Source organism: Moschus berezovskii, chromosome 12, assembly GCF_049115385.1.
Source record: "Moschus berezovskii isolate FMDL1 chromosome 12, NW_MosBer_1.0, whole genome shotgun sequence".
NCBI lineage: Eukaryota > Metazoa > Chordata > Mammalia > Artiodactyla > Moschidae > Moschus > Moschus berezovskii.
In genome coordinates, this window is record NC_142471.1 from 70,285,631 (window position 1) to 70,573,988 (window position 288,358).

Here is a 288,358-nt window from a genome sequence, read left to right on the forward strand (position 1 = left end):
TGATGACTAATCAGCGACTGCCTAGAAAGTGCTCTCTTTTGAGGACGGGAAGGCACCATCTGACAGATCCTAGCCAGCGCCCACAGGAGGCAGTCTTCCACTAGCGCCGGACACGGGGGCAGGAGACAGGTCAGGAAGTGAAGGCCTTAGCGGTTCAGATGGAGTCATGAAGGGTGACACCAGGATGATGGCTATGGAAGTGGCCAGAAGAAGACAGATTACCCTCAAAAGAATGCCCTAGTCATTACTTAAGAAGTGGGCTTAACTTTTTATATATTTCTATTTTACGTGCACATTTATAACAACAGCCGGAACTGAAATTGAGCATTTACCAGCGCAGGCACAGTGCGTAGGGATTTTTTCCATTGCCTTTACCGCTCGCCACAATCCCCAGATCGGGACTTTAAGGACCTTGACTTCATCATGAAGAAACCAAGGCTCGGAGAGGTTACCCGCCCAACGTCAGAGAGCTGATAAATTCTGGATCCAAAGCAAACAGCCATCGCATATTCTTCCCTGCCACTCTATTCTGGGGCTCGTTTGAGAGCGAAAAAGTCCAGATCGGGGCAGGTCAGCTTTCACTCTTTACACATTTTCCCAGATCCAGAATGGAAGCAACATCCGCTAGCACAACCAAGAGGGTCGTGCGCAAAGGCCAACTCCGTCAAAACCGTGGACTGACAAGGGTTTGGGGGCTTGGAGGGCAAACGGCAGGGAACCATCAACCCGCTTCCCGCCCTATGATCCACATCGCACCCGGCACTGGGCGCCCGCAAGCCTCTTTGGGCAGCCAGCTTGCGGGACTCAACGCGCGTGCGCGGGGCCAGAGGTGCCACCCCCGCGCGAGCGCGCGGAGAGCCGAGCGCGCGGCCGGGGGAGCGGGCGGGCGCGCTGCGGCGTCGGCGTCGGCGCGCGCTCCAGGCAGAGGCTGCGTGGGCTCGGGAGGGAGCCAGGCGGCGGCGGCTGCGCCCTGGAGCCCAGGGGACGCGCGGGCCTCGAGCCGAGGGAGCGGACTGCTGCAGAGGAGACCCGGGGTTTCCGGCCCGGGGCGGGAGAGCCCGGCCAGCCGACTGCTCGCCTCAGAGGCGCCAGCTGCGTCCCTAGCCCGCAGTAGCCGCCGCCCCTGGAGGCTCGCTTTGACAAGGGCCTAACCGCCGCGGCCGCTGGCGTCCGGACCGCTCGGACCCGTCGGGCCGGGCCGGGTGGGGACGAGCGTCGGGGCAGGTGCCGCCCCACGAGGGCCGGCCGGGGGCCAGGCGCGTAGCCGTGCAGCTCGCGGGCCGGGCTCGGCGGAGGGGCCGCCCGCGCTGCGCCCCCACCCCGTGGGCCGGAGGCGAGTCGCGCCCCGCCTTCCCCCGGGACCGCCTGGCCGGAGCGGCGGGAGCCCGAACTGCCCGCGCCCGCCGCCGCCCGCCGGGCTCGCGCGGGAGGCGAGGGAGGAGAAACTTTGCCTCTTATTGTTTTTAATCCTGAAGTGTGAGGAACTCCGTTGGGGAGGAAAAATGTCCTTCTTCAATTTCCGTAAGATCTTCAAGTTGGGGAGCGACAAGAAGAAGAAGCAGTACGAACATGTGAAGAGGGACCTGAACCCGGAGGAGTTTTGGGAAATTATAGGAGAATTGGGCGACGGAGCCTTTGGCAAAGTGTACAAGGTAAGAGGGAGAAAAGGGAAGTTACACTTGAGAGATCAAACAGCCAGCGGCCGGGAGTGGCACGAGGATTTCTCGCTCTCGCGTCCCGTTCCTGTCTTTGGGACCTTCTTTTGACTTTGTAAACGTACGGTGAAACTTTATTTAGGTTACCATCCAGGAGTAGCTAAGACGTAGGGTTTAAGGTTGAACAAAATAGGGCCTGGATGTAGTTTAAAGAATGGTTGCCAAAGGGAGGCAAGGGATACAGCCTATTCTGTTCAACGTTAAAGGAAATGAGGGTGTTCTTTCATTAAAAGGAGGGGTCTGGTTTGGCCCTCAAGTGTTTTCGTATCAGAAACTCATTATACTTTAAAGTGGATTTCTATTTTTCTGTTAAGCTGTTCGCATTCATATATATGCTTATACTAAAATAGTTCCCTTTTGGGGTCCAGGGTATGTATTTGCTTGTATCTATAGCTTATACATACGCAGTCTCTTGGGATGAGAGCAAAGCGATTGCTGCTTGCAGACTATTCTTGAGTTGGTTTCTTGACAGCATACTGTAAAATGGAATGTAATTTCTGATAGAAAATTTCCAGAAAGAAACCGGCATCTGACACTAGTTTCTAAATATGATAAGCATTGACTAGAAATCCATTCCAGGGCCTCAGAAATTAAAAAAACACAAATATTTTTTATACCCAGATATTCATTTCAGTAGAAGGAGGTTTGCTGTTTCAGTCTGAGGACATTTGTGTTAAATGTTTACTATCCTGTAAGGAGTATATGAATGATGTCATTGGAATATTTTCATCTGAAGGGTGAGGTTTTTATGAGACAGTTTTTAAGGGGAAGGACCCACAGGGTTGCCTAGATGTGAAATATAAATAACTTATATTTAACTTACACGTAATTTGGCCCCCACAGAAGTCCTGGGAGACATGCAGGTCACTGGTATCTCCATTTCATAGATGAGGATGCTGAGACACAGAAATTGTTCACACTCACACCAGTCACAGCCTAGATTTGAACTCAACCCTTCTGACCCTGTGTTTATGATTACTGCTTTTTTTTAACTTAAACATCTGGTGGTAGAAGTGATAGCATTTTTCCTTCTTTGTAAGCACCATCCCACCCTGCCTTTGCAGTGGCTCTAACACATCTCAAAGCCCTGCCTTCTTAGTCTGAAATATCTGCTCTTTTCTGTGTGCTTTCAAAACACATCGTTCACATCGCTTCTGTGGCACTTGTCACATGTTAATGTGTTTACGTTATTATGGTAAGACCAGGGGCCAAATTATGATACACATTTAGGTTAAGTCTATTGCCTTCGCACGTAGTGCATTTCTCTTTATATTTGTTGAAATGAAAGAATGTGTGTTACCTGCTTGTGAGTGCTGTTGATGCTCTTGTGTGCTGTGAAAGTTGGTAGAGTAAACTTCAGTACCTAATGTGGAGAGTATGGATTTCACCAAGCGCGTACAGTATAGATGTGTGGTAGACAGGGCTTTCAGTGCAGTGGGAAGATGCTTCTGGGAGTTAAGAATTGTGTTTTCTTGCTGACTGTTGCAAACGAGCTTTGAGGTCTTGGACAGGACACTTAATGTCTCTGGACCTCCTTTTTCTTAGATGAAAAATCATAGATTTCCCTAAATGTTTAGATTGCTTTACCCATTAATGTTGTGTAAGTATGCAGTTTTCTAGGAAAGGCAGTAATAAATCCTCAAGGTATCTGGGATCTGGTAGTTAGAAGGCAGTAGGTGATTATGAGCAGTTTTCATGGTATAAATGTTTTATTGAATAGAAACAGTGTAGTATTAAGATACTGGCTCTGGAGTTGGACTGTATCTTGGCTCCCTCAATGGCAACCTCTGACGTTGGGTAAGTTACTTAATCATTCCATGTCTCATTTTTCTCATCAGTAAAACCTACTCCTCAGTATGTGAGAATTAAAGGAAATAATAAATGTAAGACACGAAAAAGGGCTCAGGAAATGGCAGAAAATTACTATCGTTATATTTAGACCTTGAAAACAAAATATGGGATGGGACAGGGAAAGGGACCTAGGAAGATAGTAAAACCATTTTCTGGCACAGGCAGATTGTATTGACATGCTAATACTCCGTGATTTAATTCTTTCATGACATTGCAAAGTGAATATGTCTTTCTATAGTGAGATACCTATTGAAAAATTTCTGAAAAATAAGAGCCTTACTCCATGTAGTTTAACACTGTAATACTGTGTCAAGGATAATTTTTGTGGGCTTGGTATATATTTTAGTGTGATATTTGAAGAATGGGAGTTCTTTGCATCTTTCCTTTTTGTCTCACTATTTCATGCTTCCAAGGAGTAAGCTGTGAGCTTTTTAAAACAGAAAATTTAAAATTTAAACTTATCTCACCTGTTCCGTCTTTTTCCTAACCTCTTTTCCTGTCCAAGATTCCCTAGCACATTTATAAACTTCCTTCTGTGTAGGAGAAAAAGCAATCAAACTTTACAATACTATGTATAGTGTGCAATAGAAAGCTGTTTCTGAAGTTGATTCTAACTATTATATGCTTGTAACTGTTTACAAAGATTAATTTCTAAATAGGCAATTGTCTTTGTATTTAGTTTGTTTGAAACATTTTTTCATCATATAGTTGTATTCTTTCCACTTAGTCCTGCACCACAAAGCTCTGTAACAGTTACTTTCTCGCTTGAAAGGTCTTCCCAATTTGAAATTTATTTTCTCTTTTTTTAATAGTATTATTTGACATATAAATGAAGATATGTAATATCCCTCACTTTTTTTTAATGTTTGGATTTCTGTTGCTTTTAATAGAAAGAAAGAAGGAATGCCATAAAAATGGTCTGTTGAACTGAAGCTGGGTTACTGACTTGCGCTGGATGAAAAGTGATTCATTTTTATGACCCTGATGGGCATGTGCCTTTTTAAAAAATAGTAAAACATATAATCATTATATTGAAAAGTACAACACATAGATGTACATTTAGCAAACAGTAATAAAGTGAACTCAATATTAACAACCATCAGAATAAAGGAATTCTGCCAGTATTCTACAATCCTTTTCACCTCCTTTCTGAATTGATTCTGCTCTCCCACTAAAGAAAACCACTATCCTGTCTGTAAGTTATTCATTTCTTTGCTTTCCTTATAATTTGCTATCTAGCATTGTATAACCAAGCATCATAACTTTAGTTTTGTGTGTACTGAGTGTACTTTGTGTCTTACCTCTTTCAAAATCAGCTTTAGGTTTGTGAGCTTTGTCTTTGTTATCAGTAGAGCTATAGTTAATTTTAATTGTTGCATAGAATTCCAATATATGATTATATCACCAGTTATTTACCATTGTCCTGTTGGGTATATCATTTGTTTTCACTTTTTGGCTTTTATACTGGTGCATGTAGTCTCACTAAGACTTAACTTAGAAGTAGAATTGCTAGGTTATAGGGTAGTGTATCTTTAATTTTACTAGACTATACCAGTTTACACTCCCACCAGCATCCTATGAGAATTTTCCTTACTCTTCATTCTCTCCACCGTTTGATACTGTTGGAATTTTTAAGTTTTGACAATCTGATGTTTTATTTTTCATCGTGGTTTTAATTCATCTTTTCTCTGACTACTAATAAATGTTTCTTTTCATAGGATTGTTAGTAACTTGGATTTCTTCTTTTGTGCTCAGTGTCTTCATGTTCCTCTTGGATGTCTTCTTCTTGTTTGTTTGTTGTGTATTCTGGATTTTAACCTTTTGCTGGTTATGGCTATTGCAAATTCATTCTTCTTCTGTGCCCATCTTTTCATTTTCTTTATGGTGTCTTTTTATGAACAAAAAATTCTTGATTTTAACATACTTCATTTTGTCTGTTTTTTTCTTTTTCTGTTAATGCTTTCGGTATCGTATTTGAGAAATTCTTTCCTGGGGCGCTCTTGCAGTTGTTGGATGGGATGCTGCCTGATTCATGAATCACCTGATAAAGCCAATTGGATTTTTGAATTAAAAAGGCGAGAAAAGTTTTCCTAACCTTAGATCATGGAGATAAACCACTATCTTATCTTCTAAGAGCTTTTATGATTTTGCCTTTAACATTTATGTCCACAACCCACTTAGTGAAGATTTTTGCAAATAGTATGAGGTAGGGGGTCCAATTTCCTTGTTTTCTACAGTGGGCACACAATTGTCCCATGGCTCATCATTGGGGGAGACTGTTCCTCACTGCTCTGCAGCATGTGTCTGTTTCTGGGATTTTTACTCTCTTCACTGATCTGTATGTCTGTTCCTTTATCAGTTTTCCACGGTCTTAATTAGGAAAGCATCAAAACAAGTCTCTGCTAGAGAAAGACTTCCTTTTCTTCTTCTTCAGCAATGTCTAGTATATTCTTGGCCATTAGGGCTTTCATGTACATTTTAGAATTAGCCTAACTGAGTTACACAAAGGGCTTCCCCTGTCGCTCAGTGGTAAAAAATCCTCCTGCCAATGCAGGAGACACAGGAGATGTGAGTTTGATCCATGGGTCAGGAAGATCCCCTGGAGAAGGAAATGGCAACCCACTCCAGTATTCTTGCCTGGGAAATCCCGTGGACAGAGGAGCCTGATGAGCTACAGTCTGTGGGGTCGCAAAGAGTCAGACGTGACTAAGTGACAGAGCCTGCACATACGCATGCACGAGTTACACAGAAAACCTGTTGTGCTTTTTTTAAGGAGTTTTGTTGAATTTATAGATTAACTTTGTAAAAAATAACATCTCCATAATACTTGGTCTTTCCATCTATGCATCTGTTTTATTTCTAGATCTTTTAAAAAATTATCTGTCAGTAATGAATCATAATTTTTGTCTCTGGAATCTTAGAAGATCAGACTACTTCGGGAGTGTCTTAAATGCTTTGTTTTTGCTATTGGAATTTCCTCCTTGTTTTGGTTATGTATATCCTTCAGTAGTCTTCTGAGAAAGGATACATGGAAGGTTTTTTTTTTTTTAAGACTAGGCCTGTCTGAGTATATCTTTATTTTAATATCACACTTGATGTATAGTTTGGTTGTAGAATTCTAGTTCAAAAGTACATTTTTCTTAGGATTTTAAAGACTTTTCCACTGATTGCCTTTTGGCTTCAAGTGTTGCTATTGAAAGTCCGTTGCCATTTTGTTTTCTGGTCGCTTGTGATCTTTTTCTCTTGATAGCTGTTAGAATTTGCATTTTATCCTTTGTGCATGGTAATGTACTTCCCTGGTGGCTCAGAGGTTAACGCATCTGCCTCCAATGCGGGAGACCCGGGTTCGATCCCTGGGTCGGGAAGATCCCCTGGAGAAGGAAACGGTAACCCACTCCAGTATTCTTGCCTGGAGAAGCCCATGGACGGAGAAGCCTGGTAGGCTACAGTCCACGGGGTCGCAGAGAGTCGGGCACGACTGAGCGACTGAACGGAACGGAACGGAATGTACTTTGATATAGGTGTTTTTTTTCTTCCTTTCATTTTGCTGGGCTCTTGGTTAGTCTTTTCAGTTCAAAGACTCATGTTCTTCAGTTCTGTGACATTTTCTTGTTCTTTTTATTTGACATCTCCCTGCTCACCTAATTAAATGGCTCTTGTTATGGTCATAGGATTCAAGTAAAAGAGTTAAATGGACACTTAATTCTTTTATTGACCTCTCTCTGGAGCATTTGAGACCCTTGACCATCATTTCCTTTAAAAAGCTGGCTTTTAGGTCACCATAGTCCTGGCTTTTCTCCACTCCTGTGTCTACTCTTCAGATGTTTTTGCTGGCTCTTCTTGCTCTTCCTGATTTTCAGTGTTGGAGTCCCACTGGGCTGGATTTAGGCCCTCATCTTTTCTTTTGAAAGCCCATCTTCTCCCATGGCTTCGGTTACCATCTACATGCAATTTTGGTCTCTATCCCGACTCCTTTCTGAACTCTGAATCCACCCATCCAGCTATCTATTAGAGCTTTCCACTTGAATGTCTCGCCGATTCCTTAAACAGCAAGTAAAAAACAAGAATTAATTGAACTCCTGATGTCAGTCCCAAATTTGCACCTCCTATGTTCCTCATTCAATAATTGACATCTCCATCTACCAATTGCATAGACCAGGAGGTCATTCTTAACATCTGCTTCCTTACCCACCAGACCCAATCAATCACCAAGCCTGTTAATTTTACCTATAAATATTTCTTGAATCTCTCTCCTCCTTTCTTTCTTCATTGTTGTAATACTAGTCATAATTGCCCTTATCTCTTACCTAGACTACTGCAGCATTTCAGTGTATTTTTGGGCTTCGTATAAATGTAATCATACATCTGTTTGTGTCTGGAATCTTTCATTCCACATTGTGAGTAAGAATTCGTCTCTAGTTGTGTGTAGTAGCCCTCTCATCTTTTTTGTTCGTTTGTATTGCAATATACGAAATACTAAAATTTATCCATTCTGCTTTTGGTGGATTTTTGGATTGTTTCCACTTTTTATATATTAAGAATAAGACTTGTGAATATTGTTATACATCTTGATGTACATTTACATTCATTTCTATCAAATATGTACCTGGGAATGGATTTTCTAGGTTATTGGATACATGTGTTTTAAGATTCAGAAGTTATTGCCAGTCTTCTAAAGTGGTTGTACCAGCTTATACCCCCATCAGTAGGGGATGGCTGTTTTCTGAATTGTTCTGTATCCTCAGCAACACTTGCTATTATTATTCAGTTCAGTTCAGTCGCTCAGTTGTGTCCGACTCTGCGACCCCATGAATCACAGCATGCCAGGCCTCCCTGTCCATCACCAACTCCTGGAGTTCACTCAAATTCATGTCCATCGAGTCGGTGATGCCATCCAGCCATCTCATTCTCTGTCGTCCCCGTCTCCTCCCACCCCCAATCCTTCCTAGCATCAGACTCTTTTCCAGTGAGTCAACTCGTCTCATGAGGTGGCCAAAGTATTGGAGTTTCAGCTTTAGCATCAGTCCTTCCAATGAACACCCAGGATTGATCTCCTTTAGAATGGACTGGTTGGATCTCCTTGCAGTCCAAGGGACTCTCAAGAGTCTTCTCCAGCACCACAGTTCAAAAGCATCAATTCTTCGGCGATCAGCTTTCTTCACAGTCCAACTCTCACTTATTAATATTTTATGTTAGCCATTGTGGTGAGTGCAAAGTGGTCTTATTTACATTTTCCTGATGACTGAAAAAATTGAGTACCTTTTCATGCCTGTTGAGTATTTGGGTATGTTTTCCAGTGAATTTTCCTGTTTGCTGATTAAAAAAATACCTTATCAATGTATATAAAACACAAAATTCACCCATTTTACGTATATAATTTGGTGAGTTTTAATAAATTAGTACAGTTGTGCAACCATGACTACCATCTAGCTTTAGAATCTTCTTATGACCGCCTGAAGCTCTCTTGTGCCCATTTACAGTCAATTCCTGTTCCCACTGGGGTTTTATTTCTCTGATTACTAATGAGGTTGAGTTCCTTTTTATATACTTATTGGCCGTTTGGATTTCTTCTTCTCTGAAGTGCTTATATTAAAGTCTTTTTGGGTTCTTTTTCTTGTTGGTTTATGGGAGCCTGTATTTTCCTGATACTAATCCTTTCAAGGTATATGTGATGCACCTTCTTTTCTCTTGCTTTATAGTATGTCTTTTATTTCTCCTTATGATGTCCTTCTTTATATAGATGTTTCAGATTTTACTGTAGTTCAATTTATTAGCTTTTTATACATAGTGCTTTTTGTCTTTAGAAAATTTCCTTACCCAAAGTGATGAAGTTGTCCTTCTATGTTATATTCTTTGAAGTTTTATGGTGTTGTCTTCTGTATTAGGTCTATATTTAAGCTGATGTTGGTTCTTGTCTATAGTATGAAATAGGGAGTCCAGTTTCATTTTTCCTATGTAGATACCTAGTTGTCTCAACACCATTTACGGAAAAGATCACCCTTTCCATATTGCTTTTCAAATGTCCATATACTGATGATATATCTCTCTGACTTTCCTTATTTCTTTAGGATAAGTTCTTAGAATTGTTAGGGCAAAATACATGATCATTTATTAATGTTTACTGTGAAGTTACTCTAGAAATGTGTAAACTTATCTTGAAATTAATTTTTAGTTATGCATAGAATTTCTATTGATAAGGAACATAAACTTATTAGGGATAAAGTTAGTCTCTTTGGACATCACTCTAATTATTGTTCCTTCTCTTCTCTCCTTAAATGTAACTATTTGGTTTCTGTATCAACTATCATGGTTTCTTTCTTTCATAGTTTTTTTTTTTTACTCTTCTGGCCTTGCTGCACAATGTGTAGGATCTCAGTTTCCTGACCAGGGATTGAATCCAGGCCATGGCAGTGAAAGTCACCACCAGGAAACTCCCCATCATCAGTTTCATGTATATGTTCTTCGATATTTTTCTGTATACTTAACATACATGTACATGGGTTCAGTTCAGTTCAGTTCAGTTGCTCAGTTGTGTCCGACTCTTTGCGACCCCATGAATCACAGCACGCCAGGCCTCCCTGTCCATCACCAACTCCCGGAGTTCACTCAAACTCATGTCCATCGAGTCGGTGATGCCATCCAGCCATCTCATTTTCTCTCGTTCCCGTCTCCTCCTGCCCCCAATCCCTCCCAGCATCAGAGTCTTTTCCAGTGAGTCAACTTGTCACATGAGGTGGCCAAAGTATTGGAGTTTCAGCTTTAGCATCAGTCCTTCCAATGAACACCCAGGATTGATCTCCTTTAGAATGGACTGGTTGGATCTCCCTGCAGTCCAAGGGACTCTCAAGAGTCTTGTCCAGCACCACAGTTCAAAAGCATCAATTCTTCGGCGATCAGCTTTCTTCACGGTCCAACTCTCAAATCCATACATGACCACTGGAAAAACCATAGCCTTGACTATACAGACCTTTGTTGGCAAAGTCATATCTCTGCTTTTTAACATACTATCTATTTATGCCTGTTTAAACAACCTAACAATGGTCTGTTTCTGTGCCTTTTTGTTCCTTGACCTTTCTCAAGGTTTTTATCCTTTTAAAAAATATTTGCATTTTTGATAGACAAAAAGAGTATCTGTTTATTTCATTTTCCATATCTTTAATTTCTAAAGATATTGCCATTTTAAAAATAATTGAATTATCCATATTCTAATGAGCTGTTTGTTTTCTTATTGATATGAAAGCACTTTTTATGTACTGTGAAAATGAGCACCTTATCATAATGGTGCAGTTATTTTAGTTAAATTAGTTTATGTTGCTTTTTTGATATAAAGATATATCAGTTCAGTTCAGTTCAGTCGCTCAGTTGTGTCCGACTCTTTGTGACCCCATGAATCACAGCACGCCAGGCCTCACTGTCCATCACCAACTCCCGGAGTTCACTCATAGTGTTCTTTATTTTACAAAATCTGTCAGTGTGTTTCTTTGCCTTTTTTCTTCTTCTCTTTCATGCTTAGAAAAACTTTCCCTACCCAGGAATTAGATACATATTTAATATATTTTCTTCTTGACTTTTTAATAATACAGTTATAAAGAATTTTAATTTTAATTCATCTGGAATTTAATTTTTTTCTGAGAATTGATATGAAGCTCTATTCACCCTTGTTTAGTCACTAAGTTGTGTTTCACTCTTTTGCAACCCCATGGACTGTAGCCCACCAGGCTCCTCTGTCCATTGAATTTTCCAGGCAAGAATACTGGAGTGGATGGCCATTCCCTTCTCCAGGATATCTTCCCAATCCAGGGTTCGAACTTGCGTCTCCTGCATTGGCAGGCGGATTCTTTACCACTGAGCCACCAGGGAAGGCCCTGTTCCACCTGAAAAAAAGACCCTAAAATATATTTTATTTATTTCTAAAAATTTAAATACTATTCTGAAAATATTACAGAGTATAAAGAAGACTATATAAAAATTATACCTTTTAGGTTATATCTTTTAGGTAACTTGTTAACAAAAATTCAAGGGGATACTAATGTGGTTAGAAGCTTGAACAGTACAAAAATGATAAAAATAAAAAACTTTCCTACCAGTCCTTTTTCCCAAAGTCAGTCATTGTAACAATATCTGTGTGTCTTTCAGATAAAATTTTATGCCTGTTTGAGCCTATGTATGAATGCTCGTTTGTAAAACTGAAAGTATATTGACACACACATATGTATATACAGTGAACTTAACTGCATATCAAATTGATAAAAATAGTCATACTGGAAAAGTGCTTGAAATGAGTTTTGAGTAGAGTACTCTGACTAGTGGGATATATTTATTTATTTTAATTGGAGGCTAATTACTTTATTGTAGTGGTTTTGTCATACATTGACAGGGATCAGCCTCCTGAACCCCCTTCCCACCTCCCTCCCCATCCCATCCCTCTGGGTCAAGACTAGTGGGATGTATTTAAATGATGAAAAGAATAGGAAGGAATGCTTGAACTTGATTAAATAGGTTTATTACTAGTAGTGATATTGATGCTATAATTCTGAAAATACTTTATATATACTATAGGATAGAACAAATTAGTTAATATAGCCTTAAGAACTAGGGTTGTTACTGAGAGAAAGGGTTAAAAGCTTGAAATGTAAGGAACAACCCTGTGATGTTGATTTTTGAACTAGAAGTTTTAGTTTGAACTTACGATATAACACATTCACTTGTGTGCACATGTAGTCACACACAGTCAGTCAGTTCAGTTCAGTCGCTCAGTCATGTCTGACTCTTTGTGACCTCATGAACCGCAGTACACCAGGCCTCCCTGTCCATCACCAACTCCCGGAGTCCACCCAAACCCATGTCGATTGTGTCAGCAATGCCATCCAGCCATCTCATCCTCTGTCATCCCCTTCTCCTTCTGCCCTCAATCTTTCTCAGCATCAGGGTCTTTTCAAGTGAGTCACTCTTCACATCAAGTGCCCAAAGTATTGGAGTTTTCACCTTCAACATCAGTCCTTCCAATGAACACCCAGGATTGATCTCCTTTAGTATGGACTGGTTGGATCTCCTTGCAGTCCAAGGGACTCTCAAGAGTCTTCTCCAACACCACAGTTCAAAAGCATCAATTCTTTTGCGCTCAGCTTTCTTTATAGTCCAACTCTCATATGCATTCATGACTACTGGAAAAACCATAGCCTTGACTAGATGGACCTTTGTTGACAAAGTAATGTCTCTGCTTTTTAAGATGCTGTCTAGGTTGGTCATAACTTTTCTTCCAAGGAGCAAGCGTCTTTTAATTTCATGCCTGCAATACATATATACGTATTCCTATTTTCTACCGACAAAGGCCTAGAAATAATGATAATTAATACTCCTAGCTCTTGGTTTCTAAATACCATTCCCCATTAAAACTTACCAGGACCCACTGAAAGGTCTGATCAAGGTCTAAGCTAGAGTAGTACAGAAGTGATAAAATTGAAAAGTAAAATCCTCCCCTCTCCTTGTTTTTTCCCAGAGGAGCCTGGGATATATTGTACCAGAAAGCTCAAGAATATGAGCTTTATGCTCACATAGTCAAAAATCAAAGAATATGGTCAAAAATTAATGGGGACATGCCAAAGAATACAGGTTAATTTGAACTACAAAAATATCAACAACAAAATAGTAACCTGTTCAGTTCAGTCGCTCAGTTGCGTCTGACTCTCCGCGACCCCATGAATCACAGCACGCTGGAATGCTAACTAGTTGATACATAAAGATATAATTTAAAAAAACTCATGCAACCATATGATAGTAATTCAGGCAAAATTATTGATGGATACTAAAATAATTGTGTGAAAGAGTGTGGAGGAACAGGGTTTCACCCCATAAGTATCGTAATACCACCCCAGTAGAGAGAGCTGATGGATACCGTCTTAAGTGATCAAACCTAGGGTTAATCAACAGTAGTAAGATAAGCTGTGTTTTCTGGTGCTACTCATTGGGAACTGTATAATTACCTAATATAGTATTTTTTATCAAAGATATTTAACCTGAATCTAATAATGAGGAAACAGACAAATCCAAATAGTGAGACAGTCTACAAAAGAGTGATTGGAAAGCAAGGATGACATAATGTTAACAGTTGGTAACTCTTGGTGAGGGGTATATGGTTGGTCACTGTCTGTTCACTCAATTTCTTTGTAGGTTTGGATTTTTCAAATTAAAAAAGGAAAGGATCATATTTTTAAATACTGTTCTGCACTTGCTTTATTTCACTTAACAATTCTTTTCACATTTTTTCTACCTTTATATATTCATCATTTTTCTCTTCCTATGAAAGGAGAAAGAAAGTCTCTTTTCAGAATGGGTAACTACTTCTGTATTATGCTACTGAAGTTACCTGGTGTTTATTAAATACTGCATTATATTTTGTACCCAATACCATATGACGTCCAAATTCCTAGTATATATACATTTTTGTTTTAAAAGAGGTAACTGAAACTTTGAATTGTAAAAAATGACTTTAATGTGCTGGCTTATCTTTTTTCCTTATAAAAATCTTAGTATTTGTGTTGAATTTCTTATCTTGACAGCAACTTATTTTGGCCCTTTACTTTTATAATTTAACATTGAGAATGTTTGTGTGGTAATGATCTTCCTTACCATTTAAAAGCCTTTATTTTTCTTGAATTAATTTCCAGAAGTAGTATGTCTTTGTCTTATTTCTAAATATTTTTAAAAAATTCTTTCTGTGTTCACATTTTTTCAGCCTTTCAACTATGTAACCCATGCAAATTCCTAAAGCTTGTCTATCACAAAATTATCAAAAATGTTGCAGTTTATTCATGCTGCTCAGAGTCAGCAAGTCCATGAAATAAATGGGAAAACTGTGTTATCTGAGAATTGGTAAAACATTTTAGAAACTGCTGATTTAACCAACATTAACTTACTATTGACATTTGTTGTTGGTATCTTGACTGACCAATAACTAAGTTTTCAGTAAATAACCAGAGCAATATAAATAAAGTAGTGTTTGGGAATGTAAAGAGAATATAAAGTGCATTCCTTTCTTTTTTGCAGAATTCAGGATATGGCATGAAAATGTGTTCTTTTAAAAGCATTTAAATTAATTAATTTGGCCACACCACATGGCATGCAGGATCTTAGTTCTCTGACTAGGGATCAAACCCGTGCCCTCTACGGTGGAGAAATCCTTTAAAAAAGGATGTCTATAATATTTTCCACCTGTTAAACTGCAAGGAGATCCAACCAGTCCATTCTAAAGGAGATCAATCCTGGGTGTTCATTGGAAGGACTGATGCTAAAGCTGAAACTCCAATACTTTGGCCACCTCATGCGACGAGTTGACTCACTGGAAAAGAGTCTGATGCTAGGAAGGATTGGGGGTGGGAGGAGACGGGGACGACAGAGAATGAGATGGCTGGATGGCATCACCGACTCGATGGACATGAGTTTGAGTGAACTCCGGGAGTTGGTGATGGACAGGGAGGCCTGGCGTGCTGTGATTCATGGGGTTGCAAAGAGTCGGACACGACTGAGTGACTGAACTTAATGGAAGAGTATATTGTATAGCTGATCCTCATTATTTGCAGATTCTTTATTTGAAGATTTATCTACTTGCTAAAATCTATTTGTAGCCCCCAAATCTGTACATGCAGTGCTTTCCCAGTTATTTGTGTACACGTGCAAAGCTATATAAGATATGAGTCCCCAGATGCACTTGTTTTGCGCTGAGATCGAACTTGGTAGTGCTCTGTCTCATACAGAGAGGTCCAGAGGATGGAAACGGGGCCGGGGCGGGGGTGGGGGGCGCTGTATACTGTAGTGCAGGAGGCTCCTGGCTTGGGACCAGTTGGATGGGGTTTGAACCCAAACTCTGGCACCTATTGTTGGGGCAGCCTTGAACAAATCACCTAACATTTCTGAACTTCATTTTCTCTTTTGTGAAACAAATAGAATCTACCAGGATGAGTTGTTTGAGATCTAAGGTTATAGTCTGTGTGGGGGAATGTGCGTGTGTATTTCTTCTAGGAGCAGTGGTTCAATATTCACTAATTCAGGGTTTGTAGTGACTCTGTAGAACAAATGAGAATAAATAGTGGAAATCAACTGTTTATCTTTGCTAAGTTATGTTGAGTAATTTTATTCTTATTTGATATTCACTCTTACTTCTAACCGAAATCTTATCTGGGTTCTGAGAAGATCACCAGGATTAGCATGTAATGTAAAACAGTTAATAGTATCTAAACAGTCTAAAACTATCTTCTTTCTCTAGTGCTGTTTTTTTCCCAAACTGCTCTTTGGAAATTTGAATATTTATTAACCAAATACTTAATACTACTGTGCCTTAGTTCTCCCATCTGTAATCCTCAGCTCCAACACTCCTTTCTGTAGTTCTGCGTTGTGATGCTGTTCTGAGATGTTTGCAGATTACCATTTCTGTCTTGCCAGGTGCTTCCTTTCAGAAGTATTGAACACTGCAGGAGGCTGCAAGGAGGAGGAGAGAGTCGAGCCTACATCTTTCTGTTTCCTGTGGCTCCCTGTCTGCTCTGCTGTTACTTTGGCCATCATCCTAGTGGAGCTTTTCACCCCATCAGTAGCTGTTCCAGATTCAATTTGTAGTTTTTCTAACACTCACAGAGCTAGTCTTATCATAACCCTTACAAACACCAGCTCTGATTGTCTAGTCCTCTCTTCCTCAAAAGGTACCCTGGTCTCGCAAGATCCCTTTTCCAGGTTCAGAGACTCAGCAGCAGCTGGGCACCACTCTCTCCTCAGGGATCTGAGTTCCAGCTCTGCAGAATCTTTTCCTCCAAGTTGCTGAGTTTGTGTCATTGCTGACTCTTTCCTTGGCTCCTGTGATTCGTGAAGATAAAAACAGTGATTTTTGAGTTATTATGACTGATTTCTGAAAACTTTACCCATTGAAATTAGAGCTCCTTTAAATTAACATCTGAGTGTTTGTTATTTCATTCTTTTTATTAACATTTGTTTAGTTAAAATTTTGTCTAAAATTTTCATGCTTTTAGGTAGTAGATGCGATTATTTCTTTTTAATGTCTTATTTGCATTATGTTTGTTTAAAGTATGGTTTTGCACACATGAATTTATTTCAGTTTTGAATTTTAGAGTTCTCTTGAACTAGATCGTGATGAATATTGTCAAGCAGTAATATAAGAGGCACTATATTTTCTAATGTAAATTTTATGTATTATTTATATTAAACCAAATGGTACTATCGCTGACTTAAATCGGTATATCCAGGGCAATGGAATAATGAAATCTGTTGCTACAAAGAACTTTAGAGATTATCTCGTATTAATTATTGTTCCTCTTTCATGCCATTCTATTAACAAGTAAAAGATACGTCTTTAAAATCTCTCCTGCCATGGGTAGAGGCATGCAAAAGAAGGATGACTTTTTAACTCTACTCACAATATCCTTGGTCTCTCTCCACTGCTTGTATTTTATAGTGTCCTTTTCAAGGACAGTTGCTCTGCTCTCTTTCTTCCCAAAGTGTTACATTAAAATGGTGAGAGAAGGACATTTCTCACTGACTTATTTCCTGACTTGGGGGAGGGTGAGTTCTGTGTATTATTTTTTCAACTGAAGTGTCTTTCTTAGATAAACTTAATGCCATGTTTCACCCAGTTATGATAGACCTTCAACTTTTTAACATTTCTGAAACTGGGCTAAGTCCCGATTTATTGTTTGAGGCCTTCATATTGTTCGCCAGGTGGCAGTTGTGATATATATGTCATTGTGCTTTGTGAATGTAGTTGTATCTCAGGTATCATACAGTTGCAGCCTGTTGATGTTTCAATCAATAAACCATTTAAGAATGTTGTGAAGAAAGAATGTGAGTCCTGGTTGTCATCTAAAAGCTTCTTTTAGCACCTGTGATAAGATCAAGAGGATATCAGCATTATGATTTCAAAATAGGAGGTGGCTTCAAAGAAAATTTTCGAGACAGTAGTAGTAGAGGAATACTTTTTAAAGAAATGCTGTATCACCAAAGCTTCTCGTGGCCAGAGAATAATATTGTGTGAAAACACAGACAGTAGATAATTCTGAGTGAAAAAGTGACTCAGAAGAGTTAAATGTGAAGAAGTATTTTTTTTCCTGTATTTACAAAGATAATAAACAATATCAGTTTTTCTCTCGACCTGTCCAAAAGAGCTCTTAGAAAGGAATAATGTGAAAATTCTAAATGACAGACTCCTGTTGTAGTTTATTGGCAGTTTTTCTTTGCAGAACATAAGATAATGGGCATCCCTGGTAGCTCAGTCAGTAGAGAATCCACGTGCAATGCAGGAGACCAGCTTTCGATCCCTGGGTGGGGAAGATCTCCTGGAGAAGGAAATGGCTACCCACTCCATATTCTTGCTTGGAAAATCCATGGACAAAGGAGCCTGGTAGGCTACAGTCCCTGGGGTCACAGAGAATCTGACATGACTTAGTGACTACACCACCATTCTCTGAACCCTAAACGGTAGGGTTACTTTGTCAGTAATTAACATTAACTTCTACCTCTGTTTTTACCGAAGGAGGTAAAACGTAGCAAAGTCTACTTAGGAGAATTCCCACATAGAGGCTTATACCTAGTTTGATTGTTCTTTCATCATCATCTCCAAGATTAGGTAATAGATCCCTAAGAAATATCCCATAGACTGATGTTTTAGTACCTATTAACTCTATAAAAATAATATATGTCCATTTAAAAATGTAAACAGTGTGAAAAATACAGAGAAAGTCAAAGGGACTTGAAACTGCCATCCCCCGATGATGTCTTTCCAAGTATTTCTTATATAACTATCCCTATGTAAAAATGGATGTGTAGTTTTTGTAAAATTGCATACCTTTCCTGTTTAGTAAGTTGCTTTTCTTCCATTCAGTAATATATTGTGGTTTTTGTTCTAACTTAATAAATATTAATTGATTAGTCAATTAATTTTAATGGTTACATATTTCTCCATTATAGAAGCATACTGAATTATTTAAGTAGGTTTTTGTTAATGGACATTTAGGCTGATTAAGTTTTCTTTATTATAAACAGTGCTTTGATGAATGTTTTCTGCTTATATATATTTTTATTTTATAAAATTTTCTCCTTATAAATTATTAAAATGGAATTGGGCATTTATTTATTTATTAAGACACTTATCACTAGCTTTTGAAAGTTTGCTGTTTTTTCTTATAAACTGATAGATTTGCTGAAGTGATGGCAACACGCATGTTGAAAATCTCCTTTGAAGACCTTTGTGTGTGTGCTCAGTCACTCAGTCTTGCCCAGCTCTGCAGCTCCATGAACTGTAGCCCACCAGACTCCTTTGTCCATGAAATTTTTTAAAAAACCTAGTTAGTATTTTATGATTTGATTCCTAACTTTACAATAGTGATCTAGACTTTTACACATTTGGAAACCTTCCCTTTGTAATAAATGGAAGTGAGAAGTTATTCAGTAAAAGAAAGAAAATGGAAAAGTTAAAGTACTAAAAACAATGAAAAATGATTAAACTGATGGAAATATAGGGAAACTGAGAAGGGCAGTGATTAAGATAAAGAAAGAGTTTTGGAAACAGCCTGGATTTGAATCTCAGTTCTGCCTCTTAATTCTTCCTGACCTTGGGGAAGCATTTTAATCTCTCTAAATTTGTTCATCCTCCTTTAAAGCAGGAATGCTAATATATTCATGGTATCATTTTGAGGATTAACTAATAATAGTAATAATTCCAGGTAACATTTTTCAGTCTTTTTTACTATGAATGGCAGGCAGTGTATTAAATGTTTATATGTATTTTTTCCCTTGGCAAATATCTGTTATATTAATTCTCACAAACTTGTGAGTTGTAAGTACATTTTACTGATGAGGAAGCTAAATCTTAGGGATTTTGTAAGTTGCCCAAACAATGTAGTTATTAAGTGGCAGAACCAGAATTTAAACCCTAACAGTCTGATCCAGTAGAACTTGCAACTTGAAATTCTGTCTGTATTAAGCACTTAGCATGTATCTGTTAATATTTATATTTCAGTTCAGTTCAGTTGCTTAGTCGTGTCTGACTCTTTGCGACCCCATGAACCACAGCACGCCAGGCCTCCCTGTCCATCACCAACTCCCGGAGTTCACTCAGACTCATGTCCATAGAGTCGGTGATGCCATCCAGCCATCTCATTCTCTGTCGTCCCCGTCTCCTCCTACCCGCAATCCCTCCTAGCATCAGACTCTTTTCCAGTGAGTCAACTCGTTGCATGAAGTGGTCAAAGGATTGGAGTTTCAGCTTTAGCATCAGTCCTTCCAATGAACACCCAGGATTGATCTCCTTTAGAATGGACTGGTTGGATCTCCTTGCAGTCCAAGGGACTCTCAAGAGTCTTCTCCAGCACCACAGTTCAGAAGAATCAATTCTTTGGCGCTCAGCTTTCTTCACAGTCCAACTCTCACATCCATACATGACAATGGGAAAAACCATAGCCTTGACTAGACGGACCTTGGTTGGCAAAGTAATGTCTCTGCTTTTTAATATACTATCAAGGTTGGTCATAACTTTCCTTCCAAGGAGTAAGCGTCTTTTAATTTCCTGGCTGCAATCAGCATCTGCAGTGATTTTGGAGCCCCCAAAAATAGTCTGACACTGTTTCCACTGTTTTTTCATCTATTTGCCATGAAGTGATGGGACCAGATGCCATGATCTTTGTTTTCTGAATGTTGAGCTTCAAGCCAACCTTTTCACTCTCCTCTTTCACTTTCATCAGGAGGCCTTTGAGTTCCTCTTCACTTTCTGCCATAAGGGTGGTGTCTTCTGCATATCTGAGGTTATTGATATTTCTCCCAGCAATCTTGATTCCAGCTTGTGCTTCTTCCAGCCCAGCGTTCCTCATGATGTACTCTGCATATAAGTTAAATAAGCAGGGTGACAATATACAACCTTGACGTACTCCTTTTCCTATTTGGAACCAGTCTGTTGTTCCATGTCCAGTTCTAACTGTTGCTTCCTGACCTGCATACAGGTTTCTCAAGAGGCAGGTCAGGTGGTCTGGTATTCCCATCTCTTTCAGAATTTTCCACAGTTTATTGTGATCCACACAGTCAAAGGCTTTGGCATAGTCAATGAAGCAGAAATAGATGTTTTTCTGGAACTCTCTTGCTTTCTCCATGATCCAGCGGATGTTGGCAATTTGATCTCTGGTTCCTCTGCCTTTTCTAAAACCTGCTTGAACATCTGGAAGTTCACGATTTACATATTGCTGAAGCCTAGCTTGGAGAATTTTGAGCATGACTTTACTAGCGTGTGAGATGAATGCAATTGTGCGGTAGTTTGAGCATTCTTTGGCATTGCCTTTCTTTGGGATTGGAATGAAGACTGACCTTTTCCAGTCCTGTGGCCATTGCTGAGTTTTCCAAATTTGCTGGCATATTGAGTGCAGCACTTTCACAGCATCATCTTTCAGGATTTGAAGTAGCTCAATTGGAATTCCATCACCTCCACTAGCCTTGTTCGTCGTGATGCTTTCTAAGACCCACTTGACTTCACATTCCAAGATGTCTGGTTCCAGGTGAGTAATCACGCCATCGTGATTATCTTCGTTGTGAAGATCTGTTTTGTACAGTTCTTCTGTGTATTCCTGCCACCTCTTCTTAATATCTTCTGCTTCTGTTAGGTCCATACCATTTCTGACCTTTATCGAGCCCATCTTTGCATGAAATATTCCCTTGATATCTCTAATTTTCTTGAAGAGATCTCTTGTTTTTCCTATTCTGTTGTTTTCCTCTATTTCTTTGCATTGATCGCTGAGGAAGACTTTCTTATCTCTCCTTGCTATTCTTTGGAACTCTGCATTCAGATGCTTATATCTTTCCTTTTCTCCTTTGCTTTTCGCTTCTCTTGTTTTCACAGCTATTTGTAAGGCCTCCTCAGACAGCCATTTTTCTTTTTTGCATTTCTTTTCCATGGGGATGGTCTTGGTCCCTGTCTCCTGTACAATGTCACGAACCTCCGTCCAGAGTTCATCAGGCACTCTATCTATCAGATCTAGTCCCTTAAATCTATTTCTTACTTCCAATGTATAATAATAAGGGATTTGATTGAGGTCATATCTGAATGGTCTAATGGTTTTCCCTACTTTCTTTAATTTAAGTCTGAATTTGGCAATAAGGAGTTCATGATCTGAGCCACAGTCAGCTCCTGGTCTTGTTTTTGCTGACTGTATAGAGTTTCTCCATCTTTGGCTGCAAAGAATATAATCAGTCTGATTTCGGTGTTGACCATCTGGTGATGTCCATGTGTAGAGTCTTCTCTTGTGTTGTTGGAAGAGGGTGTTTGCTTTGACCAGTGCGTTCTCTTGGCAAAACTCTATTAGCCTTTGCCCTGCTTCATTCCGTGCTCCAAGGCCAAATTTGCCTGTTACTCCAGGTGTTTCTTAACTTCCTACTTTTGCATTCCAGTCCCCTATAATGAAAAGGACATCTTTTTTGGGTGTTAGTTCTAAAAGGTCTTGTAGGTCTTCATAGAAATGTTCAACTTCAGCTTCTTCAGCATTACTGGCTGGGGCATAGACTTGGATTACTGTAATATTGAATGGTTTGCCTTGGAAACGAACAGAAATCATTCTGTCGTTTTTAAGATTGCATCCAAGTACTGCATTTAGGACTCTTTTGTTGACCATGATGGCTACTCCATTTCTTCTAAGGGATTCCTGCCCACAGTAGTAGATATAATGGTCATCTGAGTTAAATTCACCCATTCCAGTCCATTTTAGTTCACTGATTCCTAGAATGTCGACGTTCACTCTTGCCATCTCCTGTTTGACCACTTCCAATTTGCCTTGATTCATGGACCTAACATTCCAGGTTCCTATACAGTATTGCTCTTTACAGCATCGGACCTTGCTTCTATCATCAGCCACATCCACAACTGGGTATTTGTTTCACTTTGGCTCCATCCCTTCATTCTTTCTGTAGTTATTTCTCCACTGATCTCCAGTAGCATACTGGGCAACTACCGACCTAGGGAATGCCTCATTCAGTATCCTATCATTTTGCCTTTTGATACTGTTCATGTTGATACTGAAACAGTATCAACAGTATCAATGTTTATATTTAGACTACCTTTAAAAAATAAGTATAACAGAATGAGAAGATAAGCCACTGACTGGGAGAGAATGTCTGCAAATGACATATCTGATAAAGGACTGTAATTCAAAATATATTAAGAATTCTTAAAACTCAACAGTTTGAAAACCTATGGTCTAATTAAAAAATAACCAAAAGATTTGGGCATCTCACCAAAGAAGGTATTCAGATGGCCAATAAACATATGAAAAGATGCTCAGCATCATCTGTCATTAGGGGGTTGCTGCTGCTGCTGTTGGCAATTAATCTCTGGTGCCTCTGCCTTTTCTAAAACCTGCTTGAACATCTGGGAGTTCATGGTTCACATATTGCTGAAGCCTGGCTTGGAGAATTTTGAGCATGACTTTACTAGCGTGTGAGATGAGTGCAATTGTGCGGTAGTTTGAGCATTCTTTGGCATTGCCTTTCTTTGGGATTGGAATGAAGACTGACCTCTTCCAGTCCTGTGGCCACTGCTGAGTTTTCCAAATTTGCTGGCGTATTGAGTGCAGCACTTTCACAGCATCATCTTTCAGGATTTGAAATAGCTCAATGGAATTCCATCACCTCCACTAGCTTTGTTCGTAGTGATGCTTTCTAAGGCCCATTTGACTTCACATTCCAAGATGTCTGGCTCTAGGTCAGTGATCACGTTATCGTGACTATCTTGGTCATGAAGATCTTTTTTGTACAGTTCTTCTGTGTATTCTTGCCACCTCTTCTTAATATCTTCTGCTTCTGTTAGGTCCATACTATTTCTGTCCTTTATCGAGCCCATCTTTGCATGAAATGTTCCCTTGGAATCTCTAATTTTCTTGAAGAGATCTCTTGTTTTTCCTATTCTCTTGTTTTCCTCTATTTCTTTGCATTGATCACTGAGGAAGGCTTTCTTATCTCTCCTTGCTATTCTTTTGGAACTCTGCATTCACATGCTTAAATCTTTCCTCTTCTTCTTTGCTTTTCGCTTCTCTTCTTTTCACAGCTATTTATGATTTTGGAGCCCCCCAAAATAAAGTTTCACTTTTTACACTGTTTCCCACTTTAGAAGACAGCTTATCAGTATCTTGCAAAACTACACTTACTTTTACCATATGATCCAGTAATTCTGCTCCTTCGTACTTACTCAGAGGAGTTGAAAACTTACATCCACACAAAAAGCTGCATGCAGATGTTTATAGCAGCTTTATTCATCATTGCTAAAACTTGTAAACAATTAAGATTTCTTCAGTTGGTGAATGAATAAACTTGCCTACTACATCTGTGTATCCAACTATTATTTAGCACTAAAAAGAAATTAGGTATCAAACCATGAAAGGATGTGGAGGAATCTTAAATGCGTGTTACTCAGTGAAAGAAGCCAATCTGAAAAGGCTACATACTATATGAAAAACAAAACTATGGAGACAGTAAAAAGATCAGTGTAGGGGCTAGGAGAAAGAGTGGGATAAATAGGCAGAGCATAGAGATTTTTAGGGCAGTGAAACTATTCTGTATGATATTAACATGGTGGATACATATCATGTACTTTGTCCAGACCCATAGAAGGCACACCAGGAGTTCATCCTAATGTAAACAATGCGCTTCAGGTAATGATGATGTGTCAATATAGATTTCTCAGCTTTAACAAATGTACCACTCTGGTGCAGAATGTTGGTAGTGGAGAAGGCCGTGCATGAATATGGAAGGGGTATATATGGAAACTCTTTGTACTTTCTGCTACATTATATCTACTTTCTGTACATTAGATCTACTTTCTGTTCATTATATCTACTACTGTGGGTAAGAATCCTTTAGAAGAAATGGAGTAGCCATCATAGTCAACAAAAGAGTCACAATGCAGTACTTGGATGCAGTCTCAAAAATGACAGAATGATCTCTGTTCATTTCCAAGGCAAACCATTCAGTATCACAGTAATCCAAGTCTGTGCCCCAACCGGCAATGCTGAAGAAGCTGAATGGTTCTATGAAGACCTTCAAGACCTTCTAGGACTAACACCCAAAAAAGATGTCCTTTTGATTATAGGGGACTGAAATGCAAAGTAGGAAGTCAAGAAATACCTGGAGTAACAGGCAAATTTGGCCTTGGAGTACAGAATGATGCAGGGCAAAGGCTACAAGAGTTTTGCCAAGAGAATGCGCTGGTCATATCAAACACCCTCTTCCAACAACACAAGAGAAGACTCTACACATGGACATCACCAGATGGTCGATACTGAAATCAGATTGATTATATTCTTTGCTGCCAAAGATGGAGAAGTTCTATACAGTCAGCAAAAATAAGACCAGGAGCTGACTGTGGCACAGACCATGAACTCTTTATTGTCAAATTCAGACTTAGATTGAAGAAAGTAGGGAAAACCACTAGGACATTCAGGTATGGCTTAAATCAAATCCCTTACGATTATACAGTGGAAGTGAGAAGTAAATTCAGGAGATTAGATCTGATAGAGTGCCTGAAGAACTGTGGACCGGGGGTTCATGACATTGTACAGGAGGCAGGGATCAAGACCATCCCTAAGGAAAAGAAATGCAAAAAAGGCAAAATGGTTGTCTGAGGAGGCCTTACAAAAGCTGTGGAAAGAAGAGAAGCGAAAAAGCAAAGGAGAAAAGGAAAGATATACCCATTTGAATGCAGAATTCCAAAGAATAGCAAGGAAATATAAGAAAGCCTTCCTCAGCAATCAGTGCAAAGAAATAGAGGAAGACAATAGAATAGGATAGAGATCTCTTCGAGAAAATTAGAGATACCAAGGGAACATTTCATGCAAAGATGGGCAGAATAAAGGACAGAAATGGTATGGACCTAACAGAAGCAGAAGATATTAAGAAGAGGTGGCAAGAATACACAGAAGAACTGTACAAAAAAGATCTTCACGACCCAGATATTATCAATGGTGTGATCACTCACCTAGAGCCAGACATCCTGGAATGCAAAGTCAAGTGGGCCTTAGAAAGCATCACTATGAGCAAAGCTAGTGGAGGTGATGGCATTCCAGTTGAACTATTTCAAATCCTAAAAGATGATGCTGTTAAAAGTGCTACACTCAATATGCCAGCAAACTTGGAAAACTCAGCAGTAGCCACAGGACTGGAAATGGTCAGTTTTCATTCCAATCCCAAAGAAAGGCAATGCCAAAGAATGCTCAAACTACCACACAATTGCACTCATCTCACATGTTAGTAAGGACTTCCTTGGTGGCTCAGACGGTAAAGTGTCTCTACAATGTGGGAGACCTGGGTTCGATCCCTGGGTTGGGAAGATCCTCTGGAGAAGGAAATGGCAACCTACTCCAGTACTCTTGCCTGGAAAATCCCATGGACGGAGGAGCCTGGTAGGCTGCAGTCCATGGGGTTGCTATGAGTCGGGCACGACTGAGCGACTTCATGTTAGTAAAGTAATGCTCAAAATTCTCCAAGCCAGGCTTCAATAATACATGAACAATGAACTTCCAGATGTTCAAACTGGATTTAGAAAAGGCAGAGGAACTGGTTGCCAACATCCGTTGGATCATCAAAAAAGCAAGAGAGTTCCAGGAAAACATCTATTTCTGCTTTATTGACTATGCCAAAGCCTTTGTGTGGACCATAAGAAACTCTGGAAAATTCTGAAAGAGATGGGAATACCAGACCACCTGACCTGCCTCTTGAGAAACCTATATGCAGGTCAGGGAGCATCAGTTAGAACTGGACATGGAACAACAGACTTGTTCCAAATAGGACAAGTAGTACATCAAGGCTGTATATTGTCACCCTACTTATTTAACTTGTATGAAAAGTACATCATGAGAATCTCTGGGCTAGATGAAGCACAAGCTGGAATCAGGATTGCCAGGAGAAATATCAATAACCTCAGATATGCACATGATATCACCCTTATGGCAGAAAGTGAAGAACTAAAGAGCCTCTTGATGAAAGTGAAAGAGGAGAGTGAAAAAGTTGGCTTAAAACTCAACATTCAGAAAAGTAAGATCATGGCATCTGGTTCCATCGCTTCATGGCAAATAGATGGGGGAACATCTATGGAAACAGAGACTTTATTTTTGGGGGTCCAAAATCACTGCAGATGGTGACTGTAGCCATGAAATTAAAAGATTCTTGCTCCTTGGAAGGAAAGTTATGACCAAATTAGACAGCATATTAAAAAGCAGAGGCATTACTCTACCAACAAAGGTCTATCTAGTCAAAGCTATGGTTTTTCCAGTAGTCATGTATGGATGTGAGAGTTGGACTATAAAGTCCAACTTTTTTTTGAGCACCAAAAATTTGGCGCTTTTGAACTATGCTGTTGGAGAAGACTCTTGAGAGTCCCTTGGACTGCAAGGAGATCCAACCAGTCCATCCTAAAGGAAATCAGTCCTGAATATTCATTGGAAGGACTGATGCTGAAGCTGAAACTCCAATACTTTGGCCACCTGTTGTGAAGAACTGACTCATTGGAAAAGACCCTGATGCTGGGAAAGATCGAAGGTAGGAGGAGAAGGGGATGACAGAGGATGAAATGGTTGGATGGCATCACGGACTCAATGGACATGAAATGGTTGGATGGCATCACAGACTCAATGGACATGAGTTTGAATAAACCCCAGAAGTTGGTGATCGACAGGGAGGCCTGCCGTGCTGTAGTCCATGGGGTCACAAAGAGTCGGACATGAATGAGCGACTGAACTGAACTGCACTGTACTTTCTGTTTAGTTTTGCTGTGAAGTGAAAAGTAAAAAATAAAGTTTATTAAAAAAAATAATATTTATAAAGCAAGTATGCATTGTAATTGTGGACTTATGATACTTTTGTTTTTAGGCCCAGAATAAAGAGACCAATGTTTTAGCTGCTGCAAAGGTAATTGACACCAAATCTGAAGAAGAACTTGAAGACTACATGGTTGAAATTGATATATTAGCATCTTGTGATCACCCTAATATAGTCAAGCTTCTAGATGCCTTCTATTATGAGAATAATCTTTGGGTAAGTATTTTTGGTTAATCTGTAGGAATAGCCAAAATAATTAATTGTCCTAAGAGATTTATAAGTTGTGTAGAACTTTTTTTTGCACTACCTCTTCTATTTAGTTACTTATGCTACTTGAATGAGAATTGACCCATTGATGAGAGAGTGATTAACAACATAGCAACATATCCTTAGCTTCAATAGATGTTTAGATGTGTATTTCAGAATACTATATTTCATGGTTGTTTGACATTGGACTGAAATGTAGAAACTTGATGAAGAATTTTAAATTTCCTAAATAATGAAATTAGATTCCTTTTTTGTTTTTAATTAATATTTTTTTCCCAGTTGGAACTTCTTTCTTTCAAGTCTTTTTTTTATTTCCCCAGTTCTTTTATTTATTTATTTTTTAATGTTAGTTTGAAGTGTCTTATTTAAGTTTTTTAATTTAAATTTAAGTATTTAAATTTTTTTAAAGTTTCTTCTGTTGTGGCCAGGTCTGTATGTAAAAATTTTATTCATTTTTAGAAAATGTTAGGCATAAATAAATATATAAATAAAATGTTAATATTTATAATAACCAGTCAGTCACTTGCTCTGCACCAATACTAATTTAATCAAGAGGACATTTTAAAATGGAGTTTTAGTTTGTCTCCTTGAAGGAATAAGCAAAGTATTACAAAAGAAGAGTAGATAGTATAAGCTGTACCTGGTTGCGAATCAAAAGACCTTTCCTCTTTTATTTTGGTGATGCTGGGCAGGAGCTTGGGTAAATCAGTTAATCTTTATCAGTCTGTTTACTCAACTGTAGGATGAATAATGATCTGTCTCCCAAATTATTTTTCATATGATATAATGAATTTGAAAACAACTTATTGTAAAAAGTAAGCTCCTGTAAAAAATGAAGTGTTGTTCTATAGAGGAGAAAAAACTATTAATCTATACAATTTGTTAAGCTGTGTAGTTAAAAGAAACAACTGGACAACTATGAGGGAACAGTGGGAGGGAGATATAGACGTGAATTAATTGAAGAATCATAAAAATACAAAGTGAAAACTGTGATGAGGATTGAGAAGGAAGAATGCGTGGTGGTATGTACCGGGGAGGTTTGGGAAGGCATCCAATAGGAAGTGATAAGTGAGCTAGTATCTGAAGCTTTTGTGTATGTTTTCCCCAAGTTTTTAGAAAAACTAAAAGCAATCTTTCAGGATGTATTCCTGTTAGTAAAGTTAAGAAATATACTAGTTCATTTAACTCACAGTAGTTACCTTAAAAAGGAGAGTATAAAGTCTTTGAGTGGTGAGGAAATGGATATGTAATAGGGCCCATAATAAAAATTCTGTACCTGGTAATTTTAGAGAACCTGGGACACTACACGTGGTGATGAACACAAATGCACATACTTCCCCAGTGTGTTCCCTTCGTACTTCCTCAGATGTACAGCAAGACTTGTAACTCTTTTTACAAAGAAAGTCTTTATGATTGTTAGCATAATATTGTTTATGTAACTTAGGTTATTTGATAGCTATTTGTTTATCTTTTTTGCTAACTTGAAGGAAAAATACTCAGAATCAGTGTTGTGTTAGACATGTCCTTTTTTATTTGCCTGCAGATCCTCATTGAATTTTGTGCTGGTGGAGCAGTGGATGCTGTGATGCTTGGTAAATGCCTTTTTGTTCCTTACATTTATATCTTAAATTATACTTTAAAAAAAGTCAGTGGATTTCAAACATTTATACATGTATATTTATCTTGTTGTTGAGTAACATTCAATGAGTTAAATCAGCCTAATTATTTTTATATTCTTAGATGACCATAATAAAATTTTATTAAATGTTGTTGCTTCCTGACTTGCATATAGGTTTCTCAAGAGGCAGATCAGGTGGTCTGGTATTCCAGTCTCTTTCAGAATTTTCCACAGTTTATTGTGATCCACACAGTCAAAGGCTTTGGCATAGTCAGTAAAGCAGAAATAGATGTGTTTCTGGAACTCTCTTGCTTTTTGGATGATCCAGCGGATGTTGGCAATATGATCTCTGGTTCCTCTGCCTTTTATAAATCCAGCTTGAACATCTGGAAGTTCACGGTTCACGTATTGCTGAAGCCTGGCTTGGAGAATTTTGAGCATTACTTTACTAGCATGTGAGATGAGTGCAATTGTGTGGTAGTTTGAGCATTCTTTGGCATTTCCTTTCTTTGGGATTGGAATGAAAACTGACCTTTTCCAGTCCCGTGGCCACTGCTGAATTTTCCAAATTTGCTGGCATATTGAGTGCAAATGAGTGCATATTGAGTGTTAACAGAATCATCTTTTAGGATTTGAAATAGTTCAACTGGAATTCCATCACCTCCACTAGCTTTGTTTGTAGTAATGCTTTCTAAGGCCCACTTGACTTCACATTCCAGGATGACCTGCCTCTTGAGAAACCTATATGCAGGTCAGGAAGCAACAGTCAGAACTGGACATGGAACAACAGACTGGTTCCAAATAGGAAAAGGAGTATGTCAAGGCTGTGTATTGTCACCCTGATTATTTAACTTATATGCAGAGTACATCATGAGGAACGCTGGGCTGGAAGAACACAAGCTGGAATGAAGATTGCCGGGAGAAATATCAATAACCTCAGATATGCAGATGACACCACCCTTATGGCAGAAAGTGAAAAGGAACTAAAGAGCCTCTTGATGAAAGTGAAAGAGGAGAGTGAAAAAGTTGGCTTGAAGCTCAACATTCAGGAAACGAAGATCACGGCATCTGGTCCCATCACTTCATGGGAAATAGATGGAGAAACAGTGGAAACAGTGTCAGACTTTATTTTTTCGGGCTCAAAAATCACTGCAGATGGTGATTACAGCCATGAAATTAAAAGATGCTTACTCCTTGGAAGGAAAGTTATTGCCAATCTAGACAGCATATTAAAAAGCAGAGACATTATTTTGCCAACAAAGGTCTGTCTAGTCAAGGCTATGGTTTTTCCCATGGTCATGTATGGATGTGAGAGTTGGACTGTGAAGAAAACTGAGCGCTGAAGAATTGATGCTTTTGAACTATGGTGTTTGGAGAATACTCTTGAGAGTCCCTTGGACTGCAAGGAGATCCAACCAGTCCATCCTAAAGGAGATCATTCCTGGGTGTTCTTTGAAATGCAGAAGCTGAAACTCCAATACTTGGGCCACCTCCTGGGAAGAGTTGACTCATTGGAAAAGACCCTGATGCTGGGAGGGATTGGGGGCAGAAGGAGAAGGGGACGACAGAGGATGAGATGGCTGGATGGTATCTCTGACTTGATGGACCCGAGTTTGGGTAAACTCCAGGAGTTGGTGATGGACAGGGAGGCCTGGCGCGCTGCGATTCATGGTGTCTCAAAGAGTCTGATACGACTGAGTGACTGAATTGAACTGATAATATGTGAAGAAAGTAATGTTTGTGTTATACTTTTTAAAAAGTCATTTCATTGTATATAATCTTCAACAGTGACAGTAAAGTTATTAAAGGTATATAGCCTGTGGTACACTTTCACGGTACAAAAATCCTTATTTGTTTACTTTTTCGTTGCAGAGCTTGAGAGACCATTAACTGAGTCCCAGATACAAGTAGTTTGTAAGCAGACTTTAGAGGCTTTGAACTACTTGCATGATAATAAAATCATCCACAGAGATCTAAAGGCTGGCAACATTCTTTTTACATTAGATGGAGATATTAAGTTGGGTAAGTTTATTCTTTTAGATAAAACATTTGATTTTATGCTTTGAGATTTCTCCCTGTATGTCTGTTACTTAATATTGTTCTGTTATGACTCGAATATTAATATGTGAAACAAAGAGAATTTTGTTAAAATATGTAAAACATGGAGAATTACTTCATGTTAATTTTTTAAATTGAGGCTTCCCAGGTGGTGTAGTGGTAAAGAATCTGCCTGCCAAACAGGAGATGTGGATTTGATCCCTGAGTTGGAAAGATTCTCCTGGAGAAGGAAATGGCAACCCACTCCAATATTCTTGCCTGGGAAGTTCCATGGACAGAGGGTCCTGGTGAGCTGCAGTCCATGGGGTCGCAAAAAATCAGACACGACTTAGTGACTAAACAGCAGCAGCAGTTTTTAAAATACTTCCTTGGAGGGACTTCCCTTGCAATCCAGTGGTTAAGACTTGGTGCTTTCACTGCCAATGGCCTGGGAACTAAGATCCTGCAAGACATGAGGTGAGGCCAAAAAAAAAAAACTTGGGTAAATAATTATTCATTAACTCCCAGAATTTCTACATATAGGCACCTAATATAAAGACTTTAAACAATAAGAAAGGATGGATTGTTATTTTTAAAAAGACATACTTTAAAAAGACGGCCTAATAATTTTTCCCTTAAATTTTTATATGTTGAATTAATATTTATAAATACAATGCATTTAGAAAATGATACATTATGTAAAACCACTTAGTTTTGTCTTCATTTTCAAAACTCATATCTAGTCGTTTTCTTTTTCTGTCTTTAGTTTTATATTCTATTTTGTAGATATGATATCTTGGCTATGCTCACAAAGTAAGTGTAAAAAAGATGCTAAATTAAGTATAAGGTTGAAAACAGATTTTTTTTTTTTTTTGCACTGAGGGAATAAATGATAATTTCATAAGGAGGAATAGACATAGACTTTAGATGGGAAATTAATGAATTTCATATATACACATACAGATGGAAGATACAGTCCTTTTTAAGTATCCCCAAGATATGAATTAAAAATAAAAGTCTGGTGATGAAGCCTAAATTTGAGTATTTTGGACAGATATTAAAAGGACAGAATATATCCAAAGGCCATGCTGATACCAGTGATCATGGTTCACTTTACTTTGTCTTGACCTCTAAGCAGGTATACTTCGACATACTACTAAATTTTAACTTTTTTTTTGAGAAATAAATACAGATAGAGAAAACCACATTAAGAGTTGTATAGCCTGTTGACTTGTAGCTCTGTACCCAATAGCTTTTAATCACCACTTAGATAAAGAAACAGAAGTGTGTCAGGCACCTTAGGAGCTGTATCACGTGCCTCATCTCAGTCACTGTCCTTCTCTTCTCCACAGATAACCTGTATACTAACCTTTATAGTAATCACTTCCCTGTGTTTCTTTATGGCTCTATCACCCAGTGTTCATCTCTAGACTTTAGAGTTTAGACTTGTCCATGTTTAAAACCTGCTTTTTCTTTTAAGTCTCTTTTAATGTATGGGTCATACCCCCCCATCCCCCTCCCCACCATTCCTTTCTTCTCTTTATGTTTTATCTGTGGCATGCATTTTCATGGCATGCTTTCTCACAGAAAGAAAATTTTAGTATTACCATGGTTGTGACCCTCCAAAGGCCCACTGATAGTACATGAAAAGATATACAGTATATCTGTGACATTAAAATTTCATGAGGAGAGAGAGGATTGGGGAAAAAATGTCTAAAAAGGCTCTCTAGGAGAGGTGAAAAAAGAAGTTGAGAAACACTCATCTGTGGGACCTGAGCTGTTGGACCTGTAGTTTCTCTTATCTTGCATTTTGCTGGCTGCATACTCCTGATGACTTAAGTAAGTTCCTTTCTGTATTTCCCTCAATTTGCAAATAAATCCAAAGACTTTTTGGCAAGAGTCTGCATGGTTTTGTATTCTTTCATTTAGTAGGACATGGTATTTTAAGACCACAGTCTGAGTGTTAGGTATGCTTCTAGTTTCTGGACTGGCCTTCATTCCAGGCCTTTCCAAAGGACAGAGCAAGGCTCTCCTGAATTCCTACATATGTCCTATTCAAATTCATGTGTTAATTTTATTCCTTTTTAAGACTGAATAATATTCTGTTATCAGCATATGTATACACCACGTTGACTTATTCATTCATCCATTGATGGACACTTTGGTTGCTTCCATCTTTGGGCTTCTATGAATAATGCTGTTATGAACATGGGTGTACAATATCTGTTTTGAGTTCCTGCCTTCATTTCTTTTAGGCAGTTACCCAGATTGTATGGTAATTCTATGTTTAATTTTTTGAAGAACCATTGTACCATTTTCCACAGTGGTTGCACAAATTTACATTTCCAAAGCAATGCACAGGGGTTCCAATTTTTCTACCTCCTTCCCAGCACTTGTTATTTTCTGTATTTTTGATAATAACTGTCCTAATGGATGTGAAGTGATAGTGGGTGTGAATTCATTGTGTTTATTTGCTCTGGCATTCCTCCTAGTTTAGTCATTGTTTCTAAAATGATTTTTTATTTCTAATTTCTCTTGTGTTCTGTCACCTCATTCAGGAGTTTTAAAATGCTGATATATGTTACTTTTTTATGTCTTATATCATATTTTAAAGTCTTGTAGCTTGTTTTGAAATAGTATAATTTTGATCAATTTTTGATGCATGTTTTCTGTAAGTGTTCTAAAATCTTATTTAAATACAGGAATATACTTTTGTGTAAATACATGCCATTAAAAATAACTATATTTTTGAAGATTTAGGATGCTGAAATAGTTTTGCGTTGGTTGACATTTAAAATAATTGCACTTTATTTCATTAATTCATGCATACAGAATGTCTTCCATTTCTGTGACATTGTATTAAGTATACACAGATATTATAGAACCGTAGTATCCTCAGGAGCCATATATACATTACAGTAACCAAATTTTTATTATCAGATCACATGCTTGCAAATGGAAATAAATATGTAAATGCTGTTTTAACAGACCAACATATATCTGCCACATTATTGTAAGTAGTTAAAGTACTTAATAATGACCTTAATTTTCCCCCTCGCACAAGAATGAAGGTGGCTTCTTGTCTCTCCATAGTTTATCGCCTGTCCATAAGAGTACTTATGGAGGTATGACTGTTGGCAGTGGACATTTGTGGTTTAGGTCTGGTTTTGGACCTCCTTTCCAGGTCATGTTCTGAGGGAAAAAAAAGTTAAAAAGACTGTTAATGGGTTCTCAGAAAACACTGAAATGGAGTAAATACTGAGTTGACTGCTTAGTCGCTCAGCTGTGTGCAACTCTTTGTGACCCCATGGACTGTAGCCTGCTCCTCTGTTCATGGGGATTCTCCAGGCAAAATACTGGAGTGGGTTACTATGCTCTCCTCCAGGGGAATCTTCCCAACCCAGGGATCAAACCCAGGTCTCCCACATGGTAGACTGATTCTTTACTGTCTGAGTTACCAGGAAAGCCCAAGAGTACTGGAGTGGGTAGCCTATCCCTTCTCCAGTGTATCTTCCTGACTGAGGACTCGAACTGAGGTCTCCTGCTGCATTGCAGGCAGATTCTTTACCATCCGAGCTACCAGGGAAGCCCTCATACCATATTAGGAAGTGTACCTTCATTCTGTAGTCAGTAGGCAGCTACCAGGGTGTTTTAAGCAGAACTACCTGGTCAAAAAAAGAAAAGAAAGAACTATATAATAGATACAAATAATTAGAATACAGGGCAGGATTTCATGAGTTTTGAAAGTTCTACTGCCAAAGTATCACAGAGGTTAAAATTACATATATTATTAGTGATAGTAGCTGCCATTTATTGTGTATATTCTGTGCCAGACCTTGGGGCATGAATACAAATACTAGGTCTTTGATATTTATTCAGTTTTGAGAATTGTGGCATGTCAGATGAAACTTTAGAAGTGAAATGTATATGGCATGAGGTAATTTATGCAGCAGTAGCAATTTTGTGTTGCTATTAATGATCAAGCTCTAAGCTGAAAAGGAGTAAACAACTGATAAAGTTATGATGTTGCTGTGCCCTATGATTTAAATAGAAAACATCATTCCTGAGTTTTTTCTTTGTGATGTAATATTATGAGGAAATGAGCAAGACATAGGCTGTCGTTTGGGCTCCCGGGTGGCTCAGCAGTGAAGAATCTGCCTGCAGTGCAGAAGATGCATGAGATGCAGGTCCAGCGCATGGGTCGGGAAGATCCCCTGGAGAAGGGCACGGCACCCACGCCAGCGTTCCTGCCTGGAGGGTCCCATGGGCAGAGGAGCCTGCCGGTCTACAGTCCATGGGGTCTCGAAGAGTCGGACACAATTGAGCACGCAGCCATGCTGTCACTTAAGGCTTCTTTGGTATAAATTTTGTCTTTCACACTATAGAAAAACTGTCCTTCAACTTAATTGTAACAAATAGCACTACTTGACGTTTATTTTGAAGTGGATAGACTGGTCTGTTTTAAAACTACTGTATTTTTGGTCAGTTCTGGAGGATTTGTGATCTGAAGATGTGTAAAGATGGTGGTGTTAAGTGTATTAATGATGGAATCTTTTCTGTGGCAGTGTTTTTGTGGGGAGGGTGGGGATATGGTAGAAAGAGCGTGGTCAAAATTAGGGTGATAGGGAAGTTACTTCTCTTTCCATTTGTGTCACTCAGTTGTGTCCGACTCTTTGCAGCCCCATGGACTATATAGCCTATCGGGCTTATCTGTCCATGGGGATTCTCCAGGCAAGAATACTGGAGTGGGTTGCCACTCCAGTTCTGTTTTGCTTACCCTTTAATAACAGTGGTCTTATTAAAGACTTGATATGCTTTTCCCTTAAGTTGAATATAGCAAACTTTGCTTAAAAACTATCAGTAATACTTTTGTATGGTTATTTGTTTCAAGCGGATTTTGGAGTATCAGCTAAAAACACAAGGACAATACAAAGGAGAGATTCCTTTATTGGCACACCCTATTGGTATGTATTCAGTTTTGTGGATTTGCTGCATTAGTTATGTCAGCAGTTATTATACGTTAATTTTGTCCACATGTTTGATTATACCGTCTGTCTTTTATGTGGTTTGTGATCACCATTTTAAGTTAAACATCTTGATTTTCAATTCTCTGTCTTCATAGGATGGCTCCTGAGGTAGTCATGTGTGAAACATCAAAGGACAGACCCTATGACTACAAAGCTGACGTTTGGTCCCTGGGTATCACTTTAATAGAAATGGCTGAGATAGAACCACCTCATCATGAATTAAATCCAATGAGAGTGCTGCTAAAAATAGCAAAATCTGAGCCCCCTACATTAGCACAGCCATCAAAATGGTAAAATATTCCTAAACAAAACTTTTTAAGAAGCAAAACTTGAAGCTTTATTCTTCCAGCTTTCCAAGGGTATTTAAACTTACATGGTACAGAGGTTGTATGAAATAGAAAACTGATACTGGTGTATTTTCGAGACTTAGGAATCATATGAACTCTTATAATTAACTTTCCCAACAGTTTGAAAATAGCAGTGATTGGAGTTCTACATGAAAAAGTATTTTCTGTGAGAAGCTGAGGCATATGTGTGATCTGTGTTTGTGGAGTTTAATATAATGGAAGAATTTTTGTGATTTTTAGCTTTCTTTTGAACATTTGACTGTATCTCAGTGACTTAAAACTATAAGCCTACTTACATATATGTAACTTGTATTTATAAATGAATGACTTATGAATATTAATATTCTCATGAACTAGTTTTATGTTGAGTTAATACTATTACATACACGATAGAACTTAACTATGGTTTCTCATAGTTTTGATTTTAATAACAAGAAAATAAAATAGAATGTCATTATTAAAATTTTATTTTGAAGGTCTTCAAATTTTAAGGACTTTCTAAAGAAATGTTTGGAAAAGAATGTGGATTCCAGGTGGACTACATCTCAGCTGCTGCAGGTAAAATAAGAGTAATATGACAGTGGCAAACCATCTAACTGTTGTTAACATCTCTTTAAGATGAATACAGATTCAAGATTCCTTCAGTTTTCCTGTGCAAACACAAGACACATTGTAGTAGTTAACACTTACTTTACAAACATGTGCTCCCCTTACTAAGAGGCATTTATTTAGCTTTTGAGTAATATCGCCTATGCTTTTCTGATTCAGTTTGTGTTCTTTTCATTTTGTTTAGTTATTTCCACTTTGTCAGTCACTCCCATTTGGTTTCTCCATTAAGGTGACAGGGGCCGTGAGCTAATGAATTTTTTTTTTAGTGTCTCTTACAGTAAGGGTAAATGTTCAGTAAATATTGCTAACTTTATTGCTAAAAAATGGTGTTGAAGTGATTGAATAATTTTGTTTTATAGCAGGACTTGTTTGTAATATTTGGAATAAAATTTTGTCAAATGATAGTACAGGTAGACAAATAGAATGACAAATCTTGAAGCAGTTACTGTTCGGTTGAGTTATTGTATAACTCCTCCATTATAGTTTTTTAGGTTGCTATTTATCTGGAGGGAGAAGCAAGAAAAATTGCCTTTCTGTCTGTACAAAAGTATAACCTTGAAATTCATTTTCTCTTGTTTTACTTCCTCCACACTGGAAAGCATTAGTCTGTGACAAACTCTTAAGTGCAGAGTACAGAAATGAATAAAATATCTTCTCTTAAAAACATTAGAACTGTGTAAAAAAACAAACGAATAGGTGTTTATGGACACTTTTAACAGAACTCTAAAGCTTTTTGAAATTATTTTATTGAGGTTTTATACGAGATGTAAGCATGCTATTACTTTTTAAGAACTAGTAATGTATTTGAAACTTGGTTTAATTTTAATTTAGATTTTAGGTTATGAAATTTTCAGACATACAGCAGGGTACATGAAGCTATTACCCAGAAGTAATGTGTTATCATTTTTGGCATACTTCTTTCAAATTCTTAAAACACATGTGCAGAAAGAGTTGCAGGCAGCTCCTATTCCTGTTCAGTTCCCTTCCCTGCCGTCTTATCCCAGATGATCCCAACTATCACCTGAAGTTGTTTGTATTTTTCTTATTTACATGTCAGTGTTTTTACCACATAATTATGTGTTTTCTATACATGAAACTCACTCCACAAGCATTTCAGTTGTTACTGAGTGTGTTCTTTTTAATGATCAAACAGCATCCTTTTGTGACCGTTGATTCCAACAAACCAATTCGGGAGTTGATTGCAGAGGCGAAGGCTGAAGTTACAGAAGAAGTTGAAGATGGCAAAGAGGAGGATGATGATGAGGAAACAGAAAATTCTCTGGTCAGTATTTAAAAAGGAAATTGTGTTTTGGTAATTTTTAGAGTTGAGTTTTGAGTTACGATTGCATGTATGTCTAAGAATTAATTGATTGGGTGGTGGTTGTTTAGTTGTTAAGTCGTGTCCAACTCTTTGGCAACCCCATGGACTGTAACCCATGAGGCTTCTCTGTCTGGCATTTCCCAGGCAAGAATACTGGAGTGGGTTGCCATCTCCTTCTCCAAAGGTCTTCCCAACCCAGGGATCAAACCTGTGTCTCCTGCATTGACAGGTGGATTCTTTGCTATGGAATTACCAAGGAAGCCCAATTTATTGGGTAGCAATACAAAAACCTTTAATTTAGAGGTGAAGATTTATTAAGTTTGCTCCTTGCTTTCAAGTTTGCTCCTTGCTATCCATTTTTGTCATGTTTATTATGTGAAGATTTGTCAGTTCTTTAAATTATTTTTATAATTTTATCAAATTTTACTGAATAAAAATATTAAATCACTATATATATGAATTCATTTATATATATATGTATACACATATATATGAAATATTGTTTTGGTCACCATCTTGAAATTACGTTTTTAACACTATAAACTGTATAAAATCTTTTTTAGCCAATACCTGCCAGTAAGCGTGCCTCCTCTGACCTGAGTATTGCCAGCTCTGAAGAAGATAAGCTTTCACAAAATGCTTGTATTTTGGAATCTGTCTCAGAAAAAACAGAACGTAATACTTCTGAAGATAAATTTAACAGTAAAATTCTTACTGAAAAACCCACCAGTGATGAACCTGAAAAGGTTGTGGTGTGTACTGATGAACATGTTAATGATACTCATTTAGAAGCTATGGCTGAACTTCATAATAAAGCAGCAGTAATTGAGCAAAATGGAAGAGAAGAGAAGAGACCCAAGCTTGAAAATCTTCCTGACACAGAAGACCATGAGGCAGTGGACATTATTTCAGTCAGTGAAGGAAAGGAAAATAACATAATGATAACTTCAGAAACAAATACTGAACAGAATCTGAAACCTGAAGAAGAAACAGATCAGGAAAAGCAGCAGATATTTGAAAATAAGTTTATAAAATCTGAAGAAATTGAAGATACTACTGTCCAAGCAATGGATTTAGTTTCTGAAGAGACTGGAGAAAAAGAGGCAGATATTCAGGCAATTGAAAATGAAGTTAAGTTTACAAAGGAAGACACCCTAGAGAAATTGGGAACAGATGACAAAACTGAAAAAGATATAATCAGTGATACAAGCAAAGTGATAGGAACAAATGAGGCAGAAGATGTTGCTCAGAGGGCAACTGAGAACAGTGCTGAGGATGCTCAGCATAGTGATGGGAAAGAAGAGGGTGACGTAGGCCAGACATTAGCGATCAAGTCCACAGAGGGCCCTGAGGCTGGTGGTACTGAGAAAGTTTCTGTTGAAGAAAGAGTTGAAACTAATGAGACAGACAACAAATCTGTAGACGGTAAAGGTGAGGAACAACTAGTCCGCAGTTCAGAGAACACATTGGAGACCAGCGAGGAAGTCAGGACAGATGAAGTTGAGATTATCGAATCAAGTGGCACTGAAGGAACAGAGGTCAGAGGTGTAGTGACTGATACTGACCAGAAAGCTCTAGAAAGTGAAGCTCTGGATGTTCATAAAGCCACTACTCAGATGGACACAGAGCAAAAAGAAATTCCCTGTGAAGTACCAGTTAAAGCAGAACCTCAAGTTACTGCCACTTCACAGCCCAGTGAACCTCAGCCTGTTCCGATACCCAGTATTAATATCAATCCTGAAGATGCAGAAAATAAAGGAGAAATAGGTGCTTTATCAAAAACTGAAACCATGTTACCAGAATCTGAGAATCAAAAGGAAAATGATACTGATTCAGGCACTGGTTCCACTGCTGATAATAGCAGCATTGACTTGAATCTGTCCATCTCTAGCTTCCTAAGCAAAACTAAGGACAGTGGATCGATATCTTTACAAGTAAGTGTATATGGGTCCCTGTTTGGATTTTTCTTTGTCGTTTTGGCAGTTGAGAGTTTATGTAAAACTGATGACTTTCAAACAAACCATCACTAAATCAGTGAAGAATTAGCCCTATAAAATTCTTCAGGGCTATGAGAGCAATCAATTAAAAATAAAACTAGAGAGATTCCTGATGTAATCGTTAAATTCTTTGGTAGTACCTACCTATTTTTGCCAACTCAATATAAATAGTATAATAAGTTGCTTACTGGAATTTGGGTTTTCCTACTGCAGTCTCTTGGTATAATTTTAGCAAGAATCAGTAATATTTGAAAGAATAGAGGGCTTATAAGAATGATCTCTTTTAAAGAATGTTTAGGATTTAAACATCCCTTAATTTACTACTGGCCATGAAGATGACCACTCTTAACTCCTCAGTCATAGCCATTTCTACTGCCATGTAAATCATTGTGGGAAAACCAAACCAAACACTAAAACCCAGAATACTTGGAGCTGTTACAGCATAATTCTCCAATCTGAGTGTGCTTAAAAAGGTAATCATTAGGGAGAGCTATGTAGAAGTATGGAGTGAGGCCAGAGAATCAGTGTTTGTAACAAAAGATCCCATGGAATTCCGATACAGGTGAGCCACGGACTGCTTAGAGACTCTGGATTGACAGGTGGCAGAAAAGCAGGAACTTAGACCTGACTTTAGGGATAGGACTCCAGGGCATGAGTGATCTGCCTGCCTATCTGCCCCAGGTTATTACTACATGTATTGCCTAGATGGTCTTCAGTTTTCAGTTTATTTTGTTTCAGTGCCTGAAATTCCATTTTTTCTGAAGTTCATTTACAGACTTAATAGTTATAGTTAGCCTTTCAAAAAAAAATTCTCTGTGAGAATTAAGGTGACATCAATTGTGGATGCTTTAGTAGGAACTGAAGAAATGGAAAATTTGGAGGTTACAGGGAGGTAGGTTAATTTTGGAGCATGCCCACTTTAGGTGTTAGAAGATGTCTGGATAGGGTTGCCATAGTCCAGGGTTTAGGGGAGAGCAATGTGAGGATACTGGAAACCTAGAGAGTAGAGCAGTAAGAGGGTGAAGACTGCAAAGTGCCCTCAGTTCAGTTCAGTTGCTTAGTCGTGTCTGACTGTTTGCGACCCCATGAATCAACAGCATACCAGGCCTCCCTGCAAAGTTCCCTAGACCAACTTAAAAATTCTAATGCCTTTTAAATGTAGTATTTTCACATTCTGCTTTTGATCCCTCTGCTTTCTAACCATTTCCACCTATCACAACTAAGTAATTTCTGTTCTCAGTATGTACATGTTTACCAAGATGTGTTTATAGCAGTGTTACATACTTCTGTTATTTCTCTTTGCCTTTAAAAAACATTTGGATACCAGTTGAGGAATGAAGAGTTTGGTCTTGATAAAGAATTTCAGGCAGTAGCTAGCTGGCAGATCTGGTACTTTGGGTGGTGTGGTGGAGGTACAGTCTTTCTAGTAACTCTAAAATCACTCCTCCATCTCTGACCCTGAAATGAAGGAGGGCTGTTGATATTATTGTTGTTGATTAAATGAATTTTGAATCTCAGTTGTGGTGGTGTTTTAAAGTTATCTGAGAGCCTTTTCAAAATAAAAGCCTCAGCCTTTTCAGACTTGCTGATTTAGATTCTTTTGAGGGATGTGGCCCAGGAATTTATTTTTAATGGCTTTGTAAGTGTTTCTGAAACAGAAAAACAGAGGTGTCTGAGAACCTACAAGGTAAAAAGAGGAAGAAAGGATGGTTAACATGTAAAGATTGTCACTCATTTTTGTGACTTGGTCATTACCACTTGTGCCTAATTGTGATGTGGTATCATAAAAATTATACATGCATATCATCAAAATGCATAATTTCACTTGAAAAAGATTGATTTCATCTGTAAAGTCATGTGAAAATCAGATGAGGTGTATTTGGTATAATTGGTTTCAGAGATGTCTTACTGCTTTCTGTTCAGCTTTGTGTGTGTAGTCTCCATAGCAGTTAGTTCCATTTCTTGTTTTTGTTAAGAATATGTTTTTTTTTCTCTAGTATTCCCCATATAACGCCTAAAATAAAATCTCCCTCAGGAAACAAGAAGACAAAAGAAAACATTGAAGAAAACACGCAAATTTGTTGTTGATGGTGTAGAAGTAAGTGTAACAACGTCAAAGATAGTTACTGATAGTGACTCCAAAACTGAAGAGTTGAGGTTTCTTAGGTGAGTAGAGAAACAACGTGATTTCAGCTGGTTTTGTGACTTTTCAGGTCTGTGCAGACTCTGAAAAATAGAGAAACGAGTAGTCTTGACTAGTTTTGGGTTATTGTTTTATTAGTATTCCATTGGAAGAAAATGTTAGTTTTCACGTTTTTTCTTGTAAAGCATTACTTCAGTGGTGTAATTTTTGCTCCTCTTTTTCTGTTATCACCATTAAATTTTATCAGACGTCAGGAACTTCGGGAATTAAGATTTCTTCAAAAAGAAGAACAAAGAGCCCAACAGCAGCTCAATGGCAAACTGCAGCAACAGCGAGAGCAAATTTTCCGACGTTTTGAGCAGGAGATGATGGTAAAGTCTTGGAATTTTGTACCATTTTGTTCATAAAGAAATTTACTGCTTAAAAAAAATCACTGCTGGAAGATTTTAGAACTTTTTCTCTGTTTACGAGATTTCTCTGGCTTTGTGATATATTTTTGGCCTTTGTCTCTTTTGTGTTCTGGATGTTTTTCTTCCTGTTTTTGGCCGTTTGCCTGACTTACAGTATGTTGGGTGTCTTCATTTTTCTTTGATTAAAATCTGTCATGAAAACCTGGAATCATGAAGCTAATAGATGGTTTGCAAATTTCTATTGCTGGACAACTTTTTATTGCTAAAATTTTACCTCTCAGAATCCAAGATTTTAAGCTACTCTAGAGCAGTTGTCTTCAAAATCAGTTGAGTATTAGAATTTCTTGGGGGATTTTTCAAAATATGCTTATTTCTCTGGCTACTACAGTTAAGCTTCCACATCCCTTTTCACAGCTGCTAGAGAAGTTCGTGCTGACTTGTCAAGGGTGATTGTCACTGAGTCTTTAAATTTTTACTTTGTGTCCAAAGTTGGAAAAGAAATTGTTAACATGATATAAAATTTTAATAACTTATGTTGAACATCTAGCTTCAGTTCAGTTCAGTTGCTCAGTTGTGTCCGACTCTTTGTGACCCCATGAATCACAGCACGCCAGGCCTCCCTGTCCATCACCAACCCCCGGAGTTCACTCAGACTCGTGTCCATCGAGTCGGTGATGCCATCCAGCCATCTCATTCTCTGTCGTCCCCGTCTCCTCCCACCCCCAATCCCTCCCAGCATCAGAGTCTTTTCCAGTGAGTCAACTCTTTGCATGAGGTGGCCAAAGGATTGGAGTTTCAGCTTTAGCATCAGTCCTTCCAATGAACACCCAGGATTGAGCTCCTCTAGAATGGACTGGTTGGATCTCCTTGCAGTCCAAGGGACTCTCAAGAGTGTTCTCCAGCACCACAGTTCAAAAGCATCAATTCTTCGGTGATCAGCTTTCTTCACAGTCCAACTCTCACATCCGTACATGACCACGGGAAAAACCATAGCCTTGACTAGATGGACCTTGTTTGGCAAAGTAATGTCTCTGCTTTTTAATATGCTATCTAGGTTGGTCATAACTTTCCTTCCAAGGAGTAAGCGTCTTTTAATTTCCTGGCTGCAATCAGCATCTGCAGTGATTTTGGAGCCCACCAAAATAGTCCGACACTGTTTCCACTGTTTCCCCATCTATTTGCCATGAAGTGATGGGACCAGATGCCATGATCTTTGTTTTCTGAATGTTGAGCTTCAAGCCAACCTTTTCACTCTCCTCTTTCACTTTCATCAAGAGGCCTTTGAGTTCCTCTTCACTTTCTGCCATAAGGGTGGTGTCATCTTCATATCTGAGGTTATTGATATTTCTCTTGGCAATCTTGATTCCAGCCTTTGCTTCTTCCAGCCCAGCGTTCCTCATGATGTACTCTGCATATAAGTTAAATAAGCAGGGTGACAATATCTAGCTTAATGTAGGGTAAAAAAAAGGATCATTTGAAATGTTATAGGATTCATGGTTGATTATAGTTCTTATGTTTTATACTTTTAAGTGGTAAGGTTTGTTTGGTGTGAAGTTTGGCATTGCTGATTTCATTTGTTGGGTCCTAACAGAATTCCTAAGGAAATAATGAGCTTTTGTTTTCATTGAGTATTTTTACAGTATATTCTGTTTTTTTCAGAACCTTACAAAAACTGTTTCTCTTCTCCCCATATTTTCCAAAATATTTTGCTTTTTAATTTTTTAAAAGAAAACACTCTTTACAAATAAGTACCTATGTCTAAAATTGCAGTGTTATTCAAGTATTATATAAACAGGAATCTTTTGTTGAGAGAATAGCTTTATAATTCTAAAAGGTTTGCTTCAGTGAAATAGGATGTTTAAGAATCTTGATGAGGAAGAGTAAGTCTGAAAATGACAAGTAATGGTATGTTTTTAAAATAGACTTCAAATATGACCTTTGATTTATCAAAAATCATATAGGAAAAATATTGAAATTTTTCTTTAGTATTTCGGCAAGCCACTCCAGTACTCTTGCCTGGAGAATCCCATGGATGGAGGAGCCTGGTGGGCTGCAGTCCATGGGGTCGCTAGGAGTCGGACACGACTGAGCGACTTCACTTTCACTTTTCACTTTCACACATTGGAGAAGGAAATGGCAACCCACTCCAGTGTTCTTGCCTGGAGAATCCCAGGGATGGGGCAGCCTGGTGGGCTGCCGTCTGTGGGGTCACACAGAGTCGGACATGACTGAAGTGACTTAGCAGCAGCAGCAGCAGCAGCAGCAATTGGATATTCTTCTGGATTGTCTATAATTTTTGAATATTCTATATAATAGAAAAAAGTATTTTCCTTATTAGAAAAAAATGAAAATGCTCATCTTTTTGGAAAATTTTAGAAACATATTTTAGTGAATTTGACTTGTTCAGTATCGCAGAGTGTATGCATTTTATCACTGTTTAAATGCAATTTATCAATATGTGCTCTTAGTAAACATTTCAGTATAATAAGTTGATATGAGCATTAATGTTAAATGATCTTGAGCTACATCATTTTACAGAGCAAGAAACGACAATATGATCAGGAGATTGAAAATCTAGAAAAACAGCAGAAACAGACTATTGAACGTCTAGAACAGGAACACACAAATCGCTTACGAGATGAAGCCAAACGCATTAAAGGTGAACAAGAGAAAGAGTTGTCCAAATTTCAGAATATGTTAAAGAACCGAAAGAAGGAGGTAAGTGTAACTACCCTTTTCAATGTACACGTGTTTAAGGAATAAGGAATAATACTTGTTAGTTAAGTGGCAGTCATTCATTTTTTTTTTTTTCCCAGTCTTCCCAGCAGTTATGTAGGGTAGCAGTAAGGCCAGATGTTACCTAATTTTACTGCCAAGAAAACTGGAGTAGAAAAGGTTTTAATGACCTTTTCAAGTTCACAAAACACACATTAAATACCCAGCTAACCTTTGAATCAAGACTTCAAATTGAGTCTAATCCATTTTCCTTTTAACCAATCATTCCTCCTTTATTAATGTAACATATAAGTCCTGACATAAGAAAACATGCTATGATCTATTTGCAGGTGGCAACAATATTTCAATTTAGTATTTATTTGCAATATTTAATTCACGCTTAAAAATTATTTTTTCTTGATTATCTTGAGTACCTTTCTCAGATACTGTGTCCAAACAAAAGCTGAATAACCTGAAATTTGAAATAATATCACCAAGCTTATCAAATTGTGAGATACTTTGAAGAATCACAGGTGGAAAATAGTCTGTAAAGCCATTTCACTAGAATGAATTTTTTCATTTTTCCTGAAACTGTTCCATATTGTCGTAGAATCTGTTGTGTGGTATTATTTATTATGAAAGATTGTCATTGTTTCAGAAAGAGGATTTACATATTGTATTAGTGTGTCTTTTCTTCTTCCCCAATTAAAATAAAACTAAGAGAACTTTTACATATTAGCAGTTTTGAGAGATGATTTTATAATTTATTCTGTTCCTTTAGTGTAGGAGGAGAATTTATCTTTTAATAATATAAAAGACCCCTTGAGCAATATTATGATCAGATTTATTAGTTTTGGAGCAAACTAACATCAACCAAACTAGTGAATACCTTTTCACTTTTGTTGCATGCCCCCAATACTCAGATTCATTGATTTTAACAATGAAATGCAGAAAATGGAATATCATATTGCTGAACTTCAGGATCTGGTTTTAAAAGGATAGAATCAAATATTAATAGTACATTCTTTGATTTCTCTAGGTAAAGATAAGTGAAATGGTATATAGCCATTTGATGTGGCTTCCATTTCAAAAAATTACTGTTTTGTTACTGTTTATTTTATTTCATATAGAATTGCTTTATATACCATGATGTATGACTTTACTGAGACCAAATGTTAATTTTTCTTGAAACCATGAATAGATGGATAGTTTTTATTAAAAGGTTGTTTTCTAGTATCAGATTAAATTTTAAAAATTTTGTAGGTAAATATATGATTTAATTTTAGAGATAAAAATGTTTCTAGTTACTGTTTTGAAGTAGGAGAGGTTTAGCCATCGAACGTGTTTGAGATCGTGATACGTATATTTTGAATAATTATGTATTTTTTTCCTTATTGCTAAACTTCTTGCATTTGGGGAGTCTCTTCTTTTTAATGGTGATTTGGTTTCATGAGAGATTACTGATGGGAAATTTTAAATACACTTGTTAAATCAAAATCAGTCTCTTTCAAAGACCATAAATGGCATGTGGTGATTTGGAATCTGGTTGCTTTGGTGCTTCTACTTATAAACACATGATCATGATCGCCTTTCATAGTTGGATTACAGATTTGTTCTTAGGTGGAATACACATCTCGGATTTTGAAGTAATTAAAAGGAGCTCTAAAATACACTTTATTTTATAATATACTTTATCTGATATAGTAAATCATAGCATACTAAACTTATTTTTTGAGGGCTTATATTACAGATTTTAAAGTTGACAGTTGATTTTGGCTTAATATATCAGCAAAGGAGAATGTTATTCTAATTTAACCCCAAAGTTTTCAAATATGTTCATTTTTATCACACCATGTATAAAATGGTGTTTTATAAAAAGAAAGAAAACTTAGTGTGCATTTTTTCTCCTTGTGTTATTCTAAGGCTTACTATTGTTTTTCTTTTGATCTCATTAAGTGGATTTCATTTAGAATTATCTCATTGGTTTTATCAAGCCAATCATGAAATGTTGCAGTTTTATAAATGAATGACGTTAGTTTTCCTTATATCCAGTATATCAAACAGTGTCAATAGACAATGTCAATAGATAACGTTTATAATTTTATGATCTTTCAAGGTCAGTTGGGTTTATCACCTTTAGTTCAGCATCAGTGCTGCAAATAATTCTTTACTGATCACCTTTGAATCTAAAGAGAGAATGATATGTAGGGATAATTAAGAAGCTAATTAACCTTTATATGGTGTAATGTCCCTTTCTGCACTATGATTAAGCATGTTCTATCCTTTCATTCTTTTTCTTCAAACTAACACCTGTGCTAATGCATGTTGAAAGGAACTTTTTAACAGCTTTATCTGACTTGTAGCTTGTCTGCTCACATAAATGCTTGCTGTGGAGAAAGTATTTTTCCCCACCTCCTGCATGCTTATACACTGTAGGTTATAAATGAAGTGGAGAGAGCACCCAAAGAGCTGAGAAAAGAGCTCATGAAACGCAGGAAAGAGGAGCTTGCACAAAGCCAGCATGCTCAGGTAACAGCAGCAGCTTAATGCTACTAAAAACAGAAAGCGGCATTATTCTCACAGCTCAATAAACCATGGTTAAAAGGATAAATTCTGTACTTATTATATGATGTTGACATCTCCTCAAACAAAGGGTCCCAGGGCATTCTTTATGTAGTACTATATTCACACTAATGGTGACATTTAAGTGAAATGTTTGGAAAGCTGACTGCAGATGAAATAAATGTGTATGTTAATGTTTAATCCAATGTATTCTTATTTTAATTGTGATGGAAGCTTATATTTTTAAGTGGTAATGTCAGTGTTTGATAGAAGTCTTTTAGGACAGAAAAATATAGAGGGTGAGTATATAAGCGTTGTGCGTATTAAAAGAATGCATATTGGGAATCCCCTGTTGGCCTAGTGGTTAGGATTTGGGGCTTTCACTACTGTGGCCTGGGTTCAATCCTTGGTCAGGGAAATAAGACTCCACAAGCTGGTAAATGATAATGTTAAATGATAATGTCAAACATTTATTACTGTTAAACTCAACAATATAAGCTACTTAAAAGCATATTTTAAATATTCAGTATGTTCTTTTTGATTCAGAATCTAGCAGTTACAAAAATAGACAGTTGTTACCTATGTAAACTTGATTTTAGGTTATGATAAGGCTGAACCTGTTAATGGGTGAATTCTTTACAAAACTAGATAAACTGGTATTTTCAACAGAGTTTTCTAGAATTACCTTACGTTACTCTACAAGGTCTTTTATACTTGGGATCATGTTTCTTTTAATTAGGTTTGTACTCAGCCTGGAGGCAAAGAGAGAAATGAGCTCAGTTTGTAGTTACAGATGTTAATGAAAGGGAGAAGAGACATGGATTATTTATTATATGTTGCTTTAAGTTGCCTTTTTAATGTGGGTTTTTATGTAATTTAAAAAGTTGGTTCCCAGCCTTTTGAATTTTATAGATTTATGAAAAGGAATATAGAAACCAACAGAAACCTTTGGGAACCATGACCAGTGCATTGTCATTAAAATTTTTTTTTTTTTTGTCAAGGCAGGATATTTGAAACTGTCATTTACTTGTCACCATCATTTCAAAGTAGGAATTATTTTAACACCATAAAAAATAAGAAAAATATCTTGGAATTTTAAAATTTTAATAAAACTAGTCTATTTAAATAAATTTAGGTGTTTTTTTTTTCTTCCTGTGAGCCAAAATTTTGTCTTGGCCTAGTATGAGAATTACTACAGGCACTCCTCTTTTTATTGTTCTTCGCTTCTTTGTGCTTTTGCAGTATTGTGGGTTTTTTTTCCCTACAAATTGAAAGTTAATGCAACCCTGCATCAGACAAGTCTGTCAGCACCGTTTTTCCAACAGTATTTGCTCGCTTCGTGTCTCTGTGTTACCTTTTAGTAATGCTCACTGTATTTCAAACTTTTTTATTATTATTATATTTGCTTTGATGATCTCTGATCTAAAATCTTTGATATTACTACTACAACTTACTGAAGGGTCAGATAATGGTCGGCATTTTCAGCAATAAACTACTTTTTAATTAAGGTATGTATGTTGTTTTTTTCAGACAATGCTGTTGCATACTTTATTTAATAGAATACAGTATAGCATAAACACAACTTAGGTATTTGGGAAACCAAATAATTCATGTTTTGCTTTATTGTGTGGACTGGAGCTGAACCTACAGTATCTCCAAGGCATGCCCGTTATTAAGGTGATAATAGCAGACACAGTGTTTACTGTGAGTCACATACTGATTTCACCTGTATGAACTCGTGTAACCTCGCAACATAGGAGGTAGTTACTTGTATGACCCACGTTCTACAGGTGAGGGAGTGGAAAGCACAGGAGGTTGAATGACTCTCCCAGTTCACACGTTTGGTTAATGGTGGAGCTGGAATTCTCATCTCGGCAGGTTTGCCTCCGTGTTTCACACACTGAACCACCGTGTCATCCTGCCTCTCGTATTTAAGCTACCTGTTCTGTGCCTAGTCTGAACTCTTACTGGCTTGTCCCAGTGGTCATTAGCCATGTCTTATTGATAGCTGAAGAGGAAGTCCTTGTTGGCCCCACATCTGTTTTTGAATAATTCGGATTTCACACCAGATAACAACAATTTGGTTTTGCCTTGTGAAGGGATATGGAGTTTAATTCCAAAAGGCAATATGTCAGACTCTATTATAGAGTCAAAAGTAAGAATTTAGTGTTGGATGAAATCAGGTGATCCAGTGCTTTAATAGTGCTTTAATAAAACTTTGTAGGTGATTTTTCATATAGTTTGCAATGCTAGCCTGTATTTTCTGACTAAAGCTGAAATCAGTAGTAAATTTCTTTCTGTAAATTTAATGGAAAATTTAGTAATTAACTGATTTCAAAAGTATTTATATTTAGCTACTGCTTTTGATGAAGATGCTAACACTTGATAACTTTACAGAGTCTAATATTTTAAACTTTTTAAAGACTATGAATAATAACCATATAGACATGAAACTAGAATTTATTTGATAATCTAGTTCAGTGGTCTTCAGACTGTACTCCTAGGAGCTGTTGAGTTTGGAAGAAGCACATTGAAAATTCTTCAGAAATGAGAACACTAGAGCTCTGTACCCCTACTTCTAGAGCAGTACCACTTTTCATCTGTTGTATAATCTTGATATTTTTTTGGCGAATTTTTTAAAAAGAGAGTTCAGCTGGTTTAAAAGACAACAGCAGCAAACTAGAGGTTGGAAACCACTGATCTAGTTCAAACTCTTCATTCTACAGGCCTTTTGTTAACTGACTTGTTCCAGGCCTCAGGAAACTCAGCGTTTGTATAATTATTCTTTCCATTTACAAAAAGTCATTCAGCTCTATTCTCACCTGGGAGGCGCATTGTATTCTGATCCACAGGGTGTTGCTCAGGTCATGATTCAGTCTTTTCAGTTGTCATCTTGTGCAGTCTTCAACGCCCAAATGCAGGACGTAAGTCCCCCGTGCCTTACAGGAGGATGCCTTCTGTTTTACCTGCTCTTCTTTGGCTCACATGTGCCTTTTCACTGTTAGTTTCATTTGTTATAAATCTAGAAGATTGATAAATGACTATGTCAATAGTAATAACCCGACATGAACTTTATAGTGCAATATTCTTTGAAGAGTGTTCACATTTAATTCTCACTGCCAACCCCCTAATATGGGGGTGGAGTGTACATTTTACAGATGAAATCGAAGCACAGAAGACTAAGTGATTTGCCTAAAGTTGCAAAAAGAGATTAGTGGTAGAGCTGGAACTAGAACACTTCTACTATAGTGTTCTTTTTTCTGTCTACTCCACCACAGATTTAATCTGAGATTTTCATCTTTTTTCAAGAAGTGTCTTCCCAATAGTTTTTTCTGTGTTTTTGCACATGTGAGAAATTGAATGAATGCTGTGATTAGATTTTTATCTTCGTGTGAAGTGACGTTTTGATTGCATATATGTTTATGTAGATATTTTAATTATGGATATGGTCAGAAAAGCCATGTTAAAAGTGGTGATTTCAGTTCCATTTAGTTTTCACTATTCAAATTGTCCCATTTTGAATAGTGGGTTGCTATTCTCCATGCTGTAGTTTTAAATTAAGTGTGGAATTCCAGGCTGTATTCTTTCTTACAGTTTCTATAGGGAAATGAGGAGCTTATTTAACACTATAATTTTGTTTGTGATGTTTGATATACACAACTGGAGTAGATAGAATACAGCTTGATTTCAACCCCTTCTTCCCCCTCTCCTGGAATTACTTATTTATCTTTATTATTGACAGCCATTGGACTCTATCGTTTTCTAAAAGAGTAAGCAAAATGTTATTTTATGATGAGAGGGAGGAATTAATGAATTACAAACACTTTTCTGATCATTACCATTTTACACTTTTCTTTTAAGTTAAAATGATCAAATTCTGTATTCAAATAGTCCCACATATCATAATTCTTCCTTATAGTTTCCTAGAACCCAAAGCTGTATTTTTAACGTTTACAGTTATCGGACTAGTAAAATTCCGTATTAGAATTAAAACTTGTACATTTAAAGGGCACTCACTTTACAATTTATATGTCCATTTTGAAATTGTTACTCCTAGTGATAGAATTGATCCTGTTGTTATTTTATTAAAGTGAATGTAGTTTGTGCAGTCTTTTTGGAATGTAAGATCACTTTTCTTTTAGATCCTAAGTAATTTCTAATTACAAGTTCCACTGTGAATGTATTATACTCGGCTTTTGAAGTTAGGAACTTTAATGAAAGCTCAGTGATACTAGATTTTCATTTCTTTTATGATAATAAAATATATTAATTAGCATGTAAGGGACCCTTTGATCTTCTCTGTAGCTTAGATGGCAAAGAATCTGCCTGCAGTGTAGGAGACCTGGGTTCGATCCCTGGGTCAGGAAGATCCTCTGGAGAAGGGAATGGCAATCCACTCCAGTATTCTTGCCTGGAGAATCCCATGGACAGAGAAGCCTGGCGGGCTACAGTTTGTGGGGTCTCAAAGGAGTCGGACATGACTGAGTGACTAACACTGCTGCTACTGCTAAGGGCTCAATAAATAGGAGTTAACTATGTTGGTGTTGAGAAAGAGAACAGATAACTGTGATGGAAGTCAAATCTTAACCATATTTAAAATCAATATAAATAATACCTAATGAATAAGAGACCTTTTAAGTACTTTCAAGCTTTAATATAAAAAATCAGTTGCAAATATTTAGGCTGTATAATCATCCACACTCTGCTTAATTATTCAAGCCCATAGCTCAGTAAGGCAGTTGGTGTCTTTTCAAACTCGGAAGATTAGGAAACATTTCCATAGTTTATGTGCCTTGATTCTTACCTGTTGATCTTTGTTTTATCTTCTGGAGGAGCATGGTGCTAGTTCTGCCAGCTTCTAGATAACAGTCTTCGCTCTTTTTTTCCCTCTCACATACTGGCCACTTCAGGGCATGCTTCTGCAGTTCTTTGTCATTCACTTTGAATCTTCATTTCTGGATCCTTTTATTCCTTGCTTTGAGTTCTCTGTGGTTTACTTTGGAACTTTTGAAAGTATGTTACTGAGGGAAGGGGCCCACTACGCTTTATAGGGACTGACAGATAAAACCAATTTGGGACCAATAGAGTGGAAGCTCCTTGAAGGGAATGCTGTCTTTTATTGATTTTAGTAACCATGTAAGTAGTACAGACCCCAGCATTTATTTAGTGCTTGAAAAAGGTTTTCTTTGAACTGAACTCTTACTTAATTTAGACAAATACAATAATATAACTAGAAATTGCATTGACAAGAAATCACGTTCACTTTTTTAATGGCGCTGGTTTATACAGTTGACCCTTCAACAGTTTGGGTTTTCGGGTGCTGACCCTCCATGCAGTTGAGCATTCACGAATAACTTTACAGCTGGTCCTCCACACCACAGTTCCACATCTGCACAGTCAGCCAACCACGGGGTGTTTAGGACATGTTCAGTGAGAAAACCCACCTTTGTTTGGACCCATGCAACTCAAACCTGTGTTGTTGAAGGGTTCACTGTATTTACCTTTTTATTTTCATATAAGTACTTATTCGTCCAATCTTTTACACTTGATTTCTTTGTCTAAATGTAATATTTATATTTATCATATTTTGGACCAATTATTTTTGTCCACACATATGCAAACTAATGATAAAAATATTGAACAAAAAAATTTTTTATGTATCTGCAGGTTATATTGTTTGTTAAACAAGTTTACATATAGAAATTTTACAGTGAAATTAGAGAATCAGTTTAATTTTTATTATAAATGATATTTACTGTAAGAAAAGAGAAGCTTGAACAACTTATTTTGTTATAACTGCTTATAAGATAGGATGGAGATTTTGCAGTCTTATTAAATAAAACTAATTAGCCTTGTAATAGTCATTGAGTTCTTTTCTTTTTTGCTATGATAAAGTTATGTGACTGTAGTCAAGTTGGCATTTGTAATTTTTTTTGTATAAATGTGCTCAGCATTAATTTTACCTACAAAACTGACAATGTACATTGTGTCTTTTTTTAATGACACATAAATACATTTCTTGTCCCCAGTACAAAATATCATAATCGATACAAAACTCCACTGGCAGTTGCACTTCTTAGAAACAGTTCACTAGTCTTTCTGCTGCTGTACATTTGTATTCATGCTAAAATACAAATCACAATGAAGATGAGACGGAAGCATTTGTGACAACAAATTAACAGGATGTAATGATTGGTGAGACCTGATTCTCATTTCCAGAAAATCAGTAGTAAGAGAAGCATCTTGAGGAACACTGCTAGGCTCACTCTGCGTTGAAGACCAGGCTGGTAGTGATCCAGATGCTGCCAGACTCTGTCCAAGGCCTGAAAAATGGTTCCAAAATGAATCCTGAGGTTTTATCATCTCTTCGATTATAGGTGAAGTGCTGCTTCAACCCTAAAGCTCTAAATCCACACTCAGATAAGAATATCCCTTGAGTTAATCACAAGCTACCCTGACTGCCAAATGAGGGATAGAGATCCAATTGGTTACTTGCAAATTTTGCATTTCTTCAATATGGGTATTGTTACTGTTCCATCCACAAATGTATAATCTAGTATAGCAACCATAAGTCCATTTAACCTTTCCTTTCCTTATACAGTAATTGAGGGATTTTTAAAAAAACATAAATTTGGCATTTGAGCAAATAGTTTGTCTTCAGTAAATATTTGTTGAATGAGTGACTCCCAAACATGGTGGAATTCTCTGATTATAAGGAATTTTGTTTGTAGAGTTATAAAATGTAGCTCTTTCCTGTTTCTAGTTCCTGCTTCTCTAGCAAAGCATTATTTCTCACTAAGTCCTTAAAGTATGGCTCTTTTTAGGCACAGGCTGGAGATACAGATACTGTCTTTCTCTGTTAGTATAACCATGGTGTTGCTTGCTAACTCTCTTAATAGAAAAATACAGACTTTAAAATTCCCAACTCCTGTTTTACTTGTTTGTTCTTTATCGCCTCTCTTCCTAAAAGGCGTTCTTTTTCATTTTTATTGTAGCCACACTCTAGTGGATTGAATAGTCAGTTTTAGAAGGTGTAAATTTATTTTTTTCTCAAAGATGTCAGCATCATCAGGCATTTTAATCATGAGTAGTTTATATAGACTTCTTTTGTATGTATTATTCTTAGTAGTGAGTTCGCAATATTAAATATTCTAGTACTTTCTTTCTGGTCTTGAGTTGGGTGACGAATATATGTTAGGCCTATACTGTATAATTTTGGTGATTTTAAAATCGAGTTAGCTTTAGAAACTTGGCTCAGAAATCTTGTTAATCACTGATACATGCAGCCACGTAGATAAATGGATGTTTCACTCCATAGATACTTCCTAACTGATGGTTAATATGTCTATTAGGAACAAGAGTTTGTTCAGAAGCAACAACAAGAATTAGATGGCTCTCTGAAAAAGATCATCCAACAGCAGAAGGCAGAGTTAGCCAATATTGAAAGAGAGTGCCTGAATAACAAGCAGCAGCTCATGAGAGGTACATGAAATATGTGGCATATGTATATACATAATATGTCTTGAAACATTGCAGATATACCTGGAAATTGTTTGAATGCTTTCTTTTGTTAGAGTGGTAGAGGGAAAGATAAAAAGGTAAATAATAGGAAAATACTTTATAAAATTCCGAACTACTCCAAGACATAGAATTCCTTTATGGCAATAGAAGTGAAGTAAACATATAATCCCTAAAACATCTTTTTGTCCAGGTGATGCTAGAAATACACCTAAGTAATTTTATGTGCTCCTTATACCCTTTAATGGTATACTTAATTGGCTACATGGTAGAATGGAACTTTAAGCACTTATTTCCTCGAACAAATACCTTGGGTAGTTTTTCTTTCTCACTGAGATGATTAAATGGAATTTTAGTGTTGGGAGTGGGGCATTCTTTGTTTACAGGACATTAGAACAGAATGGAAGGTGGTAATGGATATTATCTTTACATTGGTAAGATTTCTTTTATAGCTCAGAACGTCTGTGTGTATTAATTAGTGTATTAGAACACTTCTATGTAAATATTAAAACAAGGACCAGAGTACATTAGTGAAAAGAGCAAAGTGACATTTTGAAAATTACGTTCTCCTTCCAGCTCGAGAAGCTGCGATTTGGGAGCTTGAAGAACGACACTTACAAGAAAAACACCAGCTGCTCAAACAGCAACTTAAAGATCAGTATTTTATGCAAAGACACCAGCTACTTAAGCGCCATGAGAAGGTAAATGAAAGGAAATTTGTTCATTTTTTTGTTCATTTTAAAGTTTGCAGAGCTGTTTATTTTTGAAACTTATATTTTTTACAGAATAAGTTTTAAGTATCCTTTCTTTCTTTTGTCCTAAAATTTCTTTGATGAAATCTGGAGTTAATTAATTATATGTTGATCATTATTGCAAACTTCTTTTCTACAAATTCCAAGAAAGGTAACTAATAAACAGTGCTTAAAGACCTGTTACACATTTTAGTCTTCATCTTGTCTCTCAAAGGTAGCTATTTTGACTCCTTTTATGATTCAGATATCTTAAAAATGTAGACTTCCTGTATTTAGTATGAGAGAGTCAACTTAAGACTCTTATTACTATTAGCTTTATTTTTCTTATAAATCTTTTTTATTTTTTTTTTGGCCTAATGCTTTACTGATCAGTATGTAACAAGGGAGAGAATAATTTGGGGAACAACAGCAAAATGACATGTTTGAGCATACTTTTGGGTACTGGGTATTAAATTATCTCTGTATCACTGGATTCTGAAACTTTCTTAGGAAACAGAACAAATGCAGCGTTACAATCAACGACTTATTGAGGAGTTGAAAAACAGACAGACTCAAGAAAGAGCAAGACTGCCCAAGATTCAGCGTAGCGAAGCCAAGACTCGAATGGCCATGTTTAAGAAGAGTTTGAGAATTAACTCAACAGCAACGCCAGATCAGGACCGTGACAAAATTAAACAAGTAAATAAGCAGATTACTCTCTTCTTTTTTTAGGTGTAGTTTTGGATGGTCTTTAGAAGTGCCACATAATTGTAAACGTTGGAGCCACTTTGGGCTTGTTGATGTTCACCATGGCTCTGTACACACATGGTGTGTCCTGGCTCACTCTCCTCCAGTACTGGCCACAGAGAGCTGCTGTCTCCCTTGCCCCACACAAGATCCAGGGCTAGATTGATTCTAAGACCGGCCCTGGGAATAAGGTGATTTGGCCAGCTTTACAGTCAAACATACGGCCTCACTGTACTTCTGCAGTCACTGTTCCCACACACAAATTAACTGAGGTCCCTAAGCAGATCGGAGAAACAAGGTGTGAATCAGAAATCTCTCCCTGCCTCCCTAGCCCCACCAAGGCCATGATATAGACTCCAGCTTTGAGTCCTAGCATATTATTACTTGTAGCTTTAGTTTATTGTACTTTAAGCTTTGTTAAATTCCTTAATTACACTTTTGGAAGATGCAGAAATTACATTGCCTATTAACCATGTTTATCTTGTTTTTCTTTTTTATAGTTTGCTTCTCAAGAAGAAAAGAGGCAGAAAAATGAGAGAATGGCTCAGCATCAAAAACATGAAAATCAAATGCGGGATCTTCAGCTGCAATGTGAAGCCAATGTCCGCGAGCTGCATCAACTGCAGGTCAGCTCCAGAAGCCAGAAAGCAGAGCTGGTAGTTGAGGCGCAGCACCGGTGGCTGATTTTGAGGAAGTGATAGGTACTCACAGTAAGCCGCATATGGCTTGAGAAGATCCCAGAACTTAAAGGTTTTCTTTCCTCTGTAGACCCAAAGGAAGATCAGTTTAGTATCACAGGCACCTGTTGAGATTTTCTACAGCCATGATTAGTATAAACATGAAGCTAATTTATGATATAAGAAGTTTCATCTTTCAAAAGTACTATTGAGAATTTGAAGTATATTTTGCAGAGAAGATGAATAAAGTTTTGAAAATGATGTAGGCTGTTTTGTTATGTTCTGAATTTTAAAATTCTTTTTATTTCAGAATAAATAGTTCATTTTCTTTAAGGTTTTTGAAAAAAGTGATCAATATATGAGAAATTTTCTCCTAATATATAATTCCTAAAATGTTTACAATTTTAGAGTAGTGTATATACATTGTAGATATCGTATATACTTGCTAAATTTTCTAGAGCAGAAAATAGTTTCTGATCCCGTGTTCTGGAACCATTGGATAAAATGCTTGAAGTGTCAGTTTTGTGAGTAAACCTTAGAATGGGAAATCAGGATCAAACTAGTTCTTTCTAGTCAAGTTCTTTTTATATGGTCAGTAACAGATCTAGCCTCTAAACTTGAAAAAGTGAAACTATGACTCATTTCATAATTCTTGGTCCGAGGTTGTTAGAAGAGAATTTCAACCTCAGTAATAGCTTTATGTTTGATGAATATATATTTTTTTATTTTGGAAGATAATTGTATTTGTGAAAAATTGCTAATATGATCTGAAATTTTTTTAATTCAAACTTTCTTTTCAGAATGAAAAATGTCACCTCTTGGTTGAACATGAGACTCAGAAACTGAAGGAGTTAGATGAGGAACACAGCCAAGAATTAAAGGAATGGAGAGAGAAATTGAGACCTAGGAAAAAGGTAATTTTAAAAGCTTTAATTAAAATACACTTGCATTTGTCCTCGTTGGCTCTTTACCTAATATGTGTCAGGGACAGGAGACACAGAGGAGTCCAAGTCCCAAAGGTTCAGCATCTAGTTGACAAGCAGCTGTAGATCAGTAGGAGTGTTTCTCTGAAGGAGGTAAGTACACGGTACAGAGCAGAGTAGTACAGTGTGCCAGCAACAGAGGAGGGATACTTCAGTCTGCCCGGGGAAGGCAGGAAGCGTGAGAGGGGAGATGCCTTGTGAGCCAAATGAGGCTTGATGGATGAGTAAGAGCTTGCTGGGAGGACAGACAGATTGGAGTGGGATGGGGCAGTTTAACTGCAGAGAAGAGAAAGAGTGGAAATGATGTGTACAGGAATCGTATGTAGCTCCCTGTCACGGCAGGGTGAGAGGGAGTGTGTACCAGTGTGTAGGTATTGGGGATGGAGAGGAGGAAGGGAGGACAGCTTAGTCTGGATGGGTGAACAGGAGCCAGATTATAAGGCGCTTACATGCTGTGTTCATTGACAGTCTAGTCAAGTGAGAAGGGCTTCCTACGCACAGCCGGCCGACTTGTGTGCACTAGATTCCCTGCCAGCCTGGCCCAGCTGGTCACCCGTTTGAGCTCTGTCTTTTCTATTCCTTATATGATTCTCTGTCTTAGCTTTCAAACTTAAACCTTTATTTTCTCTTGGGCTTCCTGCCTCCTCTACATTTCAGCTGTTCCTTTCTTCCATTCATCCAGTCAGTTAATCAAGGAAATAATATTTAGCTCCTGCTGCTGCTACTGCTGCTAAGTCACTTCAGTCGTGTCTGACTCTGTGTGACCCCATAGACGGCAGCCCACCAGGCTCCCCCGTCCCTGGGATTCTCCAGGCAAGAACACTGGAGTGGGTTGCCATTTCCTTCTCCAATGTGTGAAAGTGAAAAGTGAAAGTGAAGTCGCTCAGTCATGTCTGACTCGTAGCGACCCCATGGACTGCAGCCCACCAGGCTCCTCCATCCATGGGATTTTCCAGGCAAGAGTACTGGAGTGGCTTGCCATTGCCTTCTCCGATTTAGCTCCTACCGTGTGCTAATAAAACTTTCTAGAACTGACCAAGTCAGCTGATAGTGTGGCTTTTTAACTTGAATTTTGTTTATTGTTATGTTTTTGAATAGGTAGTACATTCATGTGTTTCTGAATTCAGAGGGTACACACAGGGATGAAAGTGAGAAGTCCCTTCTCCAGTTCCTCCTTTTACCCTTTGGAGTCTAGCTTTTGCTTTAAATTCCTCCCCAGTTGAAATGGTTGACAGTGGTCACAGTCCGGTGGCATTATCCACCTGTTATTCTTAAAAGTCTCTTCTACCTGACATTTGTGACATAGTCTCTTTCTCTGTGCTTTTTTTTTTTTAATATCACTTTTCTTTGTCATCCAGTCACCTGAAAGGTAGACATTTCCCATTTTGCATTCTTACCTCTGCTCTTTGCATGATGATCTTATAGATTGTCCTGGCTTCAGCTGTGGCATATTTAAGGACAATTCCAAAATTTGTATAGAATACAAATTCTAAAGTGATACAAGTCTGGGTTCGAGTCTCAGTGCTGACACTGATTAATTTTTTCTCTTAACACTTCTGAACCCCATTTTCCTCATGTGTAAATGAGGATGTTACTGCCTCCCTAACTGGCGTTGTTAAGACAGTAAACAGAAGCTGTGTGTGTACAGTGCTTGTCAGTTCTTGTACAGTACTTAAGATTTGGTCAGGATCCAGTGAATGTTATTGCTACAATTTTATTGTTTTTGTTTAATTGGTTCATGCTCTCAGTTCCCATGTCCCATCTGAATGTTCCATTCCTCCTCATTTTATTCTCTGCTCCATTATCATCTCATCAGAGGTTTCTGTTTTTGATGACTGTGTATAAAATAGCTTCAGTGCCCACCTTGAACACTCCTCTGTCCCCTCACGTTTCTTTGTTTTTCTTCATAATATTTATCACCACCAGACACATTTCCTTATTGTTTGTCTTCTCTCACCAGAATGTAAGCTCCTTGAGGGCAGGGGCATCATATCTTTGTTCACTCTTACACACCCAGCTTCTGGAACAGTTCCTGCACATTGTGAATTATCAGTACATGCCTGCTGAGTGTTATTCAGGGTTGACTAAATATTGTAAGCTCAGTGGAGGCATAACTAAACTCAGTAACCCTTTTCATTCATCTCCATCTCACCTTTCCCCTCTCTCCAGTCCTGCCCACCATCGGGTATTCAGTCAGATAACAAATAATTTGGACTCTCATTTCATAATCTTTCCCTCTGCTGTCTTCCTTCTTAAAATTGTTAGTAATGTCCTAATGGCCTGTCTGGTCTCTTGTTCCCTTCCCTCTCTTTCTCCTTGGCTGCTGTCACCAGTGTTGATCCTCAGGGCATCTCTGATGCTGTCATAGTGGTATTGGTAAATCTTTGGTTTCATCAGAACAGGATATAAACACCTCACTTGGACTTTGAAGCCTTCATGGTGCCACACTTCGGCCACATTAGTCCTTCTGACTTGTCTCCCACTTACCACTTTGTTCCCAGTTCCTGATCCAGTACTGGGTATTATCACCATTACTCACAGCAGCTCCACAGTTTCCTGCCTCTGCATTGTTTCAGCTCACTCTCCCTGGGGTGTCTTCCCCATCCTGTCTGTCAAATTCTTATCTTTCCATTGAAACTAAGCTCCTGGTTTTCCTCTTCTGAGAAACTTTCCTGTGTCCTTTCATCTTTTCCTGTACTTTGTTTTCTACAGCAGGACTTCTCCTGAATCACTTGTCCACAAAGTAACTGATTACCTCAGATACTTAGCAAGTACTTAATATAGTTGTTCCGTACTGTGTGTGAAGATGAATCTGGCTTAGGTCTTACCTTTAATCTGTGGTTCAGTGTGGAAGACAAGACATGCATATCAGTAATCAAAATAAAAAATAGAAAATGCTGAAGTTCCATGTGGAAGAGACAGATAGTAGTTAATAATAGATGCCATCTGTTGAGTGCCTAATATGGGTTAAGTACATTATTAACACATTTAATCCTCACATAACAACCCAGAGAGGTAGACAGTGTTATCGCTGTTTCACAGCAGAAGGATGAAATGGTTCTGTAATATAGAGGAGTAATTGAAGTTTCATGTGGCTGAGCCAAGACTTGAACCCAGAGCTGCGCAGCCCGTGGTCCTAGCTGTGGAACAGTGTCTTCTTCGTTAGGATAACATACAAAGACTTTGGGGCAAATAATTTTATCTTGACTGTTTCAGAGTAAATTCTGTTCATAATACTAGTGCATAATTTATTTTTCCCTTCCTTTTTAAGACACTGGAAGAAGAGTTTGCTAGGAAACTACAGGAACAGGAAGTGTTCTTTAAAATGACCGGGGAGTCTGAATGCCTTAACCCATCGACACAGAGCCGGATTTCCAAATTCTACCCTATTCCTAGCTTGCATTCCACTGGATCATAACAGTGGGAAGCACGCTGTGGTTGGGTTTGGGTTTCTAAGTGCGTCATTCTGTTCTCTTCATCTTTAGCCATAGTCTGTCAGAGAGCTCACGAAGACAATCACCTGCCTCACCTTCTAGGTGTTTTTTGTTTGTTTTACTTGTTTAGTAACGATGAAGGGAAAGGAACTAAGACAGATGCTGGGCCATGTTGGCAGAGTAGCATCTTGTAGTAATTCCCTAAGGTGATTTTTGTATATACTCTTAAAAATTGTGTTATTTAGATACTGTTACCTGAAAGTTATTTAAAGAAAACTGTTACGTCATTTAAGTTTAGTAAATATCTTTTTACATGACTTAACTTCTCAGTGATGTCTAAAATCTATAATTGAAGCTCTCTACACTGTGGAGAATTGGAATAATTTTTTGGTGAATTAGCTCTTATGAAAAAATTTTGAGTGGCTCAAAATATGATGTTGATTCAGTAAATAAATCTGTTATCTTTAAATGTTAGCATCGGACTCTTCTAAAAGAGAAAAATTATTTCAGCAATTTGTCTAAAGTAATTACTTGTTTAGATGTAAACTAATAATTAAGGGTGCTAGCTTTATTATATAAAATAGTGCCTAAAACACTAAATTTCAATTCAGTCTAAAATAGCATTTCCTCCTTTTGATTCAACAGGGACAAAACACCCTTAGCATTAAACATTATTGTTTTTTAAATCTTGCTCGTATTACCATTTGATAGAAATTTTAATCTTAAAGTATAAGTTGGAAAGATGAAAAAAGGTAGCTTTTAGATGTCCAAATTGAAAATATAAAACTCACTAAATTAAAAAATATATAGATTTAGCTATCTCAGCTTATCTCCTGAAGTAATACATGAGCTGGTTAAATGGCTTCTCCCATCTTAGCAAATTCTGTTTAAAATTCTGTCATAGGCAGGCTCTGAGTTATATTTATGAATATATTTTTCTGAAATTAATCTCAAAAGAGGCATTTGTTCAGAGTAATTTTGAAGGAAGAATTTAAATAAAATATCTAGGCAAATACCAGAAATGACTTTTTATTGTTTTGAGATAAAGTCATTCATATTTTGGTTTTGTTTTTTCCATGTTTAAATTATTTACATGATTTGAGTGGGAAAGTCCTGAAACCTTTATCCTGTGGTTGCTTGATATGTGTAATTATTAATGAAATGTTCACTCTAGTCCCTCTTGAGGGTTAGGTTTTCAAGCACGTGTCAGGTCAAACAGTATTACAAACCATATTTTGAGGTTGTGAGACAGCACATTTGTAGATGAAGTTTGCTGCCTGCCGTTTGCAGCCTATTAATGAGGGCTAGGTACCAAATTGTAGAAATTTCAGTTTTTAGTTATGTTACAGTTGAGGCTGGTGAAAAATGCAAATGAAACTTTGTGGGAACACTGATTCATGTTAAGAAAATGTAAATATCTGTAGCACTTTCTTACAGTTAATTTGAAAACTTTGAATGCTGAACCTTATTTTGTCAGTGGTTTATAGATGATTTAAAAATGCATGTGATTTTAATTTTGTAATTGTTTTGACAAGCATAATTTACTTGGACAACTTTGTAGGTAGCCTTAACTTCTGCCCAAGTTTGTTTTTTATATAAATATATATACATATATATATTATGTATGGTTGTAAATTCATACACTTATCACATGAATGTGTTACTGTATACAAAACTTTTAATGCTTTATTCTCAAATGCTGGACTGAAAAATGTTTTGAAAGCCTTTTAAAATATATATATATATATCTTTATAATGTTCAGGATGATGGAAATTGTTTATATTGCTATGATAAAAATGACAGTATAATGTTACCCAGTGTATTTAAAGATTTATTTGAAGGAGAGGAAGAAGGTTCTCATACCACTTCCTCCTTTGAGATTTTCAGTATATTGACTTTTTAAAAATGAACACTTCAGGCAGTAGACATTTTTTCAGTATCATTTAAGTGATATCCTATGTGATGAATAGCTTATGGCCCATAGTTAATTTGGTCTGAATATTTGGTTCTTTTTATTCCTTTCAACTTGACATTCAGAGAACTGAATAAAGGAAAGAGGCTCAGAGTAGAAGGATTGACACTCTGGTAAGTTTATTAGCAGCTCTTGCATCTCTGTAAAATTATCCTTTGGATTCCTTGTTCACACTCGAGTTCTCTTTCAAATATGACCAGACCATATTCATGTGGGAGCAGGACTACAGAATGATACATGTGTAGAGGTAAAACCTTCATTTTAATACTTAGAGTTACATAAATCTTTTCAAAAAGTGTTTTGTTATAGACCGTGCTGTTTGTGCCCATCCCTGCCCACTTCTGCTAGGCCCTGTATTCACATACAGAAGAGTGGCCTTTCTCTCTTGCATGAAGTGTACATAGGAGGTTGGGGAGGGGCAAAGATGCCTTTGAAATGGAAGAGTACCGTTAAATCCATTCCTGATTTGGTGGTTTTGTTGCTGTGACAGAATGTGCTAGGAAATGCAGTAAAAGCAGTTCTCCATACGTGCCCCAGAGATACTCAGCCTCGCCCTCGTCCCTGCGTGCTGTGGACATGCTGGCCACCAACTTCTGCAGGTCTAGCCCATGCAGCTCGTTGCACCAGGTTGCCTTTCCTAGTCCTGTCAATCCATGGTTAGGTGTGAATTGCTGAATTAGCTGCTATAACTCTATGGAGTCAGTTAAACTTTTTCTTACCCTTTTCTGTGGGGAAGCTATAGGGTGGGTAAAGAGGAAATTTGGAGTGCTTATACCTTGCTGAAAATGTTAAAACTTCCCTGTGACAGGATACAGCAAATTGTAATTAAATATAAACTAGAACCAGAGCTACCTCTAAGGAGTGTTTCCTCAAGCACAAAGCTCTCAGGCATATGAGACTCACTGTCATGGAGGGCCTCTGATTTCTTGAGCATCAGTGAGTTTCAGAAGTGACTGTCCTTTTGTACTCTCCTAGGTCCCTTGTAACTACAGTTTTCCCCTTTCCACACTGTGCTTAAATGACAAAGACTCTTCTAAGAAGCCAAATTCTGTCAAATGATTAGCTAGAGATACTGTTGACTAAAGGAAAATGTAAAACTGAGGTGGAGGAGGAGAGCTCTTCAGTTCCAGTTCTAATAGGCTTCTGATTGCATAAATCCATTCTTTGCTGGGAAATGATCTTTTATAGGAAATGGGATGTTTCAAATGCTTTTCTTAAGTTGAAGGCACAACAGTTAATGCCACTCTTGTTGCTACCCTATGGCTGGCATGGTTTTGATATAGCTTTAAAACTGCTGCTGCTCAGCGTGGGGTAGAGTGTCATACCAGTGTTAAATGTTGGCTGTAGCTTTTTGTGATCCTTCTCTGATTTGCAGTGTAATAACTCCACAAGCTACATTTTTCAGAAAGAATTTTGTTTCAGAAAATGCCTTCTGTCTGTTTGGGAGCAACACGTCTTTTCAATCATGGGATTGGCAAATGAAAAATAAAGTTATTTCTTAATCTACTTTGGGAAGCAGCCTTTTGTTGAGACTCTTTGAAACTAGATTGTCCTGCGTGAGAATGTTTTGTAGCAGTTTTAAAAATCCTAGCTGTATTTTAAAGCTTGCAGTTCTCCAGATCGTCTGACCGGGACAATCAGAGGTACCATCGTTCCAGACTGTCTGCTCACCACACACTAGTGTCCCTGTCACTGCTAACTTGGAGGGAGTGTCTTTTGTCAAGCAGACCCCTCCTCTGAGTGGTGCTTAAAATATCTCCATCAACATATGTGTATATATACACCTCTCTTTTAATGTCCTTTTTTTCCCTTGAAATAGATTATTTTTCTCAAACATTTCACAAACCATATGACTCATTTCTGCTAAAAATAACCTGTTTTTTTTATCACTAATATGTTATGTGAGATTCAGTAGACATTAGGCAGCATCAGCTGGCGAGTGGTCAGCTTGGCCGGAGGGAGGCACAGTGTGTCATTTTCTAATCCAGGAGCATTGCATACTGCAGAACTCATGCTTAACTTTTTTTTTTAATGAAACAAAAGAGGCTAAGACGCACTGCCATCCAGCTGAGGACATATGTCATATCTGGGTTCTGTTCAGAGAAGTTAGCAGTTTGGGGCTTTTACCCTATTTTTCCTGGGTGTCAGATTCTGTGAAGATTTTTGGATAGCTTGGATGGGTAAGTCTCAAGATAAGAATCATTAACGGGGATATGAATACTTGAGCTTCTAAGGCTACTATTACAAAAACAAATTGAGTCCAGCCTTTAGGTAAAACTAAAATATGAAAAAGGCACAATGCAGTCATTCATTATGCATGGTAAGTTTTCATTAGTAAAACGTCAAACTTGATAAACCAAAAACTGTTTTCTTTTCCTCCTTTCCTTCCCCCCCCCCTTTATTTATTTACTTTTTGGTTAGATCACATTAAAACATAATGTTAAAAAAGAAAAAAGCCCTTTAATTGGAGATTTTGCAATTGAAATGACTCTTCATCTAACAGACCACGTAAATGTTTATAGACATTGAAAAGTGCTTTCAAACCAGTCCCCGACGCGTTTCCTCGGTGCAGAGCAGGGGTGCTGGCTTCCCCGTCAGACAGTCTGCTCTCCCTCCCGTCCCCTTCTTTCCTCTTTGCCCCTTGCCCTTCTCTTCCTGTCTGCCACAACCTAGTTCAGTGTAACATAGTGTGGACCTACGGGACAGCATAGCTGCAATCAAACAAACTTCCTAAGTAAGTGGAAACGTGATACACAGTGAGAAATAACTAGTAGAAACCCCGTCACCACCTTCAAGGGAAGTAGATTTCTTAATTTTTTTCAGTTGCGAGAGTCTCTTCTCAACCGTTTCTGTTACGACTAGAGGATGCAGGCTGAAGAGGAGAGGGAGGGGCTGGGCGCCCAGCCCTGCAGTGTTAACCAACAGCCCCCTCGGGACCCCAACCCCATCCTCCAGTTTCTGGGCTCGTTTTAAGGAAAAGCTCAAGGGCACCTGAAACAGCTTTTATGTATCTGGCTTTCCTAGGCTGGTGTTAAAAGAAGCCAAGGCGCTCGGGCCTGGACAGCAGGGAGACTGGCCTCATCCTACACTGCCGCACGTGGCCACTCCCGAGTCCACCCTGTGAAGCTGTCTCAGACTGTGTATCTTGGACTGAATTCTGCAGACATACACATTGTTCCAGACTAAGATAAGGGTTCTAGTTGACTATTTGCTGTGTGAGACTCCAGCTTTTACCCTCTGGAGAGGTCTTGACATAAGTGCCATAAGCCACTGCAAGAACTGGTCCAGGGGGCTGTTCACCATGGGTTGCTTATGGCTTGACGGCAATGCTCCTCCTCCTCCGCCCAGTGTAGACTTGGTCACCTAGAAGTGGGACGGTGAACAGGAAGTTAGAAAATGTCTCGTAGTCTGTGGGGACTTTCTTTTGGGTAATCACAGCAACTGTGACCACTACAAAACTGGCTTGAAAGATGAACTCTTCTGTAAGACTATCGATTGATTTAAATGGATTACCCCATTTCATTACCAGCCTGGTTTTCCCTCTCCTTCCTTTCCCCCTGGTGGTTCACTTGATTGTTACACAATTGACATTGTTGGCAGTGTCTCCTTTTAATAGGTGGCATTTGCCTGAAATTTTCAGGCTTGCTGTGGAACATGCGGCCTGTCTCCCAGTCCTCCAGAAACCCGAACTGTAGCTGTGAGCTTACCTTTCTCTCCTTTTTCTCCCTTGTGCCCTCGAGGGCCGGGTGGCCCAGACCGACCTGGTGGCCCAGCAGGGCCCCTCTCACCTAGGAGGACAGGGGGGCCTGGCTAAGTGGGGACACAGTTCAGGGCTCCTCTCCACAGGAGGAGCTGCATGCATCCCCCCATAGCACTGGCAAGGGAGCTGCTTCCCACAGGGGTGGTCGTTCCATAAGTGACTGTTTGTGCCAGCACTTACCTTTGGGTCCAGGGATGCCCATCTCTCCCTTCTGCCCAGGGGGTCCTGGGATGGCTCCATAAGCTGCAAGGGGGACAAACGCGCCTTAGACTGGAGATCACCCTGGAGCTTGGCAAGTAAAGTGATTTGTCGATAATTTAGAGTTTGGACTTGTAAGAGGAAAACAAAGTTTAGAATTTTTCAGCTTTTTAGCATCTCAAGTGTTAATGAAGTTTTTCGGGACTCTGGTTCGTGAGACTGTGCAGCAAGGTAAGTCTTGGGAAGGTAATGGGGACTGCCCTTACTTCGGAAAAAGTCCATGAGGTCCTCGGTCACATTGCTGTAGGCGGAGAAGATCTTGCTGATGCCAGGGGGCCCCTGGGGCCCAGGCCGGCCTGGGGGGCCCTGCACTGTGTAGGCCATCCCTTGGAGCAGACCCTGACCTGTGAAACACAGAGTATGGTGGGCACAGGGAGTAGGGGTCACCGGCTCCCTCTTCAAGGTGGGAGCACAGGGCCCTCTGACTAACTCCCAACGCAGTTTTGACTCGAATGTGCAGCAGCAAGGAAAGAGCCCTGCCCCTTCTTTTGTCTCCCGTGTTGATGGGCAGGTCTCCACCTCCAAGGGCTTGTATCGCAGGCCTTTCACTACATAGTTGTATCGGTGAGCCACAAGGGGAAAGGGCTTAGCCGCCAACCTTCCCTCAGCCCCTCTCCATAGTCATAGACACTTCAGAGAAGCACAAGTAAGAAGGGGACACAAAGGACCCCCAGCTTCTCTGTTCCCTGCGGCACAGGTGGCAGTGCTGACGGCCGCTTGAACGAAGCTTGTCTTCACTCCCTGCCCTCTGATGCCAGGCCTGCTGTCCTCCTCAGCGTGGAGGTGCTCTCATGCTCCCAACCCCACAGCGCTGCGGCTTCATGTCCCCACTTACGCTGCAAGCTTTCCGACACCCGAACAGCCAGCTCGTTGTAATCCAGACCTCCTGCAAAGCCGGCCCCGAATCTGGCATCGCCGCCATACATGCCACCCTCAGCCGCAGCCCCGTAGCCTCGGCCCATGTCCATGCCAAAAGCTCCCCCTTCGCCCAGGGGGCCTCCACTGGCTCCTCCTATGCCCATGGAGGAGCTGTAGGAGGTGTCCCGACTGAAAGAGGAGGAGCTGCCACTCCGGCTGTAGGAGCTGTCCGTGGACACCAGGCGGCTGTCCCCGGGGGGGCCCTGGGGCCCGGGGGGCCCTGGGGGGCCAACAATGAAACTGCGCACGTCAGGACCTGTGGGGAGGAGGTGGCATTACTGGGAGCCAGGTCTGGGGGAGGGGAAGAAGTGGGAACTGGGGGATGGTTCTTGACACCTTTAGCAGGATGTGAACTTGCACCGAGTGGCATGTGGGCTGGGAAGAAGCCGGACTTCCCCTGCTGGGGTGGCTAAGGTGTTCAGCCTCCATGCCCTTCAAACCCCGGCCACCCTCTCACAGAGAGAAGCCGGACTGGGAGGGGACAGAGGAGGGACAGGGACGTCAGGGGCACCTACTTGTGAGATAGCTGATCAGCTCACTCCGGAAGCTGTCACTGTTTTCAGCTGCGTATGTTGCCAGAGCTCCTGAGACTCCCGGGGGCCCTCTAGGGCCTGGAGGACCTGGGGGACCAGGAGGGCCTGGGATGGATGACAAGCCGGCAGCTGAGCAGGAAGCAAGAGACAGAGAAGGATCAGGGATTCATCGCTAGGACCACTGAATTGCTAGCCTGGGCCGCTCTAGAAGGAGGCAGAGGGGGACCCGCACACACATGTACTGGCTTCCTCCAGAGTGAGTGCTCCCCACTGCCCTCCACCCCCAGTCCCAAGCCTCATTCAACTCGTATCACATCCCCTACCCCAGCTCTTCTGGGACTCAGAGCTCCCGGCTGGGCACCTGGGCACCTGCTGGCCCGAGCTCTCTCGTGACTTCAGAGCACAGTCCGCCTCCCCCAAAATCTCCCCCTGCAGGACTGAGAGCACCTCGCCTGCCTCACTCCTTACTTTGCAGGTAGGATGAGAGGTCCTCCATGCTGATGCTGGACCATGAACTGCCTGGGAGCCCTGGGGGCCCAGGGGGACCTGGGGGCCCAACGATACCTCTGAATTCAGACCCTGAGACACCGAGGAAGAGCAAGGATCAGTTAACGCCTGGGCCGAGGGCCTCTGCCCTCTGCCCTGAAGCACTTGATCGGATGGCCCTGATCAACCCTACCTTGGAGCAAGGAGAGGAGCTCCTCATAGGATGTGCCCGGCAAGCCTGGCGGCCCCGGGGGACCAGGAAGCCCGATGCTGATGCCAGTGCCTGAGGAACGAAATCCCAAGTTGCGATGGATGCAGGGAAGGGAGGGTGGAAACACCATGGCAGAGGAAGCCGAATGGAAGCAACTTGAACAGAAGCAGGGGCTGGGAAGGGTGAGAGGGGCAGTAGGGAGAGACTGGCAGAGACGCAAGCGTGAGATCCTGGGTAAGGACGCTGCAGAGGAGGGACTCTGAGGCTGGGGGACAGCTCACTCCTGCTGGGCATGTGCATGTGGGGGTGCATGTAAACGTGGGCGTGTGTCCAGAGAAGTGTGCGTGTGAGTCGTGTGCACAGTCCTTGCAGAACAGTGCCTGGGGCACTCACTCTGGCTTCCCTTGCCAGGCTTCATGACCTGCTCTGGGGCACAGGTTTGAACCGCTGTGAATACCACCCCTCCTCTGGGTTGGGTGCAGCCTAGTGGGAGAGGGTCAGGGATGTCTAGCCCCTGCATGCCCACCCAGGCCCTCCTGTCCCCCTTGCCAGGGAGGCAGACACTCACTGGACATGTAGCTGAGGATGCGGTTGCTCAGCTCTGCATAATCCAGAGACTGGAGGAACCAATCTCCACCGGCTCCTTGTGGCATCAGGTATTGCCGTAGATACTGACGCACATCATCCCCTGAAAAGAGAGGAGGCGCCATGGACCACCGGCCAGCTTGACCTCCCTGCAGACCGGCCCGAGTGACGTGTAAGCTGGGACATTGGCAAGCTGCCAGTAGCTGAAGGGGCACCTGCTACACTCATCCTTCAGGGGAGATCTGACACCCTCTGTCCAGCAGGCTGCTGGGAGCGAAGCGGGATTGGCTCCTTGTCCCAAGGGACCGTCAAGTGTGCCTGATAAGTCAGCCAGGAGAGAGGGGCACCCTCCAGCCCCCCGACCCCCGCTGCCCTCCAGGCAACTCACGCCGGAGTGCAGCCAGGATGTCTTCAGAAGAGATGGAGGTGGAGGATGTGCCGATGCTGTACCCGGAAGCTGTGGGGAAGGAAACCAGGTCACCTGCTTCGCTGGTACTGAAGCAGTGCCCTCGTTACTGCAGAATCAAAGGCCTGGTCACCCAGCTGCTTCTCTTGGGGGGAAGTGAATGAATGGGACATTGGAAGGATATTTATAATTTCTATTTTTCTTAATCTGAACAAACCTTTTTGGAAGCTAGATCCAACAGCCTGATTACTATGAATCCAACATTGAACATCACATTCACAAAAAGGGCAAAGCAAACAGCAAATTAAGAGATGAGGCTCCAGGAATGACTGTGGACCGGGGAGGAGGCTTGTCATCACGGGTGGCAAGAGGCTTACTCTGCAAGTAGCTCACGACGAGGCTGGCCAGCTCTGAGTAGTCGAAAGCCTCACCGGTGATGGTGGTGACAGGCCCGGGGGGACCAGGGGGACCTGGGGGACCCTGAACTCCAGACAGATAAGACCTGATACTGTCACCTGCCAACAAAGAAATCAAGTCAAGCCTGTCCCCAAGAGGGTGTGCCTCCCCCACAGAGGTGACCTGAGCACTTGACTCACACGTGGGCCAAGGCAGGCCCAGCAGGGAGTCTGGACTCCCCTTGTTACAGATGGAGAAACTGAGGCAGAGTCTGTGCTTGGCCAGGTGGATCTTGAGGGCTGTGGGCCAGCAAGACCCCAGTCGGTGACACATCTGACCAAGCTCTGGTGCCCATATGTGTGGAAGTCATGCCCTCACCTCCATGGAGCGTGCAGGAATGAGGCCTGGGGCATGTGCACAGGGGTGAGTGTGTGTGTGTGTGTGCGCGCGCGCACGTGGAAAAGCATGTGGGTGTATGAGTCTTTACTGGGGCCCTCTGTCAGGTACAAGTCTATGTGCGTGGGCAGCTGTGAGAAGGTGGGAGTTGGGGAGCTCATGGACCTGCACTGCTAGCACACACCTATGCACACCCGTACACATAACACACGCATGCTGCCCCACTCAAACGTGGGGCACTCACTCTGCATGTAGTCAGAGATGTATTGCTGAATCTCCAGGCCAGAGCTGCTGAGGGAGCCTGGAGGCCCGGGGGGCCCTGGTGGGCCTGGCGGACCCTGCATGAACATGGTGCTTGACGATGATCCCCCTGCAGGAGAGAAGGCCACTGAGTTGGTCTGTCCTCTCTGGGGTCAAACCAAGGAGCCCAGGCAATGCTTTCACAGGCTGAGGAGAGAGAGTCTTTCTCAGGAGAACTAGGACAGTGGCAAAGAGTCCCTAGGAGCTTTCCCAGGCTGAGTCCTCCCTTTCCTTCGACAGCCTGTGCACTGCCCGCACAACCCCCTCGCCCCTGAGCCCCAGCTCCCCATATCCATTCTCGCCAGCACTGTCATCGGCGTTGTTAGTCATCTTTATCCTTGTCTCCCACCCCTGCTAACTTGTAACCTCCTCAGGGGCAGTTCAGAATCTAGCATGTAGAGATAAAGTACCTCATTAACACTGAATCATGGATTAGTGAATGAATTAGTTAATTAATATCCTTATTGGCACAGTCAACCTCACTTGAAGATGGGGAGAATAATTTTGGGCACCTTGGGTTCTTACCTCGAGAGGGCCCACCAGGAATGCCAGGAGCTCCAGGGACTCCAGGATCACCTGGAATCCAAAACAAGAAGCTGTTTGCATCACCTCCTCCAGGAAGCCTCCCCTGGTTAAGCTCAACCACACTATATCAGCCTGTGACTCAACAACTGTCCCATGTTTCTCAGTCTCATTTCTGGAAAGATACCACAGCTTCCTTGGGCAGAGACTGTCCAACCCTGTCCCTTTCTCCCTCCAGGCTATCCTTTCTAAAGCCTCTTCTTCCTCCCACGGCTGGAGCACCAGCAAGTACTCCTTGCCCTCTCTTCAGGCTCTGGGAGCCAGCCTGTTCCCACTCTCCACTGCCTTCACTGACCTTTGTCACCCTTGGGTCCCTGAGGGCCGGGTGGGCCTGGTGGTCCCTGCAGGTTGAGTCCAAGAGAACTGGAGCCTGGAGGCCAACAACACAGTGCAGTCAGCGGGTGGGAGAGGCTCCAGCAGAGCCTCTGGAGAGAGGCTCCAGTTGCGGGGGATAGGCGGTGCTCAGCACTTACCTGAGCCCGACAGCCCTGGGAAGCCTCGCTCACCTGAGGGACACAGCAGAGAGGGGACGGTCAGCTGTGCCCGCCTCCCTCTCCCCACGCCCCAGCCGAAGACACCGCCTCCCTTCCGAGGCTCCCTGAGACCCACAACATGGCTGGGGCAGCACTAGCCCTCAGGCAGTACCCAGAGCTGCTGCACAGACACATGTGCACACGTGCACACGCAAGCACACAATTCTCAACCACAGACACCCTCTGATCACTCATTTGGACCAAACCCCAGGAGCTCAGGGATCTCGGAAGGTCAGCCCCGCCCCCTGGGATTGTTGAGGCCAGTTCTTCTGTACCTTGGTGTCCTCGGGGGCCTGGGGGTCCTGGGGGAGAAAGCAGACAGTTGTGAGACATGTCCCAAACAGATGCTGTGATTTCAAGGGGCCTGAAGAGGGGTGGGGGACAGGGCTCTGGGCCCAGAGCAGACTCAGGGCTTAGGGCTCCCCACACATCTCCTCCAACAGGGCAAAGCAGAGGCGGATATGCTTTGCAGAGCTTCTGACCAACCCCCGGCCCCTGCTCCAGGCCACTGAACTCCTAATGGGATGTGTCAGGAGAATGAAGACCTGCCCCAGCTCGTCCAGCCTTGTCCAAATTCCTCTGGCCACCAGCAGGGCAAACAGGGGCACACTGACTCCGGGGCCCCCTAAGACACTGCTCTCACCTTGGTCTCCCTTGGGGCCTGGGGGGCCAGGTGGGCCCGGAGGGCCAGAGAAGAAGGTCTCTGTTGAGGGAAGAAACAGTTTTGAGTGTGGACGCAATGATGTTTGTGAGGGAGCAGTATCTAGAACAGCACCAGTCATTCTGTAGATGATCAATATTTGTCAAATGAATGGATGGATGGATGGTTGGTCGGGGAGTTGGATAGTAAAATACGTAAAAGTACAGAAGGAATGGACAACCTGGTGCATGGACGGATGAATTTTCTGCTAGGGACAAGTTCTGGGCTAAAGTTTGCTCTAAACTTACTTCCATATGTTTCTATGTTCTACTGTCAGCATTTATCTCATTTCATGGGCATGTGTCCTGCCTACTTTATCAGAACTGGACTCCCTGAGGACAGGAACTAGGTCTCTCCAGTCAGCCCAGAAGCTCCCCAAGGACAGAATCAGCTGTCTCCCCCAGGCTAGGCTACCAGGGGCTCTCAGGGTGGCTGGGTTGACATCAGCACCCTCTTTCCATGCAGCAGGTAGCGTGGCGTTTACGCAAACACACCCATGGTGGAAAGTCAGAAGGAGGAAGCATGGAGAGCAGGTCAGGAAGACCGCATGCCCGTGACCACAGCATGTGTTGGGGTTGGGGCTGGGGCTGAGGTGGAGAACAGGAGTGATTTGACTCCCCAGCATTACCTGAGCTGGTCAGGAGAGATCCCGGTGGGCCTGGTGGGCCTGGCAAGCCTTCCCCTAGATAAGAGAACCGCCCAAGACTTATTAATTCCAAGAGGTGGCCAGGAACCCTCTGCCCAGGAGGAGAAGCAGCAGAGAAGCTCTTTTCTAAGAACCAGCCAGGAAGCAGCCTGGGCTCTGGTCCCATTGTCTCCCACCTACCCCCACTCTCATCTGCTGGACCTTGGGGTCCTGGGGGGCCTGGAATGGACATTCTTGTAGAAAAGGGTAAGGAAGGGGCAATGCTGAACCCAGGATCTTGCTTTCTCACTAAGTGCCTTGAGCCCCTGCCCCGTCCCCAAGATTTCCCACCTTCCAAAGATCCCTGAGGTGCTCACCTGGTGGCCCAGGTGGTCCAGGTGGGCCTGGGGGACCTCGTAAATCAATACCCTCTGTGGAAAGAAGAAACCAGAAACGAGTAAAAGCTGTCATAAGACTACTCTCTCTGCCAGGCTTACCCCTCACCAGCATCATCAGCAACTCTACTCACACCCCCACACCAGGTCATGGGTCATGACCTGGGACCCTCCAAGACACCCTTGGCTAGAGGTGCCTTTTGCTCTGAGCAGGGTGGGGCTGAGTGGAGCTCCCTGGTGGCTGATGCCAGTGTGGCAGTGATGAGTAGGAGCATGGCTTCAGTGTCAGATAGCCTGAGTTCAAATCCTGCCTTACCACTGCTGGCTTGTGACTTTGGGTGATCTTGAGCTCTTTCAGCCTCAGTTCCCTCGGCTATAAACCAGAGAGGCCCAAGACCTGTATCACCAGGGCATTGCACAGACTCAGTGGGACACCAAGGCACATTGGCAGGCACATGGCGACTGCCGGACCAGGGCCAGCGTTGTCTTTGTTGTTAAGGTGTCCAGGAGGGTGGCCCACAGCATCTCTGCCCGGGCTCTTTAAGGGATGGGGAATAGGAGGACCCAAGAGTCAGCCCTGCCAGGCCGAGTCTGGGGCTGAGAACCCAGGAATCCCTGTGGCTGTTCCTCGTGGGTGGGGAGGTCCAGGACTCCTCTCATCACACCCACAGGGCTGGGTACAGACACCTCATGTGACCCTGGTCCTCCTGGAATCCGAAGAACCTCTCTGACAGCTGCGCCAACCCCTGTGACTCATCTCCAAGGCTGATAAAGCCCCTCTGTTCTCTTTTCTCTCAGCTAGCACTGCGTCTCAGAGGAACCGGGCATCCTTACACTGGGGCTCACGATGACTCACGGGTGCAGCTGCCGCAGGCCCCCATGCACGGCCGTCTCCCCCACCCCCACCCCCGCGTCACCTGTCCCAGAGAACACGGTGGTACTCACGGGTGGACAGGACCTCAGAGATGGAGCTGCTGCTGCCCATGAATGATTCACCAGCCAGGCCCGGCTCCCCTCGCGGGCCTGTGGGGAGGACACAGGGTTGGGGGTCACCACTCTCAACAATCTGTCAGTGTGGGGCTGAGCTGAGGATGGGCAGGGCTGAGCCAAGTGTGGGTGGGGCCAGAGTGTTGGCTGGGAACCAGAAACACCCCGGGAAGAAATGGAGGATCTGGATCCAGATGGTATTTTGGATCCAGTTTGGATATTTGGCTAAGTTGCTGGACAGTGACCTGATTCTCAGGATCCGGTCACAAAAAGCCTGAGGCCTGTGAAAATTGCTAAGCTTGATCCTGATCCAGGAGCCTCAATCTCCCTTTCTAGGGGACCCCTACCTCCTCAGAAACATGGAAGGCGGTGGGAAGAGGTGTCTCCTCTGGCGGCTGAGGCCTTGCAAGGAAGGGCCTTCTGATGAGCCAGGGGGCCCCCTCTCCTCCCTTCCCAGGATGCACCTCTCTCACTTCATTCAAAGATGGGCACAATTCCACCCTGGGAAGGAAGCTCTCCCCACAGCCTACAGTCATGCATTCTTTCAGAGCGACACATACCTTGCTGTCCTGGGAGACCAGCTGGACCAACAGGGCCTGGAAATGGGGTTGGGGAAGAATAGGTTTTACCACACCTTGAGGGTCAGAGTTCTAGAAGAACTGAAGAAAAGGAAGGTGCCTAGGTACATAAGTAGCTTCCTCAGAAGGCATGGAACAGTGGCCCAAAGTGGTCAGCTTGCTTGTTTGAAAGCAATAAGCAATTTGAGACCAGTCCTGTGGTCTGTTCTGGTGAGGAATTCTCTGCCAGGCACTGGGGCCCCTGGGATGGGCAGGACTCTGACACTGTCCTCTAATGATTAGAGACTTCTAAACACCAACAGTGTCCCCTCTGTCACTGGAGTTTATCAGGAGAGAAGGCTGGTCCTTACTTGCACTGGTCATGTTAAATAATGTATTTCATTTACACACAAACATTTTAAATAATTGAAAAAGATATAAAAAATAACAGGCATTTTAGATAAATAGAAAAAATATCACCCATAATTCTTTAACTTGCAGGCATTTTGTTTTATTTCCTTCCAACAACTTTTTATTATAAAAATGTAGCTGCAACCACAGAGCACATATTATTGAGTATGCTGTGCTAAGTCACTCAGTCATGTCCGACGCTTTGCGACCCCATGGACTACAGCCTGCAAGGCTCCTCTGTCCATTGGGATTGTCCAGGCAAGAATACTGGAGTGGGTTGCCATTTCCTTCTCCAAGGAATCTTCCCAACCCAGGGGCAGAATCCAGGTCTCCCACATTGCAGGTGGATTCTTTATTGACTGAGTCACCAGGGAAGTCCATTATCGAGTATTCTCCTCTTTAAACATCTTTCTTTTAAGTATTCATATTTTTGTAGCTATCTCATTATTGTTGGACAATTTAGGGATATTTGCTTTAAATAGACTCCTAGCATTTTTGTTGCCCTTGACGCATATTATCAAGTTGTTTTCCAAGAAGAAAAATTTGAGGACAGACTCTTGACAGGTCAAGAGGCAGAGGAACCTGGGCCGAACCCTGACTCAGCTACTTCTTAGCTGTGTGGCCTTAAGCACATCATTTACCTGCTGGAGCCTGCAGTGGTGCTGTGGGGACTTAGGGAAGCAAAGCACACACAGGGCTTGGGATACTTGCTGGGGAGTAATCAGGGCTCACCAGGCTGTCGGGGAGGGGCTTTCTCAGCCTCTTCCTATTCTTCCCCAGGTTCCAACCCAGGTTTCAGATTTGACTGAACGTTACTGTAGTCAGACGTCAGCAACCTGATGCTGACCTGGGGCAAAGCAAGAAAACTGACTGACCTGGGGCTCCTGGAGGTCCTGGAGGTCCCATGGCTCCAGGAGGTCCTGGGGGACCTGGGACAGTGATAGTCGATGATCCCTCTGTAAACAGAAGGCACGTTCAACGCTGAGCCCCACTCTCCTCATTCAGAGGTACAGGGACCAGGCCATGCTGTGGGCCAGGTTGGGCCAGTACAACCTCTAAAATTCCCCCACCTTCCTCCCTCTGACTGGCAGAGCTCAGCACTGCATTCCGCCCAAAGCACCGAGCCTGCAGATGTGGAGGGTGTGGAGACAGAGCCAGGACAGATGCCCAGTACCCTCTGCCAGTACCCTCTGCAGGGCCTGCCTACCTGAAGTCATGATCTTGCCTGGAGCTCCTGGTTCACCTGGGAGGGGAGGAAGAGGAGAGTGGTCAGTCCCAGGATCATTAGTGCTTCAATAAATCATTTTCAAGGCTTCTGATTGCATTTGAGACCCACTCCTGGGCTTCTAACCCTCAGGCTAAAGGCATTTGAATGAACTGAAGGGGAAGAGGCAGGATGCATTAAGCACCAGTTGGTGCCCAGAGCGTCAATCTTCTTGGCTCACAATAGCTTTTGGAAGAAGTTGGGTCTCTGCGAAGGGGCTTCACCGGTGGGTGTTGGAGAGTGTGCCTTTTGATGAGGCCAGAATATGTCAACTCAGGAGTCATTCCCATTCCCATAGTCTATCTTCTCCCACCATGGGCATCGAAAGCTCTTACTGGGAATTTCTTTAGGTGGAAAGAGTACTGAGAGGTCACAGAGCAGAGGTAGTAAGGCTGCAGGGTCAAGTCTAGTTCCCATGCTCCTCAGGTGCTAATTCCCTGGGACAGGATAGGGGCCATGCAGAGATGAGGTAGGGGGTGGGTGTCTGTGGTCTGAGGGATCCCGAGTTGTGCAAAGGTTAACAGAGGTCTTCTCTGCCTTGTGTTTCAGAGGGTTGAAAAGGCAAATGTGCATGGAAGACTTCCAAGAAAGAGATGGCAGATTCACACTTTCTCAAGGCCATCTCAGTGAGGAATCTCTGTGGACTGGAGATCCACAGATTCTAGAGAACCAAGAGAGTGAAGTAGGGGATGGAAAAGTCCTTGACTGTATCTTCCTTGTCATTTCCCAAGGCCTGTGGGTATTCAGTCATCCACACACTGAGGGGTGATGCTGATTTCCCCCTTTGGGGGAGCAGAGGGGTGGTCTCTACTTGTGTCCCGCCAGCCCCTGGGGGTCAAATCTAAGAGAAAGTACTTGAGTTATTTTTGTTGGAACACAAGCCAGTATCAGGTACAATGTCCACCTCTTGTGCACACTGGACAGAAAGCCACAGCCCCTGGAGAAGGGCAGGGGGCGCTCTCCTGGAGAATCCCAGGCCTCTCCCTGAGCAGATCTGTGGACCCGGAAATGTGTCTGGCCGGGATGTGCCTGAAAGAACTCCTTGGCCCCAACCAGTTGTTAGAAATAGTTTCTGGAAAGTAGGTCCCCACAAGGTGACAGTGACAGAGGGCATCTCTATGGAATGTCAGGGTTCAGGATGGTAGGCTCACAGGGGCAGAAGGAGAGGACCACCCCTGAGCAATGCCTGTCCTGGACTGGCTCAGGGCTGGGGGCGGATGCTAGCACTGCCCTACGCGGAAGGGTTCACTCCTGAGGATGCTCCCCCCAGAGCTCTGACTTTGCCCCCTCTCAGTAGCATTTGAGACCCTCCTGAATGAAAGCCCCCTCTCAGAAAGGGGGTGGCAGTGTCCCAGTTACACTGAGGTCTATGTGGATTATAAAACCTGTTCCCAGGGAAGAGTCACACTACAGGGGGACCAGCCTAAGTGAGGGGATGAAGCACTCTCGGGGTGTTTTGGAGGTGGGATGGAAAGGCCATCGGGGTGGGGGCAGCATCCTTCCAGATCCTCCCTCATCAAATGTTGGGGGAAACCCAGGCACCAAAGTGAGGTTCTAGATTGTGGGGAACAGAGTGGGGCTTGAAGATTCAGGGCTTAGTTGACCAGAAGAATCCTTGGCTCCTCAACCTCACAGCCTTCCTCTGAAGCCACTAGATGCCACTGTTGATCCAGGTTCTTGCCAGAGAGGGGCCTTCTGCAAAAATGACACTCTAGTTTGTTTGCAAAACCACTTACCTTTAACTCCTGGTCGGCCGGGGGTACCGGGAACTCCTGATGTGATTGAAAACAAGTGAGTCAGGATGATGAAGGGCCAGCAATTGCAGACACGCTGTGGTGGCACCGAGCACTTGGTCACCCAGCAAGGCTGCAATCACGCCCTGAAACCTGCAGCCCAGCTGACTCTGACTTCCACCTGGGCCCAGCGGCCCCTCAGGCAGCCTCTTGCTCTGAGCCCGTCTCCATCTCTAGGAAATGGGGCAACAGCTGGGCTGGAGGGAGGCAGAGGTGCATGGACCCTGCTGTGGGGGATCCCAGCCCCTCTGGGTGATGTGCCCCCCGCAGCCTCGGGGAGTAGGGGCTGGGCTATATATCTGATATATCAGATATGTTCCTATATATTCCTGTATCTGATAACATTGCCTCTTGCTTTCATCCATTGAATTCCATCAGGAATCATTAGAAACAAGTCCCTGTGTGCTGAACTGTTGGGGGAGATGTTGCTTGGCTTTATTTTACATCTTTGCCTAATTTCCTTTAGGAGTTGGGGCTGGCGTGGTGACAGTTTCTCAGATCCAGGTGCGTGCACACTATCCAGCTGTCAGACAGACTGGACACTGGGGCAGCCCAGAGAGGCTGGGCCATGACACTGCCTGCTAAGCCATGGAGGATGTGGTCTCTGTGGGGCTAATAGGACTTCTGAGCCTGGAGCCTCCTCTCAGGGTGGGGGGGAGTGCATGTGTCATGGGGTCCCTGCACCATAGGGAGCCAGGCTCAGGCAGACAGAATTTGCTTGTGATCTAACCTCATCTCTTCCAGAACGCCTTTCTAGATTGTTCTGTGAGTATTTTTCCTTCCTAAGGTGTTTCTTTAGACTCAGAAAAATGACCTGAACCTGTTCTTGCTGGAGGGTGAGGGGAGGAGTGGAAACATTCTGGTGACTGGAGAAGCATCTGCCGAATGCCAGGGGTGGGCGTGACCCAATGACTCACCCTGAGGTCCTTGGGGTCCAGTGAGACCTATGCAAAACAAAAGACATGAGAGGAGAGTTGAAGGGCTGAGGAACCCCCGCCTCAGCCCAGGAGGGTGCGGGGAGATGAACCCTGTGTGTGGGGCAGCTGGACTCCAGGGTCCTCGTCACCCTCTGGGTGATGTGCAGTTCTCTGACCAGTGGGGGATGGTCCTTAGCCTTTCTGGGGTCTCAGACCTTCTGGGGTCTGAGAGCTACAAACCCTGAAAGTTCACACACTCATTGACTCTCATGCTACCCCCTGGGCTGTTTCCTGGGTGCTCCCCGTCTGTGCAGCCCCGAGGAGCCAGGGGGCCCCCTGCTCCTCATAGGCCCCTGAGGACTGCCATTTGCCCTCACGGCTTTCTTGTTTTGATTTATTCCTCCTACAGCTCTGGGAATCTTGCTTCTATTGGGCCTTTGGTGGTGATCCTAACAGCGGCTTCTTTTCCCAGATTGGCAGCCACTGGTGACTGTCCCAGGTATGGCCTGAGGTGGTCTGCAGGGGAAGGGCTCACAGGAGCCAGGAACTGAGTGGCGATAAACTGCCATTTTGAAGAGACTCCTTGCCGCTTTCTAGAACTCCTTGTTTTTGGTGTTGATCTTTTTTTCTGAGTTGCCAGACTTGGTGACTGGGCTGTCAGGACCCACAGTCATTATGTCCGGCACAAGCCAGCATTTTCCTGATGAGCTTCTTGAGGAAAACGGACTCAGAAAGGTATACACACACACACAGCACGGCCAGCTCCCTCTTCCTGCTCTTTACCTGGCTTCCCTGGGTCCCCAGAAGGTCCTGGTAAGCCCCGGGTTCCCGGCATTCCTGGAAGACCTTGTTCCCCTAGAAAGAGAAATGCCATGTGGAGAGTTTTCCCTCTAGGCAAGCTGGCTGGGAGCTGGGGGTTCTTGGGGTTCTATTGAACAACTTGCCAGCAGATGGAAGGGAGGAAGAGGGTGAGACCCGCACCTTGCACACCTCCCTGTGATATACACCCCCTGGTATTGTGATTGGGGGACTGGGGGCTGCCTGCTGGGATGTGGACAGGGCTCAGAGGAGTAGGCAGGGGAGGCGGGGGAGTAAGGAGAGCAGCTCCATGACCAACCTCTTGGGCCTTGATGTCCATCGGGGCCAGCAGGTCCTGGGAAGGCAGATCAAAGCTCTTCAGTGACTCTGGGAGTCACTGGGACTCCTCCCTCAACCACCCTACAGCCACGCAAGCTGTCTCCTAGGTGCGGGGAGGGGGAGCCCATGCAGCTCCTCCCACAGCCATGAGACACGGAAGAAGCCTTGTCCTTATCACACCGTTGGCCACAGCTTTCCCCTGTCCTCTCCTCCTAATGCCTCTTCTCCTGCCGAGAACTCTTCCATGGCTCCCATTGCATGTGCCCCACTCGATGCTCAATGCGTGCTGGCCTGGAGGTCAACGTCCTCTAAGATCTTGTCTTCTCTGCTGTAGGCACCATTCTAACCTCTGTCCAAAGCCATGTCCACCTGGGACCAGCTCTTGGTTTTTGCCACCTCTCCGTCTTTCCTCACTCATATGGCTGCCTCTGGGGTTAAAATCTTCTTTACTTTTTCAAACCATCTGAAAAGCCCTTTCCTCCCTCCTTCTGGTTGGCAGCCTCTCTCTGCTGTTTCCTCAGAGCGCCCTGTACCTCTCATGACCCTCGTCACCTCACACAAGCTTTATCTCCTCTCGAGGGAGGTAAAGCATCTTATTGTTCAGCACAGCACCCTGAACTCTGTCAACACTTCCTAATAGTTTGTTAAATCAATGAGATCGTCAAGGCACCACATCCCCATCAGTGGGGCTTAAACCCTTCTGGGATATGTTGCCAAATGCCTCGTCATCTGCGGGGTCTTTGGCCAGCTTCCTTGTCCTGGCTGACAGGCCCCTCAGGAAAGGTCAGCCGAAGGGCTGAACCCTGTGATCTGGCTGTGAGACCAGCCCTGGAGTATCAGGCTGTGCCTAGAATTCTGTGGGTTCTGAAGAACCTCAGCTTTTGCCTATCTTCCCCAGGGGCCTAAATACTTTGGAGGCAGGAACTGGGGGGTGGAGGGGGTGTGGAGGAGGGTGGCAGGGAAGGGGGATGGACTACGTCTTGCCAAGACCCCCCACCCTCAGAGCAGTAAGAAGCTGTCAGAGACAATGGCAGCTCTGTGAGCCCCAAGAGGATGCCCGGATCCAGGAATAGCCTGTAAATGGAGTCTCTGCCAGGCATGGACAGATTAGAGAATGGGAGACTCAGCTCTAGACGGATCTCAGCTTTAGGGCCATGATGATGATGGCAGCGGCACAGACCCATGGTGCGTGCTGCTTTGAGACACTCACCCATTGCTCCTTTAGCCCCGGGCTCACCCACGGCACCAGGTAAACCTTTCAAGCCGGGCTCGCCTGTAAAGGAAGTGGACTAGGTGATGGAGGAGCTTGACCATGATAGAGCATGCCACCCTGCCAGACACCCCGAAGCTTGCCACCTCCCCAACCAGAGGAACCTGGCATGCCAAACGGAGGCTGGGGACACAGTGCCTGCTTTCATTCTGAAGTCAGGCCTCCCACCCCTGGCAGTGGGCATGGACTGGCCTAGAGCCCACCCCTGGTCTGGAGGGGCCTGTGTATGAGTCTCATTTCCTTGGCAACAAAAAGCTGCCTCTTGTGGCCAAAGCACTAGTTCTATTTCCTTTTAATCGTGCAAGTTGGCAGGAGGTAAGTGGAGAAAGGGATATGAGAAGTGTAAAGTGTCTGCCACTTCGGGAAGAACTTAGTTTTCCAACTGAATCATTCAAAAGAATCAGAGACAATCATAAACTATCTTTTCTGTCCCAAACATATATTGCTGATGCTGGCTTATACTCCACTCTAGATTGCAAGTTCTCTGAAGGTTTTTAGACAGAGATTCTATCTGATGCTTCTGTATTTTTTCCCCCCACTTACAGTATCCAATGGATTTATTAAAAGTCTTTAAAGTGACAGTAGATTCCTGTGTGGGACTGACCTGTGAGGCCTCGGGGTCCTTTCTCACCCTGGTCACCTGAAATGAACATGGGGTGGGGGGCAGGGGGTAGAAGAAGCAAGCATCAGTCAGGAGCAAGGGAAAGAATCTCACTCAACAAGAGGGACCCTGGCTGCAGAACAGTTCGCATAGTATCTGGAAGCTGCTGTCAGCTGAATGTTGGCAAGAATTCAGCATTAACAAAGACCCAGAAAGCAAGCTAGATAGATTTCTCCTGGGTCAGGGCCCACCCACAAACTGACCCAGGCCTTTCTGTCTCACCAGTGGGTGCTGGGGGTAACAGGGAGTCCAGCCTAGTGGGCAGAGGCCTCGGGGCTGCGTGCTCGCCACTCCGAGGACCACCCGGCTACAGCTGTGCTGCTGGCGCCGTTTCCCCTCTCTGAGCCTCAGCAGCACTATCTGAGAGGCTGGACTAGAGTCTTGGGTCCCTCCCAGCCCTAGGGTCTGGGCATCAAGACCCCAGGGCGGGGTTCACATCTGAGTTCCCAGGCTGTGGTGATGTCCAAGCAGCAGCAGAAGCAACACACCTTTGGGTCCCGGTGGTCCCATAGGTCCTTTGTCACCTGAAAAGGAAATGGTCACCTCAGCGTGAAGAGCCTTGGTGGGACGAACAAGAAGGGGCAGAATCTGTGTCTGAAGTCAGGCTCCCCCACCGTCCTGACTGCCCCTTCCCCTCACACATCTGTCAGCCTGCACAGGCTGTTGGCGTGTCCACCAGAGCCTCCCTGTGCCCCAGACCTCCTCCTTGAGTGAGTTGCATCTCTAAGGTAATGGCCCCTCCGTCCAGCCCCTCCCCCAGCTTACCTTTGATTCCAGGGAGTCCTACTTCACCACGGAGTCCTTGGGGACCTAAAGAGCCTGCACACAGAGGAAAGCACAAGGGTGGATGAGTGTCCCCAGCTTTGGAAGGGATGGACATACACATGGATACATGCCTACATCCACACACACACAACTACTGGACACACACATGTACAGACAAACACGCCCCCTGGGGTAAAAGTCAAGGGCTGCTCTTCACGGTCTCCTCCCATGTCCCCACTACTTCATCCTGGACTAGGTTTTTGGCTCCTGTGATTCCTAGGCCCAGGCATGAGAACCCCTTGTGAGGACCCTGGCAGAGACGCTAGACTGCAGGACAATGTGGGCGGCAGCTCGAGACGCCCGGCACAGCGGAATGAGCTCTGGCCCACAGGGATGAGGGGAGGCAGGTGCTTCGCTCAGATCAAGGCCGGATGGGAGCCGCCTGCTGGAAGCACTGGAGGGTCTGGTGCCGCAAGTCGGGTAGGAGTCTCATGGGGCCCATTGTACCTAACCTTAGTCACAGGGGACACACAGGCAGAAGTGAGCTTTGTGTCTCCAGGAGGCTGTCTTTCCAATTGCTTCTTTGGCTTTAAAAATGTTTGTTTCTCCATTTACCCTCCCTCTCTTTGCCTCAGAAATAGCAGCTATTTTTGAGAAGAAGGCCACTGACCTGGGGGACCCTGCGGGCCAGGAGAACCACTGGAACCTGAGGACAACACGACAGGAATGATCAGGTGGGTCGGGTGCAGGCCGGGACACTGGCCCCATGCAGAGTGGCATGGGGAGGGGCTGGGGCGCACCCCCCAGGTGAGGGCTGCACGCAGGCACCAGGGCCCCAGAGTCGGCGGGTCCAGGAGTGACCCCAGTGTGAAGTCCTCCTTAGGGAGGAAGCTGTGGCTGCCAGGACCAAGAGACACCTTGTTCCTTCCCAGTCGAACATCTGGGCTGAGGCAGGGGCAGGGAGGAGAGGGGACCAGTTGAACATCGCACTGTGAGATGGCTCTATCCCTTGGCATGTCCAGATAGATTGCTCTTGAATGTTTGCCTCTGGGCTCTGACTGGAAAGGAAATTGTCTGACTTCTAATTTCCAGATCCATCCATCCACTTAGGGGCCACATAACAGGGTCATTGAACAGAGATGGAGGCATAACCCCCAAATTCACCACAGAGCCAAAAATACAGCTCCAATCCTGACACCCAGGGACTCCTTTATGAAGAGGGGGACCCTCTCTGGGCCTGTCAACCTTGGAGCTGTGGATTAGGGCTGTCTGGGATCCCGGTGCCTGGACCTCTGAGATCCCTCCTGGACATGGCAGACCTGGGCACTGTGTGGGCACTTGACTTACCTTTGGGACCAACAGAGCCTGGGACACCAGGTGGGCCCTGAATACCCGGTTTACCAGCATCCCCTGGGGAGAAATAAGCACTCTGAGAGAGTCCTCCTACTTCAGTTGCCCACTCAGCCCACGTGGTATCATTTGCAGGGTGGAAAACACTTCCCACCCTGCTGGTGGTCTCGGATCCACTGGGCCTGAACCCACGTCCCAGCCCATGCCCCCTTCTTAGACCACAGGATCCAGCACAGACCCTGGCTCAAAGCAGGTGCTCAGCTAATGCAAGTGAAAGAGAGAAGGGGGGAGAATCACGTGAGGAGGAAGTGTGGATGCAGTGAGTCCTCCCAGTGAAGGAATCGCCTCTTACCTCTGTCTCCTTTCTCTCCAAACCCAGGGGGCCCTGGTTCACCGCGAGGTCCCATGGGGCCTTCTCGCCCTCTCTGGCCCATGGGTCCCTCCATGCCAGGCTCACCTAAAGATAGAAATGCCCACCTCAGCTAGTCACCAGCTAGGCAGCATCTTGCTGGCAGGACACCTGCCTGGAGTCTCCACACCCACCTCCCTACTTCTCTTCGTCTGCAGCCCAGACTCAGTGCAGAAGCCAGAGAGTTTGAAAATGCAAGTGGATCATGTCCCATTTCTGCCCCAACCTGCAGACAGCTTTTCAGCTCACTGAGAATAAAAGCCATATCCTTGCAAGGTCTCCAAGGCCCCTCCCTCTTAACTCTTGGCCTCCTTTGAAGGCTCCAGACGCCCTCCTCCTCCTGCTCCTCCCCAAGCTCCTAGACCCTTGTCCCAGGCCTGTAGCTGCTCCCTCTGCTTGGAAGGTCCCCCTGGATCATCTTAGGCCTGGCTCCCTCTCCCACTTCACATCTTTGCTCAAATGGCGCCTTCTTAGCGAGGTCTTCCCTGCCAGCCTTATTTTCAATTACCCCTCAGCCCTTCCAGGACCCCTGGGCTCTATGTTCCTATTTTACCAATCACTTCTTCCCTCTGTATACTTCACTTCTCTGTCATGTCTATTGTTTATCTGCACCCAAAAGTACGCAGGGGTTCTCTGTTTTGATCACCACTCTCTCCCCAGCACCTAAAACAGGGCCTGGCACACAGCAGGTACCTGACAAAAACATTTACTGAATGAATGGATGGAGGGAATAAATGAACAGAGAAGTGATTCTTACCCATGTTGCCTTTCTGGCCCTTTGGTCCCTCTGGACCTTGGTGGCCCAAGGGCCCAGGGATACCTGCGGACACACAAGAATAGCTCAGCCTTGCTTTCCTCCCAGACCCCAGGAGCCAGGACCCACTAGTCCGCAACCCTAGCAGCACCATCAGAGGCTACATACCTGGAGTTCCAGGGAACCCGCGGTCTCCTGTGGGAACAGAGAAAGAAAAGTCAAGCAGAGGACCCAGGCTGATCACCTAAAAGGAGCCTCCAGTGGAATTCAGGTAGGATGGCTAAACTACAATATGGGATGCTCAGTTAAGTCTGAATTGCAGATAAACACTGGATAAATTTTTAGTATTTGGGACATACTTATAGTGAAGAATGATTTATTGTTTATCTGTGATTCACATTTGACTGCATGATGGTGTGAAATGAAAATATCTCCTATATTAATGAACAAGAAATTTCACAGCCATCAGCGATTTCTGGCCTCCAAATGTGAATGAGGACTCCCCAAACTGCGATCCAGCAGATGCTGCCACCCCCATGGTGATTGCTGAGGGGCTGCAGGAACGCAAGAAACAAGGTGAAGAAGGAAACAGGATTGGCCCAGATAGCTGAGGTGCATACGAAAGAAAGGAATTCAGTGAGCCCAGAGGCTTGCATCCTTCCATACACAGAATGCTCACTTCCTTAACTGGATACCTGATCTTTGATGTTCAAACTGCCTGCTCCCTTTGTTGCAAACTTGTATATAGCCTGACCCCCACTACCCGCTCAGAGCAGTTCTCTCAGAGATCCTGACATGCTGCTGTCCGGGCTCAGGGTCCTAAACACTCCCACCAGACAAAACAACTCTCTGCTTTCAGGTTGTGACTATTTTGTGGTTGACGATGGTCAGGACGGGTTCACAGCCTGCAAGCTGGGAACGGAGTGCAGAGGTGGTGACCCAGAGTGTGCGTATGGGGGGCAGGGAATCCTGAAGTTGGGAGGCCACCAAGTAGAGGAACCCCAATTCCTGCACTGGGATCTCTTGAGAAGGGAGGTGAAGCTGAGAAGAGATGGGGTGACCCTGCCATCTCCAATAGTGATTCTCAGAATGGTCTGTGTACCCTGGCCTTGGAACCACCTGGGCTGATCCAGACCACAGGCCTCCTCAGGGTCCTTGCTGTGGGAACCCCTGAGATCGGGCCAGAGACAGTACTGCCCCGGAGGTGCAGCTCTGTTCTGTTGGGAAGCCCCCGCCTCCCCCAGTCCCTGCCCCTTCCCCAAAAGCCTGAGGGTCTGCAGGCTGCTCTGCAATTCATGGTCCTATCACAAGTGGGGGATGGCCAGGGAGGGTGGGCAGTGTGTTTTCTGGCACTTGCTGATTGCTTTAAACTGTCAACCCTCACTAATATTCAAGGTAAAAATTTTACGTGTTCTATTTACCTTTAGGGCCTTGAACTCCCATGTCACCTAAAATAAGAGAGACATGAAAACTGTGAGATGTGGTGAGAAGCCAAGGGCCATTCTCTCCTAAAGGTCAGTGGACAGCATGTAAATGACATTTCACAGTGAGCTGGCGTGTGGTGTGGCTTCCCCTCCATTGCCATCGGTGTCTCTTGGGCTCATCACTCGCCTCTTAGACGACACTGCAGCTCCCTTCCCATTCTAAGATATTCTGACAGTAGAGCCAGTTCTCAGCCCTCCCTACAGATTCTGTAAGATCTTTCCACTGCTCATCCTTCAATTTGAAAAAAAAAAAAAAGTTTTCCAACCCCCCCATACTCCCTCCCCCCAGAAAACTTGTCTCCAAGTGCAGGAAAAGGGCTCTATCCATTGTGATACCTTTAGGCCCTGGGCTTCCTCGGAGATTTCCTACAAGAGACAGCAAAGCCAGAGTTAGCTGCACATCTTCTGTGTCACACACACACAAGCACGACACACACATACCTGAAGGGGATCAGCGGTGTGGAGGGATGAAACAGGCTAGGACTAGCTACCTGATTCTAAAGTATGCAGGTTAGACAATTCTCCCCAGCTCTTAGTTTTTCTAACCATAAAATGGGATAACTATATATGGGTCCTCTCTTCCTCCCAGGGCTGCCAAGAGAGCTGAGTGAGGGGCGCTGAGGATTGCCCTAAACAGACACCACTCCACATACAGGAGCCAGGACTGGGAGCAGCTGGCCCTTTGCCCTGTGATGTGCTCACCGTTTTCCTGTTCTGTCATCAGCCTGGCCCTCACAAACTGCCAGATGTCCTCCTGATTGTAGCCGTCAAGCCCAGATTTTCCTAGACCTTCCCCCAGCCTGGGTGCGACCCCCTGCACGGAGTCCTGGCTGCTCCTCTCCATCTTCTCGTTGTAAGACAAGCGGCCCCTCATTTTCTCCAGCTCCTCCACACGTGCCTTCAGTTTCCTCACCTCCTCAGCTGGAACAGACACACACAGACAGCATCAGCACAGGAGCAGGCCAGCCAGTGCCTTCCTAGTGCTCAAGGGGAGGCTGAAATGGGGGCTCTGGAGTCTGTGGCGGCTTCTTCACGCTGTGGGGACATTTTACTGGCATAGTTATTGGGAGATAGTCTGCCATGGCTACCAGCAGGTTGAGCTACTCAAAACTGGAACTGAGCCTTGAAGAAGCCTGGCCATGGTGACAGAGCTGGCCCTCAAGTCTCCCAAAGGAGCTGGTGTGAGAGTCAACAGAATGTGCAAAGTAGAAAGGCTATGAAATGTCTGGCCCATTACTAAAGGCAGCCAGGTGCTTGGAGCAGGATGCCACTGGCATGGGGCCCTGGGAACCAGGAGTTGCCTTAGAGACCCAGCTCCGCCACAGAGCAGCCACAGGATCTTGACCAGGGGCCTCCTGGAGCCCCAGCCTCCTCATCTGTAGGAACAAGGGGTCTGCACCCATGATCTCGGGGCCCTTGGCACCTGACACTTGGGATACTTGCCGGTTCCTGCCCTTCTGAACAGGCAGCGGGGCGCTGCCACACATACCCAGAGCAATGAGGCCAAAGAGCAGCCCCAGGAGCAGTAGCCAGGTGAGCAGTAGGCCTAGTAGCCACTTCCACCAGCTGCACCAGGAGCCGCAGGGGCACCAGGCAGGCGCCGCCCCCCACGAGCTCTTCCCGCCTCCACCAGCAGCCCCACTGCCGAGTGCACCGCCGCTGCCGCCACCACCTCCACCACCACGGCGGTGGTCGTAGCCGTGGATGTCTGTGGAAAAGAGGGCAAGGGTAAGGTGAATGCTGGCGGCTCGTGTACCCTTCCCTCCAAATTCTCTAGCTTGTGGTGATTTCCTGAGGGCCTGAGTGAATGTGAGTGGGCTTGCAGGTAGGTCTCTGTGGCTCCTGGAATAAACAAGGAGCTGTGGTGGCTGATGATGAGCAAAGGTCTGACAATCCTGGGCTTGAACTGTGTGAGCCTGAGAAGGTCCCTTAACCTCTCTGATTCCTCTTTTTATAAAATGGAGTTCAAAGTTGACCTTTCTTCATGAAATGGATGTTAAATGGGATAAGGCATCTAGCGTAACTAGCAGAGGATGTAGCAGAGAGCATCAGGGTTAAAATTCTTGACTATGAACATGGATCTGCCACAACCTCCTGCATTTTATTAAGCACAAATCTGAATTAAAAAATCCCCATCTCCACATCTCAGTTCACAAGGTTCTTTCTTTGTAATCCCCACAGTGTCTAGAACTATACTCAGCACTTAAAGGATGGCCAGGAGGCTTTTTATTTCATTTTAGTGAAAGTGTATTTTGTTTTTAATATCTTAAGTGGGCTGATACTCCTTGATTTCCTTCTCTCACAAGACTATGGAAGCGAGTGAAGAAGATGTGAGGGACTGGAGATGTGTGTGATTTTAGGGTCACTTTGAAGGCGTGTGGGCAGGGGGAGGAGAGTGATTTGTAAGACCCAACAGTAGCCCTGCTATATTGCTCCTCCCATGTTGACAGATCCTGGACAGATAGTTGGCACTCAGACAGTAGGCACCCATACAGTGGGCATCCCGCAGGTACAGTGTGACCTGTGAGCATGTCTCCTGAGCTGAGCTCCTTCTGCAGCCCTGCTTTGGCCCCCAGCCAACCCCTCCACCGCCCTCCACCCCACTCCCTTTGAAAGCTTTTGGGGAAACTCTAGAGCTGGGGTGTTATGTGTGCCCTGTCTCCAGGCTAGGGGGCTGTTCTCTGGTCCATTCACCACCGCCAGCTCCTCCACTCCTGTTGCTGTGGGACCCGCCACTCTTACTCACCTGCAGAGGCGCCCTTGCCCTTGGCAGACACAGTCTTCACATCTCCTGAAAGACAAACACTGAGATCACGGTTCTGACAGAGCCCTGAAACTTCAGGAGCCCACAGGACAGTCCAACCTGGTGGACCTGGTGCGGGGCTTGAAGGTAGGTGTGCCCCGGGGACCTTGTGGAACAGCCGTGTGCAGGAACATCATCAACTCAGCCCTCACGGATCTCATACTGCAATGATTATGTTGATGAAGACTTGGCTTGGCAAACAATTCACAGTGGGCAAAAGTACAGTGTAATAAACTTTTGTGACCTTAAACCCCAAGATACTTTTGGAGGACATAGTAGGGGTGACCATTATTCAAACAGTAAATGTGCTTGTGAGAAATGGCTCTTGATTTCTTGGTTAAAAGGCTTTGCACACAGGTACCTAACCTGGGCTGGAAGGAAAAGAAAGGCAAAGACGGGCCGGGAGGAGGGCTGAGTGCGAGTCTCAGATGCTATACGACCACTGAATTTGTGGGCGTGTGTGAGATTTTCTGGAAAAATTGTTTACAGCTTTCACCAGGTTTTGAAAAGGGTCCTTTGGCTCCACAACCCCACCTCCACCCCTAAAATGTAAGGAACTGCTAATTTATAAGACCTAGCTTCATATATCTGGAGAAGGCAATGGCAACCCACTCCAGTACTCTTGCCTGGAAAATCCCATGGACAGAGGAGCCTGGTAGGCTGTAGTCCACGGGGTCGCTAAGAGTCGGACACGACTGAGCGACTTCACTTTCACTTTTCACTTTCATGCATTGGAGAAGGAAATGGCAACCCACTCCAGTGTTCTTGCCTGGAGAATCCTAGGGACGGGGGAGCCTGGTGGGCTGCCGTCTATGGGGTCGCACAGAGTCGGACATGACTGAAGCGACTTAGCAGCAGCAGCAGCAGCAGCTTCAGATAATCAAAGAATAAACATTTAAGTATCTCAAAAAAAAAAAAAAAAGAAGTAGAAGAAGACTTAGTGTTAGACCTTGAGAGGATTGTAACTGATTTCATTTGCATTTTTTAAAAAATGTTCCATGGCTTAACTTTTCTCTTCCTTTATTGAGCTCCCTGAAATCCATGATTTGGAGAGATTCACAGGAACCACCGTGTGAAGAAATATGGTAATCCAGGACAGAATCCAGGTATTTGGGAAGAAAAAAAAGCTAGCAAGTGGTTTGCAAAGCTTTTTTTCTATGAGTTCTGAAAATCATGGGAGGACAAGTAAGGTGAGAAAAAAAATGCCATTGTGGACTTTAGATGTGCCATGGAAAGTCTTTGCTTCCGTGATAAGCACACACGAATCAATAGGGGAGTTTGGGGAAATGCAGCCTCTGACACAGCAGGTCTGGGTTAGGGCCCAGGATTCTGCATTTCTAACATGCTCCTGGGTCTTATGATGCTACTGGTCAGGACCACACGCTGAGGTCTGAGGTCTCAGAAGACAGATCAATGACAGACAGAATGGCCAAAGTGAATAGCGATCAGATTTGCTCTTACCGTTGGCTTCTGACACTAGGTAGGTGTCGGTGTATGCAGCTTGCTTTTCCTTTTTTAGGGTGTCCTCTGAAAAAGAAGCTGTGCATACAACCCGTGATGATCCTGGATCTTCTCTCCCCACTCCCCCACCCATATCCTTTCCCACTTGCAGAGGTGGAGGCTAGCCTGGTAGGAAGAGGGCCCTGCTTTCCTGGGGTTAACCCACCCCTCCCAATCTGGGCCTGTGGTTAGGTCACTTATTAACGCCCAAAGACCCTTTTAGGAGTTCTTTGCTGGAATTTTCCTAGCTTGTCTGCATTCAAGGCAGATTCTGGGACACTACTCAACAGACGGTTTTCATTTGAATGGAATGACTGTGGTTTCATCATTAAAACGTCTCATATCACCTTGCTAGGACATTTGCCTACACTGTCTTTCTTCCAAAACTCGAGTCTCGCAGGCTCCCACGTACTTGCAGTGACGCTGGCTGGGGAGGCTGTAAAGACCTTCCCGCTGTCCTTGGTCATGATCAGCAGCTCCATCTCCTTTTTGGCGGGCGTGTTGTCCTTCTCCAGGATCAGGAATTTACAGTCCTTGTGCAAGAGGTCATCATTCTGGACATTTGTGGTGCTGGCTGGAGAGGAAAGAAGTGGGTGATGAGGATGGAAAAGGTGGAGGGAAAGGAAAAGGGAAGAAGTAACCAGGAGAAGAAGAAAAGGAGGGTGGAGGAAAGGAAAGGGATAAGTGGGTGTGTCCGAGGGGCTCCTGCTCTCGCTGACGCTGACAGCCATTACTAAGAAGCATCTTGGGGACCAGAGACATCTTCCCCTGCGTGGCTGGGCCTGGCCATCAGGAGGTTGGGTCAACATCAGAAGCACTGGGGGCTGGCCTGAGGGGCTGCCTCCCACCTGGACTCTATAGGATCTTCAGTGAACGGGCCAAAGTTGCTATGCCAGGCAGGCCGTTCTTTAATTAACTGGGTAGGTTTATTTCTAACGGAAAGTCTCAAGTGTTTGCATGCTGGGGAGCTTTTCCCCACCACCACATCCAGCACGCACACATCCCTGTCTCTACCACCTCCCTATGTCTGTCCTTCAACTACGTGTCATTTTCTGGAATTATCTTGTATACTTTGTCCACTTGTCTGTCATCTGCTTCCTCCACGGGAACTGTCAGCCTGGTGAGAACGGGAATCTAGCCTCTTTGTCTGTGTCTGCACAGTGCGTGCCTGTTCAGTCGCTAAGTTGTATCAGACTCTGCAACCACATTGACTGTAGCCCACCAGGCTCCTCTGTCCATGAAATTTTCCAGGCATGAATACTGGAGCGGGTTGCCATTTCCTCCTTCAGGGGATCTTCTCAACCCAGGGATAGAACCCTCATCCCCTGCATTGGCAGGTGGATTCTTTACCACTGGGAAGAGTGTCTACGCCGGGCACTCAGAACACTGTCTCACACAAAGCAGGTGCTTGGTAGACAGGTTTTGGATGGATAACTTGTTGAATGGAGGGAAACACACCAGGATCAGAGCAGCAGAGAAAACAGGCTACTATGTGTCATGTGCCCTAGTTGATAAAGGTGCCACAGAAAGTAGGGAGGGTGTGGCAGCTTCCAGGGGGCACCCTGGCCCTTGTGATGGGGCTTCCAACAGGGATGGGGGCTAGGCTGTGTGGGCCTGACCTTGGGCAGGTGTGGAGGGTGGAGCTTCATGGCCCCCTTAGATAGGAAGGCCATGGTAAGGTGAGAGGCACACCCAGCTGCTCACTTCTGGAAACAACCAAGAGGCCCTTGGGGTGAGTCCCATTTGTAGACCTCGGACCACCCATGGGTTATGTCCCCTCCTGCCACATGTGACTAAGGAACAGCCCTTCCTGTGTGCTGGCCTGCCTCTGGTGGCTGGTGACAGCACCTACCTGCAGAAGTGGACACCCCCGTGCTCACAACAGTGGGGCTCTGGGTAATGTTTTTCTTCACACCATATGCTGCAAGACAAGAACACTGAGTGAGTGGGGCCCAGGAGGCGGCTCCACACTGTGGAGAAGCAGCTGACCTGCTCTGGCAGACAGGCAGCCTCCCCAGGGTAGAGGAAGATAATAGTGAACAATAATAATGAACAGAATAATAATGAATCATGAAATCCACTCTCTCCTGCCATGGGGACAGCAGCAATTTAGAAGAAACTTTGTATGATATAATCCTCATCCTTGGAGGATTGTTCCAAAGGCCACTTCCTCCATGAAGTCCTCCTAGACCTCCCCACCCCCCACATCTACTTCCTTTCTGAACTCCTACAGTACCAACACCTGCTCGGCACAGTTTGATTCATGCTCTCTTACAGGATCCCCCAGATATTTCATATGTGTGAGATGTTCACTCTTTGCGACCCCCCTGGACTGTAACCTGCCAGGCTCCTCTGCCCATGAGACTTTCCAGGGAAGAATACTGGAGTGGATAGCCACTCCCTTCTCCAGGGAATCTTCCTGACCCAGGGATTGTACCCAGGTCTCCCACATCGCAGGCAAATTCTTTACCATCTGAGCCACCAGAGAAGCCCTCCAAGTAAACAGTAAGCAAGTTGAAGGCAAAGGCTGAGGCTCGTGCCTCTTCTGTCCTGCCTCCCCCAGGTTTGCACAGAGGGGTGCACTATAAAGTCAGCCAAATGACTGAAGTGCAGTGACAGTGGGCAGTTAAGGACAGTGGGAGACATGGGGACATAGAGAACAAGGCTCTCACTCATGTCTGAGCCAGCACTTGACTGAGATTGGCATCTCTGGTCAGTGTATGGAGGGTTGTTTCTTTGGTGGGAAGTCAATTGACTTTTAGGGACATTTTGGTCCCTCTAATTCCATTGCTGAAAAGGGCTATTGTGAGCTATAGCTGCTTCCCAGCTCCTAGGCTCCAAACCCCAGTTACAGACCTGTGGAGGTGGCGGTCATGCCATGGGACAGGGTGGATGAGCTGGGGGCCAGATTGTTCTGCATGCCGAACACTGAGAGGAATTGAGGACAGGTGAGAGCAGGTACATCGATGAGGCCCTCTAAGTAAGGCAGCCAGCCCCAGGAGCCCCCTAAACCACTTTCATGATGAATGCCCTTGCATATGACAGAGATTCTGAACCTTCTCAGTTCCCACACTCTTACTGACATGGTAATTTTTAAAACACTGCTTCTTCCCCCCACGGCACCACCCAGAAAATTCCTAAGCTCCATTTATTGAGTAACTTAGGTCCACACAACTTAATAGTAGTAGTTGGCATAGGGTCTGACAGATGTTGCTGTATGCCTCAAAAATTTCAAATATCCCAGGAGTTCCCTTCTCTGTAGGACCCTAGGGTGCCTTGGTACACAGTATGGGAACTGCAGATCCAGACACAATGGCTAAGGCACTAACAGGGCAGGACCCTATTTTTCCTTCTGACTCAAGCACATAGTAGTCCCCTCACCCCCAGTAGTATTTCAAAGGCTGGTAGGTTGTCTGTTTTTAACGTGTAGAAGCTCATCCCTCCCTAGTTAATAGCTTCTTGTATTCCATCCTATCTGGAGTTTAGGGCACAAAATCCAACATCAGCCCACCCTCCTGAGTCAGGACTTTGCAGGGTAAACTAGCAAAGGCAAGAGGAAAAAAGCTTGAATCTGGTATCTGCTGGATTTGTGGGACACTAGTTAATTGGAGGTGTTGAAATCAGAAGTTAAGAAGGCCAAGGAAAATAAAAACAGCCTACATCACTATGTGATATTAATCATGATATCACAGAAAGAAGGCAGATTCCTTTAACAAAAGAAATGGGCTGATAACTTATTTACATATAGGCTATAATGATGTATGTGGAAATAGAGTGAATAAATACTTTAAAAAGATTATATATCTGCATTGGAAGCAAAGCAGTAACATTGTTTGAGCCGCCAAGGAACTATATTTAAGATGAGGTTAATTTCTTTCTAAATTAGCAATGCTTTCCACCTAAAAATGTCCCGAGCTCTGCCTCACTTAGTCCCTTTCCTCCATCTCTCCTCCTCTCCTATTAGACAAAGGGACAGGCACAGAATAAGCACATAAGTGCAGTCTCACCCCCTTTTCCTTGGGGACTGAGCTGCGTCTTTGATGGAGGGCAGGCTCTGTGCCTTCTAATGCAGCTCCTTGTTTACCGCTTCTGTGCTGCCATATGTATCGAGGAAGTCGGTGCTCTTGGTCAGGAAGAACATCTTCCCTACAAACCATCCCATTTCCCTCACTAGGCAAGAACAACCATTTTTTTCAAGCTGGCAAGCACTAACCTGAGGAGCTGGTGCTGATTCCGGGCTGCAGAGTTTGGGAGCAGGAGGCCATGTTATTTGGAACTCCAAAGACTGCGGGGGAGGGAAGAAGGTTGGTGAGAGTACATTCACAGAGAACAGGGGCAGAGAAGCACTGGAAGAAAGGCAGCATTGCATTGTGTTACATTACTGTTTTTAGGAAAACCTTGGGCTCCTGCCTTGCAGCACGGAACCAATCATTAGTCCATGGTGTGCCTTGGGTCATAATAGCCAATGGGCAGTCCCAGGTTGGTGGGGCTTTGAATGGACATCGATTCCAGCCAAGCCCTTCTTGTTCGTGACTGCCTCAAAGAGAGGGCACTTAAAATCCAGAGAAGCTAAATGATCTCTCAAGTTAACACAGTTAATCCTTATATTTGTTTTCATGTTCTTTCTCATCATATAGATAGATACACTGTACCATATAGTCCTTTCCAAAGTGGACCCACCAGAGGAATCAGCATAAAAGTTGAAGTTCCAGTGAAAAAATCTTGGGCTGCTTGGCCTCAGGAAGCCCTTCTAGGAAGCCATGGGGATGGCAAATGCTGGTGGGGCCGTTCAGCTCCAGCGTGGGATGTGGAGGGGTCAGGACAGGGAGGTGCTGTGAGCTGTGAGCCACGTACCTGATCCTGCAGAATAGGCATTGGTGTTGAGCAGGGATGAGCTCTGGGTTGTGATGTTATTGTGATAGGTGCCCATGGAGGACCCCGCCGGCAACGTGGAGGACCACACGTGGGAGGGAAGGTTGGCATCCAGGATGGTTGTATCATAGGTGCCAGACACTGAAAACATACACACACCCCAGTGAGACCAACCCATTCTCTGTGCTGGGAGAACCCAGTGGGCTTGGTTTGCCAGGACTTTCCCAGTTCTAGCCCTGAAGGTCCCTAGTCCTGGCAATTCCCTCAGGCTAAGGAAACTGCAGCAGTTGGTCATCCCACTTCTGTCTGAAATCTTGTTGCTGGTGAAAGCCTGATCTCTTGGGTCAGAAATTCTTGTTGGCTCTTGGTGAAATTTGATGTAGGTGAATTTTGCTGCAGGGTCCACCCATTTCTCCTCCTAAGCCTCGCTCACCACCTCCCAGTGCACTGTCCCCGCTAATGGTCTCTTTCTCTCTGTTGCTGACTCCCCTTCGCAGATGCCATGGAGCTATGACTCCTTTACAGTAGAATTCCAGACAGCAGCGCAGGAAGGGAAGTCCTCAGTTCCAAGGCCACTCTGTATCGGAGGCTGCCTTCTCCTATTGAACGCTCCTAAAACATTTCTTTGTGCCAACCAGGCCCAAGGGACATGCTATTACCCTGAGTGGCACTGGGTGCATCTCAAATCTGAAACCAATCCTGCTTATTTGTTACCTGAGAGGGAGTTAGCCACACAGGTCACAAACTAAAAAAGATCACTGTCTAAAGGTGTTTTGTTTTTTTTTTTCAGTAGTGAGAGGAAAGCTTCACCTCATATACAGCAGAACTGGCTTCTCTCCTCACCTCCCCCCAGGGACTGGCTGATTCGTCTCTCTGCCCCCCACAGAACCCTCCTTGCGCTTGGCAGGCACATGATGTATGAGTGCTGGACTACACCCACCCTGCTTGTCTTCCCCTCAGTCTACCCTGCTCATTGCCTTTCCTCAGTGCCCGGTGCTTGGAATAGAGGCAGTATATAATAAATGTTTATTGGATGAGTGAATGGATGGCAGAAAACATTACAACTTTCCCCAAATGCTTCCTTCAGGGAACCTGGCCAACACATTCCCAGGACATGTCAAGAATTTCCTGGGAGAATCTCTAGGCTCTAGAGCCAGACAATGGCCTGCAGGTGGGAAGGCTGACCAGATGGAGGTGAGAAGGGTGCAGTCCACATTTTCACGCTGCAGGAAGAGCAATGCTCAGGGTTTTGCGAAGTCTCCGCTGCATCCTGAAAAGCCTGCCTGGGCACACCTGTCACCTGATTCCCTTCCTTCCACAGCAGCCTGGGGCTGAGGGGCTTACCTGACTGGGAGCTCGCTGTCACCACCTTGGTCTCCACAGTGCCTTTCTTGGGGATGGGGAGTGTGTTAGAGGAATTCCGGGTGGGGCTCACGCTTGCTGAGCGGCTCCCCTTGAGCAAACGTTTGACGTCATCCAATTCTGTCCCTGAGAGGAAACCCCGAGTTTTTCATTAGGTTTGGGATTCCTTCCCAAGTCCAGCTGCAGTGGTGAACATTCACGGCACCCTGAACACGGGGGAGGATGAAGCATCCACTTCACCTGCTGGGACATTTCTGGTTAGCCTTGTCATTTCTGCACTTTGTCAATTTATAGCACTGATTAACCTGGCACTTTGTAATGTTAATGGCCTCATACATCTAGTGGCTCTACAAGGAGGTCAAAGTCCTCAGTAGATATTTCCTAATTAGACATCACAGGGAAGATTCTGTGACTGGAAGACCCTGTCATCCTGGATCGGGGGGAGCATTCACACCTGGGATAGCCAGAGAACAAGATTCCTTCAAACAAATGGTTCAGCAGTGGTCTCGTCCTGGACAGAGGCTGCCTCGGGTGTGGGGTCTCTGACCTTGTATGCTCTGAAGTGTCAAAAGGAATGTGTGGCCCATAACTCTTAAACATTACACTGCTTTCCTGTGAGTTAATTTCCAGACCCTCCGGCTGATAGGGTTTGCAATGAGGTGATTCAGTGGAGTAAAACATGCTGTGCCCCCCCAAGGTGGCAAACAGAAGAGGAGGGCAGCATCGTGCAAGGGTAACGTGTGAGAGGAGACATTTGCTGATGACATGTGCGGGAGGACCGCCCAGGCACCCCCGCCCCTGAAAGCGCCAGACTTTGGGCTCAACAACCCCCTTCCCAAGCCTGGAAAGACTCAGGTGAGATCGTGTCAGGCCTGGAGTTGGATCCCAGGGCCCAGGCCCTGAGCTCCTGGGACAAGTCCCAGTCTCTGGTCCCTGAGCCACCAGACCCAGCTCTTTCTCTTCCTGGTCTTTGTTCTTGGCTCCCACCCACCCACAACAGGAGTGCCACACGGTCAACACACAGAGACAAGGGAATCCCTGACATCTGAGATAAAACACACTTGTGCCTTCTCTGGTCTTAACCACCTCCTTGAGTCCCCTCCTGCTCCTTTTCCTTCGGGGTACTGAAACTTCCTCCCATGTCTCTGTCCACTCATCTCGCTGAGACCTTCCTTCAGCCTCCCTTCAAGTGACTGACTAACCTGGGAAGACTCCTCTGGCCCCCACTCCCTCTGTCCCTGAGCTGTCATGGCTGGTGGTTTATTGTCTGTGAACTACAGAACAGCAGGGACCAGGACTTCCTCAGCGCCTCACCCCTGCACTCAGCTCTGGGTCCCTGCCACAACCTTAGACATGTCAAATATGGCACGAGTGTCTGCACACACATAGCAGGAGCCCTGGACTCTCGGGTCCTCCCCAGGACGGAAGCACTCACAGCGGGTGGACGGGGACGCACTCTGCAGTCGGACTCGGATCTCGCTCTCTGTTGGGGAAGAGACGGAACAACTGTGAAAGGAGCTGGGCTCACAGTGCCCGACTCTGAGCCCTGAGCTGCAGATTCATCTTTGGGCTGCTCTGTGATCCGGGGACAGAAAACTTAGGTGTGCCCAGGATGAGTGCTGCTTAGAAAGAGGTGTCCTCTCCTTACCCCGGATCACAACTGCCCCCCTCAACCCCCGCCCCCCCCCACCCCACCAGGCGCTGAGAATAGAAACCCCAGGCTGAGCCTGGAGGTGCCATCACAATAAACAATATCCAACCCCTTTCCTAGGGCCCTGGAGAAGGAAATGGCAACCAACTCCAGTATTCCTGCCTGGAGAATCCCATGGACAGAGGAACCTGGCAGACTGCAGTCCATGGGGTCGCAGAGAGTCGGACACAACTGAGCGACTCAGAACAACTTCCTAGGGCCCACTCCCCTTTACCAGAACCAAGCTGCTCTTCTATCTCTAGGGTTTCTCAGCCAATAGCAAGAGAATTCTAGTATTTCCTTAGTCATCTTGCCCTCTTTAGGGCAGCAAGTGGGTGATTTAACATTCTAAGTTTCAGGAGGAACATCAGCATCAGTCAACTATCAAATTGGGGGTGGTTGGTATGTGCCTAACTTTCCAGGCCCCTGGGAGGCTTAGACTGACCCTTACGAATGCCCAGGGCCTAGGAATCCTGCCCTTAGCACTGCCCTGGCACACTCCTTGCCACCCTAACCGAATAACTCAAGGGCAGCTTTCTCCAGGACCACATTCCCTCCTAGGCCTTATCCACAAGCAGCTGTGGAAAGTGCAAAACTCTCGCAGAGAACTTCGTCCCCTGGAACAATGAAAAAGAGGGGCTTGTGCTCATTTTTTTTTTTTTTGCTGAGTAAATGCAATTACAGCACAACTTGTCAAAGTCACCTAGGAGACTGGACGTGAAATGAGATGTGATGCTAGCACCTTGCGACAATCCACAGCAGAGCGAATCACTCCACACGCCTGCTAGTCTGCTGTCAGAAATCCACCCTTCCCAAGGGAGAGCCCCAGGCGCTGCAGGCTCCTTGAGGTCAGAAACCATGGCTTATTCATTCTTTACTCCTCACTTTTCCTGGCTCATGTCTGGACACATGTTAGATGCTCAGAAAATACTAGTTGGATGAACTGAACTGAACCCAGTGACAAAGATTACCTCGTGTTTGGCTCCGTCCTCTGGTTGAAGAAGATGCTGAGAAACAAAGAAAAATAATATTAGGCATATATAAGAGGTGGCATGCTAAATATCTGTGACATGGAGGCAGACCTATTTGGGTGGGGGAGGTTGTTTTCATAGTGCATTTATATCCAGATAGACACCTTTATGGATGGTAGATGTTTAATAAATGATACCCACATGACCAAAGGGAAGAGAAAATTATGTAAGCCCCAGTGTGTTTAGGGTGTTAAGTTAGCAAATGAATGTTAAATTGGTTCACACTTAGAATGTTAACTAAGGTAATCATGATCCATTTGGACTGGTTGATCACATTGATTAAATGTATCAAAAGACTGCCAGGTCTTTCCTTTAGTTTTTTGTTAGAGACTGTCTTGGTTTTTGCACTGTAAGCAAGTAAATAAATGAAATTGTAGTCACTCATATCATCAATTCTTATGCACAGTGGGAACCCAAGAATATGGACTCAAGATTTAAGATCCCACCTTGGGTTTCATTTGGTTAAAACACGCCCCTTTGAGGCTGCTGTGGTAGAGGTGCTGGGATGTTTGTATTTGTGCATTCTCACCCCTGCTCCCCTTTGTGGGAAGGTCTCTGTGGGTCCTGTGGAAGGGAGAACTCTATGATTGTTGCCTGGCCTTACGGCTTATCTGCCCAAGCCTGAGCCTTGAATGAGAAGCTTGCCATTTCATGAGCAAAGACTTTTGACAGCAAACTGATACATCTGACCATCCAGCCCCTTAAGATGTTTCAGGATAAAGAGACGAGAAAAAGAGGTCAGCAGAGGTCAGACTCTTCTAGAAGAACCCACTTAACTCATGATGTTCCCTCTCCATCCCTGCCAGGCTTGACTGACCATTTCTTTAGAAAATAAGGATAGGACATACCAAATTCCTTCCGAGGATACTCAGGGGAAGAGTTGCCGCTGGAGCTCCCTGGAGAAAGGACAAACACTTAGTACAAATGGCCACTTAAACCCAAATAGCTTCCGAGAGAGAGTGGGTCCTTTCCGCACCTCCTTAGCCTGGGTGTTCAGCCCAGGATTTAAACACATTATCCTCAAGGGACTTGCTTGTGGCACTTCCTTCTGGTCACTGATCTACTTCAGTGGGACAAGATTTGAACAAAGGACAACTGCTTGAAGTTGTTCAAACAAGTTGTCTGAACAACTGTTTCATTTCCTTTTTGTTTTCACTTCCTCAACTCTGCCCCATGCAGTGCTGATGCCGCTGACCCATCTGATCAAATGAACATGCTGTCAGCACCAGCAGTTCTCTGACCTCGTGTGGCTTGTTCTGGATGTGGGCCTTGTTAAATGAACAGACCAGCGCTGGCAGAGCAGTAGGGTGCGCTTGTGGTGATCCCCTCCACCTGGCCTGGATTTAGGGTTCTCCTTACCCTTGGCAGCCCTGGGTCAAAATCATTTACTGGAATAACTTGCTTTTCCAGCCCTAGTACCCATCTCATTCACTATTAGACCCATTTGCACCTGGCTTGTCTGTTTTCCACTAAAACTGTAGATTTACGTAGATCACCAGGAACTCCAGTAACTTTAGGAGAAGAGCCCAGATGTCTTCCCCTCACTTCCTTGATCATAAGCTTGCCCCCTCTCTCTGACTTAAATGGTATTGTCATTGACTCCTCCTTTCTGTGATCTGGCTCTTCTTTCTCCATTTCCCCCCAAACTTTATCTTTCTGTGTTCCCTTCTGCTTTTGAACTCTCTTCCCTGACAAACTCTTTCAGTTCTCCAACTTCTACTAACAACCCTTTGTGGATAACCCCAAACTGGGTGTCTTGCCTTGACTTCTTACCTGAGCTCAAGTCCCATGTGGCCTATGGCCTGCGAAGTATCCCCACCAGAAAGTCATGCCAGGGGCTCTACTTTAGGACAAAATAGCTGAATTCATTCAAAGGATGAGAGAAGTTACTGAGGGGAGAGAGCAGTTCTTTCTTAAAGTCTGTGGGGCCTGTACCTTCATATGTTCCATGGCGGGTGACGTGAGTCTTCCTCTCGAAAGTCGAGCCTGGTGAGTTGGGCAGAGTGGAGGCAGGTGAATGGGCCCTCCTGTAACTGGAGGTGGAGGCATTGCCTCGCATGCTGCCACCTAAAAGTGGGGAAAGACATCAACCCTCAGAGCACTTCACAGGCTGACATGCAGTCATACTAGGTACACACAGTCAGTCCTATTGAAGGAGGGCCCTGTGGAGGGGCCAGAGGCCTTCAGGAGAGCGTGACTGAAAGGGTCCTCAGAAATGGAGGTGGAATTACTGCTGCTGCCCTTTCCCAGAACCCTGAAAGGCAGGGAGGTCCTTTCTGTCTGTAGCCAAAGTGCATGGAAGTGGAGAAGCAGGATGTTTCCTAAGGACCTGGCCTGTAATTGTAGACCACTGCTGGGTGCACTGGAATACAGCCCCACATGCAAATATTTCTCCACGGGTAAGGACATGTGCAGCTCTTGGACAGCTCAGCTGTTTGCATATCTTGGGTTTTCTCTTCCATGTCATTCCAAGATTTAAAAACTGACTTTGGACTCATAGACTTAGAGAATGAACTTCCAGTTGCAGGTTGGGGGAGGGGACAGGGGGAGAGAATGGGGAATGGAAGTAAAGGATTTTTAGGGAGTTTGGGGTGGGCTTCCCTTGTGGCTCAGTTGGTAAAGAATCCACCTGCAATGCGGGAGACCTGAGTTCGATCCCTGGGTTGGGAAGATCCCCTGGAGAAGGGAAAGGCTACCCACTCCAGTATTCTAGCCTAGAGAATCCCATGGGATCGCAAGGAGTTGGACACGACTGAGCAACTTTCACTTCATTTTACTTTGAGATGGACATGTACACATTGCGGTATCTTAAATGGATAACCAACAAGGTCCTACTATATAGCACAGGTAACTCTGTTCAATGTTATCTGGCAGCCTGGGTGGGAGGGGAGCTTGGGGGAGAATGGATACATTTATATGTACAGCTGAGTCCCTTTGCCGTCCACCTGAAACTACCACAACATTGTTAACTTGCTATGCTCCAATATAAAATAAAAAGTTTAAAACTATAGCTTTAGAGGCAATGTGTGTGTATATGTGTGTTCCCTGCTTTGTTTGTTGTGTTTCAGTTGAAAGTTACCAGGAAATATTATTTCTTTGGGATCTACTGGGTCTGTGTTGGATGTTTGCCCAGTGGAAACTGACACAGTCTGGGGTTGTATGTCACCGGATTTCCTCAGCATAGTAACCTAATCATTAAGTTTCTTTTGTGGTTTTGTTGTTGTTAATTCAAACTGTAAGCCCTCAGACATGCATATCCTTTTCTACAAGAAATGACTTAAAGAGAGTAAGTAGTTCAGTGGGAAAGGAGTCACCTCTCTAGGAAGGCTTCTTAATCATGTTATTTATATTGGGGACATAATGACAACTGATCCCATTTAAAATAGGCCTCATAGCTCTTTGGGGCATTTGGAATGGGTGACAAACAGTGGTAGAGATCCCTCTCCCTGCCCATCTGCCCTTCCATGACCCCTCCCACCAGCAGGCACTTACTTGAGTTTATGTAGCCGCTGCTGCCATGAGTCAGGCTTTGTTTCTCCAGCCGGCTCCCTCCACCCAGAGATCCTGTTTTAGCATAGCCATTGCTGGTCCCCCCTTCTGCAGAAATGAGGAGCAGATGACAATTTACAAGTGGACTCAGCAGCCCCTCTCACCCGTCTTCCCTGGCCTCTCACCCATGAACCTCTTGGTTTGGGGCCCCTTTCGCACCGGCACTACATGGATCTCATTTTGTTTGTTTTTGATACAAATGTCAAGAGTAAATATTCTACCCAATTTAAAAAGAAAGTTCCCAGGGTGGTTGCTGGTTAGGGTAATTTAAATATTAGAAAAGTCAGCAAGTGATGAAAACTCCTTGAGGCCAGGGCCCGGGTGGGACTTTTATGAATGCCTGGCCAGTGCCCTGGACCTGGCAGCCACTGGAAGTGTCAGAGGGCTGAGTGACAGCTCTGAAGATGGTGTTTCACCTGGCAGCCCATCATGCTCCAACCTATGTGTGGATGCGGGGGCTTCCCACCCACTCCTGAACCAGGATTCCCAGGAGGTGCAGGGCTAGCTCAGGGGCTTGGATCTCCATTATAGAATCCACTAACCCCAGTGACCTCCTGAGAGAAGAGCAGGTTCAAACAGAAGCCTGACTGTGGTTCCCTCCTCCTAACCCAGGCCCAGGCTGGAGAGGATTTCTGATATTTTAATGTCCAATCAAATTTATAGAGACAGAAACCAGATTTGTGTATTTTAGGGGCCAGGGAGAGGGGAGAGAGGATGGAAATGTTCTAAAATTAGATTGTTGCAGAGGGGCCACACAACTCTATGGATGCACTAATGACCATTGAATTACACACTTCAACCTGGGGGATTCTGTGGGGTATAAGTTAATGTCAACACAGCTGTTAAAAAAAAAAAAGATTTCCAATATTCTGGATTTGCTGGACTAACAAGTGAGAGCCTATGAAAAAGGTTACACGTGGAGCCCTTCACATGAGCCTTAGTGAGAAGAAGGTTCTCAAAATAAGTCACTTACTTGGTGGTAAGGATGTAAGTCTTGTAGTTACTGTTTCTGTGATGACTAGAAAAAGATAAAGAAAAGAGATTTTATATAGTGCACTGAAATTCCTCCACTTTGGCAAGGTCTTGCATCTTTCATAAGCTCAGCACATTAAATTAGGTTCAAGGTAGATTTTTATACACTTGTGCCTCAAGGGATTTGATCTGACCATCTGTAAAAGCAAATAGGTGCAATAACGATGGGACTTAATGTACCTGGGAAATAGGTTTATATTTCTTTGGGACCAAAAGTAGTTAGTTACCCACCGATTTGAAAAATGAGTTACCGTGCATTAATGTTTCTCATCTAACACTTAGATGTAGCCCAGGCCTGGATTCACCTTTGAAGGAGGATCAGAACCTCAAGCCACTTTTCTCTGCACTGTCCCTTCTGAACAATCACCCAGTCCAACTGAGGCCAGTACATCTTCCTGACTGATTCCACTGTGATGTGGATAATGACCTTGAACTTCTTTATGAATTTAGGAGTATCTCAAGGACGCATAATTCATTCTAAAATCTTCAGGGCCATGCCTGAGTGTGAAAAGATGTATGAAGGAAGGGGGTTGATTTGGTGCTTGGTGAAATCATGGACAGGTGAATATCCAAGCCAGACTTGAGAATCAGATCCATTGCCTCCTGAAATGGAGAAGGTGCCAAGTGGTGGTGAGTCTATGGAGGTCATAAAAGTTTTTTGTGTTTTCTAAAAACATCAGTTAGAATAAAGGACTCTTGCCTTCCTGAATCACTCTCTCCTCTATACAGCAGCATGGGGGGTGGGTAGATTCTGAAACCATAGCTGGGCCAATTTTGTCCTCTGACCGTGATCATCACCAACCACTACCTCCCTCTGGGCTGGACATCAAGGTGCCTCTATTTAGCTAAGCACCCTGTTTTCTGAAATCACATTTCTCATGCATATGTGTGTGCACAAGCCCGAGTATATGTGTATATGTGGTGTGTATGCAGGTATGGCTCATGAGAAAAGAAAAGGATGAAGAAGATGGTGGGGAGTCATTTTGTGTGCTGGCAACTGCTTCTGCCCACACGGGTCTTACTGCTCCCACCCGTCACCCTTTCTTTCTTCACCCTGTGTGTTCCTATTAGTTTGGTTGTCTTAGCAGCAACACGGGGTTATCAAAGGAGCAGAAGCAGCGTCACATGCATAAAAGGAAATGGTTGTAGAGACGAAAGTGGCAGCTTGATTGGAATAATAGTCCGTGAGCTTTCACTAAACCTCTTGTTGTGTGGACTTTTGGGATTCTATGACACATAAAAATAAATTATTTCTTAAGAGTTCCAAGTCTGTGGACGCAGAGGAGATACATGAAAGTCACAGGATAGATGAAAGAGTTAGAGCTGCTAAGGGGACAGTTTAAATGTCTCTGAATTTATCATTTGGGCAGTTTCACAAAAGAAATGTGCCTGTTTTCAGTTTTCAGTGTAGATTGCAACTGTGACACCAGTGTGATTCCAGCTTTGTCCCTGCAGTAATGGGGATATTATTCTTTTGGATTTCCATCACCCTGTATCCCTAAATAAGAACACGATTGAATAAACTCAAGCAAATTCATTCAACAGGATATTATGAAATCATTAAAAATGCTGGTTATAAAAACTGTAACGTTGAAATAGAAATTCTGGTCTTTGAAGAAAAAACGGAACACATTTCAATTACAAGTGTATTAAAAAAAATCAACAAAAGCCTTCTTAAAGGAAAAAATAAAGCCTATTTAGGAATACATTTAAAATTGTACAGTGAAAAAAGAGCAAAAAACTAAGAAAAAACTAAAAACAAAAAACAGAAGAAATAGAAAAAAAGATACAGTAGTTGTGGTAGAATTAGGAACGAATTATTTACTTTTTCCAAATTTTTTATTACTTTTACAGTGACATTTATCACACTCTTACTTCTTTCCGTGACTTCAGTTCCGTCTCGTTTGTTCTTCTTGGTTACATCCATATCATCGCCACCTACAGAAAAAGCCAGAAACCAGGAATAGCCATGTCCATTACCACCCCTTTTCATAAGTACGCTGCTGCTAAGTCGCTTCAGTTGTGTCTGACTCTGTGCGATCCCACATTCGGCAGCCCACCAGGCTCCGCCATCCCTGGGATTCTCCAGGCAAGAACACTGGAGTGGGTTGCCATTTCTTTCTCCAGTGCATGAAAGTGAAAAGTGAAAGTGAAGTCGCTCAGTCCTGTCCAACTCTTAGCGACCCCATGGGCTACAGCCTACCAGGCTCCTCCGTCCATGGGATTTTTCAAGCAAGAGTACTGGAGTGGGGTGCCATCGCCTTCTCCATTTCATAAGTATGCTGCTGCTAAGTCACTTCAGTCGTGTCCGACTCTGTGCGACCCCATAGACGGAAGCCCACCAGGCTCCCCCGTCCCTGGGGTTCTCCAGGCAAGAAGACTGGAGTGGGTTGCCATTTCCTTCTCCAATGTGTGAAAGTGAAAAGTGAAAGTGAAGTCGCTCAGTCGTGTCCGACCCTTAGCGACCCCACGGACTGCAGCCTACCAGGCTCCTCCGTCCGTGGGATTTTCTAGGCAAGAGTACTGGAGTGGCTTGCCATTGCCTTCTCCGATTTCATAAGTATAGGTCCCTACTATTCAAGCTGAGAACTAAAACTGGATTCCCAGGATTCAAAGCATAATTCTTTCGTGTGCATATATTTTAATAAGAGTCATTCCCATTTCTTGTATTAGTTAGGGAGTAATTTAATAGTTCCACCTTGGATCCTATTCTTTTGAACTGAGATTTTTTTTTTTTTCAGGGTCCAGTTGACCACGTTGCACCCTGCTGAGCATTAAAGGTCTTACATAGATCTTGCACCCTGATATTTGACAATAAAACTTCCACTTTTTGCCAAGTAATAAAACATCTCTCAAAGTATGTGGTGCTTTCAGCTAATTCATTTTGATGTATCCCACAATATTCAGTGTTCTATACAATGCTCTGTGAATAGAAGACATTCATGCTTCCTTATTTAAGAGTTCAGATGTGAGAATGATGTTTGATGGGTTGAAATCAGGATAAAAACCATTATGATGGTCATATTTGTGTGGAACTTTACACTTCACAACATGAAATTTTGTCTTTAACACAACAGCCCTACTACACTTCTTTAGCTTATGTAGGAAAACAACAACAACAACAACAACAAGAAAGTCAATGTAAAATCTATTGAAATATGTTGGGAAAGATTTGGACAAGTCATCTATGTTCTCCCTTCACTCTCCCTCTGGGCAGAAAAATCACTGAGATCTTGTCCACTGTGTGCTGAAGCATGGATGGGATAAGGCAAGGCTGACTTCAGGGGTGGGGCTGGGCTGGGGAGGAACATGGTTCAGGAGAACAAGGCAAGGATCCCTGTTCCAACTGGGTGCTTTTGGCTGTAGTTACCAGTCTCAGGCTCTGCAAGGACTTGAAACCTGGCTTTCCCTGGGGTTCTCTCTGCCCAACCTTCCTTTCCTCCTACTTGATCTTTTGGGGCAGTTCCAATTGGGATTTTAGAATTCTGGAGCAAACTACTCCCACCCAGGACACCCCTCTCTTGAAGATCTCTCCTTTCAGTCTTTTTCTTCTGCCTGGTGACTTTACGGTCTACTTATCCACTAGGTGCAATGGGCACAGGGTCTAGTCTGATCATACTTTCAGGGGCCCGCAAAAATTTTTTAACTTCTTTTTAAAATCAAACGGAAAAATGAACACACTCCTACTTGGATTATATTCTTTCATGCAGTTTTTTATCTTTTTTTTTTTTAAATGGAGAAAGGACATCCACAAAGGCAAAAGTATCTAGGTCGACAAAAGTCCTAATGCAGCCCTGGGAGAGTTCCCCACTGAAAATCAAGACCACACAAGACCAATTGGTCAACTACCTGGTGGAATTCACCAAGATCCGCACAGTTAGCTTCAGGGCCTGATTGAATGTGCCAACTTTTTGGTCACCGGGATTTTTTAAATGCAGCTCCAGGCAAGGAATGAGCATCATGGAAAAATTCCTGGCTGCATCTAAGAAGACACAGAAATTCTTTGCACGTGTGTTTCCCAGAGCCGAAGAGCAGAGGCTCCATGAGCAATTTAACAGTGGAGTCCAGCTTTATCAGAGGGTCAAACCTGACTTGTGACTGTGTCTGTACTCCTGTAGGACTATGTCCCACCAATCTATGTACAACCTGACACCCTCTTTGAAATCCACCATTTAAGCATTACTTTCCTTTGGCATCTCTGAAGCCCACCCCCCTCTTTTTTTTTAAATTCATCATCAGCTGTGAACCAGGAGGCATTTTGGAGATTAAATGTTCACATGCCCCTGGGGAGCCACCTAGCACGGCAGCACCTGAATTGTTATAAACAGTTCCTTTCAGGATAATATTTCATAACAACCTATGGAAACTTTAACTTTCCACAAGTTATCACTTATTACCATCCTTAAATGAAAGTTGCTGCTGGCAGTTATAAATTTGGATTGGCTGGGTTGTTTCCACTTATAGCCATCAAGGCAGACCGATGATAGCTCCAGTCTGTTTGGTAAGAGTCTCAGCGTCTAGGCAGCCAACCTGGCAAGTGTTTTCTTGTTCTTTCTGTACCTAAAAATATAGCAAATATTTCTAGGTAGCCCCTATCTTTTTCTTAGGTCCCAACGATGAAGCCTTAAGATCTGCAACAAAAAAGTCAAGTGTTCCCTAACTTCCAGAGGGCACAAGGAGATAGCCTGCTAAGAAATCAGATGCCCCCCTCCAGAATGGGAGGAAGGGGAGCCCTTACTGGCCAGTGCTCTAGAGATAGAAGGGCCCCTGGGTGGGTGAAGGTAGATGCAACCTCTGTCTTAGCCTGGAGCTCCTACATGGCTGCATCCTGTGGCCTTACACAGTGATTTCTTGGGCCTGAAATAAGGAAGGAGCTCTGCTGGCTTTACCCAGACCAGTAATCAGAAATGGCAGGGATGTATCAGGAGACAAATTCCTTTCAACCAGAGCTGAGAGGAAATTTTCTGTGAGTTATCAAAGCGAAAATGATGGGTTGAGGCACAAACCTGGATGGGGATCATCCCACGGGGCTACAGTTTTCCCACAGGATTTCCTTTTTAAATATTTTCAGTGCCGAGAGTTTTTAAAAAGTGTAACATAAGGGAAAGGAAAGTACGTGCCCAGACTCGTGGCTGAGCCTGCCTCTCCCAGCAGTACTTATCTGAACGCCTTGCCCCAAAAGTACTACTTAACGAAAGCACAGTCAAGTAGCATAATTTTAAACTTCTGGGATGTTTGGGCCACTTTACTAGAACTGAGGATAAGCAGGTCATTCAAGTTCTCAATTCCAAAATTATGTTAATTTCCATTCATAGTTCTAAGGGGCTGCTTCGTGGTTATTTCATAATGTTCTTTTGAAGGCATAAAAATGATCCTGAGTCATTTTCTTGTGTAAGAAAACACAATTCAGAATCATTTTTCTACTTTTATGAGTTTTTTTCCTTTCCTCTTCATTTAAATGACGTCCCATCCACCTAAAACTATTCCCATTGATGATGGGGTGTAACCCAGGCTCAAACAAGGCCAAACTGCTGATACCAAGAGAAAACCTTCTCAATTGACCTTCTTATAACAATTCATAAAATGCTTGGTCTTTAGCACAAAGAAGGGAATAGAGAAGGAAGTGTTTTTCTATTTTAGGAATAAATGTCCCCATCTTCTGCTAAGGAATCATAGGTATCGTTACAGCTCTTGTAACTCCAATCTCTGTACACTTTACATTTTAAAACAACAACAAAATAACCAAAGTGTGGGAACCCACTAGCTATTGCTCTGTTAACACAGAAGAGCCAAGCAGTTTGCAGGGGTTATGAATACCCATGCCCTAGAGTGGACAGTCTTGGAGGATTCTGTCTCTACACTCCTCTGGCAAGCATGGGTGCCCCCACCTCTGCATTTAGCATCCTCCATTTTCATAACCAGGGCTGGGGGAGCTTGGGCCCTAGGTTGGTGATTAAGCTGCTTGTTTATAGCCATGTTTGGTTAAATCCTGTACCACTAACAATGGCAAATGAGCCAAACCAGGCAGATGCAAACTTCTTTTGGTCAGGCATAATTTAAAAATGTGGTTAGTTCTTAGGTCAGAGTGGTTTCAGCAATCTGGGTTTCTATCCAAGCTTGAAGCAAGGCTCCTTGCTTTAAGTGCCCCCATGATAACTCTGATCAGATTCGTGGGAGTGTTTTGAAGGGGCTGAGAGTAAAGCAAGCCTTCTCTGATTTTCAAAAGGGCTCCATTGGGGGCTGTACATTTGCTTTAGTTTAGTTTCAACTTAGATTTGTGCCTTAGCTTTAAGAGAAAGCATATGGGGGTAAGAGAAATGATTCCGATCTCCAAACAGATTTCTTCAAAAAATCTCCCTACATTTTACGAAAAGAACAAATCCAATTAAGCTACTGATTAGCTGCTTCTCAAAGAAGTGAGGTGCTAGAGGATTTGCCAACACTTCAAAAAAGTAAAGTGGTAAATTGTCAGTTAGTAGTTACTGTGGTCTAGTGAGATACCTAAACTGGTAGTTCTCGTCCCCAAATGAATTTCTTTTGGTCTACATTGGCCTGTAAAATATGACAGAATTTTTTTTTTTCTTGTTCCAAGTTTGACTCCAGGAAGTTCCTGGATTAACTATATCATTTCAGATATTTCACTTTACTTTAGATTAGGGGTGGTAAGTGTAGAGTGTGATATACAGCCAGCCCCTTGAGCTTAGTCAGAGCCTGCCAGCACAGACTCTGGGGGAGCACACTGGTGCTCAGGGGTTACTCCTGGAAACCCCCACTCACCTACACTTTAATTTCTGAGCTGTTCTCTGCTATCAAGGGGAGAGAGGGAAAGTAGAGGAGGCTGGGGAAAGAGGAGAGAGAAACTGAGATTGAGAGAGAAGGAATTTTAAGCTCTTTATATTCTAAATAAAACAGTTTAACACAAGTCATTTTACAATACTGAAAACAATACCAAAGAAATCTTATCATCAGAGTTCACTTTATTTTCACTGGCTTTTTAATTTTCCCACTGTCAAAACTTTCTTGTCCCTTTAAAAGACCTACCCTAAGTAGAACACATAAGTCAAACTAATCATTTATGATCAATTAATCACATCAACAGAACACTGGAAATTAAAGAATGTCATCTTAGATTCTCCGACAAACATTCAAGTTCTCAGCGGCAAACCTCAAATTAAAGTCTCACGAGGAGCGAGAACCACCAAATTCCTATGACTTACCTAGTCTGAGATGCGAAGGAATCGGAAACAACTTTGAGTAAATACCCCTTCTTTCTTCCCCTGACGTTTTCTTCTAGACTGTTTGCCGTTCCCACTTTTTTTTATCCAGCCCCAGCCAAGGTGTGTTAGAGCTGAGTGATCTTTCAAAAATGTTCGCTTCTCTCCCACTTGTTTCCTTCAGTTCTTTGCGTCCAAACAAGTCCTGACAAAGGTGTGTCGAGGTTTAAAGCATGACTCCACCCTTCCAATTATCTGACACTTGCAGGATTAAAAAAAAAATCTGCCTCCAGGAACCAAACTTTACAGGAGGCAGAAAGCTTCTCCAGTTTAGAGCCATGGGATTAACCATTTACGGGCTATGGGAAAAGGGAACAAAGGTTCAGCATAAAATAAATGACTTTTTATTACTCCTCATTACCTTTTATAGCCAGAGAACTGCCACAGCTTGGTATTCCCCTCCCTCGCTGCCATCAGCTCGGCTCAGTTCAGTCACTCGGTCGTGTCCAACTCTTTATCACCACATGGACTGCTGCATCCCAATCCTCCCTCTCCATCACCAACTCCCAGAGTTTACTCAAATTCATGTCTGTTGAGTCAGTGATGCCATCCAACCATCTCACCCTCTGTTGTCCCCTTCTCCTCCCGCCTTCGATCTTTCCCAGCATCAGGGTCTTTTCAAATGACTCAGTTCTTTGCATCAGTGGCCAAAGTATTGGTGTTTCAGCTTCAGCATCAGTCCTTCCAATGAACATTCAGGACTGATTTTCTTTAGGATGGACTGGTTGGATCTCCTTGCAGTCCAAGGGACTCTCAAGAGTCTTCTCTAGCACCACAGTTCAAAAGCATCAATTCTTCAGCACTCAGCTTTCTTTATAGTCCAACTCTCACATCCATACATGACTCCTGGAAAAACCATAGCCTTGACTAGACAGACCTTTGTTGGCAAAATAATGTCTTTGCTTTTTAATATGCTGTCTAGCTTGGTCATAACTTTCCTTCCAAGGAGCAAGCGTCTTTTAATTTCATGGCTGCAGCCAGTCACCATCTGCAGTGATTTTGGACCCCCAAAATAAAGTCTTTCACTGTTTACATTGTTTCCCCATCTATTTGCCATGAAGTGATGGGACCAGATGCCATGATCTTAGTTTTCTGAATGTTGAGCTTTAGGCCAACTTTTTCACTCTCCTCTTTCATCAAGGGGCTCTTTAGTTCTTCACTTTCTGCCATAAGGGTGGTGTCATCTGCATATCTGAGGTTATTGGTATTTCTCCCGGAAATCTTGATTCCAGCTTGTGCTTCTTCCAGCCCAGCGTTCCTCATGATGTACTCTGCATATAAGTTCAATAAGCAGGGTGACAATATACAGCTTTGACATACTCCTTTCCCAATTTGGAACCAGTCTGTTATTCCATGTCCAGTTCTAACTGTTACTTCTTGACCTACATACAGATTTCTCAAGAGGCAGGTCAGGTGGTCTGGTATTCCCATCTCTTTAATAATTTTCTACAGTTTGTTGTGATCCATAAAATCAAAGGCTTTGGCATAGCCAATAAAACAGAAGTAGATGCTTTTCTGGAACTCTCTTGCTTTTTCAATGATCCAACAGATGTTGGCAACTTGATCTCTGGTTCCTCTGCCTTTTCTAAATCCAGCTGCCATGGGAATAGTCAAAATCCCGATGTGTGTGACTCATGGTGTATCCAGGCCTGTGGGGGACCTGTAGTCAGGGTCTGAGCCTGAACCTTAGAAAAACTGTGAAGTTGACAGGATTTATTTCTGAGATCTGTTTCCCCTATATATCATGGACAAATGCTGGTGGCTTAAAGTAAAGAATCTGCCTGCCATGCAGGAGACCTGGTTCCATCCCTGGGTCAGGAAGATTCCCTGGAGAAGGAAATTGCAACCCACTCTGGTATTCTTGCATGAGAAATCCCATGGACAGATAAGCCTGGCAGGCTACAGTCCATGGGGTCGCAAAGAGTCAGACATGATTGAGCAACCAACTTAACTAACTAACTCCCCTATGTATACCTTTTCCCTCTTTCTCTGATTCTGACCCAACCCAGGTCAAGCTTATCTAAAGGAAACAGTGGTGAACTGATTCAAAGTAAAATGTTAATGACTGAAAATACAGAGTAATTTGGAGGCATAGGGTTCACTTTTTAAAAATGTAACCAGATAAAGTAATGCTGACTCCAAGGAGTGAAGTGAGGAACAGGATTTTAGGCATTTAGCCAGCTAATAATGGAAAGAGATACTGTTGGGGAGGGTTAAGGACCTTCTTGGCCCTCAAATCAGTGCCCATGTAGTCTCTATACAAGCAAAGACACATGTGAACTCCCAGAGGCCCTGTAACTCCAGGTACAAGTCATAGGACCCTTAGACTTTTCTGGAGGGCCAATTTGCACCAATCTAGAAAGTTCTCCTGAACACTGGATGGCATCTGGTTTTCTGCCCCCCCCCCCCCCAAAGACTAACTTGAGACTCTTGGTATTGGCAATATGGGAAATCTGACCCTGGAACTCACTCAGGCAGTTCTTTGGAGCCATAAAATCTTCTTGGGACCCAATGCCAGGTCTGGATTCCTTGTTCTGGGGCATCATTCCAGGATCCTGGAGGGGAGTTGTGGCATTCTAGTAGCATAGTATCCATGCATGTCTGCACCATGCTATTGTGGGTACTCATACTGAGTGGACGAGTAGCAGAACACTAAGCACCCCTTATGGGGTTCTCACTCCTAAGCTCCCAATATTTCTGCATTGAAGTTGCTCATTTCAGAACACTTTCAATGGTCTAGAATGCGACACTATTGGGTTCTTGTCTCCTGGAATGTTCCTGACTTCCCTAAATAGCTACTCATCATGTCTGCTGTTCATCTCACAGAAGAGTACTGAAGAATCTGGAAGAGGGAAAGCTTTCAGCATGAAATTAACATAATGCTGTCTCATTCATTCACTTATTCATTAATTCATGAATTAAACAAAGATATACTGGCTTTTTGGCTCCTACTTGAAGTCAGACAATGAACTGAGAGTTTGGTGGTGAAATATAGATATATTCTCAGTTATTATGGAGTTCAGGGTCCAGTGAAGGCAGACAGGACTTAAATGTATTAGTCTGCTAGGGCTGCTATAACTAAATACTGCTGGCCTTGCTAAAGAGAAATAGCAAGCCCCAGATGGAGTCATTTGCCCCAACAACACAGCAAACAAGACTTAATTGCAGTTTCTACTTTTCCTAGGAATGGAATCTTTAAGTAAACAATCCTAAATTTCCTGATCAGTACTTAGTGAGGTAATTTGCATAATAAGAACCCTGCCATTCCCTTTCCCTCAAAATAATGACCTGGCCTGAAACAATTCTTTCTTATCTTTTGCTAATAACATCCTTGCCTACCCTCCTCTGTCTATAAAAACCTTTCATTTTGTACAGCCCTCAGAGAGCTTCTATTTATTGGCCCAGATGCTCCTTGATTCTTGAATCTTTGAACAAAGTCAATTAGACCTTCAAATCTACTCTGTCAACTTTTTCTTTTTTAACAGATTGGTGGCAGCAGTGGGATCCAGGTGAACTTCTGAAGGCATTCAGAACATTCAGGCGTGGTGCCACATAACCCATTTTGAATTCACTCCTTTCTCACTGTTTCCAAGGGATGTTGGCGAGTTCCTCTCTGCTAAGCTATGCTTTTTTGCATTCAAACTTCCAATCTAATTGGCTTTCCTCCTCAGGACAAGTTAGCTTGAGCACATAGATGATTCTACTCAGAACCCAACTGAACTGGCAAATGGTTCTGCCTGCAGCCCTTTCAGACCACAGTTGTCCAGGTGGAAAATCCAGCCCTTGGCTCTGTCCCTGGATTCCACAAACACTGCTGATAGTCTGGTCTGCAGTTCTGTTGTGAATACTTCCTCAGGTTTCATTTTGGTAGCTGCTGGTGGTAACTGGAGCTTTCCATTTATATGGAAGCAGATCATAGGCCCCATTCCTTGGGGTCTGCTGGTCCAGTCCTTTCCCCAGTCCAAGGTTCCGTGGGAACTGATGGTGGTGCACACAGGGCTGTCTTCTGGCCAGGACATGTGAACATCTCTTAGTTGCTGCCAATACATTAAAGTGTTTGTCTTGTTTTGTGCAGATAATAGCTATTGCTCAGTTGGTACCTGGAAAGAAAGCCAAAAGAAACTCCTGTGAGGTTTTGTCACCAGATCCCAGATCCCATGTTGGGAACTACTGGTGGCAGTGGTAGTCCCCCATTTATTTGGAATCATTCCACAGTCCCCATTTTGGGGGACCTGAAGATTCAGTTCTTTCTCCATGCCCCAGATTATTAGTGTGGCTCCAAGAAACCCAAAGGCCTAGTTAAGAGCAATGGGATACTTTATATCTAAAGAGTTGTGTGAGCCACCTTATGGCATACTCATTTACTTTATGTTTAACATCAATAGTCTGGGAATGAAAGTTGAAGATGGCAAGATTTTACTAAAAACAATCTAGAATTACAATGGTCAATATGCAGAAAATTTCAAACAGACAAGATCATTTTAAAAGTGCACTTAAAAGCAAGAGTTCCCAAATCAAACAGAATGGAATACTTATTTTAATTGGTATGATGAAGCCTCTAAAATTTTTTGAAATTTCAAAACAGTTTCATTAAGATTTGTTGTAAAAGACTAATGAAAAATGAAAGACACAGTCAGTATTGAAAACAACACCTAGGCCTCCCCCATCAAAACACTGGCCCAGAAATTGATGCTTCAATTATAAACAATGGAAAGAAACATTGGAAAAAAAGATTGTCTTCAAAGGCCCTAGGCAGATTCTTCAACATCAACTTAGGTGCCCTGATACAGAACCCTCCCAAAGTTGACAAAACTCAGGAATTTTCTGGTAAACTGTTGCATTATTCCCTTAAACAGCCTAGGGGGAACTAAAGTTAAAATTTATTCGGTTGTTCAATACTGCCAGAAATATTCAGTTTGTCCCAACTGAAACCTGACAAGATATTTGAAAGGATTTAATAACTTTATAATTAGAAAAGTGGCCAGATTGGAAGCTGTTATTCAGGGCCTGCTAGGAATTTTTTTTCAAAGGGCTTCTCCCCTAAGCTAAATATACTGAGAGAAAGAGACATTTCAACCATAGGTGGATGGGTGCACCAGTCCTTTTTTGTCAATTCTCAAACCTCCTGTATTCATTTCAAAATAGTTGTAGATATTGGGACATTAGAAACAGAATTGTTCGGTAAATATGCCCCCCAAACCCCATCTTGGAGAAAATTTGGATACCTTCTCTATGAATTTTCTACCCTCATCTTCTCTAGAACCCAAGAACCGTTCTTACATATTTCTCATCAGAAAAAAAATGGGGAAGAAGCATTTGGAAATTGGGAAGATTAAAAAAAAAAAGCAAAAACGCAAGTGTCTTCTCCACAAATATGAGTAGCTATAAGATCTCTACTAGCATGTCTGTGTGTATCTATATGTACATGTTATGGATGTGTGATACTTTGTACCTATGGCTGGTAATGACAAGAATAATTTTGCAAAAGAGCTGTATTTAATTTGGTTTAAACTCAACTGCTTATATAAACTAAGAGTTGGGTATTCCACAACTCTCAGAATATAGAGACTAACCTGAATGTTCTTTTTAGGTCCATTTGATCTAAGATTAATCTTTCATAAATAAAGTCTAGTTAAAGTTTGTTGGTTTAATTAAAACAGACATGTCTTTAGAGTTATCAGCATTAAATATTAACACTTTTTATTCTACATTTGTTTACAAATTTGTCAGTAAGAAAAATAGATATGATGAAGTTCAGATAGTACAAACCACTTTTGGAACCAAATGATTTAGTTTGGGAAAAGAATTTATAAACATTTTAACAATTATATTTTCTGGCATATGTACTTAAAACTAACTTCTAAAATATTTTAGTAAATTTGAATCTTAGAGTTTGGTAAATTAAGGTTAATGATAGAAATTCATTGAATAGAGTGTTTCAAAAAAACTAAAATATTTATATTGAACATAGGTTTATCTATTTTTGGCTTTTTTTTAGAGGAAGTAAAGGTAAACTTGATTCTGTTAGAAAACATGTCCTTTTATCACAGTGAAAGATTACATTGTGAAGAAGCACATTTCTAGAAATAATGAAATGTATTCACAAATTTGTCAATCTAAAGAATGCTGGTATAAGAGACAGTGTTCAATTGTTCACATCCTAAATTTTCACTAGAAATTAAGGGTTTAGAATACTAATGTTATTAAAGCTACTGAAAATAAAAAACAAAGCATCTCCACATGCCAGGAAAGTAGATTGTGTTTTTGGCTAAGAAAAGGAATGAGGACTGAAGATGCATTTTTGTTAAGAGGAAGTGAGTAATTTTGTCTAAACTGGAATATCTGTTTATTTCAGAGAAAGGGAAGAAAATGAAGGACAGAGTAAATATATACAGAAAAAAAGAGAAAAAAAGTATTGCACCTCGTGTGATCAAACTGGTTAAAATCCAGTTTTTATTATAAGGGTTTAAAAATTTAAAGTTTAACATCATAGTGTATTTATGTTAAAGTAGAACTTAAATTTTCTTTCATATGCTAACTAAATAATTAAGAATTGTTTTATATTGATCCATAATCCTATTTAGTCAAGTGTCCAAACCTTTGGATATTTCTGACAAACTTTCCAAAATCAAGTTCCAAAAATGAAGTCTTTCTGATCTAGAAAAAACTTTGGAATTTTTCCAGAGGGCGCCGGGAATATCCCAAAGTATTTGTTAAACTAGTTAGGCTTTCTTCATATACTAAATTACATGAGAATCATTGCCAAATAAGAAGTAACATTAAGATTTTTTTTCTTAATGTTGTGTCTTCAGAGGTAGATGTTGTAAGTGTTCCAGAAATTATGTAAAATGCCTGGAAGTCTAACGCGCCCTGGTATAAAATATCATCTGTCATCAAAATTGAGGCTCGCACTAAAAGGACTGAACATGAGTATCAGGGAAATTCCCTGGCTGATTTTCATGCAGGGGCAGCAGCAATAGAATGTATAGCGATTGTGGCACTTGTAGGTGAAGCCCATTCTGCTTCTGCAGAAAATGACCCCTCGTTGCCTAACTTCTGACATTCTGATGTCCTTGTAACATGGCAACAGTCTGCTCCTGAATCAGAGACGTTAACATGGGTAAACAATGGCTGTAAATGAAATGAACAGAAAGGGCTATAGGGGAAAAAAAGGCAGTGGCTTGGTTCTTCCTGGTTCCCTGGCAAAATCCATTTTATTTTCAAATTTCTTAATCCACAATAAGGAAAACTTTTTATTTGTCCCCAGAGGCCTCAGAACTCCTCCTTCTGGCTCCTTTGAGTGTATCTACCTGGACTTTTTTCAGTTGTTATTTAGTATAGGTGATCAATATGCTTTTGTTGTTGCATGTATGTTTTCTGGATGGGTTGTAGCCTTCCTTACTTGCACTTATATCAACAATCAGGCCAAATTTAATATAAACAAGTTAGTTTCACTAAGATTATGCTTGGGAAAAAATGTAAAGAGAAATATGTTTGTACCTTTATAGATATTAGATTCTAGTCCTGTTAATTATCTTTGAGGTTTTGTTATATAAATGTAAACTAGACTGAATCCTGAATTCTTCTAGTTTCCTCAAATATCTGGCTGCAAGAAATGCTTTTAAATGTCTCCCACCCTTCTGTTTAGGAATCACAAGAACAAAGATGGCCCTTCAATCACCTTAAAAGGGGCTGTACCAGGTCCTCCTCACTACCCAGATGGCAGTAAGACTTCAGGACTTGAGCCTCGGATACACATCTCACAACTACAAGGACTATACTTGACCTGTGGTTCTGTACAGATGCTGCTGCTAAGTCACTTCAGTTGTGTCCAACTCTGTGCAACCCCACAGACAGCAGCCCACAGGCTCCCCCGTCCCTGGGATTCTCCAGGCAAGAACACTGGAGTGGGTTGCCATTTCCTTCTCCAATGCATGAAAGTGAAAAGTGAAAGTGAAGTCGCTCAGTTGTGTCCGACTCTTCATGACCCCATAGACTGCAGCCTACCAGGCTCCTCTGTCCGTGGGATTTTCCAGGCAAGAGTACTGGAGTGGGGTGCCATTGCCTTCTCCCCAATGAAAGAGTACTTATGGGTAAAAGAGTTATCATATTCCTTGCACTGATATGGCTTTTCTGCAGAGTGGATTTTCCTATGGTTCAGTTCAGTTCAGTCGCTCAGTCGTGTCCAACTCTTTGCGACCCCATGAATCACAGCACGCCAGGCCTCCCTGTCCATCACCAACCCCCGGAGTTCACTCAAACTCATGTCCACAGAGTCGGTGATGCCATCCAGCCATTTCATTCTCTGTTGCCCCTTCTCCTCCTGCCCCCAATCCCTCCCAGCATCAGAGTCTTTTCCAGTGAGTCAACTCGTTGCATGAGGTGGCCAAAGTATTGGAGTTTCAGCTTTAGCATCAGTCCCTCCAATGAACACCCAGGATTGATCTCCTTTAGAATGGACTGGTTGGATCTCCTTGCAGTCCAAGGGACTCTCAAGAGTCTTCTCCAGCACCACAGTTCAAAAGCATCAATTCTTCGGCGCTCAGCCTTCTTCACCATCCAACTCTCACGTCCATACACGACCACGGGAAAAACCTATAAACATGTATTAACTGCAGACACACAGTCTTTGTCCCTCACATACATACATGGTGATATAGACACCTGTGCAAAAAGACATTAAAGTTACGTGAAGTGAAGTGAAGTCCCTAAGTCGTGTCCTACTCTGTGTGACCCCATGGACTGTAGCCTACCAGGCTCCTCCGTCCATTAGAGATCTCCAAATCTAACTGACAAGGAAGAGCTGCCATCAAGTTAGGCTGTTTCCACCCAAAGTGATGGATTAAGACCTCCTACTTAAACATGAAACCCTTTCTTCTCTTTCCTTTACTCTGACATTGACCTAGAAAGATAACATCCTCATCTGTATCTCCCAAGACACTGATAAGGGGAGTAACCTCTGAAATTTAGAGCAACTTTTATTTCAGGCTAAGAGAAAAATCTCACCAACTCCTGACTTGAAGGGGCTCACACAATAGTTCTTACAAATGAATCCATTAACAGTGCCACCTTCATGGAAGTAAGTTTGTGCCCCAACAGGGTTTGCTTTTGCCTGTGGTTGTAACCTATGAGTGGACCTATGGGTGCCTGAATAGCTGAAGCGCAGCTGAGCAGTGCCTCCTAGGTTATCTAACCATGTCCCTAACTATTCTGGAAAGGACTGACCAGTAGTTTTTTCATGATTCACAGTTTCTGTCTTTAGCAATGAACACAGTATAGTTTTCTGATTAGGAGTAGACGTAAGTGAGACTATGATCAGTAACCTCTCTGAAACTCTTTTTTTCTTATTTCAGTTTTATTGAGGTATAATCTACATAAGCACTGTATAGGTTCAAGATGCACAGATTAGAGACTTGATCTTCACACATCATGAAATGATTATCACACTGAATTTAGTGAATATCCATCATCTCACATAGATGTGAAATTAAAGAAATAGAAAAAATATTTATTCTTTGTGATGAGAACTCCTAAGATTTCTCTCTTAATGATTTTCATATATAACATATGGCAGTGTTAATTACATTTATTTTGTTGTACATTGAAACCCTAGTACTTATATATCTTATAACTGGAAGTTTGTACCTTTTGACTGCCTTCATTCATTTCCCACTCCTCCTGCTCCTCACCTCTAGTAACCACAAATCTGATCTCTTTTTCTGAGTGAGTTTGCTTTTGAAATATAGTTGGCCAACACTATGTTAGTTCTTGGTGCACAATATAGTTATTTGATATTTCTATACATTTCATAATGATCACCGTTAAGTCTATTTATGTTACTAGTTTATTTATTTATGAAGGTATGATGTAGTTATTGACTATGTTTCCCACACTGTACATTTCATGTTTTTGAGTCATTTATTTTGTACTTCTTAATCTCCCTCACCTATTTCTCTCCTCCATCTTCCTGAGACCTCTCCTTAACCCTTGATAATAAAGCAGATTCTCTTGCTAAGCAATTAGCTTCCTAGCAAAAATCGTTGGACTCTCTAAGTTTGTTCTTGATAATAGGATAGTCCTTGATTTTCTTTTAGCTAAGTAATGAGGTGTCTATGCTGTGGCCAACACTACCTGATGCACCTGGATTAGCACTTTGTGAGGAGTTGAAACTTGGTTACACATTATTACTGAGTAAATAGATAACTAATGAGAACCTACTCTATAGCTCAGGGAACTGTGAGTGAGTGAAAGTCGCTCAGTCATGTCCGACTCTTTGCGACCCCACGGACTATAGAGTCATGGAATTCTCCAGGCCAGAACACTGGAGTGGGAAGACTTTCCCTTCTCCAGGGGATCTTCCCAACCCAGGGATTGAACCCAGGTCTCCTGCATTACAAGCGGATCCTTTACCAGCTGAGCCACAGAGGAAGCCCAAGAATACAGGAGTGGGTAGCCTATCCCTTCTCCAGAGGATATTCCCGACCCAGGAATTGAACCAGGGTCTCCTGCATTGCAGGCTTATTCTTTACCAACTGAGCTATCAGGGAACCCTGTGGTGACACACACACACATATATGTATAGCTGATTCACTTCACTGTACAGTAGAAACTAGCACATTGTAAAGCCACTATACTCCAATAAAAATTAATTAAAATAAAATCAAATCACTGACCAAGCCACTTGCCTTAGAAATAACTCCTTTGATGGTGTCTTTTTACTTGATTCTGATTGGTTTGGGTTTTGGGGACCACGGCTCCAAAGTGCACTCCAACACTGGGAATTGATCTATTTATAGTTATTGTAAAAAATCCCCCTGGTGCATCACATCCTCTCAAAAACTGTAAATATATGTTCGCAGCCACTAACTGCCAAATGAATCATCTCCCTAAGACTGGTTTGTCAGAAAAGGAAAGAGAATGACCCAGTTAAGGATTATGAACAGGGGACTGTGACTGTGACTGTCACAGGGATTAAACCAAACAGAAGGACCTCAGGATACCACACCCAGGATTAACAAAGCTGCAAGAACTGCAGAGTAGTAGCCAAGAGTGGCGCTAATGCCTTAAATTTTGATCATGTCTCTCAGTTACAGTTTATTAAGAGGGGATTTGCTAAAAAAATAAAACAAGACCCAAACCATTTGTCCCATGCTAGCGTGCTAAGTTGCTTCAGTTGTGTCCAACTCTGTGGGACCCTATTGACTGTAGCCCACCAGGCTCCTCTGTCTATAGGATTCTCCAGGCAAGAACACTGGAGTGGGTTGCCCTGCCCTCCTTCAGGGGATCTTCTTGACCCAGGGATCAAACCTGCTTCTCTTATGTCTCCTGCATTGCCAAGCAGGTTCTTTACCACTAGCTCCACCAGGGGAGCCCCTCATTTGCTCCAGCAACAGCTACGTGAGACTTAACTGCAGTTTCAACCTCTCCAGGTTTGTGACTTTTAAACAGACATTGAAATTTCCTGATTAGCCCTAGTGAGGTAATCTGCATAAAAAGACCCTTGCCATTCCCTTACCCCCAATATAAGATGACCTGGCCTGGAACAATTTTTTTTCAAGCTAATAACTTATACCAGACCACCTGACCTGCCTCTTGAGAAACCTGTATGCAGGTCAGGAAGCAACAGTTAGAACTGGACATGGAACAACAGACTGGTTCCAAATAGGAAAAGGAGTACGTCAAGGTTGTATATTGTCACCCTGCTTATTTAACTTATATGCAGAGTACATCATGAGGAACGCTGGGCTGGAAGAAGCACAAGCTGGAATCAAGATTGCCGGGAGAAATATCAATAACCTCAGATATGCAGATGATACCACCCTTATGGCAGAAAGTGAAGAGGAACTCAAAGGCCTTTTGATGAAAGTGAAAGAGGAGAGTGAAAAGGTTGGCTTGAAGCTCAACATTCAGAAAACGAAGATCATGGCATCTGGTCCCATCACTTCATGGCAAATAGATGGGGAAACAGTGGAAACAGTGTCTGACTTTATTTTTTTGGGCTCCAAAATCACTTCGGATGCTGATTGCAGCCATGAAATTAAAAGATGCTTACTCCTTGGAAGGAAAGTTATGACCAACCTAGACAGCATATTAAAAAGCAGAGACATTATCTTGCCAACAAAGGTCCGTCTAGTCAAGGCTATGTTTTTTCCAGGAGTCATGTATGGATGAGAGTTGGACTATAAAGAAAGCTGAGTGCCGAATCATTGATGCTTTTGAACTGTGGTGTTGGAGAAGACTCTTGAGAGTCCCTTGGACTGCAAGGAAATTCAACAAGTCCATCTTAAAGGAGATCAGTCCTGGGTGTTCATTGGAAGGACTGATGCTGAAGCTGAAACTCCAATACTTTGGCCACCTGATGCAAAGAGCTGACTCATTTGAAAAGACCCTGATACTGAAAGATTGAGGGCAGGAGGAGAAGGGGACGACAGAGGATGAGATTGTTGGATGGCATCACCGACTGGATGGACATGGGTTTGGGTGGACTCCGAGAGTTGGTGATGGACAGGGAGGCCTGGATTGGTGCGGTTCATGGGGTCAAAAAGAGTTGGACATGACTGAGCGACTGAACTGAACTGAGTAACGTACTTGTCCCTCTCTCCTTCTGCCCATGAAAGCCTTCTATTTTGTACAACCCCTAGGAGAACCCTTCTATTTACTGAATGGGATGCTGTTTGATTCATCATTGAATGAAACCAATCAGATTTTCAAATTAACTCCATATAATTTTTTTAAAAGTTTAAACAACACAAATTAATCGTCACCCAACTCTCGATGACGCAAGTCCCAGATCAAGGCATTGGCAGGCTTGGCTCATCCTGAGGCCTCTCTCTTTGGTTTGCAGACAGCTATCTTCTTGCCTGGAGTGCTACAGTCCATGGGATCACAAAGAGTTGGACAAGACTGGGTGACTGAATGACAACAACATCTTCTTTTTATCTTTGCATGGCCCTCTCTGTGCATCTCTGGTCTGTGTGTCCTAATCTCCTCTTACTATAGAGACACCAGGCAGATTGGATTAGGGTTCACCTAACAGTCTTTTTTAAATTTATTTTAATTGGAGGCTAATTACTTTATAATAATGTGGTGGTTTTTGCCATACATTCACATGAATCGGCCATGGGGGTACATGTGTTCCCCATCCTGAACCTCCCTCCCCCCTCCCTCCCCATTCCATTCCTCAGGGTCATCCCAGTGCACCAGCCCTGAGCACCCTGTCTCATGCATCGAACCTGGACTAGTGATCTGTTTCACATATGATAATACACATGTTTCAGTGCTATTCTCTCAGATCATCCCACCCTTACCTTCTCCCACAGAGCCCAAAAGTCTGTTCTTTACATCTGTGTCTCTTTTGCCATCTTGCATATAGGGTCATCATTACCATCTTTCTAAATTCCATACATATGCGTTAGTATACTGTATTGGTGTTTTTCTTTCTGACTTACTTCACTCTGTATAATAGACTCCAGTTTCATCCAGCTTATTAGATCTGATTCAAATGCATTCTTTTTAATAGCTGAGCAATATTCCATTGTGTATATGTACCGCAGCTTTCTTATCCATTTGTCTGCCGATGGACATCTAGGTTGCTTCCATGTCCTGGCTATTGTAAACAGTGCTGTGATGAACATTGGGGGTACACGTATCTCTTTCAATTCTGGTTTCCTCTGTGTGTATGCCCAGCAGTGGAATTGTTGGGTTGTACGGCAGTTCTATTTCCAGTTTTTTAAGGAATCTCCACACTGTTCTCCATAGTGGTAACAGCCTTGCTTTAACTTAATTGCTTCTTATAAGGTCATATCTCCAAATATTATCACATTCTCAGGTATTGGGGGCTAGGCTTCAACATCTGAATTTTGAGAGGAGACAATTCATAACAAATTATCTACATAACAAACACATAGGTACCAATGTACAATTAAGAATGTGATAGCTACGATAAAGAAGAATTCTGGATTCTGTAAGAGAGCAAAAGAGGAGACATAATCTTAAAGGATACACAAGAAAGTGCTGCTAAAAAAGTGACACTAAACTGATGAAGGTAGAAAAGAGATTACACAGGTGAAAGGAGAGATGGAAAGTTCTAGAATCTAGAAACAGGGAGGAGAAGGCTCTTAAGTGAAAGACACATGGTGAGTTTGAGGAAGAGTGATGGAGCAATAAGCTTAAGTGCACCGATTGAAGGGAGGGTGGCAGTGAAAGAGAAGCTGGAGAGATAGGCAGGGGCTAGATCACACAAGGTCTCATGCGCTGTGGTAGGAAGGTGTTGTTTGGTACTTTACAAATGTTCTTAAATTGACAGGGAATATAACTCTATGCAGGCACTGACTGAGTGTTTATATCATTATGAAAAAAGAGAGAATGGAACTAATCTTTTAATATCTATTATGTGCCAGATATTTTACACACTTATTTTAACCTCTATAGTAACTCTTAACCTCTACAGTAACTCTAAGAGGTATATACTGTTATTATCTTCATTTTATAGCTGAAAAGGGTGAAATTCAGAGAGGTTGAGTCACCAGGCCAAAGATCTTACATCTAATAAGTGGCTCCAGAGATAGGTAAGGAGATGGAAAAGAAATTAATGATTGATCATGCCTACATGATGAGGCCTCCATAAAATCCCAATAGTATGTGATTTAATAAGTCACATTAATGAGTTCACAGTTGGTGAACACATCTCGTACTGGGAGGATGACACACCTCATCCTCCCCCAACTTCATGGGGACAGAAGGCTTTGCTCTCAGGACCCTCCCAGACCTCATCCTTTGCATCTCTTTATCTGACTGTTCGTCTGTATCGTTTATCATATCTTTTAACAATTGGTAAACAAAAATGTTTCCCTGAATTCTGTGAGCTATTCTAGCAAATAATCAAATCCAAGGGGAAGAGGGTAATGGAAACCTCCAATCTGTAGCCATGTTAGACAGAAGTTGTGAGCAACCTGGGGGCCGACGACTTGCCATGGGCATCTGAAGTTGGGGAACCATCTTGTGGGACTGAGCCCTTAACCTGTGGGATCTGATACTGTCTTCTGGTAGAGAGCATCTTCACTGATTGAATTGTTGGATATCTGACTGTGTAGCAGCACTGACTAGTGCGGGGAGAAAAATGCATCTGGTGTCAGGAGTGTTGCATATGGTAGTGGTGTGAGAGTGATGACAAACAGGAGGAGGACAGGAGATTTCTATACAGTGGCAGAGCCTATATTCCACTTGATTTTTGAATCCTTGTATACTGTATCTTAAAATATAAGTATGCCCATAGCTTTGAATTTAAATAGGCAGTATCGGAAAAGGTCAGACTGAGGGCAAGTGAAATAAGTTCTTAAATAAAAACTAAAATCATTGGAATAGTAGGAATATTTTCAGTCAACACCATTATGGTGCTGTTATAATTTATTGATGACTTTAGATAAAAATTTATCTATTAGGACTTGACACCCACAGAATCCATTATTCAGCTATAACTACTATATAAAACCAAACATGCTAACCAACCATAGGAATCAGCATGACAGGTTTTTCCCTTCCCTTGGGTTTCTGTAATAATACGGGTATTCTACAGGGACAATGAAAAAGTCAGATCTAAAACAGACAGATCACAAAGCAATTCATCCAGGATCCTCTGAGCTTACTCAATAGCTCTGTGTATGGAGGTATGTGTGTTTGTAGTGTGTATGGATGCTCCCATCTATTCATATGTGCATGTGTGGCTACTGTTTACAGAGTCTTGTACTAGGCACTTTAGGAGAAGAAAATTAAAAGAATTAAGTCCTTATATTCTAGTTACTCTAGGCTCATAGTTTATTGTGCTTGGCAAAATTATTTGCAGTAAGACATTATCTTGGTACATGGAGTAAAAGAAACCTTATGTTCACCCAGCATTCATATAACATGTTCCTACCATAAGCTTGGCACTAAAATAATGGTCTTCTAAATGCTTTAAGTTAAACCAAGAAGCAAAAAAATTGTTGCTAAAATGAAGAACGAGATTTAGGAGACAGAAGTGACTAAGACACCGGAAAGGTGTTTCTTGTTCCTGCTCCATTTGGAGCTATGTTGATGAGTCATATTTAATCAATTTTTTGATGCATCAGAAAGAAAATTTCCTTAAGAGGCAACTGAAAAAATATTCACCCTGCCCAGATTACCTACTGACTTTTAAATAGGTTGGGGAGGAAAAAATGTTCACGTGTAGCCCAGACTGGCACCTGGTGACCACTTTCATCCCTCACTGAGTGAACAAGAGTGTAGGTGGCCCCCATTTTCCATGGCTGATGAGTTTCTGAAAAGTGATGTGTAAATCCAATTTTTGTCATCAGGGCGGTGTTTTTGTCAAATGGATAGTTACTACCTCACCAATTGTAGATTTCTCTTGATTTGTTTGGTTAAAAGGAGTGAACCCTATAGATGGATTTCTACCTAATCTATGACCCTCCACCCATAAAACAGAAACAAATGAAAGTGACATGGTATTCTTATGATACTTTCATCTGGGGATCCTGAAGCTTTGGGACACACTTGCCTTGCATTTCTAAGAAACAGCATGAAGTGAAGTTCACTGAGAAGGAGGTGAATTTCATGAGAAGGAGGTGAGAGAAGAAAGTTTTCTATTTAGTGAGACAATTTCAATATCTATAATCATTGATTCAGCTCTTTCGTGGACAGTAAATCCACTGAATTTAAAAAATAAATTCCTACATATTAAAATAAAAATGATACAACAATTATTTGCCGTTTGAGACTACCTTTCTCAGGCTAGAAGACCATATTTCCTACTAGCTTTCTCTTTGGTTAGCAAGTGCTCCTGGATAATAAGACTTCCCTGTAAACAATTATGATAGCAGCATATGTCAGAGTCTATGGAGAGGTTTGACTTTTGGAAAGATGCAGCTAAAAAGTAGTACCAACTCCTGCCCTTCACTATTAGCTTAATCTGCTCTTCTTCTATAATGGTTCTTGAATTGTTCCCAAATTTTGTTCCTCGCTGCCTTTATTATAATACCAAAGCAACCTGGTTTCCTTTCTTCCAATTTCAGATCTATTCATTCTTTTATCCATTCAAAACGCACACTTATTTGCAGAATGAATAAAGAGACATCTATTGAGGGTCTACCATGAACAAGGTATAAGGTGTATAGACACGACTGAGAATGAGCTGTAAAACCTGCCCTCGAGGCACTGACAATGTGAAGGAAAGATACATGGCTATATTCACCACATGGACAAATAATTCACAAGAGAATGAAGAACTATGGAAATTCACTTCCAGCTGGGGGCAAAAGCTTCATGAAAGTGGTGTTACTTGAGCTGAACTTTGAGCTGAATGGTACTAAGAAAATGGGGGTGAAGATGGAATTTCAAGTACAGAGTCCAGCATGAAAGGCACAGACCCAGGTGAGAGTAGAGGAGAGGAGGAGGGTGAAACATTATGGAAAAGGAGTGGGTGGGGAGAAGTCTGAAGTATGGGTGTGGCCATCAGATCATGGGGAACCTGAAATGCCAGTCTGCGAGGGTCTATGTTGTTCCGTGGTTGTAGGAAGTAAAAAAATAAAATGATGAAAACTGGGCCAAAGATGGATTTGGTGATAGTGTAGAGTAAATAAAAAAAGAGAGAGATGGGATAGTGGGGCTGATCAGAAGACTATGGCAGCAATAGTTTAGGTGAAAGATAATAAGGGCCTCAAGTTTAGCAAGGCAAAGGTGAAAAAGGAAAGGAACCCAGGTGTATCAGTGAGGCTAGGACAAGACATCTAGCGATTCCTGTTGAATGAGAGAGAGGGCAGGGCCTAGGAAGATGCTGAGAGTTTTCCAAACCAAACACACACCAACAGCACTTTCCCTCCCCTTTCCTACTAAGTTACCTTCCTCAAAAGTCTACCTGTTAGAGCTTACATTTCAATGAAGGATACAGGGGAAAAAAGTCAGTCTCTTTGGTTTGGATTCTTCTCTGTCTCCATTTTGTTCATGACCTAACACATTACAAATAGGTTTTAAAAAATGATTTACTTTTCTGTCTTGAAAAATGTAGATATTAAGACAATAGGATAATATGAGAATTTATCAACAATAGGTAAGTGAAAAACCACCATGTCTAACACACTCCCTACTAAGTTGTCTGCAGCTTGTTTCTAATAATTCAACATTTATAGTTTTACTAAAAGTCAGCAATGGACCAAAGAAAAATAAGTTATGTGTGGGCCTTAGCAAATGCTATTCTTTTATAATCAGAGAAAAATATGCTTGTAATCCAAAAGCTTCCTGCATTCATGGGAGAAATGAAAATCCTCTTGTCTGAGTGAGAAGTGATTTCTAGCCTTACATTTGGCAGTGTTGACCTGCCCACCCTGGTGGTATTAAGCCTTTCTAAGAACTGGGGAAACCAAGGTATTTGCACTTCATTCGCTCAGAAGGGACATGGGAGATATGTCAGAAGCATCAAGGGATGAAAAGTTCAATGCTGCTCAGACAAAGATGTGCACTCAAAAGTGCATATAAGTAAGCCAGTTATTTAAAATTTGTATTAGGCTTGATCTCTATTGAGAAGCAAGAGAAAACAATTTAACAAAACAACAGGAAACCACCTAACAGACGGCTTTATTACTGTGTTTTATTGGCTTTTAGCCCAAAGATTTGCAAGGTCTGTGTCAGGTGATGAGCTTTCCTTTGTACTGTAGGCCATGATTCAGAAGATGGGTTTGGTCCTCACAAAACATGTCCCCACAAGGACTATCTTCATTAAGATGAAGACCACACCCTATTATCTGGTTTGTGATTACCACTATTTTCCTCATGGGTATTAACTCCTGTACATAGACTCACACTGAAAATCAGATCTCATTGTCTGACATTCCTATTGGCTTACATTCCACTGATTATAACATGCATCTGAAAGTTTCTGAATTATTGTTACACCAGTGGTTCCCATCTTGTGTTTTGGAGGATATGGTGTTATAGCCATCTGCCAGAATCAGATGTAAGTCACATAACTTACATTCAGTAAAATTTGCCTTAAGTGTCCTATGAGTTTTGTCAAATGCATACAGGTGTTTAACCACCACCACATTCAAGATACAGAACAGCTCCATCGTACCCCCAAGTCCCTTGTGCTCCAGTGTAGTCCCACTCTCCAGTCTCTGGCGACTGTTCATCTATTCTCTGTTCCCATAGTTCTGCCTTTTCCAAAATGTCCCGGCTTCTTTGACTTAACCATTGAGATTCATCCATATCATTACGCACATGATTCCTTTGTATTTTTATAACTAACTAATACTCCATTATTTGGATATGCAATTTTCATGCATTCACATATTGATGGTTGTTTGGATTGTGTCCAATTTTTGTTTAATTATGAATAAAGTTGCTATAATCTCATGTACAGATTTTATATGAATCTAAGTTTCCATCTCTCTTGAGTAAGTATCTAGGAGTGGAATACTGACCTAGAGAAATACAGATAATGGATAAGAAACTGGCAAATTGCTTTAAAAAATGTTTGTACCCTTTTGCAAGTCTTTCAATAACATGTGAGAATTCATTGTTCTGCATTCTTATTAGCTCTTAGTATTGTCCATTTGTTTTTGCCATTCTATTAAGTGTGGAGTGGGATTTTATTATGGTTTTACTTTGCATTTCTCTGGTGACTGATGATGTGGACCATCATGAGGTGGATGGGCTTATTTGCTAATCATGTATCTTCTTTGGTGAAGTGTCTGTTCAAATCTTTGCCCATTTTCAAATTGGGTTCTTTTCTTATTATTGAATTTGAGAATTCTTCATATATTCTGGATACAAGTCTTTATCGAACAGGTGTTTTTCCAAATATTTTATTTTAGTCTGTGGCTAGAAGTGACATTTTATTGAGTTTCTTAGAAGTCCAATTTATCTTTTTTTTCTATTATTGGAGACGTGTAAGAAATCTTTGTTTAATCCAAGTTCACAAGGATTTTCTCATTTTTTTCCTAGAAATTTTATTATTTTCAGCTTTACATTTATGTCTATGAATCATTTTGAGTTAATTTGTGTCAAGTGAGAGGTATGGATTCAGATTCATTTTTTAGCACAAGGATGTCCAATTGTTTCAACATTATTCATTGAAAAGATTACCCTTTCTTCATTGAGTGACCTTTGTAAATTTGTCAGAAATCAACTATTCATAAATCTGGTTCTATTTCTGAGCTTTCTGTTATAGTCCATTGATCTGTGTGTCTATCTACTGATATGATCATGTGATTTTTTTTTTTTAGCCTATTGATGTAATGGATTACATAAACTGATTTTTAAATGTTGTATCAGGCTTCCATACCTGTTACTGATTTCTAGTTTAATTTCATTGTAATTGAGAGCAGACATTATATAACTTTTAAATTTTTTTAGGTGTGTTTATAGCCCAGAGTGTGATTTATTTTGGTGAATGTTCCATGGAATCTTGAGAAAATGTGTATTTTGTTGTTTTTGGATGAAATAGTAGTCTATAGATAGCAACTATATTCAGCTGATCAATGACATTGAGTTCAGTACTGTCCTTACTTATTTTCTGCCTGCTGAATCTGTCTATTTCTGATAGAGGAGTGTTGATATCTTCAATTATGATAGTTGATTCATCTATTTCTCTTTGTAATTCTGTTAATGTTTAACTTCATGTAGTTTGATGCTCTGTTAGGTGCATACACATTAAGAACCGGGAATAGCTACCCACTCCAGTATTTGCCTGGAGAATTCCATGGACAGAGGAGCCTGTAAGGCTACAATTCATGGGGTCCAAAGAGTTGGACATGACTGAGCAACTTTCATTTTCACCTTTTTATAGAATTGACCTCTTTATCATGATGAAATGCTTTTCTTTACCCCTAATAATTTCCCTTGGTTTGTCTGCCAAATGAATGAATATTCTGGCTTTCTTTAAGTTGTTAGCATGTTATGTTGTGTTTCCCTGGTAGTCCAGTGCTTAAAACTCTGTCCTTCTAACACAGGGGTCACTGGTTCAATTCTTGGTTGGGAATTTTCACATACAGTGCAGCCAAAAAAAAAACCAAAATAAAGTCTCATTTGTTTCATTTTTCATCAGTACTTTTAATCTATATGTATCTTTATATTGAGAGTGGGTTTCTTGTAAACAACAGAGTTGGTCTCGTGTTTGGTCCACTCTGACAATCTATTTTAATTGGTGCATTTATTTATTAATTAAGATTTATTTATGGACTATTTTTAAAGTCTTTATTGAATTTGTTACAAATTGCTTTTGTTTTATGTTTTGGTGTTTGGGCCATGAGGTATGTGGGATCTTAGCTCCCCAGCCAGGGATCCAACTCATACTCCCTGCATTGGAAGGTGAAGTCCTAATTACTGGACCACCAGTGATCACTGACATTCAAAGTTTAAATATTGATACAGCTGTATTAATATCTATTATATTTTGTCACTATTTCCTGTTACTTGTTTCTATTTTTTGTTTTCCTGTGTGATTTGTGATTTTGAGTATTTGATTTCAGTTTCTCTCCTTTCTTAGCATATTGGCTCTATTTTTGTTTCTGCTTTTTTAAACTTTATTTAGTGGTTGCCCTAGAGTTTGCCATATACACTTACAACTAAAGTCAACTTTCAAATAATGCTATAGCACTTCATGGGAAATAAGAGTACCTTATAATAAAATAATTCCAACTCCTCCCTCCTGTCTCTTATGTCACTGCTGTTTTTCATTTAACTTACAAAAGCAAACAGAAATGTGAATACACACACACAATGCACAAACATCCATAGTTGAATACATTATTGGTATTATTTTGAACAAACTGTTACATATTAAATCAACTAAGAATAGGAGAAACAATGGGATTTTGTTGTAAGAAAACTGCATTTTTTTAGTATCTCAAAGTATACTTCCAGACCATGAGACATGCTAGAAATAAAGAAGGTTATGTCAGAATAAAAAAAAAACTAGTCAACTACTTAAGAAGTTATGAAAAACTAAGTATTTATGCAATTAGTAGCTTCTAAATAAATAAAAATTAGGATTAAGGAGATATAAACCCATAACCATAGTTGTTTAAACACTATTTTAACAATTGATAGAAGAAGAAAATAGTCTCTCAGGATATTTATATTTGAAAAACTTGTCAATTTTACCAATATGACTTAAAGGACGTTTATAGAACACTATACCAAACAGTAACAGAAAATGTGTTCAGTATAAAAAGAGCTTTCATCAAAAGAAAACCATAAGCTAAGCCATAAAACAAATCTCAGCAAATTTCAAACCATACTGAAATACAGAACTTATAAAGTATACTCTCTGACTATAAAAGTGTTAAATTAATCAATATATAATAGAGAACAAACTAGTGGTTACCAGCAGGGAGAAAGAAGGGTGGAGGGGAAAACAGATGTAGGGGATTAAAAGGTATAAATCACTAGATATAAAATAAGCTACATGGGAGTCTGTGGGAGAGGGTGAGGGTGGGATGATTTTGGAGAATGGCATTGAAACATGTATGTTGTCATATGTGAAACGAATCACTAGTTCAGGGTCAATGCATGTTATAGGATGCTGGGGGCTGGCATGCGGGGATGACCCAGAGGGAGGATAGAGGGAGGAGGGAGGAGGGAGGTGGGAGGGGGGTTCAGGAGGGGGAACTTATGTGAACCCGGGGCGAATTCATGTCAATGTATGGCAAAACCAACCAATATAATATTGTAAAATAATTTGCCTCCAATAAAAAATAAATTAATTACCAAAAAAAAAATAAATAAAATAAGCTACAAGGATATATTTTACAACACAGGGAATATAGCCAAAATTTTATAATAACTATAAGTATAACCTTTAAAAATTGTGAATCACTATGTTGTACATCAGTAACAAATTATACATCAAGTACACTTCAAAAAAAAATTAGTATCTTCTTGCTTATTTAACTTATATGCAGAGTACATCATGAGGAACGCTGGGCTGGAGGAAGCACAAGCTGGAATCAAGATTGCAGGGAGAAATATCAATAACCTCAGATATGCTGATGACACTACCCTTATGGCAGAAAGTGAAGAGGAACTCAAAAGCCTCTTGATGAAAGTGAAAGAGGAGAGTGAAAAGGTTGGCTTGAAGCTCAACATTCAGAAAACAAAGATCATGGCATCTGGTCCCATCACTTCATGGGAAATAGATGGAAAAACAGTGGAAACAGTGTCAGACTTTATTTTTTGGGGCTCCAAAATCACTGCAGATGCTGACTGCAGCCATGAAATTAAAAGATGCTTACTCCTTGGAAGGAAAGTTATGACCAACCTTGATAGTATATTGAAAAGCAGAGACATTACTTTGCCAACCAAGGTCTGTCTAGTCAAGGCAATGGTTTTTCCCGTGGTCTGAACATGTATGGATGTGAGAGTTGGACTGTGAAGAAAGCTGATTGCCGAAGAATCGATGCTTTTGAACTGTGGTGTTGGAGAAGACTCTTGAGAGTCCCTTATACTGCAAGGAGATCCAACCAGTCCATTCTAAAGGAGATCAATCCTGGGTGTTCATTGGAAGGACTGATGCTGAAGCTGAAACTGCAATACTTTGGCCACCTCATGCGACGAGTTGACTCACTGGAAAAGACTCTGATGCTGGGAAAGGTTGGGGGTGGGAGGAGAAGGGGACGACAGAGAATGAGATGGCTGGATGGCATCACCAACTTTGTGGACATGAGTTTGAGTGTACTTCGGGAGTTGGTGATGGACAGGGAGGCCTGGCATGCTGTGATTCATGGGGTCGCGGAGAGTCGGACACGACTGAGCGACTGAACTGAACTGAACTGAACTGAAGAGGTATCTAGAAAATTCCTAAGTGTTTGGAAATCATACCATACAGTTTTATTTTTATTTTCTTAAACTTTTAATTTTATATTGGGGTATAGCCTATTAATAAACAATGTTGAGATAGTTTCAGGTGAACAGGGAAGGGACTCAGCCATAAATATACATGTGTCCATTCTCCCCCACACTCCCCTCTCCTCCAGGCTGCCTCCACATAACACTGAGCAGAGTTTCATGTGATATACAGTAAGTTTTTGTTGTATACCATACAGTTTTTGACCACTATCGTTTTCCTTCTCTCTACAGAACTTCTAACATTGCTTTGAAGGCAGGTCTATTGGCAACTCAGTCCCTCAATTTTTGTTTGTATCAGAAATCTTTATTTCTCTTTCACTTTTGAAAGATAATTTCACAGGGCACAGAACTGGAGGCTCAGTTCAGTCACTCAGTCATATCTGACTCTTTGTGACCCCATAGACTGCAGCACGCCAGGCATCCCTGTCCATCACCAACTCCCAGAATTTACTCAAACTCATGTCCATTGAGTCAGTGATGCCATCCAACCAGCTCATCTTCTGTCATCCCCTTCTCCTCTTGCCTTCAATCTTTCCCAGCATCAAGGTCTTTTCGAATGAGTCAGTTCTTTGCCTCAGGTGGCCAAAGTATTGGAGTTTCAGGTTCAGCATCAGTTCTTCCAATGAATATTTGGGACTGATTTCCTTCAGGAGTGATTGGTTGGATCTCCTTGCAGTTCAAGGGACTCTCAAGAGTTTTCTCCAACACCACAGTTCAAAAGCATCAATTCTTTGGCACTCAGCTTTCTTTATAGTCCAATTCTCACATCCATACATGACTCCTGGAAAAACCATAGCCTTGACTAGATGGACCTTGGTTGGCAAAGTAATGTCTCTGCTTCTTAATATGCTATCTTCTGCTGCTGCTGCTGAGTCGCTCCAGTTGTGTCTGACTCTGTGCGACCCCATAGACAGCAGCCCACCAGGCTCCCCCGTCCCTGGGATTCTCCAGGCAAGAACACTGGAGTGGGTTGCCATTTCCTTCTCCAATTCATGAAAGGGAAAAGTGAAAGTGAAGTCACTCAGTCATGTCCTACTCTTTGCAGCCCCATGGACTGCAGCCTACTAGGCTCCTCCATCCATGGGATTTTCCAGGCAAGAGTACTGGAGTGGGGTGCCATTGCCTTCTCCCCAGGTCAGTTAGGCTCATGAAAATACTCCAGCAGGTTAGGCTCTAGTTTACTAGTTTTCCCTGAGGGTGGGCCTTGTTAAGAATGAGTTCTCTGGTATATTTCAACATAATTCCTTTTTTCTTCCTGCCAGAAGCAAAAGGGGATTTTTACTCCAATATTTACTATGGGAATGAGGTCAAACACCTGAAAGTTAATCAAGTGTTACCTGGGGCTAACATTACGGGGCTACCTATAACTGGGTTCCTCTGGAGTTTTCAACCCTCTGAGTTGTCTACACAGAGTCTTTAGCAGTTTGCTGACTACAGTTCACGTTTTCCTAAACCAGCACCAGTTTCGGGGTAGTTTCTGCTCATGAATCTCTGCTCCAGTAAAATATGACTCCCTCTGTTCACCTGTCTGACTCTCCAATCTTGGGGGCAGTGGTTTGCTCTGTGTTCTCCCCTTTCTTAGGAATCCAAGAAGACCTTTTGCTTTTTCAGTGTATTCAGATATTTACTTGTTAGGACTGAATGTTGGCTCCATACATGTAGAACCGGAAAACCAGAAGTCTCTATTGTTTCCTATTCTCAGTTTCATTCATTTCTGCTCCTTTATTATTTCCTCCCTTCTGCTTGATTCTAGTCTTTTTTTTTTTTTCCTGGCCACACCTCGAGGCTTGTGGGATCTTAGTTCCTCAACCAGGAATTGAACCCTTGGCAGTGAAAGCATGAAGTCCTAACCATTGGACCACCAGGGAATTCCTTGCTTATTGTTTCTTAAGATGGAAGCTTACATAATTGATTTGAGATCTTTCTTCTCATCTGTTATAACCTTTACGGGTTTCTCCTGTGGCTCAGCAGGTAAAGAATCCACCTGTAATGCAGGAGATACTGGAGTCGTGGGTTCGATCCTGGGTTGGGAAGATACACTGGAGGAGGGTATAGTAACCCACTTCAGTATTCTTGCCTGGAGAATCCCATGGACAGAGGTGCCTGGCAGGCTATAGTCCATGGGTCACAAAGAGTTGGACACCACTGAAGTGACTGAGCATACACACACATTACATTATAATGTGTAATATAAACATTACTGCTAAATATTCTAAGTATGTACAGTCTCCCACAAATTTTGATATATTGTTTTCATTTCATTTAAGACATCTTTTAATTTCCCTTGTGACTTCCTTTTTGACACAAGAGTAATTTAATTTTAAAATATTTGGGGGATTTTCCAAATAGTTTCCAATTATTAATTTCTAGTTTTATTATGTTGTGGTCAGAGAACATACTTGGTATGACTGCAGTGCCCTTAAATTTGTTGAGGTTTGTTTTATGCCCTGGAAAAAAGTCTTCCTTCATTAACGTTTCATATGCAGTTGGGAAAAAAAGGTTTAGAAACTGATTAAAACTTTTACCTGAATTTTTCTTAACCTCATTGTAAGGTGACTGGGGTCTTTCTGTGTGTCCTCCTATAGATGACCAGTACTTGTGTTCTGTGTCCTGGGAAAAGACCTGCTTTTCCTTAATTACAGGCTGCTTGATTGTCCTGCAAACTCAGTGCTCTGCTGGGCTGAAGGGAATTATGATTTTATATTTCATCTGGATTTTTATTGTTGTTAATGTGGGAGCAACGAGCATTTCAGTTTTTTTTTTTTTTCCAGTTCCTATATTCTAGGAACATGTGAAAATCCTAAAATTATAAAAAAATATGGAGTGGGACTTTTAGGACACCAGGAGACTTAGGCAATCAAAGAGTTCCATTGCTCCTTTATTATCTTCCCAATACAATATTTAAAATCATTCAAATTTTTCCTTATATGTGTTTTAGCTCCTGGCTAGTGAGATTTCTTCTTGGTTGGCCTAGACTTTCTGGAATACCCACTTTTTGACTAGGAGCAGATAAACTGGGTTTTGCCTTCTGACTTCTTTTATTACCATTCTTATGGCAGAAATAATTGGCAGAGATTATACCTAACCATAACTTCTGTGATCTCATTTGAGACTGGGTCAGAGGACAGATTTCTGCTTTTTTTTTCCCAGTAGCAACATTAACTAATAAAAAAAAACAGCACATGGTATTATATTTGTTGAAATATTTGAGATCTGTCTTCTAGGAAAGATGCACACACACGTTAGGGTGACTTACTTTAGAACTATTAATTTCATTTTTTCCCCATGGGGGATATACAAATTATTAATAATGTGGTGCTGTGATTCATGGGTTGCAAAGAGTCGGACAGGACTGAGCGACTGAACTGAACTGAATGTCTTATAGAGAGGAGTGGAGTAAGGATTTCCAGCAGTGGGCAGTGCATAGGGTTATTATCACAGCTCTGTGCACTGTACACTGTCAACAGAGAATGTATTATCTCTTTCAGTGGTCATAGTAGCTGGTTCCCTCTTTCTTTCTCAAACTTCATCTTAACCCATTGCTTTTGTTAGAGATGAATTTGTTGAAGGAAACATGACCCATCCCTGGCCTTTAGTACATGAAGAAAATCTGTCCAGGGACTTTTAAGAAAGGCTTATTGCTTCAAAGGAGACAAAAAGAGATGGCCCTTTTCTTTTTCAGGACATTGTTTTATCTAGATGTGATGTGGAACTACTAAAACACTGTAGTTACAAGAGTCAGATCTCTACACTGAGGGAAAAAGAATTGAAAATATCCTTGCTTCTCAGTGCCAACACTTGAGCACCTGAATAAAAAGTCCTGAGGCCACCCTACCTCTGGATCCCCTGCATGTGCAAGCATAGACTTCCTTATCATTTAAGCCAATATGGTTATTGGTGTTGAAAGCATCCTCACCGATACCTGAAAATAAATAATACTTTTCTTCAAATATAGATACATAATAAGTAATCAGTTCAGTTCAGTCGCTCAGTCATGTCCGACTCTTTGAGACCCCCATGAATCACAGCATGCCAGGCCTCCCTGTCCGTCACCAAATCCTGGAGTTCACTCAAACTCGTGTCCATCAAGTCGATGATGCGATCCAGCCATCTCATTCTCTGTCGTCCCCTTCTCCTCCTGCCCCCAATCCTTCCCAGCATCAGACTCTTTTCCAGTGAGTCAGCTCGTCTCATGAGGTGGCCAAAGTATTGCAGTTTCAGCTTTAGCATCAGTCCTTCCAATGAACACCCAGGATCGATCTCCTTTAGAATGGACTGGTTGGATCTCCTTGCAGTCCAAGGGACTCTCAAGAGTCTTCTCCAGCACCACAGTTCAAAAGCATCAATTCTTCGGCGATCAGCTTTCTTCACAGTCCAACTCTCACATCCATACATGACCACGGGAAAAACCATAGCCTTGACTAGACGGACTTTTGTTGGCAAAGTAATGTCTCTGCTTTTTAATATATTATCTAGGTTGGTCATAACTTTCCTTCCAAGGAGTAAGCGTCTTTTAATTTCATGGCTGCAATCAGCATCTGCAGTGATTTTGGAGCCCCCAAAAATAAAGTGTGACACTGTTTCCACTGTTACCCCATCTATTTCCCATGAAGTGATGGGACCAGATGCCATGATCTTTGTTTTCTGAATGTTGAGCTTCAAGCCAAACTTTTCACTCTCCTCTTTCACTTTCATCAAGATGCTTTTTAGTTCCTCTTCACTTTCTGCCATAAGGGTGGTGTCATCTGCATATCTGAGGTTATTGATATTTCTCCCGCAATCTTGATTCCAGCTTGTGTTTCTTCCAGCCCAGTATTCCTCATGATGTACTCTGCATATAAGTTAAATAAGCAGGGTGACAATATACAACCTTAACGTACTCCTTTTCCTGTTTGGAACCAGTCTGTTGTTCCATGTCCAGTTCTGACTGTTGCTCCCTGACCTGCATACAGGTTTCTCAAGAGGCAGGTCAGGTGGTCTGGTATTCCCATCTCTTTCAGAATTTTCCACAATTTATTGTGATCCACACAGTCAAAGGCTTTGGCATAGTCAATGAAGCAGAAATAGATGTTTTTCTGGAACTCTCTTGCTTTCTCCATGATCCAGCGGATGTTGGCAATTTGATCTCTGGTGCCTCTGCCTTTTCTAAAACCTACTTGAACATCTGGGAGTTCACGGTTCACATATTGCTGAAACCTGGCTTGGAAAATTTTGAGCATGACTTTACTAGCATGTGAGATGAGTGCAATTGTCTGGTAGTTTGAGCATTCTTTGGCATTGCCTTTCTCTAATATATTCTCTAAATATATGTAAATGCTATTGTGAATAATAAAATACAAATTCATTTTTAACATTATCAGAGTCAATGTAGCCCTCTGGCATAGCCTAATTTTCCAACCAGTTGATTCCAAAAGTACAAGTATCATGATATAAAACTCTACAAAATATTTTGACCTTCAGAAGAGATATTTATATCTCCAAGAGTTGAGAGTGACTCATGCAAATGTAAAGGCTCAAATGTACCTCCTTCATTGTGAAGACCACACAGACACCTAGTTTTCACAAATAGTTTAAAATGGGCATGGTTCTAATATTAATATCATAAAATCTTGGAGCTCAAAGAGGTCTTAGAGATCAACCAACAATGATGCAAGTGAGAAAATTGATAATCAAATAGACTGAATAAGTTGCTGAAGGTAATTAATGGTAGAATCAGGACTAGGATACAGATCTTTTGTTTGCTTCTTCATGATATGGCATTTGAGAAAGTTGTTTAAGATATTTTTAACTATCCTAAATACTGAGGAACTTCAAGAATCACCCCCAAATTTGTGGCCCAAATCTATGCTATTGAAATGTTGTGAAAGTTTTAACAATTCTCAATTATGAGGTTAAACAGAGTAATCCTGCTTTTGCTGACTTTTTCCACCCGCTATTTTCTCTTGGAAGAAATGGGCTCAGATCTCCTTCATACTAACAGGTTACTTGAAAGGGCAGGATAATTAGTGTGGCATAAAATCAAATATGTTGTATAAGGTATTGTTTTTGCCACTTACATTTATCAACTGTATGCATTTCATCTATATTAAAATAACTGCTGCAGGAAGAGTGCCTGAAATGGGGTACTAAAATTTAATACTTTCTGATTATCTCAAATACTCCACCTCTCTGGAATAGCTAAAGAACTTAATTAAACTTTTCAATGGCAAAAAAGTAAAGATCCAAGAAGCAGCACTTCTTTTTCCCTAGAAGCAACAAGAAGCAACTTTAACTTCAATATAAGTATTTCATAATAATCCTATATAACTTGCAAGAGTATTATGAGGTTCAAGAAGTAATCAATTAACAATATATTACCATAACTTAAACAACATTTTTTAAAAATAACATTTTAATAGGTAGTTTTGAAAGGAAGTCACCAATCTAAACTGAAAACCTGGGAAAACAAACCCAGACTGAAAAGAAATATCTCAGTTGATGGCTTGCCATATTGATTTACTATATATAGAAGCCTTGCCAATATTCAAGGCTGTCTGCTTTCTTAGGGATAACTCATGGGTAGACAGTAAGGTTCTTGGCACAGGAAAAGCACAAAAGGAGACTTTTCCTTTAAAGGGATAAAAATGTAGCAGGTATGTGACCTTTGAGTTTCCATTTTTGGTTTGTCTGGGTTAACTCAGGCTTCTGAGAAAGGATTGAGTGAGTTAAGTTGTTTACATGAACCTTAACTTATTCAATCAACCTATGAAGATTTTTTAGGTGAGGAGAGAGACACGAATGGAAGACGGAAGAAAGAGGAGAGTTTTCTCTGATGCTCAGACAAATGGGGCTGGGGGTGGGACAGGGTGGGAGGGAACTTGCATTAGTTTCAAGATCTGATAAGTTAATACTCAAAGGGGATTTTATCACAAAAGCTGGAAAGTCTGAAACAGAAAGTTAATTTCATTTGATCTCATACCACACAAAAGCTCCACCAAAATGATTTACTTGTACTCCCAGTTCTTACAGCCCATCAGATTGCCAGCTTTATCATCCCAGAATACCCTCAGGCTTGTTCTAGGGCCCAGGAAACTCATGGGAAGAGATATAAAGATATCATTGGCTGTTTTGAAATCAGTATAGTGTTAAGCCTGACAATAAATCTAAAGAACCTAAGCTTCTTTGAACTACTTGGAGAGAAGTTCTTACAGGTAGCCATGGATTTCCTCTCCCCATATAAAGGTGGAAACTGTTCTGCCACTCAGAGATCAGTACCCAGTTACAGAAAGCAGAACACAAATCAGAAAATCTAACATCCCACTGGGGAAAACAATATGATATCGATTGAGCCTCAAGGGCCAACCTCAAGTTTAATGTCTATGGACACCATTCTGGCTGTTGTGCTTGATGAAGCTGAGAGTCTGACTTGACCCTGTTCCCCTACTTGGGGTAGCTCTGGCCACTTGTCCTGTGTGTGTCTTCAGCATCTGCCCATTCTTTTCTCTCTGTGTCTCATAACAGTTGAATCTTCTTAAAATACTTTGTTTTTTAAAAGTCCTTGGAGAAGTGGGACGAGTTTTATCTTTTCACGGTATTCCTAATATTGAACACAGGGCCTGTAGCATGAGGGGCATTGAATAAAACTCCTTTGTCTCTCTCTCCGTCTCTTGCTCCCGATTAGTACTCACAACTACTCCTACGTACCTCCACAGATGCCCTGCTGCATTTAAGCTCACCATGTTAAAAACCAGACTTGTTACTTCCCCTTCTCTCTCCTCAGTCATAGTCGTGATGGTCCATAGGGCAGGGTCTGTATCAGGCCCCCTGTGACTATTCAGAAAATATTTAAAATGGGATGAGGAATGAAACAAGGAAAAAGAGAACAGAAAACAAGTATGAGGGAAAAGTAGTAAAATAAAGATGGGGTTCATGAAGTTAAAACGAAGGAGGGAAGAGGAGAGGAGGGCAGTGGATGGGATGATGATAAGTATATTTTAGATTGTTTTTCCTCAAACTGGAAGGGATTGGAGGCATCCAGAGCCCTCCACGGAAAAGTCAGAACATTTTTCCAGCTTATTCGTCTTCCCTTCCAATGTTGTATTAACAGCTTCCAATTTGGGTTAGACTCTGAGACATACTCTGAGTGTGAAGAGAGAAGGGACTGAGGGGCATGTTTCCATCTTTTAGCCATTCCAGTACATGCAGATAATAGGAGTGGTTGGGCCATTTTCTGCTATGGAGCATGATTCTGTATACCAGCTGACAAAAATAGAAAAGGTGCTTGTTCCTAACCTCCTAGTTCTCAAGATGAAGCTCTGAAATGAAGCGCTGGGGTTGAGGTTCATTTGTTTTTTCCATGGGGAATGCTTCCCTATTTTCCTTAAGTAGGTAAAGGGACAAGATCTTGCTTGCTAGCTGGTCCTGGAGTTTATACGGTCTTGTAACTTTTTGTGTGCTTTCTTTTTGGGTTCTGTTGCCAGCTTATTTTAAGTCTGATGCTCTAATCTCTTTGAATGATGACATGTCATAACTGTAACCCCAAGACATTTTCAGGTAAAGGCAAGAGGCAGGCACTCCTTGATTTTATTTGTGGAAGGTACATTCTAGCCTACAGGGAAATGTGTAAGAAATATTTCGTCATTGTAAGGGACTTGGTAAAATCATGCTGACATCAGGTAGTTTTGAAGGGTGCTTAGAGCTATGAAAAGAGCATTTCCCAGAAAAATTATTTGTTTTCAATAGTTGTTCCAAAAAGAGGTTTAAAGGACATCTGTGATTTTTTTTTTAAACCAGTGAAAGCACCTGTCATAGCTTTCTTGGCAGGAAAGCCATGACAAATGTAGACAGTGTGTTGAAAAGCAGAGACATTACTCTGCCAACAAAGGTCCATGTAGTCAAGGCTATGGTCTTCCCAGTGGTCACGTATGGTTGTGAGAGTTGGTAAAGAAGGTGGAGCGCTGAAGAATTGATGTCTTTGAACTGTGTGCTGCAGAAGACTCCTGAGAGTCCCTTGGACAGCATGAGGATCAAACCAGTCAAACTTAAGGGAAATCAACTCTGAAAACTCATTGGAAAGATAGATGCTGAAGCTGAAACTCCAGTATTTTGGTTATCTGATGCGAACAACTGACTCATTGAAAAAGTTCCTGATGCTGGGAAAGATTGAGAGCAGAAGGAGAAGAGGGCATTAGAGAATGAGATGGCTGGATGGCATCACCAAATCAATGGACATGAACTTGGGTGAACTTCGGGAGATGGTGAGGGATAGGGAAGTCTGGCATGCTGCAGTCCGTGGGGTCACAAAGAGTTGGAAATGATTGGGCAACTGAAAAACTACAACATTTTCAAGGCAGCTGCCTTCACATGCTGAGTTTCAATCTGTACACCCCAGATTCTTGGCATCCGTGGCAGAGGTTTTTCTATTGGAATAGAGAATTTCACTAAAATATGAATGGGCAAAATGTTGTGAACTAACTCCCTCAGTCAGCAATGAAGCAGGATGTGAAAATCAAGGTGGTCCCTTACAGGTGAGACCCTGGCCCAGAAACTTGAAGCATATTGTTTTTTGCAATCTTTTAAATAAAACAGCATGAGCACTCAGAGTTGCTTATTCACATGCTATAGACTGTATTAAGAATTTTCTGTAGGTTTCTAATATCAATGAATACTAAAAACACAATTAAGCTTAATGCCTTTAGGTATGCTGCTCACAAGGCAATTAGGCAACATTATTGATTAGGGCTCAGTACCTCCCCATACAACTCAAAAAGTTGTCCTAAAAATTTAGAGTTCAGAGCCAAGAGCTATTTTCATGTGAGAAGAACAATGCATTCATTCTTAAGGCAGATGACATCCACCACACAGTAAATGAAATGAGCACACAGTTTATTTTTAGATGAATGTGATATTCCACAGATCATTAACTCTGTGGATGGACCCTGTTTACCTTCATGCAGTTTTAGTCACCTAAAGACAATGGGGAAAGATATTCCCATTTAAATGCAGAGTTCCAAAGAATAGCAAGGAGAGATAAGAAAGCCTTCCTCAGTGATCAATGCAAAGAAATAGAGGAAAACAATTGAATGGGAAAGACTAGAGATCTTTTCAAGAAAATTAGAGATACCAAGGGAACATATCATGCAAAGATGGGCACAATAAAGGACAGAAATGGTATGGACCTAACAGAAGCAGAAGATATTAAGAAGAGGTGGCAAGAATACTCAGAAGAACTATACAAAAAGATCTTCAGGATTCAGATAACCATGATGATGCGATCACTTACCTAGAGCCAGACATCCTGGAATTCAAAGTAAAGTGGGCCTTACGAACAGCACTAGTGGAGGTGATGGGATTCCAATTGAGCCCTAAAAGATGATGCTGTGAAAGTGCTGCACTCAATATGCCAGCAAATTTGGAAAACTCAGCAGTGGCCACCGCACTGGGAAAGGTCAGTCTTCATTCCAATCCAAAAGAAAGGAAATGCCAAAGAATGTTCAAACTACCGCACAATTGCACTCATCTCACATGCTAGCAAAGTAATGCTCAAAATTCTCCAAGTGAGGCTTCAACAGTATGTGAACCATGAACTTCCAGATATTCAAGCTGGATTTAGAAAAGGCAGAGGAACCAGAGATCAAATTGCCAACATCCGTTGGATCATCGAAAAAGCAAGAGAGTTCCAGAAAAACATCTATTTCTGCTTTATTGACTATGCCAAAGCCTTTGACTGTGTGGATCCCAACAAACTATGGAAAATTCTTCAAGAGATGGGAATACCAGACCACCTTACCTGCCTCCTGATAAATTTGTATGCAGGTCAAGAAGCATCAGCTAGAACTGGACCTGGAACAACAGACTGGTTCCAAATTGGGAAAGGAGTATGTCAAGACTGTATACTGTCACTGTGCTTATTTAACTTACATGCAAAGTACATCATGCAAAATGCTGGGTTGGATGAAGCACAAGCTGGAATCAAGATTGCCAGGAGAAATATCAATAACCTCAGATATGCAGATGACAACACACTTATGGAAGAAAGTGAAGAACTAAAGAGCCTCTTGATGAAAGTGAAAGAGAAGAGTGAAAAAGTTGGCTTAAAACTCAACATTCAGAAAACTAAGATCATGGCATCTGGTCCCACCACTTCATGACAAATAGATGGGGAAACTGACACACTTTATTTTCTAGGGCTTCAAAATCACTGCAGATGGTGACTGCAGCCATGAAATTAAAAGAAGCTCCTTGGAAGAAAAGCTATGACCAACCTAGACAGCATATGAAGAAGCAGAGACATTACTTTGCCAACAAAGGTCTGTCTAGTCAAAGCCATGTATGAATGTGAGAGTTGGACTATAAAGAAACCTGAGTGCCAAAGAACTGATATTTTTGAACTGTGGTGTTGGAGACAACTCTTGAGAGTCCCTTGGATGGCAAGGAGATCCAACCAGTCACTCCTGAAGGAAATCAGTCCTGAATATTCATTTGAAGGACTGATGCTGAAGCTGAAACTCCAATACTTTGGCCACCTGCTGTGAAGAACTGACTCATTGGAAAAGACCCTGATGCTGGGAAAGATCAAAGGCAGGAGGAGAAGTGGAAGACAGAGGATGAGATGGTTGGATGGCATCACTGACTTGATGGACTTGAGTTTGAGCAGGCTCTGGGAGTTGGTGATAGACAGGGAAGCCTGGCATGCTGCAGTCCATGGGGTGGCAATGAGTTGGACATGATTAAGCAACTGAACTGAACTGAATTGAAACACATCTGAAAACCTTGCTGTTCAGCAGCAGCTAATAGCATTCACTAGAGGACAGATTTGACCTCAGAATGGGGAAGCCTACTGGTATCTCAGTGACTTTCTCAGCCATACCTGGATCAACAGGTCATGATGTATCACTAGGTAAGAATTTTTTCAGTAAAGAAAGAGATGTCTATATATTTGCTGTTTCTAAATAAGATTTATCCAGTGGATAGAAACGACGAAGATGAGTAATACAGGAAAAACATATAATTCATGATATTTTGAGAACTCACATAAGCTTCAAGTAAATAAGTATAATATAGGAGACAATCCAAATGAACGAATGTAAAAAGTTCACCCTTGCTTTGCTGCACCTCAAATTCTAGTAACACACTGCTTGGCCATAGTGGTTGAAGATACTATGTTATTGAATAGGTAATTATCATCATGCTTGTAGGTATGCAAGTAGATAAAAAAGTGTTGAAAAATGTTTTTATTTTTTTCCAAATAATTCCCCATAATTCTCTCATTTTAATATTTCCCATGAAGAAAAATTTCATTAAACCTCTGGTCATTGCATATTAATCCAGTCCTTCCTGAAGTTCTAATTTAGAAAAATTAGTATTATAATGAGACTGTACCAGTGTAATTTTGGTATTATCTGATTTAAAATGTTAGTGAATCCATCCATCTCATGACAACAATGAGTTGCCTTGGATGTGATCTTTGACTTTCATTATTTCTATTTGGGTTTCATTAGTTCTATCTGGGGACTGTGTTTATGTGACAAGTTTTTTGGTTGTTTCTAAACACCTGTGAGTACATCTACTTTCTCTTCTTTCAGGAAGTAATCAACACTCCCAGTATGTTGTTCTTTTCAATGACTAAAAAAGTGGATGTTTCTCTAATTCAGTATCCATAATTGCATATCCAACAAAGTTCACTCTAAGGCCAAAATGCAGTCTTTAGACTTCCCCATTGTCCTGCATACCTGCTAGAAGCTACTCAGTAAACTAAGGCAGGAAAGAACAGTTCTCTTCCCTTCCTGGCATAACATTAGTCATTTCTGAGGCTCTGCCCTGGGAAATGTGGAGGGAGGAAAAGAGAAGAAATCTGCTGTCCAGAGCCTCTCCAGGTGAGTATGATTTATATTCATATGGTAACATGTACTAAGCTTTTTGAGATGACTGTGCCAGGAGCAAGAACTTACCCATCCTGTCCCAAGTCTTGTGTTGATTCAGAGCGTGACTCAGTGAACCTCGCTGTGGGGACTGAGGGTAGAATGGCCTATGGCAAGTCTTCCTTGAAACACTATAATAGAATCTTTAACCAGAATGTTGACACATCTAACTGCCAAGGACAAGTGGAAGGTAGGCTATCTCTAAAATTGTGGGCCTGGGAAGCAACTTCTTTTGCTAAAGTTCTTAACCCTAAAGCCTTAACTTGATATTACCTAATTCAAACCAATGGCTAATGGCATAAAAAGAAATTTACATCCCATCAGGGAAATAGCTGTAGTTAAAATCAGTCAGCAAGGAGAAAGAATAATTATTATAGAAACTACATGAAGCTAAGAAACCAAATACCAACTTAAACTAAAATTAAATTTAAAAATCCATTCAACTGTACTGGTGGATATACTTCATTACACGTTTGTCAAAGCTCATGGAATGTACACCCCGAAGAATGAACCCTCATGTAAACTGAAAGTTTAATAATAATGTTTCAAAACTCCACCAATTGTAACAAATGCCCCACACCAATGACACTAGCTACTAATAGTAGAGGAAATTATGTGGTTGGTGGGAAGAGGAAGTGAGCAAGTATCTGAGATCTCTTTGTAATTTTTGCTCAATATCTCAGTAAACCTAAAAGTGCTCTAAAAATAAAGTCTATTCATACAAGGATTTTTAAAAATTATATATATATATATAGTATTATACCTTCCCTGGTGTCTCAGACAGTAAAGAATCTGCTTGCAATTCTGGGGACCCAGGTACAATCCCTGAGTTGGGAAGATCCCTTGGAGAAGGAAATGGCAACCTACTTCAGTATTTTGGCCTGGAAAATCCCATGGACAGATGAGCCTGGCAGGCTGAAGTTCATGGGTTGCCAAGAGTCAGACATGACTGAGAGACTATCACACACATGTAGTATATAAAATGTAGCTAAGGTATAGAAGTGCTTGTTACCTTAAAAGTAAGGATCTTAAAAAATTAAATATATGTATATATAGTATATAAAATGTAGCTAAGACATAGAAGTGCTTGTTACCTTAAAACTTGAGCTCTTCTTATAAATCCAACTGAGGTCTGGGTTACAGAAGCCTTGGTAAGAGAGACTGGTATTCCTCATTTTTTCTTAGCATTTCAGATTCCGCTTCACAGCAATGATGTCAACCCTTGAGATAAGTAGTTAGCAAAAATACAAAAAATTAAAATTATAATCATGACATATCCTTGAACATGAAGCATTACTTGCAAAATGCAACTTGAATTGAACTGAAGTGTTTATCCAGGGTTTGCTTCAATAGTATGAGTCTATGTGGAGAAACCTAGACTTGGGTCCCAAAATTTATGCCATGTTCTTTGAGCCATTTTATCTTTGAATAATGAGATTTTCAAATACTTTTCTTCTGTGCCTCTGGATAAACATGGTAGGATAAACATGCAGCAGATAAACTCTGCAGCCCCAGCAAAAGGTGAGGGCTGCTCAAGGCTACTCAGCAGACTGGCTTCCTGCAGTTCTCAGCAATCAGTCATGCCAGTCAATGCCTAGAAATATGCTAGACTCACCTACTTGTCAAGAGCAAGCAACAGACAAGTTACTCTGAGACTCAGAGGAGTTCTGAGAGGAAGATGAGTCAAGATTTAATCATTTGTGTTTTCCAAATTTGAGCACCCACCTATTCAATCATTAACTGTGAGATTCACTGTTCTCTTCACTTGAGGATGACTGGTGAAGAGCACAGGCTAAAACAGGACATGCTTCTTTGATATTTCCCATTTCCTAATCCCAGTCCTTGGGATATCTTCCTATACAGTGACTCCAGGAGGTAGAGATGTACTTATTCATTCACAGCCTTTACCATAAGTAACAGAAATGTGTAACAGATCTTTTTCTTATAAATTCTGTATTTGTAAGGCAATGTTTCTCTAATATAAAAGAGAGTTAGGAGATGAACGGTTGGGTTCTCCTTGGATAATTTAGTAACGTATAAATTGTGCCCTAAAAACCAGGACTCTAGAGTTTCAGACAAGGGGATGCTGACAATAACAGACCATGTGCTTCTGCAAGTGGTGGAGCAGGGGAATGCCATGGTGATTTGGGGATTTCATGCTTTTTGCAGAATAGCATGAAATAAAAGCACATTTAATTTTGGTACTAGGAGCAATAATATCAGCAAGAAAGTGACCAAACTACATGTTTACAAGTCTTTAAAAACTTATGAAACAATTATTTGTTAAATATTGAAGGAACATGTAAAACAAATCAATTTACTGATGTTTCCTCTTAATATGAATTTTCTACCTATCCATCCTGTTATCTGTCATCCATTAACAGATGCTGAAGTTTTAGGGCTTCCTTGGTGGCTCAGAGGTTAAAGTGGCTGCCTGCAACTCAGGAGAACCTGGGTTCGATCCCTGGGTTGGGAAGATCCCCTGGAGAAGGAAATGGCACCCCACTCCAGTATTCTTGCCTGGAGAATCCCGAGGATGGAAGAGCCTGGCGGGCTACCGTCCATGGGGTCGCAAAGAGTTGGACACGACTGAGCGACTTCACTTCACTAAGATGAATATACAGGAAAAAAAAAAATAACTGGAAGCATTCAACTCCTTATTTTATTTTTTCCTACATATTTAACAAAGATCACCCTAATTTTGATTTTACCTGTGAAATACCTCAGATGTTCTATTGGAGCACAATTTGAGAAATTTTGGCTAAATGAAACAGATGAGAAAAGTTCCCTTATCAAGCATCTCTCCTGTACTGCCCCTGCTACCTGCTTCCATCCTCAGCTTTCAAGTGGTGATTTCAGGTAATCACCACCTCCACCACTAGCACTACCATCTTCGCCTTTATGTTCAGGGTTACTATCTGCCACATTCCATATTAAGCACTTTATCTGCTTCACTAGATTTAATGGCATAATTATTATTATCCCATTTTATATAGTATGAGGAAACACTTTTAATGAGAGCATGAATTAACATGGATTATAAAGGCAGAGTTGAGATTTAAACCCTGTTATGTCTGACTCTACTATCCATTCTTTATAACTGCTACCTATGCTTCCTTCATGACTAGATATACAGCAACAAGGGTGGAAAATAACAATTCATTGTATTTATAAGCCTGTCAATAAGCCCTTACATCAGGTGTTCAAAAGTTTCTCAGTCACAGTTTATCACTATATTATTACCCAAGGTGTATCTGTGTCCTGTAATTGGGTTTATATACTTACAGAATATATTTGACAGAATTAGTTACAAAAAAAGATGTTGATTGAAAAGTAGGAAGGAAGATTCTATCTGGATTGTTGTGAAGACAATAACATATAGCTCAAATACCATTTTTTCCTATGAAGTCTTCCTTGACTCAACCTTCTCAGAACTCCTTAAACACTTTCCCTGTACCTTTAGCATTTTATCTCCCAGTTGAACCCCCCAAAGTCTGCTGAGTCTTTTGTGCAGGTGCTGGGGATACAGAGATCAGACACAGTCCCTGATCTCAAATTCTCATGATGATATATGTATTATGAAACCTACTGGGGGCTGTAAAAGAGGAAAAGCATTTAACTTTAGCTAGATGACTTCGGCAGAGGGGAGAACGAGGGTTGATGGGAAGTGAGACAGAATGGAGATTTCGACTCTGATCCTAGTGAGGTGGGAGGAGAAATCAGACAGAAGGAGGTGCATATGTGTTCATAGGCGTGCTTGTGTGCATGCATACACATGTGCCTGTGTTTTCCAGGCAGAAGAACCAAGTTAGATGACAAGGAGGAGAGGAGCCTGGCCTGTTATGGGAACTGCAAGCACATGATTCAAGAAGGCTTGTGTATAGGGTGTGTGCTGAGAAATGGCACCAGCTCAAATTGGAAAGGTACATTTGAATGATTTAGTGAGGAATTTGGATTTTTATCCAGAAGAGGTTTGGGCGTCACTGGAAACAATCGCCCTGGTAGTAATGTAGAGAACAGATGGACTTGGTAAGTGAGATGCACAGAGAAAGCAGGGCGCAAGTCTAGGAGTCAGGGGCTGTGCAGGCATCCAGGCTAGAGCTTGGGCAGCGTTATTGATGCTGAAGAGGAGGAGTGAGAGACAAAATATATTTAGGCAAATAAAATTAATAAATGGGACAAAATAAAAGCAATCTCAGTTTTTCAGATAAATAAAACTTACTTACCTTCTTCTGTTGTCCCTGAAATGACTCACATTTCTCTACTTTTTCCAGAGGTTGTACTATTGGTAAAAAGCAGTTAGCAGAATGAATAGAATTAGTGTTCTTTGAAGCAGCCCAACATATATTCATTTCTTATTGCACTACCTGACTTGTTGCCTGAGGCTGAAGTTATGGGTGGATTTCCATGAAGCTGATTTAACCTTTATTCATTCCCTGCCTACACAGGCTGAAAATTATGCTGACTTTCACACAGGATTGAGGAAGGGGCAGAGAATACAAGCCTGTTAAAACCCATCCCCTGTGAACAAAGCAACTCAAAGATACCACTTCCAAAAAGGGCTGGTGGTATCACCCAGAAAGGGAGCAGCTCTTAATTTTTGTCTCCACTATGGTGGAAGTAGCCTTTTTTAGTCCAAGGACAGAAGCAACAGTAAGAAATAATAAGACATGAAGCCAAAAGGTGTACATTAGATTTGAGGAACAGTGTTCCCTTGGAGAAGCTGTTCAATATGGGTATCAGTTATGCCAGAGAATACTCTTCCTTGTGGATTTTTTGGGGGATGGAGGTAAAATATACACAACACAAAATTTACCCTTTTAACCACTTTTAAGTGTAAACTACTGTAACATGAAGTACATTTCGATTGTTGTCACTATTCTACTTTCTGTCTATGAATTTGACTATCCTAGGTATTTCACGTTAAGTGGATTTATGCAATATTTGTCCTTTTGTGTCTGCATTATTTCTTTTAGCATAATGTTTTCAAGGTTCATCTGCATTGTGGAAGGTATTGGAATTTCATTCTTTTATAAGGTTGAGTAATATTCCATTGTATGCTTATGTATGTATATACTACATTTTGTTTATCCATTCATTTGCCGATGGGCATTTGGGTTTTTTCCACCTTTTGGTTATTTGTGAATAATGTTGCTATGAACATCAGTGTACAAATAAGTTCAAGCCTCCATTTCAATTCTTTTGGGTTTAGACCAAGAAGTAAAATTGCTGGATTATATGTGTGTTAGGAAAAAAAACAATCGTTCCTCCTGTGTTTCTCCTTTATTCTCACACCACTACCACACTCACAACACTTCTGGTCACTAAATAGTGGGTTCCCCCCACAACACCAAGCAATTCTCTGTGACCCCAGCTGAAAGTGTTCTACAGTTTTCAATTCTGACACTCTCTACCTGGAGGTAACATCACGTTCCAAGGTTAAGGGCTCAGTCCCGCAAGATTATTCCCCACCTCAGTAGCTATCAGTAGCCTCCCAGGTTAATAGCAACTTCTGTCCCACTGGGCTACACACTGGAGATTCCTGTAACCTCTTCTCTCTTGGATTTGATTATTTGTTAGAGTGGCTCAAAGAACTTAGGGAGACACTTAAGCTTACTAGCTTATCAAAGGATATAATAAATGATACAGATGAAGTGATACATAGGATGAGGCCTGAGAGTGTCCTGAGCAGAGTTTCGGTCCCTGTGGAGTCGGGGAGTGTCACACTCCTGTTTTATGGATCTCTTCACAAATCTGAAAGCTCTCTGCCCCCTACTAATTGAGATTTCATGCAGGCTTCCTCCTATCAGTTCAGTTCAGTTGCTCAGTTGTGTCCGACTCTTTGCGACCCCAGGGACTGCAGCACGCCAGGCTTCCCTGTCCATCACCAACTCCCAGAGTAGGCATGATCAATTATTAACTTTATTTCCAGTTCCTTTCTCCTCTCTATAGAAGTGGGGGTGGGAGGCAGAGATGAGTATATATTTTTTCTAATATCTTACAGTATATTCTATGCTTAATTATTTTAAGAGCTACCACACTGTTCTCCACAGTGACTGTACCATTTTACATTCTTACCACCAAAGCAAGGTATTAAAAAAAAAAGAAAAGAAAAATAGGGTTTTGCCTGGGAGGTTGGCAGTTCCCTCTCCCAAAACTCACTCTTTGTTCACCAGGCCATAAAAGTCATTAGACTTTGTGCTTCTATTGACTTTATTTAGTTTATCTTTTCATCATTTACTTTTTTAAAGAAAGATAAATTCAGTAATTTATCAGTGATTTAAAGAGCACAGTAAAAGTTCTGGTTGCTGTTAATATTGCTCTGTCCCTCCCTCTATTAGACTGCTACACTGTCACTCTCATGTTGTTTGAAATTCTCACCTTTTGAGTTGCTGACTAAATAATTAATCCATTCATCCTTAAATTTATCCATTCAGAACACATTTGTTGAGTACCTACAGTAAAAGAAAAAGAGTTGTAAACATCAATGTATGTCATCTGTATTCACCAAAACTTGTATTCAAACAAAAATCCCAAATGCTTCCCCATTTTCCGCAATTTAAACTGACAACCCATGATTATATTATGTTTAGTACAGATGCAAGCAACCTCTCCTTCACAGTTTGTGACCACAGCCCATTTCACTTGCAATTCACTGCACACAGCAACAAAAATCAGCAAAGAAAAGATTTGGAAGGTCAAAGTCAAGTAGGTGAGGTCTGTGGCTTAACAGCCTTACTAATTTAAAACTTCACCTATGGTAAAATGTGGCTTATCTCACTTATATGATACAATCAAGTTTAACATGATTATTACAATACTATATCAGCCCTAAGAAAGTACACGTATATCTACTAAATGCATGTTTACATCATAAAATGTTAATCATAAAATCATGAACTTCCATATCTTTTTAGTCAGTTATATCAAAGGCTCTTAACACAAAGTGTGCATTTCTTGTTAAGGAAGAAATTATGATTTTCTCAGAATTTTGCCCTAAATAAGTGGGCTCAGGTCTCATGGTGTTTGATCTGCTATTTGGATCTCAAAACCCAGGTTAACTCTGCAGAATAATTTGTAGTATGGAGTAAACAAGCCTAGTGATCAGTAATCTGTTATAAAAATTGTGCTTTAAAATATAGAAGTTTTGTTTTGCCTTTTTTTTAAGGACAAGAAACACATAGAAAAAATATCTCACTCCCTTCACTTTCTCCTTCCCTCTCCTCCTATATAATTCTTGGCAGTCAATTTTGAGCTCTTGAGGACAGCTTCAGTTACCAACATAGTGGTCCAGAAGAGCTTCCTGTAATATTAGCTTGAGTATTGATTGAAAGGTGATGCATTTGGAAGGTTTGCTTGAGAACTGCTAATTAGTATTTGTAAATGTCCAATTTGAGTCTCATAGGTATTCTCAATAGTCCACATGTAATTCTTACCAGTAGTCTTTCAAACCTGTGGTAACATTTTACTTTCATTCCTTAAAATCAAGTGACTTCAGGTACTGGCTCACCACATCTTTAATATCATTGATATCCATAAACTTCTTTTTCTGAAATGGATTCTCTTCCTAGAGTTTACTTTGGGGACTTAATCCCATTCTGAGTGCAGAAGAATCTACCTAGATTGAGGGGAGCAGTAAACCTGATTCTTTCAAACTATAAAAATGGAAAGTATTCATAGGGTTGTATTGGTGGGTAACTGGTTGATTGATTCATCCTAAAATCTGAAAATAAACTGCTATCCTTGTAGACAGTTATTGGAATGAAATAAAGTCAGGTTTATATACCTTCAAAAGGTCAGGAAAATAGATCTGAGTGAAAATAATATGCACTGGGAAACTGCTTTTTTTTTTTTTTTTAAAGAGGAGCATCTTGCCAAAGATTCAAACTCATTACTTTTGGGGTAGCTTAATTGCACAAGCTTTATGCTAATTATTGTTATATTAAAATATTTGGCAGCTTAACAAAAATCTTAAACTTGTACATGCACATTCAAAATACCCTGTTTCAATGACCCAGAGTTAGGCTAGGAAAGCATTTCAGAGAATGCCAACCCATAGTAACTTTTTTTTTTTCCTTTAAAATTATGTGCAGTTTATAATTTATAATTTCTTAGGAACTTGCTTAACAAATACATACGTGCTTGCCCTCCAAAACCCAGCTCCATGTTCTCTGGTATCAAGGAATGCTTCCTGCCAAATGACAGGCTTTCAAAAGTCAAGATGACCATCTTTCCTGGTGAGTGTTATTCCTGTACTTGGTATGAAATTCACTCTCAGCACATCTTTGGCAGCATAAAGGTTGAGTTATCAATATCCAGCATTTATAAAAAGGTACAGATTCACAAGTTATAAACAAGTATGAGGAAGAGAGTAAAAACAGTACAGTAGAGTACTGTGGAGTATTGACAAGAAATTAAGTAACTTTCTCGATGACTTAAAAAGAAGATAAAAGTTGGAAAGTGGCTACAAAGAAAAGGATAATTTGACTCAGAATTCGTCACTTAGAGAAGAGCTAACACCTATCCTACTCAAACTCTTCCAGAAAATTGCAGAGGAAGGTAAACTTCCAAACTCATTCTATGAGGCCACCATCATCCTAATACCAAAACCTGACAAAGATGCCACAAAAAAAAGAAAATTACAGGCCAATATCACTGATGAACATAGATGCAAAAATCCTTAACAAAATTCTAACAAACAGAATCCAACAACATATTAAAAAGAGCATACATCATGACCAAGTGGGCTTTATCCAGGGATGCAAGGATTCTTCAATATCTGCAAATCAATCAATGTAATACACCATATTAACAAATTGAAAGATAAAAACCATATGATTATTTCAATAGATGCAGAGAAAGCCTTTGACAAAATTCAACATCGATTTATGATAAAAACCCTCCAGAAAGCAGGAAGAGAAAGAACATATCTCAACCTAATAGAAGCTATATATGACAAACCCACAGCAAACATTATCCTCAATGGTGAAAAATTGAAAGCATTTCCCCTAAAGTCAGGAACAAGACAAGGGTGTCCACTCTCCCCACTACTATTCAACATAGTTTTGGAAGTTTTGGCCACAGCAATCAGAGCAGAAAAAGAAATAAAAGGAATCCAGATTAGAAAAGAAGTAAAACTCTCACTGTTTGCAGATGACATGACCCTCTACATAGAAAACCCTAAAGACTCCACCAGAAAATTACTGGAACTAATCAATGAATATAATAAAGTTGCAGGCTATAAAATCAACACACAGAAATCCCTTGCATTCCTATACACTGACAATGAGAAAACAGAAAGAGAAATTAAGGAAATAATTCCATTCACCATTGCAATGAAAAGAATAAAATACTTATGAATATATCTACCTAAAGAAACAAAAGACCTATATATAGAAAACTATAAAACACTGGTGAAAGAAATCAAAGAGGACACAAATAGATGGAGAAATATACTGTGTTCATGGAAGAATCAATACAGCAAAAGTGAGTATACTACCCAAAGCAATCTATAGATTCAATGCAATCCCTATCAAGCTACCAATGGTATTTTTCAGAGAACTAGTACAAATAATTTCACAATTTGTATGGAAATACAAAAAACCTCGAATAGCCAAAGCAATCTTGAGGAAGAAGAATGGAACTCGAGGAATCAACCTGCCTGACTTCAGGCTATACTACAAAGCCACAGTCATCAAGACAGTATGGTACTGGCACAAAGACAGAAATATAGATCAATGGAACAAAATAGAAAGCCCAGAGATAAATCCATGCACCTATGGACACCTTATTGTCAACAAAGGAGGCAAGAATATACAATGGAGAAAAGACAATCTCTTTAACAAGTGATGCTGGGAAAACTGGTCAACCACTTGTAAAAGAATGAAACTAGAACACTCCCTAACACCATACACAAAAATAAACTCAAAATGGATTACAGATCTAAACATAAGACCAGAAACTTGAGGAAAACATATGCAAAACATTCTCCGACATAAGTCACAGCAGGATCCTCTATGACCCACCTCCCAGAATATTGGAAATAAAAGCAAAAATAAACAAATGGGACCTAATTAAAATTAAAAGCTTCTGCACAACAAAGGAAACTATAAGCAAGGTGAAAAGACAGCCTTTAGAATGGGAGAAAATAATAACAAATGAAGTTACAGACAAAGAATTAATCTCAAAAATATACAACAACTCCTGCAGCTCAATTCCAGAAAAATAAAAGACCCAATCAAAAAGTGAGTCAAAGAACTAAACAGACATTTCTCCAAAGAAGACATACAGATGGCTAACAAACACATGAAAAGATGCTCAGCATCACTCATTATCAGAGAAATGCAAATCAAAACCACAATGAGGTACCATTTCACGCCAGTCAGGATCGCTGCTATCCAAAAGTCTACAAGCCATAAATGCTGGAGAGGGTGTGGAGGAAAGGGAACCCTCTTACTCTGTTGGTGGGAATGTAAACTAGTACAGCCACTATGGAGAACAGTGTGGTGATTCCTTAAAAAACTGGAAATAGAACCAGATGACCCAGCAACCCCACTGCTGGTCATACACACTGAGGAAACCAGAATTGAAAGAGACACGTGTACCCCAATGTTCATCGCAGCACTGTTTATAATAGCCAGGACATGGAAACAACCTAGATGCCCATGAGCAGATGAATGGATAAGAAAGCTTGGTACATATACACAATGGAATATTGCTCAGCAATTAAAAAAGAATACATTTGAATCAGTTCTAATGAGGTGGATGAAACTGGAGCCTATTATACAGAGTGAAGTAAGCCAGAAAGAAAAACACTAATACAGTATACTAACGCATATATATGGAATTTAGAAAGATGGTAATGATAACCCTGTATGCAAGACAGCAAAAGAGACACAGATGTATAGAACAGTCTTTTGGACTCTGTGGGAGAGGGTGAGGGTGGGATGATTTGGGAGAATGGCATTGAAACATGTATATTATCATATGTGTAACGAATCAGGGCTGGTGCACTGGGAGACCCAGAGGGATGGGATGGGGAGGGAGGTGGGAGGAGGGTTCAGGATGGAGAACACATGTACACCCATGGCGGATTCATGTCAATGTATGGCAAAACCAATACAATATTGTAAAGTAATTAGCCTCCAATTAAAATAAATATTTTTTTTAAAAAAGTGAAAAGTAACTGAGATGATATAGGTACTTGATAGCTGCTATAATAATAACCATAGTGACATATGGGCAAATTTTGGGAGGTGGAAAGTTGGGAAGAGTTTGAGCTAAAAGTGTACATTGTTAAATGAAAAGTATTATCTGTCTTAATCTTCTGTTAATAAAGTTTAAAGCTGAATGAAGTCTTGGAGAACTGTGTGAGGGTGAATATAGGCTGTATTCTATGCTCTTTTTCCAAGACCCTATCTATGGGAGGGATACATTTTCACTACAAAATATAGTGATAGTATTTGCCAAATGTGGGTCATCAACATCATCATTAATCTTCATACATTATTTTTTGGAGAGCCACAGATGTGTGATAGAGGTGGAGAGCTGGGTAATGTTGATATCACTGGCAAGCAGTATAATTTAGACACAGTGTGGGGTTAGTGAGCACTAGCCATGATTCTGGAGGTGGAAGGGAGAAGATCCAGGAAGAGATGCTTTTGTCAAGTTGTCTTCCTCACCTTCGACCATGCTTCTCCAAGGGATCCTCCCTGGGGAGTCAGACCCCATGGTCAGAGGTTCTGGCATTCAGTGGGTTTTGTATTGCTCATAAACGTCCATGATGAAAATATAAGGTATCTTATGTTGCCTTTGGGAGTGGTGGCAAAGGGATCAAGTTTCAGTCTAGCTCTTAGATCCTGAAAGAAAGTGAAAGTGTTAGTCATTCAGTCGTGTCTGACTCTTTGTGACCCCATGGACTGTAGCCCACCAGGCTCCTCTGTCCATGGAATTCTCCAGGCAAGAATACTGGAGTGGATTGCCATATCCTTCTCCAGGGGATCTTATTGACCCAGGGATCGAACCTGGGTCTTCTGCACTGCAGGCAGATTATTTACTGTCTGAGCCACCAAGAAAGCCCTTAGATCCTGAGCTGGACCAGAAAATTCCTATTTATACACTAATTCACAGATTTACTTTACTGCTATAGATGGCGCTAGTGGTAAAGAACCAGCCTACCAATGCTGGAGACAGGGGTTCCATCCCTGGGTTGGTAAGATCCCCTGGAGGAGGGCATGGCAACCCATTCCAGTATTCTTGCCTGGAGAATCCCATGGACAGAGGAGTCTAGTGGGCTACAGTCCACAGGGTCACAGAGTCGGACACACTTGAAGCAACTTACCATGCATACTTAACCATAAATGTTTGCCAAGATGTGGAAAAGCAGAAGCCAAAAGGTCGACAGTGTCCTAGAACATGGTCAAATGGTCTCTTAACTCCTTATTTTCCTGGTACTAATATACATTCTTAAGGCATCTCAGGAGGCTCAGTGGTAAAGAATCCACCTGCCAATGCAGGAGATACAGAAGATACGATACCCTGGGTCAGGTTTGATCCCTGGGTCAGGAAGATCCCCTGAAGGAGGAAATGGCAACCCACTCCAGTGTTCTTACCTGGAAAATCCTGTGGACAGAGGAACCTGGCGGGCTACAGGATACAAAGAGTTGGATACAACTTAGCGACTGAGCAATGGACACTCTTACTCCTCCATCTTACAAAAGCATCACCAAAAAGAAATCTTTTATATTCTCAAGACTAAAACAGTAATAAGAGGTGAGAGTAGAAAACTTCTCTCTACTCCATAAGAGTTGACTTCTTTGTCGGCACTTCAAACAAATTTCAATACTGTGAAATTATCTTGGGAGTTGTTATCTCTCAAACTTCAGGTGGTTGAAGATGATTATAAGACATGTTCTGTTGCTTGAGGATTTGCTGACATCTATTGCCTTTGGGTCATGGAGAGTCGGACACGACAGAGCGACTGAACTGAACTGAACTGAACTGATTGCCTTTTTTCCCCTCTGAATAGATGTAGGGGTGACATTTCTGAGTTAATAAAGGATCTGAGAAAGATGTTGCCTTGAGCAATACTTTTATTACCATTACTTTTCCACAATCTAGCTCCTCTGCCACGGTCCTCCCACTCACCCACAACCTACCCCCTTCCTCACAGTTATTAATCTAACCTGAATTGCTCTATTCTTCTCCAAGAGAACACACCCCACTAATAGCAGTGAATCATAGACACTCTTACTTCTCTAGTCTCTAATGCACTTGACAAAATGCCAGATCTAATAGAATAAAAGGACAGGAACTTCATGTGAAAGGATCTCTTTAGGTTCTTGTTCAGTATACTACCCTCAACATTAGTTACCAGATCAACTTTCTGGTTGCCTGGTGGTGAACAGGTTTTTATCATTGACCCTCCACATATCTCCATGCTTGAAGTAGTCATTCTACTCAGTGAGGCAACCATTCAGGCATGCCTAATATCTAATTCAAGGGCTCTTCCATCTTGAATTTGAAAATAAAACCCTCTTTTTAACCTGATGAGAAAATATTAGAGTTTACTCTCAAAGTTCACCCTTTGATAACAGTCTTCAGTGGTCTCTACAAGTAAATCAGTGAAACATTACAGAATTCCATTTAAGATATATAAGCAATAGCAAAAAGAAATAGAATTAGTTTGTTGATTATTCAAAGGGAAATTTATGAGATAACAGCACACTAAAACACATCTTCTTCATCATGAATAGGTCTATAGGATGAGACTTGAATTCATGGCAGGAGAAACCTAGAGTTTTTTAAATCAATTTTTATTGGAGTATAGTTGTTTTGCAACGTGTATTAATTTCTGCTATATAGCAAAGTGAATCAGCTATATGTATACATATATTCCCTCTTTTTTGGATTTCCTTCCCACTTGGGTCCCCACAGAGCATTGGGTAGAGGGGTAGAGCTCCTTGTGCTATACAGTAGGTTCTCATTAGTTATCTATTTTATACATAGTAGTGTACATAGGCCAATTCCAATCTTCCAGTTCTTCCCACCCTCACCTCCCCCCTTATAGCCATATGTCTGTTTTCTATGTCTGTGTCTCTATTTCTGTTTTGCAAATAAGTTCATCTCTATCATTTTTCTAGATTCCACATATAAGCAACATTGTACCATATCTGTTTTTTTCTTTCTGACTTACTTCACTCTGTATGACAGTCCCTAGAGGAGAGTCTTTCAACTTATATACCAGTGTCATAAGAAATACTGAACACTAGTTGAGAGAATTTAATAGACCTTCTTGTGAGTGTTATACAGTTTAACTTGTCCTAATGTACTTTATAAATCAACTTAATCATGTGGATTATATACATTTCTTCACCCAAGTGAATTTGAATTCTGGTTTTAAAAGTGTGTATTTATATTTTAATTGTTAAAAAATACCTATGGATACTGTGTCTGCTGCTGCTGCTAAGTCACTTCAGTTGTGTCCGACTCTGTGTGACCCCATAGACGGAAGCCCACCAGGCTCCCCCATCCCCAGGATTCTCCAGGCAAGAACACTGGAGTGGGTTGCCATTTCCTTCTCCAATGTGTGAAAGTGAAAAGTGAAAGTGAAGTCGCTCAGTCGTGTCCGACCCTTAGCGACCCCAGGGACTGCAGCCTACATGATATGAACTTTGTTGTCAATAAGAAAAGTCAATGGAATGGAATCTAGGTCATCCAGAGGTGACTGTTAAGATTTTTAAAGTAATGTTAAAGAATTAAAAAAAATACTATAATAAAGTTTTAAATTGTAGCTTAAAAGAGTGTGTGTGTGTATATATGTGTGCTTTGCTGTACGGAGAGACAGAGATAGCCAGAGAGAGACTATTCACTATTCTCTTCTTGCTATTAAAAAAAGAAAAAACCCACACAAAGGTTTTTAGGTTTGTCATTATCTCACCAACAATAATCATAGACAAGAATGGACAGAAGCATTTTACCACACCCTGATGAATAACAAAGTGGTGAATGGTAGCCTTGGGTATGAAATTTAAAAACACAGAGAGAAAGCCTGCCTTAGGTTAATATTAATTACTATCATCACTGAATTCTATTGCTCAAATTGTTCTCTATGGTGGAGTAGGATCCTTGCCTTTTGGTTCTCTGCTGCTGCTGCTGCTAAGTCGCTTCAGTCGTGTCTGACTCTGTGCGACCCCATAGACGGAAGCCCACCAGGCTCCCCCATCCCTGGGATTCTCCAGGCAAGAACACAGGATTTTTCCTTGCCTGAAGTTTGAACATACTATGAAATATACAATGTCATGTGTAGGAAACAACTACTTACAGGCCTGTAAACTTCAGACTCTGAAAGACATGGAAATGATTGCTAGGCTTTATCTAAAGGTACAATGAAAACTATAGAGGCTATATTCCAGATCCCTTTCAGTAAATTGAGAATGAAAGGTCTATTTCCACTTTGGTATGTAATGGGAGTAAGTAAAATGCAAACTTGTGCATGGGAAAATCGTTCAGTTCTAACAACACTGGAAATCAGAGATGTAGGTCAACAAATGCACATTTATGAAATACAGGTTCTTCTGAGTACTACTTCTGAAGTTCTTTGAAAATCTGGCCAAAACAATCCCATTTAATATACAGGTTCACATACTAAGCAAGTCAGAACATTTGCTAGGCAAGATGTTTTCATTTATGGAGCCAGCAAAAACACAGTTCTAAGCTTAGGTTATAATGATAAAAGGGTTTTGGAGCAGCTGATTTTAGGGAATCATAAAAACAACCCAATGTTATGCCCCAAGGTGTAAAGAATATGCAGAGTGTGCATTGTGCTTCTAGTGTCAGGACAAATCACTCTGCTTTTTTCAGTGTAACTGATGCCAGTGGATGAGTAAAGGGAGAAATAAAGGTACAGACTTGAATCTGTGGCTTAGCAAGCCAAAATCACAAGTTCTCACTTTCATTTTGTAAATTCCTTGAGATTTATATAATTTTTTAAAATTTTAGAAGAATCATAATACATTATTAACTTAATGTGGCAGCTCCAAGTTTTCTGCTATTTATATGGCTTACGTCCTACAAATCATTGCCTCTTTAAAAAATCTGTGGCCTTTTGAGGGGATGCTGAAGCTGAAACTCCAATACTTTGGCCACCTCATGCGACGAGTTGACTCACTGGAAAAGTCTGATGCTGGGAGGGATTGGGGGTGGGAGGAAACAGGGACGACAGAGAATGAGATGGCTGGATGGCATCACGGACTCGATGGACATGAGTTTGAGTGAACTCCGGGGGTTGGTGATGGACAGGGAGGCCTGGCGTGCTGTGATTCATGGGGTCGCAAAGAGTCGGACACCACTGAGCGACTGAACTGAACTGAACTGAAGGGATGGATTAAAGGATTATATGTGCATTCCTTTAGATCAATTAGAGAATGATGACTATATTGTAATTTCTTATATAATAACTTTTGAGTGCTTCCTAGCTACCTATTGCCACTTTCCACTGCCTGTCCTGAATTCTCGTTAATTCTTCAAATCCTAGGAGGACTGATACTATTATCCCCTCTTTATGAATGAGGAAGCTGAGACACAGACACACACCATTACACACAACATAAAATAAAGGCGCTGGGATCTGAACCTAAGCAATTTGACTCCAACATTTATGTTCTTAATCAGGTGGTCTTCAAGTTCTGTAGATACATTGCACTGTTTAGCACTCAGTTATTCCTTCTGGGTCCTTGCTACTTCTAAGCCATTCTTATCAGCTATTAGTAAAAAGACAGTGTCAACGTTTAAAATGGCTATTCCTTAGAATTCAAAACACTGCCCCGCTAAAACTCCCAACTTCCACGTGACTCAGAAATTACTCAGCTGTCTTTTCCTAACCTCAGTGCTCCACCCAATTAGTTCACTTTGTTGTTGCACAGCAACGGAACCTCGCTATACAGGAAACGAGGAGGGTTATTTTAGACTGAGGATGCCGCTGCCCAGTATTCAGCCAGGGTTTGGACCAACCTAATCTTAGTCATTGTTCTGCTTCCTGTATTGCACCCCAACGACTTTCCTTGGGCTACATTTTCTTTCAGATTTGGCGAAAAGATTCGGAGCCAAGCTAAGAAATGTAAATTCTGAGGTAGACTCGCCAAAAGAAAACAAACAAACAACGCCTGTGGTGGGACCGCAGAGTTTGAGAAAGCAGTCTAAAAGAAGCTCTACTGCATCCGCTGGGGTTCTTAGATTTCTAATGTGTCTGTCAACGGGCCATTGACCCTTCTTTTGTAGTCTTTGCCTTTGGAGCTTACAAGCTGTAAACATAACACACAGCGGGCTCGGAGTCTTTGGGTCCTCTGGAGTCTGAGAAAAGGCCTTTGCTGTGGGGAGCGCTGAGACGAGACTGACGGGAGCCAGGAGAATAGGAGGGGCATTCTCAGGCGTCCTTTAGAAACACAAAAACCAGGAAGCAGGAAAGGAAGGCGGTATAAAAAAAGAAGAGCAAGGAGAAGCCGCGAAAAAAGGCCCACCCCTAGCGGTAACCGTTAGTTGCTTTAAAGCTGTTCCCAGCAAGCGGCCGCGCGCGCAGTCCCGCAACTCCCGGGCGCTGGGCGGGGCAGAGCCGCGCGTATCGGTCAACTCGGCCAATCACGCGTCTCGGCCCCTCCGTTTCGTCCCGCCCCCTTGCGGAGTCTCGGGGCCGCGCGCGCGCAGTCCCGCCTCTCCGTACGCTGGGCGAAGAGGGGCTGTGTGTCAATCAATCTGGCCAATCGCGCGTCTCTTCCTCCTCGCGCGCGGCCTGGCCTCGGAGACGCCGCTGCCGCTAGCGCGCTCTCTGTGCTGTCTGGGGATGGCGGAGGGAGGTACCGTGCAGGGTGTGGAGTGGGTGTCTGGCAGCCGAACTTCTTCGGGGATCGGATGGGGAGTTGAATAATGCTCCCTTTCCGCGGTCAAGGCACCTCTCAGCTCCACCTCAGGTTTTGGGTGTCTCGAGGGTTCGTGCGGGCCTTCTGTAGTGGCGGAAGGGGAGAGAGGACTCCTCTCTGGTATTTTACCCTGAGAAACTTCAGTCTCTCCTTTTCAGGGTCTCTTCGCTGTTTAACTGAAAACGATGCAGACAGGAGTAAACTTACCTGTGCTTGTGCCCCTTATTCCTCACCCACGGGCGCCGTTAGTTTTAGGCACACAGCTTCTAGGATTTAGGGTAATGTAACAGGTCTGATTATGTTTATTTAAGTGGGATAACAGTGGAAAATAGGAGAATGTGATCCATAATCAAGAGGAAGAGTAATCAATAGATAAAGGCATAAGATGAACTCAAGTTAAAAACTAACCGACAAGCACTTTAAAGAAGTTATATATATATTTTTTAATTTTAAAGAAAATATTGGGCTTCCCTTGTGGCTCAACTGGTCAAGAATCCGCCTGCAATGCGGGAGACCTGGGTTCGATCCCTGGGTTTTGAAGATCCCCTGGAGAAGGGACCGGCTACCCGCTCCAGTATTCTGGCCTGGAGAATGCCATGGACTGTATAGTCCATGGGGTCGCAAAGAGTTGGACACGACTGAGCGACTTTCACTTAAAGCACTAAAAGATTTTCCTTCATTGTGAAAGTGGCTTAATGAAATTAAAGAATTCCTGACTATTATTCTCCTCCCTTCCCCATATGGCAGGTTTTGAGACTTTTATCATTATTTTATCAGTCAGTAAAAACAAATGGAAAGTTCTTTATATGAGATGCTGGCTGGGTAACTTGTCATGAAAAAACTAGTAGTCACCATAATGACCAACAATCTAATTTAGGGAAGTAAACAGAAAATTGCACACAAAAAAGCAAGAATGAATCACAGCTAAGTTTAAGAAGGAAGTTGACTGGCTTGTTCTATACGATAAAAATAATTTGTTTAAAATTGAATATATAGAGATGTGGGCGAATTTGATTTGTTTTGTGATTATTTTTTGTTTTTTAGAAGTAAAGCAAGATTTCAAGATGGAAAGTCCATCAAACTCGGCTGTGATGTTACCTAGCACTCCACAAGCTGGTGCCAATCCACCATCTCCCCATTCAAGTAGTTCAAGAAAACAAGTATGAAAATCTTAGTTCTTTCACTGGATGTTTATTCCTAAGTATTGCAGTAATGGTGGTTTTACGTCTACTGAACACTGTTAATTAACAGTGTGTAGGTTAATAAATAAAATTTTTAATAACAAATTATTTTAGGTGTTTCCTTTTAGAAAATGTATTGGACCTTCCCCTTTGATTTTCATCCTGACTCAGTTATTTTCATTTATTTTCTGTTCAGGTTATTACAGCATTCCAAACAAAAAGTTTGATGTCATGGAGGTGTTTGGTGGAAAGATCTTTTTCCTTAATTTGTAACTAAGCGCCTAAACATATCATGCTTGGACTAATTGCTGAACAAATGTTTGTGATTACTGAGATAAGTGTCTCAATGATATTTGAGAAGGGTGCTGGCTTAAAAAGAGAATAAAACTTAGTGGAACATAGAAATTGAAAGATATTTTGTGATGGTTACTTTAGATATATGGAGACAGAAAGCCATCTAGTGGTGTCCGCCACAGAAATGTAGTCTTGATTCCTAGTAGATTTATTTATATCAAGAATGTTTTTCTTGATTAACATTATTAACGTTTGATGCTTTTTTCAGCCTATGAGTGCAACCCTTAGAGAACGATTAAGGAAAACCAGATCTTCATTTAATTCCTGTTCCAGTGTGGTAAAACGACTTAAAGTAGAGAGTCAGGAAAATGATCAGACTATTTCAGAGAAATCAGCACCTTCAACAGAAGAAAGCTGTTTGGAATTTCACGAAAATTTTAAACACATAGATAGTGAATTTGAAGAAAGTACTTATTTGAAAGATACCTTCAAGAATGTCAATGTTTGCGAATCTAACTCACTTGATACTGAGTCATGCAGTGATCTCCAAAATGACTTTATGAATGAGAATCTTGCCAAACATGAACTAAACAAAGAAAAAGCAAAATTGATGAAGCAGATTAAAGAGAAAGAAGACCTTCTTCGGAGGCTGAAGCTAGTCAAAATGTATAGATCAAAGGTGAGAAGAATTTCAGAACCATTGCCTAATGATGTTTTTTGTTTTTAGATAAATGGTAGGAAAGTATTTCAAAAAGAAAATAGAAGTTTATTTTACAATACTGAGAAATAAGCCAATTACCAAGAGACCTGGCTTCCAACAACTTTTAACTCAAGTATAAGTCATAGATTTAGAGAAGAGGCCTCTAAACACCAGGTATACATTTTTGAAAGCCCCAGCCCACATTTAATATGCAGTTGGAGCTTTTCTTTCTAGTTTCCATCCCACAGCAGTATTAGAAGTTTCAAATGTTAGCTGCAAATTGCAGTGAGAACAGAATAGTGATAGTGAAAATTTGGCTAAAAATGGGCCACAGGGTACAATCAAAAGTATTTTTAGTAATGATTTTGTGTTATTAAATTATTACCAACAAATTATTGTAAGAAAACAACAAAAATATAATAAATTTTAGATTTCGACCCAGGTAGGTTGAAGTGAATAAAATTTGGGCATTTGGAAGATGACCCTTATTTATCTGGATTATTCATGTATATTGTAATTGCTCTTTTCCAGTGTGTAATCAATGATGGAATGCTATATTTTATTTGCTCTTTTGAATTTTTAGGATTTATCTAAATACAACTACTTGAGTTTAATGAGATTATGACACTGAAAAATATTAATTTGAATATAATTTTTAAAGTATAGCTATAGTAGAAAAAATAGATATTTTTTAACCTATATTGTTGCTTCTTTACATAGTTTTGCTTTATTTCTTTCTCTGAGGGTAAGGTTTTTACTTAAAACCATTTTTCTTTTTTCCTGGGTAGATGTCCCATTCATGTCCAAATGTGTTACCCTTTAAACCTACTATTCATTGATTGATTTAACAACTTTCATTAAGTAAGTTAAAATAGGATGACATACATTCGTGCCTTTTTTTTTTTTTTCTGTTTCAGAATGACCTGTCTCAGTTACAGTTGTTAATAGAGAAGTGGAGAACCTGTAGCCAGCAGTTGCTTTATGAGTTGCAGTCAGCTATGTCTGAGGAGAACAAGAAACTAAGCCTTACTCAGCTGATAGACCATTATGGGTTAGATGATAAATTGCTACACTATAATAGAAATGAAGAAGAATTTATAGGTGTTTAATTCATAATTTTTTTCTCCAGAATATCTTTGTGAATGACAACTTAATTAAAAGATACTTATACATTTTAAAGGGAAGATATTAACCATTAGGGCTTAGAGAAAGGTATCCTGGTGAACCTGGATCAATTTAGGGCCTCTGTTATATAAATATAAACAAGGTTCAAAAATGAAAATTTAGTGTTTTGAATACATTTCCCAAAGAAAACTTGCCAGTTAAAGAAAGGTGAAAAAAGACCATGTAATTTGGAGAATTGTGGAAGTGAGTTTTAATACATTGTTTTATTTATTGTGGTAAAACGTTTTATTTTAAATGTTCACTAGGCCATCTAGTGAATGTCTAAATGTAAACTTGTCTAAAAATACTTGCCTCCCCTAAGTTTATGCCTCTGCCTTGTTTTTACCCATTTACCACATGTTTATCTGGATGGTATAGCAGGTATTTAAACTCATGTTCAAAATTATATTGTTTCTGTCTCTTCAAATTTGTCACTTGTATTCCTTATTTCATTTAGTGAAATGATCATCTACTTTTTATAAAACCACATAGGCTCATTTCCCACTTCAAGGCATGGTATACAGCATCTTTTACATTCATCTGCCTTTCTAATCATATCTGTGAAAAAGGTTAAAGTTAGCATATCTATTCCATTAATAGCCTTCCCTGGTGGCTCAGCTGGTAAAGAATCTGCCTGCAACACTGGAGACCTGGGTTCGATCCCTGAATTGGGAAGATCCCCTGGAGAAGGGAATGGCTACCCACTCTAGTATTCTGGCCTAGAGAATTCCAGGGACTGTATAGTCCATGGGGTGGCAAAGAGTCAGGCACTACTGAGTGACTTTCACTTTCACCCCATTAACAGTGACCCAGCCAGAAACGCACCTTCACTGGGGGTGGTACCTAATCTGTTATCCTGGCCATAAATAGACATATGACATAATGTGGCCCAGTCCTTGAGAATTTGGAACTAAACTCAAGAAAGCCCGTCTCTTTTTGTGACTGGAGCGGTTGTATGTGAACTTGGAAGCAGAAAAGTTTGTGTGTTTAAGTGTGCCCTTACAGAGAAAGGCAGAGAGAGAACTTTGTGAGTCAGTGGTTTCTTGCTTCTGGGTTCCAGTCTTCCTGAGGACTTCTTGGGATTTCTGTTCTTGGGTCGTTTTAAGGGCTAACACAGCTTTGCTTGGGTTTTTTTGTTTTAGTTCCCCCCCACACACCAAAAAAAAAAAATCTTAAAAAAAAAAAGTACTTCCCTAAAGGTCCGTCTAGTCAAGGCTATGGTTTTTCCCGTGGTCATGTATGGATGTGAGAGTTTGACTGTGAAGAAAGCTGATCGCTGAAGAATTGATGCTTTTGAACTGTGGTGCTGGAGAAGACTCTTGAGAGTCCCTTGGACTGCAAGGAGATCCAACCAGTCCATTCTAAAGGAGATCAATCCTGGGTTTTCATTGGAAGGACTGATGCTAAAGCTGAAACTCCAATACTTTGGCCACCTCATGCGACAAGCTGACTCACTGGAAAAGAGTCTGATGCTGGGAGGGATTGGGGGTGGGAGGAGACGGGGACGACAGAAAATGAGATGGCTGGATGGTATCACCGACTCGATGGACATGAGTTTGAGTGAACTCTGGGAGTTGGTGATGGACAGGGAGGCCTGGTGTGCTGTGATTCATGGGGTCGCAAAGAGTCGGACACGACTGAGCGACTGAACTGAACTGAACTACTTGGTAAATAGCTATTACCCTAAGCTCCCTGCCTCCACTCCCAAGTGCTCCTTTTTTTCAGTCCAGTCCTTCCCCATGAGCCAACAAACTATTAATGTTGGCATATCAGGACTCTGCTCTTGTATACATTCTAACTGTTAGTGCCCATGTAACTTACCTTACCTTTCCCACCCCCCCAATCCTTACCTTCTAGACATTGCCATTGTCACTGGCTTCTGTGAATCCAAGGGGACTGGCTCAGTCCTCACATGGGCCTTCCCTGGCTCTAGTATTCCCAGATGGGCATCCCTGGGAAGCTTTGTTGAGCAGCCACTGCTTCTTACTGCTGAGCCTGAGATCCTAAATGGGGCTGGGGAAGTGGCTTCCCTGGTGATGGTGCTGGCATTTGACTGCAGCTGCCCCACTGCTGATTAGCACATCTGGAGTCACCCTCAGATGTCCACTTGGAAGAAGTACAGCATCAGTGAGACTCTGGTTTGGGAGAGTTGGGGAGGAGGTGGGGGTACAGTAAGGGGGATTTCTAAGGCATTGGCTGAGGGCTCCAGCAGCTCAGTGGGCATTTCTACAAGCGGAGGGAGATCATAGAGTATGGATGGATCTTATGGGAGAGTTCGGGGCCTAGGGATGCCCTTGAAGCAGTCCTCTTTTAAATAATTTGTTAATTTCACCTCCATTTAATAGGATATATATTTTAAAATAACTAGTGAATAAGATCTATTTTTATCCATTAAGATGAAAACTAACACTTAGCACTTGCTTTGACCAGTTTCTAAAAATTGTTAACTCATTTGAGTATCATAATTACCGACACTCCAGTTTTAATACCAGGAAATTTTAAGATCAAGTGGTTATTTATCCCAAGCAACCCAGCAACAGAGCTCATACTCTTAAGTCCTATCCTCAAAACCATGTTATGTTTGACCCAGTTAATTATATTACTACTTGATAAAATAGATAATATTTTAAAGGGCTATAAAAATATGAATATAACTGCTGTTAGTTCAGCAGAACCTGAGAAGAATCAGAGGATTGGGTTGCATGACCCATGTGCCTTTCCAAAGCACCTACCAACACCCTCAAACCAGAAGATGCTTCCTGTTGAGAGTACTGCTATGCTACTAGAAGGGGGCAAGAGACTCTTGCTAATTTCCATTCTATCTATGCCTCAAAGATGAGGCATTTAAGCAAGGAGCATTGCAAGATCACTCAGGGTGGACATTAAGAAACAAACCACACACATTGTTTAAGACCCAGCAATCCACAGAACACTGTCCAGTGATATTTGTGGCCTTGACTAAGCAAATGGAGGCTCCAACAGTTAATTTAGGTGAAATGGAAACGTTACTAATGGACACTACCATGCTTAATCAGCCAAACTGACTAGGACTCATTCTAGGTCTAAGAAGGGAAGTTGTCAAAATGACGCTGACTCTTATTTTTCTTACTATTCCCACTAAACAGGTGATCACTGAACAGGTGATCAATTATGGTACTATCCTGGCAGTTTTTAAATAGTTTTTAAAACTTCTAAAAATTTTTTTTCTAAATATAATATTTTATAATTGCTCTCTTGGCTTTACCTACACCAGTGTACACTGGATATGGTATTGCAGATTAAACTTAACAATTAATTCACGAATTGCAGAACAATGAGACATTGATACCATTTACAGTTTGTGGTCAATGATCCCGCTGATTATCACCTTGGAATGCAGTCGGTCCATAGGCTATGGAAAGGCAAAGCAGTTTTCTGAAGAGTTAATCTCATTACTTATCATCATCTACATGAATAAAGTGATAAACTATTTCATGGAAATGTAAGAATTCTTATCACCAAATTCCTTTGCTTGTGGCTGTGTTTCTCCACACCATGTGGATGTCCTATAATACAATTCAACTCAATTCTGACACATCTATCTGGAGATAGCATCAGATTCCACAAGTTAAGGTCTCAGTCCCATAAGACTGCCTTCCACTTTAGATGTCAACTGAAAGCCCAGATAGTCAACTTTGCTTCTGACCCACTGGCAATAAACAGGTTCCTGAGACTCTCCTTCCTTGGGTTCAATTAATTTGCTAGAATGGCTCACAAAACTCGGAGAATCATTTACCAAATTACTATATAAAAGGATATGACTCAGGAACCTCCAGATGGAAGAAATGCATAAGGCAAGGTATGGGAAAAGACTCAGAGCTTACTTGCTTTTAGCACTCTCTCCAAACCCTGTCCTTGTGGGATTTTATGGAGACCTCATTAAATAGGCATGATTGATTACATCATTGGTCATTTGGTGATCAGTTCAACTTCCAGTTCCGTTACCTTCCCTGGAGGTGGAGGTGAGGTTGGGAGGGTGGGTAGGTGGATTGGAGTTTGGGGCACAGCATTGGTTTGGGCAGCCAGCCCCCATCCTTACGTGCAGTCCAAAAGTCACCTCGTTAACAAGATACCTGTATCTTTCTCATCACTTAGGAAATTCCAAGTGTTTTAGGACCTCTGTGCCAGGAATGGGGTCGAAGACCAAACATATATTTCTTAGTATAAATCATAATATCACGAAATGAGAAAACGTGTTTTTTCGGTTTACCAAACTCTATTGGGTGGGAAACAAAATTAAGTTCTGTTGTAATAAATATGAGATAAAGACAATTATGTCATGTTTATGTAGAATGCTTATGTAGAAAATATCTTGTAATTTACAAATGATTTAAGGCTTGGTTAAAGTAAACGGACAGGGAGGCGTGGTGTACTGTGATTCATGGGGTCGCGGAGAGTCGGACACGACTGAGAGACTGAACTGAACTGACTGAAAAGTAAACCACTTTGTTCACATTGACAGCAGAGGGAATAATCTTTAACATTCTATGAATTTTTTTCCAATTATAGAGAAAAGCTTACTGAAGAAAATGGGAAATACAGAAAAATATAAAAGATAAAAATCATAATCATAATATTTCTGGTAATTTTATAAAATTAGAAATGGCAGTAGTGGCTAAGAATAATTTTTTGTCTTTAAGACTGTCTATACTATTACCATGAAAATATTTTTTATTAAGACAATAAAATAGATCTTGAATATATTCTGAGATAAAATCTTATTCATTCTTGAATAAAAATAATTCATGTTATTTTAGACATTCATTCATGCAGGACAAACATTTTTATAATGATTAAGACTAAAGTCAAACAATTTGCTATCAAAAATATGCCACTAAGAGAAGATTCTACTTAAATTTTCTGATATAAGAGAAACAAATCATTTTAACCAAATGAAATTATTTTAAAAATGATTGATTTGGTCTTACGTTTTCTACAGTATTTTTACATTTGAACAAGAGCAGGAAATGTTTTCATTCTTAACCTTTCAACTTCAGCCTGTAGTATTGAAATCTGATCAGCTTGTTCTTTTGAAATTTTTGTTAACTTTTGTTGTCGCATCATGTTTTCGTATCGTTCTTTGGCAATCTTTTCACAAGTCAGTTTAGACCCTATCCCCAAAATGAAGAAGATGGAATTAGTTGAATTATTATCTACATTTTAAAATACAGAAACAGCACTCTGAAATAGTTAAACATATGGAACAAATACTGGTAGCTTTATAACCACTGTACAGATTTTAGGAATTCTGATTACTTTTAAACAAACTGACAGTTAATTAAAGAAAAAAAATCTTACCTATTGCATTACAGATGTCTTTTCTCTCTGAGACAGCCACCAGCTCTTCTCGTAAATTGCAACTTAGGGTATAATTTGCTATATCTTTTTGATTGCTGTACCTTCTCAGTTTTTTAAGTAGCTTTTTGCAGTTCTCCACATTCTTTTTGTGGGTCTAAAATTTTTGTTCCCAGGAAAGCCCACAAAAATAATTTTGAAAGAAAATATTTTATAAAGATATTATTCTTAAAATTTAAATACATTGTCATCATTAAGATATCTTACCACCATACCCCTAGTGCTTAGCATAATGCCCCCACACAGTAGGTACTTAAATTATTTGTTGAAAGATAGAATGGTCCGTTAATACACATTTTAGAAGAAACTTTATATATTCTTAGAAATGAGAGATTTTAAGAACACAGCCTGGAGAGTACTTTTTTTCCATCTTATATATGTTAAACACTCAAAACTGAGTGCTCAGGCAGTTAAGGTAAAACAAAGCCTTTACAATGCCAAGGAAAGACTATCAACACTTCTACTACATAAATCATAACCGAATGTGAAACAGGAAATTCACCTACACTCTAATAGCCCCAAAGGATGTTGAAGTGCTTCACAACCTAAATGTCCATTAACAGATGAATGGATGAAGATGTGGTACATATATATATAATGGAATATTACTCAGTCATTAAAAAGAATGAAATAATGACATTTGCAGCAATATGAACAGACCTGGAGATTATCAAACTAAGTGAACTAAGTCAGACAAAGACATATCATATGATCTTGCTTACACCTTGAATCTAAAGAAAATGATACAAATGAACTTATTTACAAAAAAGAAACATACAGATTTAGAGGACAAACTTTTGGCTACAGAGCTGGGGAAGGGTTGGGGGAAAACAGATTGGAAGGTTGGGATTGAGATATACACACTTCTGTATTTAAAATAGATAACCAACAAAAGGTGAAGTCCCTCAGTGGTGTCCAACTCTTTGTGACCCCATGGATTGTAGCCTGCCAAGCTCCTCTGTCCATGGAATTTTCCAGGCTAGAATAATGGAGTGGGTTGCCATGTCCTCCAGGGGATCTTCCCAACCCAGGGATCGAACCCAGGTCTAATGCATTGCAGGCAGACTCTTTACCATCTGAGCCACCAGGGAAACCAAGAGGATAACCAACAAGGACCTACTGTATAGCACAAGGAACTTCGCTTAGTATTCTGTAATAACCTAAATGGGAAAAGAACTTGAAACAGAATGGATACATGTATTTGTATAACTGAATCACTTTGCTGTACACCTGAAACTAAATCATTATTCATCAACAGTACTCCAATATAAAATTAAAATATTTTTTAAAGTCCTTCAAGCTGTCACAATGGTTATGGTTGCAAAGAGGCTATTTAGGGACCTCGGGACGACAGAGAATGAGATGGCTGGATAGCATCACCGACTCTGTGGACATGAGTTTGAGTGAACTCCGGGAGTTGGTGATGGACAGGGAGGCCTGGCATGCTGTGATTCATGGGGTCGCGGAGAGTCGGACACGACTGAGTGACTGAACTGAACTGAACTGAATAAGGACTGATGCTAAAGCTGAAACTGCAATACTTTGGCCACCTCATGCGACAAGCTGACTCACTGGAAAAGACTCTGATGCTGGGAAAGGTTGGGGGCGGGAGGAGAAGGGGACGACAGAGAATGAGATGGCTGGATGGCATCACCGACTCTGTGGACATGAGTTTGAGTGTACTCCGGGAGTTGGTGATGGACAGGGAGTCCTGGCGTGCTGTGATTCATGGGGTCGCAGAGAGTCGGACATGACTGAGCGACTGAACTGAACTGAATTACATCCATCCTAAAGGAGATCAGCCCTGAATGTTCACTGGAAGGACTGATGTTGAAGCTGAAACTCCAATACTTTGGCCACCTAATGCGAAGAACTCACTCATTGAGAAAGACCCTGATGCTGGGAAAGTTTGAAGGCAGGAGGAGAAGGGGACGGCAGAGGATGAGATGGTTGGATGGCATCACTGACTCGAAATGAGTTTGAGTAAACCCTGGGAGTTGGTGATGGATAGTGAGGACTGGCGTGCTGCAGTCCATGAGGTTGCAGAGTCGGACACGAATGAGCAACTGAACTGAACTGAATTACATCCTGAATATCATTATAAAAGACCAAGTTTTTGTAGGTTCTATTTGAATTCATGGTTTGAAAACTATTACTTTGTTCATATCATTCAAAAATACTGGAAATATAATGATCAATATCTTTGATTCCTACCTTATCTAAAACAGCAATAGTCTGCTCCATTATTCCAATCTGAATGGCAATCAGAGTCTCATAGTTTGGCTCATTTAGGTACTTTGAGAGGAAAAAGAGAAACCACAAAGTAAGTATATTTTTCTCTATTTCTTCCAAGAGATAATTTTATAAAGATTATCTTAGTTTTGAAAGTTCCTGTTTCTCATAAAATATATCTATCCAAGTGAGGATTGATTTGACTTTGTGCCATAATATTTACTCATGTTTAATTATTGATGCACTCACCTATATACTAATAACTACCAATGCCTAGTTTATTTTCTCATTCATTCATTTATTCAACTTACCAGATATTTACTGTTTCATTTGACAGTGTCTCATGAGTTCCATATTAACAATATCCTACTAATAGTTAAAGATACTGAGGGAGATAACAAAGATAGATAGCATCAAGAAGATAGACATCAAGAAGAGAATAAGTAATATGATTAGTTGCCAGAAGATACATAAGTGACATGCAAATTAAAAGGTGGTTTGAGATGGGCTATGATTTCTCTGAGCTTGGGAAATCAAAAGGCTTTACGGATTAGGTGGCATTTAAACCAGACCTTCAAAAGTAGATAGATTTGGGATGTGAAAAAAATTGAGGAAAAGTATTCCAGGTAGAAGAACCAGTATTGCAAAGGCACAGAGGTAGAATCTTAGAAAATAGAATCAGTTTGGTTTGAAAATACTGATGTGTAAAAGACTAACAGGGGGAAAGAATTTGAGAAAGATTGAAGGACACTCAACACCACTTAAGAACTTGAAAATTCATTGGCCAGGTAAGAAGAAGAAGTTTAAGATGGAGCAGAGTAGGAATGTTATTAGAGCTGAATAGAAATGTGAATCTATAGATGAGATAGGGAAAAACCCAAAGTCAAGAGACTTGTTAGAAGATTGTTATAAAATACTCGAAACCATTGAAAAGGAAGAACTGAAGCAAGGTAAAGGCTAGGGGCATAAAGAAAGAGGGAATAAATGGATACACTAGGCAAGGCTTGGAAGACAAGGGAAGGAGAGGAATCAGAGGACAGCGACTTTAACCCCAAGTGAATGGTTGAAAGAACAGAAATAAGCAAAATAAGAAGAGGTGCTGTTGGGAGATAGCACAGTAATAATGCTTGAGAAAGGTCAGGTTCAGAGAAGTGAGACTGGAATTGAATTGGAATCCAGGAAGCTTAGATGAGTCTTAGGAGTGATCATGGAAGTTAGAAAAAGAGAAATCATCAAAGGAGAGGACATGGAAAGAAACACAGAGATGAGGGCAGAATCTTAATCACTATACTTAAGAGGCAGAAACAAAGGAGAAATCAGGAAAAGAGGCAGAGTGATCTGACATGTTGGAAGAAATACAGGAGAAAGGAGGGATGATTAAAACCAAAAAAACAGGCAATATTAAAAATGAAGATGGACCTCCCAGGAGGTCCAGTGGTTAAAACTCTGCTTCCACTGTGGGGGGCGGGGTGGTTTGTGGGGAAATGTACGTATGATCCTTGGATGGGGAATTAAGATCTCACATGCTCCTGGCCAGAAAGAAAAAAAAAGAGAGAGAATGAAGATAGTCAATGGTCAAACACTACAGGGATGGTGATGACTGGGAAAGGGATCACTAGATTTGACAATCAGGAAATTCCTGGTGAATTGCAAGATAGAACTATACTGCTCACTGGGTCACAAAGAACCAGAGGCCGCAAATGGAAACCACAGAAGAAGAGATAGGCAGAATCCACAGTCACATTATGAAATACTATGCATGGGATATGCTTGACATCACAGAGCATCTTATTAAATATTGGTTGAGTGAGCGAATACATTAATGACTGAAATTAAAATTGTATAGTGGGGCACAGGGAGAACTTACCTTTTGACGATCTCTTGAAAAAAACAGCATCTGAATATCCCAAGCCTTCTGATTTAGATCTTCCATTTCCATCTCCATCTTCTTATGTTCCCACTCAATCTGAAATATTCCTTTATGGACTTCTTTACTTTCCATCATGCTTGCAACTTTCTTTTGTCCTTGAGTCTTAAAAAAAACCACAACACTAACTGGCATTCATATAATATTGTGCATTCAGAATAGTTGAAGCTGAATGCTTTTCTTAGAAAACACTTGGAATACAGAGATAATTCTATCTTCTTTTAAAAATGTAGCAGATATTAAAAATTAGTTCCTGGGCACAATCTGATGATGATATAAAGCAAGATAGTTACTAAGCAGAAAGGATTATAAGATAATTTGAATGGCATGGCCAATTTACTTTATGTCAATGATTAGGCAGGAATTCCTTCTGCCATTATCAGTCTGTACGTGTTTGTACCCCTATTCTCCCCTGCTTCTTGACACTAAAGATAAAGGATTATAGTTTAACACACTAGGCACCACAGTATCTGGTTGGTAGCCAGTGAAAAAACAAGAAAATTGAATGGGTTAAATACGATATTTAATCATTTGGATGTTCTATACTTCATTTCAAATGGACTACATGAAGTTCAGTAATATTTTCATGAAACTGTTCCCCCAAATTGCTAACAGTGAAACTACTAAGATTCTAAGATAAATTTGTATGTGAGTTCCATCAGTTAACATTTTATATATTTCCTCTATTCTCTTTAGAGAACTTAGCTTTTTTCAAGATCATGCCGTTAGACTATACCAACTACTACTCTTTTTAAAAATTATTTTTATCTTTTGATCACTCAGTTCAGTTCAGTCGCTCAGTCGTGTCCGACTCTCCGCGACCCCATGAATCACAGCACGCCAGGCCTCCCTGTCCATCACCAACTCCCGGAGTTCACTCAAACTCATGTCCACAGAGTCGGTGATGCCATCCAGCCATCTCATTCTCTGTCGTCCCCTTCTCCTCCCGCCCCCAACCTTTCCCAGCATCAGAGTCTTTTCCAGTGAGTCAGCTCGTCGCATGAGGTGGCCAAAGTATTGGAGTTTCAGCTTTAGCATCAGTCCTTCCAATGAACACCCAGGATCGATCTCCTTTAGAATGGACTGGTTGGATCTCCTTGCAGTCCAAGGGACTCTCAAGAGTCTTCTCCAACACCACAGTTCAAAAGCATCAATTCTTCGGTGATCACTGCTTGGCCTCAATTCCTCGAATTTCTCACTTTCAATAGTATTTTCTCTGTTTGCTCGGCCACCCAGCTCCCATGATCATACCCTTGATCTTGTCAACACCAGCTCCCAAATCTTAAGGTCAAACATTTCTCTGGAGCAGTATCTCTCAAATGGGCAAAATATTGCCCCACCAGTGGACATTCAACTACACTGGGAGGCATTTTGGCTGATACAACTGGAGGGGGAGGCACTGCTACTAGCATCTAGTAGGTAGAGGCCAGGGGTGCTTCTAAACTCCACATAATACGCAGCACATGAGCTCTCTCCAACAAATAACCACCCAGCTCAAAAGTCAGTAGTGCTGAGGTTGAGAAACACTTCTGTCAAACTACTACATCTCCCCGCTGCTTTCCTTTCAGTCAACTTTCTCATGAGATCTATTAATAGTCCTGGTCTCAACTTCCTCACTTCTTATTTCTTCAGCCATTGCCATTTGAGCTGCTGCACCAACACTCCGAGAGTTAACAACCATGCTCTTGTCAAGTAATTGATACAGTGCATGGTTCCCTCTTCCATGGAACTGTCTATCTCATGGTTTTTAAGTATATGGAAGATCAATATGGAAATAAAGGATTTGAACAAGTCCTAAGAGACATACACAGAATGCCTCACTCTATACCAGCAGAATACACACTATTCTGTATTCTCAAATACAGACCATACGTGTGGCCATAAAATGAATCCAAATACATTTTAAAAGATGAAAATCATACAAAGTGTCTGATCTGGCCACAAGGGAATGAAACTAGAAATCAATAACAGAAAGAAAACCAGAATATTTGCAAATATGTGGAGATTCAATCATATATTATTAAATAATCAGTGGGGTCAAAGAAGAAATCCTAAGCAGTATTAGAAAATACTTTGAAATGAATGTAAGTGAAAATAGAACACATCAGAACTTATACAAATCCTTCTCAAACACTTAAGTAAAAAATTGAAAAGAAGGGAATACTTCCAAACATTTTATGAGGGCAATATTTCTCTGTTATCAAATCCAGAAAAAGACACCACAATAAGAGAAAATTATAGGTTGATATCCTTGATGAACATGGATGCAAGAATCCTGGACAAAATATATTAGCAAACCAAAGTCAAGAATACATTAAAAGGATCATACGCACATACACACACCCCCTGGACATATGTTCAGACTGCTGAGAATCAAAGATAAAGAGAAAATCTCAAAGGCAGACACACTACATTAAGAGGTGTACAAAGATTAAAAAGATACAGTAGGCATCTTATCAGAAGTTCTGTAAACCAGAAGAAGATGAACAACTTTAAAGTGAAAAGACTGAGAGAGAGAGTCTATCAATCCAGGGAACCCAGCAAAATATCTTTCAATAATAGAGGTGAACCAAAGACAATTTCAGACAAAGGAAAACAGATTTCATTACCAGCAGACAATTCAGTTAAGTTAAAAGAAGTTCTTTAAGCAGAAGGTATATAATACAAAACAGAAACTTCAATCCACACAAAGAAAGATCTCTTGAAATAGTGAAATTGAAGGGAAATAGAAAATCATTTTTTCTTTATTTTTAATCATTCCAAAAGACAACTGACTGCCTAAAGGAACAATAGTAATGCAATGTGGGTTATAAGCAATACATGTAACAACATTAGCACATAATTTTCAAATAGCACAAAATTCCCAAGTATTTGGAAATTAAATAACATACTTCTAAATAACCCATAGTAACTTCTAATAGAAAGTTACATGGGGAATTAGATAATATTTTAAATGGAAAGAAGATAAAAACACAAACTATCAAAATTTGTAGAGTATAGCTAAAGTAGTACTTTAGAAAGAAATTTTTAACATTTAGATGTTTATATTAAAAAACAAGCAAGATCTGAATTATCTAAGCTTATCAAACTTATTAGGTGAGAAAACTGACTCTAACAAAATGATGGTATATTAGAATGAACATTTAACTCTATGGTCTTGAACTTCTTTTTACCTTAAAATTATCTGGGAAGCTTTTAAAAAATATATCCATGTCTAGAGGTGGGGCCTGGATACATATGTAAACTTCTTCAGGGTAGCGATCACCTACTGACTCAACTGAATGAAAATTATTTCCCATAGAAATGGGAGAATATGAAAAATATTTGGCACAGGAGGTGACATGTTGTTTTTTTCTTTTTTAAAAATGCTAATTACCCGAATCACAGAATTCAAGTCTTCAATTATGATCTTGTTGATGAGGATTGCATCAGAATAATCCAGCATTAACTGGAAATTCTCCAGTTCTACCTGTCCTTGTTTAAGGAGGATTTGGATCGTCAAATTCAACTGGAATTTCACTTTGTCTTCCTGTAATCTAAATTGAAAAAGAGTTCAAAATAAGTAGTTGTGACATATTTATCTTCCAAATTTCACCTATCATTTGATATATACTTTCAATAAAATATGTATGATATGAAAATTGAGTATAAAATTCAGAATTAATTTTCCTTAAGCTGAAGGGAAACTCACTGGAGATTAATGTGGAAAATATTTTTCCAATGAAAAGCTTTCCTCGAGATCTCTGTGATACTTCTTTTCTTGCTAATATGGAATTACACTTGGGCTGCTTACAGAATGGTATGCACAAAAACACATTCATAAACTTTGACTTCATGATTAAGAAAAGATGGATATGCTTTTGAACGTAAGTAGAAAAAAACAGAGATACTGCCAAATAAAAAATATACCTTAGGTAGATTTGTTCTGACTTCATGTGTTGATCTCTGATATTATATTAACAATGTTTAATCTGCATGCTACTTATCAAATCTATTTTTAGGTAATCCATATTCTTGCTTATCACCTAGATCTGAAAATGATGTTTAATGATGAATTTGGAGATATCAGAGAAGTATTTATCAATGTGGCTATAAATGTGGCCAAAAGTGAAGCAAGGACATAAGACAGTATCTAAGTTACTCAGGAAAATGCAACAAGCTCCCTGACGAAAAATATTAGCTTATCAGGCATATAGATGGAAATTTCTTGGATATCCGCTTAAATTTCCACACTCTTTGCTTGTGTGGCTTGAGCCTAAAAGTACTTACTAGCAGAAACATATTCTGTGTATTTTTATGTGGAAGGAGATCAAAATAAAAGACTTTTCCCAAACTTACATGTTTGTTAAGTAAGTCACAGGGATGTAAGGTATACCATAGGGAATATAAATATAGTCAATAATATTATCAGAATTTTGTATGATGACAAATGCTAACGAGGCTTCTCATGGAGATCATTGAGTAACGTATAGCAATATCAGATCACTATTGGTGCATCTGAAACTAATATAAGTAAATTATACTTCAAATTCTAAAAAGGAAAAACATTGAAAAGTAAAAAAAACAAAACAAAACTTGATGGTTTGCAGTAAGAACAGGGAGCATGAAGGTAAATTTCATTCTGAAATAAGGTCTTACATAACAAAATGCACTTTCTCAAAGAGAAGTTATAAAGCATGTAGATAAAGTCAGTGCCAGCTATAAACCAGTTAGTCAGCACTCTCCCCCCATGATAACACAACTCAATTTAGCCCTAGCTTAGATTTTGAAAACGTGAATGTGAATGAAAGGTTCAAATTACAGGATGAGCTCACGGAACACTCTTTCAATTTCATGCTGCACCTTCTCATCATCCTCAGTTCTTCTCCGGAGGAAAGCCACCATTTCTATTAAGCCAGCAGCTTTCTGCTTTACCTGAAGAAATCAAACCACAAACATCTCAGAACATATGAAATAAAAGCTTTAGAAATAAAAGCAAACTAATTTTAAAGAACTTGAGAAATATACATCTTTTAACTTTGTTACAAAACCTTAAGTCCGCCTTTCTAATAAATTAGCAAAAATTTAAATCCCTGCCATTATGTAATACAAGAAACTTGAAACTTGCATGGCACATCCCATGAATAATTAGAAAAGTATCCCCCAAAAGTGTCAAAATTGCTTCTCTGTGAAAGACAATATGCATGCAGCTAGGATTTTTCTTATATCTTATCATCTTAGATAAAATTTTATAATCATAGATACTTCAACAAAAATATGACAGCCTTGCACATGTGGCACCCAATTTAGGGAATCTGGGGGAGTGGAGGCAGGGTGTGGTCAAGAAGCAACAAGAGGAAGGAGTCTTTTCCCAATTAAACACACTCTCAAATTGCTACCATTTTTTTACATTAACAGAATATTCTAGCAAAACTATAAAGTTTGTTCTGGTGAAGTATAATTCTAGTCTATGCAAAAAGAGATGAACACTGCTTAAGACCAGAGCAGACAGAAGAAGCTGTGTCTGTAACAGTTTTGTCCATGAGAAATGTCATGTGAGCCATCAATGCCAGCTGCATACATAATTTTAAATTTTGTAGGAGCCACATTACAAAAGTGAAATGAAACAGGTGAAATTAACTTTACTCTTTTATTTAACACAATATATCCAAAACATTATCATTTCAACCTGTAAAGAATATAAAAAATATTGGGACATTTTCCATTCTTTTTTTCATACTAAGTCTTCTAACTCTGCCCATATTTTCCAGTAACAGCATGTCTCAATTAGAACTGTCCACATTTATTTCACATAAAAAATAACTGTGTGTGGCTAATGGCCATCATTTTGGACAGTGGGTCTACAAGTAGGCCTGTACTTAGCCCTCAATCGGACTAAGGTTAATGTTTTATTTCTTTATCATTTTTATTAATATTACTAACTGCTACCCTAGTGGGAAACCTAAATAATTAGCTTTTCTAGAAGGACTGACCACTATAAACTATATATTTGATACTAGCATACTAAGTGAAATGAACATAGAATGATAAAATGTTATATACTTTCTGTTCATTTTCCACTTTTGCTCTTCTGGTCATGCAGAAATGTTCCCAGACGGAGGTGTCTAAGCCTTCTGGCATATTATTAATACTATCCAAGTCATCCATGGCTTTCATTAACTGGGCAAAGGCATCCTTATTCAATTTCCCAGATCCTGGTCGCTCTCCAAAAGGCACAAGACTGGTCGTTTCTGCATGTACTTTGTGTTTGTGAATCCTGGTATTATCAATAAAAGCCCATCAACGTTTCATATTTTCACATACAAAACAATCACTGTTAAATAATATAACCTTTAGCAGGGCTGTGACACTGCATTCCACTTCCCCGTGGTTAGTGGGTGGATTACCCCAAAGAGAAAAGCACAGGCTGGGACCTTTCAACATCTCTGGGATCCTCAGACATGACCTAAAGTGGACTACAGATGTACCCAACTGCAATCAGCACTGGAAGCTTTAACTGCACAAGGAAATGTCTCCCTTCTGGGCATTTTAAGCAGGCAAGTAAATGCCTGAGAGAAGTACGGATGTTCCCTGGTTCTGACCCACACATCCTCTGCTGATGTCCTTGTTGCAGGTGAATAGCCTGGAGTATGTTCAGCTATACGTGCAACTGGAGAAGTGCCTCTTTTTTTATCTACATTATGGATTAGTTTTGTTTCCCTGGGCTGCAGCTGGGAAGAGAAGGGTACTGAGATTTGTATCAGCATTCACTCTCAAGGTACCTCACAACATGCTGTGAAGTTACTATAGTTATCCTCTTTTTCTAGAAGGAAGTGAGTCTCTGAGAGAAGTGACTGACCAAGGCCACAGGCCTGATAGGTGTGGAGTTAGTATTTAAAGCTAATGCTGCTGGACAATACAGCTTATACTTTTTCCACTACTGCCTTTCAATAGGTCTCACTTCTTTCTTCATAGGCATATACAACTCACTCCTTTAAAAACAGGGAAACCAGGATACAAGGTTTGTTCTAGGCTGAATTTCTCAGGTTGCATATAACCTGTCAAAAGTGAGAGAATCAGTTTGTATCTTAGACACAGATAAGCCTATACCTTTGTGACAAACTCCATGATTCCTACATTATGTTTGATTAAAAATTACGGAAATCTGTATAGGTAAAAATTTGGAAATCTGTGAAATTAATTGTCTGATACTCTCAAGTATCAAAGTCAGATATTTTAGAACTATTTTGATAATGGTTATCATCAGTCATTCATACTGGCATTTTTCAAACTTTGTCTTAAACACATTCACATGAGATGCTCTGGGGAAAGGGTCTGGAAAACACTTCCTACTCTGTTTCTCACATGAGATGCAAAGGCTACAGAAAGTTCTGAAATGTTCTTCAGTAAAGAAAATTATATATCTTTTTCAACCCTGTATTTCCTTAAACTTATTTTGTCCTGGAAGCCTTTTATGTGTAATTCCAATTCATACCGCAAGGGATGCATATGTGTTAGAACATATCTTGGGAAAAACAGTTTATAAATCTGTCTGCCATCTATATCTTGTCAGGAACTACTTTCATGTATAAAACAGAACCTATAATAGCACTATGATTACCTAGACACTTAATTTCTAAATAATGAAGTCATCAGTCTTCATTGCCTACTGTTAAGATATAATAATCTTTAAAAAACTGAGTTAAGATCAAAATACTTGGACATTTTCATGTAAATGATGTTACACTGAATATTATGAACTAATTGGGAGAAAAAGCTTAAATCTAATAACATTTTTTTTTCTCAGAAACATGATAGCAAAGGAGAAACAAACCTTGGTCGGCGTTTAAAAAGTTTGTAGAGTATATCCACCTGATGACTGGGGATTTCAGAAAATTCCTTTTTAAAGCTGCGATCCAGAACCTAAAGAAAAACATATCATTCCCAGGATTGCAACTTTGTTCAGAAGGCTTTTACCTGTGACAATACTCTTTAAAATATTAATTGTATCACCTTGATTTTTAAAAATCCATGAATACTTGATTTATAACATAGACTTGTTAAAGGGTGACCACTCACGGTGCAAGGATTTCACAAAAATTTACCTTAAACAAGAAGCGCCTCAGTAAACTAAAAATATTATTTCATATAAGAGGTCTTAGAAATCACTTAGAACTGAAGTGAAGTGAAAGTGAACTGTTAGTCACTCAGTAGTGCCCGACTCTTTGCAACACTATAGACTGTAGCCCTCCAGGCTCCTCTGTCCATGGGATTCTCCAGGCAAGAATACTGGTATGGGTTGCCATTCCCTTCTCCAGGAGATCTTCCCAACCCAGGGATCGACTCCAGGTCTCCTGCATTGCAGGCAGATTCTATACTGTCTGAACCACTAGGGTTTTATTTAGAACTGAAGTTTCACAAAATAATATTTACCTGTAAAACAGACAGGGTACCTCTATTTTGTTACATTCCATTCTATTCTTATGTTTGCTTTTCTATCCTAGTCTTTTCCATTTATAAATCTGCTGGCCATAGTCTACTTAATTGATTTCATAACCAACTAAGGGGGAATGCAACCTGAAGTTTGAAAGGCTCTAAAGTCTAGATGAGCTCTCTCCTTTTTAGTGCAAGAGAAAGCTTAAACCAGAGAAGTTTACAAGAATTTATTTTACACAGTGATTTTTAGAAATACACAGTGGCATAGAATGGAGTTTACCCATAACTGAGAATTACAGTAGGGGGAAATTCTGTGAGAAGATTAGATTGTATCCCTTTTAATCGTCCCCAAATCCAGGCAGCAGCAATTGCTGCTAATCACATTGGGAAGTGACTGAGGCAACAGCTCTCACTTTGTCTTCTGCCAGTAAGTTGTCATAGTGTTCCTTGTACATATCCAGGTCTTCTCTAGCCTTCTGGATGGCCTCTGTGCTCTGGCTCTAGAATAACATTGGGAATAGAAGATTGGAACTGGAGAGTTTTCAGGATAAATACAAATATTGAGATACTAAAAAAAGACAAGGAATTCCCTAGTACAAGATTAATGTGAATTGAAGTATCAATTACAGATAACATTCATAGAAGAAAGTAAACTGACTGGAGGCTTTGAAAGGACAAACGTCCAATCACCTATTTCAAAGTGTAGCCAGCTCTGTACATGAGTGTGTAAGTGACCAGGGAGCAAACTACACCCTTGGCAGAGCAGTGTGGGTGATGAAAATTGCACAGGCTTGGGAGTCATGTGGGCATGGGTTCTGAGAGACTGGATATATATTAGTAAATGGAGGATGGCCAGGCCATATATAAAAATAGAACTGACTCACAGTCTGCAACCAGCCAGGAATTGAAACCATAACCTCTGCAGTGATTGGCTCCTAAACTGTCAGAACTTGGTCAATAACTTTCAGCTTTCCTAATTTTTGCCACCATTTTCAACTGAGGACCAACCAGGGAAAGCCAAATCTGCTTCCCAAACCAAACACATAGATAGCCCAGCTTCTAATTAACTTGCCCCAGGCTTCCCCATGCCAACAACTCCTAATCAGGATACAGCTGAAGCCCTTTCTTATTTTCATTAAATGGCTTTCTCATCCCCCTGCCTGCCTTTGAGTGTCTGCCAAACACGAATGTCATATGATACTTTAAATCATTCATTCATAAATGACATTTATAATACTATTAATTAAAGCTGACATCTTTTGAAAATTATTATGTGACAAGCATTTTGTATTCATTGTCTCTTTCATTAAAATATCTATTATGTCTCTTTCATGAAAATATCTCTTTCATGAAAATATCACATATCTATTAGCATTTTAAAAAATATTACAGTTTTTCATTCTATAAGCTAACCCATTACTTACATGTTTAGTGAAACAGAGTGCCAAATGGTCCAGAGAGAACAATACACCCTAGAGAAGAGCTTGAAAATAGCTTTAATGGTTATGTCTTGTCCAAGGTCCCATAGCTAGTCAGTGGTTAAAAGTCCAGACAGGGAGCCAAGGAACACACACACATTTGAGAAGGAATATAGAAAGAAAGAAGGGGTCAGGCAGGAGTGTGGACTCTTGTCAAGTGGGAGCAATTGGTCAGAAACTGCTGATACTCAGGTATCAGACGCTGTATTTACCTTCTCCTCCTGCTTCCTTGTAAGGTAGTTGTTCAGGAATGCTTCTCTGGAGCTTATTTCTTCATCCAACAGCAAAGAGAAAATAAGGTTGTTTATTTTCAGTTCCTCCTGTAGAAATATTTTAAAAGGGGAAAAACAATCAATGTGCCCACCTGGGAAAGGATTTTCTATTGAGGGTCACAGACTTGGCACTCACCAAGCAAGTTTATAACACACAAGAAAGAGAAATTCTTTTCAATAAAAAGGGAATATAAACTTGCAGTAACTACTCAGTTGTTTTTACCTTTTTTCAATTTTCATTGCAAGATAAAATATATACATAGGAAAACACATAAAACAAATGTATAGTTTAATGAGTTATTATTAAGGCAAAACACCATTGTAATCACTCAGTTCAACAACTGGATCTTAACCAGAGCCCTTCCATGCATCCCTATCCTAATCTCAACTCCAATAATAACCATTGTCTTGACTTTTACAGTAATCACTCCTTGTGTTTCTTTACAGTATTATTACCCAAATACGCATCTTCTGGGCACTACTGTATAACTTGTCTGTTGAAAAAACTGTCACATTTTGAAAGTCTATTATCCACAGGATCTCTTTCAGCCCTTTCTTTCCCTCACATTTATTTGTAGTTATCTGTAGCTTCACCTAGTCTGAGTTTTACTCACTGCTTACTTATGGTGAATTCAACAGAGTCCTTTATCCCATGTGTTTCTTGAAAATTTGCAGCTGGGTCAGGGGACAGATCAGACCTGTGTCTGATCCTTTTAAAAGACCATAGGGGACATGGTGTTTTTTGATCAGGAAACAGGTAGTGTCAAATTGTCTTTCTTTCTGAGACGTTAGCAGCTGTAAATCTCAGTGCTTAGGTTCATTCATCCTTTGAGAGCTGCAAAATGGTGATACTATATTTCTATCATTCCTTCTTCACTTATTAATTGAAATTTTTTCATAAAGGCATGCTTCTCCCTATCTGCTATTTGGTTACCTGGCGGTGTAGTTCATACAGAAAAGCAGAGTAAATTCTTGACACTTTCTCTTTGTTAGTTTTTAGATAATGAACTGGTTGTTATCCTTTGAAGGCATTTTTATTTTTAAAATGTCACAAATTCATTAACCTAATAAATTTGATAGGCTTCAGTTAATCGTAATTGTTATCATTGTTGAATCTTAAATTGTCCCATTTAGGGGGTATTTTAAAGTGGACTCCTTTTGATAGTTGCCTTTAATAATTTCCTCATTGTCTTGTATGAAAATGTTCCCTGGTGGCTCAGATGGTAAAGTATCTGCCTACAATGCGGGAGACCTGGGTTCAATCCCTGGGTCGGGAAGATCTCTTGGAGAAGGAAATAGCAACCCACTCCAATATTCTTGCTGGAAAAACCCATGGACAGAGGAGCCTGATAGGCTACAGTCCATGGGGTCACATAGGGTTGGACATGACTGAGTGACTTCACGTGTATGAAAGGATGTTTTAAATATGTCTTTTAAAACTAACGGCTTTATTAGGACTTCTCTCACAAGCCATACAATTCGCTTCTTTAAAGTCTGTAGTTCAATGGTTTTTTAAGTTATATTCTCAGTTGTGCAACCAACACCACAATTTTAGAATATTTCAGCACTTCTAAAAAAAATCCATTAGCAGTCATTTCCCATTTCTCCCCACACCTTCCAGAGGTCTTCCTGCGTCCCCACCCCAAGGCAACCGCTGATTAACTTTGTCTCTACGGATTTGCCTCTTCTGGACATTTCATATAAATAGAATCACTCAACATGTGGCCCAGAGTGTCTGGCTTCTTTCACTTAGCATGCTTTCCAGGTTCATCTATGTTGTAGAATGTATTAGTACTTTTTATTGTTGAATAATATGCCGTTACATGAATAAACAATATTTTATTTATTCATTCATAGTTGGACATTTGGGTTATTTCCACTTTGGGGCCTTTATGATTAATGCACTCTTATGACTAATGCTGGAGCACTCATTCTCAATCTCCCCCACCAACTACTATATGCACACATTCCCTCCCTCCTGGGCCTGTGGTCATGTTCTCTCTGTGGCCACAACTCCTGAGGAAGAGTCCCTCTCCCATGGCTACAGGTCTTACTGGGTGCTGGGAATAGTGCCCTTCCCTTGCCTCTTTAGCTCTTGCCATGATACTGGCTTGCCATTACCTCTAGTCTCTGGGAGTTTCACCACTCTTTGCTGTTTCCCTTAACCCTGCCCATACCTCAGTTAGGAGTCCCTGCATCCCCCTCTCTTAAATGTAACCCTTTCAGGGTATTTTTCCTGTTGGGACCCTGACAATACAGACACCGTCTGGGAGCTTCTTAACTCCTCTCATCTTTCTTGGTTGATCCCCTTTGCTTTGGTGAGATTCATCTTTCATTAACTTGCAGAGAATGGGTGCACAAAAATTTTTGAGATCTTGCATTTCTCAAAATATCATTACTCTCCTTTTACATTCAATCAATAGTTTGGTCTGACATAGAATCTGTTGGGAATAATTTTCCCTCAGAATTTAAAGGCTTCATTCTTTGTCTTCTAGTTTTTAAGTTATTGTATACTTCATTTACATTCTTACTGCTGAATCAAAGTAAGTCAGATTTTTCATCTGATTTTTTTGGGGCATGTAGACTATTCGGTCATTCTACATATAGGGTGAGCCCAACCCTTTTCCAGTTGCTGGAAATACAAGGATGAACAAGAGAGACTCAGTCCCTACCCTCATGGAGCTTAGTCTTGGGAGCATTAAAAAGTAACTTGATAAATTAAAATTCAGTTGTACTAAGTGATAGAAAGTAAAAGAACAGAGTCTATAACAGGAAGAGCTAACCTAGTTGGGACTTGACAGATGGGTAAATATGGTGCAGGAAGCAAAGAGGTTGGAAGAGAGTATGATTGGCAGAATTGGGAGCAAGGAGGTGTGAACCAGGTGGCAGAGAATGGAGCATGGCAAGTCAGGGGGAGGGTGGCACAGATGAGGCTGGAACAGGAGGCAGGGCCAGCCAGTGCAGGGCCTTCCTGCCAGACAGGCTGTGGGTCTTTATCCTAAGAAGAGTGAAAGGCCTTGGAGGCGCCTTAAAAGAATGTCATATAAGTGAAGCTTTTATTTACCTGGTTGACAACCATCTCTGCCTTCACTCTCCTTTCAAAGAGTCTTTTCAAATGTTCATCAAAATTCTGTGTGCTTTCTTGAATAGAATTTTGAAGTTTCTTCATTTCTGTTTCTAAAGACTAAAAGGAAATCAGCACCAAAGTTAACATGTAGGAACATCAGATGTTCCTAGGGAGTGATTGTCTACATTTTGCCAAAAGGAAGGGGCAGGTGGAGGGCAGGCCTTGTGAGGTATTCTGGGCTTCCCCTTCAGCCACAGATATTACTCCTGGGTCTGTTATATTGTCTCTCTACTTTTATATATGTTTGACATTTTCCATAATACAAAGGTTTTTTGGTGTTTTTTTTTAACAAACCTTCAAAGGAGTCTTTTTTCTTTTGTAAATATAAGAGATGTATACAACATGTAAGACTACAGCATGCAGGGTCAGGGGTTGGAAGTCTGAGGACAGAGGAGAGCGCATGACATGGTCCTCTAGGATCTTGCCACTTAAAGTATATAGTCCATCAACCAGCAGCAGCAGCTGAACCATGTGGTTGCCCAATAGAAATGTAGAATCTCAGGAGCCTTCTCTGTCCTCAGAATGAAAGAATCTGAATCTGCATTTTAAAAAAGATCCACCAGGTTAAACCAGGGGGAAATTGAAAGCTGGGGGGAATAGTATTGTTGAGCAGCTTTAAGAACCCAATAAAGACTAAGGTCATCAGAGTGAAACCACAGACCATTTTTTCTTTTTTTTTTAAAATGATCTCACGGTGATTTTATTATTATTTTTAATACTATGAGTGTGAACTATTAGTTTTATTCTTTAAAATAGCTAACATGGGGTCATTTCCTGAGTTCAGGGGCAATGCTAAGAAAACTACAGGTATTGCCTTCTTGCATCCCCACAATAGTACAGAAAGAAGGTTCCAGAATGCCCATTTTACAGATGAGGAGACCGAGGTTTTGAGAGATAATAACATTTCCATGGCCACACTGGCTTCAAACTGTCCAACTCCAAAAGCAAAACTTATAGTCACTTTGTTATATTTCTTCACCCAGTGCATGGTGTGAATGCAGAGAAAGTTGAGTGCTGGCTTCATCAAGGCTGACTTTTTACCAGGTGAGCATGGTCAAAGGGCAGGGGGTGAAGGCGTAGGCAAAAGACTATTTTACAGTGCAAGGCCATGGAGTAAATGCCACCACTTTAGGCATCTGAATTCCGTTAACTTCTTGACATCTTTACTGCACTCAGAACTACTCATTTTGGATAAAACGCAGGGGCATTGTTAGAGGACCGCAGTGAATAAAAACAGGGACAAGTTAACAATAGGTTCAAAGGAGTTGTTCACAAAATATGGCCTCTATAAAGCTGACAAACTGTCCTGCCTTGAATGGTGGTATGATTTTACTTTCTTCACAGAAGGATAAATATTAACTTGGTTGTATACCATCACCTTTTACATCTCTATTATAATTGTAAGCAATTTCAATGTTGGAATGTGTCTTTATGATGGAAGGAGAAAAGTAGGAGACCTGCATTTCAAAAATCTCAAATTAGAAGTCTATTGATTGCGTCATTCTTCTTTCAAGTCTTTTCTTTGAAATTGAGAGCAAATACAGCAAGAGCATACAGCTTAAACTGAGGTAGGCAAGAGACAGCAATTCCTTATGGTGCCCTGAACATACTGTCACAGGTGTTCATTAAACATCTGAAGAATGAATGAAGGACCAAATGAACTGTAATGATGTAAAATGGAAATCAATAAGAACCTTCAATTTTGCTGTGTTCTTATTGTTTAAAATTGTTCTAAGTCTTTAAATTTATCTGCACTCGCTTCCTCAAATTCTCTTGAGAATTTAAGCTGAAACAATGTCCTGAGGCTACCAAAGGTACTGAGAAAATACCTTTTGAAATGTCATTTGGAGAGATACTGAAACAAAACCCTTGGTACGGTAGGCCACATTCTCTGCTCTTCTGACCTTTTTATACTTATCTCTTTCTTCATTTAACTCCTTGACTTTTTTCTCATACTCTTTGAAAAGTTTCTTTTCCTCTTCAGACCACAAAGCATCAGGTTTTACCATAAACGGAGGCTGAGGAATCACCTGAAGAAGTAAAGAAAGCATCTAGGTTAAGTATATACGTAGCCACACAGCAAAACTCAGAGCTATTGTTACAGTTTAAAAAAGAAAGCATCTAGGTTAAGTATATACGTAGCCACACAGTAAAACTCAGAGCTATTGTTACAGTTTAAAAAAGAAAGCATCTAGGTTAAGTATATACGTAGCCACACAGCAAAACTCAGAGCTATTGTTACAGTTTAAAAAAGAGCCCTTTCAAAGGGGACAGTTCTTCACATTGGCAAGACAACGACCCAACGCTTTGACCAAAGGATATGAAAAAATGCTACAACTGTTTTTCTGTGACTTAAGCCGGGGTGAATAGTTTGGGATGAACCCTGATTCTGAGCTGACAAGTTCAGACATACAAGTTGATATCCTCATAGCTAGAACTGTGTCAAAGCTCCAGGGATACCTATGTCAGGTATCAAAGGGCATGTTCCTTGGTGTATCTGGAGAATTGCAGGTGAAGTTTTATCCCTGCTTTCTGTAGAGACCAAAACCACTGTAGTTGCTTTCTTAGTTGTTCATTTGTTGGCTTTTTTTCAGATTGGAGGACAAGCCTGTGGTTTCAAACTTCTTATTTGCCTGATACATGTTTATAAGGTACTGAGTGAAGTGAGAGTGTTAGTCACTCCGTCATGTCCAACTCTCTGCTGCCCCATGGACTACAGCCCACCAGGCTCCTCGGTCCATGGAACTCTCCAGGCAAGAATACTGGAGTGGGTTGCCATTCCCTTCTCCAGGGGATCTTCCTGACTTAGGAATCGAACCCGGGTATCCTGCACTGTAGGCCGATTCTTTACTGTCTGAGCCACCAGGGAAGCCCTTATGAGGCACTGGGGGTGGTATATTTATTGCTGTAGAATTTCTAAAATTTAGGTTCACATAGGAAAAAATGGTCATGTTTAAGTAGCTCGCTCCATCCCATTCCACCTTCCATAAGGATGGCCAGGAATCTCACCATTCTCAAAATGTCTTCCTTCTTGACTTCCAGAACTCCTCCCATCATGTCCATGAGGGCTCGGCGTCTTGGGTCAGGGCCCTTGGGAAAAAGCCAGGGTCAGAGAGGGTCACTGGGACAGAGACCACTCCAGTGGCACTAGGGACAGCCCCACCCCAATGTTAGATTGACTGTATTTAGGATTGGGGAGGGTGAGCAGTGGCATGCATGGAGGGGAGAAGAAGCCACTGAGATTCCAGTGACCGCTGACCATGACAAATGCCCTAATGTGTCTCTCTGGTAGAGTACAAGACTATTCAACCAAGTTAGGAACAAGTATACCTAAAAGGAAAAAGGGTCTTAGGTACCACCGGAGAAAAACTGCATACCCATGTCAGAAGCAGTCGCTCCATTTCACGGGTCACAAGCAAGTCTGTTTTGGCTTTTTGCCATGGTTTAATATGTCTTTGAGCTGAAATCTGAAAAAGAAAATGTAATTTCCTGCTGTTATTCTTATAAAACTCAAACCAAAGTTTCCTTCTACACACTAGGAGGAGGTTAGACAGAATTAGGGGGATAGAAGGAATACCCAGGTTTTGCCACCAATTTCCTATTTTGGGATGAAGATGAGATCCAAAATGAGAGAGTTAGAAAAACAGATGATTACTTTCAACAGGGACTGTTAGTGTTACTATTACCTCTAAGCAACACTTTTATCTTTTGCCCTGAAGTAATCAAGATCGTTTCATGTTAGCAAGGGTATTCTCTTTGAATCACTTCTTATAAATGAAATATAGTTTTATTTGAAATGTTCTCTTTAGGTATTTAATTGTAACTGTCTCAGTGCCAAACAGGTTTTAAGAAGACTGTCCAGTGAGCCCCTTCCTCTGGAACCCATACTGTTGTAATGGCTACATAACCACTGGAGCTCCATCAGTCTCATTCCCATGATGTGACCCAACCTCTATAGCTATAGGTGCTTGCCGGGAGCCAGCAAGGGAAATCCTACCCGTGGCAAAGGTCAACTGGGGAAGAGGCCTGACGGGCAAAGGCTAATCAGGACTCGAGGAGCCCCCTGGACTTACCTGAGCATCTACCCCAAAGAAAACTGGAATCTGACTGCTTTACTATCTTACGCCTCTTACCAAGTCCTCTAATACTTACAGGGGCTTCCCCCAACCACCTTTCTCTGAAAACATTAATTCAGAGCTGTAGTTTAAAAGTTCTCCTCGGCTTAATAGGAGTGTTCCAATCCAAGCCCCTCTGATAGCTTTCTAACTTGCATGACAAGTTTGTCCGGGCTCCTAAAATGCAGGAATCTGTTGAAGAAGTTAAAATCACTAGAATAGTACTAGAAAAGATTTCATTGTTGAATCAATGCTTGCTGCAGTTTCCTCTATCTATTGTATCCTTGGAAATATATTAATCCTTTGACTTAACCACATCAGATCTTAAGTTAATAAGTTCCTTTCTTGCAGCTCACTACACCGGTGCCTTATAGGAATGTAACTTTGTTATGTGTCTACCACCTAACTTTAGGAAAGTCACCTTAAAAGAAAAGTCTTTTACTTGCTAACTAACCTATTGTCAGGAGAGAGGGCCATAAAACTGTTAGCAGGCCCCCTGGCCAGAAGATGATGTAAATCACCTAAAACTTTTATCACACAAAAATAAGCCCTGATCCTGATAAGGGTCAAGACCGCTGACCCCACGTGATTTTGGTGTGAATCTATACCTCCCTTTCTCTGTTTCTTATGCGCATAACTTAGGGTATAAAAGCAGCACTGGAAAATAAAGTTTTGGGCCTTGCTCACTGAAGCTTGGTCTCCCCATGTCGTTCTTTCTCTTTTTCCATCCTTTTCTCTATTCTCCTTTTTCTGGTTGAGATCCTTGGAGCACTGGGCCCTCTGAGTTTACTTATCTGCCTGGGCTTCTAAGACCCACTCGAGGGGGTGCCCTGGTGGGGTGCCTCAAGTGATTCGAGAGGGCGCCTGCGGCCTACGTAAACAGAGCAAGCCCCGTGCTGGGGTTTTATTGGTTTCCAGCGTAAACCAAGGAATCATCAGCCCCTGTCTCTCTCTCTCTTTCTCTCTCTCTCTCTGACGCCGACGCCGTTCATCCCGAGGATACCCTGGGTCATATCGGGGCTGGACCCCGATAGGTGCTGGACCCAAGTTGACCCAAGGAGACCTTTTCCAGGCAAATCTGGACCTATGACTAAGAGATTACAGTTTGGACCAGATGCTCTCTAGAATATAGGAGATATAACATAGAAACGACTAAAGGCCGCTGAAATGCAGACAGAAGTGAATCAAAAGATGAAGAAAGAGCACTTCTGGTCTCCTCACAAGGCTCCGGTATGTGGTTCCTGCTTCTTTCTAGGCTTGGTGTCCAAATCTTTTCTGGACTCCATGGTATTCATAAAAGAAATCCTCATTATTTCTGGGGCTATGTTAGCTGATTTTGTTACTTGTAACCAAGATTTCTACCATATACAGTTGCTTCTTGCAGCAAAAACAAGAAGAATAAATAAGAGCCTGGAAAATGTCGTGAGAAAGAAGGCGAGAGATGATCCACAGATAATCATACCTCACTACTTTCCACAACAAGGGTTCTCTCTGGTTTTTCACAGTCCTCGAATTCTGGTTGCCAGACTGATTCTTCCAACTCCAGATCTAAAATAATTTCTTTAATCCTTACATTTTTTTCCTTCACACGTGCAATTTCAATCTCTTTTTGTTTATATGCAGCATCAAACTCACTATTGAAAGCTGTTTTTACCTTGTAAATAATATCCTGAAATATCAATGTTATTATAAACACATCATGTATTATACCTTTACTGGCAACATGGGCCCACATTTTTACTTTTTATCCAAAATCATTTTACAAATTATACACAAGTTAATCTAAAATACTGTTTGCATTAAGTCATTTCTTGGTTCAGTGGCATCTGACCATGAGCAACATTAAGGCAATAGCATAACTGTTATACCACAGTGTATATCCAGAAATGTACATTGTAATTCAGTGTGCAGGTATATTAACAAATGCTGAAGTGGATAATGGATACGTTGAGGCTCTTTGGACTATATTCTCTACTTTTGTGTATGCTTTTTTAAAAAAAATCCATCATAAGAACATTTGAAAAGGAACATTCATTATTTGGGCTTCCCTGGTTGCTCAGATGGTAAAGAATGTGCCTTCAATGCAGGAAACCGGGGTTCGATCTCTGGGTCAGGAAGATCAACTGGAAATGGGAATAGCTACCCACTTCAGTATTCTTGCCTGGAGAATTCCATGGACAGAGGAGCCTGGTGGGCTACGGTCCATGAGGTTGCAAACAGCCAGACACGATTGAACGACTAACACTTCCATTCAGTATTTAAGCTGGGAAATGTCTTTTTTTAAAAAATCATTTTTGGGTAGATGAGGTGAAGAAAAGATGGACTGTAGAGGTTGTTTGGAGAAGCTCCCATAGAAGCACAACCACGTACAATATTCTTTCTCTGTATGGACAGGTCATTTTTAACTAGAAAGGGAGCCCAAGCTAGCTAGTTGGATCAGCCAGTTACTAAGGTATCTCTGGTTTGGCAACTGCTTTGCCCCTAGCTCTACTGATGAGTAGAATTATGGGTCAAACTAAAAGTAGACTTTGTTTTATCATCAGAGTTCAGTCTATATATCTACTCTACTGAAGATGAAACCATTAAAGCAGGGTGGAATATGGTCTTAACAGCTGGCACCAGAATTTCTCCTAGCCTGAAAATACTTTCTGTAGGGAAAAGGTTTTAATAAAGTGGCAGGAAAGTAGGACACTGAGGGCATAAGTCAGCAGAAGCTAAGCAACCAAAGAGATAACTAAACAGTTCTCAGTATAAATACATAGGAATTTCACGTATTGGAGGAGAAGAAGAAGAGAAAAAGATAGGAAGAGACAGCAGAATAACATAGTAGGAAGTTATAACTCAAATTGCAGACAGGGCTGAAAGATTTTCAGGAACAGGGATAACCAAACATTAAATATCAAACCATCTACATTGGTGCAATCTCAAGTTACTGGGTTTTCAAAAGCCTTCGATTAGCATGTACAGGTGGCGTGCTCTGAAGCTGACTTGTTGGGTTGAAAGAGAGGAGGAGCTTAGAGCCTGAAGGACACCATACCTTATCCCTGAACCCCAGAACTTATAGAAATCTTAGAAAGGAAATTGTATTCTCCCAGGTTAAGGAGATAGATAAGCAATCACATCTTGATTTTATAAGGAGTTCCTAACTGACATCTGAGTTACCTAGAAGGTGGCATTCAAAGATTTCTTTTATCTTTGAGCTTCCCAAAGATCTTTGTAGAAAGATGGTTTGTGATGTTAGCCAGTGGAGGGTGCTCTTTACAAAAACCTGGTATCACAGAACCCACTCCATACTGATGAAAACAACTCTTGTACATAAGCTCTGTTTAAAGAAAATGTAGCTAGCCATCTGAATGTTTCTCTGTGTACTTTAAAGGCATCATCTGATTGGCATTAGATTTCAGTTTGAGCCTTTGCAGGACACTTCATGGAAAGTTTGAGGTTTTCAAAGATAAAGAAAAAATTCACCCACTTTCAGCAATATAATTTGGTTGATTTTCTCCTCTCTGGAATGAAGTTCCAATTGGCTTGACAATAAAGAGGTATGTACCCTAAAATCAGTACTCAGACTGCCATGCATGTAATTGGGCAAGCTGGTATCTTTAACTGTCCCATCTTCTTCCTCTTCTTCATCCTCTTCTTCATGATGCTTTTTAACCATGGTAATTGCAGACGGAACCTCTACAATTTCTTCCCGTAGCTAAATATAGAAAAAGATGAAATGAGAGTTATGCAATAAGAAGAATTCTCTAAAGAGCGAGTTTGAGACAACTTAATTATTTCAACAAGCATTTTAAAATGTTAATTGTCTTGCCAGCAACTGAATTTAAAATGATGGATAGTTCCTGAACCTGCTGAAGAGAAAGCTTCAGAAACTGATAAACTGTGGATAAATCATGAAACTAAAAAATGTTCTTGATAGTATGTAATATTCATATTCTTCTGTCAAGATGACAGCTGCTTGTAAATATTTTGAGTCTTTCTCAGTACTTAAGCATTAAAAAATTTACCTTCTATTCATGTTTTACAGGAACTTATTCCCATAGGACTGTTATATGTAGGCAAGAAGAATTAAGCATGCCTTCAATTTATGTTTCAGAAAAAGAATGAATGCAAAGTTCTGGTTGAAATGAAACTATACCAATTGGACAGTATTTTTAAGTGGTTTGACACAGATTGTTGGGAGGGGAAATGCTAGGATTACTTTAGGAAAACCATAAATCCCATCAAAACAGATTTTACTTCATCCCTGGCCAACTACCTGAAAATATAATCCCCAGTGATAAGAGATGATAAAAATGAGTTATGAGTGAATGAAGAACTCATGACCAGAACAAGAACAAACTCCCAAATATAATTTTTAAAAGTATATCATCATATTTGAGGGATAGTCAAAGTTGTTAGGATATAGGTTCTAGACTTACTATTTAGATAAAGGCTCCTGTATTCATTAGAATATGTTGTACACATAAACAAGGACCACAAATATAAACACAAACAATATCTAGACTTATCTTAAGTAGTATTCCAACTCAAATCTGTATGAAGGGAATACTGAAACAGAAAACATCGTATATAAACACACACACATATATTTAAAATTGTACTTTAAGACACTCTGTTTCAATCTTCTTTTGCTGCACGACTCTCTTCAATTCTTTCAACTCTTCATCCGTGCGTTCTTTCATTGGGAAGTTCTCAACCACACAGGGGATGTGAAAGCACTTGGGGGTAAAAACGGCAAAACGAAAAAAATACATTTTCAGTACAATTATGTGTCTCTGGGGCACTGTGGGAGATGTTTTCTCCGATTAGAACTAATTCATAGGTTACCATCATGCATGAGCAAAATGGCTGATGGAAGTTTTTAAAAACAAAGCATGCCACCAGTATTGGTTTAACCTTTGTAAGAAAATACTTTTATGAAAGATCTATTTCTAGAGCAGTGCTTCTCATCTAGAAGTGATTTTGCTGGCAGCCCCTGTCCCCATCCTCTTCAGGCCCCCAGGGACGTTTAGCAAAGTCTGGAGACAGTTTTGACAGTCACTAATGGACTGTGAAGAAAGCTGAGAGCCGAAGAATTGATGCTTTTGAACTGTGGTGTTGGAGAAAACTCTTGAGAGTCCCTTGGACTGCAAGGAGATCCAACCAGTCCATCCTAAAGGAGATCAGTCCTGGGTGTTCATTGGAAGGACTGATGCTAAAGCTGAAACTCCCATACTTTGGCCACCTCATGCGAAGAGTTGACTCAATGGAAAAGACTCTGATGCTGGGAGGGATTGGGGGCAGGGGGAGAAGGGGACAACAGAGAATGAGCTGGATGGCATCACTGACTCGATAGACATGAGTGAACTCTGGGGGTTGGTGATGGACAGGGAGTCCTGGCGTGCTGTGATTCATGGGGTGACAAAGAGTCAGACACAACTGAGCGACTGAACTGAACTGAACTGAACTGAATGGGTGTGGTGGATACTACTGGGGCCTAGTAGACATAGGCTAGGAATGTTGCAAAAATCCTCCAATCTATAAGACAGCACCCATAACAAAGAATTATCCACCCCCAAATGTACAGTTCTCAAGAAACCCTGTTTTAGAGCAATACTCAAGCTCATAAATGTAGGGTGACCAATACTTCATGATCTAAACAGATAGCGTATTTGAAAATGAAAAAGGTGCCATTAATAGTTACTCCAGGATCATAGGCATAAATTGGGACTTTTGGTTACCCTAGACAAAGAGAGAAACTGCATTGGGAGGAATCTTAATAAAAAGGCACAAAAACAGCCCTTTAGAAAATGTAAAACTAGACACAGGTAGAAATGTGAACATTGTTAGATCTAGTTTTCAATCTGTGTGGAATGTGAGTGAGGTGGCTTTTTTGGAATAGACAGATATTGAGACTTGGATGCAGGTGGTGTTATACAGGAAAGAGAGAAGGAGGTGTAAGACAAATCTTAAGAGATGCTGGTTTAGAAGCACCTGGGGACTGAGCAGAGAGGGAAGAATAAGACCCAGAGAAAGTGACACACGGAGGTGGAATTCAGCACAGGAAGGGGCAAGGCATGGTTTGCTTTCCTATATATGGACTTTCCTGCATTTTTTCTTTTTAAAATTTTCTGCCATGAGACTTTCAGTGAAAATTTTCATTGGCTAAGATGTACTTGAAATTACATCTGTTACCTTAAGAGCTCGGCCTTTCACAGCCATCGAATTCCAGCATTCTTCTTTGATGATTTCAGCCAAATATCTCTTAGCTAGGTTTTGCATCTCAACATCCTTTCTTATCTTAAAGAACACAGAAGGGAAAAATAATGTTGAAAATGTGGCCTCAAAGAAAATAGCTTGACTGTAAATTACTTAACCAGATGCACTTGGAGAGGGTATTCTCCTACCTTTGAGAACCTAAGGTTTAGTCTGGAGGCTCAGGATTCCCTTCCTTGAGGACCAGGGTATCCACATGAACACCGCTAAGGGCAGGCAGGTCCTACACAGGAGCCAAGGCAGGTATACAGGCCATTGCACAGCTGTGTTAGCTAGATAGTCCATACATACTTCGCAGAGCTGCCTGGCTGGTGCAAGGTGGTGAAGCAAACCCACTGTGCCAAGTATTCTTGTTTTATTAGAAGAGTTTGAAATAGCTTAAAATGTTGGCTTAATTCTTGTCAATGAATATCCGAAGTGCCAGTTTGTGACCTCTGTCTTGGGGTCTTTACTGTACTAAATTCTTCTTTTATTTACATCTACTATGAAATGAATGTTCTACTACTCCCGGGGATCATGATGTACTTTTTCCCATTTAGAAACATATGTTACCTCAATTAGTTTTTATCCCCTTAATTGATTCTATTACCTAATATTTAAGTGATGAAGTATTCTTATTTTAATAAAATTTACCAAAAGAGCTAGCCTGAAAGTGACACCCAATAATCTTTAGTTGTTAGGGTCCTCTTCAGAATCTTTTTTCAAATTTATTTTTTTTAATAAAGTGTAGTTGATTTGCAATGTTGTGCAGACCTTTTTTTTTTAATTTCACTTTGTTGGAAGAATTATTAGAAAACTAGCTGAGAATAGTATCTCCCAGATTCATTAATTCACTCATTTATTTTTATTTTATTCATTGTCTGAATAAATACCATGTTTAATTTGCATTTTGTTTTTTATTTTATCCATTGGGTTAATGGCTAAAACAGTTTAAAATTATCTTTTCTTAAATAAACAGCTCTGTTGGCATATCAGTTGTCAGAATCTGACTGATTTCCAGGGCCCTTCCAGGCCCCCCCTTTACTACTTCTGAGGCTACTTGATCAACCCTTTCAGAAAAATATTAATGCTGTTGGACAGTATTACTATTAATATTAATTAATGTCCAGGTGGTCATTATTGGGCTTTGGTCTTTTCCTTATTGGTGGGATCCTGGCCAGAGCTGGCTAGTAGCCTGGTCTCTTTAGGACAGGGACCCCTTGCTCTTCCCAGGGACAAATATTCTGCTCCCAGGTGGATTTATGGTGCCATCTGCTAACAGTGTTCTGTCCTGGACTGTTGGGTTCTACTATCACATTCAGTGTAGGGCTGACATCTCCTCAAAAGCCCAGAGTTCAGGAAAAATAAACAACACGAGGGAAATGAGCATGTGAAGAGCTTATCTCTGTACCAAAGTCTGAGTCAGAGGATGAAGGAAGCTCCTCGAGGGATGCACAGGAATTTGATAAGAAAAAAGGAGTGGGGCCTCTGGGGCAGAGGCATGGGTTGGAGTCAGTGAGCACAGTGGCTGCATCAGTGGTCAGGTGTCCAGAGGGGCAGATGCATGGGGCCAAGCAGTCAGACGTGAACTTAAAGAAAGAAGCCATGAGGGGATGAAGATGGGAGCAGGCACGTAAGCCAGCTCATTTTAGGGTAGTCAAGATGAAGGGGCTGGGAGAAGCCGGTGGTATCCCAGGCCTATGTGAGGCCAGGGCCAAGGAGGATGAGCCAGAAGCACGGTGGGCAAGACCGGGACTGCTTCCTGGATCTGACTCAAGTTGTCGTCTCTTAACCAAGTGACTGAGTGTCTATGACTTAGTTTCCTTAAGTGAGGAAAACAATAACCTACATTTTTGAGTTGTTACAACAATCAAATAACATTCAAAAAGGCCCTAGATTGGTTCCTCTCTGTTATAATAAGAAAAGGGGATACACTGCTAGTCTTCTCCAACCACTTTCACAATGGCTATAGTGTAGACGGGAATACCAGACCACCTGACCTGCCTCTTGAGAAACCTGTATGCAGGTCAGGAAGCAACAGTCAGAACTGTACATGAAACAACAGACTGGTTCCAAATAGGAAAAGGTGTACGTCAAGGTTCTATATTGTCACCTTGCTTATTTAACTTATATGCAGAGTACATCATGAGGAACGCGGGGCTTGAAGAAGCACAAGCTGGAATCAAGATTGCCAGGAGAAATATCAATAACCTCAGATATGCAGATGACACTACCCTTATGGCAGAAAGTGAAGAGGAACTCAAAAGCCTCTTGATGAAAGTGAAAGAGGAGAGTGAAAAGGTTGGCTTGAAGCTCAACATTCAGAAAACAAAGATCATGGCATCTGGTCCCATCACTTCATGGGAAATAGATGGAAAAACAGTGGAAACAGTGTCAGACTTTATTTTTTTGGGCTCCAAAATCACTGCAGATGCTGATTGCAGCCATGAAATTAAAAGACGCTTGCTCCTTGGAAGGAAAGTTATGACCAACCTTGATAGTATATTAAAAAGCAGAGACATTACTTTGCCAACCAAGGTCCGTCTAGTCAAGGCAATGGTTTTTCCCGTGGTCATGTATGGATGTGAGAGTTGAACTGTGAAGAAAGCTGATCGCCGAAGAATCGATGCTTTTGAACTGTGGTGTTGGAGAAGACTCTTGAGAGTCCCTTATACTGCAAGGAGATCCAACCAGTCCATTCTAAAGGAGATCAATCCTGGGTGTTCATTGGAGGGACTGATGCTAAAGCTGAAACTGCAATACTTTGGCCACCTCATGCGACGAGTTGACTCACTGGAAAAGACTCTGATGCTGGGAAAGGTTGGGGGTGGGAGGAGAAGGGGACGACGGAGAATGAGATGGCTGGATGCCATCACCGACTCTATAGACATGAGTTTGAGTGAACTCCGGGAGTTGGTGATGGACAGGGAGGCCTGGCGTGCTGTGATTCATGGGGTCGCGGAGAGTCGGACACGACTGAGCGACTGAACTGAACTGAACTGAACTGATAGTGTAGATGGTGCTCAAAGATTAGAAGAATCAGTGAGTACAGGAAGAATGGTTTCAACTCTAATTAAGAAAGGGCTTACTAAACAAAAAATGTTTGAAGTTGGTTTCAGGTGGTTGATGAGACTTTCAAAAATGTTCAAATACATGGCAGAAGATGGTTGGCATAATGTCATGGTGAAGAGACAACAGCTGTCTGGCTGGTCTAGATGCTCTTCTTCCTCCTAACTTCTCTGACCCATTCCATTTATATGCACTAAGTTTGCTTTATACACATTATAGTAGAAAAGTTTTATTTTATTTGCATTATTCTGGAAAAGTTCTCCTTCCCATTTTCTTTTTACTTTTTTTATTAAATCTTTATGGTGCTTAAATAAAGTTTTTCCCTACCTTTGCCACTTCTTGCTCATTTTCATCATGCAGCCTTTCCAGTTCTTCAAGATCCAGGCCAAATTCTTCTTGCTCTAATTTTGCAATATCATCTGCTGCTTCATTTTCTTCCATCATGTCAAGAACCTGAATTTTCAAGTAGGAAAGGTTGGAGATGAGTAAACAATTAAACTTTAAAGAGATGTTTTCTTGAGTCTCTTCAGACAGCACCAATAAAAAATAGATACTCTGTTTATCTAAATGTAACTGTCAACCAAAGAATTAGGTTAGAGAGTTAATTCATGAAAGCTCACTTATCTAAAAACAACAAAAATATGTAATGATATAGGTATGCTAATGTATTCCTCTTAAGTATTTTCAGAGTTCTTATCTTTTAGATACATATACTTAAATAATTAAAGGTGAAATGATATGAAATCCAGGATATTTTTCAAAAAAATATCCTGGAGGATATTGTATACGTGCATGGTGAGAGGTGCATGGGAGAGGATGGTGTATACATGCATGCTCAGTCACTCAGTCATGTCTGACTCCGTGCAACCCCATGGATACTCTGTCCATGGGATTCTCCAGGGAAGAATACTGGAGTGGGTTGCCATTGCCTTCTCCAAAGGATCTTCCCAACTCAGGGATCAAACCCAAGTCTCCTGCATCTCCAGCATTGGCAGGCGAATTCTTTACCACTGAGCCACCTGGGAAGCCCTAGTGGATGGTGTATAGGAAACACAATTGGTGATTAGATTTATGAGATTATTATTACTTCTATTTATATGTATATTTGAATATTTCTATAATAAAAATATCTTTAAAAGTTTCTAGCTTCAAAAGATTCAGAGACAAAGGACACATCAGTTCAGTTCAGTTCATTTCAGTTCAGTCGCTCAGTCGTCTCCAACTCTTTGCGACCCCATGAACCGCAGCACACCAGGCCTCCCTGTCCATCACTAACTCCCGGAGTCCACCCAAACCCGTGTTCATCGAGTCGGTGATGCCATCCAACCATCTCATCGTCTGTCGTCCCCTTCTCCTCCTGCCCTCAATCTTTCCCAGAATCAGGGTCTTTTCAAATGACTCAGCTCTTCGCATCAGGTGGCCAAAGTATTGGAGTTTCAGCTTCAACATCAGCCCTTCCAATGAACACCCAGGATTGATCTCCTTTAGAATGGACTGGTTGGATCTCCTTGAAGTCCAAGGGACTCTCAAGAGTCTTCTCCAACACCAAAAGCATCAATTCTTTGGCGCTCAGCTTTCTTTATAGTCCAACTCTCACGTCCATACATGACCAATGGAAAAACCATCTTGACTAGATGGACTTTTGTTGACAAAGCAATGTCTCTGCTTTCTAACATGCTGTCTAGGTTGGTCATAACTTTTCTTCCAAGGAATAAGTGTCTTTTAATTTCATGGCTGCAATCACCATCTGCAGTGATTTTGGAGCCCAGAAAAATAAAGTCAGCCACTGTTTCCACTGTTTCCTCATCTATTTGCCATGCAGTGATGGGACCAGATGCCATGATCTTAATTTTCTGGATGTTGAGCTTTGAGCCAAATTTTCACTCTCCTCTTTTACTTTCATCAAGAGCTTCTTTAGTTCTTCTTCACTTTCTGCCATAAGGGTGGTGTCATCTGCATATCTGAGGTTATTGATATTTCTCCCAGCAATCTTGATTCCAGCTTGTGTTTCCTCCAGCCCAGTGTTTCTCATGATGTACTCTGCATATAAGTTAAATAAGCAGGGTGACAATATATAGCCTTGATGTACTCCTTTTCCTATTTGGAACCAGTCTGTTGTTCCATGTCCAGTTCTAACTGTTGCTTCCTGACCTGCATACAGGTTTCTCAAGAGGCAGGTCAGGTGGTCTGGTATTCCCATCTCTTTCAGAATGTTCCACAGTTTATTGTGATCCACACTGTCAAAGGCTTTGGCATAGTCCATAAAGCAGAAGTAGATGTTTTTCTGAAACTCTCTTGTTTTTTCGATGATCCAGTGGATGTTGGCAATTTGATCTCTGGTTCCTCTGCCTTTTCTAAATCCAGCTTGAACATCTGGAAGTTCACAGTTCACGTATTGCTGAAGCCTGGCTTGGAGAATTTTAAGCATGACTTTACTAGCGTGTGAGATGAGTGCAATTGTGCAGTAGTTTGAGAATTCTTTGGTATTGCCTTTCTTTGGGATTGGAATGAAGACTGACCTTTTCCAGTCCTGTGGCCACTGCTGAGTTTTCCAAATTTGCTGGCATATTGAGTGTGGCACTTTCACAGCATTGTCTTTCAGGATTTGAAATAGCTCAATTGGAATTCCATCACCTCCACTAGCTTTGTTCGTAGTGATGCTTCCTAAGGCCCACTTGACTTCACATTCCAGGATGTCTGACTCTAGGTGAGTGATCACACCATTGTGATTATCTGGGTCGTGAAGATCTTTTTTGTACAGTTCTGTGTATTCTTGCCACCTCTTCTTAAGATCTTCTGCTTCTGTTAGGTCCATACAATTTCTGTCCTTTATTGAGCCCATCTTTGCATGAAATGTTCTCTTGGTATCTTTAAGTTTCTTGACGAGATCTCTAATCTTTCCCATTCTATTGTTTTCCTCTATTTCTTTGCATTGATTGCTGAGGAAGGCTTTCTTATCTCTCCTTGCTATTCTTTGGAACTCTGCATTCAGATTCTTATATCTTTCTTTTTCTCCTTTGCTTTTCGCTTCTCTTCTTTTCACAGGTATTTGTAAGGCCTCCTCAGACAGCCACTTCCCTTGTTTGCATTTATTTTTGGGGGGACACATATTACAACATATATGACAAAGTATTAATATCTTCAAGATATAGAATGCCCTTACAAATCAACCAAACAACAAAGACAGCATAACAGAAAAAAATAACTTCAGTTTCAAAATGGACTGAGAATGGGCTTTGCAATCTTCCTTTCTTGCCCCAATCCATAAAATCAAGAGAAAGAAGTGCATAATAAATCAATAAATCCAATACTGCAATCAAAAGAGGAAGAAAGAATCCTTCACAGCATGGAAATTGTTTCTGAAATATGAAAATCAGTTGGATCTGAATGATGCAGCATAGCCCAAGGGTCCATGGGACAGTATTCAGGCAAAAGGTAGACTGGAATTATCTGCTGAAGTTAGATCTCCTACACATCTTCTTCCCAAGCTTGCTGCACTGTTGTGGTGAAATTATAACAGGGAATTTCAATTATAAAGATGAGCATGCAATAATAAAAAAATAGATCTCCAAATATTTGGGGGACAACAAGACCACTGAAGAGAGACAATAAATTTAATAAGCAGAAAACTTGTTATGCAAAGAAAAAGAGTTGATCAAGCAAGAAGAGTGGAATTTCACAGTAACTAGGGATGCAAAATATTGTATGATCAAAATAATTAAGAGATCATGGAACTGAGAAGTTTAATCTTCAAAACAAACAGAAAATTCAATGGATGGGCTGAATAGTGAAATGGACACAATTGAAGATACTGATTGGTAAAAGTCAGTTAAGAATCCTCCTTGTGTATAACAAAAGATAAAAAATGAAAATGTAAAAGGAAAATCAATAAATGCGTGTGACATATTTAGAAGTACCTGTTACTAATATAACTTTAAGAAGAAGAGAATATGAGAACTGGGGTCACATGTTTAAAGGAACAGTAGGGAGAATTTTTTTAAAGACACAATAAAGCATGAAAACTCAAGATTTAGTGAATAACCCAGGACTAGAAACAGATTGTACGGAAACAAGAAACAAATCCTAAACATTTCCAAAGAGGAAAAGAGTATCACACAAATAGAAGAGTAAGACCAAGAGAAGAACCCATATCAGTGACACTGAATTCAAGAATACAACGGATCAATAGCTTTGGATCAAAGTTTTAAGTGGAAGAAAAACTTTCAATCTCTAATTCTATAGTCAACAAACCATCATTCAAGTGTGAGGTCAAAATAGAGTCATTTGTAAAAATTCAGGGAGCCAGAAAGTTCACTAATACCTATCCCTCTGAAAGGATTATTAAGGATATACTGAAGCCAGAGGAAATTCTTACTAAGTCTAAATAAGATTAGCACATTTTTAAGAGTTAAAAAATACCAATTTAAACTATAATTCTAACTGATACCAGTGAGACAAAGTGGGAGAAGCAGAAGGAGATGAGAAAGTAAAAAGTAAGAACAAAGTAAGCACACTGGACTCTAATCTGGAGGGTAGATATGATGTGACATGGGCTTCCTGGGTGGTGCTAGTGGTAAAGGACCCGCCTGCCAATGTAGGAGATATAAGAGACATGGATTTGATTGGAAGATGGCATGGCAATCCACTCCAGTATTCTAGCATGGAGAATCCCATGGTCAGAGGAGCCTGGTGGGCTACAAGAGTTGGACACGACTGCAGTCACTGAGCATAGTATCAGTTCAGTTCAGTTCAGTTCAGTTGCTCAGTCGTGTCCGACTCTCCGCGACCCCATGAATCACAGTACGCCAAGCCTCCCTGTCCATCACCAACTCCCGGAGTTCACTCAAACTCCTGTCCACAGAGTCGGTGATGCCATCCAGCCATCTCATTCTCTGTTGTCCCCTTCTCCTCCCGCCCCCAATCCTTCCCAGCATCAGAGTCTTTTCCAGTGAGTCAACTTGTCACATGAGGTGGCCAAAGTATTGCAGTTTCAGCTTTAGCATCAGTCCTTCCAATGAACACCCAGGATTGATCTCCTTTAGAATGGACTGGTTGGATCTCCTTGCAGTGTAAGGGACTCTCAAGAGTCTTCTCCAACACCACAGTTCAAAAGCATCAATTCTTCGGCGATCAGCTTTCTTCACAGTCCAACTCTCACATCCATACATGACCATGGGAAAAACAATAGCCTTGACTAGACGGACCTTGGTTGGCAAAGTAATGTCTCTGCTTTCCTTCCAAGGTGTAAGCCTCTTTTAATTTCATGGCTGCAATCAGCATCTGCAGTGATTTTGGAGCCCAAAAAAATAAAGTCTGACACTGTTTCCACTGTTACCCCATCTATTTCCCATGAAGTGATGGGACCAGATGCCATGATCTTTGTTTTCTGAATGTTGAGCTTCAAGCCAACCTTTTCACTCTCCTCTTTCACTTTCATCAAGAGGCTTTTGAGTTCCTCTTCACTTTCTGCCATAAGGGTAGTGTCATCTGCATATCTGAGGTTATTGATATTTCTCCTGGCAATCTTGATTCCAGCTTGTGCTTCTTCCAGCCCAGCGTTCCTCATGATGTACTCTGCATATAAGTTAAATAAGCAAGGTGACAATATACAGCCTTGATGTACTCCTTTTCCTATTTGGAACCAGTCTGTTGTTCCATGTATAGTTCTGACTGTTGCTTCCTGACCTGCATACAGGTTTCTCAAGAGGCAGGTCAGGTGGTCTGGTATTCCCATCTCTTTCAGAATTTTCCACAGTTTATTGTGATCCACACAGTCAAAGGCTTTGGCATAGTCAATGGAGCAGAAATAGATGTTTTTCTGGAACTCTCTTGCTTTCTCCATGATCCAGCGGATGTTGGCAATTTGATCTCTGGTGCCTCTGCCTTTTCTAAACCCTGCTTGAACATCTGGGAGTTCACGGTTCACATACTGCTGAAGCCTGGCTTGGAGAATTTTGAGCATGACTTTACTAGCGTGTGAGATGAGTGCAATTGTGCGGTAGTTTGAGCATTCTTTGGCATTGCCTTTCTTTGGGATTGGAATGAAGACTGACCTCTTCCAGTCCTGTGGCCACTGCTGAGTTTTCCAAATCTGCTGGCATATTGAGTGCAGCACTTTCACAGCATCATCTTTCAAGATTTGAAATAGCTCAACTGGAATTCCATCACCTCCACTAGCTTTGTTCGAAGTGATGCTTTCTAAGGCCCACTTGAGTTCACATTCCAAGATGTCTGGCTCTAGGTCAGTGATCACGTTATCGTGACTATCTTGGTCGTGAAGATCTTTAGTATGACACACACCAAACCAGAGTTTCTCCAAATTAATGTGCCTGTGAATCACCCGCGGATCGTGTCAAAATAGCAGATTCTTATTCAGGATATCTGGGATGGGGTTGAGATTCTAGGCAATGTCAATGCCTCTGTGCTCTATACCACTGAGCAGGAAGGTACCAGGTAATGTTAAAAAAAAAAAAAAAAAGTAAGTCAAGCAAGTGGGCTAGAATTTGATTTTTTTTTTTTTTGGACACATGATGCAGCATGTGGGATCTTAGTTCTCCAACAAGGGATTGAACCTTGTCCTCTGCATTGGAAGTGAGGAGTCTTTAACCACTAGACCACCAGGGAAATCCCATAGAATTGAAAAAAAAATAGAATTATGAAAAAAAAGAATAGTCCAAAAAATGGTAAAAAAAAAAAAAAGAAGAAGAAGAAAGAAAAGAACAATTATGACAAAAAATGCACAAGCAATCCAAACAGATAGGCAAGGGGGAGTAAGAAAAAAACTTGGAAATTAACAGAAAACCCAAAGTAAAATGGCAGAGATTAAGTTTAAACATATCAATAATTATAGTAAATGTGGCTAAACTCACCCACTAAAACTCTTAGATAGGATTTAAAGAAAGTAGTTCAGCTCTATACTAATTAGGGGACAGAATAAAGTTGGAAATAAAGCAATTGAAAAAGATATGTAAATAAGAGCTAACAAAAGGAAATAGAGTGAAAATATTAATATAAAAATCAAAGTGTACAGTTAAAAACATCCAAAGAGACAAAGATAAATATTTCACAAGGATAAAAGGAGCAATCTATCAAGGCAATCTGTCATGCACCTTTTTTCATCTAACATAAATATGATAGAAATACAGGTATAAATTGACAAACTGTTTATCACATCCTAGAAATCAGTTTAAATAGCAAAAACATAAACTTCAGTAACACCTTTCAGTTCAGTTCAGTTCAGTCACTCAGTGTGTCCGACTCTTTGTGACCCCATGAATCACAGCACGCCAGGCCTCCCTGTCCATCACCAACTCCCGGAGTTCACTCAAACTCCTGTCCACAGAGTCGGTGATGCCATCCAGCCATCTCATTCTCTGTCGTCCCCTTCTCCTCCTGCCCCCAATCCTTCCCAGCATCAGAGTCTTTTCCAGTGAGTCAACTCGTCGCATGAGGTGGCCAAAGTATTGGAGTTTCAGCTTTAGCATCAGTCCTTCCAATGAACACCCAGGATTGATCTCCTTTAGAATGGACTGGTTGGATCTCCTTGCAGTCCACGGGACTCTCAAGAGTCATCTCCAGCACCACAGTTCAAAAGCATCAATTCTTCGGCGATCAGCCTTCTTCACAGTCCAACTCTCACATCCATACATAACACCATTAGATTGATCTAATAGGCATTTAAAGAACATTTTACCCACCTTGCCCCCAAAACCCAGAAAACAAAATATTCTTTTTTTTTTATAGGTAATTAATTTATTTTTTATTGGAGGCAAATTATTTTACAATATTATATTGGTTGGTTTTGCCATACATTGATATGAATTTGCCCCGGGTTTACATAAGTTCCCCCTCCTGAACCACCCTCCCACCTCCTTCCTCCCTTTATCCTCCCTCTGGATCATCCCCGCATGCCAGCCCCGAGCATCCTATAACATGCATTGACCCTGAACTAGTGATTCATTTCACATATGACAACATACGTGTTTCAATGCCATTCTTCCAAATCATCCCACCCTCACCCTCTCCCACAGAGTCCCAAAGAGTGTTCTATACATCTGTGTCTCTTTTGCTGTCTCGTATACAGGGTTATCATTTGCATCTTTCTAAATTCCATATATATGCGTTAGTATACTGTATTGGTGTTTTTCTTTCTGGCTTACTTCACTCTGTATAATAGGCTCCAGTTTCATCCACCTCATTAGAACTGATTCAAATGTATTCTTTTTAATGGCTGAATAATACTCCATTGTGTATATGTACCAAAGCTTTCTTATCCATTCGTCTGCAGATGGACATCTAGGTTTCTTCCATGTCCTGGCTATTATAAATAGTGCTGCAATGAACATTGGAGTACACGTGTCTCTTTCAATTCTGGTTTCCTCGGTGTGTATGCCCAGGAGTGCGATTGCTGGATCATATGGCAGTTCTATTTCCAATTTTTTGAGGAATCTCCACACTGTTCTCCTAAGTGGCTGTACTAGTTTGCATTCCCACCAACAGTGTAAGAGGGTTCCTTTCTCTCCACATCCTCTCCAGCATTTATTGCATGTAGACTTTTGGATAGCAGCCATTCTGACTGGTGTGAAATGGTATCTCATTGTGGTTTTGATTTGCATCTCTCTGATTATGAGGGATGTTGAGCATTTTTTCATGTGTTTGTTAGCCATCTTTATGTCTTCTTTGGAGAAATGTCTGTTTAGTTCTTTGGCCCATTTTTTGATTGGGTCATTTATTTTTCTGGAATTGAGCTGCAGGAGCTGCTTGTATAATTTGGAGATTAATCCTTTATCAGTTGCTTCATTTGCTATTATTTTCTCCCATTCTGAAGGCTGTCTTTTCACCTTACTTATAGTTTCCTTTGCTGTGCAGAAGCTTTTGATTTTAATTAGGTCCCATTTGTTTATTTTTGCTTTTATTTCCAATATTCTGGGAGGTGGGTCATGGAGGATCCTGCTGTGATTTACATCGGAGAGTGTTTTGCCTACGTTCTCCTCTAGGAGTTTTATAGTTTCTGGTCTTACATTTAGCTCTCTAATCCATTTTGAGTTTATTTTGGTGTATGGTGTTAGGAAGTGTTCTAGTTTCATTCTTTTACAAGTGGCTGACCAGTTTTCCCAGCACCACTTGTTAAAGAGACTGTCTTTTCTCCATTTTATATTCTTGCCTCCTTTGTCAAAGATGAGGTGTCCATAGGTGCGTGGATTTATCTCTGGGCTTTCTATTTTGTTCCATTGATCTATATTTCTGTCTTTATGCCAGTACCATACTGTCCTGATGACTGTGGCTTTGTAGTAGAGCCTGAAGTCCGGTAGGTTAATTCCCCCAGTTCCATTTTTCTTCCTCAAGATTGCTTTGGCTATTCGAGGTTTTTTGTATTTCCATACAAATTGTGAGATTATTTGTTCTAGTTCTGTGAAAAATATTGTTGGCAGCTTGATAGGGATTGCATTGAATGTATAAATTACTTTGGGTAGTATACTCATTTTTACAATATTTATTCTTCCAATCCACGAACACGGTATATTTCTCCATCTATTAGTGTCCTCTTTGATTGCTTTCAGTAGTGTTTTATAGTTTTCTATGTACAAGTCTTTTGTTTCCTTAGGTAGATATATTCCTAAGTATTTAATTCTTTTCGTTGCAACAGTGAATGGAATAGTTTCCTTAATTTCTCTTTCTATTTTCTCATTATTAGTGTATAGGAATGCAAGGGATTTCTGTGTGTTGATTTTATATCCTGCAACGTTACGGTAATCATTGATTAGCTCTAGTAGTTTTCTGGTAGAGTCTCTAGGGTTTTCTGTGTAGAGGATCATGTCATCAGCGAAAAGTGAAAGCTTTACTTCTTCTTTTCCAATTTGTATTCCTTTTATGTCTTTTTCTGCTCTGATTGCTGTGGCCAAAACTTCCAGAACTATGTTGAATAGTAGTGGTGAGAGTGGGCACCCTTGTCTTGTTCCTGACTTTAGGGGAAATGCTTTCAGTTTTTCACCATTGAGGATAATGTTTGCTGTGGGTTTGTCATATATAGCTTTTATTATGTTGAGGTATGTCCCTTCTATTCCCACTTTCTGGAGGGTTTTTATCATAAATGGATGTTGAATTTTGTCGAAGGCTTTCTCTGCATCTATTGAGATAATCATATGATTTTTATTTTTCAGTTTGTTAATGTGGTGTATTACGTTGACTGATTTGCGGATATTGAAGAATCCTTGCATTCCTGGGATAAAGCCCATTTGGTCATGATGTATGATCTTCTTAATATGCTGTTGGATTCTGATTGCTAGAATTTTGTTAAGGATTTTTGCATCTATGTTCATCAGTGATATTGGCCTGTAGTTTTCTTTTTTTGTGGGGTCTTTACCAGGTTTTGGGATTAGGGTGATTGTGGCCTCATAGAATGAGTTTGGAAGTTTCCCTTCCTCAGCAATTTTCTGGAAGAGTTTGAGTAGAATAGGTGTTAGCTCTTCTCTAAATTTTTGGTAGAATTCAGCTGTGAAGCCGTCTGGACCTGGGCTTTTGTTTGCTGGGAGATTTTTGATTACAGTTTCAATTTCCGTGCTTGTGATGGGTCTGTTCAGATTTTCTATTTCTTCCTGGTTCAGTTTTGGAAAGTTGTATTTTCCTAGGAATTTGTCCATTTCTTCCAGGTTATTCATTTTATTGCCATATAATTCCTGATAGTATTCTCTAATAATCCTTTGTATTTCTGTGTTGTCAGTTGTGATCTCTCCATTTTCATTTCTAATTTTATTGATTTGGTTCTTCTCCCTTTGTTTCTTGATAAGTCTGGCTAGTGGTTTGTCAATTTTATTTACCTTCTCAAAGAACCAGCTTTTGGCTTTGTTGATTTTTCCTATAACAAAATATTCTTTACTAACACATGAAACACTCACAAAAAGTGACCAGGGACAAGGTCACAGAGATAATCTCAACAAGCTTTATTTATTGAGCAGAGTGAAATGAAGTTCAAAGTTAGCAACAGAAGGATATGCAAAACAATCTATAAATAAATAAAAGACAAAACAATCTGGAAATAAAAAACAGAAAAATACATACATTCTTGCAGAAAACCCTTTGGTTGATATGTTCAAAATGGAATTAGAAATATTTACAACTAAGCAATAATGAGAAATTTGTATATCAGAATCAATGCAATATAGTCAAAGTGGTATACAGTGGAATATTTATGGTCACATGCCTTGTATAATGGAAAAAACTAGGAAATAAACCACATTTCCAACTGAAAAAAGTAAAAGAGGAAAAATAAAACTGAATGAAGCAAGGAACAATGAATAAAATTCTAAATTGATCAAATCCTAAATTTACAAAATGTACAGGCATAAAATTAAGTATAATGTTATCTCAAAATAACAGAGTCAAATCAATAAAACCATACCTGATTCTTTGGAACTGTTAATAAAATGGACATTGTTGGATGGGGTGATCAAGGAAAAAGATAAAAGTCACAAACATACAGCATTAGGAATAAAATAGAACTATAACTCAAAAATCAGAAGAGACTTAAAAAGTAGAATATTACATAATTTTATATTATACATTTAGACAAACAGTTTTCTAAGAAAATATAATTTATCAAATCTATACCTGAAAAGAAATAGAAAACCTGGTAAGACTGATAACCATAGAAGAACTTGAAACAATAGGAGAGAATCAACTCTGCAACAGACATCAGACCCAGATAGTTTTACATGTATGTGGGGCAGGGGAGGAGGGAGTTGTTTATCAAATCCTTTTTAAAGAAATGGAGAATTTCCATTTTATACAAACTATTCCAGAGAATGGGGAAAAAAGTAGAAAGCTACTCAAATCACTTGATAATGCTGTTCTAACTCCAGTATCATAATTAGACCAAGAAAGTATATGAAAAATAGACCAATATTATTTATGAATAGAAATACAAAAATACTAATAAAACATTAGCAAGTTGAATCTGGTGTACTACTTAAAATGACCAAAGTCTATCTGAGGAATACAAAGAATACAAAACATCTGATAAATTTCATAATAAAATTAACAATAAAGCCTCCTATAAAACAAGGTATAGCAAGGGATTTCTTTTAATTTGTAAAAGGATACCTAACAGAAAAATAGCAGGCATTGCACTTAAAAGTTAGAAATGTTCCCATTAAGGTCAGTAGACAAGCATGTTCTGACCACTATTACATTAGAAGTCCTTACCATATGACAATAAAAAGAAATAAAGTAATATAAAGATTGATAAGAGAAACATGATTTTCAGGAGATACTGACAGTCCACTTACACAGTCCAAGAGATTCAATTGACAAAGCAACAGAACTAAAAAGAGAATTCAGAAAGGTAGTCATATACAAAATTAGTAACATTCATATCTAGTAGTATCCAGTTAGAAAATGTAATAGAAAATATTCTACCCACAAAGGATCTAATAAGAAACATACACAAAGTCACTTTTAGACTATGAAACTTCACTAAAGGACTTGTTAAAAATTTGAAAAAATATATATACTTATTGATATGTTATATATTATATAAAAGGTTTATAACATTTATAACATAAATCTTAAATAATATATATAAACATATGTATAAAATTTCAGAGATAGCAAAGAAATTCTTCTCCAACTCAAACTGCAAGAAGTTATTCTCAACTAAGATGGGAAACACATGTACACCTGTGGCAGATTCATGTCAATGTATGGCAAAACCACTACAATATTGTAAAGTAATTAGCCTCCAATTAAAATAAATTTATATTAAAAAAATAAAAATAAATAAAAATAAAATAAATCAGTTTTTTACAGAGCTTGACAAGGTGATTTTGAAACATAAAGAAGCCAACATTTTCTGAAAATGAAGAGCAAAGGGAGAATTACTTTTAAGATATAACCGCATTTTATAAATCTATAGCAATCAAAATAGTTTGGAATTGGCTAAGGAAAAGATCAGTGCTCAGTTTCAGAATACAGAGTATCTAGAAACAATTCCATATTCATGGGAATCCGGGGAGGCACCACAAATCAGCAGGAAGTGGCCATATTCAATAAAATGAATTAAAATGAAATTTTTATTTTAAAAAAGTTAGATCTATGCCTTGGACAAACAGAAAAATATTTGGAGTATATATGGCTGAATCATATAAAATAGCAATCTCTGTGGCTCAATCTAACAATAAGGGCCACCTCTAGATTTGCCCAGTGCATGCCTCCATGCTCTTTCCCTCTTCCAGTTGAGTGGGATGAAATCAAGCAAGGCAACCTTAGAAGCCATGTGCTAGAAACAGCAGAGTCTCTGTCAGCCTGGGTCTCTGAATGACTGCATGGAACAGAGTAGCCACTGGCTTGAACACCCACCCAGAACCATTATATAGGGAAAGAAACTTTTCATCCTTATGCCATTATGTTTTTGGAGTTTGTCATCACAGCTTAGCTGTGATATCACAACACTTACAGTTTTAGTGAGTGCTTTGATTCCTCTTTTTATCTCTTTCCTTTTGTTGGAAAACAATTTAACCTCATTTTTGATGGCCTGGAACAGAACAAGTACATCATTTAGATAAGTAAGGGATCAGAGATACATGTGGATGTGTATAGATACACAGATAGCACTTCTCTAGAAAAATAAGGAAAAAAATTAAAGACTAATAATATAAAGTGTACATGAAGTAGTAATAATACCACTGCAATATTTTGCTTAAGTCTGAACCGTTGCTATGTAAGTGACCACTGAAGCAACTTGGAACTGAGGTCAATGATAAGGCCAACAGTAAGAAAATAGTGAAAAATTAAACAGAAATAAAAGAAAACTAGTCTGCTATTTCCTTGGGTATTGAGTGAGAGCAGACTAAATCCAGACACAGCTGCCATCTATGTCACCTTTCTGCACATCTGAAGCCACAGTGTCTCTCCTGTTCCTGATCCACCCGTTTCATGCAAGCCAACCTTGCAGCATCCTCTCAAATGTACTGCAACATGAGGTGTCACAGTTGATTCTTTGCTTTGGCGTACCTGGACACTTTTCTTTGGTTTCGCATTAGCCTAGCTACAGTGCTTAAAGCTCATATAACTTAATCTAAAAAGACTGAGCTGTGTTTGGTGTGCTTGCTTACTTTCAGGAAAGTTACACTTATACAATGGAATGCTCCGCCAAACAGTATCTCTACTATCTAACTTTCTGATGGGTTTTCATAGGAAAGAATCTACCTGACACACCTACAAAACATCATTTCAAACCTCTTTTATGTTTCATGAATACCTCTTGGCTTTTCTGTTGTATCCATGGAATTTCTTCTATTTTATCAACTTTGACTAATTCCTCTTGTGATGAGTCAGTGCATAACTGCATATTCTCATTTACCTTAGAAGAAGATATTTCTTAAATTAAAAATTCATCAAGTTCTCCTCCTACCCTACTTCATTTCATTGCTTGAATCCCTCTGCACTTGTTGCATTAAAAAAAAATGCTAATATGCATTTTGCCTCCTCGAGATGTATGCTTAATTTATTCCTTCCAATCTATCCTTATATTAGCCATGCTTCTTACTGAGAAAGCAACAATGATCACCAAACACTCTTGGCCTTCTTCCTGTTCCTGTAGACCAGATGCTATGCCCCGTTAAGGCCTGCCCCACCATTTGTGCTTAGGATCTTAATCTTCTCTTTCTTCTCCAAGCCTCTGCATCACCCTTCTGTAGCATCCATTTCTGCCTTCTACTGAATCTTTCCCAACAGTATCTAAACATGCTCTGGAACCTCCTGTCCCAGGAAAGCTTCTCTTCACTGACCGCCACATTCCCTTTTAGCTGCCACACTATTTCTGTGCTCCCCTTTGCGGCAAAAAGTCTTGAGAGAGTTTGGGATGTCACACTCTGAGGGTTCTCCTCGCTGGCCGCCCCTCACCGGTTCTTCTCAACCTCCTTTGCCTCCCTGAACTCTTCTCCTGGTCTCCAGAAGTCGCTCTATCTTAGTCCCCCTTGTATTTCTCACCATCTACTCTTCCATGATGATCTTACCTAGTTCTATGGATTTAAATTCCATTCATATGCCCTTGACTCTCAGATGAACATCTCGCATCCTGGACTCTCCCCAGAACATCTGTACAGTGGCCTACTTGGTATCTCACTTGGATATGTTCTCACACTAATAGTGTTCAAACAGTGTTCTCATGCTCAATCTGGGGAACTGCTTTTGGATTTTCTTCTTTCTCCCTACAGTGACTCCCCCACCATAGTCTCTCCCTTCTCCGTGAGTGGTACCGTCAAGTAAAAGATCTAGGCGTCACCCCTGAGTCTTTCTTTCCCTTTCCCTCTAGGTCCAACTCATCACAAGTTCTGTCACCTCTGTCTGTACAACCTGCCTGGAATCTACCCCTTCTCCACAACACTCTTCCACCTCTATTGCTGTTCCTAAGCCTTCTAACTCCTTGTTCTGTCTGCTTCTGCTCTTATGCCTATCTGCTGCCTATCAAGGCAGGCGGAACCATATTCCACACAGCAGAACTCTTTGATAGGCTCTCACTACATGTAAAATTATGTCCAAATGCTACCTGATTTACAAAGCCCTTCTTTGCCTGTTCTTTTTCCCATCTCAAGGACCTCAGCTCCTATCACTCTCCCTTGCTCACTTCAACTGCACAGGTCTTATTTTTAATCTTCAAATGTACTAAGCTCTTTCTCCTTCTGCCCTGAGTACTTGCCCCTCCCCCACACATCTGTACTTTTTCTTAAAGTCAAGTCACAGACCTTCTCCTTGGAGGGGCTATTCCAGCCAGCACTATCACACCAACCCCTTTTTATTCAGTAAATAGATCTTGTTACTATCTAATTTTTCTTCCGCTCACCCCCAACCCACAACTGGAATGTAGGCTCCATGAAAGCAGAAATTTTCCCAACTGTTTATGGCTATATCACCATAGCTTAGCACTCTGTAGGCCCTCAATAAACATTTATTAAATGACTGAGTGAATAATTTCCTCTGGGTAGACACATTCTAAATAATGCACATGATGCAAAAGTACAGAGAGACTAGTTTGAACAAGCACCAGAATTGTAATAGATTTCTTTTTCCAGATAGACCTTGTACTATGGTTTTAAATAAAGTCTGAAATGTGATATTTGTGATTGCTTTGAGAAAACGTAGAATATTTTTCTCTTAAATGTAGTGCATGCTGTTTTTGAAAATCATGGGATATCTGGATAAAGAGGAATATTACTGAAATATCTGTTAAAAGAAAACTATAACCTGAAAACATGCCAATTTAGGAAGGAAGGAAAGAAAGGAGGGAGGGAGGAAGGAAGGAGAAAGAAAACTATATTGAAACTCAACTGCATGTTCAGATTCTGATTCCAAATCCAAGGATTCTCTTCTTGCTATACTTAAATAATCATTCTCCTCATCCATGATGGTCTTCAGGTAAGTTGTAAGTTGCTGGCTGTATTCAAGAATATCATTGGCTAAGATTCCTCCAAACTGCCTATATTAATAAAAAGGAAAATACATAGGCTACAACATGACAATTTGAAAAAGACACATTTGGCAGTGTTATTTACAGGTACCTATCCATTTCTACACAGAGAAATATGTGATCAATTCTCCACAGTGCCCTGAAGCCATTAGGATTCTGCTTCTTAGAGGACCGCACTCTCATGGGCTCCAGGACACAACAAGCTTCTTGATCTCCCTGGGGTCATCTCTCCCCAGGCTGACCCCATCCCTTACCCTACAGGTCCTCTCTACTCATCCAGCCTGGCCACTGCACAGAAGAGTTACTGCTCTGGTTGAACCTTCAGAATATACTAGGTTCTGTGCTGCTTCACATCGTATATAATCATATTATCCTGTTCAGTCCTCATAGTCCCAGCCCCATACTGAAGTATTATTACTTCCACTCAGTACACCAGAGCATCTCAAACTTCAGGCATATCAGCATAGCCTGGAGGGCTTGTTGAAACAGAATCCAGGGCCCCACCCATAAAGATTCTGACTCAAAAAGTTCGATGAGGCCTAAGAATATGCATTTCTAACAAGCTCACAGATGCTGCAGATCCCACCTTGAATAAATAACATGGTTGTAGATGATTTAGAGGGGTTGTTAGGTGCCTAAGTAAGTTTTACTACTGTTTTGCTTACAGGAAGCACTATGAAATAGTGTTTTTGTGGAAACAAATTGCACATTGATAAGTGGTGTCCACTGGCAGATCAAATAAGGTGACATTTCAAGTCCAGGGCATTACCTGCATGATCTTTATGCCCTGGCCATTATCTGTATGCTTGGCAATTATTTGTTTATTTAGAATTTTAGTTTTAGTCTAAGCAAAGTCTAAATTAATTTAATATTGTCTAATTAGGAAAGCAAAGTCTAATTAGGAAAGTAAACCTGTATGCATGTACAGAAATGCACATACCTATGTCAGGTTATTTAGGGATAAATAGGACTTTTAAAAATTATCTACTGTTCAGAGTTGTCCTCATTCCTTGTGTTCTTCCAACAGATGTTATGATAAGGAGGACCGATCATTTCATAGGTCTTAACTGTGTCTTTTTTTTTTGTATTTTGATGCTTTGACATCTGGGGTCTTGTCCCTTCCAGGACCAGCAAGTCATAGAGATAGTAAACAACTTACCTGGAGCTCACCTTTCAAATGCAGACCCACAAGCCCACAACCCCAAGCAAATCCTCTATTGGTCTTTCAAACTTGGGGCCACTATTTTCCTCGCCTAGTAATCCCTGGGTCAAGTATTGGACAACTAGCAGCAACTCCTATGGCCCAGAACCCACTGAAGTTATCCAAACTAGCCAGTGCTAAGCCTGGCTGCCCCTCACCACGGAAACCAAAATGAAGACTCTTGCCCATGTTTTCCCTGCTCCTTCTGTCTCCTAACCCTCCCTGGTGCCTCTGTATACGACCCTCGTATAGCATGGCATCTTCCCCCGTCTTGGGATCATTAGTACAACAGTTGTTTCAATGGCAGTTGTCTCCATTTATGTTGACCCTGCTATTACCTAAATAATAACATCTATATTTTAAAACACCATATTATGTGAGGTTGCTTACTGCTACCTGTACTTACCTCCATCTTAGGTTAACCAGTGTGTTGTCATCTCTCCCATTCACCAGAATGCTTTGTCCATCCATCGAAATTCTCACCGACTGAATCCCGTGCCCCTGGTGAGAATGACTCCGACACCGAGTAAATGTTTCCTTAATAGTTTTAGGAACAAAGTGCAGAAATTACAAATGCAACTCTACCACAGGGTTTTTTTCTAAGGGGGTTACATGCACTTTTGCTTATGGACAAACCTTTTCCTATTTGTTAACAGCATTTTAGTTGGTATGGAGTAGCCTCTTAGTAATACACAGAACTGAAAATTAGTAATACAAAATACAGTCATCAGTATTGGTTTGTTCTCCTTTCTAGGTAATATGGAAAAAGAGGAATTATTGTCACCAGTAGGAAAATCCGATATGGAAAGGAGAATAGACTTGCTGAGAATGGACAGTGCAGGCAAATTCGGATGTCTTCAAGGATTAAGCAAGTCCCCTCAATGCGCAAAGAGGCTGAGTGTGCTGAGAGGAGGCGATGGCACTGAGCGCAGAATGACGGAGGAGGCTGCTCAAATCAGTTTAATTAGAACCCGAGCGCGTCACTGGTTGGACACAGTGCAGTGGTTTATGTGACCAAAGACGCATTTCTTTGTCACACTAGTGATCAACCATGATAGTTTTAAATTATTTTTAAATTTTTGAATAGGGGATACATTCAAATGTTTCAAAATTTTAAAAAAACTACAAAAGAGTATGCCGTGAAATCTCCTTCCTTCCCCTTCCCCAATACCTCCCAAAGGCAATCAATATAATTATACCTTAAATATCCTTTCAGAGGATTTTAATGTATGTAAATAATTTTTTATAAACAATTTTTAATATGAAGTATAACATAATATGTGTATTACACACTTTGCCTTTCCTACTTATTATAATAATATGTCTTGGGATTCTTTCCATGTTGTTGCATAAAGATTTCCTCATGCTGTATTACAGCATAATATTCCATACTTTATTTATGCACTGTTTATGTACGATTATTTATTTATCCAGTCGTCTGTTGATGGATATTAGGTTGCTTTTACAAGCAGTACTGCCATGAATAACCTCCCATATGAGGCATGTTGCATAAAATCATCCAGAAAAACATCTGACATATTGCTGTCATGCCACTATCAGTCATAGCATACATTTACAAATCATTTGAATAAGAGCAAATGTACCAGTTTGCAAACTGTTCATTTAAAAATGATTTGTAAGACATTTAAGATCTTTCCCTATATAATATGAAAGAATTAAATTGTACAACTTGTTCAACTTGATCTCAAAACCTAGAAAAGGATCTTCCACTTGGGGAGAAGAAATTTTTCATTTAATCAGCGATCTGAGAACAATGGAAATCAGAAATGGTAGTAAGACTGGTGACACTGACGTCTGCAAGTGATGGGGGAGGACTCAGTAAGGGCCACACCCTTGTGTATTCTTTCAGCATCACAGGAAGACTCAGGCTTGGGGTGGGGGAGGGTGGCAGCAACTGGGCTAGAGGCTCTCTAGAACAGGGAGCTAGCAGCAATCATCCTAGATTTGCACAGCAATTCACTGTTTCCAAAGAAGTTTTGCCTATTCCCTCTCCTTGGCTCTTACCAGAATCTCACAGGGTGAGAATAAGCAAGGCCTTCCTAATATCGCAGAGGAGCAGTTCAGTGAATTTTCTGTCCACACAATAAGTGGTGATAGAGATGGACTGGAGCTCACCTACTGCCCCATGTTCCTTCTTTGCAGATCTCAGTCTAGTGGCCTGCATTTCCTCCCTTAGAGACTCAAACCTTGGCACATGAATACAGCTAACGTTGAAGTCAATAACACCATCAGTGGTAAATAAGTTATGAGTCAATTTACTCAACAGTTCCAATTCCTTTCCTAAGAGTTTTTGTTCCTTATATGAGATCAAGATGCAAATCCCATGATTGGGGGGAAAAAAAGGAGTTTACCAAAGTATGAATATCTCGGATACACAGAATTCCACATTTAGCTATTGTTACGAGCCACAATCCATGTGGAGACAGAGAGAGCATTCCAGGTCCATATTGTTTGCTTTGTATTTTTTGGTATGGCTTAAGAATGTAAACACCACTATGTTCCTGCCAATCAAAGAAAATGACCATATTATAGAAAAGATCAGGGGAGTGGCACCTTGCAGTTATGCATATATAGTCAGATTCAAATCCAAAAACATTGTCATTGGAAATAAACTGATACATGATAAAGTGGACACCGTATTTGTACCATATTTTAAAATCTCTCATTGCAAATAAATGTTTGTTTCAGCCAACTAAGAAAAGTCTCCTCTGTATATCAGCTACCATTAAAGATCCCAGCCTACAACTGACTATCTTGATTTTTTACTAATCCTTTTCAGATACTCCTATCCTCAAGTCAAAATAAATGAGTCAATTTCCGCCACCACCATCACCTCCCGCCCTCCCCATTTCTCATGTATTCCCACCTTCAAACCTCTGTATGTGCTGTGACTTTTATCTGGAATGCTCTTCCCCAACCCATGCCCATCAATCTGGCTTCCCTCCCTACTTCAGGAATCCCACCTACCTGCCAAGATTATACACAATATTTCTCATGTCTAAATCTGAACTATTTTCAAATTCCAGTTCAACTATTACTTCTACCAGGAAACTTTTCTTAAATCCTCCTTACTATAAACCATTCCTTCCTTCTTTGAATGTCTTTCTTTCAGACCTTGCTGATATTGGCTATTCTGAGAGAGAAGGCTTTTGATTGAAGGATTTAGAAAAAGAAGGGTGATATAATCTGGGTCAGTGTATGCAGCAGGAAATGATGCAATATGGAAGAAGTTAGAAGAGTGTGATGAAAGGATACTAGAAACACACAGACATTTTGTTTGCAACTTTCTTTAAGACTCAAGTATAAAGTTCCACTGAAAATCATCAATGCTGTAGCTCCTGACCCCTGTAGAATGATAGATTTTTAAAAACTAGTTTTGAAAGTCACTAAACTAATATTGTGTCATCTGCATGTTTATCTGACAGGTATGATGCATGCACCACAAGTATGAGGTTGCTCAAATGTATTTTATGATGAATTAACAAATCATGCTAGTATATCTAATTCAAAGAAGTTATTTTACTCTAATAAAGACATTTGTTAACTGGACTAGAGTGTTAAAGCATGGATCATGTCTAATGAACACAATGTACCAATCTTGAGTGCTAAGAAAAATGACAGAATGCTTAAGTTTTGGCATACTTTTCCAGGAAGAAGATAGCTGCAGATGTACGGTACTTGGTTACAGAAGCCATATATTCGGTTACTATGCAAGTTCAAGACCGCCGAGGACAGACTGTGCTCTGTCTCATACACAAACTTATGAATGAATTCATCTCTCAGCCTCCCTCGTTCATCAGCAAAGCTTGCAGAAACTGTAAATTTGGGGAAGAAGATAGATAATTTGTACCATTTATTGATTTTATTTTTTTAAATTGTTATGACAACAAGCCACTCCAGTACTCTTGCCTAGAAAATCCCATGGAAGGAGGAGCCTGGTAGGCTGCAGTCCGTGGGGTTGCTATGGGTCGGACACGACTGAGCAACTTCACTTTCACTTTTCACTTTCACATATTGGAGAAGGAAATGGCAACCCACTCCAGTGTTCTTGCCTGGAGAATCTCAGGGACAGGGGAGCCTGGTAGGCTTCCGTCTATGGGGTCACACAGAGTCGGACATGACTGAAGTGACTTAGCAGTAGCATGACAACTATGAAAAGCAGAATAAAAAATTAAATGCTCAGTTAATGTAGAGACTATTAGGGGATAAAAATGATTGGAAAACAACTTGGCTCCATTAGAAATACTTGAGTATTAAATGACTAACTGTAAGTAAACTATCTTTTATAAGACTTTTGTTAATTTTATCAGTTAAGTAGAGACATGATGAAACTCATGACAGTCTAGACTGTCTTAATTAAGACATAAAAGTACCCTGAGGTTTTTGACTTTCTTATACTCTATAATTAAATATTTGCAAAATAGCTACCCAGACATATTTGTTATCTAAAACAAGGTGTCTATTTTATCAGACCTTTTTATCCAGAAACCTTTCTTTATGATTTTATCAACGAAAGTAACTACATAGTAACATATATGAATTTGACTCTGTATATTTAAAGCTACAAAAAAGAGTGGAGAAGGAAATGGCAAGCCACTCTAGTATTTTTGTTTGGGAAATCCCATGGACAGAGGAGCCTGGTGGACTCAGTCCACGGGGTCGCAGAGTCGGATACGACAACAACAAAAAGAGACATCACAAAGTGACAAATCAACTTACAACAGTGACAGCTGATCCTTTCTTTCCTCTGATAATAAGTTTTGTATGAATGACAGGATCTAGTGACAAATAGATTCAAGGGATTAGATCTGATAGACAGAGTGCCTGAAGAATTATGAGCGGAGGTTCGTGACATTGTACAGGAGGCAGTGATCAAGACCATCCCCAAGAAAAAGAAATGCAAAAAGGCAAAATGGTTGTCTCAGGAGGCCTTACAAATAGTTGTGAAAAGAGGAGAAGTGAAAGGCAAAGGAGAAAAGGAAAGATATATCCATTTGAATGCAGAGTTCCAAAGAATAGCAAAGAGAGATAAGAAAGCCTTCCTCAGTGATCAATGCAAAGAAATAGAGGAAAACAATAGAATGGGAAAGATTAGAGATCTTTTCAAGAAAATTAGAGATACCAGGGGAACATTCATGCAAAGATGGGCATAGTAAAGGATAGAAATGGTAGGGACCTAACAGAAGCAGAAGATATTAAGAAGAGGTGGCAAGGATACACAGAAGAACTGTACAAAAAAGATCTTCATGACCCAGATAATCATGATGGTGTGATCACTCACCTAGAGCCAGACATCCTGGAATGTGAAGTCAAGTGGGCCTTAGGAAGCATCACTATGAACAAAGCTAGTGGAGGTGATGGAATTCTAGTTGAGCTATTTCAAATCCTGAAAGATGATGCTGTGAAAGTGCCGCACTCAACATGCCAGCAAATTTGGAAAACTCAGCAGTGGCCACAGGACTGGAAAAGGTCAGTTTTCATTCCAATCCCAAAGAAAGGCAATGCCAAAGAATGCTCAAACTACTGCATAATTGCACTCATCTCACACTTTACTCACGCTAGTAAAGTCATGCTCAAAATTTTCCAAGCCAGGCTTCAACAGAATGTGAACTGTGAATTTCCAGATGTTTAAGCTGGATTTAGAAAAGGCAGAGGAACTAGTGACCAAATTGCCAACATCCATTGGATCATTGAAAAAGTGAGAGAGTTCCAGAAAAACATCTACTTCTGCTTTACTGACTATGCCAAAGCCTTTGACGGTGTGGATCACCACAAACTGGAAAATTCTGAAAGAAATGGGAATACCAGACCACCTTACTGCCTCCTGAGAAATTTGTATGCAGGTCAAGAAGCAACAGTTAGAACTGGACATGGAAAAACAGACTGGTTCCAAATTGGGAAAGGAGTATGTCAAGGCTGTACATTGTCATCGGCTTATTTAACTTATATGCACACTACATCATGAGAAATGTTGGACTGGATGAAGCACAAGCTGGAATCAAGATTGCCAGGAGAAATATCAATAACCTCAGATATGCACATGATACCACACTTATGGCAGAAAGGGAAGAACTAAAGAGCCTCTTGATGAAAGTGAAAGAGGAGAGTGAAAAAGCTGACTTAAAACTCAGCATTCAGAAAACTAAGATCATGGCATCTGGTCCCATTCAGTTCAGTTCAGTTCAGTTCAGTCACTCAGTCGTGTCCGACTCTCCGCGACCCCATGAATCACAGCACGCCAGGCCTCCCTGTCCATCACCAACTCCCGGAGTTCACTCAAACTCATGTCTATAGAGTCGGTGATGCCATCCAGCCATCTCATTCTCTGTCATCCCCTTCTCCTCCCGCCCCCAATCCTTCCCAGCATCAGAGTCTTTTCCAGTGAGTCAACTCGTTGCATGAGGTGGCCAAAGTATTGGAGTTTCAGCTTTAGCATCAGTCCTTCTGGCAAATAGATGGGGAAACAGTGGAAACAGTGACAGACTTTATTTTGGGGGGCTCTGAAATCACTGCAGATGGAGACTGTAGCCATGAAATTAAAAGACACTTACTCCTTGGAAGAAAAGTTATGACCAACCTAGACAGCATATTAAAAAGCAGAGACATTACTTTGCCAAGGTCCAACTAGTTAAAGCTATGGTTTTTCCAGTAGTCATGTATGGAGGTGAGAGTTGGACTATAAAGAAAGCTGAGCTCCAAAGAATTGATGCTTTTGAACTTCAGTGTTGGAGAAGACTCTTGAGAGTCCCTTAGACTGCAAGGAGATCCAATCAGTCTATCCTAAAGGAAATCCGTCTTCAGTGTTCATTGGAAGGACTGATGCTGAAGCTGAAACTCCAATACTTTGGCCTCCTGATGCGAAGAACTGACTCCTTGGAAAAGACCCTGATGCTAGGAAAGATTGAAGGCAAGAGGAGAAGGGGACGACAGAGGATGAGATAGTTGAATAGCATCACTGACTCAATGGACATGAGTTTGATTAAACTCCGGGAGTTGGTGATGGACAGGGAAACCTGGTGTGTGGCAGTCCATGGGATTGCAAAAAGTCGGACATGACTGAGTGACTGAACTGAACTGAGAGGAAAGTCCACATTTCATATTATTTAGCAGTCACATCAGCTTTACTTTGTAAGACACAGAAAAGGCTATGACCATTTTAACCTCTTCACATGTTAAAAGAAAAAAAAATTGCTATCACTGGAAAAGAAAAAAAAGAAAGAAAGCTATAGCAACTATTCAACTGGGTGCCCAGGACAGAATTGCTTGCTCACTTTTCTTTACCTTCTGGTAGTATTTTAGGCAGAGAAAATATTTCCAGCCTGCTTCTTGTTTCTGGAATTGGGGAAAGCACCATCACTTCTACTATGTCTGTTTCCAAAGGAGACACAGTGGATATTTGTAAAATGCCTTTGCCCATCTCTGAAAGCAAATGGAATTCAACACAAGTCATTATTGATATGTTTATAGAAGCTTTCATTTTTTTAGGTAAGATATCACATTATAGGCCTGTCTTAACTAAATCTTTTGATCCAAATTTACTTATTGGATATTTAAGTGATCTTTAAACATACGTGATAGAAACATTTTTTGATGAACAGATGGGGGGTTCTCCCCATGAGATGTCTAAGAGGGCAGATTCAGTCTAGCTGGGTGTGACTCAGCTTCCATCCAGCCAGAGGGGCCTCCAGAGTCTGCTGGCTCTACCCTACCCAGCAGTGCCCACAAGCTCTGGCCTCTTGAATGTCCACTCCAGCCATTTCCCCATTCCCAGTACTGAATAAACATTTTTGCCACAGTCAAGGTATCGCAGGTGTGGTTGGAATACACGTGCTGTTGTGAGTTTGTCCTACAGTAGGCCAGCGCATCCCACTTCTGCAAGGTGCCTTGCCTGGGGCCCACCGTGGATTCTTTCCAGCCTCACTACCGCCACTCCCCTCAGCTACTGTTCTGTGTGTTCCACCGTCTCAGGCCCCGTCTCTGCCTGTCCCCTCAGGTGTTTATAGGGCAACCTTTCCTCTTACTGAACAAGGGAGACAGAGAACATCTGACATAGACTTGACTTCACTTTCTTATCCTGAATCTCACATTTCCTGTTCTTATCTTCCCTCTTCATTTCTTGACAATTTTAGTAATAAAATGTAACCCTTTCCATCTGTGATTTTGAGCCTGCGCCTCCAATATTTTATTACACCATGTGCTATTAATTACCTCTTTTAATTTCCTTGGGTCTTTTATGTCTTCTCCTATTAAGGCCTCAGGACTCCCCTATCTTCAGATTAGAATGTTCCTTCAACCCTGTTTCCCCACCAGTTACTAATTCTCTTTTCTCCACTGCAAACATCTGAGAGCAGAAATTGCTGGTTACCAACTTCCTTTTCTGACTGCCATTCCCACCTGAAACTCTGTCTCTCTGTCCCAAAGGAGTAGCTCTCCCTGGGCTCACACAGTGACTGCCTCATCCTAGCCCTCATGCCACTGCCACTTCTGCCGCGGTCCACCATTCATACAGCCTTCCTTCTTCAAGCTCTTCCTGGTGCGGGTGACTCTCAGTTCTCTCGCCCATCTTTAGTTTTCTTCACTGCCTTGTCTTCTCTGCCTACAACTTCAGAGTAAGTAGCTTTTCCCATCCTATACTCTGAATGACAAGATATGTTAAACAATGGAACATTTAGGCAGGACTGGTACCCATTCTGAGGTCAGCCATCAGTCTTACCACACACCATGCCATCTAATTTACATATTTAGTTACCTGTTTGACCTCATTACACAGTTGGGTTTGCTTTAACTCTGTCTTAAACCGTCTCATGAGCTTCCATGATTTCAAGATCAGAATTCCATCATTAAACTTTGAACTACAAATCTTCATTTCTGAATTAATGGTAAATATCTCCAAATGAAGATCTTATTGGCTTCAACTCTACAGAGCTCATCAGCTCACCTTATCCCTCAGCCTCCATAACTTTCTTTTCCCTTGAGTTTTTACTTCAACTGATGACAGCACAAACTTCCACGATCTGGGTTAGAAACTTCAGAGTCATTGCTGATCCCTTCCTTTCACATACAATCAATTATCAAGTTCTACCAATTCCATCATTCATAGCTGTCCACTCCTTCCCCTTTTCATGACTGCCACATGATCTTGTTCACTGTGGATAAGAGCACAAGCTCTGAAGTCAGACTTGCCGAGCTTGAGTCCTGGCTACCTGTGTGGCTTTGGACAAATACTTAACCTCATTTGCCTCAATTGCCTTCTCTTTAAACTGGGCATAATAGTGGTCTCTACCTCACAAAAGTTGCCTATAAGAATTAAATGAATTAACACATGCCAAGTACTTAGAATACTAGATATTACATGATAAGGACTCCTTCAATAAATGTTGGCTTTTGTTATGACTAATAGCATTTCTTGTGTGAGTTACTATGTTTTTCTGAATTTTTTAATTCCATTCTCTTGCCTTTCTTCTCCAGCCTTCACACTGATGCCTAAAAACCAAATCAAATCACACTAGTCCCATCTTGAAAATGTCTGATGATGTGTCATTAACTACAGAACAAAGTCCAAACTCCTTGGGATGATGTTCAAGACCCTCCACTTTGTTTCAAACCTTGTCATCATGATCACATCTGGTAAACTCAAATACTTGTTATGCCAGACTTCTTACCATTCCAAGTGCCGTTGCTCAAGCTTTTGTCCAGAGCTAGAATGTCAACAAGTCTCATCCTCCACTACTTTATTTTTTATTTTTTTGAACAGAGGAAAATTTATGCGTCGAACCTGGACTGGTCACTTATGATAATATACATGCTACAATTCCTCCACTACTTTAAACCCTTGGAAAATTCTCCTGCTCCGAATTCTCTGTGCCTCCTCTTCACCTCCACTCCTTTCTTCACACCCGAGAATTAATTACTTCTTTTCCTGAGCCTACACAGCACTCTGCTATTCCTCCTCCACTAAATTTCTTCCTTGACATTTTCACACTTCCACAGGGCCTAGGTTCAGCATTTTATACTTAGTAGGCACCCAATTTTTAAAAATCAGTACATAGATTTGAAAATTTACGTTTATATTTGGCATATAAAGCCAGAGAGAAAAGTATTAGTTCTTATTATTTATCACCAAAGTGCTATCTCGCCTGTCAGTTCTGTGGTTTACCTGGGCATTTGGACACACATTTCTGAAAAAGCTGAATGTCATTTTTTAAAACATTTTATTCATTTACTTATTTTTGGCCACACCACATGGCTTATAGGATCTTAGTTCCCCAACCAGGGGCTGAACCCGAGCCCTCGGTGGTGAAAGCACAAAGTAAAGATGCATGCAACAAAACTTTCTTTAGATATCTTAGTTACATAGAGATCAAATACTATTTTAAAAGTTATTTCGGGACTTCCCTGGTGGTTCAGTGGCCAAGACTCCACACTCCCAATGCAGGGGGCCTGGTTCAACCTCTGGTTGGGGAACTAGATTCCACATGCTACAACTACAGATCCTGCACGCCACAGCTAAAGATTCTGGTGCGGCAACTAAGACCCAGCACAGCCAAATACATAAAGAAACGTTTTTTAAAAAAGTATTTCAGGGATAAACCAACTCAACTTCCATTTGCAGTAACATTAGAAACACTTAGCCATTTCATTAATTCATCAACTGATTCAAGAAGAGTTATTTAATATCAACTGTATACCAAGTAGATGTACCAACACTTCTAAATATGATATGGGAATTCTCCTTAGTAACTTTGAACAGCTATTTAAATGTTTCTGTTTTAGAAAACATGCTACAAGTAATTGCTTCACCATGGCCCCATTTTCACAACTTTAAATTCTTTAGAATAAATTGACCAATATCTTAAGTTAATAAGCATTCTATGGCAACTTTCCTGGCGATCTGGTGGTTAAGACTCTGTGCTCCCAGGGTAGGGGGCATGGGTTTGATCCCTGGTCAAGGCACTAAGATCCCATATGCTGCCCAGATTGGGGAAAAAAGAATTCAGTGTAAGTACCTATGAATCCAAGAATCTCAAATAAACTTGAGGGTTTGGCATTGATAACAAAGATGTGTCCTTCTAATGTTCCAACTAATACATACATTCCTCTCTGGTCATACCTAGAAAAGAAGAAATATGATTATCAGATTCTACTTGTTTCACTAATAAGATGGTAAACAAATTTATTGAAAGACATCATGGAGATAAATCCAAAACCAATTATTCTTATGGTTTATGATTTTTAATATTATCAGCCCTTATAAAAGGTAAGTGATTATACATAAATGTAATCATTACATTTTAGGCTAATATTGTTTCTAAATTGCAACTTACAAGTATATGGTCAAGAAGAATCACTAAAAGCGGGCAACTATGTCATCACAAGTGAACGGAATATGACAGTAAAGCTTTCTGATATTTCAGGTGGACATAAGCAATTCTCAAATTAGAGATGAGTGGAGCATTCCAATGCCCCTCAGTACCAGTCCTGGCAGAAAGAAGAAGAATGTAGCAAAATGTTTCTATACTTTGATCAAATTAGAAAAAGTGGGAAATGCAAATTAGGATAAGAGAGAAACATCTGAGAAAGGAGAGGTGCCAAAAAAATGATACAGAGGAGTGGAATGTAAATGGAGAGAGATTACAGATCCTTCCCTACAGAGGCAGCAGAGCTTGTAGGAACAGCACAGTTGGTGGAAACCCAGCTCCTTCCAGTGCTAGCTTACTAATCTTGGCAAATGCTTCTTTCTGAACCTAAATTATCTCACTTGTGAAACAGGGACAAGCATAATACTTTTCTGAATGTTTGACAAGTGTCACATTCAATAAACTACAATATGTAACAGCACATCAAGCTGTAAAGCAGGGCAAAAATGTCATTTCTTGTTAACACTTAGTATTATGATAAATTAATCAAAGATATAATAATAACAATATAGTAAGTCTAAACTCAGTGTCTCTATGCTGTCTTCTAAAAAGTACTGTTTCAAAAAATTTGAAATCATCTAAATGTCTATCAATATACTGTCTTAAAAATTATGGAATGTATTCCATGTGATGGAATACTATGTAGCTGTAAAAAAAGAATGAAGGTCTTCATGTGTGGTTAGAAGACTTTCTCTAAGATATACCATTAAGTGAAAAAAATTGTGGCACAGAACATTATATATGGTTTGCTACCCTATAAGAGCAAAGGCAATGACTGTGGAGCCCAATTGCCTGGGTTCAAATCTCAACATTTGCCATTTACAACATGTGTGATATTAATTGTTATTTAAATTCTTTGTGTATCATCTTCCTTATCTTTAAAATGGAGACAATAAGAATACCCATCTCACGAGGTTAATACAACAGAAGTTCCTGGTACACTCTAAGTGCTTGATACACATTCATGCAATTAAAAGGAAGTAATTATTTTTCTGCTCGTTTGTGAATAAAATTTGTCCAGTAAAAAGACACAAGAAACTAGTAACAAGCTGTCTCCAAGGAGGAGAACTGGGTATTTGGGGATAACAGTGGGAAACTGTATTGCACTATATACACCTCTGTATTTCTTGAATGTAGAACTGAGTCAATATACTAATTTTCAAAACAACACATGTAAAACCTAAAAAAAGTTAAAACTTCAGTGGAATTCTCAACAGACAGGCCTGACAAAGTTGCTGCCAGAAACAGGCGGTACTTACAGGAGGTGCTGCACAGGTGATTCAGAGAGAAAGGACTTATGAACTTCATGAGGGGATTCAACATCCCGGACATCGAGGAAGTAGACAAGGCCATCCTCGGTCCCCACGGCTGCAGAGAGGGAGGATGGAGAGCAAGCCAGAACTGTTGCCTGTTTAAAGACAGATGCAAATCAGAAACAGACTCACAAATATGGCAAACCAAAGGGGGGGCAGGGTAAAATAGGGGTATGGGATTAACAGACATAAACTACTAGATATAAAACACAGTAGCAAAAGGGTACACTGTATATAGCACAGGGAATTATACCCACTAATCTTATAATAAGCTATAATTGAGTATACTTTACAAAAATACTGAATCACTATGCTGTTCACCTAAAAAATTAACACAATACTGTAAATCAATTAACTTCAATAAAAAGTAAAATTAAACCCCAGCTTCACTGCACCAGAAAATGAAGCGTGCTTTCCTACAGTTAAGAATTCTAGTCTATTTGAAAAGCCCGCAGAACGGGAAGAGTGGCAAGTGTCATGTCGTATTACAAATTATACTCTCAACATTCTTCAGCTAATCAATCACATAAGAGGTCATAGGGATCTATACATCACACTCTTTTATCCTAAAATTGGAATGATAAAAATATGAGAAAATTGCCTGAACTTTAAACCATGGTTTCATTTTTATCCTTAATTCATTAGAAAATGATTATACTTGATAATAATGAAAAATAAAATAGGAAATTTAAAACACATTCCTAGCATCTTTTGGACATCTTTATTGAATGTTAGTGATTTTTTTAAAATCAGCATTCATCTGCTGGATAATAGTAGATCCTGGGATGCTGGTATAACTGAGGAAGACTTCAAAAAATAACCTTGTGGAGCACGTGGCCTGTCATCAAAGAAACGCATCACAGATTCCTGCTTATCTAACAGTCATTTACAAAAGATGATATCTAAGAGAACAAATTTGTGGTCATGATACTTAAGGAATCATAATCATTTCTCTATAGTTTTCACTGACAAAGCCCACTGGGGTCCTCCAGAAAAGTCAGATGGAAACTAGGTGATAAGGTCTAAGCTCTTCATTTGTGCTTTAGTCTAATTTCACCTGCTCACAGGGTACATGTGCAGCAGTCTTGTACCCAGCACTTCAGACAAGAGTTCTTAGTGTGAGACCGCTGCAACACCTGAACTCCGTGGCCGTGTGGAGACGTACTGCCAGTAACACCTCAATTCAAGACTTAAGATGGCAGCTGTGCACAGAGCTGCTGCACCCAGAATTTGGATCTCGAGGGAAGCAGCATGGCTGGACTGGCCTCATGACAACTCTGCCCTCCCCCAAGGAGAACTCTATAGAGCAGCCTCAGCCACTCCCTGTGATGAAAGCATGCGCTCTAGAAGGAGAGCTCCCACCTCTCCACCCTCTGATCAAAGAATAAGATTTTCCTTTGCTGTTGAACTGAACTCAGTCTTGCTCTATTGGCATAAGAAACACCAGAGAGGGGGACCCCTGTAGGTAACATAATGACATTTTGGAGGTTGTTTTGAATAAAATAACAGAATGTTAAAAATGGAAAAGATCTTGAGATCATCCTTTTGCAGATTAGAAAGCAGAGGCAAAGAAAAATGTAGCAATTTGCCCCCAGGATCCCAAAGCTGATAACAAAGCTCAGAGGAAAACTCAGGTGTCCTGCCTCATTAGAATGCAGTTTCTCCATTGAGGTTTTCATTTTATTTTTTAAAGTGAATTTTCTGAGGCTTAACCAGGTTGAGTCTATTGGTATCTCAGTATGAAACTGGGAACAAAGTGGTGAGGGTTTGGAGGTTTTTTTTAGCTGAAAACCTTTATGGGAGCTCATGGATGTGAGAGTTGTACTGTGAAGAAAGCTGATCGTCGAAGAATTGATGCTTTTGAACTGTGGTGCTGGAGAAGACTCTTGAGAGTCCCTTGGACTGCAAGGAGATCCAACCAGTCCATTCTAGAGGAGATCAACCTGGGTGTTCATTGGAAGGACTGATGCTAAAACTGAAACTCCAATACTTTGGCCACCTCATGCAAAGAGTTGACTCACTGGAAGACTCTGATGCTGGAAGGGATTGGGGGTGGGAGGAGACGGGGACGACAGAGAATGAGATGGCTGGATGGCATCACCGACTCTGTGGACATGAGTTTGAGTGAACTCTGGGAGTTGGTGATGGACAGGGAGGCCTGGTGTGCTGTGATTCATGGGGTCACGGAAAGTCGGACACGACTGAGTGACTGAACTGAACTGATCTGTGTTTCCTCAACACAATCAGTTGAACTTACCCTCCATTCTAGGGCAATAGTTGACTAGGCTAAAAATATACAGCAATATTTGGAGGGATCTTAGTTACCCTGGCAGGTAATATCAAGTGAAGGTATTAGTGTTTGGGCATCCTGCCATCATGATGCTAAGCAGGGTTCTCTGAGGACCACTACCTAAAATGTTCATGGAAAATACAATCCTGGGCATAGGCAGGGAGATCTAGCCTCTGTACTGCTGGATCAACCCACTTATCAATTCTCCAGAGGGCAGCAGTAATCTTCAGTAAGGAGAAATCACTGATTCTCCCCAACAAAGGCTGATCTGCATGAATGTACCATGCTTGGTTTTGAGCTCAATGAAGGGATGTCTGCTTAACTGTGACAGTTGCCCAAATCTCTCCCTTCTGGTCAGGGGAAAGGAAGATATCTGAAGCAGAAAGAAGGTATTTTGATGGTAACTAGATCCCTCCTTGGGCTTCCCTGGTGGCTCAGTTGATAAAGAATCCACCTGCAATGCAGGAGACCCTGGTTTGATTCCTGGGTTGGGAAGATCCAATGGAGAAGGTATAGTCTACACAGTCCAATATTCTTGGGCTTCCCTTGTGGCTCAGTTGGTAAAGAATCTGCCTGCAATGTGGGAGACCTGGGTTTGATCCCTGGGTTGGGAAGATCCCCTGGAGAAGGGAAAGGCCACCCACTCCAGTATTTTGGCCTGGAGAATTCCAAGGACTGTATAGCCCAAGGTATGGTATTGGTATATGGGAAAGAACAAACTTTTCCTTGGTGGCACTTATTTCTGAAACCCTAGTGATTTATATCTCACTCATGCTGCAAATTCACTGTGGATTGACAGGATCTCTTTTCTTCCCTGGTCTTTCAGGGAACAAAGCCAACAGAGGCTCCACCAATTAACAGGGGCTCGCAAAGAGTCGGACACGACTGAGCGACTTTCCCATCCCGCCTTAGCTGGGAAGTGCAAGGTAAGTTCTGATTATACAGACCCTTAGTTTTGTATGTCTCTCATCTGTAAAAAGAGGTGTGATCAGATGAACTTTTAAGATTTTTCTAGTTCTAGTAATTCTAACAGAAATGAATACATATAGACTTTTGCCACACTGATTATGGAGTCTACACATATTCTTTTAGGTAAGAATTTTTATCTTTACTTTTTAGGATGAATTTACTTATCTCATTGAATTATATATCTTTTGCATTTTGTATCCTCTTATACGAAGTATGATGGTTCATCTTGCACTATTAATTGAGATTTTAATTTACAGTAGAGAAGGATTGTAACTTTTCTCCCTACTATCTATATCCATATCTCATGGAGAATTATGAAATACAGAAAAAAATGATAATTTAAGAAAAAATAGCCTTACCATTGTTTCTTTGTCTTTTTATACTTTTAAAATATTATTTTATGTGCACCATGATCATGGTGGAAAGAATGGTATCACCTTATGGTAGGTTATACTTAGGTTTAGGTGGGCAACTGTAGTTTGTCACCCGGCAAACGTACACCTTCCTTCTGGAAAATTTCTTGAATATCCTTTAAGAAACCATCTTTCTCCTATTTTCAGTTGAGTGGAATAGATCTAAGTCTCATTTCCAAGGCTGATTTTAAGCCAACTAGCATTTCTCATGCCCTTGTCCACAGTGATTAGTTCAGGGGTGTTATTAAGACATTAGGATATATTTACTAAGCCTTCTGAAAAGGAGAAACTTTTCTCTTCCTCCTACCATTGTAGGAGGTTTTCTTCCCTGATGATCTGATGTGAGGTTGGTATTTGTGGCATTTGGGTATCACACGAAGTCTTAGATGAAATTAAGACATAGTACACAGACAGACAGAAAGACGAGATCCTTGGTAATATCATTTGAGTTGCTGGATAAAGCCACAGCTGAGCCCAGAGAAGCTCTATACTTTATAGTTAATTGAGTCAATGCTGCTACTGCTACTGCTGCTAAGTCACTTCAGTCGTGTCCGACTCTGTGTGACCCCATAGACGGAAGCCCACCAGGCTCCCCCATCCTTGGGATTCTCCAGGCAAGAACACAGGAGTGGGTTGCCATTTTCTTCTCCAAATTGAGTCAATAGCCCACACTTTTTCATTTTTGGCTCAAGCTGGTTAGAGTGGCACCTTTCTTTCATTTCTAACTAGATCCCCTAGAGGTTAGATGGGGCCATTTACCTAGCTACGGCCAAGGAATGTTTCATTTTTTATTAAAAACACTTCATTGCTAGTTCAAGGCTCTCCAGAACTCTTCCCATCCCATGGTGTGCATGCATGGTCAGTCGCTCAATTGTGTCCGACTCTTTGTGACCCCATGGACTGTAGCCTGCCAGGCTCCGCTATGCTTGGAATTCTTCAGGCAGGAATACTGGAGTGGGTTGCCATTTCCTCCTCCAGGGGGTCTTCCCAACCCAGAAACTGAACCCTTGTCTCCTGCATCTTCTGCATTGTCAGGTGGATTCTTTACCACTGAGTCACGTGGGAAGCCCATCCCACGTTCTGAGGAGCTATTAATTGGTGGAGCCTCTGTCGGCTTTGTTCCCTGAAAGACCAGGGAAGAAAAGAGATCCTGTCAATCCACAGTGAATTTGCAGCATGAGTGAGATATAAATCACTAGGGTTTCAGAAATAATTGCCACCAAGGAAAAGTTTGTTCTTTCCCATATACCAATACAATACCTTATGTTCTACCCTCTGGGCTGTGGAATGTACTTTATACACAAGAATTACTCTAAACATAAGGTAAAATACATTAATGTCTCTGTAACAAATATTTCCACAGACTGTTGACATGTGAACACAAAAAAGTAGGTTGGATTAGAATTCAATATTTTTAAAAAATCCCTTTATAAGGCACACTTACTTGGATATTCAGATAAATCCTGCTGACACAAGCACCGTCCTCTATACCCCAAACACAAACTTCCCCTGACTGTGTGAGTGTCTGTAAAAGAAAGAAAAATAAAACTCAAATGGAAAACAAGACTGCTACAGGAGCATCTTCTCAATTTCTTTCTAGTATGTCAATCACTGATGATTTAAAATAAAATTTCATTTTATTTATGTGGATTAAAATTACTTTACAATCTCAATGTTAATACTTCTGATTTAAACAAATATTAACTATTACCTTTCAGTTCAGTTCAGTTCAGTTGCTCAGTCATGTCTAACTCTGCGACCCCATGGACTGCAGCACGCCAGGTCTCCCTGTCCATCACCAACTCACAGTTTACTCAAACTCAAGTCCATTGAGTCGATGATGCCATCCAACCATCTCATCCTCAGTCGTCCCCTTCTCCTCCCACCTTCAATCTTTCCCAGCATCAGGATCTTTTCAAATGAGTCAGTTCTTCGCATAAGATGGCCAAAGTATTGGAGTTTCAGCTTCAGCATCAGTCCTTCCAATGAATATTCAGGACTGATTTCCTTCAGAAGTGACTGATCGGATCTCCTTGCAGTCCAAGGGACTCTCAAGGGTCTTCTCCAACACTACAGTTCAAAAGCATCAATTCTTCGGCGCTCAGCTTTCTTCACAGTCCAACTCTCACATCCATACATGACTACTGGAAAACCCACAGCTTTAACTACATGGACCTTTGTTGTAATGTCTCTGCTTTTTAATATGTAAAGTAATATGTAAATATGTATTTGATATGTATTAAATGCATATTAAACATGTATTTAATACGTAAAGTAATGTCTCTGCTTTTTAATATGCTGTCTAGGTTGGTCATAACTTCTTCCAAGGAGTAAGTGTCTTTCTTTTAATTTCATGGCTGCAGTCACCATCTGCAGTGATTTTGGAGCCCAAGAAAGTAAAGTTTGTCACTGTTTTCATTGTTTCCCCATCTACTTGCCATGAAGTGATGGGACCTGATGCCATGATCTTAGTTTTCTGAATGTTGAGTTTTAAGCCAACTTTTTCACTCTCCTCTTTCACTTTCAAGAGACTCTTTAGTTCTTCTTCGCTTAATATGTGTTGGCATAAATTTTTTTGGTGTTTATCCTTCTAGTGTTCTCTGAGCTTCCCAGATCTGTAGTTTGGTGTCTGACATTAATTTTGAAAAGTTCTCAGCCATTATTACTTCAAACATTTCCTCTGTTCCTTCCTTCCTTTCTTCTCCTTCTGGTATTCCTATTATGTGTATGCTATACCTTTTATAATTGTCCCATGTTCTTGGATATTCTGTTCTTTTTGATTCTTTTTTCTTTTTGAATTTCAGTGTTGCAGGTTCTCCTGACATTTCTTCAAGCTTATTGATTCTTACCTCTGCAATATTCAGTCTATTGATGAGCCCACCAAAGGCATTCTTCATTTCTGTTACAGTGTTTTATATTTCTAATATTTCTTATTTTCTTTCTTAGTGTTTTCATATCTCTACTTATATTTTCCAATCATTCTTTCATGTTGCCCACTGTTTTCATAAGACCCCTTAGTATATTAATCATAGTTGTTTTAAATTTCTGGCCTGATAAATTACATCTTTGTAATTATTTTCAGATACAACAATATCTGAGTCTGGTTCTGATGCTTTCTCTGTATCTTCTAACTATTACTGTCTTTTAGTATGCCTTATAATTTTTGTTAAAAGCTGGACATGATGTACTGGGTAAAAGGATATGAATTAAGTAGGCTGTAATATGGGGTTTTATGTTTATCTGGCTAGGAGTTAGACTGTGTTTATTGTCTGCTGTAGCTGAATGTGTCAGAAACTAAAACTGCCTCTAGTGTCCTTGTTTTTGGTCTGAGATGTGCAGATTCTCCCATTGTAATTCTCCTGGGTACTGGCTCCAGGGCTGGTTTCTACTTCTGGGTATCTGCTCCAGCAAGCTATGATTCTTTACATCTGCCTGTCTGTCTCTATAATTTTGGGGGCAGTGGTTTCCCCTGTGACCCCAATTCTATGATGGGTCTCAGAGGAATGGTTGATTTTAAGTTTATTCAGCTTTTCTTTCCCCTTGTTGTAAGGTTCTTTACATGCCAGACTGGAAACCCAAAGTTCATCTTGTTCATTTTTCTTTCACAGGATCAAGACTGAAAGCATTTTAAAGTAACTGCAATGTGATACAGTTTAAATTCTGTTTTGTGAGTGAGTACATGATGTTGTGGATCAAGTATCTAAATTCTAAACGTGAAAATCTTGTCTTAATTTTTATTTAATTTAATTTTTATCAGAGAATATCTGCAAGAAAAATCATATAATCAGAATCTGACGACTGAAGACTCTTCAGTTCAGTTCATTTCAGTTCAGTCTCTCAGTCGTGTCCGACTCTCTGCGACCCCATGAATCACAGCACACCAGGCATCCCTGTCCATCACCAATTCCCGGAGTTCACTTAAACTCACCTCCATCGAGTCAGTGATGCCATCCAGCCATCTCATTCTCTGTCATCCCCTTCTCCTCCCGCCCCCAATCCCTCCCAGCATCAGAGTCTTTTCCAGTGAGTCAACTCTTCGCATGAGGTGGCCAAAGTATTGGAGCTTCAGCTTTAGCATCAGTCATTCCAATGAACACCCAGGACTGATCTCCTTTAGAATGGACTAGTTGAATCTAGGGAAGAACTCTTAAGTGTTACCTATTCCATAGTTTATGTATCTTTTTATTAATATTTGTTAGAGTTCCCAAAATCTTAATGGATTTGTTGATGAATCATATGGAAAGTGAATTACATTTCTTGAGATCAACTAAAGGTAAACAGTTAAACATCAGAAAAATTTTTTCTTTTCTAAATGTAGAGGGTGGGTTTTTTTTTTTTTAAGTAGACTGAATACATGTTTTATGCATGGCAACTATTTCATTTTCATTTTCAGATGGGGCGGGATCACTGAAAAAGGGTAAAATGAGTGCTGACAACTCACTAGCAATGAATGTGTTTAAAGATATGGCTTGGAAAGCTTGGATGGTGAATACAAACAGGATGGCTCTTAAGATTTTAATTGCTTTGGTCATGTTCAGAGACTTAATATTATGAAGTCACAATGTAATGATGTCATTTTAACTGGGGAGTAGATCTGATGATGGAAGTGGCTGACATTTCTACTGCATCTTCAAGAGTACACTCTGCTTCCTATTTGAAACAGGTTGCATATAACTTCTAAATCTCATCCTTAAATCCTATTGTGGAACAAAGGCAATATTCCTTACCATGCAGTATTCATTTCCAGGTGTGATAAAGTCTGTTGCCTGAAATTTCCCATCACAAGCCTCTAGGACTTTTTCAAAGGTTGGCTCCTCACCAAAAGTATAAATAAAAATAGACCCCTGTAAATATACCAAAAAAGAAAAAAATAATGCAATTGTTGTGTGTTCTGTTGAAAAAGTAGTTATTAAATGTTCACTGTAAACAAGACACTGTGTGGGAAAATGTGATGGGAAAGTAGAGATAAACTCAGTAAGGCCCTGACCTTGAGGAGTTTAAAATCTAAATATTTGTTTTATTGATCCTTGCATTCACTCATCACTTAAAATATTCAAGAAATAAGACTTCTTTTCTCCATTTCCAGGCATTCGTTTTTTAGGTTGCGAAACATAATGAAGCACTTTTTCCTGACTTCAAAAAGTATGTCTATTTATGAAGAAAGTTTGAAGAATGTGGAAAACCAAAAAAGTTGTTCAGTTCAGTTCAGTCTCTCAGTCGTGTCCGACTCTTTGTGACCCCATGAATCACAGCACGCCAGGCCTCCCTGTCCATCACCAACTCCTGGAGTTCCCTCAAACTCACGTCCATCGAGTCGGTGATGCAATCCAGCCATCTCATTCTCTGCCATCCCGTTCTCCTCCTGCCCCCAATCCCTCCCAGCATCAGAGTCTTTTCCAGTGAGTCAACTCTTCACATGAGGTGGCCGAAGTATTGGAGTTTCAGCTTTAGTATAGTTACTTGGCAGAGACGCATACGGTACAGGATAGGTTTTTTTTGGAGAGGTGAATTTGGAACCTGAGAATGATAAACAAATTTTAAAGTAACAGTGTGTCTAAAGCTGTTACTTTAAAACTTGTTTATCATTCTCAGGTTCCAAATTCACCTCTCCAAAAAAAATCTATCCTGTACCGTATGCGTCTCTGCCAAGTAACTATACTAGGGTAGGTTACTAGCAATAAGAAGTCTGCTTTAAACTGATCACAAGTTTTTATTAAACATGAATGTTTTTATTCTTGTTTATGTAAAAAAACACAACTCTGTAAAGTTTAAGATTTGGTTGGTATTTACTGATTTTACCTTTCATTCATTCTTTCAACAGATATGGAGTGGACACACTGTGCCAGACACAGCTCTGGATGCGGGGGCTACATCAGAGGACAAGACAGACAAAAATTCCCTGCCTTCATGGAGTTTACGTTCTGCTGGGGGATTCAGTCAATAAATAAGATATCTAAATAATATATATTATAAGTTAAAGAGCAATGATTGTAGAAAGAAAAAAATAAAGCAGGGAAAGAGTATATGACATGGCAAAATAAGAGGGCAGAATTCAAACCTGAGTGTCTAAGAAACACTTTACTGAGAAGGTGAGTTTAGGGAAAAGACTTGAAGGAAATGAGGAAGGTATTCATGTGGACTCTGTGGGGAATGCATTCCAGACAGAAGGAACAGCCAATGCACTCTGAGGGAGGAGCAAACCTGGTAAGTACAAAAAGCTTACATGATGGCCAGCATGACTGAAGCAGGGTGAACAAGACCACCAGTAGGAGATAAGGCCAGGGTGGGGAGTGGAGTCCACATCATGAAGAACCTTGTAAAGCATAGTGAAGATTTTGGCTTTTGCTCAGAATAACATAGGCAATCACTGGAGGGATCTGAGTAGTAGAGATGCTTTTCTCACGTTGGCTACTGTGTTAAGTACACACATTTATTTAAGTACTGACAAAAGTATATTAAAATCTGTTGAGATCATGACTTTGCTATTCCTTGTCATTTTATCATGTTTTACTTTATATATTTTGAAGCCATTTTATTTGGTACATATATATCTTAAAAGTTTATAGACTTCTAGTGAATTTAACTTTTTACTATTCGAAAATATTAATAAACTCATTTATCCTTAGGAATGATTTTTGCCGAGAAGTCTACTTTGTCTAATATTAATATATCGCCAAAGACTTTCTTTTGGTTAATGTTTGCATGATATATCTTTTCCTATCTTTTTATTTCACTATCAATTTTTAATTTGCTTTCAATGTTACTATATTTTTAAAAATTTACTTTCAATCTTATGCTTTAGATATGTCACTTGAAAACAGTGCATAGTTAGATCTGGCTTTTTTTTAAATCAAATACGCTAATCTTTGCCTTTTAACTGATCAACTATTTTGTTTTGCTTTAATTATAATTACTAGTATATTTGAGATTAAACATTACACTTTAATTTATGCTTCCTATTTTCTTCTCAGTTGCTTGTGTATCTTTTCTTCTCTTTTCTTACCTTCTTTTGGGTTGCTTTCTTTAACACTTCCACCTTGCCCCTCTATTATGTGGAAATTTCATCTAATGTTTCAGTTCTTTTATGGTTACCTTACAGGTCAGAACACGTATACTTAATTAGAAGAACTTAAAACCTTTACTCTTTCAGCAGGTGAAAGAATTTACCTGCCAATGCAGAAGACTCAGTTTTGATCCCTGAGTCTGGATGATCCCCTGGAGAAGGAAATGGCAACCTGCTCTAGTACTCTTGTCTGAAAAATCCCATGGACAGAGGAGACTGGTGGGCTGCAGTCCAAAGGGTTGCAAAGAGTCAGACACAGCTGAGCGACTAAGCACACAGCACACTCCTTTCCCTCCAACTTCACATTATTTTTGTTGTTTTATACAGTCAGTCTTCACTTACATTTCTCCACACATTTACTACTGCTCTTCATTCTTTTTGCATCACAGTCTTTCCATCTGGGATCATTTTCCTTCTGCCTGAAGTACATTCTTTAGAATTTTCTCTAGTGATGACGTACTAACAAATGCTCATTTCTAAAAATGTCATTTTTCATCCCTATACTGACAAGTATTTTCCCTGGGTATCAAATTCAGTGATAGTAACCTTATTTCACTAAATCAGGGGTCAGCAAACTTTTTCCATAAAGGGACAACCAATAAATATTTTAGGCTAGGCAGGCCGTGTGGTCTCTCACAACTACTTAATACTACCATTGCAGTGTGAAAGCAGCCACAGACAATACATAAACAAGTGGGTCTGACTGTGTTCCAGTAAAACTTTATTTACAGAAACAAGCAGGAGGCTGGTTTTGGCCCATGTGTCCACAGTTTGCTGACCCCTGAACTACATGGAAGATATCATTCTACTCTTTCTTACTTATATTATTGCCAAAGAAGTCAGCTGTTAGCCTAATTGAAAGTCCCTTGAAATAATCTGGTTTTCTCTCTGACTACTTTTAAGATTTTCTCTGTCTTTAGTTTTCAACTGTTTCACACTGTTAAGTCTAGGTGTGTATATCTTTTTATGTATCCTGCTTGGGATTCACTGGGCCTCCTGAAGCTATAAATTCATGTCTTAAATCAGTTCTGGAAAATATCTCCTTAAATATTGCTTCTGTCTGACTCTCATCTTTGGAATTCCAATCAAATACATGTTAGATCTTTTCACTATATCATTCATTTCTCTTACCCTCCCTTCTGTATTTTGTACACTTTCGTCTCTTGGGTACATTCTGAATAACTTCTTCCAATCTATCTTCAAGTTCATCTATTCTCTCTTTGGCTGCGTCCAGTCTTCTGACAGACATATGCATTTAATTTTTACTTTGTAAGTATATTTTTCTTTTGTATGATTTCTATTTGTGTCTTTCTCCCTTCTCTTAGGTTACATTTTTTATTGTTTTCTGTCCTCCATAGATACTTCAAGTTTTTCATCTATTAAAACATCATTAACACAGTTGTTTTAACTTCTGGTAATTACAGAAACTTGAGTCTTTCCATATTTCAGTTTCAATTTCTTTTAGGCAAAAAAAATCATTCAATTTTACTCGTAATTTATCTAAAATCATTGCCCAGCAATATAAACTGCTATTCCTGACTTAGGAGTCTTCCTAACAGTATAATTCATGTGGGCATTTGATTTTATCCTGCATTTATTTCCCTCCCTTCTTCTCTTACAGAACCTATACTCTCCTTAGAGAACCACCCATTACCACAATCTCAGTTTATGTTTGAGTAGATGACAGAGGATGGGATCATTGGATGGCATCACCGACCCAATGGACATAAGTATGAGTAAACTCTGGGAGTTGGAGATGAACAGGGAAGCCTGGTGTGCTGCAGTTCATGGGGTCGCAAAGAGTTGGACATGACTGAGTGACTGAACTGAACTAAACCGAGATGACTCTACCTAGGCACCAAGGTTAGACATGTTACCTAGGCCTGGTCAATGAGAGTTTGGAATCCCTCTGGACATAGTAATTGACCCAGGGGTAGAAAGGTGACCCAAGTTAGTACAGTTAGTCCAGGTTGCAGGACATTTTTTTTCCAACTGGTATCTTTCTACTAAGGTCACCAAGAAGATAAAAATATAAAACTGGAGTTTCGGGAGGTTCTTTTGACACCATCTTCATAGAAAGGGAGGAAGTAGAGAGGAAACAGAGCTAAGATATGGCAGAAAAACAAGGCTAGTAGCAACATGGGAGCGCCCATATTCATATTCCTTGCTTGCTTTCAGTTATATATGCACAAAAAGAAGAAACAAACACTCAAGTGTTGCCTGGACTTTTAAATTGGCTGATTTTTCATTTGCAAGCTAAAGAGTCCTGACTAGTAATGGATCAGTATGCAGCACATTCTGCCCTTCATTCCTGTCATGCAATGATGATAATAATATCTGAAAACTTATCAAGAAATCACCCTCTATCATACCTTGTCTGTCTGAATCAGCAACATTCTGTAACTAGGAGAAAATAGCAAATGTTCCACCGGCCTTTCAACCTCAAGAAAATCCTCCACTTTATAATTTGTATCTTTAATAAATAAAGAATACACAAAGCCATCCTAGAAACCAAAAACAATGAGATAAATGAAGAAAATTAGTCTCAGTCCATGCATAGTATACTTTCCTCATCAAATCAGCTAAGATTTATTGATTAGCATCTACTGTTCATTTTAGGAAACATCATCTATGTTTACATTATCTAGAATGCTCTGTCTTCTTACCTTTATTTAGCCAATTTTTAACCATGTTTCCTGGTCAAGTTTTAATTTTATCTTTTTTTCTGAAACATTTTCAATTACCTAAAATTTTACTAATCTCCCCTTTCTTTGAACTTCTTAATATTTATCACCTTACCACATTCTTCATGATGAAGGACGTGGGGTAGATGAGGCAGAGTTTACCATGTGGCTGGTATTCAGCAGTCTCCTTACTTCAAAGGACCTTAGCCTTCATGTATGTTCTATCATTATTGTGTGCATTTCTTAAATCTCTAAATGACTCAAAGGTAGGGAGTGTGCTGTTTATTTCCTTTGTAGTCTCCTTTCTAGTTTTCCACACAGTGCTAGAAACAGGGCAAGTATCCAGTAAAAATGGGTTGGTTAAATGTTGATCAGCAAGTTGTAAACAGTTTTAGGTTAATTTAACTACTTTCAAGAAGAACTTATTTTTACAGTAATGAAAAGATTTTGGGCAAACTCAGCCATCATTTCTAGATTAGACCCCCTAATGACTAAGAGGTATTTGTGAGATGGCTTGGTTCAGACTTGGGGCCTCGGGAAAAATGTGCAAGGTGCTTTCTCCAAGCTCATCATCACCAGAGCAGATGCTCCAAGCTTTCCTTTAAACTAGATTTAAAAAAAAAGAGGACCACCAAGGGTGACTTGAGAAGGACAAATGCAGACTAAATGTAGAAGGAGGTAGTCCATTGCAAGGTTGGGGAGAGGAGATTATGAGCTAAATGTAGGTTTATGAGCTCCAGACTGCTTCCTGTTGGTGGAGCTTTCATTCTGACAGCATTTTGCAGCTGCCCTTAGGTTCCTAGAGGTGTGATCTGTAGCAAAAGAAGAGACAAAGCTAACAGTGGTTTGGGACAGCTAGCAGTAGACCTGAAATTTTACTGTAGGTTGGCTTCAAACCTTAGCATTGATTACAACCACATGGAAAAGTAACATGGTCTGGCCCCTTTTCTTACTTACTCAAGCTGTGTGCCCTAAAAAATAAGAGAAAGGACTTTGGAGTTTACCATGCTTGGGTTCAATTTCCAGCTTCTCCACTTACTGATTGGTGAACTCTGTAAGACTTGACTCCTTTGAGTGTGTGTGTGTATGTTTTCGGGTGGTGGATTTTTTAATTTTATTTTTGTTTATTTGCAATAAGACAGACATATGATAATTCACTATAATGTTTTCTATAATTTTGTGTATATATATATATATTATTTGTAATAAAAAGTTTTACAATAGCATCTCCTGAAAAAAGAATTTTAATTAATAAACTGACAGAATTTGATATCACATATTATGGTTCATCATAGTAAATGGCAGCAAATAGAAATTTTGTATATTTTCTTTTTCCATTTGAAATATTTTTAAACCATTTTTAATTGAAGTGTAGTTAATTTATAACATTATGTTAGCTTCAGGTGTTTATATATTTTCTTGAAAGCAATTAATTTTGAAGAAAAAATACATTACAATTCCAGAAGCAAGCACGCCTCCCTTCTGATACGCCATGGTGACTGGACTGATAAGATTTCTTTCAACTTTGGGAAAGAAAAACAAAGTAAAACAGGTGACACATAATTAAAAGTGCCATACACAGTAATCGGTCTCACTTGCTTTACTAGAACTATTCATTTCTTTGTAATTCCTTTTTCTACAGATCAACTTCCTATCAGAATATATGCTATGGTGCCTCTCAAACAATAAAGAATAAAAGCTGCTTTGTAATGGTTACTGATGATAATGATAAATTAATGATTAATGGTAAATCATACAAGTTGCTTTTTTTTTATGTTCTGTATCATCAGATCTATGGGAGTAACATTGTGGAATTATATAGTAAATATATTTCCTTTTTTAAGGAAAGAAATTATCAGAGATTTTAAGAGGCCAGGGGGGAAAAAGACAAAAACTATATCATTATTAAGCTGTATACTTAAGATTTGCATATTTTATGGCATATAAATTTGTACCTCCATAAATAAAACATAGTGGATTTTTAAAAGTAAAAATTAAAAAAAGATTTATAAGATCTTTGTTATTAATAAAATATTGTCCTGGGGGAAAGTCACAAAAAGCACACTAGCTTTTATGTAGATAAACTGCAGGAACTACAAGATCAAAGGCTCAGAGACACCTGCCAGACTTTTCTTTATTGCATACTACCTGCTCAGCATTTCGCATAGTGCCCTTTCCTCCAAAGACTGTTCACCTCCCAGGAGTTTCTTCTCTTTAATCCAGCTGCCACCAGAGTCCATTGCTATGACTCTGGCCTAGTCTAGATGCCTGCAGCTTATGGCCACTCCTTTCCTGGACTATGGATAATTTATGTCCTCAAGCACAGTTCCAATTGGGGTACATCTCCACTCAGGAGTTGATGTCATTCCACTGTCAGATGGATTAGGTATAAACACCTTAGTCAGACATTCAAGGTCAGATGCAGTATCACTTAGATGTCCCTTTACTCCCACTATTTATGCATAACACTTGATGCTCCAGACAAACTGGACAACTTCTTGTTTCTCAACCTTCCCCATGTTTTCTTGTTTACACAGATACCATTGTCCAAAATTTCACCTACCCTCATCTCTGCCTGTGAACCTATCCTTTAAGGGCTATTTCAAATGCCACCTACAACATGACTTAATTTGGCATTTTTCCCTCATCTGTATTTCCAAAGCGTCATAAGCTTTCCTCACATCTTGATTTTCCTGGCTGCAATTATGTGTCGACTTGTCTTATTCTGTATAATAAAATATAAATACCTTGAGGCTGTTGATTATGAGATTATATATTTGCCACCTATATTAACTCAAAGGCACCAGTGTCCTCCACATTGTAGAAGATAGAAAACATTTATTTGGAAGTATTTTAATACATGTATCATGAAAATGATAAGAAATAGTATATAGGATGGAATTAGCAATAAAAGACTATGTACAGGGACTTCCCTGGAGGTCCAGTAGTTAAGACTCTCAACTTTCACTGCAAGGGGTGCAGGTTCAATCTTTGATTGGGGAACTAAGATCCCATATGCTGTGCAGTATGGCTAAAAAAAAGACTATATACAACTAAGTCCTAAATTGTATAAAATATCACAAAATAGAAATTTGGAAATGAGAAATATTGTTTTATAATTCACTTTAAAAACACAAAGAGGTGCCAATTTACCCTCTAGCAATCTCTGGGATTAAACTATAGAGCCAAAGTTGAAGTCACTGTTCCTAACTTCAGAGTTGATGACTAGTGGGAAAGAGAGTCTTATTTAACTTATATACAGAGTTCATCATGCAAAATGCTGGGCTGGATGAAGCACAAGCTGGAAACAAGATTGCTGGGAGAAATAACAATAACCTCAGATATGCAGATGATACCACCCTTAAGGCAGAAAGTGAAGAAGAACTAAAGAGCCTCTTGATGAAAGTGAAAGAGGAAAGTGAAAAAGCTGGCTTAAAGCTCAACATTCAGAAAACTAAGATTATGGCATCCAGTCCCATCACTTCATGGCAAATAGATGGGGAAACAATGGAAACCGTGACACCCTTCATTTTGGGGGGCTCCAAAATCACTGCAGATGGTGACTGGCAGCCATGAAATTAAAAGATGCTTACTCCTTGGAAGAAAAGCTATGACCAACCTAGACAGCATATTAAAAAGGAGAGACATTACTTTGCCAAAAAAGGTCCGTCTAGTCAAGGCTATGGTTTTTCCAGTAGTCATGTATGGATGTGAGAGTTGGACTATAAAGAAAGCTGAGCACTGAAGAATGTATGCTTTTGAACTGCGGTGTTGGAGAAGACTCTTGAGAGTTCCTTGAACTGCAAGGAGATACAACCAGTCCATCCTAAAGGAGATCAGTCCTGAATATTCATTGGAAGGACTGATGCTGAAGCTGAAACTCCAATACTTTGGCCACCTGATGCAAAGAGCTGACTCATTTGAAAAGACCCTGATGCTGGGAAAGATTGAAGGCAGGAGGAGAAAGGGACGACAGAGGATGAGATGTTTGGATGGCATCACCGACTCAATGGACATGAGTTTGAGCAAGCTCTGGGAGTTGGTGATGGACAAGGAGGCCTGGCGTGCTGCAGTCCATGGGGTCGCAAAGAGTCAGACATGACTGAGCAAATAAACTGACTGACTGGGAAGGACAGTCAGGCACAGGAGGCATTATATTTTGATAACAGCAGAGGACGAGGCTCTAACAAAGATGTGAGTCTGATGGAACCCCAGATGGGGCACCCGAGTTTGCCTGTAGGTTGGATTGAGGACACAGAGGCTCCACGATGGATAATTTCACTAGGTAGAGAGGAAGACATGGCATCCTAGACAAAGGTAACTCCCAATGCCAGCAGGCAGATATTAGAGAGAGTACAGAAATGATGAGAACTTCTATGAGGCTCAAGTGGGAGAGCTGGAACTGGAATGACAGGCCAGAAGAGAGACTTATTTTTTAGAGAGCTGAGGGATGGCATTGTGAACATAAGATCAGAGGGTGGCCCAGGCCTGGAGAGTACAGATGAGAGCAATGGGAAGAGTGAGGTGGGGGCAGTGTGGCAGGCTGGGGTAGGAAAGCTGAACCTAATGGCTTTACTTTCACAGTGGAGTGTGAGTCAGGGAACAGGAGAGAGAGTATATGAAGACGTGTAGATGGGGAAGACTTGCTGTAGGATGTGGTGTTTGAGCTGCAAACTGGAGGATTCAGAGTGAAAGGTGACAAGGGAATGAGCTGGCTGTGAAATGTCTGTGAAATGATGGGAAGAAATGACTGGCTAGATCAGAAAACTCATACTAGGGAGTAGTCAGGAATATTAACGGCACAGGTAAGAAAAGATCAGAGAGGGATTGGAATTAAGCCATAGTCGTCCTTGAGTTAAATGTGGAAAATGGTCTTCAAGAAGGGCAGTTTGGCAGGGATGGGATGCCTGACTTGGGTCAACTATGGATTAAGCTCAATGAAATCAGCTCTATGGTTGCTGCAGAAATCAAGGTGTGAAACAATAAGAAGAATTAGAGTGGAAAGTGCATTGGTCAGGTTGGAGAACTTGCCCTGGTGAGACTCCCTTCTCAAAGTGTCTACATGTCGCTTCACACAAGGTGATATTGGCTTCTCTGACCCAAGCCAACTCTGATGGGACCAGGAGTGGACACTTGATCCAAGGAGAAGAGATCAAATTCTCTCAGAAATGCTAGTGAGGCAATGGAAAGTAATTTTCAAGATGGCGGTTGGTCCTAAAGGAAGGTCTCATGGAGAAAGAGTTACTGTGGAAGGCAGGGAAGGGCCTATTAGCGGATTAAACAGGCATATTGTGAGGAGGGCTTCCCAGGTGGCGCTAGTGGTAAAGAATCTGCCTGCGAATAAAGGAGATGCAAGAGATGCAGGCCTGATCCCTGGGTGGGGAAGACACCCTGAAGTAAGAAATGGCAGCCCACTCCAGTATTCTTGCCTGGAAAATTTCATGGGCTGAGGAGCCTGGTGGACTATAGCCCACGGGGTCACAAAGAGTCGCACAGAACTGAGCAACTGAGCACCTATGTACACGGAAGGATACAGCATAGTAAGAACATGGACTCTGAAGTCTTACTGTCTGGGTTCAGGTGTCAGCTCTATAGTTTGCTAGTTATGTGAATTTAGGCATGTTTCTTAAGTTCTTAATGCCTCCATTTCTTCATCTATATCATGAAGATAAAAATGTATTTCTGTATGAACTTGTTTTAAGGATTATGTGAAATATGTATATAGAGTGCGAGTAGAAAGTCTAGAGCATAGAACACTTAATATAGGTAGCTAAAAGAAACATCCAGAGGACTCGGTAACTAACTAGAGGATAAAGAAGGAGGAGGAACCAAAGATGTCTCTAGAAAGAGAAAAATACGGAACAAAACATCCATTGTCAAGTGCAAAGCCATTACCAATGGCTACACTTCTGGGAAGATGAAGCAAATCAGTTTCTTACCCCTTGGTGGTCCGTCTTCTATCTTATTAAGCACAGTTACCTTCAAGTTTTCTCCATTAACCATTAAAAGGTGACCCTCTTCACAGCCAACGTACAGGTCACTTGTTGGAGTCCAGCAGTGCATAGTCGGGTGAAGCAAAGAATACAGATCGTCTTTAGGCTTCAAGGAAAGATTTAAAACCTTGTGTTAAGACAACAGTCATGGCTTAAGGGCCAGAGAAATACTCAACAAAAACAATTTCCAAGATGAAAACAAATTAATATGTGTCTACATGCATTTATTGGTCCTGCCCTTTGCCCAGAGCTAAATGAACGTCTTCCTGCTCCATTTCTCTCTCTACATTTTAATTCCCTAGGAAAAATATTAGGGGTTTTTGCCAACACATTGAGAGTTCTGGTGTCAGGTTTTTTGCAGAAGTCTTGAGTAATAATTTGTATGCTGTTTCTTGGTGGACTTTTTGATATCTTGGATCTAAGAAAGCCATTATTTAGCTAAAATAACCCCATTTGAGGAAGATTTGGGTCAACCTTTTCTCTCCTGGTTCATGGCAGGGGGCATGAATGTGATTTTTCTATAGAGTGGTTGGCCTCAACCCTCTGCTTAGTTCTCTATAATGGAGAATGAGAAGAGGACCCCTGGTCTGGTTCTCAAGGCCTCTCTAGTTAATGAAACATCCTACCTGACTTTGATTCCATGGAAAACTCAGAGAGAAATGCACAAAAGCTATGGAATGTACCTAGAAGAAAAACTGGCTTTGGGAACTAAAACTAAGGGTCTATGGCAAATTTTTCCTGTAAAGGACTAGGTAAAAAATAAGCTTTGTGGACTACATAGGTCTTTGTAATATCCCTTTCTTTCTTTTTTAAACAATTTAAAAAAGTGTAAAAGAACAGTCTTAGCTTGCTTGAAGTCACATAAAGGCAGGTGATAGTTTGCTGATCTCTGCCTTAGATGATAATATCTCAGTGTTATGTCCCCTGTAGCTTTAAACATTCTGTCCAGCAGGGGAGAGGCCACTCCCCCTTTCTGTCCACACAGAGTAGGCCTCCTTGTAAGTCCTGGACCACCTGGTTATCTTCCCAGAGGTAAAATATTTTGGACATGCGCCCTCACCTCTGCCCCCCAGAGCACTGATTAAGATTCTGAATTCAGGGTACTATAAAGTAACATAGCATGGTGTTCTTTCCTTTCTATTTAAACAAGTCAAACATACTACACTTTACTTTTATTTATCTATTTACATATTTGTTTATAACAAAACATTTAGTACTGAGGATTTTTTTTAATGCTATACTATTATTTAGAATTACATTAGCTACAACATAATGTCTTTGTTTTCTTTAGGCATCCTTATAGCCATAGGAACAGAAAACATTTTTAATAAGCTAATGGCCAAATTAATAGACTTCTTATATTCTTTGAGAGATCCATATTTATTTCATTCATTTATTCATTCATCTGCCAAATATTTACATATCATGCACTGTTCTAAGCACAGGGATGTAGCAATGAACAAAACAAACCAAAAAAAAAAAATCTACCCTCATGGGACTTAATCCTGGTGAGGGAAAACAGAGCAAAAAGAAATTAAGGAAAAAAAATTATACATACATACATACATAAAATATTATGTGTTGAAAGTGCTGTGAAAGAAAAATAAAGCTGGGGAAGTTGGAATAGGTCTCATGGTTGGGGAATATGGTAAACCCATATAAATAGCCATTTTTTCCATTCAAAACTTGATAATGCAGGCCACCATTGTAATAAATACTCAATTATTTAAATAGCATATACTGCTCTTTAATTTAGGAAAGGTAAAGCAGGGGTAGCCCTGCCAAAGTAATTATTCTACTGGATTCCCAACTGATACAAATGTTTGCATATTAGTATTTCCACAAACATTTACTGAGTGTTGATTATATACCATGTATTGTACCAGAGAGATCTCTTGTATTGCTAAGATTATCCGTCTTCTCAATAGGAAATTCACATATTGAGGGAGAAGTAGTGTCAACAAACATCAGAATCAGAAAACAAGGTAGTTCATAGCAGAAGAGTATTTAAATATTACAAGAGAAACTACAAGAAAGCAATTTGTTCTTCCTGATGGAGTGAAGGAAATGGACAGAGAGAGAATTGTCATTTGAGATGGACCATGAAATATGAAAGCATAAGTGCTTCATGTATAGAAGCACTTCTCATCATAATTTTTTTAAAGGATAGGTCATCTTGTCATCTTTAATGTATGGTTGGTCTATTTCATGCCCTCATAGCCTTGAATCCTTAGAAAATAAAACTTGAGTCACAATTTGGCCACCCAGTGGGCAAATCACTCAAAAGGATTAAACTGTTGCTGATCAATGACATTTTTTGTGGTATCTAACTAAGATTTGACTCAGAGGGGAAAGAGTTACTGACTACCATTATTTAATATTCATAATTTAAAAGTTGCCTGGTTGTCTTGATGACATTTGACTATAAATCACAAAAAGAAAGACTCTTTCTTAGTATGGCAATGAACTTGAAATTTTTTAAAAAACCACACATATCTGGTTCTCATAATGTTAGTGAACATATATGCCTCAGAGGGTGAGGATTAAAACTTGGAATTTTCTTGTCTTAGTATATTAAACTAGTACTGTGTGCAGTTTTATTTAAGATAAACCTGGGCTTGTCTTCCTATTATTTTCTTTCATCAATAAATGTTCTGTGCCATTTAAAAATGAACGTGATATTATGTGGTGTAAGCAGAAAGAATAATTTTCAATTATGGAAATGGAAAATTTTAAAAGAAAAGGTGCCAACAGTATTTAAAAGTATTTGTTGGTAACACCATATCCTTGCTCAGTCCTCTGGAATCAAACATTTTGATCACTTGAAGACCAAACATAAAATACTCAAGCCCAACTTAATATTGCTTTAGAAAATGTAAGCATCTGAATATGTGTCAGAATACTTGAGCTTTAAGAGGAATTTCTATTTAGCAATTTTTTTACAAGGTCAATGGAAAAAGAAAACTGGACACTTCAGATTAAATTTACTATCTTGGATACAATTTCTGCCCAGATAACATCTGCCTTTGATTTCCCCCATGCTACTACTGGATACCATTTCTAATGCCCCAAATAAGTTGTATAATGTGATGCTTGCCCATTTAAAGACCTATTATGTGCTTTTCTACTGTTAGCTACAAGAAATAAGGGGACTATTTAATATTTGTAATTTTATAAAAATTCACATTTGTCAACTTTTAACACCTTTAAATAGGTCAAATCCTTACTAATTTCTTTGCCATTGGTACTGGGCCACAAGAAATCTCATTCAAAGGAATAGAATCAAGACATTTGAGATCTAAGTTTAGTTACACCTTCACTCATATAGACATTATTCAATGTGTTAGCAATTTTTTTTACCTTATTTATCTATAAGATGAAAGAATTAAATAGTGGCAAAGTTGTCTTCTAATTTAAATGTAAAATAAATGGCTTTAGTAACAGTCACTGTATAATTTAAAGATGTCAAACTTTAATATTAAATTTCTATTTTCAGGAAAAAAATTGAAATGTACTGAGTTACAAAAGTCCTAGGAAAGAAATATGTCTGTTTATTATGAGTATTTTTCCTAAAAATGGTAACTCCATATTTAAGTATTTAAAGGCGGCATTTCTGTACTAGTAAAAGTATAGGCATTTTCTGTACTATTAAAATAATTAGTTATTTCCTATAATTTGAAAAAGTGAATAATTGTCATCCTTTAGAGGAAATACTAAGAGCATACACTCTTTTCTCTTACTTGACATTTTTTAAATGATACGAACAATTGCCTGAGTTTTAAATGCTTTATGTAGGATCCATGAAGTTAGTACACAAGATGAATGATGGGGTTGAAATAGTTGAAAATGTGGCTTCTTTGGTATCAAAAACTAAACATAGAAACATATTTTCCAGTTGTAAATCTTGAAGGCTGACGTGTTTGTTTTTACTTTGCTGCCCCACTGTGGCTGAGTGTGGTTGCATTTCCAAGGCTAAGACATGTACTATTAACAGGAATTAGTTATCTTCTGTAATCAGGAAAAGTGAATAATTGTTAACCTTTAGAAGAAATACTATAAGCATACACATTTTGGTTGCCAGAGACTTTTTCATAAACTAATTATCACGTGGAACTATTTGAAACATCCATAGCTTAACGCTCTGCAGTGGTCAGAAAGCCCTTGGGAACCTCTACTTCCATTCTCCTTGGCTTGGAGCTTTCACACAAGTGTTCATGCAGGTTCCAGAGGTGCAGCAGAATCCAGCTCCTTACTTTCATCCCAGAGACCCTGCAGGTGTCAGTCTCTGCTCCCGGCCTCCTTGACAATCACTGAGCCTTACTCCCCAGCTCCCTGTTTACTGTGTTCCAGCCACAGGATTCTCGTCTCAGCTCCTCAAGAATACTGAATTCTGTTCTCTCCCCAGGGCCTTCACACACGCACTTCCCTCTGCCGGAACACTCTTTACCCTGCTTGCGGCAGGAGGAACGCCCCCTCGCCCTTCAGAGCCATCTCTCCAGAGGCCTTCCTTGAGCAGCATGTTGCTCTCTCCCTCACCTCCACCCCCATCTCCCATTTATCTGTCATAACATCTGCCACGTTTTGCAACTATTTACTGTATCTCTTCGGGAATTCCCTGCTGGCTCAGGCGGTGAAGCGTCTGTCTACAATGCGGGAGACCCAGGTTCGAGCCCTGGGTTGGGAATCTCCCCTGGAGAAGTAAATGGCAATCCACTCTAGTACTATTGCCTGGAAAATCCCATGGACAGAGGAGCCTGGTAGGCTACAGTCTATGGGGTCGCAAAGAGTCGGACACGACTGAGCGACTTCACTCACTCATTGTATCTCTTTACTTTTGGTACTGATGTCGTTGTCGCTGTCTCCCTAATAGAATGGATGCTCTGAGAGGTAGGCCTATGCCTGGTTGGTCACCACATGCTATTGTCTAAAACTGTGACTATTATACACAAGAAGCTTGATAAGTATCTGTTGAATGAAACAAAAATGAGTAACTGTTGGCAAACTCCCTTATGAAACTCTCTTCCACTGTTTGCCAGGGCCTCTTTCTCTCCTGGGTTTTCTCCTATTTCTGTGACAGCGCCTCTTCAGACTCCACTTCTTCCTCCTGTCTTTGCAGACATTTTCCTCTCTGGCTCTCTTCCCTGACACCCTCTCTCTCCTTTCCCTCACCCCCTACCCATTCCCCTACCCCATGCTCCATGCTCCCACTATCCTCTCTGCAGTAATGACTCTTTTTTTTTTTATTTCTAAAAAAGAATTTTATTAAAAAAGCACAAATGCAAAGAAATGAACAGAGGAAAATTTATGCGTCGAACCTGGACTGGTCACTTATGATAATATACATGCTACAATTCCATTCTCTCCAATCATTCCACCTTCACCCTCTCCCACAGAGTCCCAAAGACTGTTCTAAATGCCTATGTCTCTTTTGCAGTCTCTTATACAGGGTTTAGGTTACCATTTTTCTAAATTCCATATATATGCGTTAATATACGGTATTGATGTTCTTCTTTCTGGCTTACTTCACTCTGTATAATTGGCTCCAATTTCATCCACCTCATTAAAACTGATTCAAATGCATTCTTTTTGATGGCTGAGAAATACTCCATTGTGTATACGTACCAAAGCTTTCTTATCCATTCATCTGCAGATGGACATCTAGGTTGCTTCCATGTCCTGGCTATTATAAACAGTGCTGCAATGAACATTGGAGTACATGTGTCTCTTTCAATTCTGGTTTCCTCGGTGTGTATGCCCAGGAGTGCGATTGCTGGATCATATGGCAGTTCTATTTCGTTTTCTGAGGAATCTCCACACTGTTCTCCATAGTGGCTGTACTAGTTTGCATTCCCACCAACAGTGTAAGAGGGTTCCCTTCTCTCCACACCCTCTCCAGCACTTATTGCATGTAGACTTTTGGATAGCAGCCATTCTGACTGGTGTGAAATGGTATCTCATTGTGGTTTTGATTTGCATATCTCTGATGATGAGGGATGTTGAGCATTTTTTCATGTGTTTATTAGCCATCTTTATGTCTTCTTTGGAGAAATGTCTGTTTAGTTCTTTGGCCCATTTTTTGATTGGGTCACTTAGTTTTCTGGAATTAAGCTGCAGGAGCTGCTTGTATAATTTGGAGATTAATCCTTTATCAGTTGCTTCATTTGCTATTATTGTCTCCCATTCTGAAGGTTGTCTTCTCACCTTACTTAGAGTTTCCTTTGCTGTGCAGAAGCTTTTGATTTTAATTAGGTCCCATTTGTTTATTTTTGCTTTTATTTCCAATATTCTGGGAGGTGGGTCTTGGAGGATCCTGCTGTGATTTATGTCGGAGAGTGTTTTGCCTACATTCTCCTCTACGAGTTTTATAGTTTCTGGTCTTACATTTAGATCTTTAATCCATTTTGAGTTTATTTTGGTGTATGGTGTTAGGAAGTGTTCTAGTTTCATTCTTTTACAAGTGGCTGACCAGTTTTCCCAGCACCACTTGTTAAAGAGACTGTCTTTTCTCCATTTTATATTCTTGCCTCCTTTGTCGAAGATAAGGTGTCCATAGGAGCGTGGGTTTATCTCTGGGCTTTCTATTTTGTTCCATTGATCTATATTTCTGTCTTTATGCCAGTACCATACTGTCTTGATGACTGTGGCTTTGTAATAGAGCCTGAAGTCCGGCAGGTTAATTCCCCCAGTTCCATTCTTCTTCCTCAAGATTGCTTTGGCTATTCGAGGTTTTTTGTATTTCCATACAAATTGTGAGATTATTTGTTCTAGTTCTGTGAAAAATATTGTTGGTAGCTTGATAGGGATTGCATTGAATGTATAAATTACTTTGGGTAGTATACTCATTTTTACAATATTTATTCTTCCAATCCATGAACACGGTATATTTCTCCATCTATTCATGTCCTCTTTGATTACTTTCACTAGTGTTTTATAGTTTTCTATGTACAAGTCTTTTGTTTCCTTAGGTAGATATATTCCTAAGTATTTAATTCTTTTCGTTGCAACAGTGAATGGAATAGTTTCCTTAATTTCTCTTTCTATTTTCTCATTATTAGTGTATAGGAATGCAAGGGATTTCTGTGTGTTGATTTTATATCCTGCAACTTTGCTGTAATCATTGATTAGCTCTAGTAGTTTTCTGGTAGAGTCTTTAGGGTTTTCTGTGTAGAGGATCATGTCATCAGCGAACAGTGAAAGCTTTACTTCTTCTTTTCCAATTTGTATTCCTTTTATGTCTTTTTCTGCTCTGATTGCTGTGGCCAAAACTTCCAGAACTATGTTGAATAGTAGTGGTGAGAGTGGGCACCCTTATCTTGTTCCTGACTTTAGGGGAAATGCTTTCAGTTTTTCACCATTGAGGATAATGTTTGCTGTGGGTTTGTCATATATAGCTTTTATTATGTTGAGGTATGTCCCTTCAATTCCCACTTTCTGGAGAGTTTTTATCAAAAATGGATGTTGAATTTTGTCAAAGGCTTTCTCTGCATCTATTGAGATAATCATATGATTTTTATTTTTCAGTTTGTTAATGTGGTGTATTACGTTGATTGATTTGCATATATTGAATAATGACTCTAACTTATTTCGTCTCCAGCCCTGCCTTCTCTCTGATGCTAGGTCCACGTTGCCCGCTTCCACATGGCATCTCCACCTAGATGCCACCCAGCACTCCAAAGTCGGTATGTCCAACACTGAAATCGCAGCTGGGCCTCCTGCTTCAGTTAGCAAGGGCCATCATCTTCCTAGTCACTCAAACTCAAACTCAGAACTCCAGAGCCTTCATCTCTCATGGTCTCCAGGGTTAATCTGTAATAAAAACCAGGAAGACCCTCTCTATCTTGCCTATCTCATGGGATGGTCATGAAAGCCAATAGGCACACAAGGAGAGGGGCCAGGTCATTACCCTGAAAGTTTCTGCCTCTTCACCCACGAGTCCGGCCATGGCTGACACAGGGAGCACAGGTCCATAGATAGGATCCTTGGGCAATGACTGGGGAAAAATGACATCTGTCTCATTAAAAAATGATCCATCTTCCAAAGGCAGTTTTACTGACCTGTAGGGGCAAAAAAGACATCAGAATAATCAGATTAACAGAAACTAGTCACTGATGGAACTGCTTCATATAAGTAGTAAGCAAAGTGGGAGGTGTTACAACTCATTAAAAAAAAACTAACAGAAACCAGATAAAAAAGTAGATTTAAAGCTATTTATCATAAAAGGACAGGTAATACACAGTCATGAATCAAGTACATACGGATTTTTCATACATTTTAAAAGTTAGTATCTAAAGCAGAAATTGGAAACTTGAATGCTGCCAGGGGTCAGGCTAGTGCTGTGTGACCAGGTGGGACTGTGGCAGATGGGAAAGTATTTTCCCTTCTGTGAGACAGTGGAAAAAAAATATATAGGGTCTCTACCTAGTTTCCCAGCACAGAGTTCCTGAAACTCTTATAAGTTCCTAAGTGCATTAGGAGGTTCTTTTGTTCTATTGAGGCAATTCTGGGTGGGCTCCTGAAAGGCTCCTGAATGGGTACTGCTCACCAGAAAGACCAAGACATGACTAGAAGCTTGGAAGTTTCGACTTCTACTCCCATCTTCCAGAGAGAGCAGAAGAGCTAGAAATGGAGCAAATAATTGATCACGTAATGGTAGGGAGTGTGGAGAGCTTCCAGGTTGGTGAACACATACACTGGGAGGGTGATGCAGTCCAACTGACTCCCAGAAATGGGACAGAAATTCCGCCATTCAAGACCCTCCAAGACCTCAGCCCATCTATCACCATCTGGCTGCTCATCTGCATCCTTTATCATATCCTTCAGTAAACTAGTAAACGTAAGTAAGTGCTGTCCTGAGTTCTGTGAGTTGTTCTTACAGATTAATGTAACCCAAGGAGTGGGTCATTGAAATCTCTAATCTGTAGCTGGTTAGTTGGAAGTACAGGTAACAATCTAGTCTGAAGCTAGCATCTGAAGTGGAAGGGGGAGGGCAGTCTTGTAGGACCGAACCCTTAGCCTGTGGAATCTGGCTCTGTCTCTGAGTGTCAGAATTGAGTTGAATTGTAAACACCCAGCTGGTATCACGGAGAATTGTTTGGTGTGGGGGCGGGGCGGGGGGGGACTTCCTCCACAAATGTGAGAAATGAAGTGTTCATTGTGAGAGTAAAGGAGACTCATGAGGAAGAAAAACACAGCAGGGAAGAACTAGGCTTTTTCTGACAAAGAAACAGAAAATCTAAGAATTTTTTCTCTGTACACACCTCCTAAAGCTGACAGGTACCACTCAGTTCTTATAGAAAAATCACAACTCAACAGTCAGAACTAGAGAAGAATATTCAAGGGAAGCAAAAGAAAATGTGATAAATTACTTGCCTGCCCTGGCAAAGATCTGATAGAGGTATTATCCACTTTATGAAAAGGTACAGTGTTGTCAATTCTGCCCTGAGATAGATTTGGCTATTCAGTGGATTCTCTTAAAAATGAAACTGAGACATAAAGAATACTGAGGAGGAAGAAGTGCCTCTCTAGGGTTCTCCAATTTGAAAACTTTATTAACTAGCTTTACATTTCTCTTTAAGAAGGCAGGTTTTCAAAATCTGCAACTTCAAGAATGTGCATTTCCAATGTCCCCTTAGTCTTTGACTTTGGGGAGTGTGGAGAGAATGGTAGGCTCAGGACCACCTTAAGTCTGAACTCTTTTCAACAAAGGTACCATGATCATCAACTATCACCAGGATATTGGTCTTTGAACTTCTCCTTGACCCAGTCCTATTGAAATAGGCAATTCCATGACTTCACTACATGCAATGACCCTTTTGTTTATAGACAATGTAGCTGAAGATATAATCTATACACTTCCCATATCTAAAATGTTCTTATTTTTGAGATTTCAATTGGATATCAAAGTAACAGGAACAAAAAGCAATAACACGATCTTTTAGAAATACATATATATTCAATACAATAGGCATATTTTGAAACGGCAAGAGTAAATACAACTTTGGAAAATTAAACCATGTAGGAATAAGGTTTGAAGAAGGCAATGGCAAGCCACTCCAGTACTCTTGCCTAGAAAATCCCATGGATGGAGGAGCCTGGTAGGCTGCAGTCTGTGGGGTCGCTAAGGGTCGAACACTACTGAGCGACTTCACTTTCATTTTTCACTTTCACACATTGGAGAAGGAAATGGCAACCCACTCCAATGTTCTTGCCTGGAGAATCCCAGGGGTGGAGGAGCCTGGTGGGCTTCCGTCTATGGGGTCACACAGAGTCAGACACGACTGAAGTGACTTAGTAGCAGCAGCAGCAGCAGGAATAAGTTTGACATTTAAACTCAATGGGAAATCAAGTTAAAGAGAACCCCTTCAAAATGCAACCAACCACTCCGAAGTATGGAAAAAGATGTTTTAAGATGTGTGCATAAAGCCATTTAATTCACCAAATCGACCCAATCCCATTACATGAATGCAAACAAAAATCCCCACTTTGCTATGTTGTAATGAAGTCTACTGCAAGGAGATCCAACCAGTCCATTCTAAAGGAGATCAGTCCTGGGTGTTCATTGGAAGGACTGATGCTAAAGCTGAAACTGCAATACTTTGGCCACCTCATGCGACGAGTTGACTCACTGGAAAAGACTCTGATGCTGGGAGGGTTTTGGGGCAGGAGGAGAAGGGGACGACAGAGAATGGGATGGCTGGATGGCATCACTGACTTCAATGGACATGAGTTTGAGTGAACTCCGGGAGTTGGTGATGGACAGGGAGGCCTGGCGTGCTGTGATTCATGGGGTCACGGAGAGTCGGACACGACTGAGCGACTGAACTGAACTGAACTGAATGAAGTCTCTTACTTTGCTTTGAGATAATGTTCCTGGTTACTTCTTTCGATGGTCCACACAGTTACTGCACTTGGACTTGACAAGCACAGCTGGTGCCAATTCATGGGGTTAAAAGTCATCTGGCTCACATCTACACCAGGTTGTGACTTCCTGCACAAAATGACACCTGATTCCCAGTTCCTGAAACAAAATTGAGTTTGGTGAAAAATAATTCATTCGAATTTCATGTCTTGAGAACATATATCTAAAGTCCCTTGGACTGCAAGGAGATCCAACCAGTCCATTCTGGAGGAGATCAATCCTGGGTGTTCATTGGAAGGACTGATGCTAAAACTGAAACTCCAATACTTTGGCCACCTCATGCGACGAGTTGACTCACTGGAAAAGAGTCTGATGCTGGGAGGGATTGGGGGCGGGAGGAGACGGGGACGACAGAGAATGAGATGGCTGGATGGTATCACCGACTCGATGGACATGAGTTTGAGTGAACTCCAGGAGTTGGTGATGGACAGGGAGGCCTGGCGTGCTGTGATTCATGGGGTCGCAAAGAGTCGGACACGACTGAGCGACTGAACTGAACTGAATTGGGTTGGCCATAAAGTTCATTCAGGCTTTTCCATAAGAGAGAATGAAAACCTGAATGAATTTTTGGCCATCCCCAAAACTTGAAAACAACTTACATAACTTGAGAATTTATTATATAATTTATTAATCTATTATCTTAATATCAAGGTTAAAATAATTATGCTTATAATTATAGTGTACCCTCCTAGGAAAGCAAAACAATTATTTTAAAATATTACTCTGCAATGTGCTACTAAGGCTGTTTCACGCTCCTTATCAAATCTGGATTTGACCCATTTATACCTAGAAAGGGGCTTCCCTGGTGGCTCAGAGGTTAAAACGTCTGCCTCCAATGAGGGAGACCCAGGTTCGATCCCTGGGTTGGGAAGAGCCCCTGGAGAAGGAAATGGCAACCCACTCCAGTATTCTTGCCTGGAGAATCCCATGGATGGAGAAGTCTGGTAGGCTACAGTCCATGGGGTCACAAAGAGTTGGACACGACTGAGCGATTTCACTCACTCACATCTAGAAAGTGGAAAGTACCATCACATGTGCTGAAAAGTGTAGATGCCTAAATTGCTTAGTACTACAGATGAATACTCCTTATAAGTTGAGATGCCCTGTATGCACTGATGCCAGCTGATCATTTATTGAGTTTTAAAAATCACAGTAGGCTTCCCAGGTGGCTCAGCACTAAAGAATCCACTTGCCAATGCAGGAGATCCGGGTTCAGTCCCTGGGTGGGGAAGATCCCCTGGAGAAGGAAATGGCAACCCACTCCAGTATTCTTCTTGCTTGGGAAATCCCATGGACAGAGCAGCCTGGCGGACTACAGTCCACGGGGTGTCAAAGAGTCAGACACGACTTAGGGACTAAACCACTACCACCTGTCCCTGGAAGATCCCATAGGGTTATGCTCGGTTACATTGTTTGGTTTTTGCCCCTTTAACAACAAACAAAAATCATAATACTAGTACTTTAAAACAGATTAATTCATTTACCCACTTGAGAGAATATCTTGTATGCCTATCATGAGCAAGGTCCTTTGCTAGATAAAATAAACAGAAGAAAAATTCACGTGAGCTATCCCCTCACAAGGAGCCAGAACTCCACTCAGGGTTGCGAATTGCAAACTAGAACTAAATCGTGTGGAGTTCACCCTGTCTCTTGGCTCCCTCTTGCTTCCACCTCCTTCCATCCCCATCACAGAGGTCCCATCCATCACATTAACTAATCTCTTGCTCGTATCACTGATTCCCTGGATTGTTTTTACTTTCTGCCTCAGATGCCTGGGAAAACACATCAACCCTGGATGGATATGGCTGAAAACCTGAGCTGCTGAAACAAATGAACAAATATCACAGGACTATGTGTGTCGGTGATATTATAAATTCATGTTTACCACCAATGAGGACCCTCAATACAACCTCCAACCCTCCTCTGTTTCTCTGGTTAGTTCTCTTTCCTATTCTCTAAAGTGCTGATTTTTAATATTCTCTATTTAGAAGGCTCTAACTCCTCCAGCTTCTTCTTACTCTCAGTAAATGGCCTTGACTTCGATGAAGAAAACAGAGGTTATCAGCAGAGAATTCCTCCAAATTTCTGAGATCCAGTGTGACAACCTGCCAAGTTCTGTATCATTCTTTCCTTATCCTCTTCTGCTTAAGGCCAGTTTTACCACCTGTGCTCTGGACCCTACAGGTCTTGACTTCTTAAGAACATTAGTTTACCCATTATTCCTTCTCTTTTGCACCTCCGGGCTCTCCCTCTCTCCTGACTCCTCTCTGTCAACCCTGAAGTGCTCATCTGTACCATCTTAAAAAACATCCCGCCCCTAATCTCACACTTTCACGTCTCTCTTCCCTTGGAGCCAGCCTCCCTGAGTGAGTTGTTCAAACTCACTGCGTCCTCTTCCTCACTCCTGCTTTCCCCTCATCCCAGGATATCTGCACCCTGTCACCACCATTCCACTGACATAAATATCTGTCTCCCATCTGTCTGTCTCCAAGATTCACTGACATCCACCTTCATCCCAAACCTGGCAGGCTCTTTTCAATCCTTGTCTAACTTAACTTCTGCAGGACTGGACTCCGCTCACCACAGCTACCTTCTGGGATGACTCTTGGACTCTCTGTCACAAAGCTCTTATGTGAAACCCCTGTCAGTCCCATGCTATCTCTGGGCCCTGGATCACCTGTTCTGCCTAGCTGACTTGGTGGCTGTCTAACTGCATAGGCTTCCACTAACTTCAGGGGCCCACTTTGCTTGAACCTCATCTCACGCCTGCTCTACACACCCAGGGCCTCAGGTGGCACTAAGTCTGAAAGTGGGGCGGAGTTAATACCCTGTGCAGGGGACTTCTGATTGATGGGGTAAGAGGGGTGGGGGGCAAGTTTCCATATCTCCCTCTCCCCTTCCCAGTCCCTTGTGTCACTGCCCAGAGACTGTCCATGTTCACAGTATTCCACACAGCTTCTCAAAAGACCACCTGTGGGACAGAGCAGCTAAGTGGTGTCCAGTGAATTAATGTGCACTCACATTGGCTCTCTTCCTACCCTCCCTCTTTCTAGCTTGCCTCCTTCCTGGAACTGTACTCTCTCCTAAAGAAGGGGCATGTGAGTTTCTGCCTCAGGCTCTGCTTTCTTCAGAATCCAGGCTCAGGTGCGCTCTGGAACCTCCATGCCCCAGTCCGTCCGCGCCCCATGACTGCTCCTTCTGAGTGTCCAATGAGGCCCTCTTCCCCTTTCAGTCCCTTTTATTGGCATTCCTCTAGGTTCTGTCCAAGGCTCTCTGCAGGTGCTCTATCCACTTTCAGCACTCAGACTACTAATCTAATTGAATAACTCCCAAATGGTAACCTCCAGCACTCTCTCCTGAGCTCTGGTCCTAGCTATCTAGGATAGAGGCAAACTGCGTCTCTCAAAATCTATCCTCCGTTTCTCCTTCCTAGTAACAGAACCCCCTAGTCTTTAACCAGGTACATGGTCACCCACAGTAGGACCATATTTCCCAGCATGCTTTGTAGCTTCATGTGGCTTGTGATTAAGCTGGCCAGTGGGCTCTAAGAGATAGTGATGCATGCAATTCCCACGCTATGTGTCCAACAAAGGTTTGTGTTCTCCCCATTATGCTTTTCCCTTCCACGTGGCTCCCAAAAATATACGGCTGGTGCCCCACTTTAGACTAGAGATGAGGGCAACACCCTAGGAATGTAAGAACAACAGAATAGAGGAGATAGATCCCAGACACTGGTAAGCCACCAGATCAGCCATGGGCTGCTCATATCCAAACTGTTACATGGGAGAAAAAAAAAACTCCTGTCTTGTTTAAGCTATCTCTTTAGGGTGATTTGGGTTTCTGTGGCAGCAACTGAACTTAATCCTAACTGATATATCAACTTCCAACTAGACATCACCATTTCTTTATCTCTGGCACCCTCAACTCAGCTTGTCCCAACTCATCTTCCCCAATCGCCTCTTCCAACCTCCCTCCACCCAGGCCTTCTAGATCTTTCTGAAAAGCACCATAATGTCCCCAAGTTTCCTAAGTCACAACTCTGGGTAAAACCCTCAACTGTCCCTCTCACTCAGCACTGCACCCAACATTCAGTCAGTCACCAAGCCCAATGGTGCTGCCTCCTAAACACCTCCCAAATATCTCTACTTTCCTGCATCCCTATGCTCACTATTCCAGTCCATGCCACAACTATCTCTCATCTGGACCACCAAAGCCTCCTAATTGATGTTCCCTCCTTGATGTGACCAGATCTTTATATGCAGACTGATCATGTCATTTTCACATCCCTAGTAAAAGTCCTTAATAGACTCCCATTGCCTCTATGATAAAGGATGTGCCAACTTGCATGACTTATACAGAGGATGAATATGCTTTGCATTAATTATTAATAACATACCCCTTTCATTCTCACAATTCAGATTTGGATGATAAACTACACAGTCACATATTTACAAGACTGATCACACACTGACCTCACACTGTCCCTTTGGGCTTGCCTCTCATGGCTGGTCTCTTGTTTACATCATTCAGTTCAGTTCAGTTCAGTCGCTCAGTCGTATCCGACTCTCCGCGACCCCATGAATCACAGCACACCAGGCCTCCCTGTCCATCACCAACTCCTGGAGTTCACTCCAACTCATGTCCACAGAATTGGTGATGCCATCCAGCCATCTCATTCTTGGTCATCCCCTTCTCCTCCCGCCCCCAACCTTTCCCAGCATCAGAGTCTTTTCCAGTGAGTCAACTCGTCGCATGAGGTGGCCAAAGTATTGCAGTTTCAGCTTTAGCATCAGTCCTTCCAATGAACACCCAGGATCAATCTCCCTTAGAATGGACTGGTTGGATCTCCTTGCGGTACAAGGGACTCTCAAGAGTCTTCAACACACAGTTCAAAAGCATCAATTCTTCGGCGATCAGCTTTCTTCATTAAGACCTCTTAACTAAATCTTCAAATTTGCCATATTTTCTGACCTCATGGCCTCTGCTTAGAATCTTCTTCCTTCTCCTCTTCACAAATCCCATTCCTCCTCATCTTTTAGGCATTGTTATGGATTGATTTGTGTCTCCCACAATTCATAGGTTAAGGTCCTCCCCCTCAATATCTCAGAATGTGACCTTATTTGGAAGGAGGGTCTTTTCCTAAATGAAATGAAGTCATTTAGTGTGGCCCAACTCCAATATGATTAGTAACCCTATAAAAGGGGAAATTAAGAGACAGATATGCAAACAAGGAGAACACCATGTGAACATGAGGACAGTTATTCACAATCAGGAACAGATTCTCCGTCACAGCCCTCAGCAGGAATCAACCCTGCTGATACCTTAATCTCAGATTTCTGCCCTCCAGAACTGAGACAATAAATTTCTGTGGTTAAACCACTTAGCTTGCGGTACTTTGTTAATGGCAACCCTAGCAAACTGAAACAATCATTAACAGGTGAGTGAGTAAACAGATAGTGCTATATACCATGGAATACAAAGGAATGAACTATTAAAACACACAGCAGCATGGGAGAATTTAAAAATAACTGTGCAGCATGGAAGAAGTCAGATGAAAAAAATAGTAATGTATATGCAATTCTATAAAATGCAAACTCAGAGTGAGAGAAAATACACCACTGGCTCCCCAGGGGTGAAGGCAGGGAAGCAAGGGTGCACAGGTCTGTGTGCCCAGTCACCAGTCGTGGCCGACTCTATGAGGCCCCATGGACTGCAGCCCCAGGCTTCTCTGTCCATGGGATCTCCCAGGCAAGAAGAATATTGGAGTGGGTTGCTGTTTCCTTCTCCAGGGGATGTCCCCAACACAGGGATCCACCCTGAGTCTCTTGCATTCCCTGCATTGCCAGATGGATGCTCTACCCTGGGAAGCCACAGCCACAGGTATGTGTGGCATACCTGGATCTGAAGGGAGGATCTGAAGGAGCACAGGAAAACTTTCGGAGCTGATGGATATAGTCATCATCCTGACCAGGGTGATGGTTTCATGAATAAGTCAAAAGTCATCAAGTTGTATATATATAGTCTATTATACATCAACTATATCTCAGTAAAGTTGTTTTATGTTTTTTAAAGTAACTCTACATAAACTAAATGTTGTTCTCTGAATCTAGATTATTACATTCTTCCATGAGAAATGCCGGTTGGTGTGTGTGTGTGAGCACTCAGTGATGTCTAACTCTTTGCAGCCCTATGGACTGACACCCACCATCACCACTGTCCATGAGACTTTCCAGTTAAGAATACTGGAGTCAGTTGCCATTTACTTCTCCAGGGGATCTTCCCTACCCAGGGACTGAATCCAAGTTTCTTGCATCTCCTGCATTGGCAGGTGGCTTCTTTAACAGCTGAGCCACCACAGAAGCCCCGAGAAAAGCTGGTATGTAAGAGGTATTCTCAATCATCTTTGGAACATTCCATATTTCACCTTAATAAGACAAATTTCCCTCACAAGGAGTCTATATTGTGGATAGAACAGTGAGTGCATCTTTGAAGGTGGCCACATGAAGTGACCCAGCAAAGATCAGACATATGTCTTATTAACAAGTATTTTCTTTACAGCTGGAAAATGGGGTATGATGTTCTACTCTTTGAACATATAATTGTTCTAATGTCCCTAAAAATAATTACTTCAAACTGAGCTCTCATATAGAGACATCTTAGTTTCAACATTAGTGGAAAGTATAAAATAATTCAAAGGTTATGATTTAAGAAAAGATAAAACTTTATGTAATTATCCATGTATTCTTTACCTGACAAAGGAATATTATAACACATTAAGAAGAAGAGAAAGACAGTAATTAATCTCTTTTAGCTTTTGCCCTGCCAATTTGCTGCCTGAAAGTGGTGATTATATTAAGCCAATGATTAGGACTTGTATTTGTTTCACTTTTCCTTGTTCCAGATTTTTCATGTAGATGTCCTTTGATATAATCTAGAAGGACAAGATTAAAATGTGACGCAATGAAAAGAATTCTGCAGGAGGCTGCAACTTACCAGAGGGCCAGTTCAAATTCTGGGAGGGAGGAGTAACTAGCCAGGTAGTTGCCACAGTAACTGAAGGAAAGTAATGTGTAGTCTAGGAGAACGTCGCCTGTAATATAAAAACCCAGTAGAAGGGTTTGATCGTGTTCAGGTTAACTGTAGTCTTACGGTTTAATTTACCCTACTTAATAATTTTTACATAATTCAAAAGCTTTGGCCCCTAGAATAAGAGATGTCTTGACTGACATCTAACGCTATTAATAGAAAGTTATGAGCAAAGTTAAGATCCATTTTTAAAAGATTTTAGAGTGAATTAAGCCATGAGGTCTCTGTCCCATGACTTCAGTGCAAAATTGAGTACACTGCACCATGTACATCCCCATGCGACTTGAAATGACCCAAGAATAAATACATGAAACATGGTGATTAGAAAAGTTATTCATTCAGACAACTTGAAAAACCTTGAAGAGTTGCCATAATTCTAGCTTGCCTCCATATCTCCGTCCCATAGGTCATATGTGGCCCTTAGCTTAATATCTTTCAGTCTTTAGAACAACTAAAAAAGTTGTTTTCTCATTTGTACCTGCAGCTGAAGAAATGAAACATGACTTTAAAAGTCTTAGCAACATGTTTAAAATGTGCATAGTGAGGATGCTAATACAGGGAAGTATCTGCTTCTGCCTTCCTTATTTGTGAGGCTCTGGTTTCCCCTCCTTTAGCTGCTGCTCCTCAGTGTGGTTCCATAGATGCAAGCTTTGCCTTCTATGTTTGTCTTCTTTACATTCGTGTCGTGTCTTTGTATCACTTTTTACCTCTACCTTCAACAACAATAACAAAAATGTTACCAATTTAACACTCTGCCTAGCAATTATAAGCTTTAAAAAAAACTGTGACCTTGATAAGCAGAAAAATTTCATCTCAGTTTAAGAAACTCTTTTAAATGAATGTTGAAAAATAAATAAAATGAATGTTGAAAAATAAATAAAATGAATATTGAGATGGAAGACTTTATGCTTTTGGACATTGCTAGTCTTGTGGTTTGGACAAGTTCTTTTCCCACTGCTCTATCAGAATATCTGTCTTTTTTCCTTATCATTTCATAAATGCTCTGAAAATACTTGGTCATATTTGTTCAAATATTTCCCTCAGTTTGTTATTTTCTTTTTAAGTTTTATGGTATTTTAGATGTTCACAAGTTTTAAATTTGTATATAATCAAAAATATGTCTATTTTAATTTGCATCCTTTATGTGAAAAGTTCTCTGTCCTCAAATTATTTCAATTTTCCACCACATATTTTCTACTTTTCGATGGGTTTATTTATAATGAGCTCTTGTTTTTGTTTGATATAAGTTTTGGTGTACAGTATGATAACAATGAGTACCTAACTTGATACTTTTGTTCTGATAAGTTTTCTTAACACCATCATTGAATAATCCAGATCATCTACTGTGTGTGTGTGTGCATGTCTGGGAGCATCTTCATCATATACTTAGCTTTATAGATCCTAAAGCCTGTCCCCAGCCTTCAACTCTTCCACTGATGGAGTGAGCCCTATACCAACACCACCATCTACCTGTTTACAGCACCATTATGCTAAGGGGGCCCTTGGTCTTGGCATCAAACTCTTTCAAATTATTCTCATTCTCTACTTTTTGATCTGGAAGAACATTTATTTAAGTACTCCTGACTCTCTAAAACATGATAAACCTATGATTTACATTCTGTGAAGAATATGAGAAATATAATAACTATAATTTTCATGCACGACTATGCCTCTTTATGTTTAAATATTTTACATCAGTGACTTTTATGTTTTTCTTCATTGAGGTCAGTCACATTTCTTCCTTGAAGCATTCCTAAGTGTTTAAATCTTCCAATTGCATGGATATTTATTTTGAAATCAGCATCTTACTGAGCATTATTTTATTAGTCTTAGTGCACTATTATTTATTAACTCCTTTCCTATAGGTATACTTTTTCAGTTTCATATTTTGTTGCATTGGCTGGAAACTCCAAGTTGCTTTTTTTTTTTTTTCAAGTTGCTTTTAATACTAGTGGTAACAACAGGTATCCTCAGTGACTTAGTCCTAACTTAATTGTAAATGCTTTTAGAGTTTCATTATTTAACATGAATGCTGGCTATTGGTTTGAATTAACTTTCATTGCTTGAACAGGGCAACAGCCAAATAATAAAGCTTGGGGAAATTTTAAAGAAGAAGGGTAGTTACATTCACGTACTGACATACTTTGGAGATTATGGGTTTGGCTTCAGACCAGTGCAATAAAGCAAATATTGCATAAAGAAAGTCACAAGATATTTTTGGTTTCCCAGTACATATAAAAGTTATATTTAAACTATACTGTAGTCTAGTAAGTGTGCAATAGAATTATGTTTTTAAAATGTACCTTTCTTAATTTTAAAATATTTTATTACCAAAAGATGGGGCTTCCCTGATAGCTCAGCTGGTAAAGAATCTACCTGCAATTCAGGAGACTCTGGTTCTATTCCTGGGTAAGGAAGATCTACTGGAGAAGGTATAGGTTACCCAAGGTTATTCTTGGATTTCCCTGGTGACTCAGACTGTAAAGAATCTGCCTGCAATGTGGGAGACCTGGGTTCAATCCCTGGGTTGGGAAGATCCCCTGGAGAAGAGATTACCAAAAGATGCTAAGCATCATTTGAGCCTTTAGTAAATAAATTTTTGTTGGTAGAGGGACTTGCCTCGATGTTGACGGCTGCTGACTGATTGGGGAAGTGATTGCTGAAGGCTGGGTGACTGTGGCAATTACAGTAAGACAACAATGAAGTTTGCCATGCCAAAGTCTCTTCCTTTCATGAATGATATCTCTGTAGCATGCAATGCTGTTTGATAGCATTTTACCCAGTGTAGAACTCCTTTCAAAACTGAAGTCAGTCTTCTCAAACTCTACCATCATTTTATCAACCAAGTTTATGTAATATCCTAAGCCCTTTCTTGTCATTTCAACAACTTCAGAGCACTGTCAGCAGAAATAGATTCCAAATCAATAAACTATTTTCTTAGCTCATCCATGAAAAGAAACTGCTCATCTGTTTAAGTTTCACAATGAGAGTGCAGCAATTCAGTCACATCTTCAGGCTCCATGTCTAATTCTAGTTTTCTTGCTATTTCCACCACATGGGCAATGACTTACTCCACTAAAGTCTTGAACTGCTCAGTCATCCATCAGGGTTGGAATCCACTCCTTTCAAACTCCTATTAGTATTGATATTTTGACCTCTTTCAATGAATTACAAATGTTCTTAATTGCATCTAGAATGGTGAATCTTTTTCAGAGGTTTTCAATCTATTAATACTTTGCCCAGAAATATTAAAGGAGTCCCTCCCTATGGCACCTACAGTCTTACAAAATATATTTCTTGAACAATAGGACTTGACAGAAGAAGTTACTCCTTGATCCACAGGCTGCAGAAGGGATGTTGTGTTATCAGCCATGAAAACAACATTAATCTCATTGTACATCTTCATCAGAACCCTTGGGTGACCAGCTGCACTGTCAATGAGCAGTAATATTTTAAAAGGAATTTCTTTTCTGAGCAGTAGGTCTCAATAGTGAAACAATAAATTATTAAACATTAAATATTTTACTGAATATTAAAATATTTAGTAAAACATGCTGTAAATAGATATGCTCTCATCCAGGATGTGTAGAGTAAAGGCAACAGGATTTGTAGAGTACACACAGAGTAGATTTACCATAACTTTTAAGAGCTCTAGATTTTCAAAGTGATAAATGAGCATGGCTTCAACTTCAAGTCACAAGCTGCATTTATCCCTAACAAGAGTCAGCCTGCCTTTGAAGCTTTGAAACCAGGTACTGACCTCTTCCTCTATTTCTTTGCATTGATCACTGAGGAAGACTTTCTTATCTCTCCTTGCTATTCTTTGGAACTCTTTATTCAAATGGGTATATCTTTCCTTTTCTCCTTTGCTTTTCACTTCCCTTCTTTTCATAGCTATTTGTAAGGCATCCTCAGACAGCCATTTTGCTTTTTTGCATTTCTTTTTCTTGGGGATGGTCTTGATTCCTGTCTCATGTACAATGTCACGAACCTCCATCCATAGTTCATCAGGCACTCTATCTATCAGATCTAGTCCCTTAAATCTATTTCTCACTTCCTCTGTATAATCATAAGGGATTTGATTTAGGTCACACCTGAATGGTCGAGTGGTTTTCCCTACTTTCTTCAAGTCTGAATTTGGCAATAAGGAGTTCATGATCTGAGACACAGTCAGCTCCCAGTCTTGTTTTTGCTGACTGTATAGAGCTTCTCCCTCTTTAGCTGCAAAGAATATAATCAATCTGATTTTGGTGTTGAACATCTAGTGATGTCTATGTGTAGAGTCTTCCCTTGTGTTGTTGGAAGAGGGTGTTTGTTATGACCAGTGTGTTCTCTTGGCAGAACTCTATTAGCCTTTGCCCTGCTTCATTTTGTATTCCAAGGCCAAATTTGCCTGTTACTCCAGGTGTTTCTTACTTCCTACTTTTGCATTCCAGTCCCCTATAATGAAAAGGATATCTTTTTTGGGTGTTAGTTCTAGAAGGTCTTGAAGGTCTTCATAGATTGTTTAACTTCAGCTTCTTCAGCATTACTGTTTGGGGGATAGACTTGGATTACCGTGATATTGAATGGTTTGCCTTGGAAACAAACGGAGATCATTCTGTCATTTTTGAGACTGCATCCAAGTACTGCATTTCGGACTCTTTTGTTGACTATTTTGGCTACTCCATTTCTTCTAAGGAATTCCTGCCCACAGTAGTAGATATAATGGTCATCTGAGTTAAATTCACCCATTCCAGTCCATTTTAGTTTGCTGATTCCTAGAATGTCGATGTTCTCTCTTGCCATCTCCTGTTTGACCACTTCCAGTTTGCCTTGATTCATGGACCTAACATTCCAAGTTCCTATGCAATATTGCTCTTTACAGCATCGAACCTTGCTTCTATCACCAGTCCCATCCACAACTGGGTGTAGTTTTTGCTTTGGCTCCATCCCTCCATTCTTTCTGGAGTTATTTCTCCACTGATCTCCAATAGCATATTGGGCACCTAACGACCTGGGGAGTTCATCTTTCAGTGTCCTATCTTTTTGCCTTTTCATACTGGTCACGGGGTTCTTAAGGCAAGAACACTGAAGTAGTTTGCCATTCCCTTCTCCAGTGGACCATATTCTGTCAGGACAGAAATGGTAGGGACCTAACAGAAGCAGAAGATATTAAGAAGAGGTGGCAAGAATACAAAGAAGAATTATACAAAAAAGATCTTCAATACCCAGATAATCATGATGGTGTGATCACTCATCTAGAGCCAGACATCCTGGAATGTGAAATCAAGTGGGCCTTAGGAAGCATCACTACAAACAAAGCTAGTGGAGGTGATGGAATTCCAGTTGAGCTATTTCAAATCCTGAAAGATGATGCTGTGAAAGTGCCACACTCAATATGCCAGCAAATTTGGAAAACTCAGCAGTGGCCACAGGACTGGAAAAGGTCAGTTTTCATTCCAATCCCAAAGAAAGGCAATGCCAAAGAATGCTCAAACTACCGCACAATTGCACTCATCACCTGGTGGGCTGCCATCTATGGGGTTGCACAGAGTCAGACAAGACTGAAGCAACTTAGCAGCAGCAGCAGCACACGCTAATAAAGTAATGCTTAAAATTCTCCAAGCCAGGCTTCAGTAATATGTGAACCTTGAACTTCCAGATGTTCAACCTGGTTTAAGAAAAGGCAGAGGAACCAGAGATCAAATTGCCAATATCTGCTGGATCATGGAAAAAGCAAGAGAGTTCCAGAAAAACATCTACTTCTGCTTTATTGACTATGCCAAAGGCTTTGACTGTGTGGACCACAATAAACTCTGGAAAATTCTGAAGGAGATGGAAATACCAGACCACCTGACCTGCCTCTTGAGAAACCTGTATGCAGGTCAGGAAGCAACAGTTAGAACTGGGCATGGAACAACAGACTGGTTCCAAATAGGAAAAGCAGTAAGTCAAGGCTGTATTATGTTACCCTGCTTATTTAACTTATATGCAGAGTACATCATGAGAAACGCTGGGTTAGAAGAAGCACAAGCTGGAATCAAGATTGCCGGGAAAAATATCAATAACCTCAGATATGCAGATGACACCACCGTTATGGCAGAAAGTGAAGAAGAACTGAAGAGCCTCTTGATGAAAGTAAAAGAGGAGACTGAAAAAGTTGGCTTAAAGCTCAACATTCAGAAAACTAAGATCATGGCATCTGGTGCCATCACTTCATGGCAAATAGATGGGGAAACAGTGGAAACAGTGACTGACTTAATTTTTCTGGGCTCCAAAATCACTGCAGATGGTGACTGCAGCCATGAAATTAAAAGACGCTTACTTCTTGGAAGGAAATTTATGACCAACCTAGATAGCATATTAAAAAGCAGAGACATTACGTTGTCAACAAAGGTCCATCTAGTCAAGGCTATAGTTTTTCCAGTAGTCACATATGGATGTGAATGTTGGACTATAAAGAAAGCTGAGCACTGAAGAATTTACGCTTTTGAACTGTGGTGTTGGAAAAGACTCTTGAGAGTCCCTTGGACTGCAAGGGGATCCAACCAGTCCATCCTAAAGGAGATCAGTCCTGGGTGTTCATTGGTAGGACTGATGTTGAAGCTGAAACTCCAATACTTTGGCCACCTGATGCGAAGAGCTGATTCATTTGAAAGACCCTGATGCTGGGAAAGATTGAGGGCAGGAGGAGAAGGGGATGACAGAGGATGAGATGGCTGGATGGCATCACCGACTCAATGGACGTGGGTTTGGGTGGACTCCGGGAGTTGGTGATGGACAGGGAGGCCTGGCGTGCTGTGGTTCATGGGGTCACAAAGAGTTGGACACGACTGAGCAACTGAACTGAACTGAACTGACCTCTTCTCTCTGTATTAAAGTCCTGGAGGGCATCTTCTTCCAGTACAAAGCTGATTCATCTAAATACACTGAAAATCTGTTCCATAGTCTAGCCACCTTTATTAATTATCTTAGCAAGATCTTTTGGATGACTTCCTAGAGCTTCTACATCAGCACTTGTTGCTTCACCTTACACTTTTATATTATTGAGATGACTTCTTTCTTTAAACCTCATGAAACCAATGACTGATAGATTTGAATTTTTCTTCTATAGCTTCCTCAGTTCTCTCAGACTTCATAGAACTGAAGAGTTAGGGCCTGGCTTTTGAATAGGTTTTGGCTTAAGGGAATTTAAGGCTATTTGATCATACAGATCATTAAAACTTTCTTCATATCAGCAATGATGCTATTTTGCTTTCTTATATCTGTGTTCACTGGAGCAGCACTTTGAATTTCCTTTAAGAACTTTTCGTTTGCATTCACAACTTAGTTAACTATTTGGTGCAAGAGGCCTAGCTTTTGACCCCTCTTGCTTTTGACATGTCTTCTTCACTGAGCTTAATTATTTCTAGCTTTCGATTTAAAGGGAGAGGTGTGTGACTCTTCCTTTCACTTGAACACTTAGAGGCCATTGCAGGGTTATTGTGCTACATGCTCAGTCGTTTCAGTCGCGTTTGACTCTTTGAGACACTACAGACTGTAGCCTGCCAGACTCCTCTGTCCATGGGATTCTCCAGGCAAAAATACTGGAATGGGTTGCCGTTTCCTCCTCCAGGGAATCTTCCCTACCCAGGGATCGACCTGCATCTCCAGTGCCTCCTGCATTGCAAACAGATTCTTTACCACTGAGCTACCAGGGAAGTTATTAATGGCCTAACTTCAATATTGTAGGGTTATTAATGGGCTTAATTTCAATATTGCTGTGTCTCAAGAAATAGAGAGGCCTGAGGAGGGAAAGAGAGACAGGGGAATGATTGTTTAGTGGAACAGTCAGAATGTAACAAAAGATTTAGAGATTAAACCTGACATCTTATATGGGTGTAGTTTGTGGCACCCCAAAACAAATACAATAGTAACTGTATTCTATTGAGTAGGTCACTGATCACTATAACAAATATTATAATAATTAGAAAACTTGAAAACTTGTAATAACTACTAAAATGTGACACAGAGACACGAAGTGAGCAAATACTTAAATGTTAAAATGGTGCCAGTAGACTGGCTCAATGCAGGGCTGCAACGAACCTTCAATCTTTAAAAAATTCAGTATCTATAAAGCACAATAAACCAAAGCATAATAGAACAAGATATGCCTGTAGATAGTTCCCAATGTATGAGTCAGGGTTATGTGTTAAATGTTGTTTTACTCTGGTGAGAACACAGATTTCCCACAGATAAAATATTAAATGATAAATTTCTTGGCATGATCCAAACACTTCTTTCACCAAAAGTTACAGAACTAAGACACTACAGCCTCATGCCCTCCTGAGCTTTCTGCCCAAGATGTGCTACACGAGGGAATGGTTACATGGGGGCTTCAGCAGATGCCTGAAGGCTAGTCTGGGACAGTTGTATCTATGAATAAGTTAATAATAACTTAAATGGTAGGAAACATTGATTGACATTGTATATATGACATACAGAGAAAGAAGCGGCAACCCACTCCAGTATTCTTGCCTGGGAAATTCCATGGACAGAGGAGCCTAGTGTACTATCCATGGGGTTGCAAGAGTCAGACATGAAAAAACAACATGTGAGATATTTATATATATATATATATATATACACATATTTTCACATACATTATATATTATGCAATTATGTATATTATATATAATTTCATTTGTTAACAGTAGATACCATTATCTTCATTTCATGCATAAGGAAATTGAGGCTCAGAGACTTTCCTTTAGAAGCTATATGATATCCATTCAGTTAGATTTTCAATAAATCATAAGGAAAGAAAATATTGTTCTGAAAAAGGTTTACAAACAGTATTTACTGTTCTAATAGAGTATTCTAATCCAGCGCCTTTCAAGTTTAATGTACTATGAATCACCTAGGGAATCTGGTTAAAATGTAGATTTCAATTCAGTAGGTATTGGATGAGAGCAGAGTTTCTGCATTTACAAGCATCCGAGGTGATGCAATGTTGATTGTAAGGAGAACACATAATGAGTAGCAAGGCTCTAGCCTACTTAATTAAATTCTCAGTGATCACCCTGTTTCCTTCCTTATAAATGTGTATTCCAAAAAAACAAAACAAAAAACACCAAAACTGAAAAAAAAATCTTTAAAAAAAAAAGAAAGAAAGAAAACCTTTATGTATAAGAGCTAGATCTGGTCACATCTTAAAACAAAATCTTTCTGTCACGTCAGAGGAAGGGTCTTGTAAGATACCTTTTAATTTGGTCCTTCTGGTTAATCCAGGAAAGTTGTATATGTATATGAGTGGTCTTAGCCGTCGATCAGAAAAAGCCACAACTTCATAAGGAATGTTAGTTGCTACGACACCCACAATTCCATTCATACACTGGAGTACAGTTCTTTTCTTTGTTTCAATATTGATAAATATTACGAAATTCCCAGAAGGGTAGCAAATGGTGCTGTCGTTGACAAAATGAACATTCTGCTTGGGGAATCCTTGCACCCATCTTTGGGAAAAAAAATATAGGTCACATCAGTAGAACAGAATACATTTCAAATACTTTTTCTTTCTGTTTTAAACAAAGCAAACAATAGATCATGAACATTTTTGAAACTCATCTATTCTCTTTTCACCCCCTTTCTGCCCCAAACCATCTCTCAGATAAAAGAACACACAAGGTTGCTGTGAGACCAGTTCCAGTTCAGGCACTAAAGAAACTAAAGTGTAGACCTAAAGTTCCACAGGTCTTAAGAATCTTCTTCAGAGAGTTTTCTAGTGAAGCACAACCTATGTTCAAACCTCAAAGAAAATCTTCCTCCTGAGAAAATCTCAGAAGGATTTCTGAGGTCTTGTATGTGTGGAAAAGAAAAAGTAAAAACAAGAGAGAGCAAAAAGAGCTTGATCCTAATAGAAAGCAGGTGCATCCTCGGCCTTACCTTTAAAACTAGTTTTGATTTAAAAAATAAATGTTTAAAAAAGTTTTATATAGGATAGCCTGGATCCACCTGAAACTGTCACAAGGTTGTTGATCAGCTATATTCCAATATAAAATGAAAAGTTAAAAAAAAAAGAGGGAGAGAGCCTGCTTAGTGGTTCTGAGCCAAATAGGAAAATTGCTTCTTTACTAAGATGGAGTATGTGCAGCTATATTTTAGATCTAAAACTAGAGATAAATGCACAAAGTAAAAGAAGTAAGTAGACATGAATGAAAAGGTTAGAACACAAAAGTAATATATTTTAAAGTAAGGAGTGTGTGGTGAATGTTAAGCTAGAGGAAGAAGACAAAGATGAGAGTCTGAGAGGAGGGGAGAGTCTACCTCTGTTTCAATGTTGCTGCTGCTGCTGCTGCTAAGTCACTTCAGTCGTGTCCGACTCTGTGTGACCCCACAGACGGAAGCCCACCAGGCTCCCCCGTCCCTGGGGTTCTCCAGGCAAGAACACTGGAGTGGGTTGCCATTTCCTTCTCCAATGTGTGAAAGTGGAAAGTGAAAAGTGAAAGTGAAGTCGCTCAGTCGTGTCCGACCCTTAGCGACCCCACAGACTGCAGCCTACCAGGCTCCTCCATCCATGGGATTTTCTAGGCAATAGTACTGGAGTGGCTTGCCATTGCCTTCTCCGGTTTAAATGTTAAAGATAGCTTAAAGATGATGGAGAGGACCGGAGAAGGACACTGGTTCTGAGAGAAACTTCAAGGGAATAGGGAGTACAGCCAGGACCGGTGAAGGATACTGTATGGAACACAGTGCAACTAACACTCTAGAATGTGGAAAGAAAGCAATGCCAACTTACACCTGCGCAGCGTTTTATGTTTTCAAAGGCCACTACAAGTGCAAACAAATCCAGAGTCGGTGGATAGGAGAGAGAAGGAAGGGACTGGTGGTCCTAAGTACGGAGAAAATCACCAAAGACCATTAGGATGGAAAGAGGGCTGCCACTGGGATGGGTGTGGGCGGTGGGGCACATACATGAAAGGAAAAGATTATTGAAGGCAATAGCCAGAAAGAGGAGGCAGAAATGAAGAGTGTAGGAGAGCAGTACTGGGTAAGACAGCGGCGGGGTGGGGGGCTGGGGGTGAGCTTGGGGTGGGGGCAGGGAGGAGTAGAAAGAGATGGAACTGTTGTCATTGAATAAGGAAATGAGGGGAGCGAAGTCACAGAGAAAGGAAGTCTGCAGGAAGGAGTCGGTGGCTGAAGAAGAGGTCGAATTTGTGGGACGGCAGGTCTACAGGACAGGAGGAAGCGACGGGTAGGGAGAGGTTGTAGTTCTGAGGGAAGAATTTCCGCGAGAGGAGTCAGTCGCAGGGACGCCGCACCTCACGGACAGGGACGCGCCGAGGGCGACGTTGTGGACTTCATCTCGCTCCCGGCCTTGCGCCATGGCCCAGATATTTCTCAGCCGGCCGGGGGCAGTCAACCCCTGACCCAGGCCCGGGTCTGCAACGGTTACCCTAAACTCCCTGGCTGCGGGGCTGGCAGAGCCGCCACTGTTTACGCCGTATCCGGGATACCGTAACTCCTGCGCCCATTGGTTCTGCCCTTTCAGCGTCTCTCTCTTGAGCCAAGCGGATTGGTGAGAGCGCTGAGCTGTCTCAACCAATGGGAGAGCGGAGAGCGAAACAAGGGGCTGGCCCCAGGGTGGGTGCTGGAGTGATCCAGCCTCGGACAAAAGTAACTACACAAGTAATAAATAGCAATCAGTTCAGTTCAGTCGCTCAGTCGTGTCCGACTCTTTGCAACCCCATGAATCACAGCACGCCAGGCCTCCCTGTCCATCACCAACTCCC

At 40.8% G+C, this 288,358-nt stretch overlaps 4 protein-coding genes across 18 annotated transcripts; 2 read left to right on the forward strand and 2 right to left on the reverse strand.

Annotated features, from left to right (window-relative positions):
* Nucleotides 1-950: 950 nt before the first annotated feature.
* SLK (STE20 like kinase) lies at nt 951-66,029 on the forward strand. 2 transcript variants are annotated; one of them, XM_055424720.2, is made up of 19 exons: nt 951-1,652; nt 27,459-27,623; nt 29,218-29,266; nt 31,165-31,314; nt 36,221-36,293; nt 36,452-36,646; nt 37,180-37,261; nt 38,466-38,594; nt 39,197-40,567; nt 42,666-42,796; nt 43,021-43,144; nt 45,722-45,901; nt 48,335-48,427; nt 55,813-55,942; nt 56,555-56,679; nt 57,220-57,408; nt 57,957-58,082; nt 58,934-59,047; nt 62,388-66,029. In XM_055424720.2, exons 1-19 carry the CDS (start codon nt 1,503-1,505, stop codon nt 62,532-62,534), a joined length of 3,723 nt encoding a protein of 1,240 aa, XP_055280695.2. In that variant the 5' UTR covers nt 951-1,502; the 3' UTR covers nt 62,535-66,029. The 2 variants fall into 2 exon arrangements, with proteins under 2 accessions (XP_055280695.2, XP_055280696.2); XM_055424721.2 differs by lacking the exon at nt 48,335-48,427.
* A 934-nt stretch (nt 66,030-66,963) lies between these two features.
* On the reverse strand, nt 66,964-114,646 carry COL17A1 (collagen type XVII alpha 1 chain). Of its 4 annotated transcripts, XM_055424719.2 has the most exons (56): nt 114,423-114,640; nt 109,081-109,143; nt 107,147-107,191; nt 106,117-106,221; nt 104,560-104,691; nt 103,473-103,520; nt 102,565-102,600; nt 101,339-101,386; nt 99,886-100,029; nt 98,524-98,682; nt 97,883-97,954; nt 96,526-96,597; nt 95,522-95,590; nt 94,082-94,243; nt 93,631-93,708; nt 92,113-92,157; nt 90,856-91,074; nt 90,069-90,287; nt 89,703-89,732; nt 89,304-89,330; nt 88,051-88,077; nt 87,886-87,948; nt 87,072-87,176; nt 86,717-86,779; nt 86,040-86,075; nt 85,370-85,423; nt 85,093-85,128; nt 84,548-84,583; nt 83,884-83,946; nt 82,654-82,689; nt 82,320-82,391; nt 81,537-81,563; nt 80,563-80,598; nt 78,770-78,805; nt 78,438-78,518; nt 77,155-77,190; nt 76,553-76,630; nt 75,590-75,643; nt 75,216-75,269; nt 74,531-74,590; nt 74,163-74,189; nt 73,828-73,860; nt 73,650-73,724; nt 73,298-73,348; nt 72,717-72,842; nt 72,058-72,195; nt 71,663-71,731; nt 71,258-71,377; nt 70,672-70,761; nt 70,461-70,571; nt 69,975-70,121; nt 69,377-69,715; nt 68,748-68,885; nt 68,464-68,526; nt 68,231-68,311; nt 66,964-67,886 (listed from the first exon to the last, which is right to left on the reverse strand). In XM_055424719.2, the coding sequence occupies exons 2-56, from the start codon at nt 109,130-109,132 to the stop codon at nt 67,834-67,836; spliced, it is 4,476 nt and encodes a 1,491-aa protein (XP_055280694.2). In that variant the 5' UTR covers nt 109,133-109,143; nt 114,423-114,640; the 3' UTR covers nt 66,964-67,833. The 4 variants fall into 4 exon arrangements, with proteins under 4 accessions (XP_055280694.2, XP_088698431.1, XP_088698430.1 ...); XM_088842305.1 differs by lacking the exon at nt 96,526-96,597 and having other exon boundaries at nt 114,423-114,641; XM_088842304.1 differs by lacking the exon at nt 86,040-86,075 and having other exon boundaries at nt 114,423-114,641.
* Nucleotides 114,647-168,978: 54,332 nt separating this feature from the next.
* Nucleotides 168,979-172,933, forward strand: SFR1 (SWI5 dependent homologous recombination repair protein 1). 8 transcript variants are annotated; one of them, XM_055424715.2, is made up of 4 exons: nt 168,979-169,104; nt 170,212-170,327; nt 170,911-171,321; nt 172,260-172,933. In XM_055424715.2, exons 1-4 carry the CDS (start codon nt 169,092-169,094, stop codon nt 172,449-172,451), a joined length of 732 nt encoding a protein of 243 aa, XP_055280690.2. In that variant the 5' UTR covers nt 168,979-169,091; the 3' UTR covers nt 172,452-172,933. The 8 variants fall into 8 exon arrangements, with proteins under 8 accessions (XP_055280690.2, XP_088698435.1, XP_055280692.2 ...); XM_088842309.1 differs by having other exon boundaries at nt 169,021-169,098; nt 170,210-170,327; XM_055424717.2 differs by having other exon boundaries at nt 169,098-169,236.
* Nucleotides 172,934-177,141: 4,208 nt separating this feature from the next.
* CFAP43 (cilia and flagella associated protein 43) lies at nt 177,142-288,050 on the reverse strand. Of its 4 annotated transcripts, XM_055424711.2 has the most exons (38): nt 287,888-288,050; nt 285,828-286,081; nt 276,513-276,609; nt 269,451-269,618; nt 266,505-266,655; nt 258,548-258,707; nt 254,064-254,131; nt 252,297-252,428; nt 247,589-247,705; nt 244,306-244,386; nt 239,136-239,284; nt 237,466-237,569; nt 233,741-233,878; nt 230,102-230,274; nt 228,811-228,960; nt 226,845-226,975; nt 225,099-225,246; nt 223,030-223,131; nt 222,226-222,303; nt 209,103-209,228; nt 205,647-205,751; nt 204,074-204,190; nt 202,939-203,166; nt 200,929-201,135; nt 198,729-198,818; nt 198,361-198,441; nt 197,256-197,381; nt 195,289-195,408; nt 192,165-192,272; nt 190,888-190,974; nt 189,873-189,961; nt 188,102-188,315; nt 186,861-186,973; nt 185,436-185,595; nt 182,000-182,164; nt 180,115-180,195; nt 177,844-177,997; nt 177,142-177,656 (listed from the first exon to the last, which is right to left on the reverse strand). In XM_055424711.2, exons 1-38 carry the CDS (start codon nt 287,950-287,952, stop codon nt 177,490-177,492), a joined length of 5,004 nt encoding a protein of 1,667 aa, XP_055280686.2. In that variant the 5' UTR covers nt 287,953-288,050; the 3' UTR covers nt 177,142-177,489. The 4 variants fall into 4 exon arrangements, with proteins under 4 accessions (XP_055280686.2, XP_055280688.2, XP_055280687.2 ...); XM_055424713.2 differs by lacking the exon at nt 269,451-269,618; XM_055424712.2 differs by lacking the exon at nt 223,030-223,131.
* Nucleotides 288,051-288,358: the final 308 nt, after the last annotated feature.

Bases quoted from the DNA above. Each gene is read 5' to 3' on its own strand.
- SLK (XM_055424720.2), top strand. From the start codon at position 1,503: ATGTCCTTCTTCAATTTCCGTAAGATCTTCAAGTTGGGGAGCGACAAG. The intron at 42,797-43,020 runs GTGAGTAGAGAA...AAATTTTATCAG, and splicing joins GAAGAGTTGAGGTTTCTTAG to ACGTCAGGAACTTCGGGAAT. The intron at 58,083-58,933 runs GTCAGCTCCAGA...CTTTCTTTTCAG, and splicing joins GCGAGCTGCATCAACTGCAG to AATGAAAAATGTCACCTCTT.
- COL17A1 (XM_055424719.2), bottom strand. From the start codon at position 109,132: ATGGATGTAACCAAGAAGAACAAACGAGACGGAACTGAAGTCACGGAA. The intron at 80,599-81,536 runs GTGAGTCATTGG...CAATCACATCAG, and splicing joins TGGACCCCAAGGACCTCAGG to GAGTTCCCGGTACCCCCGGC. The intron at 77,191-78,437 runs GTCAGTCAGTTT...CCCCATTTCCAG, and splicing joins AGGACCTCCAGGAGCCCCAG to GCCCTGTTGGTCCAGCTGGT.
- SFR1 (XM_055424715.2), top strand. The intron at 170,328-170,910 runs GTATGAAAATCT...TGCTTTTTTCAG, and splicing joins CAAGTAGTTCAAGAAAACAA to CCTATGAGTGCAACCCTTAG. The intron at 171,322-172,259 runs GTGAGAAGAATT...TTTCTGTTTCAG, and splicing joins TCAAAATGTATAGATCAAAG to AATGACCTGTCTCAGTTACA.
- CFAP43 (XM_055424711.2), bottom strand. From the start codon at position 287,952: ATGGCGCAAGGCCGGGAGCGAGATGAAGTCCACAACGTCGCCCTCGGC. The intron at 222,304-223,029 runs GTATTCATGAAA...GTTCTGTTCCAG, and splicing joins TACAACAGAAAAGCCAAGAG to GCCATCAAAAATGAGGTTAA. The intron at 180,196-181,999 runs GTAAGTTCTCCC...TTCCTCTCAAAG, and splicing joins TTTCAAGAGATCGTCAAAAG to TACCTAAATGAGCCAAACTA.